This window comes from Erythrolamprus reginae, chromosome 11 (assembly GCF_031021105.1).
Source record: "Erythrolamprus reginae isolate rEryReg1 chromosome 11, rEryReg1.hap1, whole genome shotgun sequence".
In the NCBI taxonomy this organism is placed as follows: Eukaryota; Metazoa; Chordata; class Lepidosauria; order Squamata; family Dipsadidae; genus Erythrolamprus; species Erythrolamprus reginae.
The window spans coordinates 20,625,460-20,913,817 of record NC_091960.1 but is presented as its reverse complement, the minus strand read 5'-3'; the positions used below and the strand labels follow the sequence as shown (position 1 = coordinate 20,913,817).

Genomic DNA, 288,358 nt, shown 5'->3' with positions numbered 1-288,358 from the left:
GGAATGTTTCTATAGCCAGAATAAAAATGAGTGGGGCCAAAGGGCATCCTTGGCGCACGCCTTTGGTTATAGAGATTGTGTCTGTGATGTCGTTATTGAAAAGAATTTTGACCGATTGGGTAGTATAAATGGTTTTAATTAAATTGAGAAATTTGGAGCCGAAATTCATATATTCAATTTGATTAATAAGGTAATGCCATTGAAGGCTGTCGAAAGCTTTTTTTAGATCCATGAATATTAATGCAATTGTTTTATCATAGTTTTTATCGTAATATTCCATAGTATTCAGTATGATTCTTGTATTTGTGGAAATGTTTCTTGCTGGTAAGAATCCGTTTTGGTCGGGGTGAATAATTTTGTTTAGTATGTTTTTTAGCCTGTCCGCAATTATGGATGTGAATATTTTATAGCCGGTGTTAAGTAGTGCGATTGGTCTATAATTCTCCAGAAGGTGTCTATTTTGGGTATCCTTGGGAATAAGAGTTATGTAGGCTTCGGACCAGGACTTAGGTAATTTTGCATGTAAGAGTGCGTTATTATAAATATCTAAAAGTATAGGTGCCATTGTATCAATGTGGTATTTGTAGAATTCGGATGGAATTCCGTCTGGTCCTGGAGTTTTATTGTTTTTTTGTTTATTTATTGCAGCCTCAATATCTGAGATGGAGATTGACTTATTTAGAAGTGTTCTTTGTTCATCAGTTATCATGGTTTTTTGTTCATTTGTTTGTAAGTATTTCAATAGTAAATTGGCATCCAGATTTGAGGCTTTATAAAGTTGTTGGTAGAAATTTTGGATAACTTGTTTTTTGTCAGGATTAGTCGTTTTTAAGTGTCCGGAGGAGTCAGCTAAGGCATCTATATTTCTATCAGATTTTTGGTGGGCTAGCTTGAGTGATAGCCAGCGGCGTGGTTTGTTAGCGAATTCGAAGTATGTTTGTTTTGCATTCTTAATTTTTTGGGCGATGTGTTGTTGTGTTATTAAATTTGTTTCGTGTTTAATCATTTTTGTTTCTAGTAGAATTGTATTATTTTTAGGGTCGTTGTGGAGTGCTTTTTCGGCTTCTTGGAGGGATATATTTAATTTGTGGAGTTGAGCATGTTTTTCTTTATTCTTATTTGTGGTGTAGGAAATGTAAATGCCGCGTATATAGGCTTTGGTGGCATCCCACGCTATTTCATTAGGTATCTCGCCATTGAAATTGATTTTAATAAAAGGAGGGATGTCATTTTGTATTTTTTGTTGGAATTGTTTTTGATTAATGACCGTTGGATACATCGACCATCTATGGGGAGTGTTGTGAGTGTTGTCTCTTATTGTCAGTAGTAGGGGATTGTGGTCTGCCCAAGTTGCATTAAGTATTTGAATGTCAATGATTTGATTTATGGTTTCTATGGTAGACCAAGCCATGTCAATACGTGAACAGGTTCGGTGGGGAGGAGAAAAGAAAGTATACTGTGTGGATTCAGGGTAAAAGTATCTCCAGATATCTTTTAAAGCAAATTCATAAATTATTTGTTTGAAGGTTGAAGGAATAATATTACGGGTACCATGTTTAGAATTGCCTTTGTAATCTTTGTTTATGTCTACTATTGCATTAAAGTCTCCGATTATTACAAAATTACTTAAGTCTAATTCTAATATTTTTTTGTGCAAATTCTTAAAGTAAGTAGATTGCTTAATGGATGGTGCATATATTGTTATTATATTTATTGTTTTCTTGTTTTGTAGTGTTATTTGAACAATTAGTAGTTGGCCGTTGCCGTCAGTATGTATTAATTTGGGAGAGTAGGTTTTTTTAACGTATAAGACTATGCCTCTCTTTTTTTCAGAAGCGGAAGCACAAAAGAATTCAAATTTAGGGATGGCTAATAGAGTAATCTCTTCGTTTTTAATATGGGTTTCTTGCAATGAAATTATATCATAATTATTTTCAAACAGTTTGTGGAATATTTTTTGTCTCTTTTTATGTGAATTCAGACCATTTATATTGGTTGAAAATAATGTAATTTTAGTTTGTTTATTATTGCAGTGTGGGTTCCTTAGGTTTTTCTCTTCTCGCTTCTGTTCTTGCCCAAGTAATTGGTCCTTGTCTAATTGATTCGCCATTGTGGTTTTGGGGTTCTTGGTCCTTGTTTGGTACGTTGTCGTCAGAAGTGCTTTCTTCATTTGGAAGAGTATCTCTGGTATCAAATTCTTTCAGGGAAGTCTGGTCCATTTTCAAAATGTGGGCATAGAAATCTCTTGCGTCCTCGGGTGAAGCAATTTTGTATTTTTTGTCCAGAAGCGTGATTGTCAGACCTTCTGGTATCAGCCACCTGAATTGTATGCCTTCTTTGTTTAGCTTAGTTGCTAATGTTTGATATGGTTTGCGCTTCTCCCTTACCCGTCTTGGGATTTGACGAAGAATTACAATGTCCCGGCCTTGATGGGTGACTGGATTGTCTTTGGAGGCGTTATAGATTTCATCTCTCATTTTCCTTTTAAGGAAACGTACATGCACCTCTCTGGGGAGCCTATTTCGTCTGGCATATGAGGTGGAGAGTCGATACACCTCATCCATTTGCGCAAGAATTTCTTCAGCAGGTTTGCCAGTAATTTTGGCTATTATTGTTGCTATTGTAGCGGGGAGGTCTTGTTGGTCGGTTTCAGTTATGTTTTGGAAGCGTAGAAAGAAGGCTGATTTTTCAAGTTCCAAATTTATGAGGGACTCTTCCAGGGATTTGTTAACATGTTCTGCTCTAGCTTCTGAGAATTGAAATCTAGTGTCCATCCTATTAGTTAGATCTTCAATGGTGGTTATTCTTTCTGTATGTTTCGCGACTGTTTCATGGATGACTTCCATTTGATCTTCTAGCTTGGTCGTACGTTCTTCAAGGTGACCCGCATGGTCTTGAATTTTCCTAATATCCTCCTTCATTTCTCCCATCGTTCCTTTTAAGGATTCAAAGTTAGTGTCTAATGAATCTTGCATCTTAATCATCATTTCAAATAAGGAGTTTAATGTTATGGTTGGAGTCGCCTGTGATGATTGCTGGAGAGATGTTTTGTCTGACGATTCTGGAGGGCGTTGTTGAGTTGAAGTTGGTGTTGCTGGTTGGTTAGAATTTTTCTTCCATGATTTCATTAGAGTCGGTTGGTTTGAAGTAGACATTTTTGTGGTAGACGGGAATCCTTATGACAGTTATATAAAATGTATAAATAGTAATGTATGTATATGGTGTAATGAAAGGATGTATATAGTGTAATCAAAGATAGTTAATTTGGGGTAGTTCAGGTAGAATTGGAAATTATAGTATATATAGTAAAGTTTTAAGAATAATGTTAATAGAATATTATTAGGGAAATATCAAAATTTGTTACACTTAAGAGGTGGAAAAAAAGGAAAATTTATGTTGAAATTTCAAACAATCAAAGAATTGATAGTTGATTTAGTATAACCCAAATAGTAATGTCTTCTATATTAATTATTCAACATAAGAGGAAAACAATCAATCAATTAATCAATTAAACCCTTTAAATTAGTTAAATCAGTTAAATCAATTAAATCAATTAAATCTTAGGACATTAAGTTACTATCTATCACAGTTTATAGAATCAGTTAAATAAGTCTAGGTATTATTTGGAATTAATTGGAGATAATTAATAATAAAGTCTAGAATCTAAAGTTGATGTAGAATAAATCTGTCAAATCACGATATAGTCTATCTAAATAATTCAATAATTAAGGTAAATATTAGAATATCTTATGTGTTACACAATTAAGTATATATGTTTTATCAATATATATAATATATAGTATATATAATATATAATGTAATATTTCTATAATATATTAAAGTAAAAAGGAACCAAGAGTCAGGGTCAAAATCAGGGGTTCAAAAATCAAAAGTACAATTCAAGAGTTCAATTCATTAATCTCGAAGATCAGTAAAGGTTAGGGCAGTATTTCTATGGAATATCAGGTGAGGTGAGTAATATTGGTTTCCAATGATTTCAGTTCAGTTCAGGACTTCCGGTTGTGGTGCGGTGCTGTCGCTGTGTGTTTCCCGGTTCTCCGGGTTACATCTGGCCTTTTGTGTTGTTCGATTGCCCTATCGGGCGACCGCGGACCCGTAGAGCCCAAGGTCTTTGAGGGGAAGTTCTTGTGCACCCGGGGGTGTTCGGCGGACCCCCCCTCCCGGGAGCGGGATATCCTCCAAATCGTCGACCGAAGAGATCAGCTTTCTTTGCTGATCCGGAAGCACCGCGCTCTGCTTTACTTTGGAAGCCGCGGAAACGACAAATTTTTTGGGGGGTGCTATTGTTTGCTGCAGAACGATCAAGGACGGTTTTGGGAATTTGTGGCTTAGGTGTGGAATTTCCCCTTGCGAAGATCGTCATCCCGACTCACTTCGAGTCTGAAATCCTTCAGGAGGCGGCGACTTTGATCTGTGATTGTATCTACAGCTGACGTTGATGGCGGCGATGACTTTGCGGAAATTACTCGAGGGCTTGTAGAACGATATTTCCGCTCAGCCTGTTTCTGATTCCAACTCGCCCCAGCTTTATTGATTTTATTTTGAAACTTTGAAACTCGCAAGGGAGAAGGTTAAAGTAACGTGTTTGAAGGTAGGAGAAAGTTTAAACCCCTCAGGAAAATCACAACTTTTATTTGTCTCTGAGATAACACCCTGACTATTTGGAAAGAAGTAAAGTAGTTGAGAACTGAAAGAACACCCGGAAGACCCCAATCCCATTTTCCCCATTTACCACACCCTTTTCCCTACCTTTTTTGCTAATTTCCCCCCTCCCAATCCTTTTTACCTTTATTAAATAAATAAATAAATAAAATTTACTTTTTTAAAAATACATATATATATATCTTTTGCTCTTTTTGTTCTTTTTGCTCTTTTTGCTCTTACCTGTGGACTATTTTTTTTCACCAATTTTATACTCGTGGATTAAATTTTTTTCCCCCTTCTTTTTCCTCACCCATTTTTGGACATTTTTGGACATTTGAATACTTGGATATTAGGTATTTGGACATTTCTGGACATCTGTATATTAAAACCTCTGAAGAATTTGTCAATTTCCTTACTTCTTTTTCTCCTCTTCATCTTGGAACTTTGTAACACCTGCAATTTCTATTTCACCAAGACTAAGGTTTGACTCCATCTCCTTGACTTTATACTCCTCCACTAAAGACTTACTAGAACTGAACTGAACTGAAATCATTGGAAACCAATATTCCTGTACTATTTAACATGACTTTTTATTGAATAGTTATCAAAAGAACAACATATAATACACAAAATATACATATATTCAAGTAAGACATACATACAACTACACAATAACATAAACAACAAAACCTAACCTAAAACCTAAAGCACAACATATGTGATGAAAAGGAAATTAAAAGTTTAAAAATAAGGAAGGAAGAATTCAAAGTGCAAGCGTTCGCGGATTACATTGTTTTGGTAATAGAGGAGCCAATGGAAGGAGGTAAAAATGTGATAAATAAAATTGAAGCTTTTGGAGAAATAACTGGATTAAAAATGAACAAATGGAAAACAAAAATAATAACAAAAAATATGCCTTGCGCACAAAACAAAAAACTAGAAGATATGTTAAATATTAAAGTAGTTAAAAAATAAAGCAATTAGGCTTAATATTTATTTATTTAATTTATTTATTCAATTTTTATGCCGCCCTCCTCCTTAGACTCAAGGCGGCTTACAACATGTTAGCAATAGCACTTTTTTAACAGAGCTAGGCTATTGCCCCCACAATCCAGGTCCTCATTTTACCCACCTCGGAAGGATGGAAGGCTGAGTCAACCTTGAGCCAGTCATGAGATTTGAACCGCTGACCTTCAGATCTACAAGTCAGCTTCAGTGGCCTGCAGTACAGCACTCTACCTGCTGCGCCACCCCAGCTCATTTACTTCAAATTGTAGTACAATGAAAAAAGAAAATTATGATACTTTAGTTGATAACATTCAAAAAGACTTTGATAGATGGTCCAAACTACCATTATCTCTAATGGGAAAAATTGCTTTAATCAAAGGAAATGTTCTCCCAAAACTGTTATTTTTCTTTCAGGTAGCCCCAATAAAACTCTCAAAAACCTTCTTTTTAAATATAAATAAGAAAATATCCAAATTTGTATGGTCAACAAAAAAAGCAAGGATAAAATTTAAACTGTTACAAGATCATAGAAGTAGAGGGGGATTCAGTTTATCAAATTTTGAATTATATTACCAGGCAATGATCTTAAAATGGACACAGGAGTGGATATTCCTTCAAAATACAAGGTTACTAACACTGGAAGGTTTTGACCTCCAAACAGGTTGGCACACATTTCTTGGTAGTGACAAGCACAAGAAACACTCTTATTTTAAAACACACTATATAAGAAAAAGTTTAATAGACAATTGGATTCATATTAAAAAGGAATTTTATTATGCAACCCCGAGGCTATAATATATCCAACAATTTAGACAAAAGAGAAAAAAATTACTTGATGGAAACAATGAAATTTTACCAAAACAAACTTTAGTAAATAAGGGAATAAATTTGGACTGGATAAACTACTTACAAATTAAATCAAAATTTAATGAAGACAAAAGAAATCTTGGCTTCCGAAAACAACAAATTAGATACAGTACTTTAGAATCAGATATCAAAACAATAGCGAAAATATACAACATACTACTTAAACAATTAATGGTAGAAGAGCAAGTTAAACCAACCATGATAGGAGACTTCTGGGTGGCAGCGGCGCTGCGACGGGAGGCTGGGGACAGAGCTCCATCCCCAAACCTCCTATTTTCTTTCTGGAGGCTGTGTATCTGCGGTCCGATCAGACTTGGAGTGTCTGATCCCAGAACAGGGGGTCTCCCAGATCCCAAGGGGCAGATCGCCACTGCCCCAAAGGGGAGGGATTGCCCCACAGCTCCAGCAAAGAAGAACTGGGCTCCAGCCATGGCAGGCACCCGGCCTACTTCGCCCTGAACTCCGCCTCCTCCCCCGCCGCCACTTCCTCGCCTCTGTCCCCATTCTGTTCGCCTCCACTTCATCTGCCAGCCTCCACGCTTTTCTTTCGGCAGAGGAGCTACGCGGTCGGAGACCTTAAAACAAATGAATCAATGTAAAAGCGCCGCTGGGCTGGCAATGTCTCCGGCCGCTTAGCTTTTCCTGTCCAGCCCGAAGCCGAAAGAAAAGTGCGAAGGCTAGCATTAATCCCTTTGTTTTAAAGTCTCTGGCCGCTTAGCTCCTCCGCCGAAAGAAAAGCGTGGAGGCTGCCTGCTTGAGCCTCCTGTTTCTCCACGCCGCTTCGCCCTGCCTGTCATCCTGGCTCAAGCAGGTGGCAGACCTCCATTGTCTTTTCAGAGGGGGCGGCAGACCTCTGTTGTGGGGGGGGGGCAGGCAGACCTTCCTGACTCCCTCCCCCCAGCGCTTCGCCCAGCGCCCTCAATGGAGGTCCGCCGCTCCCCCCCGAAAACACAATGGAGGTCCACCGCCGCCCGCTTGAGCCAGGATGACAGGCAGGGCGAAGCGACATGGAGCAATGTGAGGCTCAAGCTGGCAGCGGCAGACCTCTGTTGTATTTTCAGCTGGGGGGGCAGGAGGACCTTCCTGACTCCCTTCCCCCAGCGCTTCGACCCAGGATGACAGGCAGCCTCCGCGCTTTTCTTTCGGGGGAGGAGCTAAGCGGCCAGAGACCTTAAAACAAAGGAATCAATGTAAAAATGCCGCTGGGCTGGCAATGTCTCCGGCCGCTTAGCTTTTCCGATCCAGCCCAAAGCCGAACGAAAAGTACAAAGGCTGGCATAAATCCTTTTGTTTTAAAGTCTCCGGCCGCTTAGCTCCTCTGCCGAAAGAAAAGCACAGAAGCTGCCTGCTTGAGCCTCCTGTTGCTCCACGCAGCTTCATCCTGTCATCCTGGGTGAAGCGCTGGGTGAGGGAGTCAGGAAGGTCCTCCTGCCCCCCCAGCCGAAAACACAATGGAGGTCTGCTGCCACCAGCTTGAGCCTCCCATTGCTCCATGCCGTTTCGCCCTGCCTGTCATCCTGGCTCAAGCGGGCGGCGGTGGACCTCCATTGTGTTTTCGAGGGGGAGTGGTGGGAAAGCCCTGTTCCAGCCAGGAAAGCCGGCTTTCCGGGAAAGCAGTGCGCTTTTCAAACGCGCTGCTTTCCTGCACCTCTTTTCTGGGCAGAGGGGGGGGGGAAGTGGCTGCCTCCCCCCCCTGCCCAGGAAAGAGTTGCAGGAAAGCAGCACACTTGAAAAGTGTGCTGCTTTCCCGGAAAGCCGGCTTTGCTGGCCAGCACAGGGCTTTAGCCTGGTGCCGGTCAGTAAAGCTGGCTGCCCGCCGGAGACATGGAGAGAAAGAAGGGAAAGAGAGGGAGGGAAAGAGAAGTAGAGAGGAAGGAAGGAGGGAGGGAGGGAAGGGAGAGAAAAGTGAACGAGAGGGAGAAAGGGAGGAAGAGAGGAAGGAAGAAATAAATATAAAGGGAGGGAGGGAGAAAGAGGAAGAGGGAGGGGAAGAGGAGGAAGAGAGAAAGAGAAAAAAGTGGAAGGAAGAGAGAAGGAAAGAAAGGAAGGGAGAGAGAGAGAAAGAGAGAGAGAGAGAAGATAGGAAGGAAGAGAGAGAGCAAGAAAGAAAGAGTGAGAGAGGAGAGAGGAAGGAAGAGAATGAGAGAGAGTGAGACAGAGGAAGAAAGCAAGAGAGAGAGACAGAGAAAGCAAGAGAGAGAAGAGTGGAAGGAAGAGAGAGAGAGAGAAATGATAGAATAAAGGGGAGAAAAAAAGAGAAATGAGAAAATGATTGAGGCAGAGAATGACAGGAAAGAGAGAGAAACAGAAAGAGAAGCGACTCTTGATTTAAAGCATATGGTAAAAGCACTTAAATAATAACAGAAAAAAAAACCCAGCCCTCACCTGTTTTTATTAATAGTTGTGTTTTTGGATTTGCTGGTTATTTTAGTTTTAATAGTAATAGAGTTTTGTTTTGTTTTATTATTAATTTTTTTTAATAAAAAAGGGATTTTTTTATTTATTTATTTATTTATTTATTTATTTATTTATTTATTTATTTATTTATTTGAGGGAACATTGATGGTTAACTTTGAAAAATAGAAGATTATTGAATCTGGAAGGGCATGACTTAATGTTAGGTTGGCATGCTTTTATATGGTATGATAAGTATAAGACTCATTCATATTTTAAGAGACATATAGTTAGAAGGTCACTACTGGAAGTATGGATTGATATTAAAAAGATCACTTCTTAACAATTCCTGAATGGATTTCTCCAATCGAAGCAATATGCCACCCTAATTTTTCACAAGAAGGCAAGTTATGGAAATATAAGGATTTATTAGATGAGCAAATGAAATTGAAAATTAGACAAGAATTTCAGGAAGTTGGAGTAACAATAGATTGGTGGCAATATGCCCAGATTCAGTCTAGATATCAAAAAGATGCAAGAATGTATATATTCAGAAAAGAGAATAATGTTTTAGGGAAATTACTAACTAAAAATCAGGGAAAATTGATCGGAAAAGCATATAAATATTTGATTAGTTCAAAAACTGTTGGTTTGATCTTAAAAGATAGCATGATAAGTTGGTGAAGGAATTTTGAAAAAGAAATAGATTTAGATACATGGGAAAGAGTATGGACATATAACTGGAAAATAACAAAATCAGTTTCCTTTAAAGAGAATCAGATTAAGATGTTTTATAGATCATCTACCCCCTAATACAGTGTTTCCCAACCTTTTTTGAGCCGCGGCACATTATTCATATTTTCAAAATCCTGGGGAACACTGAACGGGTGGGGGGGCGGCTAAAGAAAAGTTTTGACAAAAAAATCTTCCTCCATTTCGCTCTATTTCTCCCTCACTCTTTCTCTCTCTCTTCCTTCCCTTCTTTCTCTCTCTCCATCCCTCTTTCTTTCTTCCTCTCTTTTTTGCTCTTTCTCTCTCCCTCCTTCCCTCCCTATATGTCTTTCTCTCTCCCTTGCTCTCTCTGCCTCTCTTGCTATCTCTCTTTCATTCTCTCTCTTTCTTTCTCTTTCTCTCTCTTTCTCTGTCTCTCTTGCTATCTCTTTCTCTCTCTGTCTCTCTTTCTCTGTCTCTCTTGCTATCTCTTTCTCTCTCTCTGTCTCTCTTTCTCTGTCTCTCTTTTTCTCTCTCTTGCTAGCTCTTTCTTTCTCTCTCTCTTTCTCTGTCTCTCTCTCTCTCTTTCTGTCTCTCTTGCTATCTCTTTCTCTCTCTTTCTGTCTCTCTTGCTATCTCTTTCTCTCTCTCTGTCTCTCTCTGTCTCTCTTGCTATCTCTTTCTCTCTCTGTGTCTCTCTTTTCTTTCTCTCTCTCTTTCTCTCTCTTTCTCTGTCTTTCTCTCTCTCTCTCTGTCTCTCTTGCTATGTCTCTTTTTCTTTCTCTCTCTCTGCCTCTCTTTCTCTGTCTCTCTTTCTCTCTCTTCCTTTCTTCTCTGCAGAGGCCGGCAAAGGTTTTTCTTATTTTAAATGTTCCGGGTGGCAGGGGGATGCGGAGCCCACACGCACACACACCCGACATTCCAAATCCTGCCTCAGCTGTGAGAAGAACGCCTGCCCCGCCTGTCCTATAGCCTGGGACAAAAGCGCTCGGTGAACGGACTGCAAGAGGGGCCGGCCGGGCATTAGCAGCCGGATGAGGAGGACGAGAAGCCGCTGCAGCCACCCCCAAGCCCCCCTTCCCTGGGTACCTTCCAAAGGTCCCTGGAAAAAGGCAGGAGGTAGCAACAAGGCGCGAGGACAAGCAGGCAGCTTGGCGGAGGGGAAGCGCTGAGGGGCTCTCCTCCTTCCCCACCCCCGCGCTTCTCTCCCGCCCTGGCCATTGCTTCGCCTGCAGATTTTCCCGCAGTTCAAAAGGAGGCAAGAGGTGGCCTGGATGAAATTGCGGGGAAATCATGGGGCGAAGCGAAAGCCAGGGCGGACTCGCAAAGGCGGGCTCAGGCTGCATGAGGAGAAAGAGGTGGAGGGAAAGAAGGCGACGGCAGCGGGACCTGCAGCTCGGTGGGCGTCTCCTCGTGGGATGGAATCCTCACGCTACTCCCACCATGGCTGCGCGCAGTCCCGGCGCCCCTGGCTGAAGGTCGTCCTGTGGCTGGTCTTGGGCTTTACGGTTGCTTCTTGGTTCCCTCTCCTCCCACCGCCTGTGTCTACCGCCAGCGCCTCATTCCTCGGGCCGGAGCTGCCGCTTCCTTCCAGGCAGCCCAGCCACGCTGCCGTAGAAAGTGCAGAAGTTATTGCTGCCGCCTCTGCCTCCACTCAGGGAGCCATCGTGGTTGAGCTGAGCGAGAGGAAAAGGCGCGGTGACCACGGTGGCTCCCTGAGTGGAGGCAGAAGCGGTGGCAATAATCTCTGTGCTTTCTACGGCAGCGTGGCTGGGCTGGCCGGAGGGAAGCGGCAGCTCCCACTCGAGGAACCCACGGCAACGGCCGCCGGCTTGGTGGGAGGCGACGGCGGGAGACACAGGCGGTGGGAGGAGAGGGAACCAGGAAGCGACTGTGAAGCCCAAGACCATCCACAGGACGACACTCAGGCAGGGGCGCCAGCAGCGCCCCGCCCAGCTGGAGCTTCTCGCAGCACACCTGGCCATGTCTCGCGGCACACTAGTGTGCCACGGCACACTGGTTGGGAAACGCTGCCCTAACAGACTTTCAAAAATGCTTCCAAATACAGTAGACATACATGGTGGGAGAAGGAAAGGGAGCCGTCCCCGCCCCCACAGGCACCTCCGGCCCCCTTGCGCCCCTGGCCTCTCGCTGCTGCCCCCCGCCCACCCAATCCACTCTTCTTTCCAGCTTTCTCCTCCTCTGCCTCCTGCCTTGGGGCGCGGCTCCTCTCGCAACGGTGGCTGCAGCGGCAGTGGCAGCTGCAGCTTCTCCTCCTCCTCATCTGGCTGCTAGTGAAGGGGCTGCGAGAGGGGTGGAGCAGGCGCTCGGCGAAAGCACTCCCAATGAGGGAGCTGTGAGAGTGTTTTCTTTGAGCACTCCAGGAATGCCCCCCCCCCCCGCAGCCCCTTTGCTGTGAGCGCTGTCATCCCGGGCTGTCAGCAAAGGGCTGCAGGAGAGGTGGGGCAGGCGTTCCCAGAGAAAACACTCTCGCAGCTGCCCGGAACATTCAAAATAAGACCTTCACTGGCCTCTGCAGACAAGAAAGAGAGAGAGAGAGAGAAAGCAAAAGAGAGAAAGAGAGCAACAGACAGAGCGAGATAGAAAGAAAGAGAGACAAAATGAGAAAAAGAGAGAGGGGGAGAGAAAGAGAGGGAGAAAGAGAGAGAGAGAAAGAGAGATAGCAAGAGAGAGAAAGAAAACAAGAGTGAGTGAAAGAGAAAGAAAGCGAGAGAGAGAAAGAAAACAAGAGAGAAAGAGTGAGAGAAAGCAAGAGAGACAAAAAGAAAACAAGAGAGAGAGAACGAGAGAGAGAACAGACAGAGCGAGATAGAAAGAAAGGGAGAGGGAGAGAGAAAGTGAGAGAGAGAGCAAGAGGGAGAGAGAGAGAAAGAAAGAAAGAGAGAGAAAGAGAAAGAACAGCGGAAGGAGAGAGTGAGAGAGAAGAAAGCAAGAGAGAGAGAGAGAGAAGAGAGGAAGGAAGAGAGAGAGATGATAGAAAAAAGGGGAGAAAAAAGAGAAATGAGAAAATGATAGAGGATGAGAGGAAAGAGAGAAACAGAGAGAGAAGTGACTCCTGATTTAAAACACATGGTTAAAAGCACCCAAATAATAACAGAGAGAAAAACCCCAGCCCTTATTTATTTATTTATTTATTTATACATGCATACATACATACATACATACATACATACATACTTCTATGCCACCCAGTCCCGAAGGGACTGCTGCTCAGACACTATACTTTTCCGCCCACACTGAAAAAAATTAGAGGGAACATTGATCCGAATGTGCAGAGCTGACTAAGATCACCTATGAAATTCAAGACAGAGACAAAACAGACTTCTATAGCACTTGGATCAATGGTACAAATGGGTAAAACAATTCAGATACAGTGAAAAGTAAAGGAAATGAAATAAACAAATCCAAAAACACAAAAAACTCACCACAAAAAAGGAGAAATATTATATTTCAGATAGGAGGTATAGCAATTTTTTTTAATTGATGACTACCTGATAAATTGTGAAATGTAAAAATAACTAAGATATACAAATACAGTGATACTTCGTCTTACGAATCCCTCGTCATACAAACTTTTCGAGATACGAACCCAGGGTTTAAGATTTTTTTGCCTCTTCTTCCGAACTATTTTCACCTTATGAACCTGCCGCCACCGCTGCTATTCCCCATCTCCAGACTTCCGTTGCCAGCCGAAGCGCCCGTTTTTGCGCTGGTGGGATTCCCAAAGCTCCCCTCCATGGGAAACCCCACCTCTGGATTTTGCGATACTGCAGGGGAATCCCAGCAGGGGACATCCCACCAGTGCGAAAACCGGCGCTTCGGCTGGCAAAAGGGGTGCATTTTAGGCTTGCACGCATTAATTGCTTTTCCATTGATTCCTATGGGAAACATCGTTTCGTCTTACAAACTTTTCAACTTACGACCCTCATCCTGTAACCAATTAAGTTCGTAAAACAAGGTATCATTGTATATAGAACAAATTTTGAAAAGTCGCAGTCTTAGCAGTCAACAGTACAGTTGACAACTCATTTTGTTCGTGTGTGTGTAATGTTTTGTTAGTCCTTACTTGTTTTTATTATTGTTTGTTTTTGTTGTTTGTTTTTTCTTTAATGCATTAAATTAAAAAACATTATTTAAAAAAAGAAAAATAAAGAAAATAAAGAAAAATAAAGCTGTGTGGTTTCAAGTGAAAACGAAATCAGCTGGTGGCGGTGAGGCAAAATGCTTGCCAGCTGATTCTGGGCGCAGAGTTAATTGAGCCTGCTTCAACTCACCCCCGCCCTCTTACAAGAGCCGAGTCTGTTTAATGATTCTACGGAGCTTCCGATCCCTCAGGGAGGCCGGGGAATGGGGGGGGCAGGGGGGTGAAGGGAAAGAAAAAGACTTAGTGTTTGCTTTTTCTTTTTTCTTCTGTTGTAGCCTAATTGAGAAGGACAGCCACCTGGTGGAAGTTGAGAAGAATAGGGAAAAGAATTGAGAAGGCCTGATAAGAGGAACCACCGCACGTCCTGCATTGCAGAGAACCGAGCAAATTCTGGGAAAGGGGCAGATCCAGCAGTGTTTTAAAAGACCGAAGGCACGCATATCCATGTGATTACTGGCCCCATTCCCAAGTATGGAGAATCAGGACATCCATCACAGAATGTAAAATAATAAGAGTTGGAAGGGACCTTGGAGATCTTCTAGTACAACCCCCTGCATCAGCAGGAGACCCTATACAAGGGGTCCCCAGACTTGGTAACTTTAAGTCTTATGAACGTCAACTCCCAGAATTCTGGGAGTTGAAGTCCACAAGTCTTAAAGTTACCAGGTTTGAAGACCTCTGCCCTATACTAATTCAGAGAAATGGCTTTTTTTCTTAAAAGCCTCCAGTAATGGAACAGCCACAACAATTATATTAAATAATGAACAACTTGAAAAGTTTGAAATTTTTAAAGGTGTGAGGCAGGGTTGTCCTCTCTCACCCTTACTGTTTATATTAACTTTGGAAGTTTTATTGATAAAGATAAGAGCAAATAATAAAATCAAAGGATTAACTATAGGGAAAAAAACTTATAAAGTGCAAGCTTTCGCAGATGACTTGACTTTTATAATTGAAAATTCTATAACATCAATACCTAATTTAATTGAAATTATAGAAGAATACGGTAAAGTAGCAGGTTTAAAACTTGACAGAAACACAGAAAAGACAATTAGAATACATCACAGGTATGAAGATAATTAAGAAAGTGAAGTATTTAGGAATCTGGATTACATCTAAAACCATATCCTTAAAAAACGATAACAATATTAAACTTATCGGCGAAATTAAAAAAGACTTAGAAATTTGGAACAACTTGAAATTTTCATAGGGAAAATTTCAACAATTAAGATGAATATATTACCGTATTTTTCGCTCCATAAGACGCAGTTTTTTTCCTCCCAAAGTAGGATGAAAAATCAGCCCCGTCTTATGGAGCGAAGATGCAGGCAGGGAGGGGGGGGAGGCTGCGAACTCGGAAGCGCCATCCCGCCGGCTGGCTGGCTAACTGCTGCCTGGCCCCCTCCCTCCCGGAGGAGGGTCTCCCTCCGCACCACCAGCGGCGCTCCCCCCGCCAGCCAGCCAGCCAAGCCCCGCGCCCGCCGGAACCGGCTCCTCGCTCTCCCCCCCGCCGCCCGCCGCGTTTGCAGGAGGTGGGGAGGGTCGGGCGGCCCGCCAAGGCCAGGAGGGACGCTGCTGCCCCCTCTTCCCTCTCTCCGCCCGCCGCTGCGCCTCCTTGACGCCGAGAGGAAATGCCGGCAAAGGCTTTTCTCAGCGGAGGCCGGCGAAGGCGATATTCAATGTCGGGGGCACATGGGCGGTTGCGCGCGCTCCCTATCTCCCTGCTAGCCCACTCGGAATATTCAAAATAAGAAAAGCCTTTGCCGGTGAAGGTTTTTCTTATTTTGAATATTCCGAGTGGGCTAGCAGGGAGATAGGGAGCACGTGCAACCGCCCGTGCGCCCCCGACATTGAATATCACCTTTGCCGCCGGCCCCGCCTCTCCTACAACCCCCTTGCTGAGAGCCCGGGACGAAAGTGCTCTCGGCAAAGGTGAGGCGGGCAGGGCGTGCGCGCGTCACCGCTGAGAAGAACGGAGAGAGAACGAGAGTGAGTGAGAGCAACAGACAGCAAGATAGTGAGAAAGAGAGAGTGAGAGAAAGGGGGGGAGAGAGAGAAAGAGAGAGGGGGAGAGAGAGAAAGAGGGAGAGGGAGAAAGAGAGTGGGAGAGGGGGGAGAGATAGCAAGAGAGGGAGAGAGAGAAAGAGAGAGGGAAAGGGGGAGAGAAAGAGAGAGGGGGGAGAGATAGCAAGAGAGGGAGAGAAAGAGAGAGGGAAAGGGGGAGAGAGGGGGGAGAGAAAGAGATAGGGAGGGAGAGAGAGGAGATAAAGGAAGAGGAGAGAAAGGAAGAGAAAGAAAGAGGGACAGAAAGAGAGAGAGAGATGCTCAGTGAGCCTTTCTTTGAAGTTGCCTTTCTTCCTTTCTTTTTTTCTTTCTTTCTTTTTCTCTCTTGCTCTCTTGCTCTTTCATTTTTTTCTTTCTCTTGCTTTCTTTCTTTCTCTTGCTTTCTCTCCTTCCTTCCCTCCTTCCATTTCTTTCATTCCCCCTCTCTATTTTTATTTCTCTTTCATTTTCTTTTTCTTTCTCTCTTTCTTGCTTTCTTTCTTGCTCTTTTTCTTTCTCTCTTTTACCTTCCCTTCCTCTATTTCTTCTTTTCTTTCTCCTTCCTACCTTCTTCCCTCCCTCCCTCCCTTCAGTCCTTCCTCTCTTACTCTCCCCTTTCATAAGTTTCCTTGCTTCCTTCCTCTGTTCCTGTTCCTTCCCCCTTTCTTTCTTTCTTTCCTTCCTTCCTTTCCTCCCTCCATTTCTTGCTTTCCTTTTCCTTCCTCCCTTCTTTCCTCCCTCACTCCCTTCTTTCACTCCTTCCTCTCTTCCTCTCCCCTTTTTGGCTCAAAATATTTTTTTTCTATTTTCCTCCTCTAAAATCTAGGTGCGTCTTATCAGCAGGTGCGTCTTATAGAGCGAAAAATACGGTACCTAAGGTATTGTTTTTATTTCAGGTGTTACCTATAAACCCAGGAGGGAAATTCTTTAAGGAATTAACAACAATAGCTAGGAAATTCCTATGGCAAGGAAAGAAGGTGAGAATAAAATTAAGTGCATTACAAGATATAAAAGAAAGAGGAGGATTTGCATTACCTAATTGGAAGCTATACAGTGGTACCTCAAGATACGAACCCCTCGTCTTACGAACAACTCGTGATACGAACCCGGGGTTCAGAAAAATTTTGCCTCTTCTTACGAACTTTTTTCGAGTTACGAACCGGCGTTCGGAGACTGCTGGGAAGCCGCGCGGCTGTTTTAAAAGGTGACAGCTGGGCGGCGGGGCTTCCCAGAAGCCTCCCGAACGCCGGTTCGTAACTCGAACAAAGTTCGTAAGAAGAGGCAAAATTTTGCTGAACCCCGGGTTAGGTTCAGGAGGTTGCTGGCAAGCCCCCCAGGCCGGCTGCGACCTTTTAAAACACCCGCGCCGCTTCCCAGCTGTCTCCCGAAGCCGAACCTCGGAAGTTCGGCTTCCGCGTTCGGCTTCGGGAGACAGCTGGGAAGCGGCGCGGGTGTTTTAAAAGGTCGCAGCCGGCCTGGGGGGCTTGCCAGCACCCCCCTGAACCCGGATTTGGGGTTTGGGGGGTGCTGGCAAGCCCCCCAGGCCGGCTGCGACCTTTTAAAACACCCGCGCCCCTTCCCAGCTGTCCCCTGAAGCCGAACGCTAAAGCCGAACTTCCGCGTTCGGCTTCGGGAGACAGCTGGGAAGCGGCGCGGGTGTTTTAAAAGGTCGCAGCCGGCCTGGGGGGCTTCCCAGCACCCCCCGAACCCCGAACCTGGGTTCGGGGGGTGCTGGGAAGCCCCCCAGGCCGGCTGTCACCTTTTAAAACACCCGTGCCGCTTCCCAGCAGTTGCCGAAAGCCGTTTTTTTGCGGGGGGGGTTTTGGTTGCACGGATTAATTGACTTTACATTGTTTCCTATGGGAAACAATGTTTCGTCTTACGAACCTTTCGTCTTACGAACCTCCTCCTTGCACCAATTAAGTTCGTATCATGAGGTATTACTGTACTATCAGGCTGCAGCTTTATCCTGGATTAAAGATTGGATAACATTAGAAAATAGAAGAACACTAAATTTGGAAGGTTATGATCTCATGCTTGGCTGGCATGCCTTTATTTGGTATGAGAAGGACAAAACACATTCTTATTTTAAAAAACATATACAGTGATCCCCCGCTCGTTGCGAGGGTTCCGTTCCAGGAACCCCCGCAACGAGCGGGTTTTCGCGAAGTAGCGCTGCGGAAGTACAAACACCATCTGCGCATGTGCAGATGGTATTTTTACTTCCGCAGCGCTAGCGAGGAGCCGAAGATTGAGGACTCAGCTCGGAAGCTGCACGGGTGTTTTAAAAGGTCTCCGCCGGCATGGGGGGCTTCTTAGCACCCCCCCAAACCCGAGTTGGGGGTTCGGGAGGTGGTAGGAAGCCCCCCATGCCGGCGGAGACCTTTTAAAACACCCGTGCAGCTTCCGAGCTGAGTCCTCAAGCCAAGCGCAGAAGTTAGCCTTGAATCCCGCCGCTTCTGCTGGATACGGGCGATGGGGGGGGGCGAGCTGCCACAGCCCCTGGCTTCCGCGCTGCTCGTCCCACCCACCGCCCGTATCCAGCAGAAGCTGCTGGATTCAAAGTGCTGCTGGGAGCCGCAGGCGAAAGGAGCTCGGGCATCGGAGCGCGGCGCCAGGCATTGTTCTCCGGACCCCGCCCGCTCAGCCCCGCGGCGGCCCTTTCCCTCTCCAGGCTGCGGGCGGGGTCCGGAGAACAATGCCCGAGCTCCTTTCGCCTGCGGCTCCCAGCCCACCGCCTGTCTCCTGCTGCCCGGTTTAGCCAGGACACGAGCGGCGAAATGACTTGGAGGAATGTGAAGCTGAAACCATTCCTCCAAGTCATTTCGCCGCTCGTGTCCTGGCTAAACCGGGCAGCAGGAGACAGGCTTTGAGTTTTGGCTGCGGGGGGAGAAGTAGGACTTTCCTAACTCCCTCGCCCCGCAGCCAAAACTCAAAGCCTGTCTCCAACGCGCGCTACGATCTTCCGGGCGAGCCAGGCTCAGTGACGGAAGGCAGCCGCTTGGGCCGAGAGGAGCCGGCCTTGATCCGCTGAGCCTGGCTGGCCCGGAAGATCGTAGCGCGCGTTGGTGGATCAAGGCCGGCTCCTCTCGGCCCAAGCGGCTGCCTTCCGTCACTGAGCCTGGCTCGCCCGGAAGATCGTAGCGCGCGTTGGCTGCACCGGCGGCGAAATCGCTCGCCGCTGCAGCCAACGCGCGCTACGATCTTCCGGGCGAGCCAGGCTCAGCGGATCAAGGCAGCCGCTTGGGCCGAGAGGAGCCGGCCTTAATCCGCTGAGCCTGGCTGGCCCGGAAGATCGTAGCGCGCGTTGGCTGCACCGGCGGCGAAATCGCTCGCCGCTGCAGCCAACGCGCGCTACGATCTTCCGGGCCAGCCAGGCTCAGTGACGGAAGGCAGCCGCTTGGGCCGAGAGGAGCCGGCCTTGATCCGCTGAGCCTGGCTGGCCCGGAAGATCGTAGCGCGCGTTGGTGGATCAAGGCCGGCTCCTCTCGGCCCAAGCGGCTGCCTTCCGTCACTGAGCCTGGCTCGCCCGGAAGATCGTAGCGCGCGTTGGCTGCACCGGCGGCGAAATCGCTCGCCGCTGCAGCCAACGCGCGCTACGATCTTCCGGGCGAGCCAGGCTCAGTGACGGAAGGCAGCCGCTTGGGCCGAGAGGAGCCGGCCTTGATCCGCTGAGCCTGGCTGGCCCGGAAGATCGTAGCGCGCGTTGGCTGCACCGGCGGCAAAATCGCTCGCCGCTGCAGCCAACGCGCGCTACGATCTTCCGGGCCAGCCAGGCTCAGTGACGGAAGGCAGCCGCTTGGGCCGAGAGGAGCCGGCCTTGATCCGCTGAGCCTGGCTGGCCCGGAAGATCGTAGCGCGCGTTGGCGGATCAAGGCCGGCTCCTCTCGGCCCAAGCGGCTGCCTTCCGTCACCTGATTGCTCTTCGCCGGCGGGATGCAAAGTGCTGGGGTGGGGGAGTGTCCTGACAGCCCCCCCACCCCAATGCTTCACCTCCCGCCGGGCAAGAGCGCTCGGGTGGCAGCTTCTTCTAGATACGGGCAATGGGCAAACGCCCGTATCTAGAAGAAGTTGCCACCCGAGCGCTCTTGCCCGGCGGGAGGCGAAGCATATGGGTGGGGGGGCTGTCAGGACACCCTCCCACCCCAGCACTTTGCATCCCGCCGGCAAAGAGCAATAAGGCAGCGCTCGGGTGGCAGCTTCTTCTAGATACGGGCAATGGGCGGGACAGAGAAGCGGGGAGAATCAGGAGGCTCCTTTGGCAGCTGGGGGCTGCCTGGCTTTGTTGTTTTGGCTGCAGCGGGTGCCAGGCAGCCCCCAGCCGCCAAAGGAACCTCCTGATTCTTCCCGCTTCTCTGTCCCGCCCATTGCCCGTGTCCGGCAGAAGCTGCTGCCTTATTGCTCTTTGCCGGCGGGATGCAAAGTGCTGGGGTGGGAGGGTGTCCTGACAGCCCCCCCACCCATATGCTTCGCCTCCCGCCGGGCAAGAGCCTCCCGTGCCGATGTTCCCCGCCAAGCCCAGTTCGGCTTCCCTGGCTGCTTGGCCGGAGGGGGGGGGCTCGGCCAAAAGGGGCTGGAGACGCAGCGATTTGCCTCCCGCCCCTCGCCCCTGTGCCACCGGCACATCATCTTCCCTCCCAGACAAAAAGGCCGGCCTTTGGGGATGAAGTGGTGTGTTCAGCTCTGCGTCTCCAGCTCCTTTCGGCCGAGCCCCCCCCCCGGCCAAGCAGCCAGGGAATCCGAGCCAGGCTTGGCAGGGAACATCGGCACGGGAGGCAGGAGACGATCGGGCGACCGGAGCAGCAGCCAGGGAAGCCGAGCCGCGTATGGCGGTGACGGCGGCCGTCTCCTGCCTCCCGCGCCGATGTTCTCCGCCACGCCCGGCTCGGCTTTCCTGGCTGCTTGGCCGGGAGCTGGATGCTGGTGGTGGCGGAGGAAGGCGAATGCGGCTTGGAAGCTGGGAGGGGGGCAGAATATGGGAGGAGAGAGGCTTGCAATAGAGGGTGGAGGAAGCGGCCATGGGAGGGCGAGCTGCCTCAGGGAGGAGGATCAGGTGGGGGCTGGAATTTCTCCGCCAGGGCGAAGGGCGGGCGAGCGGGTGCTGGGGAGGGCTTCTCGCCCTCCCGACAGCAAGAGGGGGAGCGAACGGCGTGGGCAGGCGAAGGGCGGGCGAGTGGCAGCGAGGAGTTTGCGTGGGCGGTGGGGAAACTCCTCGCTGACGCCAGCAAGAGGGGGAAGACCCAGGGAAGCCGCTGCCATCTACGCATGCGTGCCCGGCACGCATGCGTAGATGGTATTTTGACTTCCGGGTTGAAAAATAGCGAAGTACCCTGTTCGCAATGGTTGGGGACGCAATAAACGGGGGATCACTGTAATAAAAAAACATCTATTAGAAGTTTGGAAAGACATAAAGAAAGACCACTTTTTAACTATTCCATTAGAAGCAATTTGCCACCCTAACTTAATGCAGGAAAGGAAGATACCAAAATACAAAGAATTAATAGATGACCAAATGAAATTAAGATCGAGAGAAAAACTACAAGAAGAGGGAATAATAATAGTGGCAATATATCCAGATACAGTCTAGATATCAAAAAGATATTAAAACATATTTATTTAGAAAGAGTAAAAATTTCTTAGGAAATCTGTTAATTACAAATCAGAGTAAATTAATAGGGAAAGCATATAAATACATGATAGGATATAAAAATATAGACCAGACTTTGAAAGACAATATAAGTTGGTATAAAAACCTAGGAAAAGAAATTGATTTAGAAACTTGGGAAAAAGTTTGGATATCCAATTGGAAAATGACAAAATCTGTTTCATTAAAAGAAAATCAAATTAAGATGTTCTATAGGTGGCACTTGCCACCAAACAGAATTGCCAAGATGTTTCCTAATATGTCCCCAAACTGTTGGAAATGTAAGCACGAAATAGGCTCCTATTACCACCAGTGGTGGACTTGCCATAAAACCAAATTACTGTATATTGGAATATAATAGAAAAGTGGATAAAAGAAATTACTTCACAGGATATAAAGAAAACTCCAGATTTTTTTAAATTAGGTATAACGAAACAAAAATACAAAAAGAATATTTTTTCTTAATTACTCATATTTTGACAGCAGCTAGAATAGTATATGCACAAAATTGGAAGGGAGAAGATATCCCCAAGGATGACATAATAAGGAAAATTATAGAATGTGCTGAAATGGATATGATGACAAGGTGGTTAAATAATCAAGAAAAATCAGATTTTTACAATATTTGGAATAAAAAGACTTGAAAATATGTAAATGTATTAATGTATTAAATAGTTTATTTTTCTATAATTATAGGTATTAATGGTTAAATTACATAAAAACAAAAATTCTTCTTTTCATTTAAATTACTATGTTAATTTTACAAATTATTAGTATATTCTTTTTCTGTATTAGAAAGACTTCTACAATAAGTGGGGTAATTGTAGCCCCAAATATATGTTAAATGTATGTATGTCTCGTTTGTCCGTTTTATGAAAATTAATAAAGATACTTTAAAAAAAAAAAGAATCTGGATAGGTCAACCGTGGATAATCTAAGGGTTAAGTGTTGCGGGTTTGGGGATGACACTATGGAGTCCGGTAATGAGTTCCACCTTTCGACAACTCGGTTACTGAAGTCATATTTTTTACAGTCAAGTTTGGAGTGGTTAATATTAAGTTTAAATCTGTTGTGTGCTCTTGTGGTTGAAGCTGAAGTAGTTGCCTGGAATAAAGTGTTATATATAAGGAATTTATGATTGATTATTAAAATGTATAACTGTGTACTATTGTAATATTGTAGTACTTTAAGGTATATTGATTTATGTATGGAGTGTTGAAGGAAAAATGTAAAAAACCTTTTGCAAAAAAAAAAAAAGAAATGAGATTTTTCTTTCGCCTCCACGGTTCTGCGAGCGATAAGCCACTTACAATTCACCCTGGCGGGCACCGTCCAACAAGGGCTTCCCCAACCGTATGAGAGGCCAGGGCTCAGAATCCAGCGGTTTCTCAAGTATACTTTTCCCTCCTTCCCCCACCAAAAGAAAAAGTTCGTGCTTTTCCTCACTACGATGTCCTTCCCTTCGCGTTCCTTCCTTACATTCATTCATCATTTTCCTTCCATTCACGCCTGGTCTACCAGCGGTCCTGTTTTGGTCCGCCTCTCGGCCTCCTCCTGGTCCTTGGATTGGCTCTTCGTCCTTCTTTGGCTTGCGCGCGCGCTCTCGCCTCAGAAATAGAGGCGGGTCGTAACTCACAGCCACGTCCGCCTTCCGCAGCCGGGGAGGGGGGATACGCCTGCCGGGGGCGGTGCCAGGCGGCGAGAGGGTGGGGGGAGCCGCTCGTCGGCCGCTGCCTGGCGACGCAACCGGGTAGGCGGGCTTGCACAGGCTCCTCCTCCTCTTTCCCGTCCCTCCTTTCTTCTCCTTTTCTATCCCCTCGCACATACAAGAGGGGGCGGGGGGTTTCACTTTCTGAGGCCCCTTTTTTATTTAGCAATTATACCCCCAAGTCTGAGGGGAACGGGGCTGGGGAGGGGATCCGTTAAGGGCTGTAGGAGGTTGTTAGGAGGGGGGGGGGAACTTGGTGCCTTGGAGACAGTATTTGGGGAAAGGAAAGGAGGGGAGGTGAAGGCAGCCGCCCAGCCCCTCCGTTGCCGGCGGGGGGGGGGGAGAGATCGCTTTCTTCCTTTTGCCCTGCTGGGGTGAGGTCTCTCCTTGAGACTGGGGTCCCAAGCTGGGACTTGGGGAGCTTCAGAAGAGGAGAGGGGACTCATGGCCCTGTCAGAAAATCCCCACTGATTTGGGGGGGGGGGGTGTCCTCAGGGGTTAAGGCCTGGGTGGTAGAGGGAGCAAGGGGGCTGCTGCCTGTGTCTGCCTGCTTGGAAGTGGGTGGTCTAGAAGCCCAAAGAGGTAGGGGACATCCTGAGCCTGCAGAGCCACCACCACCCTCCCAACGGTGGGCATGGTTGCGCCTGGCATCTTGGAAATTTGCCATCAGGGTGGCCTGGATTAAGCCGGTGCCATCTGGGATCCAGGAAGAGGCTGCCAGAGGCTTTGCAGGTGTCTCCATCAACCTGCCTTTGTCTCAACCAGCCTGTGTCCTGGGCATTTGACATCAAGGCAATGGAGAAATGCTCTCAAAGCTTTCAAAGGACAACCTTGAAGGAGGAGGAGGAGGAGCAGGACATCTGCTGAGAACCGAAAGAGGAAGTCCTGCCTGGAGGTTATCTTCTCAAGTCAACGGCAGCTGGTTATGTAGAAGGGAGTAGGGAAAGCCCTGGGTAACGGCGCTTGGCTCTCTCTTTCTCTCTCTGAATTGCATGGCTAGAGAGGCTCCTTTGAAGCACTGAGGAAGGAAAGGGTCTTCCTTCCTTTAAATCTCCCCCTTCATTTCTTTGCACTTCTAAGAAGCCAGCTTTGATCTGCAATGACAGGGAAATCCGTGCGGGATGTGGACAGATACCAGGCTGTCCTTACCAACCTGCTGCTGGAAGAGGAGAACAAATACTGTGCAGATTGTCAGGCAAAAGGTAACCTGCATGGCTTGTAAATATGAGTGTGTGTGTGTGTCTGTTTGTCTTTGGGGCCAGAATGGTCCTTGGATTTATTTAATCTTCCACGTAGAAAGAGTAGCAAATAGATGTGACTAAGCATGGCCTATTTTTTGTGTGTTTGAAAGGAGAGTGTTTTGCCAGTAGCAAGAAATACAGGTAAAAAGCTTTTGCTGTTTGTAAGCAGCACCATAGTGTTGGTTCTAGCCGCAAGCGTTGTGCATTTCAGGTTGTTTTTCTTGAACCCAGGAGAGGGCACTTCTAACCCCCTACTGCAATACTGTAGTATGCAATGCAGGTTCCTTTCTTGGAAATATTTGCTGTGAAGGATCTGTGGCTGGGCAGGTTGGTGCTGAGTATTAGAGTGGGTGCAGAAATAGAAAGGTGGTTGGCTTTCATGAGAAGGGAAGAAACCCAATTGTAATTTAGGGGATGCTTGTTTGCAGTTTGTTACATAATGGCGTCAAAAGTTGGCAGCAGTCGTGGTTGCTGGTAATCTACCTAGAGAAAGCAAATTGGCATTCAATACCAGTACTTGGCTTTACTTTGGTTCACATGTAGAGAAGCATCAGAAAAGAAATAGGGGTAGGGTAATCTAGCAAATATTTGATTCAGTCAAAAAGAAAAATCAGCTTTGAATTTTGAACTTTTTTTTTGCCTATAGCTGTTTGCCCAAGCAGGTATGTGCTTTTTAACAAATAAAATGTCCAGCTTCCTATCCATAAATGTCATACTTTTCTAGTTGACATGGTTGCAGGCAAGTTGGGAAACTTTACGTCTGAAAAGGGTTGGCTTTATTGTTTTCAAACTAATTATTATTTTCAAAATGTATATGACAAGAGTCTCAGGAAGGCTGATTAAAGATAGTGACCCTAAATTACTTTTAGAAGATACATCAGAAGAGTTTAGTCATGATATAATTGCTTTTACCCTGGGGTCAAAAACTGAAACATTTGGAGAATGGAATGTTGTTTTTTGTTAGTTGGTTTGTTTATTTTGCTTCTTGCATATATTGGCTTGTTTGCTTAAGTTGGATGGTTATGGTTTGCTTTTGCATTCACTGCTTGGAGGCAACTGCTCCTTGCTAGTGATAATGTCTCATGGTCAGGTTAGCGACCCAGAAGACAGTACAGGGACTTTTGCCTCCATTTATGAAGAAAAATATAGATGATGTACAGTAGTTCAAAGTCCTGTAACATTAAATATATATTCAAGCAAACTTAACTTGGAAGTCAAGTAGCACATTAAAAATGCTATGTAAACTCTATGAATTCAGTTTACAAAGCAACACCAAGTCTTCGGAGAAGGGCAGCATACAAGTCTAATAAATAATAATAATAATAATAATAATAATAATAATAATAATAATAAGAAGAAGAAGAAGAAGAAGAAGAAGAAGAAGAAGAAGAAGAAGAAGAACAACAACAACAACAACAACACCTGCTTTTGTACATAGGAAATAATCAGCTTAAGTTTTACTTTGAATCAATTTTTAACTAAACTTTCACTGTATACATATATATCTTTGGCTCCCCATGTTATGCTGTTTCATCTTTTATCCTAAAACGGAACGGGGGTGGGGGGAGAAACTTCCTACTCTCTTCAGGGCCATTTGCTTGTTATCAGTTGTTGGGTTTAAAATGATCAGAAAGAATCTGGTAGCTCCTGTTTCAACCAGCAAACGTTATTAAACCACCTAAGTTTTTCTCCCCTTTTCCACCTTTTAGCTGCAGTTCACTTCATGAGACGCATAAATGGATGGTAGACACGGGTTATGTAGAGTCGCTTGCTTGAGATTGGCATTCATAGAAATTCATGTGTGCTTGTGTCTGTGCATTATAGAATATCTCATAGATACTCTAGCCATCTGATAAGATGAGCCATGGCTCACCAAAGCTTTAGCCTTTTAATAATTGAATAAAATTTGTTAGAAAAGGTGATGTCCGAGACTTCGCTACTATAGACTTTCCTCTTACAATAGGTTGCAAATGGTCGAGCAAATAGCTTTAGCAGTTGAATTGCAGGATTAGGTATAACGGTTATTAGATTTTAATTTTTGATATAGATAACCTTATATAGCCTCATTAAAGAAAGTATTGTTTTTTTAAAAAAAGACCAGATTTCTTTATGGATAGGTCAGCACTACAATACTAAAGAAACTGTAAATGCCAGCATTGCAAAATGCTTTATTTTGGCTTTTTGATGGCTCATTTGCTATTGTGTCGTCTTCTTCCTGTTCCTTTATCGAAGAGTCCCATTTCTGAGAAAAGTTTCTTGACTTTATTTTGCATGTTTTCCATGTATTTGTGGTACTGACTGTTCTAGCCTTCCTCTTCTGGAAGGTTGAATGACACAGAATATAGAATAGCAGAGTTGGAAGTGTTCTGCACAAAAATGGAGATAGCATTTGGGACAAATGGCTGTCTGGTCTCTTCTTAAAAGCCTCCAATGATGAACACCCACCACCACGTCCTGAGGCAAGCCATTCCTCTGATTAATTGTTCTAACTGCCAGGAAATATCTCTTTAATTCTAGGTTGGATTGCTCTTTGATAAACTTCCATCCCTTATTTCTTGTCCTACACGTAGATGCTTTGGAAAACAGGTCAACCCCCTTCTGTCTGTGACAGCTTATGATGGTTCCCTAAGAAGCCAAACTTTGACTTGCTTTTGTGACACTTAGCTAGAAATGCTTTCTAAATATTTCCTTATTTTTAAACCATAGTAGGTTTGCAATTGCACTTTTAATTAATGTCAAACTGTCCATGTTATTAAAATGAGAAATAAAAATATATCATAATTTTAAATTCAAACTATCTTGCGTATACAAATTATACTTTTTATTGCAGCAGATATTTAAGAGCATAATCAAGGAGTACTGGTAAACAAACATTATTTTTTTTAGAAAAATAGATTTACCAGCAGGAGAAGAGTGAATAAAAATAAAGATATGCTAAGCAGTAAATCAGTCAACTCTGCAGTCACCTATCTATCCATGTTCAAGCTGAAGATAGGGTTGAGGTTCTTAAATAGTTTAATGGGGCGGGGGGATTCAAAGTACTATTAAAATACTGCTGGATATTAAAATATCCTATATTTAAAACTATAGAACAATATTAAAATTGAATAAATATGCAGTAAATAGCCATCATACTGTACATAGGGTGAACCATAAACATTTAGTCTAAGCTAAAAATTCTACCCTTATTTAGAAAAATGTAGGCATTAAAATCTCACGTTAAGAGAACTCCAAACCGAGAGGTGGTAGAAGCCCATATGCAGAGTTATTCATGAATAATGTCCAATTTAAATTAAATTCTGTATCAAATTTCCTATTCAAATATTGTACCTTTTCCCCCTTTTTACCCCGTGTCTATTCCTAGAACTTAGTTTGCCATTTTGCTGCAGAGGGGAGTATATGTGAGCCTACAGCATCTGGGTCAATGTTAACGTATAGAGAGCCAACTTAGTATCCTTCATGGAAATATAAGGTTTGGCAATATTTAATAGAAAAATATCTGGTTGGAAAGAGAATTCAACTTAAAGAAAATCATGACATCAACTTCCAGAACTTTTAGCTCTACAGCATTGCCACCAAAAATTAAACAGTGGTGTATTTTCAACTCTTTTTTTTTAGAAAATGAGTTTTCTTAAATATATATATATATAGGCCTGAGAAGAAGACCAGAAGTAATAAATGAAAACTTATCAGAGAGGTCCAACTTACTAAGGAGAAATTTCCTGACTCTGAGCACAATTAATCAGTGGACTGGCTTGCTTTCAGAAGTTGTGGATGCTCCAACACTAGAGGTTTTTAAGAAGAGATTGAATAGCCACTTGTCCAGGATGGGATAGGGTCTCATGCATGGACAGGGAGTTGGAGTAGAACAGGGGTCTCCAACCTACAAAGCTGGCTAAAGAATTCTGGGAATTGAAGTCCACAAGTCTTAAAGTTGCCAAGGTTGGAGACCCCTGAACTAGAAGACCTCCAAGGTTCCTTCCAACTTGGTTATTGTGTATTTTGAGTTATTGTATTTGTTTTAGCAAATAATAGTGGAATAATATGCCAGTGTAAAACATTTTATTCCATTTTTCCTTAGGGATAATGACTGCAGTTCATTTAAATACTAGTGTCATTCCTATTACAGCATGCAAATTGTCCTGTTTAAATTCTGCGTTCATTTAATCAAATAAATCAGAATCCGACAGGAGTTGGGCGGCTTAGAAGTATAACTAATAAATAGTAAATAAATAAATGATTTCTGAGTAGTATTTCACTAAACGATTTAGAATAATCTCCAATGAATGTTTGGAGTTTTGTGTTACAAGCTTTTGTTTTTGTAATTCCTTTAGAACAGGGTAATTTCTTCAGATATATTTTATTCATTTATTTAAACAATTTACTATGGCAGTCCATGATTTGTCTTATAACACATTAAAATTATTAAATTGGAAATAATAAAAAGAACAATATTAGCTAAATAAAATTGTTGAATCCAATAAGGTAGTTCTGACCAGTCAAGAATGACAGAGAGAAAGAGAGAGAGAGAGATGGGTTTTGAGCTTTCCGGGGATCCATGAAGTAGATTTGTTTGTTTCTAGTTGAACAATAATAGTGAAACTATTATTGTTAGCCAATACCTCCAGTAGGCAGAGTTTGTCACCTCAAGTGATAATGTTCGTCCATCGTGTTCGAAGAGAACTTTGGCGTCTAACAGGTTGTGGGCTGTCCATGATGTGTCTGCAGGTGGCTGGTAAGGCCTATAAGCAGGGGTGGGATACTGCCCAGATGGGGTGGGGACGCAGTGGGGTAACAAAAAGCACCCAATTTGCACTGAAAGATGTTAAAAGAAAATGTCCTGCATAAGCCACGCCCACAGTGTGGTAGTAAAAATTTTGGTAGCCCTTCACTGCCTATAAGGGTATGAAATGTTCTGCCATATGTTGGGCAGACATGTGGGCACCATTGTTGCAGCATTTACGGCTCTGGCTTTGCGGAGTGCTCGCTTCTCTTTTGCTGTGGATCAGCATATCACCTCAAATACTCTGTAAATAGTTGCATTGTTCGGGGTAGCCTTGTAGTCCATTTCATGAGGTTTGAAAACATCTGGGTTAAAGAGTTAATCATTAAATTTCAGTTGGAAAAGTTTATAATGTGGATGTAAAATATGACATGTTTTCTCCATTCCTCATCCATTAGTTTACAGTAGGAACTGCAGAAATCCAAACTGTTGCTTTGCTCTTTGCTAATATGAAAATAGTTTTCAGAGTTTACATTTTGAGAGTCAGTTTGGTATTTGGCCTGGTGAAGGCATCGTAGCTAGAAACCAGGAATTGTGAATTCCAGTCCCATCGTGTGCCAGTCACTCTCTCAGCCCTAGGAAGGAGGCAGTGGCAAAAACTTCTGAAAAACCTTGCCAAGAAAATGTCAGGGACCTTCCAGGCAGTCTCTGAGAATCAGACATGATTGAAGGGAAGAGAAAAAAAACTTTTGAGGAAACAGATACAGTTGGGGGAATAATACTTGGCCACTATCTTAACTAAACTATCATTGGTTCTCCTTGTAATCATCAATAAAACATTTGCCAGAATCTCTTTTTTTACATTGAAATGATTTCATGCCTGATAATTGGGCTGGATAAGGATATGCCTGGGAAACAGCCATGATTTAGATATCCTTTTCATTGGTAGACATTGAGTGTTCACCTTCCTTTGTCATATCTCATACTTATTGGTTGATAAGATTAGACAAAAGCTTTCAATTGTACTAAGCAAAGGTATCCTTCCTTCTTTACAGGTAATCCTTGATTTATGGCTACAACCAGGCCTCAAATTTCCATTGTCTAAGCAAGATGGTTGGAGTCAGCATTCAGATAGGGTTTTCCTCATCCAATTACATCGAGGACTGAGCCTGTCAATCAATTAATAGATCCGGCCTCCATCTTGCCTCTATATCCAGTTTAAACTCAGTCCTCCAATAGGAGATTATATGATCTTCAGACATTGCAACATTATGTGACCATGGGGATGTGGCAATGGCCATAAGTGTGAAAAAGGGTCATTTGTTGCTTTTTTCAGTGCTATTGTAACTTTGAACGGTCACTAAACAAATGATTACAAGTCGAAAACTGTGTAATCTAATTTGAATATGCTCTTTCTTTTTAAACTCCTTGTTGGTGTTTCAAAGTTTATTTTCTCAGATTAAGGTTTATTTTGCATCTTTCATGAAATTTTGGTTGAGTGGATTGACTTCAGAATCTGAAAAGCTTGTTTGTTCTGATAAATATACAGGTAGTCTTTAGCTCACAGACACATTTGGGCTTGGAGCATCCCATTACTAAATGAAATGGTTGTTAAGCGAGACACGTAATTTTACAACCCCTTTCGCAGCAGTTGTTTGCACAAATATTCAAGCAAATTGGGTTTCCTCTGTTGAGTTTGTTGAAAGTCAGGTGGGAAAGTCACAAATGGCAATCAGATGAGCTCAGGGCAATGCAATTGTCCTAAATATATGCCAGTTGATGAGCCCCCAAATTTTGATGATGTGATCATAGGGACGTGAAGGTGATTGTAAGTATGAGCTGTAACTTTGAACTGTCACTAAATGAATGGCAAACAAACAGCCCATTTTGCTTGTTTAGTTTAACTGTTAGGGAAATTATTTTCTTTTCTTTTTTTCAGTTGTGGACAATAACAGTTCAGTAACCATTTCACCTCGTATCAGTCAACCATTTCGGTTTTAGTTCATGTGGGAGAGTTAAATATAAGATATATTATTGGTAATGAGTATTTACTCAGTGAGATGCCCTCTGTTTTCCCTGAAGGCTCAGTTGCTAGAGAGGCATGGCTGATACACCTGCCACTTTTTCAAGATGGCAGAGATCTGTGCGTGAGGTTTGGGTGCTGTTTCCTCTTTCTTCCCATGGATGGAGAGCAAACTGTTACATTTACTGTTTTGGTTTTTTTTTACATCTCCCTAATTGTGTCTTCATTGTTTTTTTTAATGCTCCCCCCCCCCTGTTGTTCCATGTATGGATTCTCAGAATAATAGCTGTCATAAACCGATTTCTCTTTCATTTTATAGCTAACTGGAATGACTTTTATCTGGAAAGGCCTTTTCGCTTGACCAAAATGTATACTGTGTTACTTATCTTTTCCTGATAAATTTCTCCCCTTTTTGTTTCATCTTCATTCTGTGTATATATTTTGTCTCTGGGTGTGTTGATCCGTGGATAAACTTGTGCTCAGGTCAATCCTTCCCTAATGCATCTCTTGAGGAAGGCTGAGAATGCAAGCTTCTTCGAATCCTAAATATAAACACCTCAGATATTAGACGTTAGTTAGTTAGCTGGATGCTGAGTGCTTGTTCTCATAGAGTCTAGACATCAATTTTGTCAGATGTTTTCTCCACTAAAAAAATGAATGTATAATTTTATTTTTCCCCAATTGAGATATATCACTATAAACTACTAGATATTCTGGATAAAAAAATACAAGCTTCGTTGCTGAAGTTAAGAGACATGATGCCTTTTCTCCACTAGATCTGTATCATCTAGAACCGTGATGGCAAACCTCTGATTTAGAGCAGAGGTCTCCAATCTTGGAAACTTTAAGATTTGTGGGCTATTTATTTATTTATTTATTTCATTTATATGCTGCTCAATCCTATAGGACTCAGGGTGGCTTACAACAATAAAACCATACAATAAACGTTGAAGTCAAATATTAAACAATAAAACCATTAATATAATCCATCAATATTAATAACAATAAAACCTCTAGACTAACCAATATAATTATACACTCATACCAATCAAACCACGATTTGGCTAGAACTAAGAGGTTAACACTAACAGCCCTCAGACCTGCCGGCAGAGACAGGTCTTCAAGTCTTTTCAGAAGGCCAGTAGGATAGGAGCAGTATGGACAGCCGGGGAGGGGGTAGTTGGTCCCAAAGGGGCCACCACAGAAAAGGCCCTCCCCTGCAGCCCCACCAATCAGCACTACTTAGTCGACGGGGCCTGGAGAAGGTCAACCCTGTGGGATCTAATTGGTCTCTGAGAGGTATGCAACAGGAGATGGTCCCACTGTGGATTTCAAATCCCAGAATTGAGTTGAAGTCCACAACTCTTAAAAGTTTCCAAAGTTGGAGACCCCTGGTTTAGGGGACCTATAAGTAACAATCCTAATATTTAAACAAGAGTATCTTTTAGAGCAAATTATCAGCTTACATCTACAAACACTGATTTGCAAAGCAAATAGTTGTGTAAAGTTGCTGTTTTCCTGACATTGTTTTGTATACTCTTGAGCAATGAGGTCCTTGCCCTGCGGCAGTACTCAGGTCCGAGTGAAAGAAAATTGTCCTAATTTGCTGTCTTATAATAGGTTACCGTATATACTCAAGTATAAGCCGACCCGAGTATAAGCCGAGGCACCATTTTTTGGCACAAAAACTGGGAAAACTTATTGACCCGAGTATAAGCCGAGGTTAGAAAATGCAGTGGTTAATGGTAACTTATAAAAATGGAAACCAATAAAATTACATTAAATGAGACATCAGTAGATTAAATGTTTTAGAATATTTATTTTAAAGAGGGTAAACAATATTTATTTCAAAGTGGGTAAATAAAAGGAATCTGATATTTACAATAAATTAAATAAAATTAAATAAATTAAAAAGTAAAAAAAGTAGTTCAATCAGCAACCAAGCTAAAACCTATGAGTCAAAATCCCTCAAAACAGGATTTTAGAGACTTAATTTTTCTCTCTATAATCCAATGATAAAGTAGAGAGAAGAACAAAACAATGTTTTTTCAAATTCAAATTGCACAATAATTTCACAAAATTCTTTTTCCCATCTAAGAATAAAAGATTTTCAGAGACATAAAATTGCATAACATTCTACCAAACTACCCCAAGCCATGCAGCCAAGTTAATTACTGAGTAAATTTATGTACAGGATTGCATATTAAATCAACTCTTTATTCTGAGTTAAGCCTTACAGATTTCAATAGGACTTACTTACAGGCAACTGCACAGATGGACTGCAGTTTTAAGCATATCTATCAGCAAGTTCCCAAAAAACTGAGACTTATTCTGAGGTAAATCCACACAGAAATAACAATAGATTTAAATCCAAGAGGTAAATATTAATATTATTTTAACACTAAAACTTAATGCTAAGTGAGTACAGAAATGCTAAACATCTTAAGTATTCATGAATCTCTATGGGGTAGAAGAAAGCAGCATAATGTATCTTATTTTTACAATCTACTGGCAGGCTAAAATTAGTACGATTGTATATTGCTTGTACCATAACAAATCTACAGAATGAATCCAACAAAGCCCTTAAAAAGTACCCAATTCCTTTTTCTTTTTCTTCTACCCTTCTTCCTTCTCTCTCTCTCGCTCTCTGTCTCGCTCTCTGTGTCTCTTGAGAGAGAGGGGGGAGGGAGGGGGGAACTTTATCAAAGTTCTATAGAAAGGAGACTTTGAAAAAAAGCAGAGAGAGAACTTACCTCAAAATCTAATCAGGGAATTAGTGCAGTAATTGTACAAGCTGGAAACTTTGCTGGACCCGGGGAAAGGAAGGCAGCTGCAAGATGCCGACAGGAGCTCCAAGAGGGAAGTAAAAGGGAGCTCCGAGTGACGCGGCTGTGGGAAGGGTAGGGCAAAGTTGTCAGCCAACTGCTCCGACGGCGTGTGAGAGAGGAACAGACGATGCGAAGGTCGGGGGGGGGGACTCATGAAGCAGGAATCCCCTCCCCCCTGACTTCGCATCGTCTGTTCCTCTCTCGCACGCCGTCGGAGCAGTTGGCTGGCAACTTTGCTGCGTCACTCGGAGCCCCGTTTTACTTCTCTCTTGGAGCTCCTGTCGGCGCCTTGCAGCTACCTTCCCTTCTCCGGTCCAGCAAAGTTGCCAGCTAACTGCTCCGACGGCGTGCGAGAGAGGAACAGATGATGCGAAGGTGGGGGGGGGATTCCTGCTTCATGAGTCCCCCCCCCACCTTCGCATCGTCTGTTCCTCTCTCGCACGCCATCGGAGCAGTTGGCTGGCAACTTTGCTGGACCGGAGAAGGGAAGGCAGCTGCCCTACCCTTCCCACAGCCGCGTCACTCGGAGCCCCCTTTTACTTCCTGTTTGGAGCTTCTGTCGGCGCCTTGCAGCTACCTTCCCTTCTCCGGTCCAGCAAAGTTGCCAGCCAACTGCTCCGACGGCGCGAGAGAGGAACAGACGATGCGAAGGTGGGGGGGGGACTCATGAAGCAGGAATCCCCTCCCCCCTGACTTTGCATCGTCTGTTCCTCTCTCGCACGCCGTCGGAGCAGTTGGCTGGCAACTTTGCTGGACCGGAGAAGGGAAGGTAGCTGCAAGGCGCCGACAGGAGCTCCAAGCAGGAAGTAAAAGGGGGCTCCGAGTGACGCGGCTGTGGGAAGGGTAGGGCAGCTGCCGGGCTCCCGCGGTGCGCCCTCTTGTGGTCACCCGGCGCCCTCTTGTGGTGACCCGAGTATAAGCCAAGGTCGGGTTTTTCAGCCCATTTTTGGGGCTGAAAAACTCGGCTTATACTCGAGTATATACGGTATTTAGTGACAAATGTGCTGGATGCTGTAATCCGAAGCAGACTTCCTTCTCTGTAGAAAACGTACAGATGCAGGAAGTCCTCAACCTACAGCCTACTCATTTAGTGAAGGTTCAAAGTTACAGTAGCACAGAAAAAAGTGACTTGTAATTGGTCCTCACACTTAAGACCATTGCAGCACCCACACACAGGCAAAGTTGAGAAACAAAATTGGGACACTTGGAAACCGTTTAAGTGTTTAAGCGTCTCGGTTCCTGCGATTGCCATTTGCGACTTCCCCAGCTGCTTCCAACCTAATCAATGTGGGAAGACAGATCGGCTTGAAAACCGTATGATTCACTTAACAACTACTGTGATTTGCTAACAACCCCAGCAAAAAAAATCACAGAATTGGGCACAACTCTCTTAACAACTGCCTTGCTTAGCAGTTGAAATTCTTATTCGTTCGTTCATTCATTCATTCATTCATTCATTCATTCATTCAGTTTGTCCACCATGTATTAGATCGCGGGTATAAGTATGTTGTGAGCCGCCCCGAGTCCACAGAGAGGGGCGGCATATAAGTCCAATAAATGAATGAATGAATGAATGAATGAATGAATGAATGAATAAACAAACAAACAAACAAACAAACAAACATGAACACGAGCAAGGAATGAGTACAAATAAATGGGGACAGTAGGACAGGGACGGTAGGCACAGTGGTGCGCTTATGCGCGTCCCCTTCACGGATCTCTTAGGAATGGGGTAAGGTCCATGGTAGACGGTTGGTTGGAGAAAGTTGAAGCTGTGGTGGTTAGAGCATATAACAATGGAATCAGATAGAGCATTCCAGGCATTGACCACTCTACTGCTGAAATTGTATTGTCTGCAATCGAGTTTGGAACGGTTTGCCTTAAATTGGTATCCATTGTTTGCCTGTGTATTGTTGAGCTTGAAGTGGAAGTAGTCATTGACAGGTAGGATGTTGTAGCAGACAATTTTTTGTATTATGCTTAGGTGAGACTGTAGGTGGCATAGTTTCAGGTTATCTAAGTCCAAACGTTTGAGCCTAGTGGCATAAAGGATTCTGTTGTGAGCAGAGGAGTGGAGGACTCTTCTCGTGCAATATGTCTGGACCCATTCAATTGTATTAATGGATGATATACAATGTGGATTCCAGGTAGATGAGCTGTATTTAAGAATTGGTCTGGCAAAGGTTTTGTATGCCCTAGTTTGCAGTACAATGTTACTGGCGAAGAAGCTTCATGAGATTAGATTAACAACTTTTAATGCCTTTTTGGCAATGCTGTAACAGTGAGCTCTGGGGCTTAGATCATTTGAGATGAGTACTCCTAGGTCAATGATGGCAAACCTATGGCACGGGTGCCACAGATGGCATCTGGAGCCATATCTGCTGGCACATGAGCCGTTGCCGTAGCTCAGCTCCAACGTGCATCTGTGTGCTGGCCAACTGATTTTTGGCTCCCACAGAGGCTCTGGGAGGACGTTTTTGGCTTCCAGAGAGACTCCAGGGGGTGGGGAAGGGCGTTTCACATAGTTCTGATTTCAGTTTCAAATTCTGGTCTCAGTTGTGGTCGTAAACTGAGGATAATCCATAGTGCAGTTTGGGCAAAGAAGCAAAGAGTGAGGGGCATAGCAATAATTTGAGACACACACTTTTTTCTGTCACCTTCTGGCCTCCTATAGATCTGAGCAGGAAAGCAATTTAACCAGGAACATCCTTCATTTAGATTGACTGTTAAAACAGAATCTGGCAAGTCCTGACTGGGCTGCTCCTCCTTCCTCTTTTGCTCCCCAGTGAGTGAGAAGTTGGTGATAAATCAACGGCTTGCCGCATCCACCTGAGTCACTTCCTGATACTAGCTCACTTCTCAAGACTTAAAATAAGGCTGATGTGATGAAATGTTGTGAGGGGATGGGAGGGAGGGAGGATTCCAGAGGAGTAAGAGGCAACTCATCCCAGATATTACGAGTGAGGGAAATAATCATTTGTAATAGTTCTCATGATATAGGTAGTGCTCAACATACAACAGTTCATTTAAAGATTGTTCAAAATTATGGCATTGAAAAATGTGCCATTGTTCATGCTTAGAATCATTGCAGCATCTCTCCTGGTCACATGGATCAAAATTCAGATGCTTGACAAGAGGTTCATATTTATGACCATTGCTGTGTCCCAGTGTCCGCTTTTGGGACCTTCCGACAAGTAAAATCAATGGGGACAACCATTAACAGCCCTATGATTTAACTTAATAAGTGCACTTCTGGCAAGAAAAGTTGTAAAAATGGGGCAAACTCACTTAACAAACATTTCACTTAAGCAACATAAAAATTGGGCTCTATTGTGGCTGTAACTCGAGGACTACCTGGATATTGTAGCTGCAGGTACCAGAGTGATAGATTTTTCTGGCAAGCATTTGTTTCTAGGTGTTACACCACAAAGCCCTTCAACTTTCAAGAATCACCATGTGTCATTCTTAGTTTCAGGCCTGACTACTTCAATCTCTTTGAGAGGTCTTGCATATTACCACTGAGGGCTGATTGCATCACGGAAATGATTATTTAGCAGCCAATGACAGGTTTAATATGGTAGATACTTGATACGGTGCTACAACAAAGTAAATTCACTGAGGTAATTTTTTTTCCAGTTAGTTGCAGCTATATGTATGAAGTAAGAATTAAGAAAGCTTTTCCATCCAGTTGCATTCCTGTTACACTAAATGATGCTGTTGGTTGTGTTGAATGGGAACTCATGAACGTTAGACAGTATCAGAGAAAAGAAGATGGCTTAGGTCAGTGGTGGCAACCATATGGCAAAGGTGACGGGTGGCAAGTAGTGCCCTCTCTGTGGGCATGTACGCTGTCGCCCCAGTTGTGTTTCAGATCTTTGCCACGAATGCGCGCGCGATGGCCAGCTGGTCTTCAGAATAGAATAGAATTCTTTATTGGCCAAGGGTGATTGGACACACAAGGAATTTGTCTTTGGTGCATATGCTCTCGGTGTACATAAAAGAAAAGATACATTTGTCAAGAATAATGAGGTACAATGATTATCACAGAGTACAAATAAGCAATCAGGAAACAATAATAATAAAGATCATAAGGATACAAGCAACAAGTTACATTCATACAGTCATAAGTGGGAGGAGATAGGTGATAGGAATGATGAGAAGACTAATATGAGAAGACTGTTCTCCCATTTACCGGTTCCGGGTTGAGCGGTGTGGAGATGGTGGGTCTATCGCTCTCCTGAGACTACGGCGAAAAATCGTCGGGAATGGGCCAATCCAGCTTCGAAATGTCCCGAAGTCGGTCTGTTGTCTTGTCCCCCACTGAAGCAGCCAGAGACTGAGTGTTTTCGCTGCTGCTGGGGACGCTGGGGAGCGTTGGAGGCCGCAGGCTGCAGTGCCGATCAGCTGAGGCGCGGAAGATGGCGGCCACGCCTGAACTCTGAGTGAAAAATGCCGAAGGAGAGGAGAGAGGAGAGAAACTGTGAAGGTGGAGAGTTGGACCGAGCCGAGCTTCCTGGCGCGGCACTGGTGAGTGAGAGTGACCAGTGCCGGGGTGGTGGAGGCGAGATTCGAGGGTCGACGGAAAGGAGGGGAGCGGAGAGAACAGAGTGGAGTAGAGCAGAGACCAGCGCTGGAACTGAGGCGACCCTGCCTGCTCGTGAGACTGAAGCCGCTGACGATCCAGGCCGGTGGGAGCAACCTGCAGTCGGTGGTGGAGGGCACCTGAGAAGATATGGTGGGCGAGGAATATCCAGAAACAACAACCCCCCCCTATGGCACCAATGGGTGAGAGCTGCTGGTGCCAAGGGTGGGGGGACAAAATGGAATGAAAGAGACAGACGCCCAGTATGAGTGCTTACAGAGACCTGAAGAACTAGAGGGGGGTGAGAACTATGGAATTTACTGCCAGAACCATCATGGTCAATTAGACTGGGGTTATTGTTTATCATTTTAATCCCTGTTTTTGTCACCAACTGTCATTCCCCCCCCCCATTTTTCACTTTTTTTCCTCATCTCCTCAACTACTACTAAGACCATAGAAGAACTGCGCCCCTAGTGGCAAGACCATAGACTATAGTAAAAACAGCAAACTTTAAGACTCTGACTATATGGAAGATCTATAGAGGATTCGGACCTGGATTGGTTGATTGGCTGATGATTGTTATTAATTAAGATCTGATTTCGTATTATATATTTTTATACTATTTTATTAACTTTCTAACTTTTTATCTTATTAACTTATTTATAAGGATAATTTTAATGTTTTAGTGCTTTAATTTTTATTATCGCTATTTTATACTGTTACTGATTTAATTGTTTTTTAATATATTGGGGGGGCTAAGTAATGGATGACTGGGATAAATATGCCTGTGGGTATGAATGGAATGATTGGTATAACTGGGTTGGGGGAGGGGGTTATGGTATGGATGAGTTGACTAATAGTGGTGTGAATGATAGATTTGGCCCACCTGAAGCTCGGGAGACAGGAGAGGAAGGGGCACCGATCTCTGGGGTGGCAGAGGGTCGGAATATCCCTGTGTTGCTGGGGAGAGGCAGATATGGCGGGGGCCACAGAGCTAGCCGTTCCAGGGGAACGAGGGACCGTTGCTTATTAACAGTCCCTTGTTCCGGCTCTGTGAGCCTAATCTTGGGTACTGGTGATGAGTGTAACTCTGGCCCTGGACTCAGGTTGCTGCTGCTTAATGCCAGGTCGGTGGTAAATAAAGCTCTCCTCATCCGGGATCTGATCCTGGATGAGGAGGCCGACCTGGCTTGTATTACTGAAACCTGGCTGGGCCCAGAGGGAGGTGTCCCTCTCTCTGAAATTTGCCCAGCCGGGTTTCAGATATGGCACCAACCTCAACCCCAGGGAAGGGGGGGAGAAGTGGCTATTATAGCCAGGGAGAGCCTTTGCCTGTGTAGACTCATTGCTCCGGAAATTGCGGGTTGCGAGTCTCTCTTGCTGAAGTTGGACTTAGGTGTTCAGGTGGGCTTATTTCTCACGTACCTGCCTCCCAGCTGCGTGTCAAAAGCCCTGCCTGTGCTACTCGAGGAGGTAGCCGGGTTGGCGGTGGAGTTCCCCGGACTCATTGTCCTGGGGGACTTCAATCTGCCGTCACTCGGCGAAACCTCTGGACTGGCACAGGAGTTCATGGCCACCATGGCAGCCATGCACCTGACTCAAGTAATACAGGGTCCGACTCACGAGGGAGGGCGCGCACCTGACATGGTATTCCTTTCCTAGCAATTGAGAAATGGTCTGAGACTAAGGGGCTTAGAAGCATTGCCTTTGTCATGGTCAGACCATTTTCTACTACGGCTTGACTTCCTGGCTCCAATCCTTCCCCGCAGGGAGGCGGAGCCAATGAAGATGTTCCGCCCCAGATGCCTGATGGACCCAGAGGGCTTTCAGATGGCGCTTGGGGTTATTCCAGAGGCACTCATCCACAGTTCGGCGGAGTCTCTTGCGGAGGCCTGGAATACGGCTGCTGCAGGGGCTCTAGACCGGATTGCACCTTTGCGACCTCTCCGTGGCGCTAGACCCCGTAGAGCTCCATGGTTCAACGAGGAGCTCCGGGAGTTGAAACGCCAAAAGAGACGTCTAGAGAAGCGATGGAGGAAGAGCAGGTCTGAATCTGATCGAACACTTGTAAGAGCTTTTATTAAGACTTACAAAGTGGCGCTCAAGGCAGCAAGATGCGCGTACCATGCCGCCTTGATTGCATCAGCGGAATCCCGCCCGGCTGCTCTGTTTAGGGTGACCCGCTCCCTTCTTAATCAGGGGGAAGTTGGGGAGCCCTTGCAGAGTAGTGCCGAGGAGTTTAACACGTTTTTCGCTGATAAAGTCGCTCAGATCCGGGCTGACCTCGACTCCAATTGTAAAACAGAGTCGACTGACAACGAGTCAGTCGAGGTGACTGGGGCACGTACTTGTCCACCTGTCTGGGAAGAGTTTGATCTGGTGACACCTGATGAAGTGGACAAGGCCATTGGAGCTGTGAGTTCCGCCACCTGTCTACTGGATCCGTGTCCCTCATGGTTGGTCTCGGCCAGCAGGGAGGTGACACGGAGCTGGGCCCAGGAGATTACCAACGCTTCCTTGGGGAGGGGAGTTTTTCCAACACTCTATAAAGAAGCGCTCGTGCGCCCCCTCCTCAAGAAGCCTTCCCTGGACCCAGCCGTACTTAACAACTATCGTCCAGTCTCCAACCTTCCCTTTATGGGGAAGGTTGTCGAGAAGGTGGTGGCACTCCAGCTCCAGCGGTCCTTGGAAGAAGCCGATTATCTAGGTCCCCAGCAGTCGGGTTTCAGGCCCGGTTACAGCACGGAAACCGCATTGGTCGCGTTGATGGATGATCTCTGGCGGGCCCGGGACAGGGGTTTATCCTCTGTCCTGGTGCTCCTCGATCTCTCAGCGGCTTTCGATACCATCGACCATGGTATCCTTCTGCACCGGTTGGAGGGGTTGGGGGGTGGGAGGCACTGTTCTCCAGTGGTTCTCCTCCTACCTCTCTGGCCGGTCGCAGTCGGTGTTAGTGGGGGGTCAGAGGTCGACTCCGAGGTCTCTCCCTTGTGGGGTGCCTCAGGGGTCGATCCTCTCCCCCTTGCTATTTAACATCTACGTGAAACCACTGGGGGAGATCATCCAAGGACATGGGGTGAGGTATCATCAATATGCAGATGATACCCAGCTGTACATCTCCACCCCATGTCCAGTCAACGAAGCGGTGGAAGTGATGTGCCGGTGCCTGGAGGCTGTTGGGGCCTGGATGGGTGTCAACAGACTCAAACTCAACCCGGATAAGACGGAGTGGCTGTGGGTTCTGCCTCCCAAGGACAATCCCATCTGTCCGTCCATCACCCTGGGGGGGGGGAATTATTGACCCCCTCAGAGAGGGTCCGCAACTTGGGCGTCCTCCTCGATCCACAGCTCACATTAGAAAACCATCTCTCAGCTGTGGCGAGGGGGGCGTTTGCCCAGGTTCGCCTGGTGCACCAGTTGCGGCCCTATCTGGACCGGGACTCATTGCTCACAGTCACTCATGCCCTCATCACCTCGAGGATCGACTAGTGTAATGCTCTCCACATGGGGCTACCCTTGAAAAGTGTTCGGAAACTCCAGATCGTGCAGAATGCAGCTGCGAGAGCAGTCATGGGCTTACCTAGGTATGCTCATGTTTCACCATCACTCCACAGTCTGCATTGGCTGCCGATCAATTTCCGGTCACAATTCAAAGTGTTGGTTATGACCTTTAAAGCCCTTCATGGCATCGGACCAGAATATCTCCGAGACCGCCTCCTGCCGCACGAATCCCAGCGACCGATTAGGTCCCACAGAGTGGGCCTTCTCCGGGTCCCGTCAACTAAACAATGTCGGTTGGCGGGTCCCAGGGGAAGAGCCTTCTCTGTGGCAGCACCGGCTCTCTGGAACCGAACTCCCCCCGGAGATTAGAACTGCCCCTACTCTTCCTGCCTTCCGTAAACTCCTTAAGACCCACCTTTGCCGTCAGGCATGGGGAAATTAAACATCTCCCCTGGGCACATTTAATTTATACATGGTATGCTTGTGTGTGTGTCTGTTATTACATGGGGTTTTTCTTAAATCTTTAAATATTTTAATTAATTGGATTTTGTGACTGTTTCACTTGCTGTGAGCCGCCCCGAGTCTTCGGAGAGGGGCGGCATACAAGTCCAAATAATAAATAAATAAATAAATAAATAATAGTCATAGTAATGCAGCCTTAGTGAATAGTTTGACAGAAGTGAGGGAGTTACAGTGGTACCTCTACCTAAGAACACTTCTACTTACAAACTTTTCTAGATAAGAACCAGGTGTTCAAGACTTCTCTCTGTGTTTACTGTTATATTCCAAACATCCTGTTGCATTAATATCCAGTGATGACCTGGTGAAAGGTCAACGTATTTTGTTCTCTGGTGCATCAGTGGCGGCCCTATTTGGACAGGGAGTCTTTGCTTACGGTCATTCATGCCCTTATCACCTAGAGGTTCGACTACTGAAATGCTCTCTATATGGGGCTACCTTTGAAGAGTGTTCGGAAACTTCAAATCATCCAAAATGCAGCCGTGTGAGCAGTTATGGGCCTTCCAAGGCATGCCCATACTTCGTCATCACTCCGTGGACTGCATTGTCTGCCAATCTGTTTCTGGACACAATTCAAAGTGTTGGTTATGACCTATAAAGCCCTACATGGCATAGGACCAGATTATCTCCGAGACCGCCTTCTGCTGCACGAATCCCAGCGTCCGGTGAGGTCCCACAGAGTTGGTCTCCTTAGGGTCCTGTAGACCAAACAATGTCGGCTGGCAGGGGCTAGGGGAAGAGCCTTCTCTGTGGAGGCTCCGGCCCTCTTGAATCAGCTCCCCATGGAGATTCGCACTGTCCCCCACCCTTGCCATCCAAAAGAGTTTAAAAACACATCTTTGCCACCAGGCCTGGGGACATTAGACCTTCCCCCTGACTTTTTTGATGATTGATACTAGTTACTAACAAAATACTGCATTTTATTCATGAAAAATTAGATGGTACACTGTATTGTTTGAATGTATGTTGAGAGAAAAATAAAGAAAATTTTACACCCCCCCTCCAAAAAAGTCCTTCCGCCGTCCCTCCATTAATTTCATTCTTCCTTCCTTCCTTCCTTCCTTCCTTTCCCTTCCTTCCTTGTTTCCTCCATTTCTCCTTCCTTCTTTTCTTCTTTCCTTCCTTCCTTGTTCCTTCCATTTCACCTTCCTTCTTTTCTTCCTTCCTTGTTCCCTCCATTACTCCTTCCTTCTTTCTTTCTTTCCTTCCTTCCTTGTTGCCTTCATTCTCTTTCCTTCCTTCCTTCCTTCCTTGTTCCCTCCATTTCTCCTTCCTTTCTTCCCTCCTTCCCTCTCTCCTTCCTTCATCTCCACTTCTCTCTTTCCTGCCCTCTCTTTCCCTTTTCTTTTTTCTCTCCACTTCTCTCTCTCTCTCTCTTCCCTCTTTTCCCTTTCTCTCATTCTTTCCCTCCAGGTCTCTCTCATTTCTGTGTACCTATCCCTCTCTCCCCCTTCTCTCTCTCATTTGTTTCTCTCTTCTCCCTCATTCTCTCTCTCTCTCTCAATCTTTCTCTCATTTCTCGCTCCCTTCTCTCTCATTTGCCTCTATTTTTTCTCCCTCATTCTTTCCCTCCATCATTTTCTCATTTCTCTCTCTTTCTCCTTTTCTCTCTCATTCCCTCTCCCTCTCCCTCCCCCCTCTTTACCTTGTGCAGCCAGCAGCAGCGTGTAGAAGGGGAAAAAAAGTGCAGACATTGCTCCGGTCCCTTCAGCCTGGGGATGGTGGGCCAGGGCTTCCCGCGCCTCTTCTTTCCAGGGTGGCGCCCCGCCAAGAAGAAAGAGCGAACAGAGGATCGGCATGGGTGGGCATCGTCTGGAGAGCCCGAGCAGCCGGGCAGGACTCTGATCCACAGGGGTTTCTCCCCACCCGACAGCTTGCTTGCTGGTTGCAGCTGTTGAGCAGGGAGAGTTACAAAGAAGTAGCTCCTACGAATCGTGAAAACCAGTTGTCAAAATGGTTTTTAGAAACTGGAACTTCGCTTTCGAAAAGATTAGGAAACGATTACAAGTTAGCGCCTGCCCAATACTGTCTCTTTTTCTCTTTCGATTATGTTGGGCGCAGGAGATTTGACATCTTAAGCAAGGGGCACAACTTTATTAATTCCTTAGAGTTACAACTCATCTTTTTCCCAAAATCTGAAGGCAACATGCATCTCTCTCTCTAACAACTGTTTCCCTTAAAAACAACTTTGTGAGATACATCACACTGAGAAAAAATAACTGGTACACAAGTATCTGATGTCAGTCCTTCAAGAAATGCCAGATGTGAGCACCAAAATCATTAATACTAATATTACTTTTATTATATGGCTACTATATGGTACCAGGATCTTGCAACTGAATCTGCATCCCCACAGGCCTTTATCCTAAAGAGATTTGGGGAGGGTCATAATTGAAATGCTTTCTCAGATTCCTTTTCTGCTTTGAGCTGGGATTACTCTGTTTGTTGTCTTTGCTGCAGGTCTTCCTCAAGGTTATCCTCATAGCCCATTATACCCAGTGAGTTTTTATAGCTAAGGGTGGATTTGAATCTGGACTTTCCCAGTTTAAATGGGATTTCGTGATCACTATACTGAAAAGCATACTAGCGCTCATGTTCAGATATAGCAAACCAAGATTGGAACACTATTCAATTCAGAAATCTGCTCATGCGCAGAAGCAAAATCTCACCGTGACAGAGACACGCACATAGCTCCATTTTCACTACCAGTGCTCAGTGTGGCCCGTACCAAGTAGCAACCTGATACTGGTCCAAGATCCCTCAAATTGGCTTCATGCCAAGGCAGGACTAGAACTCATAGTCCTCCCTGATGGATTAACCATTGACTAGCCCACGCTGGCACTCTAAAAACAATTGTAGAAGTATAATTCCAAATATTGTCTTCAAATCCAAACCATTGTACAAGTCAACTAAGTCTGTACGTCCATGATTTTTAAATACTGTATTGGTGAGAAATCATTTGATGTCTTAATCAAGGCTTCCTTTTTTACCACCTAGAGGCCAGCACACTTATAAAATCTAGAAATGGACAACGGCATTTCTTGCATATTTTTTAATTCCGGGTCAATGTCACAAGCATCTATGTTGAATTACAAAATCAGAGCCTGCCAGTTTGTGTATAAGAAAGACAGCTTTTTGCTACAGAAAACTCAACTTTCAATTTTTTTTAACAATGCAACGACTGCTGGTTGCTATGGTAACTGACTTATAAAATGCATTTGGGAGATGTCAGAACGCCTTCATGAAACCCACATGCCGATCTAAAGTGGGAATGCCATTTTCTTTTTGAACAGAATCTGCCTGGGAATTTTAGCAGAGACTAAACTGACAGAATCTGGACTCCCGACAGAAACAAGGCTGGGTTTTCATAAATATGATACAAATAAATTGGATTTCAGCAGGCTCATTGACAGGTCAGGCTCTTCCATTTATATTGAGAGATGGCGAAATGAATGCAAAATGTTTTGCCATTTGACTGCAGCCAAAGGAAGTCCTTGAATTTTTGAATGGCGTTTTATTCCTCTGTTGTGGCATTAAAGTTGTCCCTCAATTATCTTTTATCATCCCAGCAATTCAGAGTAGTCGGATAGCCTGAGAACCTGGTCTCCTTCAGATGTAATAAACTGCTAGTCCTAGAATTATTCCCCAAATCCTGACTAAGAAGGGTGATTCTTGCAGGCTAAGGAAGACAGCTAAAACGTTTATGGTTTTAACGTTTATGGTTTTAATAATGGGTTTTTAGATGTTTTTTAAAGGCATTACATTTGTCTCTGGAGAGGGGCGTCATACAAATCTAATAAATTAAATTAAATTAAAATTTAATGAGCGGTGTTGCTTTCAGTCTGTGTTAGTTTTTTGTAGCATGCACTTATATACATTAATTTATTTTCTTTGCTCGTTTGTTTATGCTATCTGTCTCGCTATCCAGAGTGACTTTGGCCAGCTTATAATAGCATAAAAGCATAAACATAAAAGCATTAAGACATTAGAATTAACAAAATTGAATAGGTGGTGAAAAACCAAAATCACGAATGGTAAAAGCATGTGCTTTTGTCTCGCTCTCAATCAGCCATCTCCAACACACACCCACTGTGTTGGCCAACCAGCAGAGCCAGGGTTTTAAGGCCAGAAAGATGAAGGTAGATTTCACCTCTAGATGTGTTCTGTCGAGCTCTCTGGTAGAATCCTCCCAAAAATGCACAGATACAATTTCAGACACACACACGTTTGAAAATTCAAAACAATATTCTTTATACCGAAAATGCAAATAAACACAGCACTCTTTTTGTATAGCAAAGAGCACTTGTCTCCAAACAAATTGGTAATTTGTACAAGTCCCTTATCAGTTCTGTGATACTTAGCTTGCAGCTGTGAGGCAATTCACAGTCCTTCTTTCACAAAGTGAAACACACTTTGCTTTGGGTTAGTTTCAAAGCGGGGAAAAATCAGCACACAAAGATCAAAGTCAGCAAAGCAGTCATGAAACACAACGATCAGATAATCCTCCACAATGGCCAAACCCACAGGCTGCTATTTATAGCAGCCTCACTAATTACCACAGCCCCACCCAACCATAGGTGGCCTCATTTTCTTTGATAATAATCTCTCAGTTGTTGTTGCCTATGCATCACTCTCCGCATACGTGGCTGTATCATTAACTCTTGTTCTGAATCCAAGGAGGAGCTAGATAATTGATCTCCTTCTGAGCTGTCTGCCACACTCTCCTCCTCCCTGTCACTCATGTCTTCTTGGTCAGAGGAGCCTTCATCAGAAGATTCCACCAGGGGCAAAACAGGCCTGCAGCATGTGGATGTCTCCCCCACATCCACAGTCCTTGGGGCAGGAGCTGGGCCAGAGCTAACCACAACAAGATGCAAGATGTTTCATCCAGAGGCCGAGGAGTCTCTTTTAGACCCATTAGCTGAAATTTCTTGATTGATGGGATCCCATTTATTTATTTATTTATTTATTTATTTATTTATTTATTGGTGTAACATGGGCATATTTGGGAAAGCCCTTGATTGCTCTCGCAGCTGCATTCTGCACGATCTGAAGTTTCCGAACATTTTTCAAAGGTAGCCCCATGTAGAGAGCGTTACAGTAGTCAAGCCTCGAGGTGATGAGGGCGTGAGTGACCGTGAGCAGTGACTCCCGGTCCAAGTAGGGTCACAACTGGTGCACCAGGCGAACCTGGGCAAACGTCCCCCTCGCCACAGCTGAAAGATGTTTCTCTAATGTGAGCTGTGGATCGAGGAGGACGCCCAAGTTGCGAACCTTCTCTGAGGGGGCCAGTGATTCTCCCCCCAGGGTAATGGACGGACAGATGGAGTTGTCCTTGGGAGGTAAGATCCACAGCCACTCCGTCTTGTCTGGGTTGAGTTTGAGCTTGTTGACACTCATCCAGGCCCTAACATCCTCCAGGCACCGGCCCATCACTTCCACTGCTTCGTTGGCTGGACATGAGGTGGAGATGTATAACTGGGTATCATCGGCATATTGATGATACCTCACCCCATGCCCTTGGATGATCTCACCTAGCGGTTTCATGTAGATATTAAATAGCAGGGGGGAGAGGACCGACCCCTGAGGCACCCCACAAGGGAGAGACCTAGAGGTTGACCTCTGATCCCCTACTAACACCGACTGCGACCGACCAGAGAGGTATGAGGAGAACCACTGAAGAACAGTGCCTCCCACTCCCAACCCCTCTAGTCGGTGCAGAAGGATACCATGGTCGATGGTATCGAAAGCCGCTGAGAGGTCAAGAAGCACCAGGACAGAGGACAAGCCCCTGTCCTGGGCCCGCCAGAGATCATCCATCAACGCGACCAAAGCAGTTTCCGTGCTGTAGCCGGGCCTGAATCCAGACTGCTGAGGACCTAGATAATCGGCTTCTTCCAAGGACCGCTGGAGCTAAAGTACCACCACTTTCTCAACAACCTTCCCCATAAAGGGAAGGTTGGAGACTGGACGGTAGTTATTGAGTATGGCTGGGTCCAGGGAAGGTTTCTTGAGGAGGGGGCGCACAAGTGCCTCCTTATAAGGAGCCGGAAAGGACCCACTCCCCAAGGAGGCGTTGACAATCTCCCGGACCCAGCTCCGTGTCACCTCTCGACTGACCGAAACCAACCAAGAGGGACACGGATCCAGTAGACAGGTGGCGGAACACACAGCTCCAATGGCCTTGTCCACTTCCTTAGGTGTCACTAAGTCAAACTTCTCCCAGACAGATGAACAAAGACGTTTAGCCCCAGTCACCTCGACTGACTCGTTGTCAGTTGACTCTGTTTTACAATTGGAGTCGAGATCCGCTTGAATCCGAGCAATTTTATCAGCGAAAAACGTGTTAAAATCCTCGGCACTACTCTGCAAGGGCTCCCTAACTCCCCCCTGGTTAAGAAGGGAGCGGGTTACCCTAAACAGAGCGGCCGGGTGGGATTCCGCTGATGCAATCAAGGTGGCATGATACGCGCATCTTGCTGCCTTGAGTGCCACTTTGTAAGTCATAATATGAGCTCTTACAAGTGTTCGATCGGATTCGGACTTACTCTTCCTCCATCGCTTCTCTAGACGTCTCTTCTGGCGTTTCAACTCCCGGAGCTCCTCGTTGAACCATGGAGCTCTACGGGGTCTAGTGCCGCGGAGAGGTCGCAGCGGTGCAATTCGGTCAAGGGCCTCCGCTGCAGCCTTGTTCCAGGCCTCAGCCAGAGACTCTGCCGAATTGTGGACGAGTGCATCTGGAAGATCCCCAAGCGCCTTCTGAAAGCCTTCTGGATCCATCAGGCGCCTGGGGCGGAACAACTTAATCGGTTCCGCCTCCCTGCGAGGGAGGATTGGAGCCAGGAAGTCAAGCCGCAGTAGAAAATGGTCTGACCATGACAAAGGCAATACTTCTAAGCCCCTTAATCTCAGACCATTACTCAGTTGCTCAGAGAGGAATACCATGTCAGGTGCGTGCCCTCCCTTATGAGTTGGACCCTGCACTACTTGAGTCAGGTCCATGGCTGACATGGTGGCCATGAACTCCTGTGCCAGCCCAGAGGATCCGCCGAGCGACGGCAGGTTGAGGTCCCCCAAGACCATAAGCCTAGGGAACCTCACCGCCAGCCCGGCCACCTCCTCCAGCAGCACAGGCAGGGCTGTTGACATGCAGCTGGGAGGCAGGTACGTGAGTAACAAGCCCACCTGAACCCCTAGGTCCAACTTCACCAGGAGGGACTCGCAACCCGCAATCTCTGGAGCAGTGAGTCTACGCAGGCACAGGCTCTCTCTGGCTATAATAGCCACTCCTCCCCCCCTTCCCTGGGGTCGAGGCTGATGCCATATCCGAAACCCGGCTGGGCAGATTTCAGAGAGAGGAACTCCTCCCTCCGGGCCCAGCCAGGTTTCGGTCACACAAGCCAGGTCGGCCTCCTCATCCAGGATCAAATCCCGGATGAGGAGAGCTTTATTTACTACCGATCTGGCATTGAGTAGCAACAGCTTGAGCCCAGGGCCAGAGTTACACTCATCACCAGTATCCAGGGTTGAGCTCATGGAGCCAGAACAAGGAATTGTTATTAAACAACGATCTCTTGTTCTCCTTGAACGGCTAACTCCGCGGCTCCCGCCATATCTGCCTCTCCCCAGCAACACCGGGATATTCCGACCCTCCGCCACCCCAGAGATCGATGCCCCCCCTCCTCCTGCCCTTCCAACGTCAGGTGGGCCAAATATATCATTCATACTATTTCCAATCATCTCATCCATGTCATAACTCCACTCATCCCATCCATCCCACTCATACCAATCATTTATCCCATATATATTATTGCACTCACCCCAGTTATCCATTAGTTTAAAAAAAAATAATAATAATTAAAAATGAATTAATTCACTGTAATTAAAATACTAATTAATTAAGAAATTAAGAAACTCCCCAATAATTTAGTTAAAAAATAAGTTAATTATTAAAACACAAATTGGGGAGTATAAAATCTAATAATTTAAGATAGTATATATAAATATAGAATGGAATATAGGAAATTGGTCAATGGCAAAGCAATGTTGAGATCTTAGATTATTAAGTTCTGGATTATTTAAAATTAATTAGGGTGTTCAAAAAAACCCGGGGGATTTGGCTTGGCAGAAAAAAGTCTCCTCTTGATGCCAACTACCCTTCTTCCAGTTCCTTGTTGTTGGCCTTTGCCACCAGCCGACATTCCCAGGTCTCCTCTCTCTGTTCTCTGTCCGGCAAATGATATTGTTCGGTGTCCAAACACTCCTAGCACTGCCTCGGCGTCGCCTCAACCTCATTCCCAGCCTCCTCACTCCTCTCATGGGTCTCTTTCTCAGTGGCAAAGCCAGCCCGGTCTCTTCACCTGACAGATCTTCTGACATTGGGAGTCCCCACCTAGCAGTGCACCAGCCTTCCTGGTTTGTCCGGAGGGTCCCGCTGTTTTTGGCTGCTTCAAGCAGCAACACCTCCAATCAGCAGTCTCTAAGTCTCCCATTCTCTCAAATCATCCAGGGCGGCCGCCATGATTACTCAGCAATATCCCCGTTGCGAAAGTAATTAAACAAACGCCACAGAACAGGGGGCACCGAGGTCTTCGTAGACTGGATGCAAAGAAAAACTTTCTTCTGGGAGTTCGTGACCTCCTCTCTGTCCTCCCCAGTGTGGATGTACGAGAGGAGGCAGCAGGCAGCGTGTTGCAATGTTACAGATGACAGGCAGCTCAGTTTGGTGTCACGGTCGCCATTTTCCGACGCCCAGCTGATTATAGGCTCCAGACGAAAAGACAGCGCAGAAAAGTGCAGAACAGCGTGGAGAGACAGAGAATGTGGATCTTCCTGGGCAGTAACTGCTCACCTCTCTGAACTATAAGTCCAGTGCTGAATAAAACCACAGTTCCCCTATATTTCTTGATGTTATCGGCATAGTCCTCAGATTGTCTACAGTTGATCTCTCCCCTTTTCTAATAGGTTTTTATACACCATTAACTGTAATTTTCTCCATTCAATTTGCTTAGTGACTTTTGTAACCAATCCCCAGACATTTTGATAAATCTTCAGAGAAAAATTTGTACTTTTAATACTGTGCCTTTAAATTTTCTCCTCACACACTCCCTAACTGTCACAGAAATTCCATCTACTGCAGTTAACACCACCAACTGTATAGTATAGTATAGTATAGTATAGTATAGTATAGTATAGTATAGTATTATAGTACATAATAACATAGCATAACATAACATAAGTAGAACGTAGTAATAGAAAGGATAATAAGACGGTAGGACAGGGACATTAGACACATAAGTGCACGTATTCATGCCACTTACAGACCTCTTAGAAAAGGGGAGAGGTCAATTGTAGATAATGTAAGGTTGAAGATTTTGGGGTTGGGGGAAGCAACAACAGAGTCAGGTAATGAGTTCCATGTGGTGACCACTCTATTGCTGAAATCGTATTTTCTGCAGTCAAGTTTGGAGCGATTTACATTCAGTTTGTATCTATTACGTGCTCTTGTGTTGTTGTTAAAGGTGAAGTAGTCACTGACAGGGAGTACAATATGATGTATGATTTTATGAACAACAGTTAAATCAGTTTGGAGATGACGTAGTTGTAAATTTTCTAGATTTAGTATTTGAAGTCTGGAGGAGTAGGAGTAGGGTAATTTGTTACATGAGAAGGAGTGAAGGACTCTTCTTGTGAAGTATTTCTGGACTCCTTCAATTGTATTAATATCTGATATTCAGTGTGGATTCCACACAGGTGAACTATATTCTAGAGTAGGTCTGACAAATGTTTTGTATGCTCTGGTTAATAAATCAGTGTTTCTAGAGAAGAAGCTACGTAAGTTTAGGTTTACAATTCTTAAAGCCTTTTTGGCAATGCTGTTACAGTGGGCTCTAGCACCTAGGTCATTGGAAATGAGTACTCCAAGGTCTTTGACTGAGTGAGGGTCCGTTATTAGTTCATTTTTACCAAGTATGTATTTAGTATTCGGATTCTTTTTACCAATGGGTAGGACGGAGCATTTGTTGGTAGAGATTTGAAGTTGCCAGTTGGTAGACCATTCAGCTACATGGTCAAGGTCCTTTTGAAGGGTAGAAGCATTGTCAGTAGTATTAAATAGTTTAACATCATTAGCAAAGAGAACACAATTGCTTGTCATGTTGTCACAGAGATCGTTTATGTAGAGTATAAAGAGAGTAGGTCCTAAAACACTGCCTTGTGGGACACCACTGTTAACTAGAGCAGGATTAGATATGGCATTACCTATTTTGACAACTTATTGTCTGTTGGACAGGAACGCTGAAATCCAGTCATGCAGAGATCCAGAGATGCCATAGGATTTTAGTTTCAGAAGAAGTTTGTCATGAACTACTGAGTCAAAGGCTTTGAAAAAGTCTATATAGATTGCATCTATTGATCTATCCTGATCAAGGTGGGTAGTCCACATGTTTTTACAGTGTAAGAGTTGTAGGTTGCAGGATACTTTTTTCCTGAAACCGAATTGTTTGTTGGAAAGTAGGTTATTAGTTTCAAGATGAAGTGTAATGGATTGATTCAAGAAAGTTCTTCAGACAGCCTGGTCCCGTGCTATGAAGGGCTTTATAGGTGATAACCAACACTTTGAAGTGGACCTAGGAGAAACTGGCAGTGTACCATGCACCAGCACCTCCAGAACTGTCTTTGCCATAGCTTTCTGTACCAGCTTTAAGCTCCAAATATCTTCAGTGGTAGCCCTGTGTAGATTACATTGCAGCAATCCAACCAAGAGATGACTTGGGGATAAGTGATTGAGCATAAGTCTTGTCCCGAGGATCTTCAATCTTCCAGGTATTTTTTGTGTGCTTCAGGTGAGTGGATGGGTGGTACTGGATACATGTTCAGCCAGGAAATTGTGATTAATAATGAAAATTTAACCCCACAAAAATGTTCTTCTGAAACATGTTCCCAGTTTCCACACAATTATTCTTCCCAGGCACCTCGAAAAATACTTAGGGAATGAAATATTGAAGGCCAGAGCCATTTAATTGTTGCTCCTCAAGGTGCTTGGAGTTGCCCACAATTTCTAGCCATTATGCTGTTTAGGCAACTGTGGTTCAGATGCTTTGCCAATCTCTTGGAGACCATCTTGGAATCTAGCAGGAGTTTTCCTCCTCAGTTCTACCTGTCCCTCTTCTAGAGGAAACACTGAAGGGCAGCAGTAGGAGCTGACTGTTGCTCTAGAAAATGATCTAAAATTGGAATTAGAGAATTAGATTCAATTATCAGTTTGTACTTTCTAAAAGAAATCACACCAAATCTGTAAATTGTAAGTGCAGCTTATAGCCAAAAAACATTGTACAAAAATATGTTAAAAAGGGGGAAAAGCATAAAAATTGCCTTGCCTTATTGTTTCAGTCGGCCATATTTCTTCTGCTAAATCTGCCCGGCTGGGAGGTTTTTTATTACTTTTATTACTTTATTTGGCACCTCCTGTGGAGTGGGGTGCTTTACAAGGGTGCTTGTTCTGTCCCCTGACTTAGTTAACTCTTTATTGAGTTTTTCTTGACGCGAAGGCCCTCAGCATCCAGTAAATCACCAGCACCAACGACCCACCCACGTGCAGGCCGGCTGGCACCATAAAGTCCGCCACGTGGTCCAGAGTAGGCTGTGAGAGTCTCAGGCTTGTACTCCGTGCTAGGCCTCTCAACCAGCGTGCCTTGGTTGCTTAATCCATCTCCCTTCAGCACCTGGGGGCAATCATAGATTCCAACCTGTTTCAGGTTTTCCTTTCTCCTGAAAGGAAGATTAGTATCAAAGAGCTTAACGCTCAAGTCAGATCCCAAAGAAAGGTCTCCATTTCCATGCTGTCTTCCCTACTGGGAAAGATGGTGTCCTGCATTGGTATTATTCCCTGGGCACGCCTCCATACTAGGGAACTCCAATGGCTTTTATTGCCATTCCAGAGATCAGGAAACCAGCAACTCAGCACGCTCCATTCTGATCCCTTCTGTCGTCCTGAGATCCCTCTCATGGTGGCCTTCCTCTGCTCTGGACAAAGGATCCCTTTTCAGGATTCCAGACCAGTTTATTTATTTATTGGAATTGTATGCCGCCCCTCTCCACAGACTCGGGGCAGCTAACAACAGTAACAACAGTTTACCATCACCATGGACGCCAGTCTCCTGGGCTGGGGAGCCCACGCTCCAGGCCTGATCCCAAGGCACATAGTCATCGGAGGAGTCAACCAAGCCAATCAATTTGCTGGAACTGAGAGCAGTGTCGCTATCCCTCAAGAGGTTCAAACCACACATCCTCAACCGGAGAGGGGCAGCATACAAATCCAAATAATAAATAAATAAATAAATATCCTAATCCTAACAGACAATATGGTTACGAAGAGCCACATCTGCAGACAAGGAAGCACCCGGTCCAAAGCCCTGATGTAGGAAGCCCTGAAGCTGGGCCTTTGGGCAGAGAGACACCTGGAGTCTCTGTCGGACGACCACATATCGGGAATTCTCAATGTGCAGGCGGACTGGCTTTCCTGATCGACGCTGGATCCAGGGGAGTGGAATCTCCATCCAGACTTATTCCAGCAAATCTGTCTCAGATTCGGTCACCCATCGCTAGACCTGTTTGTGATCGCGACTAATGCTCTGCTCCCTCGGTTCTATTCCAGATTCCCATCCCCGGGAGCAGAAGCAACCAACGGACTCAAAACCCCTTGGCCTCCAGGCCTCCTATATGCCTTCCCACCAATTCCAATCCTGCCAGACATGATCCACAAGATCCTCCTCGAGCAGGCCCAGGTAATACTGATAGCCCCTCACTGGCCTCAACGACCCTGGTTCGCGGACCTCCAGCGGCTATCTGTCCAGGCCCCCTGGTGACTCTCCGCTTCGGAGGATATGTTGCAGCAGGGGGTCTCTCACCATCCAGACCCGGAGTGGTTCCACCTCACTGCTTGGTTGTTATCCAGCGTGACCTAGACCTTCGAGGTTATGACCCAGACACCGTGGAAGTGATCCTAAAGTCTAGAAGAATATCTACCAACAGGATCTACAACCATACCTGATCTAAGTTTCACCAGTGCTGTTCCCAGGAAGGACTCTCTCCCTTGTGTATTCCCATTCACAGAATCGTTTCCTTCCTCATGAAAGGCTTCCACCTAGATCTCTCAGCGAACACTATCCAGCGACACCTAGCAGCCTTATCCTCAGTCCTGGCAGGACCCCGAAGACAACCGCTTCGCACCTTTCCTGAAATACAAGAACTGTTAAGAGGCATCTCGAACCTCAGACCTCCCACTGTTCACAGATATCCATCCTGGGACTTACCTCGGGTTCTGCATTCTCTTATCCAAACTCCATACGAACTGCTAAATTCTGCCTCCTTCAGACACCTGTCCTACAAAGTAGCATTCCCTGTGGCAATCACCTCCACCAGATGCATTTCTGAGCTGGCGGCGCTCTTTATTCGCCAGGACCTATGTCAATTTTATCCTGACAAAGTAGTCCTTCGATTGGACCCCACCTTTCTACCAAAAGTCAGCTCCATGTTTCACAGGACATTGTATTGTCTTTTTTCTGCTCTAACCGAAACCACCATCTCTCTGTCAGATGGCACACTTTGGACCTTACTAGAGCTCTGCGAATTTATCTCCAATGTACTAGGACCTTTCGTAGGTCAGAAGCTCTATTCGTAGCTTTCCACCCCAGGTCTCTGGGGTCTAAAGTCTCATCCACCGTATTAGGCCATTGGATTAGAGGGACAATCTCCAAAGCTTACGAGTCAGCATCCCTCAATGTCCCACAAGGCATCACGGCACCTTCTACAAGAAGTGCAGCCACATCAGCAGCCTGGGCAACTCAAGTGCGCTTGGAGGAAGTTTGCAAGGCGGCCACATGGGCCTCTCCCAATTCTTTTCTAAGGCAAGTTGGTTGTTAAATGAGTTGTGCCCGATTTTATGACTGGTTTATCAGTCATTAAGTGAATCACACGCTGTTAAGCAAATCTGACTTTTCTAATTGACTTTGCTTGTCAGAAGCTGGCTTGGGAAGGCCTCAAATGGCAATCATGTGACTACAGCAGTCATAAATACTGTATATGCCGATTGCCAAGCACCCACATTTTGATCATGTGTCTGTGTGGGATGCTTCAATAATCATAAGTGCAAGGACCAGTCATAAGCCCCTTTGTTCAGTATCATAACTTCAAACAGTCACTAAATAAATGATTATAAATTGAGGAGACTCTGTACTTCTCCGCATCTTTTTCAGTATGCAGGGTTTCTTGAGAAAATCCTTTGATGCTAGCATGGAGGCCATTTTTTTCAAATAAGCACAGTGTCTGGAAGTGGCTATTTCTTTCTATTGTACAGGTCTTAATCATCTCTTTGCAGGCCAACTTTTTACTCTAGTGACATCTGTAATCAAGTATGCAAGATAATTAAATGCTTTTCCTGCTCAGTAATGTCTGACTGGCTTTATTGAAAGCAGCTAACCTGTAAATGGGATCTGGGGAATCTACATCTCTATTCCTGCTGCAAAATATTTAATTTCAATTATTATTAGGTGTATTGAATTACACCCCCCCTTCCTGAAACATTAACATATAGGTTAATATAGATTCAGTGCAATGCAAAAAGAAAATAGCTACTTAAAAATACATAAGCCAGCACCCTAATTTCTGGTATTAAAATGCAGTTTGTCCTTGATGTATGAACTTGATCTGGAATTAAAGTAATAAGTTGTTTTAGTCAGGAGTCAGTGCATCACATAACTAGACCTGACTTTTTGACATTTTTTGCAGCAGTTGTTGAAAATAACATGCTCGTTTAAGCAAATCCAATTTCAAATCGTTAATTTAGTTTCGTTAAGCAAATCCAAGTGGGTTTTTTTCACCCCCTTACTGGAAACCAGAAATAAGTGCCAGAAAAAAGCACAAAAGTTATACATTGTAGTCAGGGGATCCCAAGATTCTGCAAACGGCCATATAGGAGAACTGATTGTTGTAGTGTCCAAAATGCTGCCATTATAACTCCAAAAATGGGTTGTATGTAGCCGTGGGGAGGTCTGTTGCAACTTTGAATTTACAACTTTGGTTGTTAAGTGACTGGGCACAAGTTGAGAACTACCTCTGTGGAGTCAGTGGACCTTCCTAAAGATGGGGCACACAAGCAGGCCTCAAGACAACTTATTCTCCACTTGCACTGCTTCGGAGAGTCCAACATGGGTTAATCTACAGCCTATTGGAAGGGACTGAGTTAAAAATTAGCATAAATAACCGGTCCAACCCCCATGCTGCCCTCCCTGGGTTAGTCTAAAATACTCAGTCATATTGGAGGGACTCATGAGTTTTTTCTCCTATGACTCTTGTAGTCTTACTATATATATGTAGAATTGTGATTTCATTGTTTTAATTATTAATTATAAAGCATATCAGGTTTACTAACTGTCTCCTTTCTGTTTTTTTGTTTTTCAGATGATGGAGTGATCTACTTCGGCGTTTTGGGCCCCTGCTCTGCGGAGTACTGCCCACTTCTCTATCCCCAGGTCGGAGCCTCTTCCCTGCACGGGTACAGCTCCAAGGACCGGGTGTCGCCCAGTGAAGGAGGTCCCCGGCCTGCGCGGCCATACCTCCGGTCGGAGCGACCATCGAGAGCCAGCCACGCCACAAGGAAAGGCAGCAGGATCAAATTTCCCGCCAAAGGCCCGCCGTTTGGAAACGGAGTCGGGAAATGAGCGCCGGGCCGGGCAGCCCTGTGGATTGCGATCGCCGTTGGTAACGGCTAAAGCAATGGGCGCGGCCATTGCAATCAGGGCGCCATACGCAGGGAGCCGCCATCTTGAGAGTCAGCTCCGCCCGCCATTTTGAAGGGTTGACGGACAGCCCGATTCACCCACAAGAACGGCCGGATATCCTGTCTAGCACAGGAAGAGGCAGAGCTCAAACGGCGGCAGCCATTTTCGCTGGCCTAAATTGCCACGAACGCAGCAATAATTACTTGTTTGTCCCACGGAGGTCTAAAATCGCTTCCATGGCCGACCCAGCTCAACAGGGGACGACAGAAGCCCCGATGGTAAAGGCCAAGGAGAAGACACACTCTTCCAAGGCCAAATCCAAAAGCTCTCAATCCTCCTCTGCAATAAGGGATGCTGAAAGACGGATCAAAGCTTTGGAGGAGCAATTGGAGGCGCAAAGACAAGCTGCCCTGCCAACAGTGCCAGGTCAGAATGTACCATTAATGACAGGTACTACCCCCCCGAGACTCCCGGAGGGAATTGGGTCAGCTACTGACAAGGACTGGTCACCGGATAGGTTTGGGGGACCATCCCAGGTGGCAGAGCCAGTTAGGCCAGAATTCACCAGGCCTTCCTCCTCTTCTTCTGCATGGCACATGGCATCCTAATCACTGCCAACAGCCACATTCACCCCTACAGCTGCTGGCCTCAGATCCTCCCCAGACACCTGGCAACGCCTACCACCTGCCTTGCAGGATATGATTGCCTCTGCCTATTCCCATGGCATAGTGGCCGGGGCCCAACAGCATATATCCAGTGCCCCCCCTGCTTCTCCATGCCCTCCTCCCTCTCTTCAGAGAAATATATGGGCAGCCCCGGGCCCCCCGTCTCCTACGCATGAGTCATTACAGGAGGATCCGGGATTTAGAGAGCATGGCTATGAACCAGATGATGGCCTGTCGGAAGATGAGGGAGCACCTCCAGAACCACCAGCATATGCTGGCCTCTTTAGGCCCTCCATTTTTCAAGTTCTTCTGAACAAAGCTAAACTAGCCATCGCCTTGGGCACACCTGACAAGCCCACAGACCCAGCATCAGTCACTCAACCGGCCTCAAGGGTACTTACTGAAACCCAGAGAGATGCAGACTGCATACCTGCCCCTAAGCTCTTCTTGGATAATGTTAGAAGGCCTTGGCAATATCCAGCAGGAGCTCTAGGCCCAACAGCCTCTGAGCGGAACTTTTACGCCTTTGAACCAGAATTGGAGAATTTACTAGAATTTCCATCTGTCGACGCTCCTGTAGCAGCTCTTGTCTCCAGTCTCGTTCCATCCGAGGTGGCAGACGGTCTAAAACCAGAGGACCGGAGAGCTGAGGGCATAAACAAGAAAGCCCATCAGATGACCGCATGGGTCCTTAAAGCAGCCTCAGCAGCATCATTTTTTAACCGGGCCTCGGTCCTATGGCTCCAGGACATGCTCATGAAGCTAGGACCGGAAGATGGTCGCCTGAGGCAAGACCTCAACAAATTATTAGCAGCAGCGGAGTTCTCCGCCGACGCCACTCTATCGACATCTCGTTTTTCCTCACGGGCCCTAGCAGCAAATCAGTCAGCTCGCCGCTTACTCTGGCTCAGAACATGGCAGGCTGACGCCAAATCCAAATGGCGTCTGGCCTCAGTCCCATTTGATGGAACAAAATTGTTCGGTGAATCTCTTGACAAGGTCCTCATAGAGGATAAAGACAAAAAGAAGGTCTTACCCAGAACCTATAGAAGGCAGGAAAGACGGACCACCCCGTATTTCAGACGCCAACCCTTTCGAGCAGAGGCTTCCTCCAATGTACCCCAGGTTGGAAGGTCGTATACCCAGGGGTCATACTCTCAACCCTCATACAGAGCGGACAGAGGTGGTTTTGGAGATAGGAATAGACAATTCCAACAAACAAGGAAAACCTACAGAGGTTCCAACAGGGGAGGCTATCGAAGAAACAAATGACTCCAACGAGACCTTTCCTATAGGAGGATGGCTACAACACTTCACCGCCTCCTGGGAAGCTATATCTACAGACTCTTGGGCTCTAAAAACAATAGCCCAGGGTCTCACCCTGGATTTCATCCAAAAACCTCCCAGCAGATTCCTGCAATGCCCAGTAATTCCCAACAACCTCAAACGCAACCTCCTGTACCAAGAGCAATCACCTACTCCAAATTGGTGCCATCGAGAAGGTCCCTGTCCATCAGGAGGGACAGGGCTACTATTCTATCGTGTTCATTGTACCCAAGGCCTCCGGTGGTTGCCGCCTCATACTAAATTTGAAACAGCTAAACATATATATCAGATACCGGGGATTCAAAATGCATTCGTTAAAGACAATATTAGCAGCAATACGACAAGGGGATTGGCTGACGTCAATAGACCTCAAGGAGGCATATCTACATATCCCAGTACATCAGGACTACAGGAAATACCTTCGCTTTTGCCTCGAAAACCAACATTTCCAGTACAGGGCCATGCTCTTCGGTCTGTCGTCAGCGCCCAGGACATTCACAAAGTTGCTGGACATACTCACAGCACATCTCAGGACACGTCCACTACGCCTTATGGCGTATTTGGACGACATCATCATATTGTCCAACAGTCCCGGCCGGGCTCGCCACAACCTGACAGAAACCATGAGGACATTAGAACATCTGGGTTTCTCCATCAATTATCAAAAGAGCCATCTTACACCAACAAGGTACCTACCTCACCTGGGTACCAACATAGACACCACAACCGGCACAGTCTTCTTTTCAACAGAACGCCAGACCAAGGTCAGAGCCTTGGTCACACAGTTACAACGCAACCACTCACCGACTCTAGCATTCCTTTCTCAACTGTTGGGAGTACTCATATCTTTTTTATATATATATATATATATTTTTATTGATTTTTAACAATTTAAAATCACACAACATAAAACAGTGCGTAGTGAATTGTGAATTGTGCCCACCACCCCGACATACACACATTCCCCACCACCAAATTGGGGGTATTTCTTGTATAATCCACTTAACCCAAGAGCAATATATCTGTTTACATATTATAGAGTGATTCCAGTTTATTTCTTGTAGCTTGGTCTCGGATTCTGCTCGTCATATATCGTCTTACCTTGTCCCACCGTCCCATCAGCTGTCCCAACTCAGTTTCATTATCCAAATTTATCCTTTTTTCCATAATTTCAAATTGAATATGGTCCACCATGTACCTATACCAATTTTGCATTGTCCATTTTGTCGCATCCTTCCAACCCAAAACTATTACTATTACTACCGCTTTCTATTGCTGCTTTTTTTTATTTCTCTAAATTCTCCCATCGCATTACTTTTTACTAGTACTGCCATTTCCTTAGTGATTGTCCATTGTATATTTAACATTCTATTGATATCCTCTTTCACTTTTTGCCAAAATTCCTGCACTATCGGGCATTCCCAAAACATATGCATAAACACTCCTTTATCTTGACAACCATGCCAACAATTCCCCCTGACATTCTGCTGAAAATGTGCAAATTGAATGGGAGTGAAATACCACTTATGTAATATTTTCCTTCTCATTTCCCTAATTCTTGTATTTTTAATTTTCCTTATATCTTCTTCTATATTTTCCATTTCTTGTACCTCTACTAATATCTCATTTTGCCACCATTTAGTCAATCCATCAATCGTATCCCCATCTGACTGCACTAGCAGTTTGTATATATTAGTTGCTTGCGCCTTTATCCCCTTACTTTTTTCTCTTATTATTTTCTCTAACCCTGTCTCCTCCCGCCATAATACTTCTTTATTCTCCCTTTCATTTAGATATTTACATATTGCATTTATTTGTAGCCACCTTCCCTTACCTAACCACCATTCTATACGATTTCTACTTGGCCTGCCATCCTTCTCGTATAACTGTTCTATCTTAGTTATCCCTCTTCCCTTCAACTCTCCTATAACCCTATTTAAGTTAATTTCTTTTTCTCTATTTATTACATAAAGCGATGACAGTTTAGATTTATATAATCCTATTTTCCCTTGCCATTTTTTTCCAAATTTCCATAGTCCCTTTCATTGGGCCTATTAATTTACCTATATCACTCCTATTCCACTTCCTAAAAATTAATTCTCTATTGTTCATCCCGTTTATCTGTTTTTCCAATTTCGCCCATTTATTTTCACTTAATTGCAACTCCATTAACCTTTCCATTTGAAAAGCTTCCCTATACAGCTCCAAACATGGAACTCCCCATCCCCCCTCTTTTTCATTCGCAATTAACCACTTTTTTCTTATTCTTGGTCTCTTATCTTCTTCAATCCAATAATTTAATTTTTTGTCCCACTCTTTAACCTTACATACCGATAACCCCCCCCCCCCCCCCGACAGCACCTGAAATAGGTACATCATCTTGGGAGCTATCATCATTTTTAAAGCTCTTATTTTAGAGAGTCTCCTTAGCTTTTTATCTTTCCAGCTCCTCATCTGTTTCAACATTTTCCTCCATATTAATCTATAATTAATCTCTTCCATTTTCACTGGGTTTTTCAATAACCAAATTCCCAAATATTTTATTTTTTTAAGTCCTAATTTCAACCCTGATTCTTTCCTAATTTCTATCTGTTCTCTCGGATCTATATTTAAACACATATTCTCTGATTTTTCCATATTAACCGACAGTCCCGATTCCTGCTTAAACTCTTGTAAAATATTTATTATACCTTTAATCATCTCCATCGGGGTCTGGGTCAATATAATTGCATCATCTGCAAATAAATTTATTTTCATTTCTAATTCCCCTATTCTATATCCTGCCTAAGTGTTATCTTGTCTTATCTTATTAGCTAAGATCTCTATTGCTATTACGAATAATTTTGGAGACAAAGGGGGAGTACTCATATCTTGTATAGACATTCTACCTTGGGCCAGGCTCCATGCCAGGCCTCTACAATGGTTCCTCATTCCCTTTCAGAGGAACCGAACGAGTCACTCTTCCACATCGGTAACGATCTCGCAAGAAGTACGGCGATCACTCCCTTGGTGGACATCATCAGCCCTTTTACAAGGATCACCGTTCCTGCCACAACAGGAGATAACCATAACAACGGATGCGAGTCTCGCGGGCTGGGGAGCGCACTCCGATGTGGGAGTGGCCCAGGGACTTTGGAGCCCAGAGGAGCTCACATGCCCGAACATCAATTACCTGGAGCTCAGAGCCGTTCACCTCGCTCTCAGACGCTTCACATCACAGGTAAGGGGTCAGAACGTACTGATCCTCACAGACAATGTGGCAACAAGAGCACACATCAACCATCAGGGGAGCACAAGATTGGGCCGCCTGATGCGGGAATCCCAGTCTCTGTTCAAATGGGCAGAACGACACCTGGCATCACTACGAGCGGAACACATATCCGGCACTTCAAACCTTCAAGCAGATTGGCTCAGCCGGACCACCATAAACCCGGCAGAGTAGAGCCTGGGCAGGGATCTGTTCCTAGAGATCATACACACATACGGGACACCGGAGGTGGACTTGTTTGCCACCCATCACAACAATCAATTGCCCAGGTTCTTTTCAAGGTTCCCATCACCGGGAGCAGAACAAGCCAATGCACTGACATGCCCGTGGCCGGAGGGGCTACTGTATGCCTTTCCCCCAACCTGCCTGATCCCAAGAGTAGTCAGCAAGCTGTTACAGGAACAAGCAGAGATCCTCTTGGTAGCCCCATTTTGGCCCAGGTGTCCTTGGTTCGCGGACTTAATGGGCCTCTTGATTTCCTCCCCCTGGCGAATCCCACACCACAAGGTGGTACTAACGCAGGGGTCAATTTATCACCCAGATCCTCAGTGGTGGAGTCTTGCCGTGTGGCACTTGAGGGGGAGAGATTAAGAAAGGAGCACGTATCGGACAGAGTAATAAACACCATCCAAGCAGCTCGCCGGCCCTCCACGACCCGTATTTATCAGGCTACCTGAAGGGCATACTGTACATTTTGCAGAAATCGAAATCAGGACCCGCAGTCCCCATCCGTGATTCAGATCCTGGAATTCTTACAGGCAGGGTTGGACAAAGGATTGTCACCCAACACACTTCGCAGACAAACGGCAGCTATAGCCACAATACTTAAAATGGACTTTTCTCGCCCAATATCACAACAACCATGGATTCGGGACTTTATTAGGGGAGCATCAAACATCAGACCCCCTACCGTACATTGATTTCCCACATGGGATTTACCACTGGTACTACAGGCTCTGACGGGACCCCCCTTTGAGCCTTTACGGGACATTCCACTACGCCTCCTGTCGTTGAAAACGGTTTTCTTAACAGCAATCACATCAGCAAGGAGAGTTTCCAAACTCGCAGCCTTGTCAATCAGACCGGACTTATGCATGTTTCACGCAAACAAGGTAGTCTTACGACCTGACCCTTCCTTTTTACCTAAAATGAACACTGTCTTCCACAGATCACAAGACATTATCCTACCGGATTTTTGTGCCCACGGGTCACACCCACTAGAGCTAAGATGGCACAAGATAGACGTTTGACGTGCCATCAAAATATATATAAGACGGACAAGCACCTTCAGAAAAATGGAGGCCCTGTTCATCTCATATTTCCCAGCATCCATGGGGAATAAAGTATCATCTAAGACCATTAGCTGTTGGATACGCTCCTGTATCGTCACCGCTTATAAATCAGGGTCCACACCAATACCTAGAGGCATTACGGCCCACTCAACAAGGAGTGCGGCCACATCAGCGGCCTGGGCGACGCAGGCCCCAATTGAGGATATTTGGGGCAGCAACCTGGGCTGCCCCCAATATGTTCATCAAGCATTATCGTTTGGACAGTTTCGCTTCGGCTGAAGCGGCCTTTGGACGCAGAGTACTGCAGAGAGTTTGCACCGATTCTGCGCCCCTGGTCCAGCCTTCTCCCTCCCTAATTGTTTAAAGCTTGGGTATATCCCATGTTGGACTCTCCGAAGCAGTGCAAGTGGAGAAGAACCGTTGCACTTACCTGAACGGTCTTCTCGCTGCACTGCAAGGAGAGTCCAAACCCGCCCGGCTAATTGGCCCAGAGCCACAGGATAATTTATAGTTAAGTTTGGATTCTGTTGAATCAATTGAATAAAAGTTCCTTGGTTTACTGGCACTATGACTTCGTTTTATTATAAGACTGACCCAGGGAGGGCAGCATGGGGGTTGGACTGGTTATTTATGCTAATTTTTAACTCAGTCCCTTCCAATAGGCTGTAGATTAACCCATGTTGGACTCTCCTTGCAGTGCAGCGAGAAGACCGTTCAGGTAAGTGCAACGGTTCTTTCCTATGCTCCCACAGCAAACAAACATAGGATAGCAACCACTTCTGAAGATCTTAAAACAGGAGTCATCAAACTTGACAACTTTAAGACTTGTGGAATTCTGGAAATTGAAGTCCACAAGTCTTAAAGTTGCCAAGTTTGGGAAGTTTAAAATATGAACAGAAGGACATTTGGGAGTTTTATAGAATTCTTGAGGATAGCATTGTAAAAGTCCCCCCATAATATTACCCCTCTTATCAAGTAGCAAGAAAGCATCAGGTGAGTGCCTGCAATCCGGGTCCTTTGTCAAGATCTCTTGGGGGCTCATTTCAGCTGTAGCAGAATTGAAACTTTCTCCCTGTGTATTGTGTTTTCTAGTGAAGTCACATGACAAGCATTTCTTCTCCTTTTTTAAAGGGTATTTCCTCCTTTTGTTTTGCATTTAGTCTCTCTGACTTCTTGAAGCATAGCAAATTTGCATAATGGAAACCAAGATATAATTCAAGAGAAGCAACTAGATTTTTTTGTGATTCTAACAAGCAATCTAGAGGGAAGAGGGACTTTTTTCAGTAATTATGGGTTGGATGTTATTGGAAAGCCCTAGAAATCAATCTGAGATGAAGATAAGCCTGTTTATAACATTGTGTATGAGGCCTGGTTGAGTTCATATGACAGGTGAATATGATATAGTTGGAATTACTGAAATCTTGTGGGACGAAATGCACGACTGGAACATACAGATTAAAGGATACAAACGTTTTAAAAAAAATAGATCACACAAAAAAGGAGGTGGAGTTGCACTGTATGTAAAGGACCACTACAATGCCACAGAGATACAAGTAATGAGAAGAAAATGCTCTAGAAAGGTTATAGGTCAACATTAAAGAAAACAAGTGCAACAAAACAATTGGTGTGTACTACAGACCCCCAAACCAAACAAACAATAGACAGCCTTTTCAACAACCAGCTAACACACATATGTAATAATGGGAGACTTTACTTACCCAGACATTAACTGGAAAAACAATTCTGCACCAAGTGAAAAATCGAACAAATTTCTAACATGCCTTACAGACAGTTTCATAGTCCAAAAAGTGGAGGAGGGAACTAGAGGGGCAGCCACACCGGACCTCATTCTTACAAACAGAGGAGAAACGATAGTAGGAGTCGAAACAGATTGAGTGCTGGGTGAGAACAACCATAACATTCTCAAGTTCAATATAATACTAACACAAACAATTGGACCCAACAACACCAAAGTCCCAGATTTTAGAAAAGCAGACTTCAATAAACTCAGATAAAACCTGAGAGAGATCCCTTGGACAAAAGCCCTAAAGGGCAAAACCATGCAAGAAGCTTGGGAGACTTTAAAAACCACAATCATAAAATCCCAAAACAATGCTATCCCAATGAAAAAGAAACACACAAAATCCAAAAAGAAACCAGCTTGGCTGCACAAAGACCTAACAAACGAACTCAATGGGGGGGGGGGGGAGAGAAATACAAAAAATGGAAAGAAGGACATATAACAACAGACAACCAGAATCTCCAAAGAAAAAATCAGGACAGCAAAAGCCCAGTACGAACCAAGCCTAGCAACAAAAGACAAAGACAATAAAAAAGCTTCTTCCAACACATAAACAACAACAAAAATGCAAGGAAATAGTTGGTCCACTAAAAAGAAATGATGGCAAAGAAGTAATGGATAACAGAGAGGAAGCAGAACTACTCAACACATTCTTCGCATCCATCTTCACTCACAAAGAAACTACAAAACAACAAATTTGTACCTTAGCTGCAGAAATGAAAACTGGAAGAAAACTCGACTTTAATACAAAAATACAGTAAGAGACCACCTATTGGAACTCAATGAGTACAAATCACCAGGATCAGATGGACTACATCCCAGAGTCTTAAAGGAATTAGCAGATGTCATCACTGAACCCCTGTACCATATCTTTCAAAAATCCTAGCTACCAGATTATTGGAAACGAGCTGACGTGGTCCCCATTTACAAAAAAAAAAGCAAAAAACCCCAGACCCACGGAACTACAGACCAATCAGCCTAACGTCTATTCCTGGGAAAATACTAGAAAAAATAATCAAGAAACAGATCTGCCACCACCTTGAGATGAACAATATAATAACCACCAGCCAACACGGATTCGTCAGGAACAAATCATGCCAAACCAACCTCATCTCATTCTTCAACACTGTGACCAAATCAATTGACCAGAGAAATGTAGTGGACTTAATATACCTGTTCTGGTTGGCTCGCAGCCAGGCTCTCTGGCCACGGACTTTGAGCCTGATGAGCCAGGGCCCTCTGGGTACGGCCAGCCTGTTTGGCTACAGGGGGAGTCAGAGAGCAAGCCAGAGGAAGAGAAAGAGTCTAGGGCGAGCAGCCTACAGAGGCTATAGATCCCTCAATTGGGGCTGGGTCAGGGTATGAGGATGAGGAGATAAGGGATCCGATCCTGAATACCCGGATCAGAAGAATGAGGGACAGACAGGAACAGTTAAGGAAGATCAGGAAAAACAAATAAGCACAGCTGGGTATAATTAGCATTACCCAAGAGTATTTAAGGGGAGGGGTTTGAGAATGCTCTTTGCAAGCAGTCAACGTTGAAACCTTTGAAAGAGAAACAGCCTGTATTCTGTCTGACAAACCTGGATTATTTACTGGTCAGTTCTGGGGTTAAATTCTTGTGAACGATTGTCGGCTGGGAAGCACTAGTGTGGAAGGCATTCTCTTATCAATTTGACCTCATGACTTTGGCGAAGATAGAGACTTTGTTTAAATGCAGTGTTTTGAAGCAACAGATGTCTCATAAAAATAACTTTTTTGGGGTAAAAGAACTGTGTGTGTTTGCGTTTACATATTTGGGCTAATTTTCGGCTGCTGCTGGGCAGGACAGAAGAGATTGACTACCTGCCAAGATAAGCAATTTGGGCCTTCCGAACCAGAGTCACTGGGATGGAGGTGTTGCAAGCTGCCATTGTTGCCCTGAGTCAGGACTTACAAGCTGTGGTTACTCAGGTAGCCGAGTTGCAGGCTCAAACTGCTCTGCCAGCCCCATTGCCTCCTCAATCCCCCACTCATCAGAAATGTTATGTGGCTGCTCCTGAAAGGTTTCATGGGGAAGGCAGCCAATTCCCTGCATTCCTCAGCCTTCAGCAATGCCAGGCTTACAGATTTTGTGTCCAACAGTGATAAAGTTACCTTCGTTGTAAGCCTATTATCCGGCCAGGGGGCGGAGTGGATAACACCGCTACTGGAATGCAATGATCCACTGCTCCAGGACTATGCCGCCTTTTGCACCCGGCTGCAACAGCAATATGCTGACCTGGTGCTTCTGCAGATAGCCACGAGGCAGCTAAAACAATTCAAATAAAGCTCATGCCCCATGGTGGACTATATCAGTGATTTTCGGAGGCTGAGCCACCAACTGAATTGGAACACTAAGGTGTTAATCGAGGCTTTCCAAGATGGGCTATCGGAGCAAATGCTGGATGAGCTAGTTCATTGGGAGCTTCCTCCTAATTTGGAGACCCTGGAGGAACTGTGCTTTGTCATGGAGGCCCACCTGCTCGCTAGGAAAGCTTGTGTGCAGCAGCGCCCTCTCCAAGATTCACAGTCGCTCCACCTATGCCTGCTCCACGTTGGAGGGTGCCGGAAACCTTGGTCCATCCGCCTATCCCTGCCCCACGATGCTTCGTCCCAGCCACAGTCATGCGCCCTGCACCCTGCGCAATTCTTGGAGACCGTGAGGAACCTCAGTGCCATCCAAACTCGACTACACTTGACCGAGCTGGAGAAGGCCCGACACTGCGCTGCTGGGCTATGTCTGTACTGCGGGGAGGCAGGACACTACATTAACGCATGCCCCCATAAAAGATGTGGACCAGCAGTCCTCGCTCCCACTCCAGTTCCAGCCCTGGCACAGCAAGTCCATGCCACCTTGCCGGGAAATGAGCAGAGCCCGGCCTAATGGAGACATTGGGTTGGGCCGGTGAGTGACTCAAAGACTCTGCCCATGCACAGAAGCAAAATAATTGCTGAAAATTTTAAAAATCTCGTGTACAATTTTGCTTGCTGCGCATTTGCAGAGCCAACTCTTGCGCTGGCACTCGTCGGAGGTATAGAGATGCGTGCACATCTCAATTTCCGCTACCGGAAGGCTGATCCCAGCTGTACCGGCTACAACTCGCTACTGACACAATACCAACAGCAGAGACAGTTTTACTTCAGAGTTCAGAGCAGATAGAGCACAGAGTGTCCTTCTAGCTTACGTTTCTTTTTCAATTCTCTGCACAGACTCAGATGTGTTTAAGCTCTCATTGGCTTAGTTGCTATGCCTATTCATTGCCTTGAGTTCATATCTTTACTGGCAATAAATCTCAATCAAAAAAGGGGTTGCTGACATTTTAAAAAAATTATACCTGATTATTTTTTATCCATCTTGTTGTCTTTTCATGTCATCATACATTTTATGTTTCTTACCACCCATCTATTTAGATCCCTATGTATTTTATAGGTGGCATCCAATTCTCAGACAATTCCGTATGGCTTACAATTTAGCATATCATGAATACTGAAAATGATAAACATTTTATCATCAGAGCTGGTACTGTACTGCAGGCCACTGATGCTGACTGTAAATCTGTAGGTCAGCGGTTCAAATCTCATCACCGGCTCAAGGTTGATTCAGCCTTCCATCCTTCCGAGGTGGGTAAAATGGGGAACCAGATTGTTGGGGCAATATGCTGGCTCTGTTAAAAAGTGCTATTGCTAACATGTTGTAAACCGCCCTGAGTCTAAGGAGAAGGGCAACATAAAAATCAAATAAATAAATAAATAAATAAATAAATAAATAAATAAATAAATAAATTTTAAAAACATAATACCAAATAATTAAACAAGATAACCGTCCAGACACTCACCAGCAAAATAAAATAAAGTTCTGCAAAGCTCGTTCCAGAAGGGCTGCTACATAACAAAGCATATGAGTCTCTTGAACGTATTTCTCAGCCATGGAGACTCGTATAGGTGAGGACTTCAACTCCCAGAATTCCGCAGGCAACAAAGCTGACTGGTGAATTCCAGGAGTCAAGATCCACAGCTCCAATCAGAACTGCAGAAAAAGCGATTACTGCCAACCTGCCTTCCATTGAGGACCTGTATACTGCAAGTGTGAAAAAGAGGGCGGGGATAATATTTACTGACCCCTCGCATCCTGGACATAAATTGTTTCAACTCCTATCCTGAAAACGACGCTATAGAGCATTGCACACCAAGACAACTGGACACAAGAACAGTTTTCCCCCCCAAATGTCATCACTCTGCTAAACAAATAATTCCCTCAACACTGTCAAACTATTCACTAAGGCTACATTACTATTATTGTTAGTCTTCTCATTGTTCCTATCACCCATTTCCTCCCACTTGTGACTGTATTACTGGAACTTGTTTCTTGTATCCTTACGATTTATATTAATGTTGAATGTTTCCTGATTGCTTATTTTAACCCTCTGACAATGTTCCCTCTAATTTTTTTTCGGGGTGGGTGGAAAAGTATAGTGTCTGAGTGGCAGTCCCCTTGGGATTGGGCGGCATAGAAGTATAAATAAATAAATAAATAAATAAATAAACAAACAAATAAATAAATAAAATCCCTACTTTTTTATTAAAAGAAATTAATAATAAAACAAAACAAAACTCTATTACTATTAAAACTAAAACAACCAGCAAATCCAAAAACATAACTATTAATAAAAACAGGTAAGGGCTGGGGGGTTTTTTCTCTGTTATTATTTAAGTGCTTTTACCATATGCTTTAAATCAAGAGTCACTTCTTTCTCTATTTCTCTCTCTTTCCTGTCATTCTCTGCCTCAATCATTTTCTCATTTCTCTTCCCCCCCTTTTTTCTATCATTTCTCTCTCCCTCTCTCTTCCTTCCACTCCTCTCTCTCTCTTGCTTTCTTCCTCTCTCTCACTCCCTCTCACTCTTCCTTCCTCTCTCCTCTCTCACTCTTTCTTTCTTTCCCTCTCTCACTCTCTCTTCTTTCCTATCTTCTCTCTCTCCCTTTCTTTCCTTCTCTCTTCCACTTTTTTCTCTTTCTCTCTCTCTTTTCCTTCCTTCCTTCCCCTCCCTCTCTTTCTCCCTCTCTCCCTTTATATTTATCGCTTCCTTCCTTCCTCTCTTCCTCCCTTTCTCTCTCCCTCTCGTTCACTTTTCTCTCCCTCCCCTCCCTTCCTCCTTCTTTCCTCTCCTCTTTCCCTCCCTCTCTTTCCTTTCTCTCCACGTCTCCGGCTTTGCTGACCGGCACAAGGCTCAAGCCAGCTGCCCGGGAAAACCAGGAAGGTCCTCCTGCCCCCCCCCAGCCGAAAACACAACGGAGGTCTTCCGCCACCAGCTTAAGCCTCGCGTTGCTCCACCCCGCTTCGCCTGTCATCCTGGACCTCCGTTGTGTTTTCGGGGGAGAGCGGCAGGAAAGCCCTGTGCCGGCCAGGAAAGCCGGGTTTGCTTTCCGTGAAAGCAGCGCGCCTTTTAAACACGCTGCTTTCTTGCAACTCTTTCCTGGGTGGGGGGGGGGAGGAGGCCACTCCCCCCCCAGGAAAGAGGTGCAGGAAAGAAACCCAGCTTTCCTGGCCGGCACAGGGCTTTTCCGCCGCTCTCCCCCGAAAACACAACGGAGGATGACAGGCAGGACGAAGCGGGGTGGAGCAACGCGAGGCTTAAGCAGGCAGCTACCGCGCGTTTCTTTTGGCGGAAGAGGAGGAGAGGGAGCAGATCGGGCGGGGGAAGCGCCTTCTACTGCCGGCACCTCCCCGCCCCCCCGCGGGCTGGCAGGGGGATGGGGACTGCGCGCCCATGGAAAAGGGCGCGCAGGGCGGTATTTTGGGGTGCGCGCGCACGAACACGCACAGCCTACGGGGAACAGTGCCCTCTGACAGTCATTAAGTGTTGTACCTCATGATTCTTGACAAATGTATCTTTTCTTTTGTGTAAACTGAGAGCATAGGCACCAAAATAAATTCCTTGTGTGTCCAATCTCACCTGGCCAATAAAGAATTCTATTCTATTCTTTAAGCTAAAACCAGTGCAGGGTGAGAAACAGTGCTCTAGAACACAGGTCTTGAAACTTGGCAACTTTAAGACTTGTGGGCTTCAACTCCTATAATTTTCCAGCCAGCATAGCTGAAGTTGAAGTCCACAAGTCTTAAAGTTGTCACGTTTGGAGGACCCCTGCTTTGGAACCTGACTTCCCTGCAGCAATATCCCTGGGTCACCTCTATATCTCACAGGCATTTGTGGAAAAGAAAAACAAGTGGCTGCAATGCAGAATGGTTTTTAAAAAAAAAAAACTATGCCAGATTGTGTACCCCCCTCAAAAAAAAAAAAGGGGGAAAATGAAAGATGGACTGGTAGGACCATATTAAGACTGTCCTGAGATGTGCTGGATCTTCCATACTCGTCAGGGTGGGACTTTGTGGCAGGTGTAGCCCACCCCGTCTCCCTGCACACTATCTGCATTTAACACTGTTCCTCAAGAATTTTGATCCGCCTTGCAGACTGCTCAGAGGGCTTAAAGTGGGCAGAGGCACTTAGAGAACAAGCTCATAACGGCATGCTGCACGAGTGTGAGTCTGATTTAATCACATTGCAAGATCTGTGCATATCAGAGGCGGGGAGAAAAATGTTGGCAACCAGCCTGAAATTCCTCACTGAAAGGGTCATGAATTCAGTCTGCCACAATATGCTGTGACAGGGAGGGTGGAATATTTTAAGTTTGGGGAAAATCTGATACCATAGTTTAAAAGAACTGGCAGGAGTCCCCACATCTGAGTTTAATCTCTGTTTGCTAATTTTTTAAATTGTCAAATCTGTAATATATCATCTTCCTTGTGATTCCTGACTGGCTGTTGAGGTTTGAAGTACAATTTCAGTGTGTTTCTCTTTTCTTCTTTGTTTCTTTGACCTGTCAGATCCGATCTAAAGCGTTCTCGGAATGGGATCTGCTTTGAGGTTTCCCTTTTTGGCACTTCTGCTCTGCTGCTCTGCAATTGGATTGACATTGTCGGGTGATCCCTAAAGAGCAGCTCTTTGAAAGTGGTAGAAACCGAAATCATGGCATGTGTGCGAGATAAGATTGTGAACACAGAAGTGACTCTAGCACTGACTGAAGCAGTCTTACACTGCAGGTCTTCTCGCCTGACATTTGCATTCATTGTGCTTCATAGGTGATGATGTAATCCTTACTCCGGTCCTGCCAATCTTGTTCATATAGCAAAGTCAGGACTGGATATTTGCACAATTTGCCAATTCCAGTAATTCGCCTTTAGGGGCCATTGGTAGTGCAGCTTTCTCCAAACTGAACTCCTTTGCCTTTCCGATGTGTTTCTGGAGCAGAGGTTTTCAACTTGGCAACTTTAAGATTTGGGGACTTGTGGGAGTTGAAGTCCATAAGTCTTAAAGTTGCCAAGTTTGAAGACCTCTGATCTGAAGACTGCACCAAAGTAGCGGTTTTCAAGAAATCTAATATCTTGTCAGATCTTTTGTCTCTAATTTGAATCAGGCTTGTCTGTGAACAAGTCATATTTCTTAACTAATTTTCTGTTCCTTGAGGTTCTATGGGTATGAGGACTCCAGATCCTAGAACTTTAAGCTAAGTTTAATTCAAACTGAAGGATAGCAAAGAACCTCCCTCAGTGACATTTGCAACCCAGATTGGCACAGAATATTCTGGATTATCTGCATCTTAATCACCCACTCTTACAAGTACCATGGTTCTTTGTAGACTTGAAGAATTGATTTGGGGCTTTGAAGAACGTGACAACCCAGAAAAGCTTCAGCAAGAGCTGTGTTGCCCAAATTCAAGTCTAAACAATAGAATCTTTTCTTCTATGTACACTAAGAGCATGTGCACCAAGACTAATTCCTTGTATGTCCAATCACACTTAGCCAATAAAATTCTATTCTATTCTTTATTCTATTCTGTTCTATTCTTTCAAGGTCATTCAGAGCCCAGGAGATAGCACCTTGTGGCTTCATGGAGTTATTTATTTCCATCTGCACTGCTGTTCCTTGCGGGGAAGAACACCAATAAAAAGCCGGTTTCCCTTTCTCCCTTTTCCCCAAAATAACCAGATTTACAGGAGTGTGTGAGAGAGTGTAAGTAAAGAGCAGTCATCTGCCTGCAGCCTGCAATGAGTACACTCTGTTTAGCTGATCTCAGCAAGTTGGGAAAACTCCACTTAAGTATGAAAAGGATAATAGCTTTCTGGGTGTCATCCTCTGCCCACCTTTTTACATTTTTAAAACCATCCGCCATTTCAATAAGATCTCTAATTTTGCCTTTGTTGAATGATGCATCTTCTTGTTCAAACTAAACTTGAAGCTTAAATCAAGCTTAAATCAGAGGTCTTCTGATTTAAGCCTTAAATCAGAAGTCTTCAAACTTGGCAATTTTAAGACTTTTGGACTTCCAACTCCCAGAATTCTCCAGCCAGGTATGCTGGAGAAGCACACAAGTAAATAATGCCTTAAATAATGGATTAATTAATTGGTACTCGTGGCAATGATCTCCATGAGCAGATTTTGGACCCAATATTGAAAAAGACAATTAGCAGTTGTAGTTGTTTTTTCCTTCTCTTCTCTGCTTTCCTGTTTTTGTTCCCCCAGCCATCTACCCCGGCTTTAGAACATTAACTTTGTTGCCGTCCTTTTTTTTTTTTCAGCAAGTTTGTTTCTTGGTATGAATATTTAAAAGCCAGTTTTGTACCATAGTTTAAAGCTCCCAGTCTCTTTCACTTATACACTATAGGTAGTTCTCAACTTAAGACCATAATTGAACCCAGAATGATAGCTATATGTCGTATGTCATTAAATGGGTGACCATGTGACTGCGCCTGATTTTGCAACTTTAAAAAAAAATAATTTTAATTGAAATTTTCAGTTTTAAAAACAACATAAAACAACACACAACATAAAAAAGCAAAGACAAAACAACATAAGAAAAATACAGATATAAAGCACAAATACATAAAATATAATTTCACTAATACAGCTTTCTATCATCGGAATTTCCTTCTCAATTTTACATTGTCCTAATTATGACTAATGTTTTATAATTAAACATTTTATCTTTACTCCTTCCTGATACACCTTATTTACTATTAATTACTAAAATTAACCCAATTATTGCAGAGGTCATTAGCAATAGCAATTAGACATATATACCGCTTCACAGTGCTTTACAGACCTCTCTAAATGGTTTACAGAGTCACCCTATTGCCAGCCCATTTTTACTGTCCTCAGAAGGATGGACGTCTGAGTCAACCTTCAGCCAATCAAAACTCGAACTGCCAAAACCTTTCTGGCAGCTGACAGTCAGCAGAACTAGCCTGCAGTACTGCATTCTGAGCACTGCACCACCACAGCTCATTAAGTAAATTTGGCTGTTTATTGAATCTACTGTCCACAATGGGCATTTATTTTTTTACAGAAACCAAAAGTAAATGCCAGTTTGCAGGTTAAAAAATCATAAATTGCAGCTACATGATGACGAGATGCTGCAAAGAGCCATAAATTCAAGCCAGTTTTTGCCAAGCACCAAAAATGCAATCATATGACTAGTGGAAGTGGCTTTCAGAACTTCAAATCCTAGTCATTAATGCCCCTGCAAACATCTATCATAATCTATGTTGCTAACTGACTTGTAAGTCGAGGACTATCTGTTTCAGCTTCTTGGAAGAGAGAATTTACCCTGCAGCTTACAGCCACTCTTATGACTGTTTCCCTTGCACTTTCACAGGGCCAAGATGGGCCTCGTGGAACATCGGTGTCTTCATTTGCATCCGCTGTGCTGGAATACACCGGAACCTGGGAGTCCATATCTCTCGGGTAAAATCTGTCAATCTGGACCAATGGACGCAAGAACAAATACAGGTCAGTATAGATTTTTGACAGCAGCATAAGAGAAAAGTTATCAGTGTGGATCAGGGGCAGATTCCTATGCCCGGCTGCAACTGGTGCGCTGCGTGTGTGGCTTTCTTTCTCCTGCGTGTGTGTATGTGCACATGTCCCAGCATGATTTTGTTTCTGTGCATACACAGGAAGCAAAGTCTCGTGAGGGCATGCGTACGCATGTGAGATTTTGCCAATTTCTTTGCTTCCGTGTATGCGCAGAAGCAAAGAAATCGCCAAAATCTCACACATGCATCCCCTTGCAAGATTTTGCTTCTTGCACATGCGCAGAAACAAAAACATGGAGGGACACACATGTGCACATGCTGGAGAAGCAAAGCTGTGCATGCAGCTCAACTTTTGCAACTGGTGCGGCGGCGTCTAACACCCACTTCTGGTGTGGATGCAATTCTAAAATTAGTAGAATCTCTTCTGTCCTCAGATCAACATCCTGCCATTAGACAATGTGAGTTGTAGAGAATCTAGCTGTCAACTAATGTTACATAGTTATTTTCTACCTTCAGAGATTCCTCATTTCCCACAAAACCAATCTGGAGTAATCTGTATACACATTTAGCATTCTTCAGAAATTGTGTCTGATGTTCGGAGATTGCCCAAACAATATCTGCAGTTTTCTTGCAAGATTTTTCAAAAGTGGCCTGGCTGGAAAATTCTGGGAGTTGAAGTTCACATATCTTGAGGCATATCTTGAGTCTTTCTCAAGATATGAGAGAAAGACTGTTCCTGAGGCTGAGAGAAAATGTCTAGCCCAGGGTTACCCAGCTAGCTTTGTATCTAACATGGGTCTAGAACTCATGATCTCCCATTTTATGTGACTTAATATTATTCCTTAAAATATTAAAACAAATTAAATACAGTATTGTAGTCTTACATCCATTAACCCCAGTGTTTAATCTAACTTATTTGAAAAGTTTTTATTTTCTCCTCCCTACCCCATTTCACATATCCTGAGATATTTGGCATCTCCATTTATGATCTCTTTTTCCCTCATTTCTAATGACTAAGGAGACACATTCATGGGGCTCATAAAGATCTCTTTCTTTCTTTAGTCCTCTAAGGTTCAGAGAAGCTGATTTAGAGTAAGCTACAATCACTTCAGAATGCTATATTAGACCTGTCATTTTATCAAATAAAATCACTGTGGTTGGTGAAGGAACATAACTGCTCCTTCCAGTAGAACCAAATGCAGTTTCCTGCTGATGTGATAGAAACTGATAATGCATTTAACTACCAAGCCATCATAACTCTTGATACCTCCAGATTGATGTCCAAACACAATTCTATAAATATTCTGGCAAATAATAATATTAATTTATCTCACCCACCCACCCCCGAGGCTTTAGTTGTCAGCGTTCAAAAATATAAAAAGCTTCCTTCCTGGAGTTAATTCAAACAAATGAAACAAATGCAAGCCTAATTATAATTATACAACATCACAAAGACTTTCTGTTTTGTATTCCAGTGTATGCAAGAAATGGGAAATGGCAAAGCAAATCGGCTTTATGAAGGTTACCTGCCAGAGAACTTCAGACGACCCCAGACAGACCAGCATCCTTTTCTGCCTGTTGTCCCCATAGGAAGATGGAGGCCTTAGCATCAGTGTGGGAAGGGGATATCTCTATATCACTTTCTGAAATCTTTTAAGTCTCTAAAGCCTTTTTCAGAATTTTGATGAGGTTTCCCTGTTAGTAAGCATCTTCTGGAAAACCGAATCTCATAGATTAACCCTGACTAGGAGGTGCAGTATGCAGTGTTCTCCCAATAGTCTATGTCCGCCTGGAGACTGCATATTGTTTTTTGGCAACAATATGAATGGGAATTGCTGTTGCCTTTATCTAAGATGGGTTTTTTCTCCCTTAGTTAAGTCAACACCGCTGGGATTTGCTAGAGATAACTTTTAAAACAGTTTTATGTGGAACAAAAGGATGTCTCTGGATCAGGGTGGCTGGCTGTAGAATTTTGGGAGCTAACGTCCATACATATTGATGTTATGAAGTTTAGCCACTGCTCTATTAGAGAGGCAGGTAACTCATAAAATTTATGTAGAATAATTTATCTGCCCATGGCCATAGATTGATATCAATATCCTAATCTCCTATCCCAGTAATGGCAAACCTGTGGCATGCATAGCCATATCGATGGATTGCCCTACGTCAGACCCAGCGTACCTGTGCGCACTGGGCTAGCTGATTTTCAGCCTTGGGGAATGCTATTTCGCACTCCCTCCAGAGGCTTCATGGAAGCTTCCTGAAGCTCTGAGGTATGAAAAACAGCCCAATGGGCAATTTTCCCCGTTTGGCCATTTTTTCACCATCCCAGGCTTCAGTGAGGCCTGTATGCATGTGCGGGTGGGGTTGGTCACATGTGCAGGGGGCGTGCACATGCATGGGGAAGGGAATGGGTGCTGCTTAGGAGCTTTCTATAACTTGTGCTGCAATCTAAATGGCAGTCCAGATTTTTTTAATTTATCAGTGGAAACAACTACATACCTCCCAACCATCTTGGGCAGTTCCTTGTTAGCTTAACTACAGCCTGATGGTTGTCTCCAAAATTATTGCAGCATCTAATTTGGTAGCGAAACCTTTGGTCTGTTCATCCTTATCCAGCTTCCTCCCAGAGCAGTGGAGAGCTTTATCAGAGACAAATACGAAAAGAAGAAGTACATGGACAGAAGCCTCGACATCAACATGCTACGGGTTGGTTGGTTGGTTCTAAATGCATGAATGCTTTTGCTCTTCTGCTTCCATCCAGTAATTTTGACTGGCAGGAACTTCTCATAAAATGGGATGAACAATTTTATTCTGTGAAGGATCCCATTATTTCAAGGTCATGTGGGATGGGATATAGGAAATAGTCAATGGGACAGAGCCCATAATAGGTAAAAATACCCACCTCTCTCTCTCTCTCTGACATTCTGTTTTGTCTTCCTCTGAAACTGATATCTTCTCTGTTCTGCCAGGGTGTCCCAACCGCCTGTAATTACAGAGTAATTAGTCCAAAAAGACACACACCACACGATAGAAGGAAAACCAAAAGTCTTTATCAACAGAAAAAGCAGAAAAAACTCCCTTTTTAAATGTCAAAGGGATTTTCTGGTACACACAAGGCACAGGTTGAATACAATCCAATTTCTCACCCAGTAACTGGGAAATTGAGACCAATTCCAAAGTCCAGAAAGTCCACACACAATCTTGAACAGGGAAACAGCAAAACCACGATCTTGACGAAACTATGAATCAGATAAACTTCCACAAGGCTAAACCAGCATGCTGTTCTTTTATCTGTAGCACTAATTACAGCAGCCCCACCCAACCACAGGTGGCCTCACTTATCTCCTGTGCATCACTCTATGCATGTGTGGGTCTGTCATAAGTTCTTGTTCAGAATCCAGGGATGATAAGGATGATTGATCTCCTCCTGGGCTGTCTGCCAAACTCCCCCCTTCCCTGGTACTCACGCTTCCTTTGTCAGAGGAGCCTTCGTCGGGAGATTCTATTGGAAGCAAAACAGGCCTGGGGCATGTGGATGTTTCCCCCACATCCACATCCATATTCCTTGGGGCAGGAGCTGGGCCAGAGCCAACCACAACACTTCTCCATACTGAGGAGCGAGTCTAGCAGTCACATTGGTTTGCTCACTGTCCTATCTAATCAGGACCAAGCCTTTAATCTTAAAAAAGATTGCTGGATCCGCCCTTTCCCAGAATTTGCTCAGTCTTCCTACCAGCAGGACGCATGGTGGCTCAGCTCCTCTCAGCTAACACCTTCCCTCTCAACGTCTTCACCTTCAAAAAATAGTACAGATAAGTTTTCCTTTCCTTTCATTAATTTTCTGGTCACTTAAATCAGTAGAGGCTTAAAAAAGTCCTCCTGGGCTTGGCTCCGGCTACCGGAGTAGCTGTGGCACGCGCTATTAGCCGCGCTAGATTAGCCGCTCAGATAGATTTAATTAAATCTATCTGGCCAGGGTTTCCTTCATTTCCCCCTTGCGGAGTGGGACAGCGGACAAGTTTTGCCTCGTCTAGTCTCCTGGACTTCAGATTTTAGATCAACACAACGGCTCTCAGCGCTCCTTAAATTTTTGGCACCAGCAGCTCGCCCATGCAATCCACTTAGCACCATAAAGTCTGCCGCGCGCCCAGAGCTTGCTGTGAGGTGTCTCAGGCTTTTGCTCTACAAGGCCTTTTCCTTTCGTGGCTTTAATCGGAGACCTAGCCTATGTACTCTCTGGCATGAACTTTGGAGTCGTCCAAATTGTCTTGGAGTGGCAGATGTTCATGGGCCAAGAAGTCTGGGCCCATTGTCCCTTGGGATCTATTATTTTAACTTCTCTATTAGTTAAATCAGCCTTTGGACTACTAATTCCAAGCCCATGGCCTCCACTGTTTCCAAGAAAAGTACAGCCAAGAGGCAACAGGACACTAGGCCTTCTGGGGAGGAGATAGATCCCATTCCCCAGGCCTTCAGCTCCTTAGGGACTTCTAATACCACAAGAGCGACCAGAGTTGAGAAAAGGTGGGACCAAACCCTGTAAAGGCTTCATGAATAGTCAGCCAAACACTTGAGAGTGCAGATGTTAGCTCACCTGATCCCACAGATTCCCCCTCCCAAGGTGACCAGGTCCTCTCTCTGGGTGAACCTAACCTAAATAGGCCTCAACCAAATCTCTAGGGTTTAAGTCCAGTAGAAGCAGAGTCTAGTGGGGAAGACCCTCCTCAACCTGGCCCAGCCCAGGCCCACAGGATAACTTCTGATCTTCCTATCTCCTTGACTTAACCTACCTCCTGAGTTTCAAACCATGTTTTCGGCCTTGTCCCAAGCTATTGATGCCAAGTTCATGACCCTCAATTTCCCCACCCCCATCCTCGTCCCCAGTTCCACAGGACTAGGCCCTTAAGCCCCAGTCCAGGACCCAGATTCCTCTTCATCTCAAGAGGACAATGGGGATGAAGAAGATCAAGAGGATAAGGATGATATTTTCCAAGGCCTTTCTGAGGATGAGGAGTCTCAAATCAAAGCCCCCCCCCTCCACAATTTTTCCATCTCAGTTATTCAGATACTTATTACTTAAGGCTAGGGTGGCCAGGGGCCTGACTGCTCAAGACCAACCTGCCCCATCCACCTCCGCTCCTCAGGAAGAAAGCTGCCCATTTTTCATGGAGGAGCAGGAGGACACAGATGTCATCCTTATGCCAAAACTGTTTAAAGAGGCTTTACTCAAACAATGGGACCACCCCACTTCAGGATCCAATCCCTCCTCTCTAAGGACAAAAAGCCGTATAAGGTCTCACCTTATGAAGAGCTCCTCTTCTTCCCTAACGTGGATGAACGAATCAAGACCCTCCACTCAGTGGCGGCCATGCCAGGCAAGGCGGAGGAGGTTCTAAAACCAGAAGACAAACGCCTGGAGCAGATGCTCAAGAGAAGCTTCTTCGCTGACTCATGGGCCATAAAATCTGCAGCAGCAGCTTCGTTGTTCATGAAAGCCATGCTGCTCTGGCTCCAACAACTTCAACACCATATTCCCCCAGATGATCTACGGGGTCAACAAGACCTTAACAAGGTATTTGCGGCGGCTCAGTATGTGGCAGATGCCATGCTTCAGTCATCTAGATTTGCAACTAAATCAGTGGCAGGGGTCATGCAGAAGTGGCAGCTCTCAATGGAGCCTCTAAAGCACAAAATCTCTTTGGAGATTTACTTGACCCGTTACTCACTGAGACCATGGATAGAAAGTCCTTGAACCCACTACAAAGAAAGCAACCAAAACACAGCAGCCTTTTCGCCAATCTGGGCAAAGCTTTGCCTACCAAGGAACCTCAGGTCAGTATGCCTCCCATTTTCGATCTCAGTCAGATAGATCTTCCTGGGGAAGGGGTGCCCAAAACCCAAAAGGCTCTTCTGCTTCCAAATCTACCAAAAGAACCAGATGGTAGTACATCTAACATCCCCATTGGGGGATGCCTGGCTTGGTTTTCTTTCACCTAGCACCAGTCTATCCAGGGCCCTTGGGCCCTTTCTACCATCCAATGGGGTCTCCAGTTGAAATTCCTAGCCCTTCCTCCCAAACATTTAATTTCCTGTCCGTTCCCCAGGTCTCCCGAAGCCTTCCTCTGGATGGAGGAGGCTGTTCTTCACCTTTTATCTATTAGGGCCATCCAGCCAGTCCCCTCTTCCCAAAAAGGTCAAGGGCCTAGGCTTTTACTCCATCCTCTTTGTAGTCCCTAAGGCATCAGGAGGATGGAGGGCGATCCTGGACTTGAAATGCTTAAATAATTACATCAGGTACGGGAAGTTTAAGATGCATTCCCTGTCCTCCATTCTTGCATCCATCCACCCAGGGGACTTCATGGCTTCCCTTAACCTTATGGAAGCATATCTCCATATTCCAGTCAACAAAGGCAATTCCTCCGTTTTGCTTTTCAGGGCAGACATTATCAATACAGGGTATGCCTTTTGGTTTGTTCTCTGCCCCTAGAGCAGTGATGGCAAACCTTTTTTTCCTTGGGAGAACGTGTGTGCGCTGTCGTGCATGCGCGAGTGTCCACACCCATCATTCAATGCCTAGAGAGGGGAAAATCACCTCCCCCCCCCCGGAGGCCCTCTGGAGGCTGGAACCCTACTGTTTCCCAACTTCTGGTGGGCCCAGTAGGTTCGTGTTTTGCCCTCTGCAGGCTCCAAACGCTTCTCTGGAGCCAAGGAAGGGTAAAAGTGCCCTCCCCCATCGCCCCAACGCTCTCTGGAGGACCAAAATGCCCTCCAGAGCCTCTGTGTGAGCCAAAAATCAGCTGGCCAACACACATGAACGTTGAAGCTGAGCTAGAGCAACAGCTTGCGTGCCAGCAGATATGGCTCTGGGTGCCACCTGTGGCACCCGTGCCATACGTTGCCATCATTGCCTTAGAGTCTTTACTAAGCTCTTGGGCTCCCTAGCAGCTCACATCCAAGCTATTCCAATTCACATACAATGCTACCTGAATGACATATTAATTCACAGTTCATCCAGAGAGGGCACTCTTTCAGACTTTCAGACTTCCATGTCTATCTTACAAGAGCATGGTTTCTCAATCAACTTAGCTAAAAGTCACCTGGTTCCTTCCACTACTCTCCAACACTTGGGAACAGTAATAGACTCCATCCAAACTAAAGTTTTCCTTTCTACTGAAGGGAAGACCAGTATTAGGGAGTTCGTTTCCAGATTAAATCACAGAGGAGTGCTCCTATCGCATCACTCTCTTCCCTACTGGGAAAGATGGTATATTGTATTGGGGTCATTCCCTGGGAACATCTCCACGCCAGAGACCTCCAATGGATTCTGTTACTCTTCCAGAGGTCGGGTACCAGCACCTCTTCACTCAACATCACCATTCCACCGACCGTCCTGAGATCCCTCTCATGGTGGCTCCCCTCCGCCGTGGACAAAGGGTCCCTCTTCAGGATTCCAGATCAGTTCACCATCACCACAGCCTGTCGGGCTGGGGAGCCCACACATCAGGCTTGATAGCTCGGCACATGGTCAGCAGAGGAGGTTTCCCGGCCAATGAATTGGCTAGAGATGAGAGCATTTTTCTGGCTCTCAAGCAATTCAGACAACAAATCAGAGAGCAACATGTCCTGATCTTGACGGACAAAATGGTGACGAAGAGCCACATATGCCACCAGGGGGGCACCCGGTCCAAGGCCCTGATGCAGGAAGCTCTGAACCTGGGTTTCTGGGTGGAAAGACATCTCCAATCCCTGATGGCCGACCACATTTCGGGAGTCCTCAACCTGCAGGTGGACTGGCTCTTCCACAAAATTCTGGATCTGGGGGAGTGGAGGCTTCTATTCCAATAGATCTGTCTCAAGTTCGGTCTCCCATCGCTAGACCTGTTTGCAACCACCAACAACTCCCAACTCCCTCAATTCAACGCCCTCAGAACTACCTGGCCTTGGGGTCTACTCTACGCCTTTCCCCTGATACCGATAATTCCAGACATGATTCACAAGATCATCCTCGAAGAAGCTCAGATAATTGTAATGGCTCCACTCTGGCCACGCCGTGCCTGATTCATGGACCTTCAACATCTTTTTGTTGAGGCCCCCTGGCAACTCCCCATTTCAGGGGATATGCTGCAACAGGGTGCCTCTCATCATCCAGACCCGGGGTGGTTCCACCTAACTGCTTGGCAGTTATCCGGCACGATCTAGAACTGGGAGGATATGATGCAGACGCCATCGAGGTCATTTTGACATCCAGAAGAATCTCTACGAACAAAATATATGACCATACCTGGTGTAAGTTCCACAAGTGGTACCTCCAAGAGAATCTCCCATCTGCATCCCCATCCACAGGATTGTTTCCTTTCTGATGAAGGGGTTCCATCAAAGACTTTCAGTCAATACCATTCGCAGACTTCGGTCATCACTGGACCTCGCAGACAACCACTCCGAGATTTCCCTGAAATTCAAGAATTATTGAAAGGTATTTCAAATCTCAGACCTCCCACCATTCACAGATATCCTACCTGGGACTTACCTTGGGTCCTGGCTCCACTCACACACGCTCCATACGAACCTCTTATATCTGCCTCTCTCTGTCATCTTTCATACAAAGTATCCTTCCTGGTGGCCATCACTTCGGCCAGATAGATTTCGGAACTGGCAGCCCTTTCCATCCACCAGGATCTGTGCCAATTTCATTCGGACAAAGTGGTCCTCCGTTTGGACCCCACCTTTCTCTCGAAGGTTAGTTCCATGTTTTACAGAACACAAGACATCATCTTACCATCCTTCTGCACAAATCCGGACCATCATCTTTCCATCAGATGGCACATCCTAGACCTTACCAGAGCGCTGCACATCCAATGCACCAAGGCCTTTCGTAGATCTGAAGCTCTGTTTGCAGCCTATCACCCAAGGTCCTTGGGAGTCAAGGTGTCTTCCACCATTCTAAGCCGTTACATATGAGATGCAATTGCAAAAGTGTACGAATCTGCCTCCCTGCCCATTCCAAGAGGCATTACGGCACATTCTACTAGGAGTGCAGCCATAGCAGCAGCTTGGGCCACACAAGCTCCCCTGGAAAAGTTCTGCAAAGCGGCCACTTGGTCCACTCCTAATTCCTTCATCCGTCACTACAAGATTGACTCCTATGCCTCAGCAGATGCAGTCTTTGGCCAGAGAGTCCTACAGGCAGTTGTTTTTCATGACACTTAAAACTGCTCCCTCCCTAGGGACACATCTAATGGGTATGTCCCACATGACTGCTGGACCCGCTCCTCAGTATGGAGAATAGGCATTGGACTCTTACCTGAACACCTCTTCTCGGTACAGCAGTCACTTCCCTCCCTATCTCTTCCTTTTCTTACCTGTTGTTTAACAACTTACCTTTTTCATCCTTTGAGCCACCACTATTAAGCCAAGTCTACGGATTCGTGAATTCTGGGGGTGGATCCAGCAATCTTTTTTAAGATTAAAGGCTCAGTCCTGATTGGATAGGACAGCGAGCAAATCCATGTGACTGCTGTACCTGCTCAGCGTATGAGAAGAGGTGTTCAGGTAAGAGTCCAACGCCTATTCACTTTCTTCTAAGAAGGATGCAATGAAAAAAAGAGATATGAATTGCTTGCCATACAGAGAATAAACAAATTAGACTGAAGCAGTCAAAAAAGAGCTCTTTAGATCATTGGTTCTTAACCTTTCTAATGCTGTGACCCCTTAACACAGTTCCTCATGTTGTGGTGACCCCTAATCATAAGTCAATCGCCAATTCTCCCAACAGAGCTTTAAGCTGATTGGCAGGAAGGTCAGAAGGACGCCCTCACTGTAAATGCTGGATTGGTCGGATTGTAAAAATATGTTCCAAGGTGCTAGAATAGAAGCTTTAGTTCCTAACACCATGGAAAATTTGTCTTTTCCCAGGGTCTTGGTCCGTGAAACAGTCGTTCGACCCCCAAAGGGGTCCCGACCCCCAGGTTGAGAACCACTGCTTTAGATGGACAGAGACAAGACAGGGAGACAAATAATTCTAGCAGGTTAATCAAAGGCCTGACTGAAATGCTTTTTCACGAAATTTGGCTGGTTTTTAACTGATCATTGGTGGGAGGGAAAATTTAGCCAGCCCTTTTGATTAATTTAGGGTTTAGGGCAGTAGCTCAACCATAGCAACTTTTAAGACCTGTGGACTTCAATTCCCAGAATTCTGGGAGATCAGGTCCATGCATTTTAAAATTGCCAAGTTTGAGAAACCCTGGTTGAAGGAATTATGTGAACTCCCAAAAATGAGTCAGTCCAAATTAAAAGGATTGTGTAAACAACGCTATTGGGTTGGGAGAAAGGAAGTATTTTGCATTTACAGTCATATGAAGTTTAGCAGGGGATGTTTCCCTTTGACCTGGAAACAAAATTATTCTGATGAATTAATTGGCTTACCTTCTCACCATTTTGAGTGTTTTTGTTCATAGAGAGAAAAAGATGAAAAATGGAAGAAGGAAGCAACCACTGGGAAAAAAATGGTGCCAGTTATCTTTGAGAAAGTCAAAATGGTAAAACAGCTATGGTTATTTCTGGTTTCTTTCTGCTGTCTTGTGGGGAGGAAGAGAGCAAGAGATATTCAGTGAGAGATTCACTCTTGAGTAATCAACTGATCTGAGATGAGATGCAGCCCTCTTGCATCTATTTCATTTGGCATGTGGGAAGAAATTCATATACATCTTATTACTGGCACTCAGCACTCAGTAGCTACTTATCTAGCAGATTTGATTTTGTGAATTAGACAGTGGAACCTCACATATTTACCACCTGCTGACTTTGCAGAGATTAGACTGGGCAATTCATTGTGCGAATGAGAACATCAGGAGGCTTATTCTTATCTAGGTGTCAGGAAGCTTCAGGGCGGGCTTGTGCAGATGCTATAAACTTTATTCCTCTCGGTGCTAACAATTGTCAATTGTCAAATGTCAACTGCATGCCAACCTCCTTAGAATAATCTGGAACAGTGTTTTTCAACCTTGGTAGCTTGAAAATGGGTAGACTTCAACTCCCAGAATTCTCTGATTCCACATATGCTGGCAGGGCAGTTCTGGGAATTGAAGTCCATCTATCTTCAAATTGCTAAGGTTAAGAAATGCTTATCTTATAGAGAGACAAAGCCCAACTGTCTTAGCTGGCTGGCTGAAACATTGGAATGAGCTTTAGAATAAGTTTCAAAATTCATGAGTGTTTCAGGAATGTTTTCTGAAGATGCAAAGATGAGAAAACTGCTCCTTTTTCATGAAATATGCCTCAAAGGATTTTGGTGGTTTCTGCTTCCTTCAGCCTCAGAAGAAAGAGGATCCTCAAACTACAAAAAGCCTTCCCAGACCTTCAGAGCCAGTCATAGACCTGCTGGGACTTGGTAAGAGCACTGCTGGCATTCTGCTTTCTTTTCTAAATATTTGTTGCATTGTTGCTGAATAAACAGTAAGGAGGCATTTTTCTATTTGGGGTAGGAGAGCTGTGAAGAGTTAAAGACTCAAACTACTGGCTCTGATTTCATAATTTCTTGCTAAGTCTGTTATTTGTGTTTCTTGAACACGGAGGTTTATCAGAGGTCATTAAATACAAAAAATTGTTTGTTGTGTAGGAGGATGGTTTCAGCTATGATAGGTGCAGGGAAATGTTGAGCCTGATTTTGTATTGAAAGAACAAGGAGGCCCAGAACCTACAAGTAGTCCTCAACAATCATAATTAAATCTGGAATTAATGGTTGTAAGTTGTTGTAGTCTTTAAGCAGGTCACAACGGGTGCCCAGGTTTACGAACTTTTTTGCAATGATCATTCAGTGAACATGGCATTTGTTAACTGAATCTGTTTTATCCAATGAGAGATTTTCGCAGAACCAGAAATAAACCCCAGAAATTGGCAAAAAAAAAATTTAAAAAAAAAACAGGTCATATGGATGCTGCAGATGGTCATAAAGTGCAAGCTGGCTGCAAGTGGCCAAAATGCAGTGATGTGACCATTGTAACCTTGACATTGAGTCTCAAGTATCCTTTGGGTGGCCCATTGTAACTTTCTCACTGGTTGCTATGTGAGGACTAGCCGTACTCCTGCCAACATCCCAGAATGCTTTGCAGTAAGCTAGAATGCCACAGTTTGACCCAGTGGTTTCTTCAGTTAGTGGATCAGGTTAGTCCAAGGCTGCAGCAGATAGATTTCCAGAATCAGGCACAGAATCCTTTATATATTTATTTATTTATTTATTTATTTGTTTGTTTATTTATTGGATTTGTATGCCGCCCCTCTCTGTAGACACTTTTTGCCACCAGGCCCACTGAATATGCAGTACTATAACATTTCCAAACCCAAAACATTACAAATAGCAGTCCCACATTTCCTAACCTAAAGTTGCATAACATGTCGGTGGCAGAAGATACACATGGGCTGGAAAGCCTTTCAGTTCCTATTTCATCAGGAGGCAGCTTGTTAACAGTTGCGTTTGGAGGGTTGAGCCAATCAGTATTTCCTGTGCAAAGGAAATATGGTGAAAAATTGAGGCTAAAGGGGGGAAATAGGTCACCAGAATGATTGCCGTTAAAAGGCCAGTAACACTTCAGCTAGTATGAAAAGGGCAAGGGTAAGTGATAATCTGCACTTATAGTGTAAACTCAAGAAGCATTCCTGACCTGAGTTGCCATAGGCAGTGGGATGGGAAACCAAGCCTCACAGCTGCAGCAAGGGGATAGCACTTCAATCAAAATAAAAACATATTCCAGCCATGTCTATGTCAAGGCCATCTCCAAGGATACTAACAGTGGCTGGAGGGAAGGACTCTACAATCCACGAAATTGCTTAATTGGGGAATGTGACTGATGACACATTTTGAGGGGAGGGGAAAACAGTGTCAGAGCCGGGCCGTGAATTAAGTGAGGTCAGAGTTGGCTACACTTGCAACGTGCCAACATGAAGTTCCTAATAAATAACTGGATTTCTTTTGAAGCTTGGCCTAAGGCTCGTGATTTAATTAGGACATCAGTCGGAACCTTGACATATAGTTTAGGAACTGAATTCTGTATATAAAAACAAAAATGAGTGAATTCCACACCAGCATCAGGGCACAACCATGCACATGTGATGTTGGCAATGGTGTAGCTTTCCAGGAATCTTGTCTTTTCCACCAAACCCAAAGCAGCTTTCTAGGTGTGATGGTGATGGCTGCCAAATCACACTTGTAAAATGTGATGAAATCTCAGAAATTGTGGATGAGTAACAATTCAGGGGAAAGAATGATGAGACTTCAAACTACTCAGTTCAGCTTCTTGTCCTCCATGCTAGTAATACAAGCAAAGAAATGTAAAATGGGAGAATAGCCTAGCAATTTATACAGCGTGAAGAGAATCAATGTGATCTATTAGCAATAGAATGCATACAGCCTGCTATGGAGAAACTGGGCTTGGAAAGAAAAGCAGAACCAAAAATTGAAACGTTAGATCTTTCTTTGCTGTCCAGATATACCCTAGCAGCTATACGTTGATTTCAACAATATCTGCAGACCATCCTGTATAGAAGGCCAAGACATACTTTCTGTGATGGACTGTGCAACTGGAGAAAAGGTTGGAGGGGGGGGAGATAATCTTGGCAATCACACCACAGTTTCTCAGGAAGAAGGCAGCACAATCCAGAGAGAGGCCCAAGACAACAGACTGTATATTCCTAAACTAGATGGTGGGGAGAGGAAAAGGTTCAGAATAGCCACAGCCTAAATTCTCCCAGGGTATATCTATTTGACTAGAAGGAAGGTTACAGCTTTAATCTGGCAAGATTCCGTTTATTATGTATAAGTAAATAAGGAATTGGACTTGATTTTGACCTCACAGGGTCATATTTGGGCTTATCAAATGTAGCCTTTGGGTGTTGAAATCCAATTCATTGGAGGGAACCAATTTGGGGGAGGCGGTCCCTTGGGCGATCTCAAGAAACCAGCTGATACCACCACTGCCCTTTTCTCCCAGATGTTCCTGTTTCAACTGCCCTCCCCAATGGAAAAGCCAGCAGTTGTTTGGAGAAAGACTTGGACCTATTTGGATCCCTGGGTCCTGAGAGAAAGGTGAGAAAGTTACATTAATGGTGGGAGGCCTTGAACTAGAATGTCGCTTTCATCCCAACTTAGCTCACAGGAATATTCTGGGGGAAATAGGTCTAAAACTACACTTGGATGTAGTCATTATTTTTTAAAAAGTAGAGTTCTAATTTTAATTGAAATGTTTGGTAATGGTTAAGTCATGCTTAAACTTTCAGTCAATTAGATCTTCATTACATTACATTCAACAGTCGAGTTTACAGACAATTATGTAAAATAGTATGAAGATATATTTATTTATTTTTAATTTAGCAAGATGTGAGCCATTCATTATTTACTGTAGAGAGTTCCCAGAAAAATCTTGTCTATTTTTCCTTTTAGATCCCCTTAGCCAGTGGTCGGATTCAGCTGGTTCGGGCCAGTTTGGGCAAACCAGTAGTTAAATTGCTGGCTGGGCCTACTCCTTCCAGGAGCCCCCATGTGCCCTATTTTGGCTCACAGGAGGCTGCAGGGAGGCCTACTGGGCCCAAAATGGGGTGTGGGCTGGCACATCCCCTTTGCCCTGTTTTTGCAGAAGCCGAGTGCTGCTTGTCAAACCCTCTGTCCACACCCACTATGGCCACGCCCGCCCAGCCAGTCATTAGGGCAGAGAACCGGTTGTTAAATTATTTGAATCCCACCACTGTGCTTATCTGTCTCTGGTTGGGTTGGTTCATATTGACTTGGCTTTACCTCCCATTAGAAGGTCAGGAGACAGTTACTGCCTATTTTGCAGAATCCTTCTAAGGTGGTAAATTAATTTATGCAATACTTTGACAAATGGAAAACCTGAACTGGAACATTTAAGAAAAATGCTGCATCAATTCTCTGGCCTCCACATTTGGAAATAAGTGCAATATATTCTCTCACCAGGTTGTTGGCTCAATGCCCACAGCTGGAAGTGCTGGATCTGTTCCTGAAAAGCTGAACCTGTTCCCTGAGCCTGACAGCAAGCCTGAAGAGGTGGGCAAGAAGCAGCTCTCCAAGGATTCCATCCTCTCTCTCTATGGCTCCCATACCCCACAGATCCCCGCACAAGGTATGCACCCCATCTATCATGTTGGGCTTTTAATACTGAAGGTTGGATTCATAATATGCTCACTGCTTTATAAGTAAGATGTTGGCAACATAAAGTTGTATTGTGTGGAGCAATAGGTGAATAGCCATTCCAGGATAGAAGAGTCTCAGTAAGAGATCTGATTTGCATATGTGGATTTGTTGGAGTACTTTTCACAAATGCTCTCTTTGATTTTCCCAGCATGCTAAGAATATATCAGAAAAATAACCTGGTTATTGTAGGATGCTGCTGTGCAAGAGTTTTGCTCTAGTTCAAAAGCACTACAGACTTCAGTGACCCCATACTTAAAAGCTGTATTGATTTAATTCTGGCTGAACTGTGGATGTATCTGGAATTGCAGTGAAACTTTTAAAATAAGCAAGCAAATACTGTAGACTCCAATAGGTCCACTTCCATGGCTCATCTTTCAAGGGTAAAATAGGTGTGATGCTTGACAGACAGATTTCCATCTGCCTCCTCCTGTGTCCTTTCATTGCCCTCTCTGGCTCAAAGCAATTTCACTACAAAATAACAGCTGGGGTTTACTGGGAAAATCTACAATGAGGCTTATGGGGCACCTCTGGTCACATCATCCATCAAGTGACTTTCCCAAAAGATCAAGATGAATGAAGATGGGTAAGTGATGAGCTAATGAGGGAGACAATGGTTTAGTTCAAGTGTTCTGTCCTTCTAGTGACTGCATCACACTCCACTCCTGTCTCCATCCCTACAGGACTCACCACCATCCCTTCCCAAGCACTTCCCTTATCTGGAATCAGGAATGCTTCATCCATTTTTGTCTGGCCTCTTTTCATAAAGTTCTGCCCCAATTGCTATGGGGGCGAGGGGAGGCTTCTCCTCTATTGTTCTCCACAACAGTATTACGAAGTTCCTCTCAGTGAGACACATGCATAAGAGAGCTTTTATGGCAGAAGTGACATCTTCATTTGTATCTCTCCCTCTGCAGGAGCTGTCTTCCTAGCGCCTACCCAAATGACCTATCCGGCTGCCTACCCCAATTTCTCAGGCATAGCACCACCTAGTGGCATTATGGGACCACCAGTGGGGGTGATGGCGCAGGCAGGAGCAGCAGCAGGCATGGCAGCGCCTATGGCGATCCCAGCAGGTTATGTAGGTGGCATGCAGACTGCAGTCATTGGGGTCCCCAATGGAATGATGGCGACGCAGCAAGCTGGGTACATGCCTGGCATGGCACCTGTCCCACCACCGGTGTACGTTGTACAACCAGCTCACCAATTACAATGGAACCTTGCTCAGGTAAAAGCCAGCCGTAAGAATGCAGGTGTTTGTCTGAGTGAGGTCTCTTTCAAACCTTTGGGGCAAGGGAAAATATGCATTTACAGATTACAGGTAGACAATCTCATGCCTTCTAAATCCACCTGGCTGGGCAATGAACTTGAGGATATGGGGTAGTAATATACTGAAGAAACAGTGGTATCAAGTTGCTAGTCCTCACTCTTTTTCTGAAAGAGCTTAATCTGATAGTCATATAAGTGAAGATAATAAATATGGTAGAAACTGAATGAACAGCAACAACCATAAAACTCTTTCCAAAATAATTTATAAAACACTTTGAGACCCATTTGATGAAAAGATAAAATATTTTCTGAATTCCTTCCAAGTTTATATTCTCTGCATATCAGAAGGTTTTCTTGATGTAGCCCATAAATTAACAGAAATAATGGAAGTAGACAAATATAATATTCTTCCATTTCAAAAATCTCCCTGTAGATAATATGCGGATGGGCTTAATTTTAACATGATGCCTATAGGCACCAGTATTTCCATAGCTTGCTTCTCTGATGTCCTCTAAATTCCACATTCTTAGAGCTACTTTCCTTAGTGGCAACCATAGCACATAAAACCTGCATTGCTGTTATGTCTTCATGAGCTATCTGAATTATTTAGTCAGCTGGGAAATCAGTTGTTTTCTACAGTACAGCACGTTCCTGGGTTAAGAGAAGCCCAATCTTAAGGATAATTCCCAGTTTAGATCAGAGCCGATTATAGCAAAATTTGAAGTTAAACACACAAGTTCATTACATTGACTTATTTCATTACACCATATCACTTACACAGTACTATATAATAATACTGTTGTTGTTGCATACCAGTTTGACTCAAGGATAGACCTTAGGAATGGAACTCATTTTTAATTGTCCAAATATACTGCATGTTTTAGAGAAAAGACACATCTTAGTTTTGGGGGAGAAAAATAAGGGGGGGGGGGAGGAAATCTGCCTTTGCCTCCCAGCAATTTTCCTTCCAGCAAACAGCACAGATGCTATATGCTGTTTGCTCTGTATTTCTGTGCATGTGTGCCTGACCCACAGAAATAGCAAAGAATTGGAAAAATGTACATAATACCAGAAAGTTTTCTTACAGATAGTCACACTAACCCCTCCAAATTATTTAAATAGATCTACTCCAAACATGACTAAGTCAGGGTTTAACTCAACTCCCTTATCTTAATATTAAACAGGACACTGCTACATTTCAGATTATACTTGTACAGATTCTGCTAAAATTGATGTGGATTTCTGGACGTATACATTATTCTCTGCTGTTTAAAAGACAATACAATAGCACTGGGCCTCTTCAGATCAAACATTTTTAAAAGCTTCTTCATTTTGTTGTTAAGTTGTCTAGAACAATAATAAAACAGTCTTTAAAAATAAGTCTAATAATTTGAACATTTGTAGTCTGATAATTAGCATTTATAGTTCCTGGTTAGCAGAAGAAAATAAAATCCTGCCTCTACCTCTCTAGCAATTTGCCTCCTTGCAGCTTTAATTTCACTTTCATTTTAGCAGATGGCCGGCCTGTCTGCAACCTCAAATCAGCTGAGAGTCAGGAAACTGATAATGATTTGCTTGTCTTAACAGGCTCTGTTCTGTTTGCTCCAAGGAGGTAAATTGCTGGGAGACAAAAGCAAAGGGGTGGGGGTGGCTGAGTGGGCCTACATTCAGTGTATAGGACGCACCCAAGTTTTCACCCTCTGTTTTGGGGTAAAAAGGTGTGTCTTATACTCCGGGGGGTTGGGGAACATTTCAAAGCTCAGTGGGATGCGAGGGAACTCTAGTTTTGGGGTAAATTGGTGAACTGGTTCAAAATGTTACCATGTTTCCCTGAAAATAAGACTTATCCCCAAAATAAGCCCTAGCATGTTTTGTACATGTGCACCTACTATAAATCCTACCTCCAAAATAAGCCTGCACAATTGGCCATACACCCATTTCATCTGTTTTCTCGCAGTGCCGTGACCCCTCAGGGCCTCTCAGTCAAGTCATTCATGCCTCAACACTTGCCTTGTGGCAACAGCACCAGCAGCCATCTGCAGCAGTAGCTCACATGCCTGTCAGCCCATTTCTTCTGCTTGCTTTTCGCTGCAATGGAGTAGGAGACCGAACAGTATGCTGGTGCCATGACTGTGAGGCGAGACAGGGGTCGGGGCGTAGATGACCTGGCTGCAGGGGCCCTGAAGTAAGCCAGTGGGAGGCGCCTGCGGCAGCTGCCCCCTCCACCTCATTTCATGGCTGCAGCTTGACCACGCAGGGTCCTGCTGGAAGAGCTGCTCGAGCAGCCACTGCCACAAAGCAAGGCAAGTGTGGTGTCGTGGGTTGCCTGGCTGTGGGGGACCTGAGAGAAGCTGGTGTGGGGCACAAGGGCAGCTCCACCACTTGCCTTGCAGTGGTGACATTAGCACACCCCGTGGCCTCCTGCCCTGCTGCAAACAAGCAGAGGTGGAAAATAAGACATGCTCCGAAAGTAAGCCCTAGTGCCGTGATAATGAACCTATGGCATGCATTGCCACAAGTGACTCATGGAGCCATATCGGAGGGTACACAGTCAGCTCCAGCTGATTTTGGGGCGATTCGGCCTGTGGAGGCTTCAGGGAAGCTTCCCTGAAGCTCCGGAGTGTGAAAAACAGCCAAGCAGGCAAACTGGAAGTTTGAAAAAACGGATTTCCAGTTTGCCCCTTGTGCAATTTTTCCCACTCTGAGGCTTCAGGAAACTTCCCTAAAGGCTCCAGAGTGCAAAAAACAGCACAACAGGCAAAATGGAAGCCCATTTTTCTGAACTTCCAGTTTGGCCACTTTTTTACCATCCTTCATTGAGGGCTGTGCGCATGCGTGGAGATGAGGGGGAGGATTGTGCTCAGGGGCAGGGGCAGAATGAGGGGGGTTTGCAAATGGGTGTGCGCATATGCACAGATGCCAGCACATGCACACACACACACGTTTGGCATGCGAACCAAAAGTTTGCTATCGCTGCCCTAATGCATATTTTGGAGCTCAAAATAAAATATGACCCAGTCTTATTTTTGGGGAAACCGGCATTTGAATATAACAAAACAGCACATGACATCAGTGCTCCCTATACAGTAGTCCCTCGTTATACCGCGCTTCACCTACTGCGGCTTCACTTCATTGCGGGTTTCTGAGGAAGTCGATCGGCAGATTTAAACAGCCCACCGAACTCGATCAGCAGGTTTTTTTAAAATATATATATATATATATATCTAAAATTGTAAATACTGTATTTAAATACTGTATCTAAAATAAATACTGTGTGGGAAGGGTTTATAAACACTTAAAACAATGAAAACTTACCAAACAATTGCAATATAAATACTTAAATAAGTACTATCAGTCGATAAATTCCCCATCGCGGATTTCACCTATCGCAGCCAGGTCTGGAACGTAACACCAGCGATAGGTGAGGGACTACTGTAATGGACATGTGGATGATTCAGATTAATTAGGATTCATTATGGTTTTTTTTTCAATAAATTTCCACCTCAATTCTTTGTGGGAAGGGAGAGTGTTTCTTCTGTACAAGTCGGGCTTTCTTTCAAGTTTACCTTTTTTTTAAAAAAAATAAAATTTCTACATCTGTCAGCATAAGCCTTGATCAATGTTACCTGTAAGTCGCGTGGATGCGGCCCCCCCCCCAAACTTCCCGCGCAGTCTTTTCTAAGGCCGTGCAATGGGAGACGCCGGCCACCCCCGCCTCCCACGGATGTGCAGGTGCCGAGCCTCCCTGCCCCCCGCCCCAGGTGCCTCCGGCCCCCTCTCTCTGGCTTTCTCCTCCTCCACCTCCCGGCTTGAGGCGTGGCTCCTCCCACAGCAATGGCAGCTGTGGCTTCTCCTCCTCCTCATCCAGCCGCTAGTGAAGGGGCTGCGAGAGGGGCGGGGCAGGTGTTTCCAAAGCGCTCCCAGGCTATGAGAGGGTTTTCTCCGAGCGCTCCAGGAGCACCGCCCCGCCCTTCTCGAGTCACAGCCCCTTCGCTCACAGCACTTTCCCCGAGCGCTTCCGGTACGCCTCAAAATAAGAAAAACCTTCCACAGCCTCCAGAGAAGAAAGGAAGAGAGAGAAAGAGAGAACAAGAGAGAAAGAGAGAGCAACAGAGCGAGGTAGAAAGAAAGAGAGAGAGAAAGAGAGAAAGAGAGAGAGAGAAAAAACAAGAGATAGAGAAAGAGAGAGAGCAACAGACAGAGCGGGATAGAAAGAGGGAGAAAGTGAGAAAAAGAGCAAGAGGGGGGAGAGAGAAAGAGAGAGAAAAAGAAAGAGAGAGAAGAGAGGAAGGGAGAGAATGAGAGAAAGAAAGAGAGAGAGGTTTTGTTTTATTATTAATTTCTTTTAATAAAAAAGAAGGGAATTATTTCCCTGTTTATTCATTCATTCATTCATTCATTCATTCATTTACTTATTTATACTTCTATGCCACTCAGTCCTGAAGGGACTGCCACCCAGACACTATACTTTTCCGCCAACACCGGAAAAAAATTACAGTGGAACCCCGACATAAGAGCTGCTCGACTTAAGAGCTACTCGAGATAAGAGCTGGGAGAGGAGAGACATTTTTTTATTTTATTTTATTTATTACTTGGATTTGTATGCCGCCCCTCTCCGCGATACGAGCCGAGAAGAGCCGGGCTGGCTTACTTTCCTTCCTTCCTGCGCTGATGCAGAGCCACTCGAACAAAGCGTCGCGCCCCTCTGATGCTTTCGGCGGCTTCCGAAGCGACGCTGGGCTCTTTTGCCGCCAAAAGCGTCAGGGGGGCGTGACGCTTTGTTCGAGTGGCTCTGCATCAGCGCGGGAAGGAAGGAAAGTAAGCCAGCCCGGCTCTTCTCGGTTCGTATCCCGGCACTTGGTGAGTGGAGAAGCGGTCGCCTCCCCTGCCGCCCCACTCTGGGGGTCCTTGGCTTCTGCTGGGGGTGGGGGGATCCGAACGCTGTTTTGAATTTCACATTCCGAGCGGCCCAAACGCCAAAGGCGAACTTCCGCACCTCAGGAGTTAGCTCGCAAACGGCGCGGCTGTTTTAAAACATCGCTGCCGGCCTGGGGGGGGAGAGGGAAAGGGGGGAGAGGGGGGAGAGAAAGAGAGAGGGAGAGAGAGAAAGAGAGAGGGAAAGGGGGGAGAGGGGGGAGAGAAAGAGAGAGGGATAGAAAGAGAGAGAGAGTGAGAGATGCTCAGTGAGCCTTTCTTTGAAGTTGCCTTTCTTTCTTTCTTTCTTTCTCTCTCTCTTTCTTTTTCTCTCTTGCTCTCTTGCTCTTTCATTCTTTTTTCTTTCTCTTTCTTTCTTTCTTTCTTTCTCTTGCTTTCTTTCTTTCTCTTGCTTTCTCTCCTTCCTTCCCTCCTTCCATTTCTTTCATTCTCCCTCTCTATTTTTATTTCTCTTTCATTTTCTTTCTTTCTCTCTTGCTTTCTTTCTTTCTTGCTCTTTTTCTTTCTCTCTTTTACCTTCCCTTCCTCTATTTCTTGCTTTCCTTTTCCTTCCTCCCTTCTTTCCTCCCTCTACAGGATTGGGTGGCAGTGAAGTTACTCTCCCCTTTCATAAGTTTCCTTGCTTCCTTCCTCTGTTCCTGTCCCTTCACCCTTTCTTTCTTCCTTTCTTTCTTCCTTCCTTTCTTTCTTTCCTTCCTTCCTTTCCTCCCTCCATTTCTTGCTTTCCTTTTCCTTCCTCCCTTCTTTCCTCCCTCTACAGGATTGGGTGGCAGTGAAGTTGAATAAATAACTACAGTTTAATGAATAAAAATAAAAGTTTGCCATGTTGATTGTTTTGGGTAAAAAGAGGAAGGGAAGGAAAGCTCTCAGCTTATCATCTTATTAATAAGTAAAGTTACATTTATTCTTGCAATGTCTTTTTGCATAATTTAGACTAACTTTGTGAGTTTTTTGAGGGCTGGAACCAATTAAAATTATTTACATTAATTCCTATGGGGAAAAGTCGTTCGAGATAAGAGCTGCTCGACTTAAGAGCGCAGGTCCGGAACGAATTAAACTCGTATCTCGAGGTACCACTGTAGAGGGAACATTGGCCTTGATGTTATCTTCATTTTTGAACCCTGTTAGATATAATCATATTCTCAATCCGTCTAGCACCTCATGCCTTATAGATGTGATTGGTATCAGCTCCCATTAATCACAGACAACCATGTTGTTCAGCACTGGCTTATACCTCTTTTTGGTATGGATTACCTTCATGGTAGCTTTCAACTTTATGTAGATTTTTTTTAAAAAAACAACATGATTTTTCCTCACATAATTGTGCTATGCTTATCAAGGATAAGAACATTCATTCATTCATTCATTCATTCATTCAATTTCTGTGCTGCCCAACTCCCTAGTAATTCTAGGTGGCTCACAGCAAAAATCTAAAACATCAATAATAATAATAATAATAATAATAATAATAATAATTTATTAGATTTGTATCTAGACACTCGGGGCAGCTCACAACAATAATAAAAAAAATATACAGTGTAACAAATCTAATAATTAAAAGAAAGCACCTAAAAACCCATCATTTAAAAAACCATACAACACAAGCATACTATACATAAAACTCTGTAAGCCTGGAGGCGATGTCTCAATTCGCCCATGCCTGGCGATATAGGTGGGTCTTAAGCAATTGACGAAAGACAAGGAGTGTGGGGGCAGTTCTAATCTCTGGGGGGAGTTGATTCCAGAGGGCCAGGGCCACCACAGAGAAGGCTCTTCCCCTGGGGCCCACCGCACAACATTGTTTAGTCGATGGGGCCTGGAGAAGGCCAACTCTGTGGGACCTTATCGGCTGTTGGGATTCGTGCGGCAGAAGACAGTCCCAGAGGACATCAGTAATAGTACAAAAACCTCTAAAAATAGTTTTAAAACAATTTACAATACAAACAGTTAAACCCCTGCATACCATTCATGGCCGGATCTCACTGGTTGCCACCATAAGATCAACGGCCCCAGGCCTATCGGAAAAGCCAGGTCTTTTACCGCTTTCCTTCCAGAGATTTGGAGCAGTCACAGAGAAGGTCCTCCCCTGCAGCCAACACTGTTTAGCTAATGGGACACAGAGAACACCAACTCTGGGCCCTTATCGGTCACTGGGAACTATGTGGTAGAAGGCGGTCTCGAAGATAGTCTGGCCCCAAGCCATGTAGGACTTTAAAAGTAATAACCAACACTTTGAATTGTGTCTGGAGACCAATCAGAAGCCCGTGCAGTTCACAAAAGATTGGTGTAATGTAGGTATACTTAGGTGCACCTACAACAACTTGCACAGCTTCATTCTGGACCAACTGTAGTCTCCTAATTACTTTCAGAGGTAGCCTGAAAGTACATGAGGTGGATGATCAACCCCAATACAATGAGGGCATGAAGGCAGGGGTGAAATGCAGTTCACTCCTGCCTGTCAGTCATGGGAGAGCCGGTTGCAAAGGCATTGTGAGGCTCCGCCTGGACATTGCCATTTGGGTTCTTTTACCCTCTGCACATGCACAGAACGATTTGTGCATCTCAGAGTAAAAGAACCCAAATGGCAGTGTCTGGGCAGATGAACAGAGCCCCTTGCTGCCTTTTCAACTGAATCTCCGACAACCGATAGGCACAAGCGAACCAGGAGCATTTCACCCCTGCATGAAGATATAGGAAGCAAATGAAAATTTCCTCTGCAGCAGGGAAAACTTGAGTGATGGGTGTAAGAAGAACTGACCTGACTCCTCCTTGCCTTCTTCTTCAGGTGACGCAGCAAATGGCAGGGATGAATTTCTGTGGCACGAACGGGGTGATGCGCTATGGACAATCAATGGGCAGAGGGGTTGACCCAGAAACCAACCAAGCCCTCAGTTCCCAGATGTGGAAATAGCACACACACACACTGGATCTGGACCATTTTCTTGTTCATTTCTAGCTTTGGCTCTCTTGATTTTGTTTTCCCGGTTCTATATTAAGCATCAGTTCTCCCTGATGTTATGTTTCTACATCCCCTGCTGATGAGTCTCTGATGGATATTCCTCTTGTGAAACGAAGATCTACTCTGCCAATTTCCTACCACATATTCAAAACACGGATGGAGACTTCACTACCTTGGGTCACCTTATCCAGAGGCGAGCACTGTTTGGGTTTTTTTTTTTAAGGAGAGTGGACCAAAGATGGAAGCTGACCGTTCTGGTAAATATAACCATCATTTCAAAGCCTGTTCTGGGATTGTAAAAGGAGTGGTCATGCTGTCTGATGTGACCTTTTGCATCTTTAATTGTGGCTTTCACCTCAAGGCACCTTTGTATTTTATGACTTTGGCACAAAATATTCTTGTTTTTTATTCCACCAATACATTCCATGATTTCTGTGGTGTTTACCAAAACTACTAGGAGCTTGAAATGCGTTATCCCCAGAGAGGAATTCCATCAGTCCTCAAGCACAAATTATGCTTCTTTTCTGAAAGTGAGTTGGGAGGAAACATTCCTCTTAAAAGCAGCTGCTGCTCCTTTAGTCCTGGCATATATGCTTCCCCCCACCCCTCTTTTTTTCTCCCTATTTTAACCTTTGAGAGATCTGACCTAGCATTTCTCCGCCTTGGCAACTTTAAAAGATGTGAATCTCAACTCCCAGAATTCCAGGGCTTGCTGCGGGATTCTGGGAGTTGAAGTCCATATCTTGAAGTTCTTAAGGTTCAGAAACACTTAACTCACGGATAAAGGTCCAGAACACCTGGCAAGTTTTCGTTCAGATTTGTTTTCCCTTGTGTAACACCCACAAGCGCTCAACTTGCCTGCATGATGACTTTATCGGAGGGAGAAAAACAAAACTTTTATCAGAGATTGGGGCCAACCTCCCATCTCAGTCATTTCACAAAGACAGTGATCACCCAATCCACAATTTGAAAAGATTTTGTAGCACAAATAAAAGCCAGGCACCTACTTTTATCTTGTGTATATATAAATTCGTTAATAAAATGCTGCAGTGAAACTCTTACCTTCTTTGTCCTTGTATTAAATGCTCCTGTTAAAAAAACCGGAGATACCTTCTGTCAAATGTATTGAAAGGCTTATAGTGAATGCCTTTAATTTATTGCTACAGAATTAATACTCCATATCTGAATCTCTGCCTGCTGAGTAAAATTTAGGAGTTGTAGGATTCAAAGACATGTTACCAAGTGATCCATCTCCACTATTCTATGCTAGTAAATCCCTTTGCTGCTATACAAAAACAGGGCAGCCACCACTGGACAGCATCCTATGAGGAAGAGACATGAGGTTTCTCAGTAATAAGCAGGCATAATCTACGATGGGATGAGATATCATCAGTACGCTGATGATACCCAGTTATACATCTCCACCCCATGCCAATTCAGTAAAGCGGTGGATGTGATGTGCCGGTGCCTGGAAGCTGTAAGGATCTGGATGGGGGCCAACAGGCTCAGGATCAACCCAGACAAGACCGAGTGGCTGTGGGCTTTTCCTCCTAAGTACTTTTTGATCTGTCCATCCATTGTTCTGGGGGAGGAAACATTGTCCCTCTCAGATAGGATCCGCAACTTGGGTGTCCTCCTGGACCCACAGCTGAGTTTTGACCATCACCTTTCAGCTGTGTCCAGGAGGACCTTTGCCCAGGTTCGCCTGGTTCACCAGTTGCGGCCCTACTTGGACCAAGAGGCTCTTCGTACAGTCACTCAGGCCCTCATCACCTCCCGTCTTGTTTATTGCAATGCGCTCTACATGGGGCTACCCTTGAAAAGTGTTCGGAGATTGCAAATAGTCCAGAATGCAGTCGCGAGAGCTATCATGGGTATACTTCGGTACACCCATATAACACCTTTGCTCCACGAGCTGCACTGGCTTCCTATTAGTCTCCGGGCACAATTCAAGGTGTTGGTTATTAACTATAAAACCCTACATGGCTCAGGTCCAGGCTTTTTACAGGACTGCCTCTTGCCGCATACCTCCCTGAGACCAATAAGAGCTCACAGAGTTGGCCTCCTCTGAGTCCCCTCGACTAAGCAATGCACGGCGGGACCATGGGGAGGGCCTTCTCTGTGGCTGCCCCAGCTCTTTGGAACCAGCTTCCACCTGATGTCCGCACTGCCCCCACCCTGCTGGCCTTTCGTAAGGCCACAAAGACCTGGCTGTGCCGGCAGGCTTGGGGGCCATAAATTTTACATTCTAGATGGCCAATTTTATGAATGGTGTAGATGTGTATGACAGTGACTGTTTTTTATCTTTATGGGGTTTCGTTTTACAATGTTTTAGTTTAGAAATGTTCGACTTCTTTTATCTTTGTATCTGTTTTATTGTATTTTTATCACTGTTTTAAACCGCCCTGAGTCCTTCGGATTGGACGGCATAGAAGTTAAATGAATGAATGAATGAATGAATGAATGAATGAATGAATGAATGAATGAATGAATGAATAGTGCAAAAATAAGAAAATCGCAGTGAGATACAGTACTTAGTTATAAAAATTATAGAGGCATGTTAAACACCTTTATTTGTCTTTTTGAAAATTGCAAGTATAAGACCGAAAAGATGATGATGATGATGATGATGATGATGATGATGATGATGATGATGATTATTATTATTATTATTATTATTATTATTATTATTATTTAGATTTGTATGCTGCCTCTCTCCGAGGACTTGGAGCAGCTCACAACAGCAATACACAATGTACAAATCTAATGTTAAAAGAACAATTTAAAACCCTTATTCTAAAAAACAAACAGACAACCTAACAGACCATACATAAAAACCATAGTAACTAATGGGCATATCAGTTTTCCCATGCCTGGTGATATAGGTGGGTTTTCAGGAGCTTTTGAAAGGAGCTTTCGAAAAAAGAGGAATTTGTTCCCATGATAAAGGCTGGGTATGCTATTTTTTCATTTATATATATGTCTGATTCATTTTCTCTTCTCATAGTTTCCCAGTTTTATTTCATGTAAGTTAAATTTAGCAAAAACATGTTTATATTAATCTTACATTCTGATTATATATTTTCTAATTCATATTTGACGGGTATGCCTAAACACAATTTTTCTCCTCAAAATGACACTAACACATCTTCTGCATTATTGTATTTACTCAGTACTTTTTTTTTTTGCAATTCCAAGTTCATCCTTTCCTTTGAACGCTTGCATTCCAAATACAGTAGTACCTTGTGATATGGACCCCTCATCATACAAACTTTTTGAGATATGAACCTGGGGTTTGGAAAATTTTTGTCTCTTGGAAGTTCGGCAAAAGTTCGGGTTCAGGGTTTGGGTTTGTAAGGCCACCGAGAAGCGCCGCCGCCCGGCTGTCGCCTTTTGAAACAGCCGGGGGGCTTCTTGTCATTCTTCTGAACGCCGAACCCGGACATTCAGCAAAAGTTCGGGGTTCGGGTTCGGGAGGCCGCTGAGAAGCCCTGCCGCCCAGCTGTCACCTTGCCAGAAGAACCGCAGAGCTGTCGGCCGGTCAGGAGGCTCAAATGGAGGTGGGGAATCCCAATAGGGAATTCCATGGGCGGAGCTTTGACATCACGAAGATGTCCTTCCTGGCCAGCTGAAACATGGACTCCAGGAAGGACGTCTCCGTGACGTCAAAGCTCCGCCCGTGGAATTCCCTTTTGGGATTCCCCACCTCCGTTTGAGCCTCCTGACCGGCTGACAGCTCCGCAGCTCTTCTGGCAAGGTGACAGCCGGGCGGCGGGGCTTCTCGGTGATGGCCGGATGGTGGCGCCCAGCGGAGCACCATTTTTGCGATTTTTTTTTTGCTTGTAATTGATTTTACATTGTTTCCTATGGGAAACATTGTTTTGTCTGATGAACTTTTTGCCTTACGAACCTCCTCCCGGAACCAATTAAGTTTGTAAGATGAGGTATTACTGTATTTATCAATACCGTTACATGCTTTATAGAAAATTCTTCAATGTCATTTTTCGTTGCATAACTTTGTGCAAGATTTTATTGTTTCCTGGATATCCACTCATTCTAAATGACACAATCCTGTTTATTGAGGTACAGCTGAGCACATACTGGGTAATATCCTTTTTGAGTATGATTTTTGAGTATGATTGCCACTCCTTTTCTTTCAAAAATGGCAAAGTGTAAATATACAAAATGTACATTTATTCACTAAGATAACTTAGTTTGGCTCTGAAACCCAAATATCAAGAGCCCACCATCAGAATAAAGGGGCAAAAGCTACAAGCAGTGGACCAATTTACATATTTTGGCAGCACCCTCTCCTGTGCAGTGACAATTGACATTGAGGTCAACTGCAGAATCGCCAAGGCAAGCTCTGCATTTGGCAGACTAATGACCAACATGTGGAACCAATGTGGAATAAGCCTTGCTACAATGCTCAAAGTCTACCAAGCAATAGTGCTAACTACTCTGTTGTATGCCAGTGAGACTTGTTGTCAGCGAACCAAATAGCATCTGAGAAATAAATCAATTCCACATCTGTGCTTCTCGCAGGGTATGATTTATTAACAGACATATCTTGACTCGACTTGAATCATTCCAACTCTGAGTCCCTTAGATTACATCCGGGTCAAAACCCCATATCACATCCCCTCACCCACAAGTGCAATCATGAGGACCAATCCTATGCAGAATTCCTGATTCCTTCCTGTGTTCGTTACTATGGCATCTGCAGAAAGGAATCTCTTTCTTTCTCACTCATCCCCCCCCCCCCCGTTCCTCTATCACTACCAAACTGTGTCTGGCCAACCTTTGACTTCACATAATGACTTTGGGCTTGACACTTGGACTGTATACAGGAGACATGTTAGCCAATTGAACCACTTCCGCATGACCTGCCTATGTAGAATTCTGAAGATCTGGTGACAAGATAAGGTGCCTGACACTGAGGTCCTCTCTAGAGCAGGCCTGCCATCAATTCCCACCATGCTGATGAAAGCCCAGACACACTGTGCAGGCCATGTTGCTAAGATGCCAGACCATCGCATCCCTAAACAGCTCCTCTATGGTGAGCTGCCTAAAGGAAAGCGATCACATGGGGGACAAAGGAAGTGATACAAAGACGTGTTGAAACCTCTTTCGAGCCCCTCGATATTGGCACCCCCTCCTGGGAAACCCTGGCGTAAATCGACCAACATGGCTCATGCTGATCCACCAAGGCTGCCAGACATCTGAGGCCAGAAGAACATTCAGAGCAGTAGAGAAGCCGCAAAGCCAGGGCTGCAAATGCAAATGCTGTGACAATGGTGCCCACACATGCCAGCCCAACATGTGGCAGAACATTTTGTGCCCGTACCAGCCACTTGCGGACATTGCGTGCAGCCCACAACCCATGTCAACGTCCTCCTCAAACATGATGGACAAATATCATTTCATTTCCATCATGTCAATCTCAGCTTTTCCCCCACTGATGCTTCTACACCCCTCCTCCAAATGCAAAACAAGTAACTTCTCAGGAATGGCACCATCAGTGATCAGACTTTGCTGCAGCTGGCAGTTGGCCCTACCATCACAATCTGATTTACTTATCAACGTACTAGCTGAATACCTGTGCTCCGCTATGAAACTGATCAGGCTTGATAAGTCGAGACTTATGGTTTGAAAATTAATGAGTAATTATGATCAGCCTCTCTTATCCCCTTCTCCCCCTCAGGCATGCCCCACAGAAACCTCTCCTATCTTATCGCCTTCTCTCCCTCAGGCTCGCTCTATTGATCCTCTCCAAACTCCCAGCCCGCCGGCTGGATGAGTCACGCGCTGGTCACACCCAAGTGGCAGCTGGAACAGAATTCTTTTCAGGTGGGGAGAAGGAATAGAACTAAATCCTTAGCATCAGAGCATGTTAATAATAATATTAAAAAATACTAACAGTCATTTTGACAAATCCTTTTTTAGTGAGCACCTAGATGCCAAAAGGAACATAAGTGCTAAATTTCAAGTTTGTAGGCTTTACAGTTCTTGAGATTTCATGATTCTGCCTGAGTGTTTTTAGCTTTTATATATAGAGAGAGAGAAGATATGACATTCTTCCATAGTAACCAGAGTACCTTTTTAAATGGGGTTTTCACAAATAGTTTAAATGTTTGACATACCCATAGTTTTCCTAGCAAAAGGAAGTGGTTTTGCAGTCTGGATTTCATTTTGCAGCTCTTTCTAAATGAGTTGGTTTCCTCTCATGTCTTCATAGCTCTTCCTGCGTCCGTTCCCTTTGATCTTAACCAGCAAGGCAGGTATACCAAGCATGAATGTAACAACAATTTTCTCAGGACCATTTTTCCCACTATACTTAGGTCACACACACACACACTGCTTCCATTGTTTCAAGTTGCCAGTTGGTTTCTAGATATGATTCAAGATGCTAATTGTCAATTTTAAGGCCTCCTAATGACTCTGGGCCTGGTTACTTGAGGCCCTTCCTTTTGTATTTATCTGTCAAACATGGAACAAATAGGACCAATCCCCTGAAGATCCTGTCACTTTGAGATTGCCAACTGATGAGGTTCCAGAACCAGATGCCTCTTTTTTTTGGAACTGCCTAGCAGGAGACATTTGGTCTGGTTCAAATAGAGGGAAATGGTGAACTGAAGGAGAGGTTTATAGTGCATGACAATTTCTATAGTTGGTGTTTATCCTTTTTTATTATGTCAGTTCAAACATATTTTGAGTCTTGCTTATGTTGATGCTGTTAGACACCCAGAGTCTCTGAGAATGGGTGACACGCAGGAACAGGAAATTTAACCGAGCATATACATATATCATACACATACATACCAACCACAGCAATAGTCCCACAGGACTATTTTAAAAGTAGTCTTATTCACCCAGCCCAAGGTTTCTCAGACTGATCCACTTTAATATGTATAGACTTCAGCTCCCAGTCTTCCCCAGCTAGCATGCTGGCTGGGGAATTCTGAGAATTGAAGTCCATACATTTTAAAATGAATCAGGTTGAGAATCACTGATGTAACCCAAAGTAATCACCTCCCTATGCCAAATGCAGCTTTGTGGGAAACACGGCTATCGCTGAAAATTACCATATTTTTCAGAATATAAGACGCACTTTCCCCCCTAAAAGAGGCTGAAAATTTGAGTGCATCTTATACTCACAATATAGCTTTTTCAAAGCTTTTTATCCAGCCCTAAGGAAATACTAATGATCTTCCCGGCTTGCTGGATTTCTTCATTGCTACTCCAGCCCTAAGTCTTTGCAGCCCTAAGTCTTTGCAGGCTTGTTTTCATAGCTACTCCCTCCAAAGTTGATTTTTTCCCCCCAGCCCTAACCAGGGGATAAAATAATGTGCTGAAGCTGCCCAGACTAAGGACGCTAGCCAGATGAATACCCAGTAGGTAGATGTTTTTCCCCTATTTTCCTCCCACAAAACTATGGTGCATCTTATACTCCAAAAAATATGGAAAGTCAAAATTTCTGGGTGTTGCAGCTGTGGCAAATCCATAGTCAAGATCTCTTAGACATTTCATACCTTCAGCAAGCTGCTAATTATACTTTTAGTGGTTAGAGAAAGAACCCGAGTGTCCTGGATAACAATTATATTCTCCTCCTTGTATTCAGATGAATGATGCAAACAAGATACACTCCTATCAAAATCAAGTACGCATATACACAACAGAAACTCAGCTATAGTACACTTACGTGTTGTGCATGTGTGCATGAAACCAGTGATGGTAACACATTTGAAAACAATCAAAACAGTTTTCAAAACTGGCTTTAATTATCTTTACTTGCTATCCAAATACTGTACATGCATGTAACAAGCCAAATGAAGTAACATTAACTTTTATTTCTTTATTTCTTTTTTTTCTTTTTAAAATTCATCTTGTCTCCTTTGGAAAGAGGGGAAAAATCTTGTCAAGAATAATTTACAAAATTGAGCGTGCACCCTCAAAGCTGTCAGTCCTGCTGCATATATAAATCCACAGAAAAATACAAGAGTTTTACATTTAGGAAAGACCACACCACATAGAAAACATTACAGAGCACGGTATAAAATTGTATGTGTGTCTGTGTGTCTGTGTGTTGGTCCATTAGTAATTCTTCTCTCCACTGCCCATTGCAAGACATCCCCTTGTGCTCAGTGTGACTAGAGGTTTTGAGATTCTTATTCTGATTCCCCATTCATATTTCTCTCAGAAAATCTGCTACTTAAAACTAAGATCATGCTATAATCTTGGGAGTCCAGTAAGAAGGCAGGCTAATAAAATAATTGGTTGGCTTGGATAACCTTGATTTAATCCTTTGAACAAAAACCCTAGTTTAGAAACCTTAGCTATACTTTGATCAAGTTTACCACAACATCTAATTACTGTTTTGCAATTACTCCTTTTTTTCTAGGATTACTTCACACCCTTGCCATATTCTTCTGTGGAGGTCTTCTTGGTGGTCTCTGAACTTGGTTGCTTTCTTGTAGACATTCCATTACTTACTAGCTAGCATCTTCAGTGAACAACATTGAAGATGTTACCTAGTTGGATAAATTAACAACACTGAAGATGTTGCCTAGTTGGAGAAATTAAACATCTTCAAGAAGACAGCTAAATTCAGAGACTACCAAGGACTCCACAGTTCATTATGTTGATATTCTTCAACATGACAAGATCCCTGATTACTGTGTTCACAGAGAGGAACACAGAGATTAGTAATTTAGAATTGACTTCTAAACAAAATTGGGTCAGATGGGTAAAATGTTTAGCCCCCATCCCCCATCCCCACCCATCCCTATCACTAGAACAAGCCTTGAAGATAACTTAGCAAGTAAAGCTACTTCAGGGATCTAGAATAGAGCCATCTACCTTGCCTGCCACTCTCCAAACTCCGCTCAAGAATGCTGGTTTTAATCCAAGAAGTCATAATAAATGTGTCTTTGCTGTGTGGGGAAATCTTCTTTTATATGACTGACCACCCAGATGGTCGGCTGAGATTCTCAATCATCCAAGCCATGGTTATTCCAAGGATTTTCCAAAAGGTAACTGGGATTTCTTGATGTTTATTTTTTATTTTTTTTAAAAAAAAAATTTTTTTGCTTCTCATCCAAGATGCTAGTTAGAACCAAAGAAGCTTCTTGGGTGAGAAACAAAACATTTTCAAAGAAAGAAGAAAGTCCAGTTGCCTTTTAGAAAAGCACTATTGGAATGACCATCCAGATTTGAAGTCTTTCTAACGAAAACCAGAGAAGCCCCCATATACCTTTTAAAATCTTGCCATACTACATACATCAGAGGTCTTCAAACTTGGTAACTTGAAGACTTGAAGACTTCAACTCCCAGAATTCAAGTCCCAGCATAGCTGGCTGAAGAATTCTGGGAGTTGAAGTACACAAGTCTGAAAGTTGCCAAGTTTGAAAATCTCTGACATATGGTTTCTCTTTCACAATACTTTTAGAAGCTATTTGTATTGATGGTTTCAAGGAGTTCTATGGATTAACTTTTCTTCCCAAGCCTGTCCTTTCACTGATGTTACTTAACTGATATTTTTAAATTTTTATGGTCTGATTTGTATTCTGTATCATTTGGGGCCTTATGTTCTGAAAGGCTACTATAAAGATGTGTTTTCAATATGTAAATGAGAACATTCCCTTTCAGCCAATAATAGCTGAATTATTTGATTCTTCTTGCCAGGTAGATCTTTTTAAAACAGGACAATGAACTTAAGCTTCCAAGTCAAGTTTTAAATTACCTCTACTGCATATCAATATTTTTCATTTTATTCTATAAAGCTTTTGCTTGCTGCCTTATTAACTATGTTTTTAGGAGAAAGTCTAGATATAAATTACCCCAAATAAATAAATACAAATACATCTTAAACTCCTACTAAGAATTCAGTTCCAGAATGGCTCCAGGCCAAACAAAATTTAGAGGTAGCATTGCCTCCAGTTTCTAGTGACTGTCTCTGGGGATTAATTTCACAATGTCACAGTGAAAGCTGCTTTGTTCAATATTTCTTTTTGGGGGAAAGGAGGACATTGGAAGAACTAATTGGTGGGGAGAAGAAAGTTATCCATTGTTAACATGAAAACATATAAGCCCTTATATTTTAAAAGGAAAACACCAACAAGGCCACCAACATCAAAAGTGCTATGATCCAGAGGGGTTTGCTATCCAATGAGCCAGATAGTCCAACTCAAGACAGCCTATTGCACCCACACTCCAAGTGAGAAGTACTCTGGCATCGGGAGAACATCGCTTCAACATCTTTACCACAATTACAAAATACAGATCCTTCATACCAACAGTAACTGGAATGGTTAGTCTTATCTTCCCCAAACTTATCTCATCCCATTGGTGTCTTAGGACTGGAATTCCAAATCAGCATGATGGACAGCGCATCCCAAGAACCTCAAACAGAGACAAGGTTGTCCAGTGAAACACATATCCTCCTTCCCCTACCCCTGCCTAACCAGTGGCATAAAATCAGTACCACCTCCACACACACAACTCTTTTCTCAGTCATCCTCTCCAAAAGTTTTTTTATTTAAAATATACTATTTTTCCCCTTTAAAAGCTACAGGACAGGCAACAATATTCTGTAATTTGGGGTTGGGGGTTTCAGATGAGGGACATTCCACTAATTTCAGGTGAGGGACATTCAAAAGCTCAGCCCAGGATCCCTTTCTCTATTAAAGTCCCCAAGGTTGGAGTACCCTTGCTCTATTGCACTTTAATCATCTTGTATTCTCATTTTAATCCCACATCTTTAAGAGTGCAACAGTATCGCATCCCCTGAGAACAGCAGACCTCAGAATACCTTTTGTAACTATGCACACTTTTCCTGAATCCTGGTGCAAGGGCAATCACATGAGTTGTGTAAGCTCTGTAGCCCCGTCACTTTGAAATATCAACTTTGGTAGGAAGGCATAGAACAACCAGATTGATGCAACATCCAGTCATGATTGTTTTCCATGTTCATCCTACTGTTGATGTTAAAAAAACCACACAATCATCCTGAAGGAAGCTTTCATATTCAAAGAACAGCAGAATTCTGGTTTTTTGGGGGGGGCACATTTTTATGGAAAATGCTGGGACAAAATAAATAGCCTTGGCTATTTATCATGTTATAAATCAGAACTACCTGTACCCTGGAGAATCCCAGGGGTATTGAGACTCAATTTCCCAGAATCACCAGGTACAGAATGGGAGATTCTCATAAAAATCGATCCAACTTAATTGTTTGAACAGTTGGAAATCAATAAGCTTTTCTACTACCTATTATCTTCTCTCCATATTGTATCCTTAAGAATCTAGCCCTGTTCTAGCTATGATTTTGTTTTATTTCTGCTTTGAGTTTAACTTTGTATTTAATTTTTTAAGGTGAGATATGTATTATTTAAAATAAACACCCAATACTGGAGTAGTTCTCCCGCATTAATTCCTTTCCATGCTAAAGGAGAAGGCCAAAAGAAAAGAGATGTGCTAGTAGAGTCCTACCATCCCTCTCCCTTACCATCCTCTTCTACTAGACTAACAGACAAAACAAATCACAACATATTAGTTATAAAATCATGAGGTATACAACCAACAATTTGCAGCTTGTCTTGCATCCTTAATCAGCGTTAATATATTTAAGTTCATAGACTGTGCAGAAAAATGATCAATTTCTTCATTCTTTAACTCTACTTAATGTGAAGCCTCGGGTTGCATGAATCAAGGTTTAGGATGCTTTTAGGATGGGAGCTGCTCCTTTTTAATCTCGCCTTTGCCAGCAGATGGCAGTATTGAATCTATCATGCATGTCTATTGTAAATTAGATTAAATTGCCTTTTGTATTGGAAAAAGTCCATTCCACCCCCCTCCTGTCCACCTCCATCCCTACCCCCCAAAATGAGCAGTTTCTTTAGCAAATTCTATCTGGATCCCAATATTGTGTAGCTTGTTTCTCCATTTTAGCTGGCGGTTTGTTATTATTAACTCTTATTCTGCACTGAATTATTGTGGATTAAAATTCAAAGTGTACAATTCACCAGATTTCTTGTTCCATTTGGATCAGGTTCCATCCATTTAATAATTCTGGTAAATTGTGCTCAGAGGCAAACCTTTAAATGGAAACAGGACCTGTTTTCCAACTTTCCTGCCCTTTCTTGACAATAATGTATATGAAACAGCCCCTTTGGTAAAATGAACGGTTTGTTGGGGCTTGGCAAATTTATATATACCACTTTGAATTCCATGATGGATGAAAAATGGGATGTAAATATGCCAGATAAATAAAACAAAATTTCATTGATTCCTGTCAGATAAAATAGAAGACAAGGAAGCAATATTAGAGGGTGAAAAACAGCATCCTCCAGAAATGTGGCAATGCCAGTGGTCCACTTCAAAATGCAGATTGTGAGATATAAATGTCTTCTGGATCAGAGGTCTCCTACCTTGGCAATTTTAAGACTTATGGACTTCAACTCCCAGAATTCCTCAGCCAGCCTTGCTGATGAAAGTACACTGGCTGAGGAATTCTGGGAATTGGAAGTCCATAAATTTTAAAGTCACCAAGGTTAGAGACCCCTGCTCTGGATATACTCAATTTGAAGCCAATATAAGTTATATCTTGGGATATAACTACAGTATTTCACCCCAATATTTTTTTTTAATAGCTGACATTTCAACAGGATTTTTTTTTTTACGTTTTATCATTGGGATTATTTATTGTGCAGAGAATTCATTAGAATTCAAATAGAAAAACCGAGATCCAGAGTAGTCTTTCTTAGACACATTCTAAGGCATTTGTGATTCCTCACTGGGACTTTTGCTCTCATCAAATCTTCTTGAGTGAGAGTTACTATCAACTATCAGAGAATTGATGCTTATGGAATAAAAACCTAAAGCTCCTTTAATGGCCTGGAATTAGTTGCTTTCTCTCTTTTTCTGTTCTCATGAAATGCATTTCAGTTTTGGGGAGCAGTTTTTAGACACGAAGCTCTATTTGAGGTCTCATCATCTCTCTACCATAAGCCCCTGGCTGTGATAATAATTTGTGGTTTTATCAAATTGATTGTGGGCTGGTGGACAAATTCAAAACTTTCTATTGAGATGGAAATGGACTAATTCCACATTGCATGTAGATTTGTAGTTCTTATGTTGGGACGTTCGTCTTATAGCTCTGTCCTCCAGTGCTGGATTTATAAAAGCAGGTGAAATGTCGTAGAAGTTCCAAGTGTACTTTCAATATCTGCCTGACTGCAATAACATGCATGCTATTCTTAGGATCACATCATATCTCTCTTGTCTGAACCATTATAAAAATACTGAAGCTGTTTAAAAATCCCTAGTACGTTAACTTCACTACACGGGGAACAGAATTAATCTGATTTCTATTTCTATTTCCCTGCTATCTTGTTCCAGTCTTTCAGACCAATGGTGCCTTATCTAAAGTAGGTGAGATGTCTCCAGATGTGGCAGTGTCTGATCCATGTTCTTTTATACCATGGGCTTCATTATACAAACCTTTCCATAATGCATCGTCTTGCCTATTTGCCTAGGTGTATTTTTTCAACTAGTGTGACTTGCTAAGCAAGCACTGTTCAGTGTAGACCACGGCTTGAAGCTAGCAATGAAATATTTTCCAGGAGCTGCTTAGCTAAGATGAAACACAATTCAAGACCTTACAAGCACAGACTGTTTTGAGGGTCAGCAATCAAGACACTGGAAATGACAAAACAAGTCCAAACCAAAGAGATGATTACAAGCAGATATCCAGAGAGGTCTAAGGTCGAGGTAGGAAACCAGACCCCAGAGATTCTGGGTTGATGGCAAGCTTGGGGGCTGTAAAACAATTGTCTGGAGCACTGGGGATTGTTCAAACGATGCTTCTATGCTTTAGAGAAGAGGGTTGAATTGCTGCCTGAGTTGCCAACTATCTGGGGAAATGTGCAAGGATCCTTGGATAAGCAAAACTTCAGTCTCAAGAATGTGGTTGGTCTTTGAAGGACTCTTCTTGGTTCAGGAACCGGAAGAAGAGTGGACTTGTGCACTTCATTGACAGTAGCTGCTCTTTCTGCGGCAGGATTTCTTGGACCAGGGCAAGCTTCTACTTGCCTTGACAGTTGTACTTTCTTCAGGCACTTCATGGACTCATTTTCTGCCGCTTCTTCAAAGCTGAGCCCCTTCTGGAGAAAGAAGCCTGTCATCAGTTGCATAAAATCTTTACTGGCTTCCTTTGCTTATATTTTAAATAATTGTTGTGCTAAGTAGTATCCTTTAGAAGAATTGTCACATTGGCTCTTCAAATCTCAGAGACACAATTTGAGGAAGGAGGCACAGTCCTGCTATTCACTCAAAATTGTATTTGATAGGGCAAATTGTGCTGATTCAACAAGATGAACCATCACAAGGCTTTCATAACTTTTCTACTTTGAAAGCAGTCCTCGATTTTCTGCAAAACAGACGACTGAGCAATTGACCCCATTTTTGTCATTAGAGGCAAACTTTGAGTTAGTTCTGCTTTGCATTTTTTTAAAAAAAAACTTTTGAGAATTGCATTTATTCAAACTCAGATTCAGGATGCGGTCATACTAGGCAACATTTGTTGGTTTAGAGGGGAATGCCAGATGACACCTTTTCTGTCTTTTTGCCAAGAAAAAACATTCAAAAGTGAACAAGACAGCATGTCTCAGGTGTGAACTCAAAACCAATATATTGCTTATTCTGGAAAATGTCACAACAGACCATACATGTAGAGAGCAACAGAAAGTTGTGTGTTCAAGAAGAACAAGGCCAAGATAGCATCATCAGCTCAGCTCCCTGCTTTGATACCTGTAGATGGGTTTGGTCTGGTGAAATTGTACGGCTACAGAAATTCCACATCCAAAAAATTGCTGCAGGTTAATGTTGCTGAAATAAGTTACTAATATATTTACATATGCTTTTTTGACGGGTGTGACAGGATTCCCATCAACACATACTCTGGAAATTTGTCATCCTTGTAAGGAAGAAAATTAAATGCTGTCGGTTTTATTTCCTTCTTGAGAACTTCCCTTGTGTTTCATCCTAGCTAGAGTTAGAGAAGGACCCATGTTTTTTTTACCTATATAATACACCTAAGAAGTAAAACAGTTTCTTAACCTTCAGTTAAAATGAAGTGTGGATAGCTAAAAGGAGTTCTTTGCCAACTGTAGCATTTCAATTTAAGAGCTACTTCCAAGGCTGTCTAGTATTCAGAAACTAATCAGTAGCTTTCAGAATGCTGCCGCTTCAACGCTTAATCCGTCAGCTTTTTACTGTCCCTATAGTCCATGGAAAAAAATTAAAAATAACAGGAACAATAAAGAAATTGTGGTTTTCAGTAGTATCTCCCCTGAGTATTTGCAACAAATTTTGGTAGGCACCTTCATGAAAAACTTCTGTAATTCTCAATTTTGCTACGGGAACTGGTCATCACCGAGAGACCAGATTGCTACATAAAACACATTCATACAACCAATAATCCAGCCTATGCAGATTTACACAGAAGCAAAATTCCATCAAATGTTTGATTTTTAAAAAAAACAACAGATTAGTTGGTTTAGGATTGCAGCCTGGTTGGATTAAATTGAAAACAGTTAATAAATGGAGAGACTCCATACTCAACCTTTTGAGAAATCCTATGAACTTTTGAAGGGCTTCCATATTGGCCTAGTACATATCTTCTTGTTACGTTTCATCTTCTGCTTGAAAATTGGTTGGTTTGGTATCTTGCCTTTTAGGCTACAAATCATTTCAGACACAATGAGGACAAAACGGAATAATGGCCCCATTTCAGTTCTTTGCATATGGCTTGCTAAAGTAGCATCAAGGATCTGGTATCTAAAGCAGGAGTGTCTGAAGGAGGAGACACAATTAAATTTTTCTAAGCATAACAAAGCAAAAAACATGAGTCTTAATATTATTTGAAGTTAACAGTCAAATGCACCCTTTGGAGCTCTTTCTTCTTCTGCACCTTTGGCCAATCCTCCTATTCTTCTCCAGATATGCAACACAAACAAAATTGCTTTCTTCAGGATTTGAAACCCAGGATATAAGCAGGAAGTGAAATGTTGACAGTTCCTGCTGGGTGGGAAGAAGGCCGTACTATACAAATATTGCAGAGGAATCCATTAAGCACATGGCAAGCTACATAAGGTCTGAAAATGCTACATTCCTTTAAAAAAAATTGTTAGCAGTGGCCGCATTCCACTTTTCCCCCCTTCTTTTGTTTTTTTTAAAGAAACACTAGGCGAACAAGCCAAATCCAGAGATGCCAAAAGAAAACAGGATTGAGAAAGAAAGAAAACCTAACATGCTCTTTTTAAGTGGGTTTAGTGGTTGAGATTCTGTCTAAGATGTTTCAAACATGAGAAACAGTTTACTCCTTTTCACAGACCGTTTTCTTTGGGGTGATCATGTAACAGTCTTGAAACTGGCAATTTTAAAATCAAATTGTTGTTGTTTTTCCCTTAATACGTGTTTCTTTTCTTTCCCTTCCAATTCCTCCCCGTCACCTTCTGGATTTCTCCTACTTTGTCCATCCAGAGTTGGAGGGTCAGACATGTTTAAAGTCACTGGAACAGTTTTCTCTTCTTGGAGGAGGAGGAGGAAAAGGAGAAGAAGAAAGGGTGATGGGAGGAAAAGACATGGAATATTTACAAACCATGCTACCGGAAGCCGTGGTAGAACAAGGCATTCTCTGTTGTTGAGTATTGTCTTCTTTAAGGGCAAGAAGGGCTTATTGAACTCTCTAGTGAAGACTGAGAAAGGCGACGAGTAAGGGATCCAATGGTGGAGTCTGCCAATGAGGAAGTGGGAAAGAGCTTATACCAACCTGTCACTACACTAGACAGGTCCAGCTCATCTAGGACAATCTGAGCCATTCCCATGAAGCACTTGTGGTCCATGCGACCATAATCTCCCCAGACAATTACCTAAAGGGAAAAAGTAAGACAAACTGAATTATCGAGAGAATCCAAGAAAGGAGAAGCAGAAGAGTAGAATACCTTAAGAGGGTCAAGTAGAAAGCAAGGAGGCCTTTATCAACCTCCCATAAATAATCCTTGGGGTCGTTTCTGTTTTTGGCTAACAGCTTGGTTCTTCATACTATATAAATCATTAACAGCCTAGTCCTGCTTATGCTAACTAACCTTTCTTTTCTTTTCTTTGTATCTTTTCTTTTATGCACACTGAGAGCATATGCCCCAAAGACAAATTTCTTGTGTATCACAATTGGCCAATAAAGAATTCTATTCTATTCTATTCTATTATATTATATTCTACAGTGGTATCTCTACTTATGAACACCTCTAGGTACAAACATTTCATGGTACGAACTGGGTGTTCAAGGCTTTTTCTATTCACAAACCATTTTAAATTTATGAAGCCTCGCTTCTCTCTTGGCTGCTGCTGCTGGCTCCAATGATCGCATGGGAACTGGAGCCAGGCTTTGCCGTGCTGGGTCCCCACACCACCATCACTTCTGCTAGAAAATGGTACGTCCGAGGAGCTTTCTGCAGCCGCCCTGGAGTGGTGTGTGGATAAAGCAAGGCTAGCGGGCTGCTTGGAGAGGCAGTGAAAGGGGACATATGAAGGAAGCAAGGCATCCATCTGCCCCCTTTCGCTTCTTGTCCAAGCACACACACCCTTTCTTCCTCCATAAGTCCCCTTTTGCTGCCCCTCCCCTCCATTTGCCTTGCTTCTAAAGTTTTGAATTTTCCTAATGAGTTTGCACACATTATTCACTTTTACATTGATTCCTATGGGAAAATTGCTGCTTCTTACGAACCTTTCTAGCCTGGTCACGGAACGAATTAAGTTCGTAAGTAAAGGTACCATTCTATTCTATCCTATCTTATCCTATGCTATCCTATTCTATTCTTTCGGTTCCAAAAGTTATTCTTAAATATGATAGGGAGTGGTCTATTTTGCCTCTCGAAGATATTCCTTTAAACTGATTAGCATAAACCTTGCAGCCTTTAAAAAGTGAACTTTGCATTCTGTCAATCATTGACTATCCTGGAAATGGGAAAATATATGCACTTGCTTAATTGATGTGGATCACAGTTTTTAGGGGATATTAAAATGCCTTTTGACTGGTAGTCCTAGGAGCTACAGTATTTAAAAATGATGAATGTTTGAAAATACCCTGACATGCTTCTTCAATTATTAGTTAGGTTCTTCATAACCTAACTAAGTGCAGTTAGTTGTAAAAATTGTCCCCCATAGCATCAGTTTTTAGTCAGTGTACAAAGCCAGAAGGAGCATTAAAATTGATCAATTGAGAAGCACCATGATTCTGGTATCCTTTTAATATTATCTTAAAATTCTCCAACAGTGGGAGTTATTAGGAATCTGCCTTTTACTCTCCTCTGAAATCTAGAATCAGCTGTCATTTTTGGCTTTCCCTAATTGAGATCCTGAAAGGGGAGAGATGGAAAATAAGTATATCATAAATTGTTCTTTCAACCCAAAATTAGTCAATAATTTTTAACTCCCATGCCTTTAACAGCTCATAATTTATGGACAGTTGTCTTTTATTCATTTTATTTATTTAATAATCAAATATACATGGCCATTCAACTCACATAAAGTGACTGGGCACCATACAACCAATCCTATGAAATCCCATTGCTCAAAATAAAAATCTTGCTTACACCGAGATCTCAATTGAGATTTCACAGAAATATTTTCCTGATTCTCCAACCAATTATTATTTCCTTCTTCAATATTGTGGAACCTGTGTTTTTCCCTGTTTAGCACTGAACAATACCTCCCTTGATTTTTGGAAGTTTTCCTTAGCAATACCTGAAAGGCCATTTATTCCTCATTTTTAACTGCCTAATTGAACTTTGAACTCAGCATCTTTCTGAAGCCAAACATCTCCATTTTTATCTAAGTTGGGACTTCACAGAAAATTAGATTTTAAAGTCAATAGTCGAGGCAATTCATGGTAACCATCTTCTTCAATTTCAAGTACTGTATCTTCATAGCATTCAACCTCCCTACTGGGACCTTCAGAACCTCTCGTGGGAACTATACAAGTTCTTCAGATGAAAGCAGCTAAAATCTTATTTCTGATGAGGACACCAGAGACCCTTTTCAGAGGACAAACCCAACAGGAATCTCTCCCATAGCCGTACAGATTATCTACTTAATAGTTACCAGAATTTCTACTGGACCTATACAAGTTGCCTGTCTAAAACTTGGCAGAGGGTTCTCTCCCATGGGGACATGAGGGGACTGCTGTGAGGGCATCTTAGTAGGCCTGTGGCTGAATTATGGCTTTGAAAGGCATGTGGGCAGAAGGAGGATCCTCTTACTCTTCAAAGAGACGAGGAAAGCATTCACCTGTAGCATTTTACCCTGAGGGCCCTCATCAAACAGAAGGGCCTGCTGGTAGAGTGGGTCAAAGTTCTTCTTGACGCTCTTTGTTTTCTTCTTGGCCAAGCAAGCCCCATTTTCCAGCAGATACACCTTAACGTACGTGGCTGTATTGGCAGAGAGGGGGAAATAGAGGCAGGGAGATTAATAATAGCTATTTTGCCCCAGGCTGAGATGTTTTCAATGTTTTACTAGATGCCTCTGGAGAAGTAATATGCGTGCATTCATAGCAAGGCTGCTTTGCCAATAAAAGAGAATATTTGTAGCTCACGGTTGAAATGGGGAGTCTCATTTCAACTGTGAGCTACAGGGTTGATGCTCTCTGAGCTTGGTTGTTTTCTTGCAGAGGTTTCATTATTTGACTCGATAATATCATAAGTACTATGGTAGTTACTGAACATGTTATCTAGTTTGGGTAATGAAACATCCACAAGAAAACAATCAGGCTCAGAGATCATCAAGGACCCTTCAAGAATGCTTTAATTCTTGCAATAACATTTTTGGCTGGCAAAACCCTCTACAGCAGGGGTCTTCAAACTTGGCAACTTTTAAGACTTGTGAACTTCAACTCCACGAGTCTTAAAGTTGCCAAATTTGAAGACCTTTGCTCTACTGGTATTCCTCAACTTATTACAATGCTTAGCAATCATTCGACTGTAAGTTACCACAAATCCATTTTCAAAATTCTGATGTTGGGCTTCCCTTGCGGTCATGTGACCTCACTTGAGGTACTTGGACATTTGCAGCATTCCTTGGTCACATGACTGTGATTTACAATGATTTCACCAGAAATTAGATTTTGATTCTGGTTCTGGCACCAAAAAAAAAAAGATGCCCTGTAATAAACAATGGGCTTGCTTAATGACCATGGTGTCACTATTGTAAAAAAAGTCATAAAATTTGGCTTGGTAACATGGTGACCCATTTTATGACTGTCCTGATTTGTAACTGTAATTGCTAGATTCAGCTATGGTCATATCTCAAGGGCTACCTGGATGTGCCAAGAAACTGAAATCAAATTTATTGGATTTAAGAATAAGTTCTCAGTCCAAGGCCGTAGATATTTTATTAATAATATATGTGATTAAATATATTTTAATGCAATTATCTATTATATTAAATGCCAAGTTAATCCAGTATTCCAAATTCAATATAATATGGATATACCAATATTGTGTTTCCTTGAAAATAAGAGCCTGTCTTCTATTTTTTTGAACCCTGAAATAAGTGCTTTGCCAGTTGGGCTTATTATCAGGGGATGTCTTATTTTGGAGTGAACAAGGTAGCTGTGTATAGGGCTTCAACCCACTAAACAGGAGTATAACAAGTAGGTACACAAAGATACAAGTATTTCTGATTTATTGTAGAAAAGGATTTTAGTTACTTCTGTGTGTTAAAATGGGAACTCCATTTGTATCCGGGAATTCAATTCTGAGCAGTTCAAGGTTGACTCAACCTTCCATCCCTCCCAGATCAGTAAAATGAGGATCCAGATTATTGGAGGCTCTGGAAACCGCTTGGAGGGGGGTGTAAAGCACCCCTCTCTAAGGTGATCTTCAAATTACTTTGCCAGTTTCTCCTGCATGATCTGTGTAAAGGGATAGAAGTGAGTCTCTTTTGGCAGGGAAGGAATTTTCAATCTACTATTTCCTGTATTTTATCATAGGATATATGTTTATCCCACGCATGTTTCAATTCAGTTACTGTGGATTTACCAAACAGGTCTTATGGAAGTTTTTTCCAAGCATCTACTACTCTTTCAGTAAAATAATATTTTCTCATGTTGCTTCTTACCTTTCCCCAATTAACCTCTGATTGTGCCCCCTTGTTCTTGTGTTCACTTGCCTATTAAAAACCCTTCCCTCCTGAACCTTATTTAACCCTTTAACATATTTAAATGTTTCGATCATGTCCCCCCCTTTCCCTTCTGTCCTCCAGACTACACAGATTGAGTTCATTAAGTCTTTCCTGATAAGTTTTATGCTTAAGACCTTCAACCATTTTTGTAGCCCGTCTTTGGGCCCATTCAATTTTATTAAGAACAGACATAAATTAGACGATTGATTTTCTATAAATACCAAGACTTGTTCCAGGCAGCTTTTCATTTTATTTCTGTTCAGTCTTATCGGGAAGGGATTACTTACAAGGAAAAGATTTGGCAGCTAGTTTGGGCGTGAGGTCTCGAGCTTCTATCACTTCCACTTCTAGCTGTCCATTCCGGTCAATCATCGCAATATGGACATCGCCTAGGAAGCAGCAATAAAGTCAGCATGGACAAAACTCAAGAGTTTTGTGCTGTCTACATGTGATTGTGTAAAATAAAGAGGAAAAAACAGCATGAAAGGAAGAAAAGTATTCTTTTTTTAAAAAAGTCCCAAAACAGTTGGCGTGCATCCATCTTTAATAAGCTTTTTGAAAACTGTCTTTCAAACTTCAGTGGATTTTTTTTAATATAATAAAGAATAGCCTTTTGCCCTTCACACCAATGCCCTACCCCATTTCCATGTGTGATTGGGGTATCTTGGCTCATCTTAATGTTTTGTGATAGATCTATATTAGGAGACCTTTCTTAAGTTATGGAAATCATGGAATCGTGAAGGAGATGTTAGGATTCTCCAAATATTGCTGAATTGTACATTCCAGGAAATCTAAGAAACATGGTAAGAAAACAGAAAGCCTATAAATTTAACTCATAAATAGAAATAAATAAATAAATTCAATAGCACCTGGGGAATCCCAGATTCTTTATCCATGAGTTTTTACCAAAATGAATTATGTTCTCCTTAAATGAACATGGAAAATTAATTACAACTTACCTTGATCTATTCACATAGAAAGATGAATCAAAAATAGTCCTAGAATATTGTGCATACACTGAAGCAACTTTAACAACCTGAATCCCACTTCAATTCTAAAATTTGCAGATGGCCAAACCTGACTCATGTCAAATTTATTCAAATATTAGACAGGAACATTTTCAAGGACTTATATAGATTCTACGCAGGTTATCCGGAAAGTAAGGTTACAAGGCACATAGTTCTCACGGGGAATGTTCGTGGGGGGAGTTGGTATTACTATTGTGTAGCAGGAAACCAGCAGAAGAGAACAAGCAGTGCCAGTGGTCAGTAGATCATTGACTGGCATTGTGGTGAAGGTTAGAGATGAGCATCCTCATTCTCCAGTGCACTGCAAAGGAGAGTCCAACATGGGTGATTCTTCAGCATTATTGGTAGGGACTAAGTTAAAATTAGCATATTAATTATGTCCCACCCTCTAGCTGCCCCAATAGGTCAGTCTTAAAAACTGAGTCATAGTGCAGGGACATATGAGTTTTCTCTCCTAATTTATTGTATTTTTTCTTAGTTAATAAAATTTGTTTTTCCTTTCTTAACAGGTAAAAGAAGATGGATAGAAGATATCCTACCATCTCCTGGAGTCTGGGCCTCTGCCCTCCACGGGTATCGCCCTCACCATTCATCCCCATTAGGGCCACTACTCCTCTGGAGTATTGCCTTGCACAGGGAGTCGTGTGGGTGGGGTCCCTGTCCTGTGCGGTGATACCCTTTTGGCCCAGTGACCAAACAAACAAGCTGCAAGCATCATCGGGAGATTGAGGAGAGGGAGATTTGAATCGTGTGTCATTTTGAAGCCTCTAGATGGCCGTTGCCCCTCCTTCCCCTGTCGCATGTATCACTGCCGAAATCACCTCAGAGCAGTGGGCAGAACCGTGGTGGGGGTGGGGGTGGGGAAGCTCTCAAAGGCCACCTCCCTCGTACGAGAATGGGAACACAGAGAGGGCAGGGTATGAGGCAAATCTTCTAAGGGTTTTCGCACTGCTGCTAGCCAATCAGATAAGAACAGCACAATCGGCAATTTACACAGCAGGCATGCCCGCCATTTTGGGGCAGTCTCTCCCTGATTGCTGTTGTGCCTGCGATTTTGGAGGCACCACAACCTACGGAGGCTCTGGAGGGTCCTTTGACAAGTCTCAGAGTGGCGCCCACCATTTTGTGGGCGGTTTTTTCCTCACTGACACACAGGGACACCATTTAAATTCACAGTGCTTATCACAAACATGGTTTCACAGCATTTCCTCAGTTCTCTCAGTGAGTGATGCTATCCTGTTGCACCTATGGCTGGCCAGTCTCAGATTAGCCCGTCAGAAAGGTCCAACAACATGACCCCTAAGATAAAGGATAAGGGACATGGCCCCAAATCCAAACCAAAAAGTTCACAGGCCTCCTCTGCCCTGAGGGAGGCCAAGAAAAAGATCAAAGACCTTGAGGCACAGCTGGAAGCAGCCCAAAATCAGGCTCTGCCCCTAACAACCTTACCTCCCGCTCAGCCATTGAATCTCCTGGCCCCGGCAACCTCACCAAGAGCGCTTCCCAAGATAAGCGGATCTGTCACAGATAGGGATTTATTTCCTGATCGCCAGACCATTTTGTTCCTGCCGACAGAGAGGCCTACCAGGCCAGATCTGGCCTTAACTAACCCTCAGGTTTGTCAGCATCCTCTCCAGGGACTACAAAGGGCACACACACCTTCAGCCACCTTCACGCTAGCAGCTGCTGGAATGCACACCTCCCAAGACTCTTGGCAGCACATGTCTCCATCCATTCAGGACATACTTGCTACCGCCTACTCCCAGGGTATCACTGTAGGGGTCCAGCAATATTCATTACCTGCCCCATCTCGCCCAGTTCATAAGTACATTTGGTCAGTTCCTGCACCACTGCCTTCCCTACAAGACTCTCTTCACAATGATTCCGGTTGAGGGAACCTAGCACTGACCCAGAGGACGACCTGTCCAAAGATGAAGGTACTTCTCCGGAGCACCCTGTTTTCACTGGGCTCTTCATTATTCTGTACATAGTTCCCTCTAAGATGCGCTGTGAGCTGGGGCGCAGGCAAATTCCAAGGACGGCACACCTTTTTTCAAGTTAGTGCACAGGAACCCGCACCATTTCTCCCTGCCTGACAGCTGATCTGCCCCTCCCAAGCTGTGGGTGGGGGAGAAACCCCCGGCTTCTCCGGCTCTGGGAGGCTGCAGTTGCGTGCGCCCACCTCCCCTGTGACCTCAGAAGAAAGCAGAACATGGCATCCTTCCCTGCCAAGCATCACGGCCACAGAGGAGGGGCAGAAACTTTTACAAACATTGGAGCCCAGCTTGGCTCCTACCGCGGCGGTGGCTGCAGCTGTGGCGGAGGCTGCGGCTTCTCCTATTCCTCCTCCTCCTGGCTCCCTGAGTGGAGGCAGAGACAGAGGCAATAACCTCGGTGCTTTCTATGGCCATGTGGCTGGGCTGCCCGGAGGGAAGCGGCAGCTCTGACCCAAGGAAGGAGTCGCTGGCGGTAGACACAGGGTGGGAGGAGAGGGAACCAGGAAGCAACCGTGAAGCCCAAGACCAGCCACAGGATGACACTCAGCCAGGAGCGCCGGGACCGCGCAGCCATGGTGGGAGCAGCCACAGGATGGGGTGGCACCATGAGAAAGAAAGAGGGTTCTGTCCCGCGAGGAGACACCCAACGAGCTACGGGTCCCGCCGCCTTCTTTCCTTCTGCCTCTTTCTCCTCATGCAGCTCAAGCCTGCCTTTGTGAGTCTGCCCTGGCTTTCACTTCGCCCCACAATTTCCCCGCAATTTCATCCAGGCTGCCTCTTGCCTCTTTTTGAACTGTGGGGAAATTGCAGGGTGAAGCAAAAGCCAGGGCGGGAGAGAAGCGCAGGGTGGGGAAGGAGGAGAGCCCCTCAGCGCTTCCCCTCCGCCAAGCTGCCTGCTTGTCCTCACGCCTCATTGCTACCTTCTGCCTTTTTCCAGGGACCTTTGGAAGGCACCCAGGGAGGGGGGGATTGGGGGTGGCTGCAGCAGCTTCTCATCCTCCTCATCCGGCCGCTAACGCTCGGCCGGCCCCTCTTGCAGTCCCTTCACCGAGGGCGCTTTTGTCCCAGGCTGTCAGCGAAAGAGTTACAGGAGAGGTGAGGCAGGCGTTCTTCTCACAACGGAGGCAGGATTTGGAATGTTGGGCATGCGTGCGTGCGCACTCCCCATCCCCCTGCCAGCCCGCCCGGAACATTTAAAATAAGAAAAACCTTCGCCGGCCTCCACAGAGAAGAAAGGAAGAGAGAGAAAGAGAGAGAGAGAGCAACAGACAGAGCAAGACAGAGTGAGAAAGAGAGAGAGAAAGAGGGGGGGCAAGAGGGAGAGATAGCAAGAGAGAGAACAAGAGAGAGAAAGTGTGTGAGAAAGAGAAAAAAAGCAAGAGAAAGAAAAAATAAGAGAGAAAGAGTGAGAGAGAAAGCAAGAGAGAAAGAGAAAAAAACAAGAGAGTAAGAGTGAAAGAGAGAGAAAGCAAGAGAGAGAGAGAAAGAAAACAAGAGAGAAAGAGTGTGAGAGCGAAAGCAAGAGAGAGAGAAAGAAAAGAGAGAGAAAGAGAATAAGAGAGAGAAAGAGAGAGCAACAGACAAAGTGAGATAGAAAGGAGAGAGGGAGAGAGAAAGTGAGAAAAAGAGAGAGAGAGCAAGAGGGGGAGAGAGAGAGAAAGAGAGAGAAAGAAAGCAAGAGAGAGAGAAAAAAGGGAGAGAGACAAGAGAGGAAGGGAGAGAAAGTGAGAGAGAGCAAGAAAGAAAGAGAGAGGAAGGAAGAGAGTGAGAGAGAGTGTAAGAGAGGAAGACACTTGATTTAAAGCATATGGTAAAAGCACTTAAATAACAGAGAGAGAAAAACCTAGCCCTCACCTTTTTTATGTTTTTGTTTTTGCTGGTTGTTTTAGTTTTAATAATAATAGATTTTGGTTTTGTTTTATTATTAATTTCTTTTAATAAAAAAGGGATTTTTTTCTTATTTATTTATTTATTTATTCTTCTATGCCGCCCAGTCCCAAAGGGACTGCTGCTCAGACACTATACTTTTCTGCCCACACCGAAAAAAAAATTAGAGGGAACATTGATTCCATATATTGCTGAACAAACAAATGGTTGCCTTAGGCACTGCGAGTAAACAGTCTGACCCATCAGTGGACATACAACCGGTTACACGTCTTTTCACTGATGCCACAAAAGGACTCTGACCATATTATTATTTTTTATTATTATTATTTATTAGATTTGTATGCCGCCCCTCTCCGTAGACTCGGGGCGGCTCACAACAGCAATAAAACAATTCATGACAAATCTAATAATTTAAAAACATTTTAAAAAACCCGTTATTAAGCAGACATACACACAGACATACCATACATAAATTGTATAGGCCCGGGGGAGATATCTCAATTCCCCCATGCCTGGTGGCAAAGGTGGGTTTTAAGGAGTTTACGAAAGGCAAGGAGGGTGGGGGCAGTTCTAATCTCCGGGAGGAGCTGGTTCCAGAGAATCGGGGCCGCCACAGAGAAGACTCTTCCCCTGGGACCCGCCAAATGATATTGTTCAGTCGACGGGACCCGGAGAAGGCCAACACTGTGGGACCTAATCGGTCGCTGGGATTCGTGCGGCAGAAGGCGGTCCCGGAGATATTCTGGTCCGATGCCATGAGGGGCTTTACAAGTCATAACCAACACTTTGAATTGTGACCGGAAATTGATCAGCAACCAATGCAGACTGCGGAGTGTTGGTGTAACATGGGCATACCTGGGGAAGCCCATGATTGCTCTCGCAGCTTCATTCTGCACGATCTGAAGTTTCCGAACACTTTTCCAGGGTAGCCCCATGTAGAGAGCAATAGAGTAGTCGAATCTCTAGGTGATGAGGGCATGAGTGACTGTGAGTAGTGAGTCCCGGTCCAGATAGGGCCGCAACTGGTGCACCAGGCGAATCTGGGCAAACGTCCCCCTCGCCACAGCTGAAAGATGGTTCTCTAATGTGAGCTGTGGATTGAGGACACCCAAATTGCAGACCCTCTCTGAGGGGGTCAATAATTCCCCCCCCCAGGGTTATGGACAGACAGATGGAATTGTCCTTGGGAGGTAGAACCCACAGCCACTCTGTCTTATCCGGGTTGAGTTTGAGTCTGTTGACACCCATCCAGGCTCCATTTTTTGCTTCGAGGGCCATAACTTCCAATACAGGACAATGCCCTTTGGCCTGTCAACGGCCCCGAGAACTTTCACAAAACTCCTTGATGTGCTTACGGAAGATCTCTGAACGTGCTCACTACGCCTGATGGTGTATCTGGAGGACATTATAATTCTGTCCAGGAGTTCTCGGCAAGCACGGACAGACCTTGCGGAGACTATAAGGACCTTAAAAATACAGGGCTTTATGATCAATTATCATAAAAGCCACTTGGACCCAACAAACATCGACACACTGACTTGCAAGGTTTACCTCTCCACCGAACGTCAGGAAATATCAGGACCATAGTAAATTACCTACAACACCAGAAGAGAGTACCTTTAGCTTTCCTGTCCCACGCCAGACCTTTGCAATGGTTCCTGCTCCCATTCCAGAGGGCGTGAATCAGTCACTCCGCACGGCCAGTGTCAATCAGTGCAGAGGTTCGTTGTGTACTTCCTTGGTGGAACTCCATGGTGCTATAAAGACGTTCCCCTTTCCTGTTACATCAGGAAGTGACCATAACGACCGGTGCAAGTCTCTCGGGCTGGGGTGCCCTTTCCACCTTGCATGTGGCCCAGGGATTCTGGACTCCAGAAGACCTCTCTGACATCAACATCAACTTTCTGAAACTCCGGGCAGTTTTCCTGGCACTGCAGAGCTTTGCACATCTGGTGGAAGGATGACACATGCTCATCCTGACAGACAATGTAGCCACGCATGCCCATGTCAACCATCAGGGGAGAACAAGATCAGGCCGCCTCATGCAAAAGGCCCACACCCTTTTCACCTGGGCAGAAGTACATTTAGCCTCGCTTCGAGCTGAGCACATCTCGGACATCTCAAACATCCAGGCGGACTGGTTGAGGCAAATAATGCTCAACTCGGCGGAATGGAGTCTGAGCCCAGACTTATTTCAGGACATCATCTCCAGGTATGGGAGACTGAAGATGGATCTGTTCGCAATGCATCACAACAACCAAGTGCCAAGATTCTTCTCCCGTTTTCCATCTCTGGGGGCAGAACACATCAATGCATTGCACTCACCTTGGCTAGAGGGCCTGCTGTATGCATTTCCCCCGGTTTGCCTCATCTCCTGGAAAAGGTGGAGGTCTTACTGGTGGCACCATACTGGCCCAGATGCCTGTGGTTTGCCAATCTCATGGACTTGTCGATCGCCCCTCCATGGCACATTCCCTGTCACCGAGTTTCCCTGACTCGGATCAGTAGTCCACCCAAGACCGCCAGTGGTAGAAACGTGTCATGTGGCACTTGAGGGGGACATGAGGAAATAACATTTGCCGGACAACGTCATCAATGCCATCCAGGCATCGCGTCAACCATCAATCACTCAGATTTATCAGGCCACTTGGGCAGCTTTTTGTAAATTCTGCAGGACTCGAGATATTATTCCCCAGTCCTCCTCTGTTGTTCAGTTACTGGCCTTTTTGCAGATGGGCCTGGACAAGGGGCTAGCGCCAATACCCTCCGCAGACAGGTTGCAGCCATAGCTACTGCCCTTAGATCGGATCACCTTTGACCCATTTCACACCATCCATCAGTCAGGGATTTCCTTAGGGGGGTCATCAAATCTGCGTCTGCTGACAGTCCATCATTTCCCTACCTGGGACTTTCCCTTAGTCTTGCAGGTGCTCAGAGCCACTGCTATAGTTTAAAATGGCCTTTTTGGTGGCAAGGGGAATGTCAGAATTGTCTGCATTATCGGTGAGATGTGACCTGTGCGTATTTCACTCTTACAGAGTGGTCTTACATCTAGATTCAACTTTCTTAACTAAGGTCAATATGGTTTTTCACCACTCTCAAGACATCACCTTACCGGACTTTTGCACTCATGGGTCACACCCATTGTATTTGAGATGGCACAAACCTGATGTACAAAGGGCTTTAAAGATCTATGTTCACCATGCGAAACAATTCAGAAAGACTGAATCTCTGTTTGTGTCCTTCCTCCTATCATCAGTGGGTTCAAGTGTGTCACCTAAGACAATCAGCCAATGGATTAGTTCCTGTATAATAACAGCATACAGGACAAAGTCTACTCCACTTCCTGCTGGCATTACCGCCCATTCCACCAAGAGCGTGGCCACCACAGCTGCTTGGGCCCTGCAGGCATCTATTGAAGACATCTGTTGCACGACGACTACGACCGCCTCCATAACCTTCATAAAACACTACCATCTGGACTCTTACGCTTTGGCCGAAGTGGCATTTGGATGTAGAGTGCTGCAAAGGGTGTGCGTTGCTCCTGCGCCCTGGTCAAGCCTTCTCCCGCCCTGGTTCCGTAAGCTTGGGTATATTCCATGTTGAACTCTTCTTCACAGTGCAGTGGAGAAGAACCAATGAACTTACCTGAAAGGTCTTCTCGATGCACTGCAAGGAGAGTCCAAGCCCTCTCGGCCTTTTGGCCCAGGGGTGAAATTAATAGTTCTGTTATAGTTAATAAAGTTCTTGTTTTTGCACTATTTCTTCATTTTTATTGACTGACCTATTGGGGCAGCTAGAGGATGGGACATAATTAATATGCTAATTTTAACTCAGTCATTAAGGCTAAAGAATCACCGATGTTGGACTCTCCTAGCAGTGCATTGAGAAGACTGTTCAGGTAAGTTCAAGTGTTCTTCTGTTTCCCTCCAAGTATGAAGTGTGTGCTGTAATATGCTACCTGAATGCTAAGGGCATGAACACTACTGCAAAGGGTGCCCAAGATGCTTACTGAAGCACACAAAATCGATAGAGTCAGTGCTGCCCGAGAATCTCTTGACCATTTCAAGATTGAAGGTGAGGCTTTTCTCAACTGTATAGTCATAGAAGATGAAAGTTGGGCTTATCACCATACTCCAGAGAGCAAACGTCAATCAATGCAGTGGCACCATGCCCATTCTCCTTCAGCCAAAAAATTCAAAACTCAGCAATCAGTGAGAAAAATCTTGGCCACCCACTGCACACAAATCTTGGGCACCCATCACAGCAGCATTCATGCCCTTAACATTCAGGTAGCGTATGAAATCGCACACTTCACCCTTGGAGGGAAATGGAATGGGGAAGCTCATCTCTAACCTTCCCCACAATGCTAGTCCACTACTGATAACCTACCCACTGGCACTGCTCATTCTCTTCCGCTGGCTTCCTGTTACACGATAGTAATATCCAGGGCCGCCGATAGACGGGTATTACTGGAACTGCTGTCCCGGGCCCGGGGAAAATTGGAAAATTGGGGGGCCCCGGGCCCCGGGGCCCCCCAAAAACTCCCCAACCCCGAAGAGAGCCTCAATAATGGGGGGGCGGGCCCGGCGCTTCTCCTGCTGAGCCCAGTCTTCTCCCGGTGGCTTTCGACTCCTGCAAGGCTGGCCTCGGCTCCCCTTCCCTAAACCCCCGCCAGCCCCCTCCTTCCCTTCCCGCCCTGCCCTCCTTCCCCGAGGCGTCCCTTGCCCAGCTCTTCCGGCGAGGGTGGGCCTCCGCCCGCGCAAAAAGCATCCTCCCTCACACCCAGCGCCGGCCATGGGGGCTTCCACCGCCGCCTTCCGCAAGGCCCCCAGAGGAGCCGCGTGGGTCTCCAGACTTCTCCTGGTGAGTCACCGCGGCAAGGATGCGGGCGAGGGAGAAAGGGGAACCCGGCGCCTTGCGGTAGAGGGGTAGTTGGTTTGTGGGGAGCGGGGGAGGGAATTGTAAAAATCACAATTTCTTGCGTTGCTTTTTCTTTCTCTCTTTCTCTCTTGCTCTTTCATTCTTTTTTCTTTCTCTTGCTTTCTTTCTCCCTCTTTCTTTCTCTCCATCCTTCCCTCCTTCCATTTCTTTCATTCCCCCTCTCTTTTTATTTCTCTTTCATTCTCTTTCTTTTTCTTTCTTTTTCTTGCTCTTTTTCTTTCTCTCTTTTACCTTCCCTTCCTCTATTTCTTCTTTTCTTTCTCCTTCCTACCTTCTTCCCTCCCTCCCTTCCTTCAGTCCTTCCTCTCTTACTCTCCCCTTTCATAAGTTTCCTTCCTTCCTTCCTTCCTTCCTTCCTCTGTTCCTGTCCCTTCCCCCTTTCTTTCTTTCTTTCTTTCCTTCCCTCCCTCCATTTCTTGCTTTCCTTCTCCTTTCTCCCTTCTTTCCTCCCTCACTCCCTTCTTTCACTCCTTCCTCTCTTACTCTCCCCTTTCACACCTTTCCTTGCTTACTTTGCACCCTTCCTCTGTTCCTGTCCCTTCCCTCCCTCCCTCCTTCCTTCCTTCCCACCCTCCGTCCATTCATTCACCCATTCCTCTCTTGATCGCCCCTTTTACAATTCCTTCCTTCCTTCCTTCCAATGTGGGCCCGGGCCGGCAGAGTAGTTTGCTTTTGCACCCCGTCTCGAGCTCCCTTGGTGCCAACCCGGCCCTCCCCACTTCAGAGAGAGGGGGGAGAAAGAGAGAGAGAGAGAAAGAGAAAGAGAAAGAGAGATAAAAAGAGAAAGAGAGAGGGAGGGAGAGAAAGAGATAGAAAGAGACAAAGAGAGGGGGAGAGAAAGAGAGAGAGAAAGAAAGAAAGAGAGAAAGGGAGATAAAAGAGAAAAAAGAGAGAAAGAGAGATAAAAAGAGGAAGAGAAAGAGAGAGGGGGAGGGAGAGAAAGAGAAAGAAAGAGAGAAGGGGAGAGAGGGAGAGAAAGAGGTAGAGAAAGTGAACGAGAGAGGGAGGGAGGGAAAGAGATAGAAAGAGAAAGAGAGAGGTTGGGAGAGAGAAAAAAGAGAGAAAGAGATAGAAAGAGAAAGAGAGAGAAAGGGAGAGAAAAAGAGAGAAAGGGAGAGAAAAAGAGAGAGAAAGGGAGAGAAAAAGAGAAAAAGAAAGAAAAGTAGAGAGAGAAAGAGAGACAAAAAGAGAAAGAGAGGGAGAGAAAGAAAGAGAGAGAGAGGGAGAGAGAAAAGCAGGTGGGGGGCACACCTATTTTGCCAGCCCTCGGATGGGCCATAGGGATCCAGTGTATGTGGAGGGAAAGGTCCCCAGCTTCTGTTCTGCAGAGGGGAAGCCAAAGCCCCCGCATGGGTTATGCAGAGTGCCAGTGTTTGGGGCAAGGTGGGGGGTGGGGGTCTTCCTTAACCCCCATTTCTTTGGTGGGACTAAGAGGCCTGCCCAGCAGGGCTGATGTGTTGTGGAAGGTCTTGTTGAGGGAGACCAGTGGAGCCCCCCCCCCGCTCCCATCCCCAGGGAAGGGGGTTCTGGCATCACTGCCACTGGCTTTGGAAAGAAGCCCCCGGCCTCTTCAGGGGGTGGAGGGAGGGGTCCGTAGCACAGGGCTGGACAATGGCTGAAGACAGTTGACTGCAGCTTTCAGAATTCCTCAGCCAGGAATATGAAGAAGACAGTTTGAAAATTTAAAACGGAAGGAAGGAGGGAGGGAGGGAAGGAAGGAGGGAGGGAAAAGAAAAAGAAGAGAAAAAAGGAAAGAAAGAAAAAGAAGAAAGAAAGAAAGAAAGAAAGAAAGAGGAAGGAAGGAAGGGGAAAAAAACCAAAAGAGAAAAAAAAAGAAAAAGGGAAGGAAGGAAGGAAGGAAGGAAGGAAGGAAGGAAGGAAGAAGGGAGGGGGCCCCCAGACACTTAGGCTGTATGGGGCCCCAAAATTCCTGATGGCGGCCCTGGTAATATCAACTTCCCCCGCAAACATTCTCCACGGGAGCTACATGCCTTGTAACCTTACTTTCTGGATAACCCTCGTATTATGACTTATAACCTTTATGGTCACAAATTTCATGCAATACTAGGGTTTTGCTACAAAAATGTAGAGTAGGAAGCAATATTTCTGAACCTTGGCAGATGAAGATGTATGGACTTCAACTTCCAGAATTCCCCAGCCAGGTGTCCTCAGGAATCATGTTTACATTGAAGAAGATTTTATTAGAGATCATAATTAGACAGGTTCAAAACACACTTGGCCATAAATTATGATTTCTAAACTACGGGGGCAAAACACACTTTATGGCCCAGTCAGAGGCAGGTTTCTATGGATGCAGTCCAGTGTGCTGCTCTGGTCATGGACCGCCAATTGCACAATTTGTGCATGATGGCTCTGGTGCTGTTTTTGCCAGTCCATGCATGACTCCATCTTTTATCCTACTTTTTGGTGATTTGTTTTGCTCTCTGAACATTGCACCGAGGCTCTGGGGGAAAATTGCGCAGAAGGAAAATGCGCAGAAGGAAAATTGTGCAAGGGGACACATGCACGAAATGTCATTATGCACATGCAGCGCACTGGTAGGAAGGTAAGAGGAACTTGCCCCTGGACCCAGTATATATATGTGCACACTACACAGTCCCTCACAAAACATGCACCCAGGGAAACTGTCTGTTAAGAAAGATCCAAATGGGATTCTCCTCCATCAAGTGACCCTGAACCTCAAAAGGGCTGAGTTGGTCAACAAAGATTCACTCACCCATTGGTGGAGTCGCCAGTGTTTGTCGCCCTACAATTTGCGCTGGTCCAAGGCCATCTAGGAAGTCACTGAACTGGCTTTCAACTCCCAGCTTGGTTGTGGGAAAAATAAATCTGGAGGAAAGGGTGAGAAAGACAGTGTGTGAGAAGAAAAAGACATAGCCTGAAAGAACATGCAGAAAAGAGATTCATCCTGCTCCAGTTACATTTTGTCCCAGAGTATTCTTCCTCCCTTTATATGAGACGGGCCAATAAAGTACCCAAAAGATATTTCGGGTTTTGAGAGTCTTATCTATCAGCTAATATTAACAGGATATTTTTCCTTTAAAAAAAATTGGAACACTTGTTTTTAGATTCTCTATGAATTGTCTTTATTCCATGATTGCATTAACCAACAGCAAGACTTACGTGCCATCCGAGCTGTTGCTGTTAGTACTTCCATCGGTTGATTCCCGACTGCCTTGACGCGTGACCCTGTTTCTCATCTCCACAGCAATCCCAGTTTCGGTGCTGCGACGAATGTTACTTCGAAGTTTCTTTAAGCCACCATCTAGGGGTAGAGAAGTCACATAAATAAGAGGATGAGGCAGTCCGTGGGCATCGTCTCACAGCCAGGAAAGGAGAGGACCTGTCCTACAATACTTTCAAGGAGATCTATTGCTGATATTGGTTTGTTTATTTCTAGCCCACCTCTAGCCTTTGGATGGAAGCAAAGGGCTCCAGTCTTCTACGCTTTCAAATGAAAGCGAGCCTGTTTCAATGAAGCAGAAATACTGATTTGCCTCCCCTCCTTCTCTCTTTGTGAAATCATCAGAGATTGAATCTGAACAGTTGCCATGGGCAGATATGTCTGCTTTAGGATTAGCATGCACAGATAGTGTTATTGGGTATCTGCAAAGCCTGTGTCCCAGTGAGGGACAACTCCACAAGTCTTCTGCCTTCTGTTTGCAAGCAAACAAAGAAGCTAGGATGAGTAGTCACTGTCACATGTTTTTACCTCTGGGAAGCTGAGCAGATTAGACCCAGAAGGAGAGATAATAATAATAATAATAATAATAATAATAATAATAATAATAATATTATTATTATTATTTAGATTTGTATGCCGCCCCTCTCCCCTGATCTGATGAAATACTTGTATGCAGTTGTTTGTTGTATGTGATTTATGGTTTGGCTTGGATAGACTCCCACCACATCAGTGAAATATAAATACAGTAGGTGTCAGCCAGGATATTTAGAATAAAGAACATACAATAATAGGGTTGGAAGGGATCTTGGAGATCTTTTAGTCCAATCCTGCTAAGATATTCATGAACTGGGAGAGCCAATGGTTACAAGGTCAGCCAATGAATAGGCATAGCAACTAAGTCAGCCAATAGGAGCTAACCATTTCTGAGTCTGTGCAGAGAGTCGAAACTAAAACTTAAGCTTAAGGCTGGGCGTGGCTCTCGGCCCACTTTGTATTCTCTGTGCTTGGCTGAAATGAAACTAACTCCTGCTTGTGTATACTTGAAGAAGAACTCTGCTAATGCTATTGTAAATTCATCTGTTACTATGTTTATAAAGAAGTTTATGAACCCAGCTGAATAAGTCATCTGTGCGTGCTTCTGGTTTTTATTTTTATGCAACAAACTTTAATAATTAAGACTCTATACTAGAGGTCTTCAAACTTGGCAACTTTAAGACTTGTGGACTTCAACTCCCAGAATTCTCCAGCCAGCATAGCTGAAACATAGCATAGTTGAAGTCCACAAGTCTTAAAGTTGCCAAGTTTGAAGACCTCTGCTGCATATTGTTCTATACAAGTGGATGTCCAGTGTCTTGAAAACCTTCAGTGATGGGAGTACACACAACTTCCGGAGGTGAGCCATTCCTCTTGACAGGAAATTTCTCCTTAATTCTAGGTTGAATCTTTCTTTAATGATCCTCATCCCATTATTTCTTGTCCTGATCTAAGGTGCTTTGGAGAACAGTCAAACGTCTTTTCTTTGTGACAGCTCCTCAAATATTGGAAGACAGCTATCATGTCACCCCTAGTCCTTCTCTGCCTTAGGCTAGACATATCTAGTTCCCTCTATCATTCCTCATACGATTTAGCCTCCAGATTTGTTGAGATGCTAGAAAGAGTACAGACAGAAGCAACAAAGATGATAAATCTTTGTTGCTTTTGCATGTACAATTTCTAGCACAGAAAAATTCTCAATACTTAGTCAATCAATCAGTTTCTCAACTTTTAGTCAGCCAATCAGTTGGTTGCAAATACAATGGAGGACATACATTCTAGAACAGTGATGGCAAACCTATGGCACTGGTGCCACAGTTGGCATACAGAGCCCTATCTGCTGACACACGAGCCATTGCCTTAGCTCAGTTTCAACATGCAAATGTGTGCCGGCCAGGTGATTTTTGGCTTGCACCAAGGCTCTGGGGGAGTGTTTTTGGCTTCGAGAGAGCCTCCAGGGGGATGGGGGAGAGCATTTTTACCCTCCCCTGGTCCAGGGAAGCCTTTGGAGCCTGGGGAGGGCAAAACACGAGCCTACTGGGCCCACCAGAAATTGGGAACCAGACCATTTTCAGCCTCCAGAGGGCTTCTGGGGGACAGAGGAAGCTGTTTTCGCCCTCCCCAGGCATTGAATTGTGGGTGTGGGCACTCATGCATGCACAATAGTACACACACTCTTTCAGCACCTGAGGAAAAAAAGGTTTGCCATCACTGTTGTAGAACAAAGTTCCAAATGATTATAGTCAGACTATGGTATTTCTGCAGGCCATAGGATCAGGTATTGTGATTCAGAGTACAAGCTCACCAGGTTACTTACAACCAGGGGTGAAATGCTCCCGGTTTGCTCATGCCTGTCGGTTGTAGGAGAGCTGGTTGTGAAGGCAGCACAAGGCTCCAGCCTCCCACCTGGATGCCACCATTTGGGTTCTTTTATTCTCTGTGCATGCACAGAAGAACCCGCATAGCGGCATCTGGATGGGTGAGTGGAGCCTTGCACTGCCTTTGTGACCAGCTCTCCAATGACCAACAGGGAAGAGCAAACCAGGAGCATTTCACCTCTGCTTACAGCTGTATTTGGACAATATACTAAGCTTGATTAGTTTTATTCTTGGTTAGTACTATTTGTAGGTTTTTTTTTAATGTTACCTGAATGGTTACTGTTCGTACTATGTACATAATGTTCTGCCTGATGGGCCGGATGAGCAGCATGGAAAGACAAAATCACACACACAACCTGGAGGTTTCCAAAACACAAAATATATTGTTTTACAAATTGGCTGAGAGCTGCAATGATGGCAGAAAAATGTCTGTGTCAGGCCCAAAGCCTGAGTTGAAACGCCAAAAGAGACGTCTAGAGAAGCGATGGAGGAAGAGTAGGTCTGAATCTGATCGAACACTTGTAAGAGCTTTTATTAAGACTTACAAAGTGGCGCTCAAGGCGGCAAGATGCGCGTACCATGCCGCCTTGATTGCATCAGCGGAATCCCGCCCGGCCGCTCTGTTTAGGGTGACCCGCTCCCTTCTTAACCAGGGGGGAGTTGGGGAGCCCTTGCAGAGTAGTGCCGAGGAGTTTAACACGTTTTTCGCTGATAAAGTCGCTCAGATCCGGGCCGACCTCGACTCCAATTGTAAAACAGAGTCGACTGACAACGAGTCAGTCGAGGTGACTGGGGCACGTACTTGTCCACCTGTCTGGGAAGAGTTTGATCTGGTGACACCTGATGAAGTGGACAAGGCCATTGGAGCTGTGAGTTCCGCCACCTGTCTACTGGATCCGTGTCCCTCCTGGTTGGTCTCGGCCAGCAGGGAGGTGACACGGAGCTGGGCCCAGGAGATTACCAACGCTTCCTTGGGGAGGGGAGTTTTTCCATCACTCTATAAAGAAGCGCTTGTGCGCCCCCTCCTCAAGAAGCCCTCCCTGGACCCAGCCGTACTTAACAACTATCGTCCAGTCTCCAACCTTCCCTTTATGGGGAAGGTTGTCGAGAAGGTGGTGGTGCTCCAGCTCCAGCGGTCCTTGGAAGAAGCTGATTATCTAGGTCCCCAGCAGTCGGGTTTCAGGCCCGGTTACAGCACGGAAACCGCTTTGGTCGCGTTGATGGATGATCTCTGGCGGGCCCGGGACAGGGGTTTATCCTCTGTTTTGGTGCTCCTCGATCTCTCAGCGGCTTTCGATACCATCGACCATGGTATCCTTCTGCACCGGTTGGAGGGGCTGGGGGTGGGAGGCACTGTTCTTCAGTGGTTCTCCTCCTACCTCTCTGGCCGGTCGCAGTCGGTGTTAGTGGGGGGGTCAGAGGTCGGCTCCAAGGTCTCTCCCTTGTGGGGTGCCTCAGGGGTCGGTCCTCTCCCCCTTGCTATTTAACATCTACATGAAACCGCTGGGTGAGATCATCCAAGGACATGGGGTGAGGTATCATCAATATGCCGATGATACCCAGCTTTACATCTCCACCCCATGCCCAGTCAACGAAGCGGTGGAAGTGATGTGCCGGTGCCTGGAGGCTGTTGGGACCTGGATGGGTGTCAACCGACTCAAGCTCAACCCGGATAAGACGGAGTGGCTGTGGGTTTTGCCTCCCAAGGACAATTCCATCTGTCCGTCCATTACCCTGGGGGGGGAATTATTGACCCCCTCAGAGAGGGTCCGCAACTTGGGCGTCGTCCTCGATCCACAGCTCACATTAGAAAACCATCTCTCAGGTGTGGCGAGGGGGGCGTTTGCCCAGGTTCGCCTGGTGCACCAGTTGCGGCCCTATCTGGACCGGGATTCATTGCTCACAGTCACTCACACCCTCATCACCTCGAGATTCGACTACTGTAACGCTCTCTACATGGGGCTACCTTTGAAAAGTGTTCGGAAACTTCAGATCGTGCAGAATGCAGCTGCGAGAGCAGTCATGGGCTTACCTAGGTATGCCCATGTTTCACCATCACTCCGCAGTCTGCATTGGCTGCCGATCAATTTCCGGTCACAATTCAAAGTGTTGGTTATGACCTTTAAAGCCCTTCATGGCATCGGACCAGAATATCTCCGAGACCGCCTTCTGCCGCACAAATCCCAGCGACCGATTAGGTCCCACAGAGTGGGCCTTCTCCGGGTCCCGTCAACTAAACAATGTCAGTTGGCGGGCCCCAGGGGAAGAGCCTTCTCTGTGGCGGCCCCGGCCCTCTGGAACCAACTCCCCCCAGAGATTAGAACTGCCCCTACTCTCCCTGCCTTCCGTAAAGCTCTTAAAACCCACCTTTGTCGTCAGGCATGGGGGAACTGAAACACCTCCCCCGGCCACGTACAATTTATGTATGGTATGTTTGTGTGTGTGCTTGTTAATATAGTGGGGTTCTTTTAAAAACTATTTTAAATACTTAAATTTATTGAATTTATTTGGATTTGTACGATTGTTTATATTTTTTGTTGTGAGCCGCCCCGAGTTCGCGGAGAGGGGCGGCATACAAATCTAAATAATAAATAAATAAATAAATAAATAAATAAATAAATAAATAAATAAATAAATAAATAAAGCCATTATGTGAAGTTAGAGGCTTTGGGCCTGCCACAGTTAACAGCGATAGGGAAGCGGGAGGAGTGAGAGAGAGAGAGAGATTGATAACGACCACACATTCCTTACACAGATTCCAAGGTCAACTGAACAAATGAAGAAGCCAGTGAATCCCTGCAGCACTTGTGGTGTGTGGATTGCACTTGTGGTGTGTGGATGTGAGATGAACCTTAACCTGGATGGGGAACTGAAGATAATTTAGTGCTACGAATCCAACATGGCGATGCTAATAAATCAAACCCTGTGTGAGAGCACAGGAGTTGAATGTGATTTATTTCTCAGATGCTATTTGGTTTGTTGACAGTCTGTTTATGACCAAAAGGTCGGGGTTATTTGCCAAACTGATAACAAATGTCTCCAAACTGAACTGCAGCAAAGGTACTCACTCTATTTTTCAAGAGCTACAGTCTTTCAAAACACAATTGTCCAAAAGCTCGGTTTTTCCGAGGGTGCAAAATGTTGGTTTATAGACGAAACTCCGGATCTGTTTCTTTGTCTCTGTTAAACCATCAATGATAACTCCTGCAAAGAGCACTACAATAAAACCTCCCCTTTTAGGCCTGCTGCAGAATTCCTTAATTACTCCAAGCTGTGATTAAGATCTTTTTTGTCTGCGCAGCTGCTCCTGTTTTCCCATCATTCGGCACACCTGCACATTGAGGATGGGGTCTAACTTGTTGGGTTTAACTACTCTACTACATGCTTGCACTGTCTTGTAAACACATCTCTATGGTCAGGTTGCAATTAACTGACCAGTGTGTCACCTTTTGATGACCAAAAGGGGCAGATACCCTGCAAGCTATATAAACCTCTGCAGGGTAGATGCCCCCCCCTTCTTCTTCTTCTTGCTCTTCTACCTCTTCTACCTTCTTCTGTGTGTGCTCCATTGTCCTCGGCTGAGGACACATGTGTGAGATGAAATCCAAAGCCATCCAGAAGTTATTAATATGGACTGGAATGTAAACTTATCTGCCTACAATCTATCAATTGCATGAATCAACATAATTGTAAGTAAAGATTGTATTTTTCATCTTTATGAAGAAGTGGTCATTCATTGCTAACAAATGGGATTCTGAACCACGTGTTATTTCTTGCCATGCTAACTCCGCTGCAAATTAAGCCAGCTGAACTCTGCTAATACAAATAATATTAATGATAATCAAAATACCCAACAAAGGGTTATGGGCCCAGGCAGGCCATCAGCATAGAGCAAAGAAATATTAAAAAACAAGAAGGGCAAATATTGAAGATTTTTATCTTTCTCTCTCTACTTGGCCTCTGTCTCAAAAAAAAAAGGGCTACTAAAGTAAAAGAGGGAGCGCCAAGCGGCCAAAGAAACCTCATAAGCACAACAAAAGAGACTTCCTTTAAAACAAAGAGCCAAGAAAGGCATACCCAAAGGGCATACCTTTGGGTATGCCCTTTGGCTGAAGAGGCAAATTCCAGCAGAATCCCTGTTTTATCTGACCCAGACTTTCGTTACTGGAAAATGAGGCTCAATGCTCTATTAAAGGCAAAAGGGCTGATTTTATGTCTCACAGAAGACAAAAGCGATGAAAATTCCAGAGAATGGGAAAAGGCAGACGATCTTACTAAAGGTATTATTTTAAATTCCTTAACCAGTAAGCAAATGATTATGGTTGAGCATTCAGAGACATCCAAGGAGATGGTTAAAGCTCTAGAAGATGCATTCTCAGGAATACATGAGAAATACCAATGCAGATGGATTCTTGAGATTATTGAAAATAAATTGCAGTCTAAGGCACATTGCAATGACCACATCTCTAGATTTTTAACTCTGTATAGCAATTTGGAAACTTCAGGCATGCAGATGCAAGATTGTTTAAAAAGAGGTCTCCTGTATGCATCTCTGGGAAACCAATTTAGAAATTTTATTGAAATAAACCAAGAAATTGAGGGACAAGATTTTCAACGCTTATTGGGAAAATTGCGAGCAGCATGCATACAAACAGAAAAGGTCAGATGTGATCCACCCAGAAGCTCAGGGGGTAATGGATCAAATCAAACGAAGCAATAAAACAACTCCAAGGAAAAGGGCTTGCATACGGTATTGATATTGCAGATCATGCTGAAAAGCCTGGAAACTGTGAGTGTTGCTTGCTTCAAAAGGGGGTAAGACCCTCATTTCCCAAGAACACCTACAAAAGAAGCACCAAGGTGGTGGATCTTATTCACACAGACCTCTGCGGTCCAATTAATGTGGCCTCTATGGGACAGAATAAATACATATTAATCTTTGTTGATGACTATTCTAGATATGCCACTACTTTTCTGCTGAGAGAGAAAAGTCAAGTTGGAGAAATGCTGGAGAGATTCATCAATCTGGTGTCCAACAAGTTTGAAAGAAGGCCCAAGATTCTACAATCTGACAACGGTGGTGAGTTTGTATCAAGAGAAATAGAATCATACCTGGAAAGTCAAGGTATTGTTCACCACACAACAGTTGCATGCACACCAGAACAGAACTCAGTAGCTGAAAGGAAATTCAGGTCAATAATGGAAATGACCAGATGTTTATTGGCTGAGGCCAAATTACCCAAGAAAATGTGGGGAGAAGCAGTCATGACCTCAGTTTATCTGCAAAATAGGCTTCCCACAAAGGGGGCCTCATGCACACCTTTCGAATTGTGGCATGGGAGAAAGCCAAACCTGTCACATATAAGGACATTTGGCAGTGTAGCATACACTCATGTACCCAAGCAGAGGAGAAATAAATTGGACTCCACTGCACAACAGGGGATTCTAGTCGGCTATTCCCCAGGAAACAAAGGCTACAGAATTCTGGACATTAACACTGGAGTCGTAAATGTGAGACATGTCATACATTTCGAAGGGAATGAGAGAATTGGGGATACTAGTAAAACCCCAAATATAAACTGTGAGGCAGAGATAGAGAACCAACCCCTAATACACCTGCCTACACTGATTGACATGTCTGAACCAGTGAGTGATTTACAATTAGTAACACCTGCACACGTAGTAACCCCGCCTGCATCAGATGATGAACAGGAAGAGGGTGAGCAGAGTGAAGCCAATTTAAACGAGCAACAAAGTAATTCTGATGGTGAAACCTCTGATGAAGAAGAGCTAGCCACATCTAGCAACACCACTATAAGACTATCTGCTCGTAGCAATAAAGGAGTTCCACCAAACAGATTTTCTTATTTTGTGAACTCTGTACAAACTCAGGAACCTAGTAGCTGGAATGATATTAAAAATATGCCTCCAGCAGAGGGCGCCAAATGGTATGAAGCCGCCAATGATGAAATAGAGTCTCTCAAACAGAACCAAACATGGACTTTAACAGAACCACCCACAGGAAAGAATGTCATAGGCTGTAAGTGGGTATTCAAGATAAAGAAAGATTCATATGGCAGAGTTGAGAGATATAAGGCAAGACTTGTGGCAAAAGGCTTCTCACAAAAGTATGGAGAGGATTTTGATGAAGTGTTTGCACCTGTAGTGAAACACACAACTATCAGAACTCTTTTAACTATTGCTGCCTCCACAAAAATGCTTGTAAAACACATAGATGTAAAGACCGCCTTTCTACATGGGAATATCACTGAGGACATTTACATGAAACAACCTCCAGGGTTTGTAGATCCAAAACACAAAAATATGGTCTGCAAACTGAAAAAGGGTCTTTATGGCTTGCGTCAAGGTGCTAAGTGCTGGAATGAGACACTTGACAAAATACTGAAGGAATTGAACTTCAATCAAGGTAAGGAGGATCAATGTTTATATGTGAGGCATAAAAATGGACAGTTTTCTTACATACTGACTTTTGTAGATGATCTCTTAATTTGTTGCAATACTGAAAGAGAGTACAAAGAAACTGCAGCACATCTAACTAAGAGAGTTGAAATCAAGGAACTGGGAGATGTTTCCAGTTACCTAGGTATGCAGATCCAAAGAGAAAAGGATGGAAGTTTTCTGCTGAACCAAAGCCAGAAAATCCTTCAACTATTAGAAAATTTGGGAATGACAGATTGCCATGCTGCCAAGACTCCAATGGCAACTGATTTCCTTGGAAAGCAAGATGAGACTGAACGGTTTGAAGACAACACCCAATACAGAGAGGTGATTGGTAAGCTGTTGTATATTTGTACGTCTTGTCGTCCTGATATCTCTAATGCTGTTGGTATTTTAAGCAGGAGAGTGAGTGCACCCACAGAATCTGATTGGAATGCTGTAAAAAGGGTTGTGAAATATTTAAGGGGCACTGTTAATTATAAATTAAGATTAGCTGCTTGTGATAACCCCAAGCTAACATGTTACTCAGATTCCGATTGGGGTGGTGATCCAAGCACATATAGATCAACTAGTGGGTATTGTTTTATGTATGGCAATGCACCTATTTCATGGGCTAGTGTTAAACAAAGTTTGGTCAGTCTTTCTTCCACAGAAAGTGAATTCTATGCTGCCAGCGAAGCAAGCAGAGAGATGTGTTGGCTGGACAAACTGCTCTTAGACTTTGGGCGAGCTGAGATGAGACCCATCATCATGTATGAGGACAATCAAAGCTGTATCAAACTAGTCCAAAATGAGAAAATTGGCTGCTGGACGAAACACATTGGGGTGAGAGCCTACCGTCTGAAGGAGCTGAATGATGAAGGAACTGTTGAACTTGTATATTGTCCAACAGGCCAGATGACTGCAGGCATACTGACGAAGCCACTTCCAAGAGAAAGCTTCGAGAGACTACGTGCAAAGATTGGACTCATTGCATGAAATATTATTGTCTTGTAATAAAATATATTGTGATATTGTTTTTTGTGCATTACAAGACAGCTAAGCATGAAAGGGGGAATGTTGGGTTTAACTACTCTACTACATGCTTGCACTGTCTTGTAAACACATCTCTATAGTCAGGTTGCAATTAACTGACCAGTGTGTCACCTTTTGATGACCAAAAGGGGAAGATACCCTGCAGGTTATATAAACCTCTGCAGGGTAGATGCCCCCCCCTTCTTCTTCTTGCTCTTCTACCTCTTCTACCTTCTTCTGTGTGTGCTCCATTGTCCTCGGCTGAGGACACATGTGTGAGATGAAATCCAAAGCCATCCTCACACATGGGACCATCCAGAAGTTATTAATATGGACTGGAATGTAAACTTATCTGCCTACAATCTATCAATTGCATGAATCAACATAATTGTAAGTAAAGATTGTATTTTTCATCTTTATGAAGAAGTGGTCATTCATTGCTAACAAATGGGATTCTGAACCACGTGTTATTTCTTGCCATGCTAACTCCGCTGCAAATTAAGCCAGCTGAACTCTGCTAATACAAATAATATTAATGATAATCAAAATACCCAACATAACTGACCCAGACGAGGCTCTAACTGGGGGTTCCACAGGCATTGCAGGGGCCTCTACCTCTACCTCCCCAGCACCTTCAGCTTCTATCTCTTCTTTCCCCTCACTGTCTGAATCCTCCGAGAGCCACACAGGGCTCCGATGCTCTGATGGACCCAGCTCATCCAGTTCAAAATCTGTTACTAGAGGAGCTGGCCGTGAGCCAATCACAACACATAACTATTTGGGTTTGGCAATATTTATTTATTTATTATTTAGATTTGTATGCTTACATGTAATAGAACACTATCGCTTTACAAGATAGTCTTACGGATTGTCATAAGAGGGAGCTAGAAGCGTGGTTTTCTCTCTTGGCTATTCTCTGCTATTCATTGCTATTTGTACTTTATCTTTGTGACTATGCTGTAGAACTGTATGTTCAAATGATGGTTTCATGTATTTGTAAGCTGAACAAGTAAGCTTGTTGTATTGTATATGTATTGAGAGTTATTGACTGGTGTAATTGTATATGACTAGGATTGTTCTTGACTAAGATATTTGCCAAAGTAAATAATATTTTATTCACCATGTATATGTATTGTATTACTGAATTATTACTGGTATCTCTGGGCTATCAGCTTGGCAAAACCTCCTGCAATTTGCATACCAAGCAAATAGATCGACATATGATGCTGTTAATTTATTTATTTATTTTATTTATTTGATTTTTTTTTATGCCGCCCTTCTCCTTAGACTCAGTGCAGCTTACAACATGTTAGCAATAGCACTTTTTTAACAGAGCCAGCATATTTGCCCCCACAATCCGGGTCCTCATTTTACCCACCTCAGAAGGATGGAAGGCTGAGTCAACCTTGAGCCGGTGATGAGATCTGAACCGCTGACCTGCAGTACATCACTCTACCTGCTGCGCCACCCCGGTTCTTAATGTGGCTCTACACTACATCCTACAACATCTTGAATCTCCAATAACCTATGTTAGGGTCATTTTTGTAGACTTCAGTTCAGCATTCAACACCATCATACCAGACATTCTCTTAACCAAACTAAATCAGCTAGAGGTACCTAAACACACTTGTAAGTGGATCACAAGCTTTCTAACAGACAGGAAGCAGCAGGTGAGGCTAGGAAAAATCACAATTAGATTAGCACACACACACCCACACACCCAAGGCTGTCTCACTACTTCTCTTCTCTCTATAAACCAATGACTGCATCTCAAACTATCCATCTGTTAAACTACTGAAGTTTGCAGACGATACAACAGTGATCGGACTCATTCGAGAAAATGATGAATCCGCATATAGACTGGAGGTTGAACAACTAACCTTGTGGTGTGACCAGAACAATCTAGAGCTGAACACACTCAAAACCATAGAAATGGTGGTAGACTTTAGGAGAAACCCTACCATCCTTCCACCTCTCACAATACTAGACAACACAGTATCAACAGTAGAGACTTCAAATTTCTAGGTTCTATCATATCTCAAGACCTAAAATGGTCACCTAACATCAAAAACATCATTTAAAAAGCACAATAAAGAATGTTCTTTCTGTGCCAACTCAGGAAGCTCAAACTGCCCAAGGAGCTGCTGATACAGTTATACAGAGGAATAATTGAGTCTGTCATCTGCACCTCTATAACTGTCTGGTTTGGTTCTGCAACCCAACAAGACCAACACAGACTTCAGAGGATAATCAGAACTGCAGAAAAAACAATTGCTGCCAACCTGCCTTCCATTGAGGACCTGTATACTGCACGAGTCAAAAAGAGGGCAGTGAAAATATTTACTGACCCCTCGCATCCTGGACACAAATTGTTTCAACTCCTACCCTAAAAACGTCACTACAGAGCACTGCACACCAACATAACTAGACACAAGAACAGTTTTTCCCCGAACGCCATCACTCTACTAAACAAATAATTCCCTCAACACTGTCAATTTTTTTACTAAGTCTGCACTTCTATTTCTACTAGTTTTTTCTCATCATTTCTATCATCCTTTTCCTCTCCACTTAGGACTGTATGAGTGAAACTTGTTGCTTGTATCCTAAGATTTTTATTAATATTGATTATTTCTTCATTTGACCCTTATCACAATCATTAAGTGTTGTACCACATGATTCTTGACAAATGTATTTTTTTATCTTATGTACACTGAGAGCATATGTACCAAGATAAATTCCTTGTGTGTCTAATCACACTTGGCCAATAAAGAATTCTATTAACTGGTGTAATTGTGTATGACTAGGATTGTTCTTGACTAAGATATTTGCCAAAGTAAATAATATTTTATTCACCATGTATATGTATTGTATTACTGAATTATTACTGGGCTATCAGCTGGGCAAAACCTCCACGTTTCCTCTGTGCATTTGTATTAGACTACTGTATTAGACTACTCAGAGATTATTCTGCACACTCCTTAACACTTAATAGTTACCATTTGGGCTTGGTATTAATCAAGCAGGATAACAGTTGCTGTTGATTCTGAAGTCCTCAGATTCTAGAAGAATTCCAACTTTGTCTCTACATGAAGATGCACTCAAATAAAGGCCAGATTTGCAATCTGGCAATCTCCTGGACGTATATCTCTTGGTAGATGGCCAGGAAAGCTTTAGTCTGACTTTGGCTAATGTTTCAGGCGTTTCCTGCAACAGGATGCATTGTTCGTGTTTATTCATGTGCTTATCACCTTACAACCAGGCTACTGAAATTTATCTGCATGGGCTCACCATGAAGATCATTCAGAAGCTCCAGCTGTCTGCATGGTAGTAATTCAATTCAGATTTTGCCTCCTAACTCACTCTGAGAGAGTGACACAGTTTGCCAGCTGGCTTCCAGATGCAATTCAATGTATTGTTGTGCCTTATTATATGACACAAATAGGATCTGGGGTATCTCTTCCATAGAAAAATCTGGGAAGAAAGATCTTATAGGTGTCTTTCCATCAAGAGTGATTATGACAGAGAGGCAAGAGATGAGCCAGTTGTTGTTTTAAGCCCAGAAAGTCATCAATCCAAGAACCAGATAAGGTGGGTTATTATGTTACTGTCAGGTGTGCTTCCATTCAAAGTCCAGAAAAGAAAGACCCTAACTCCATGATGATAGAGAAGAGGACTTTTACTAGACAAGAACTGTTAGCAACAAAATGAAAGCAGGGTCTGAGGCAAAAGGTGCGTACATTTACAGGACCATCTTCTGCCACGTATCTACTAGTGACCAACTAAAACCCACAGGGTTGGCCTTCTCCAGGTCCTGTTGGCTAAACAGTGCTGATTGGCAGCACCACATGGGAGGGTCTTCTCTGCGGTGACTCTGGCTCTGTGGAATCAACTGCTCCCAGAGACTCGTACTGCCTCTACCCTCCTAGTCTTTCAAAAGACTGTGAAAACATGGCTCTGCCGGTAGGCCTGGGGTCATTGAGCATGACCAACTAGCCCGGCCCAAGAAATATGAATGTTTGTTGAATGATTGTTGTACTTTGAGGTTTTTTAATTGTCTTATATTGCCATTGCTATTATGTTGTTTATCATTGTTTATATTGCTTTTATACATTCTTATTTTATTACTGTACGTCGCCCAGAGTCCACAAGGAATTTGGCAGCATTCAATTCAATTCAATTCATTGCACTGCACTGCACTGCACTACACTACACTACACTACACTACACTACATTACATATAGAAACAATCCCAAATCCCTCCCCACATAACCCTGGGCAAATCATCCAATCCCAACATCCCAAGATGTCTGCCTGCCTGCCTGCCTGCCTGCCTGCCTGCCTGCCTGCCTGCCTGCCTGCCTGCCTGCCTTTCTATCTATCTATCTATCTATCTATCTATCTATCTATCTATCTATCTATCTATCTATCTATCTATCTATCTATCTATTGTTAGAGTTGAAAGGGACCATGAAGGCCATCAAGTTCAACCCCCTGCCCAAGCAGGAACCCTATAGCACACCAGTCAAGTGCCAGTTCAATCTTCTCTTTAAAATGTCCACAGTGTTGGAGTTCACAACGTCCGCTGGTAGGTTGTTCCATTGGTGGATCGCTCTGACCATCAGAAATTCCTCCTTATCTCCATGTTGAATCTCTTCTTGGTCAGCTTCCAGCCGTTGTTCCTCGTTCGGCCCTCTGGTGCCCTGGAGAATAAAGTGATTCCCTCCTCTCTGTGACATCCCCTCGTATACTTGTAGACTGCTATCATGTCCACTCTGGCCCTCCTTTTGTCTAGGCTATCCATGCCCAGTTCCCTCAGTCTCTCTTCGTAAGTCTTGGTTACCAGTCCCTTAATCATCTTGGTTGTATGTATGTATGTATGTATGTATGTATGTATATATGTATGTATGTATGCATGTATGTATGTATGTATGTATTGATTGGATTTCTATGCCGCCCCTCTCCGTGGACTCGCACCTTCTCCAGAGTTTCAATGTCTCTTTTGAAGTGTGATGACCAGAACTGAATACAGTACTCCAGGTGTGGTCGGACCAGGGCATATTAGAGTGGTATTAAGACTTCCATGGTCTTGGAGTGTATTCCTCTGTTGATGCAGTTTAGGATTGTGTTGGCTTTTTTAGCTGCTTCTGCACATTGTTGGCTCATGTTTAGTTGATTATCCACCAAGACTCTGAGGTCTCTTTCGCAGTCACTACTGCTAAGAGGGGTTTCTCCCAGGTTGTATGTGTGTCCAGGGTTTTTTCTGCCTAGGTGAAGGACTTTGCTCTCGTCGATGATATAAATCCAATCAATCAATCAATCAATCAAAACATCATTTTGTTGGTATGGGCCCACTGTCTTAGTCTGTCTAGGTCTTTCTGTAATTTTTGCCTGTCTTCTAGGGTATTGGCTACCCCCGCCAGCTTGGTGTCATCTGCGAATTTGATCAGTTGCCCTTCTATTCCCTTGTCTAAGTCGTTGATGAAAATGTTGAAGAGCACAGGGCCCAGGACAGAACCCTGTGGTACCCCACTGCCTACGTTCTTCCATGTGGATTTGGAACCATTGAGGACAACTCGTTGGGTGCGGTTGGTCAGCCAACTATTAATCCATCTGCAAGTGTTGTAGTCTACTCCACATTTTAAAAATTTGTTGATTAGGAGATAGTGGTCGACTTTGTCGGAAGCTTTGCTGAAGTCTAAGTAAATGAGGTCCACCGTGTTGCGCTGGTCTACTGATTTGGTTATGGTGTTGAAAAAGGATATGAGATTGTTTTGGCATGATTTGTTTCTGACAAACCCGTGTTGGCTGTTAGATATTATCTTGTTTGTTTCCAGGTAGTGGCAGTATTTTTCCAGGTATTGAAGTCAGGCTGATAGGTCTGTAGTTGCTTGGATCCGTCTTTTTACCTTTTTTGTGGATGGGAACTACGTCCGCTTGTTTCCAGTGGCCCAAGATTTTTGGTAGATGAGGAGAAGAGGTTCCGCTATGATGTCTGCCAGTTCTTTTAGGACTCTGGGGTGGAGTCCGTCAGGTCCCGGTGATTTGAACTCGTTGAGCTCCTGCAGGTAGTCCCTAATGGTAGCTTTGTCTGCGTTGAGTTCGGTTCCGGGGCTGTTAGCTGCAGTTAGGTTGTAGGTTCCTTTATGTGTGAAGACTGATGTAAAGTAGGCATTGAGCAGCTGTGCTTTGTCTCTGTTGTCGGGGATTTCGTTACCATCTTTGTTTTTTAGTATGGTGACTGTTTCCTTAATTTTTTTCTTGTTGTTTATGTGGTGGAAGAAGCTTTTTTTATTGTTGTTAATTTTCGTTGCGAGGTGCTGTTCGTGTTGAGCTTTTGCTGTCCTTATGTTTTGCTTGCAGGTTCTGGCTGTTTGCTGATATTCTATCTTGGTTATGAGTCCTTCTTTCCATTTATTGTATTTGGCTTTTTTTTCTTTTACATTGTCAGTGAGGTCCTTGTTTAGCCATGCTGGTTTCATTTTAGTTTTTCTGCTTTTCTTTTTTGTGGGGATTGAATTGTTTTGGGCCTCAGTGATAGTGTTCTTTAGGGCTTCCCAGGCTTCCTGTGTGGATTTACTCTTTAGAAGTTCCTTCCAGGGTTTATTCTTTAGGTTCGCTCTGAGCTTGTTAAAGTCCACTTTTCTGAAGTCTGGGACTATAATTGAATTGGGTGTTGTAGTTAGTGATTGCACAATGTTGAATTTTAGGATGATATGGTCACTCTCACCTAGCATCCCTTCTCCTTTTATTCCCTCTATCATTTCTTCCCTGTTTGTTAAAATTAGGTCTAGTATTGCATTCCCTCTGGTTCCTGTTTCCACTTTTTGAGTTAGAAAGTTATCGGCGAGGCTGGTGAGAAAACTGTCAGACTTTCCACTTGGTGCTGAGTTTGTTTTCCAGTTAATGTCTGGGTAGTTAAAGTCCCCCATTATTGTTGTGCTGTGCTTGTTGCATATTGCTGATAGTTGGGTTGTAAAGAGGTTGTCCATTGTATCTGTTTGGTTTGGGGGCCTGTAGTAAACTCCAATTGTAATGTTGTCCTTTTTTTCTTTTATGTTGACCCATATGATTTCTAGGGGGTTGTCTTCTTTGGATTGATATAGCTCAGTGGCGGTGTAGTGGTCTTTTATGTATAGTGCAACTCCACCTCCTTTCTTGTTTGACCTGTTTTTCTTTAAGATATTGTAGCCCTTTATCTGTGCGTTCCAGTTATGTGATTCGTCCCACCATGTTTCTGTAATACCAATTAGATCGTATTGGCCCTCGTGCATTAGTATTTCTAGTTCGTCTTGTTTGTTCCCCAGGCTTTGTGCATTAGTGTACAGGCATTTTAGGTGTTTGTGTCTGATTCTGGGTGGACATTTTTTATCTTCAGGAATGTTTGTGGGCTTAATATGCACCCCTTTCTTGTTTGGTTCATTGTTCAGTTTCTTGCTTTGGTCACCCGCCCCTCTCAGATCTAGTTTAAAGCCCTCCTGATAAGTTGGGCTAGTTGGTTTCCAAGGAGGTTCTTTCCAGCTCTGGTAAGGTGTAGCCCATCTGTTGCTAGGAACCCTTCTTGAAGGTATTGTAGACCGTGGTCGAGGAACCCAAAGTTGTTTTGGCGACACCATCTCTTTAGCCAGTGGTTTATTTGTGGGATTTTGTGTTCTCTGACAGGATGTTGTTCTCTTGTGGGTAGAATAGAGGAGAAGACAGGTCCAGGTGGAGACTTCACATCTGGCCAGTTGAAGCCGTTGACCTTGAGCAGGCTGTAAACATCTCATGCAGCTTGGTAGTATCTGATGAGAACTTTTCTCCCTAGGCCCCTAAATCAAACACAAGCAGAGACATCTCCAGCATAGTTCCCCACCCCCCACCCCAATACCTAACCTTCCCTTCTCCCCCCATTTCTATGGCAGCCGAAGCAAGCAGGCAGAATGGAGGTTGACAATTACAATCCATTTATAAGAAATGTTTCAAAAAAGATTTTCTGACACTGTAAAGTGAACAGATTTTGCCATAAAAATAGCAATAGAAGTTAATCATCATTATCATCCCTATGTTGCAGCTTGAGGTAAGCTAAAGTGCAACTCACTCAGTTTGCATTAGTAGGAAATTAAAAGGCATTCAATGAAAAAAGACTATGGATCTGTGATGTGATATAGCAAAGTTGCAAACTCTTTCTGACCACTAATCATATATTTTTATTTATTTATTTATTTTGTCCAATACACAATAATACACAATGAATGTTATAGAGGATATAGTAGAGAAGAAATGCGAGATATAGGAGAGACTATAGGACAGGGGACAGAAGGCACCCTAGTGCACTTATGTACTCCCCTTACTGACCTCTTGGGAATCTGGAGAGGTCAACCGTGGATAGTCTAAGGGTAAAATGTTGGGGGTTAGGGGATGATACTATGGAGTGAGTTCCACGCTTCAACAACTCAATTACTAAAGTCATATTTTTTACAGTCAAGTTTGGAGCGGTTAATATTAAGCTTGAATCTGTTGTGTGCTCTTGTGCTGTTGTGGTTGAAGCTGAAGTAGTCTTTGATAGGCAGGACATTGCAGCATATGATCTTGTGGGCAATACTTAGATCATGTTTAAGGCGTCATAGTTCTAAGCTTTAAAGACCCAGGATTGTAAGTCTAGTAGGGATTTCTGTTTCGGGTAGAGGAGTGAAGGGCTCTTCTGGTGAAGTATCTTTGGACATTTTGGAGGGTGTTAATGTCAGAAATGTGGTATGGGTTCCAAACAGATGAGCTGTATTCTAGGATGGGTCTGGTGAAAGTTTTGTAAGCTCAGGGCAGAAGATACGTAGGATTAGATTAACAACTCTTGAGGCCTTCTTGGTGATGTTGTTGCAGTGGCTTTTGGTGCTTAGATCTTTAGTTATTAGTATTCCAAGGTCCTTACCTGAGTGGGGATTATCTGTGATAATTTGTTTATTCAGTTTGCATTTGAAGTTCTGATTCTTTTAAAAAAAAATTAATAGTTTTATTTACAAGAATATATAAAATAAACACATCAACAATACAAATAACAATACAATATTAGACAAAGAAAATAAAATAAAATATGGAGAAAAAAAAGACAAACATCCCTGGATTGTACAATGAACAGTATACAATAATAACAAACAAATAATAAAAATCGGGCGGGTGAACGGCAGATCTGTATCAGAAATTTGTGTTCTAAATATTCTCTATAGCCCATTCCCTTATAACTAAAAATTACATTATATATAAATAAGAAGTAAAGTTGAGTGTAACATAGCATAAATATATTTTAACAGGATAGGTTTAACTTTTATCTATAACATATTTCAATCCTTTACTGAAGCAATTTAAACACCAGAGTATTATCTTTAAATATATACATACAAGTGTGTAATAAGTTTTAAGCAGTTATTGGTCAGATTTTTCTTTTTTCCAACCAGTGGTAAAAGGGGTCCCAGCATTTATAAAATGCAGATTCTTCATTATTTCTAAGTTCCAGAGTTAATTTAGTCATTTCTGCACAATTTCTAATTTTTTCTATTATTAAGCCATCTTGAGGTATATCTTCATTTTCCCACCATTGCGCAAATGCTAATCTGGCTGCTGTAGTAATATGGATAACTAGATAAGTATGATTTTTTTTCCAGTTTCTGTCTTAAAATACCTAAAAGGAAGAATTATGGTGTTTTGTTTAATTTAAGATTAAGGATTTCATCTAGCCAAATTCCAATTTTTTTCCAATAAACCTGCAATTTTTTACATTGCCACCAAAAGGTGGAAATAAGTACCTTGTTCTTTTTGACATTTCCAACAAGTGGGAGACAATTTTTTATTTACTTTTGCTAGTTTTATAGGGGTGATGTGCCATCTATAGAACATTTTGACTATATTCTCTTTATATGGAATAGCTAGCGTCATTAAAAAAAAAGTCTGATGATTATTTTCATCTCAAGCAAGAATGTGTTGTAGAGGTCATCCATAGAGTTGCAGTTAGATAATAAGGTTTGCCAGTTTAATGTTGAAAGATGGGCATCAATGAGTTCGTAGTTCGCTTTTTTGAAGTTGAATTTCGGAGTTGCATTACTTGGGTGGATCTTAGTGTGGCTTAGGTTGAGACTGAAGTTTATCATGCTGTGGTCACTGTTGGAAAAAGGTTATTTTATTTCTAAGCCATATACAGTAATACCTCATGATACGAACTTAATTGGTGCAAGGAGGAGGTTCATAAGACAAAAGGTTCGTAAGTCAATTAATCCGTGCAACCAAAAAAAAACCCGCAAAAAAAACGGCTTTCGGCGACTGCTGGGAAGCCGCGCGGCTGTTTTAAAAGGTGACAGCCGGCCTGGGGGGCTTCCCAGCACAACCCCAAACCCGGGTTCAGGGTTCAGGGGGGTGCTGGGAAGCCCCCCAGGCCGGCTGCGACCTTTTAAAACAGCCACACCGCTTCCCAGCTGTCTCCCGAAGCCGAACGCAGAAGTTCAGCTTTGACGTTCGGCTTCAGGAGACAGCTGTGAAGCGGCACGGCTGTTTTAAAAGGTTGCAGCCGGCCTGGGGGGCTTCCCAACACCCCCCCGAAGCTGGGAAGCCCCCCAGGCCGGCTGCGACCTTTTAAAACAGCCGCGCCGCTTCCCAGCTGTCTCCCGAAGCCGAACGCAGAAGTTCGGCTTTGGCGTTCGGCTTCAGGAGACAGCTGGGAAGTGGCGCGGCTGTTTTAAAAGGTCGCAGCCGGCCTGGGGGGCTTCCCAGCACCCCCCCGAACCCTGAACCCGGGTTCAGGGGGGTGCTGGGAAGCCCCCCAGGCCGGCTGCGACCTTTTAAAACAGCCGCGCCGCTTCCCAGCTGTCTCCGAACGCCGAACGTGGAAGTTCGGCTTTGGCGTTCGGCTTTCAGAGGCCCGCAGAGTGTTTTTATGAAAACTGGGCCAATTTTTGCAAAAAACAGAGCATGTAGAGGGTTTGGGAAGCTTGCAGAGTGCTCCTAAAGGCCGGGGAGGACAAACACTTTTTAAAAATTTCTTACCTCTTTGAAATCTTGGTGCATCTTATACACTGGTGTGTCTTATAGTCTGAAAAATATGGCAATTCCTACTTGATGTGGGAGACCTATCCAAATCAACTGATTTATCAGCATTTAGCTCCTTGATGCATGTTAATTTTTTGTAAAGCCAAGAAAACATCCACCCACCCACCATTTGCATATCCCCCCCATGCCTAGTGGGTAGTCTGACACACCAAAGACAACTTGATCTTCCTATACTTCATAACTTCTTCAGAATTCAGAGCAATGAATTCAGAGCAATAAATCTGTCTCTGCTCAAGGCTTTCTCCTACTCCTAGGTCTAATTTTGCAGAGCTCCACAGACAGGACAGAAAAGGAAACGACCGCTCTGTGCTTCAGTTTTATTGTTCAGCTATCAAGCCATATTGTGAGCCATATTGGAGGGCATGCAACACTTTGCCAGGATTCAGCTCCAGCGCGCATGCACACTGGCCAGCTGATTTTCAGCCCTGAAAAAGGCCTTTTGTCCTCCAGACCCTTTGGGAAGCTTCCCTGAAGCTCCAGAGACAAAAAAATAATAATCACCCAATGAACAAACCGGTTTATCGTTGTTAGCATCCTTAGCAACCGGGATTGGCAGCACACGGGGCGCAAAGGTTTTGGCCGCTGCTCCCGATCTGGCTTTCCACTCCAAAATAGCCACCATGCAGCCATAGAGTGGCTGCCGGGCAAAAGGGGTGCAGGTGCTGAAGCTGCAGCAGCGGCTATCTTGAGCACAGGGAGCCATGTCAGAAGTGGTGACTGGAATCTCTGTGCCCCGCATGCTGCCAATCCCGATGGAATTGGCCACGGCATCAAGCAACTGCCCACAGCAGCTGCACTATCGCTGTTAGTCAGCGGTAGGAGAGGGGCACAAGCCGGGTGGGAAGCAGCTTGCTTGGCAATGTGGCCATTGGGATTGGCAGGGCACGCTTCCGATCCAGCTCTTTTGCAGCTTCAGCCCTGTGCCCTATGGAGGAGCACCCTGTTCCTGTGCCCTTTCTGCCTGGCAGCCACTCTGTGCAGCAGCTGAAGCTGCAGCTGCAGCTATCTTGGCATGGAAAGCTGGATTGGGCACTCGGTCTCAAAAAGGTTCGCCATCATTGGTATAAGTTCTCCTGCTTGAGCAGGGGGTTGGACTAGATGACCTACAAGGTCCCTTCAACAAACAAACAAATAAATGCCTCAGGAGATTCCCTTGCAAGTTTCTTGGACTGTAAAGGTGATAGGGGAGAGGGATATTTTCAGACTTGCAAGATCTGAAACCAGCCTTGGCACCTTGAAGATTTATGGACTTGAAGATATGTGGAAAAGAATCCTGGCTGTGGAATTCTGGGACTTGGAAGTCCACACTTATTCAAGTCACCAAGGTTGAGAAATACTGATGTAACCTTACAATTAAGATAGAAGTAGTGCTTCTCGGTGTGCTTTTGCTCCTAGACTATCTCGCAAGACTGACCCACAAAAAAAATGTACTTTTTTCTGCAGATCAAGAGTTAGGAGAAGAATGGAGAAGCAGCATTCACTGCATGTTCCAGAGACATTTCTGGTCCCCATGCCATCCCTTTTGCTACAAATTCACTGGGATGAACCAATGTTCCAAAAATACTACTTAAAAAAACAAAACACCTAACTATAACATACTTTCATTGGCCTTTAGAACAAGTGCAATGCTAGATATGACAAGAACTGTGCACCCAATTCAAAACTTGTTTTTGAAGAATTAACTCAGCTTCTGAGATTATAATTTACATAAAGAGGGAACCTCAAACTAAGGGATCTTTTCCAAGTCAGCAAATCCTCCCTTTGTAGAAGCAGAAACAATGGCTAATTTTTAGGCAGAAGAAAATTGCCAAATGAAATTACATCTTGCCAGATGCTCACCAGGTGGTTCTTGGAATCATTCCAATAATCATAGGGTTCGATATCAAACAAATTCCAAATGAGACTAATTCATGCAAACAATTGCACTAAACACACACACACACACACACACACACACGACTTCATAGAAGGAAGTCTACATTTGCCATTTTGCTAACAGCTGCAAAAGGCATGCAAATTGCAAAAAGCCAGATATCTGAGATATCTGCTGTGTTCTGCCTTCAAACTTTAATACTGTAAGGACTAGAAACATACAATTGGTTATCAAATGCCCAGAATTGCTTAGGTGAAATGGGCAGGATAGAAATTGAATAATTAAATAAAATCTGATTTTGCCATTTAAAAGAAAAACACTCTTTTTAAGATTCTTCTGGGATAACCTGGAGAGACAGTTTGCTGTGACTACACTGTGACCACTTTCTTTGGCCTCAACTTGCATTAAAGTCCAATATTTTAAGAAGTAATGATCTATCCAAAGATATGTAATTCATCCTAGGGTGTATTTCGAGAGCCAATTTGTGTAATAGTTAAGGCTAGAAACCAAGGGACGGGAGTTGTAACCCCACCTTGGATACAAAGCCAGCTGGGTGACCCTGTCCCTCTTTCTCAACCCTGGGAAGGAGGCAATGGCAAGCCACTTCTGGAATCTTGCCTAGAAAACTGCAGTGACCTGTCCAGACAGTCAACCGGAGTCAAAAACTGGCTTGAAGGCACATACAGATTTCCCCTTTAGGATTACACAATTAAAAAAAAAAGAAGATAAATTAGAACCATCAATTATCTAAAACTCAACTGTACATTGGTACTATTTCTGCCCAACCAGTGCATGGTCCTTTGGTTACAAGGGCACAATCTTGTCAATATTCCACCAATTGAAGCATCCATTCCTTGACTGTTGGCACCTTTCTGTTGGCACCTTTCTAACACTAACAAATCTACTCTTGAGATTTACACTTCATAATTGGCATGCATAGTACTACCTAGCTTAGAATTAAAAAAAATCAGTTCCCTGGGAGATCTGGCCAGTTAGATTGATTCCCCATGGCCCTTCTTTCATACACATACAGACTCATCTCTAATGAGTCTGTATGTGAAGCAGGTGAAGTTGAACATTTTTGGATGATTTCCAAAGGCACAAGACCTCACAGACTGCCCAAGGAGGAACACCTGTGAAAGAAAGCAAGTGGTATAGTCTTACAAAAGCAAGAAAGCAATTGGTAATATCATTTTAGCTTCTTTCGGCACTCAATTTCTTTCCTAATCAACACTTCACATGCACCGTGGTGTCTCATTCACAGGTCACCATGGCAACTCTTCCTCCTCTTGCCCCCCTTCTCCCAACCCATTTCTTCTTTCTGTCCCTTTTGCAAAACCAGCCTTGTGCTTTGTCTTCCCATCACTAATACTAATGTGTGTGCCTGCATCCTCCAGCAGATTAGTCCACAGGGACAGAAAAGAGATCTGGCAGAACTCTTGCTGCCCAGAGAAAGGATGTGGGCTGCAGATTTGAATGGCCAGATACTACCCAGAGAGAGACATCAAGGACAGATTTAGACATCTTCAATTTATGAAATCTCATCTGACTCTAAGAATCAAGAAAGTAGATGAGGAGAATTGAAACAAAGGGGATCAACCTGGAAACTAAAGAGAGAAGCATAGAAAATATGAAATTCTCCTGGAAGGAAATCCTTTGTTTTTATTTATTCCTTCACTCCTGGATTGTCAGGCTCTAAGAACCAAGAATGACACATGGAGTTACTTAAAAATAGTTTCCTTTGTTGTTCATCACCTATACACATAATCTTGCCAGATTAAAGCAACTATTTGAATACCTGCAGTTGGGAACTTCTAGGGAGGAGATATTTTAATCCTTTTCCTGCTGACCAATTTTTTTTCTAATCTCTGCTACCTTTCCTCTCTGGATAGCAGCCCTTCCCTCCTGGGAATCCAGGCTACATTCCATCACATGGATTTAGGTTTGGACCACTGTTCTCCAATTTGCAGGCAGACACGGGGAGCCTTCCCCACTTTCCCAAGAAAGAGAGGGTTCAGAAGAAACATTTGCTGACAGTGTTTTCGAAGGAATAAAAGAAAACATCCCAAGAAAATCCTCTCCCCTTTATAGTCACAATAGTGACAGTCCTCAATTAACAAACATAATGAAGCCCTGCCCATTGCAGTTGTATTGGTCTTAAAGGGATCATCACATGATTGGCCAGTTCTTAAAAACTTTTTTTGTGGTGGTCATTAAGAAATCAACATGATTGTGAAGTGATCCATAGTAATTATCATATTTTTGGAGTATAAGACACACCTTTTTCCTCCCTAAAAGAGGCTAAAAATTTGGGTGTGTCTTATATTCTGACTGTAGGTTTTTTCAAAGCTTTTTTTCCAATCCTAACTAGCTGCTAATGATCTTCCCTGTTGAATCACGACTCTGGTGGTTGGTCAAACAGTAATCATTTATTGTAAGAGCAAAGACAGGAAACAATCACCAGCAAGTACCTTCCGAATTGAGGGCAACTGCTAGCCCGTTGTCCTATTTATACTCTTAAAAACGGCGGGCTTTTTCCAACAGACAGTTATTTAACTTTCGCGGCTATTTTCCAAATAGCCGCGTCTTAACCAATCACAGAATTTCTTACAATATTTTTAAAGAACACAACACCCCTCCCTTTTTAGAAAATACAATGGCTACGTGTTAATCCACGTCACGTAGTCCTGCAAGCGGATTGGTGGTTTCACCGCTCTCTGGGACCTGCGCAGTTCATTCTCTTGGGAGCTGCCTGCCTGGACGGCCGGCGCTGGTACTGCTCCGCTAAGGCTAGTCTCTGACGGGCCTGGTTGCGATGTTGCAATTGGATCTCCGCCGGCCTCCAGGGGCAACAGGCAGCCATTGCTGGAGTCCTGAACTGGTTCTGGTAAGACCTCTGTTGATTTTTCTATAGTGGGTAAAATGTCTGTATTAGGTTTAATCCGTTTGCGTAATTGGTCGATATGACGATGCCAATTTCGCCCATCTTTTAACACAATTAAATATGTTTTTAAAGCTGTTTTTTGTAATACTGTTCCTTCTTTCCACTTATCATTTGAATCATAGTCTTTAGCATAAATCAAGTCCCCATTATTAAATTGTCTTTCGGTTTGTATTTTTAGTTCTTTTTGTTCATTTTGGTAATTTGGATGAATTTGGTCAAGTTTAGAACGAAGGTTCCTGCCCATTAACAGTTCTGCTGGGCTCTTGTGCGTTGAAGCTGATGGTGTTATATGTTGAATGGTTAAAAATTCGTCAATTTGTTGTTGCCAATCTCCTAGTGGTGCTTTGTTTAATGCTTCCTTTGTGGATCTAACCATTCGTTCTGCTTGTCCATTGGCTTGAGGAAAATGAGGGGGAGTGAGCACATGTTTTATGCTTTGGTCTGCAAAAAATAACTCCATTTGTCGGGCTGTCAGTTGAGGCCCATTATCAGAAACCACAATATCCGGGATGCCATGTGTGGCAAACATTTTCCTTAAGGCTTTTATGGTTGCACTGGTAGTAGTAGACGCCATAAGTTCAATCTCCAACCATTTAGAATATGCATCTACAACTAATAAAAAAGATTGGCCCCTGATTGGTCCTGCAAAGTCAATATGTATCCTGGACCAGGGCCCTCTTGGTGTTGGCCACTCTGATGGTGTGGCTTTTGGTGGATTGGGTCTTGATTTTTGGCAGGGTACACAACCACCCACCCACAACTCTATGTCCTTGTCCAATCCAGGCCACCAGAGGTGACTCCTAGCTATTGTTTTCATTTTAACTATTCCTGGGTGTCCTATATGCAATAGTTGCAAGGCTTGATTCTGTAATGTTTTTGGAATTACAACTCTGTCTCCCCATAAAATACAATCCTTTAATACATTAAGTTCAAGTTGTCTATTTTTATATGGCTGAAATTGTTCTGTTTGTTGTTCAGTTGGCCAACCTTTCAATATCTATTGTTTAATGTTTTTTAAGATTGGATCTTTTTGTACTTGTTCAGCTATCTCTGATGCTGTCAATAGGGCTTGCTTATTTGTCTCAATTAATAAAATATTAGAGGCTGGAGCAGGGTCAATTACTAGATCTTTTAATGGGCACCTGCTCAGTGCATCGGCGTTCCCTATGTCCTTCCCCCCCCCCTGTGGATTAAGGTATAATTATAACCGGCTAAGAAAATAGCCCATCTGGTCATGCGAGGGGAAAGAAAGGCGGGAGTTTGTTTGTTTCCCGCCAAAATACCAAGGAGAGGCCTGTGGTCTGTAACCAAAGTAAAGGAACGACCACAGAGGTAATAATGGAATCATTTGACTCCTGCCACAGCTGCCAATGCCTCCTTATCAAGTTGGGAATAATTTCTCTCTGCTGAAGAGAGGGTTTTGGAATAATAGGCAATCGGGGCTTCAGTGCCGTCTGGGAAGTTATGACTAAGAACGGCTCCTATGCCGAAGGGTGATGCATCGCATGTTAATGTTAAGGGCATAGCGATATTATATTGAACCAACACACTGTTTGATGAAAGTAAATTTTTTACTGCAAGAAAAGCGGCATGTTCTGTCGGTCCCCACGTCCAGGCAGAGTCTTTCTTTAGAAGATTATGGAGCGGTTCTGCCACCGTCGCTTTCTGTTTAAGAAAGACGGAATAAAAGTTAAGGAGTCCAAGGAAAGCCTGCAAGTCCGTCTTATTAGAGGGGGTTGGGGCGTTTTTAATGGCCTCAACCTTGTCAATAGTGGGGTGGATTCCAAATTTATCTATGTTAAACCCTAAAAATTGAACGTTGGGGACTGCCCAGGAGCATTTGTCTGCCTTCAAATGGAGCCCTGTCTCTTTAAATTTTGTTAAAACAGTTCTGATTCTGTCCCAAAGTTCTGGTTTTGATGTGGCCGAAATTAATACGTCATCGAAATATGGGACGACCCCAGGAATGTTATTTAAGATTCGTTCCATGAGGCCTTGGAAAATGCCAGGGGCAGTAGAGACTCCGAACTGGAGTCTTGAGCATTTAAAGGCGCCCCTGTGAGTAACAATTGTTTGGGCTTCTGCGGTGTTCTGATCGACGGGGAGTTGCTGGTATGCCTGAGCAAGGTCCAACTTGGCAAAGATTGAGCCATTTCCCAAAGTGTGTAAGAGTTGCTGCACAACTGGTATTGGATAAGCATTGTGTTGTAATGCTTTATTGATTGTGGCTTTGTAGTCTGCACAAATCCTAATCGAGCCGTCTGGTTTAATAGGGGTAACTATAGGTGTTTCCAATTTGGCGTGATCCGTTGGGATCAAAATGCCCTGAGCTATCAATTTATCCAGTTGTTCATCTACTTTAGGCAAAAGCGGAATGGGAATTCGGCGGGGCTTTAATCGAATAGGGGAAACGTTTGGATCCAGATTAAAGGAAATAGGGCTGCCGGTGTATTTACCTAATTCGCTAGAGAAAACTTCAGGAAATTCCTTCAATAAGTCATTTGGGTCAAAAGAATCACATACATTATTGACGCCGGAAATTTCGATGCCTAAAGGATGTAACCATTTAAGTCCCAATAATGTGTGTTTAGGGCCATCGACCACAATTAGGGGTAAAAGACCCCAAAACTTTTTAAACATAACAGGCACATTAAGGCTTCCTAACACTGGAATTTTCCGACCTTGAAAATCACTCAAACCCGCATCCCAAGGTTCTAAATCGTTTTTTTCCACTCGGGGTAAATACAATTTAAGTTTTTGCCAAGGCATTATAGAATGTATCGAGCCCGTGTCCAACTCCATCTCACAGGGAAAACCATTTAGGGAAAGAGAAACAATTAGTTTGTTTTCCGTGGCGGGAGAATTGAAGTTTACGGAAGAGGGGCAATTACCTCTTTGGCTGAAAGATTGGGAGTCGTTGGCTGGGCGGGAATTGTTGCGAGAGAACGGCGGTCGTCTATTTCTCGGTGCAGAATAAAATCTTGAGTTTTGTGGGTTAGCTGGAACGGCAGACCTCTGCGATGTGGCCACGATGCTGGCAATGGCGACAGTAGGCATCTTTGAAGTGGCAGCGGTAGCGTGGATGATTCCCATTGCAGCCGGCGCACTTGTCCTGGCGGGGTGCCTCTTTAGTGTCGCGGTCAGATGGCCTGCGGATTTGAAGACAGGCGTCGTCCGCTGTGCTGGATTCCAGATGTTTGTCCTCGTTTGGGCAGTTGTGCCAGTCGTTGTCATCTGGAATGTGATGAACGGTTGGCGTTGTGCGTTTTATTTCAGCTACTGAAGTTTCGGAGATCTCGGAAGCTTTTGCAGCTTTAAGAATGTCTTGGAGTGAAGCGTCTTCGTCCACTAAATATTTTTTCTGTAGCGTGATATTGGTTAACCCGAAAATGAGGCGGTCAACCAGTTGTTCTTCAGGATCCTTATACCTGCATTTCGGAAGAAGGGCGCGGAGACGGGTGATGAAATCGTTGGTTGATTCCCTGTCCGCTTGTCGCATCTGGGCGAATTGGTGACGGTGGACACGAACAGGAGTTGTGGGTTGATAATGTGCAGCGAGCTTTGTTTGGAGAGTTGACCATGCGACAGTTTCCAACGTGTCTGGGTCAACGAGAGTGGAAGCCAGGCTGTAGATTTCTGGACCACAGTAGCTTAAAAATATGGCTTTCTTTCTTTCGTCTTCTGCGTCGTGCAGGTTGCTCGCCTTGAGGAAAAGTCTGAATTTGGACATATATGAAGTCCACGATTCCGACTCGGAATTGAAGAGAGGCGGTGGTGGGGCCATGGCCGAGTTCATGGCTGCGTTTGCGGGAGTTCGACCTCCTCGTCGCCACTGTTGAATCACGACTCCGGTGGTTGGTCAAACAGTAATCATTTATTGTAAGAGCAAAGACAGGAAACAATCACCAGCAAGTACCTTCCGAATTGAGGGCAACGGCTAGCCCGTTGCCCTATTTATACTCTTAAAAACGGCGGGCTTTTTCCAACAGACAGTTATTTAACTTTCGCAGCTATTTTCCAAATAGTCGCGTCTTAACCAATCACAGAATTTCTTACAATATTTTTAAAGAACACAACATTCCCAGCTTTTACCTTGCAGACTCTTCCATTGTTTTTATCTGTGAAGAATGTTTTCCAAGCCCTAAGTATTTGCTGGGTTTTTTTTCATTGCTCTACTTGCTCCAAATGTTTCTTACCATCCCTAACAAGATACTAATGATGTTCCCAGCTCTTAGCAGCTTGCAAGCTCTTTCATTGTTACTCTCTGCAAAGAATATTTTCCAAGCCCTCAGTCTCAGCAGGGTTTTTTTCATTGCTCAACTTGCTCCAAATGTTTCTTTCCAGCCCAAGCCAGGTGCTAACGATGTTCCCAGCTCTTACACGCTTGCAAGTCCTTTCATTGTTACTCTCTTTAAATAAGGGGTTTTTTCAGTGCTAACCAGGGAATAAAATGTGCTGAAGCTGACCAGAAAGGACACTAGCCAGATGAATATCTTGTAGGCAGATTTCCCCCCCTATTTTCGTCCCCAAAAACTCAGGTGTGTCTTATACTCCGAAAAATATGGTAGACAATTGCTGCTTTACAGTCAACCCATTCTTCTCTATGGGGTGTGGTGCTGGCAGGAAACACTGGTTTTCAACAAAAATATAATAGTGATATAACTGCACATACAACAGACACTGCTGAGGGTCTGTAAATGCAGGCCAAGTGCCCAAAACACAATCATGTGACTTCAGGGAGAGAGTAGCTCTCAGAACTTTGAAACCAGGTCACATGTATATAATGTTGTTGATGTATGCATGCAGCGGTGGGCTATGAGCAGGAATGCTAAATTGTGCTCACTGCCGCGGCTCATAAGTTCTTGCCGGGCCAGCGTGATTTTGCTGCTGCAACTGTGGAGCTATTTTGCTAACTCTACAGGTGCAGCAGCAAAATTGCGTTGACCCCGCAAGAACTTACAAACCGCAGCGGCGAGCACAATTTAGCATTCCGGCTCGTAGCCCACCACTGTATGTATGTATGTACAGTATATGTATGTATGTATGTAGGTAGGTAGGTATGTAGGTTGGTGGATGGATGGATGGATGGATAGACAGAGAGAGAGAGAGAGAGAGAGAGAGAGAGAGAGTTGAAAGGGACCCTCCAGGTCATCAACTCCAACGCCCTGCTCAAGCAGGAAATCCTACAATTCCCCAGCCAGATGGCAGTCCAATCTCTTCTTGAAAATGTCCAGACTTGGGGCGTTCACAACCTTCGCTGGCAGGCCATTCCACTGGTTGATCAGTCTGACCGTCAGGAACTTCTTCCTTATTTCCAGGTTGAATCTCTCCTTGGTCAGCTTCCATCCGTTGTTCCTCGTCTGGCCCTGTGGTGCTCTGGAAAATAGTGTGACCATCTCCTCTCTGTGGCAACCCCTCAAGTACCTGTATACTACTATCATGTCCTCCCTGGCCCTTCTTTTCACTAGACTATCCATGCCCAGTTCCAGCAACCTCTCTTCATATGACTTGGTTTCTAGTCCCCTTATCATTTTGGTTGCTCTTTTCTGTATCCTTTTCAGAGTTTCTATGTCTCTTTTGAAGTGTGGTGGCCATAACTGAGTGTAATACTCCAGGTGTGGTCTGACTGGTGCATTATAGAGTGGTATTAATACCTCCCTAGTCTTGGAGTGTATCCCCCTGTTGATGCAGCTTAAGATTGTGTTGCCTTTATTTAGCCACTGCTGCATGTTGCTGACTCATATTTAGTTGGTTATCCACCAAGACTCCAAGATCCCTTTCACAGTCACTACTGCTAAGTCAGATTCCTCCCAGTCTGTATGCATGTCTAGGGCTTTTTTTACCTAGTTGAAGGACGACTTTACTTTTCCTGACATTGAACATCATTTTGTTACTTTGGGCCCACAGTGTTAATCACGTCCTTCTGTATTTTGAGTCTATCCTCTAGGGTGCTTAGCATCCCCCTGCCAGCTTGGTATCATCTGCAAAGTTGATTAGTTTGATATGATTATTAAATTAGTTACGGTATTTATGAATAAGGACATTAAAATCCCAATTAATTAACTTTTTTTTAAAAAAGGATCCTCGCCCTTTTTCAATGCCTTGTTACATAAAGCTGCTTTCACAATATCATTCCACAATTTGACCCATTCAGGAGACATCCAGAAGCCATTTGACGTTCTTCTACCAATAAGCATGGTCAACAAAAATTTCTTTGTCTCAATCTGATATTGTTCAGATATCAGGAGAAAGTGTATGCAGATGACATTCTCTGTAGCTGAATTTCCCTGGGGATTTTAAATTGGGGATCAGCTGACCTGTAGACAGAAACTTTGTTCTGCACAAAATACAGGTGAAACTCAAAAAATTAGAATATTGTGCAAAAGTTCATTTATTTCAGTAATGCAATTCAAAAAGTGAAACATAACACGCATTACATGCAAAGCAAGATAGTTCAAGCTGTGATTTGTCATAATTGTGATGATTATGGGGTACAGCTCATGAAAACTGCAAATCCACCATCTGAAAATTGGAATATTATATGCAATCAATAAAAAAAGGATTGGACCATTCTCTACTTATGGAGGGTGTCAATGATAGTTTTCTGCACAACTGTCAGGTCAGCAGTTTTTCCCATGATTGTGATTTCTACTGAACCAGACTGAGAGGCCATTTAAAGGCTCAGGAACCCTTCGCAGGTGTTATGGCTTAATTAACTGATTAGAGTAAGACACTTTGAGACCGGAATATTGCACCTTTTCACAATATTCTAATTTTCTGAGATGGTGGATTTGGGGTTTTCATGAGCTATACTCTATAATCATCACAATTAATGCAAATCATGGCTTGAACTATCTTGCTTTATACGTAATGAATCTCTCTCATATACTAGTTTCACTTTTAAGTTGCATTATGGAATTAAGTTGCAATAGTGCCGAGGTGGTACAAAGGGTGGAGTGCAGTACTGCAGGCCACTAAAGCTGATTGCTAGATCTGCAGAACAGCAGTTCAAATCTCATCACCGGCTCAAGGTTGACTCAGCCTTCCATCCTTCCAAGGTGGGTAAAATGAGGATCCGGATATGTGGGGGCAATATGCTGGCTCTGTTAAAAAGTGCTGTTGCTGTAAGCTACCCTGTATGTATGTTGTAAGCCACCCTGAGTCTAAGGAGAAGGGCAGCATTAAAAAAAGGAATGAATGAATAAATGAATGAATGAATGAATGAATGAATAACTGAAATAAATGAACTTTTGCATGATATTCTAATTTTCCAAGTTTTACCTGTAATAACTATGGTCTTCCCAAAAACACAACTTTTTTCACAAAAAACGGGCAAAAACCCCTTCCCCCAGTACTTAAGAGCTGTCTGCAGGCTACCCAGACCCCTTCCCCACCCCTTTTTGTGAAAAAAATGTGCAAAAAACAGCCCATTTTTCACAAAAAATGGGGCTGCTTTTACCTTCTAATTACCCTATCTAGCATGACTGGAAGAGGAATTCTGGGAGTTGAATTCCACTAGTCTTAAAGCTGTCACGTTTGAAGTTTGTAAAAAATGTACATGGTTGTAAAAAATATACATGTTTGTAAAAAGTATTCTGCTACTTTTTATATTATTATATTATATTAAACAATATATTACTAACCATTTGGTTCAGAATACTTTTTTCTTTGTTTCCCACCTCTAAAATCTAGGTGCGCCTTATACTCCTGTGCGTCTTATACTCCGAAAAATATGGTAATTCCTCATGTCCAAAATTCATGTTCATATTTATTAACCTGGTTTGATCTGCAGTTCTGTAAGGAACAATTTTTGAAAATGTTAAGCTAGAACATCACAGCAAGTAAGACTTTCAATAGGTTTACAGGTCAAGAAGTGACCTTCTGGTGGTGGATCAGTTTTATACTACCTTTTATAGCACTAAAGCCAACAGCAGTATGGAAGAGCAACAACAGCTTTGTTGATCCTAAAGCAAACGTCTGTCACCGGGAAGACCACAAGAGAAGCCAGTAGACTAATCTGACATGGCATCTCCTTCAAGTTTCTGAAGGTGACTCATCTCCATTGATCGTACCCTGAATAACAGTGCCCTTCACACCGTGAGTCATGCTACAACTAAGGGAATGACAGACTAGTTAGTTCATTTATATACTACACAGGTAAACTGAAGAAATGTTTATTTTGGGAATGGTAGGTCTGCCAAGAATATTTATTTATTTATTTATTTATTTATTTATTTATTTATTTATTTATTTATTTATTTATTTATTTATTTATTTATTTATTTTTATATTTATTTGTTTGTTTGTTTGTTTGTTTGTTTGTTTGTTTATTTTTATATTTATTTATTTGTTTGTTTGTTTGTTTGTTTGGTTTGTATGCCGCTCCTTTCCGTAGACTCGGGGCGGCTCACAACACAATAAAAACAGTTTATAACAAATCTAATAATTTACAATATTAAATATTAAATATTAAATATTTGATGATACAAGTTGGCCAGAGTTTCTCGGGAGTTGGGCAGTGCCTAAAACTAAATAAACAAAAAGGCATAGAACTCTTTTTAAAAACAAATTCAGAAGCCATCCCTGTACCAATGCACCCATATAACCTATCTCAAAATACTCCAAAACAAAGCAAAATTCTGATAAGCAGATTTAACTTCTCTTCCTGTACTCTATCTCTGTCTTCACCCAATGTTCACTTTTTAAATTTGATACATACAATGCAGTTTACAATAGCATTATAACTCACTGAATATTCTCTAATAACCAATTAGATATATATTGGGGAAAATTCACAGAAATAAGGGGCCAGTTTGGAATATAATGAAAATACAGTAAACAATATTATACGATTTTAAAAAAAATATTTTTACAGCCAGGGAGAGAGACATTCTAGGAGATAAATTCATGTTTAATCCCACCTTTTATTATTTTTATAAATAACTCAAGGTGGTGAACATAATACTCCTTGCTCCTCCTATTTTCCACTCAATAACAATCATGTGAGGTGGATTGGGCTGAAAAAATGGGACTGGTCCAAAGTCACCCAGCCGACTTTCATGCCTGAGGCAGGATTGGAATGCAGAGCCTCCTGGCTTTTAGCCTGGAGCCTTAACCACTATATCAAACTGGCTCTCTAAAACAATAGATTAAAAAAAATGAAAACAGAATTTCTATCTAAGGCAGCAAATCAACTCAATCTGTTTGGCTATGATGCCATGGAATTGTAGTTGATACCCAGTGAGTACAAGGATCAACGCTCACTGTCTTGATCTTCCTTCAATAATAACTCACCGTTCTTTCAAAAGACATTCTCACACTCTCTTTGATCCTGTCCATTCACCTGCCTTGCTTTTTTTCTACTTCCCTAAATCTTGCCAAGCATCACTGTATTTTCTAATCAACAATTTGCCCTAAAGTATATGAGACTTTTTTTGTGTGGGTTCTTTTGTCCAGGACCAAAATCAGCCTTCATTTGGTCCTGGATTGGTGAGCTGGTTCTTTGCAACTGTCTGCAAAATCTATAATTTGGAGGTGTCTATCTTTTATGGGGCTAAGCTGTTCAACAGCAAAACTGCTGCCTGCAACAAGGATATATATACAGTATAAATGTCAAAGGAGATTTCTTAATACATAATTCTTCTGCTGTCATAAAAAAAAGATGGCTGTAGTTTACATTTGAAAGCTCAGTTTGGAAGTAAAATCCCTGGATGCTCAGTATCATGTACTGTATATTTCTGCACCGGTGCCCAGAGGGAAAACGCCAGTCCCGGAGGGCTGAGGAAGGAGCTGTGTTTCTTGAGCGTTTGAAAGTAGGCGAACTGGCTATAAGTGCTGTAGGTTTTGTGAGTTGCGATTTTTAAGGAGACCTGGAATTGGAGACTGGGCTGTGGCCAGGGAAGAAAAGAGAGTCTGTGGGGATTGTGAGAAGAAACGCGCTTCGTATATGCATGTTCTTATGACTGACAGACAGTCTCTCTCTCTCTCTCTCACTCACTCACTCTCTCTCTCACACACACACCTCCTCAAGAAGGAAGGAATTATTGGTGATTTTGAGCCTTTGGATCTGTCTGCAGCCAGATACCTTTCAATTCATTTGGAAGATATTTTGCTTGTTCAAAAGTGGCACTTGCTAGAGATCAGGAGGTCTTCTGCCAGAAAATAGTGGAGGATTTTGCTTCATTCTGATGTTTCTCTGATTAGCTCTTGCCCTGATAGCTTTATGCTACATCTAAGCCCAATCCATCAATGTTTGTCAGAAACAAGGCAGAGCTTGATTTTAAATCTATACTGGGAGGGGGCTCACAGAGTGAGGGAAACCATTCTAGAACTAGGCTGCTAAGGGACATGGGTGTTTTGTAACAGTGGGGAGCAAAATGAAAATCCCACAATTTGGCGTGCAAATTGAATTTTGCAGAGGTACCTCTGCTGAAAGTCCAGTCCATTTTCTACTGCGGCTTGACTTCCTGGCTCCAATCCTCCCCCGCAGGGAAGCGGAACCGGCTAGGTGATTCCGCCCCAGATGCCTGATGGACCCAGAGGACTTTCAGAGGGCGCTTGGGTTATTCCAGATGTACTCGTCCACAGTTCGGCAGTCTCTTGCTGTAGCCTGGCTGCAACGGAGGCTCTTGACTGGATTGCGCCATTGCGACCTCTCCACGGCACTAGGCCCCAGAGAGCTCCTTGGTTTACCGAGGAGCTCCAGGAGTTGAAACGCCAGAAGAGACGTCTAGAGAAGCGATGGAGGAAGAGTAAGTCCAAATCTGACCGAACACTTGTAAGAGCTCATATTAAGACTTATAAAGTGGTGCGCAAGGCGGCAAGATGCGTGTATCGTGCCGCCTTGATTGCATCAGCGGAATCTCGCCCGGCTGCTCTGTTTAGGGTGACCCGCTCCCTTCTTAACCAGGGGCTAGTTGGGGAGCCCTTACAGAGTAGCGCCGAGGATTTTAACACATTTTTCCTTGCTAAAGTCACTCGGATCCAGGCGGACCTCAACTCCAATTGGATAACAGAGTCGACTGATAACGAGTCAGTCGAGATGACTGGGGCCCATCCTTGTCCATCTGTCTGGGAAGAGTTTGATCTGATGACACCTGATGAAGTGGACAAGGTCATTGGAGCTGTGAGTTCCGCCATCTGCTTACTGGATCCTGTTTCGGCCAGCAGGGAGGTGACACAGAGCTGGGCCCAGGAGATTGTGAACGCTTCTTTGGGGAGGGGGTCCTTCCCGGCTCCCTACAACAACAACCCTTTGAACTAGAATAAACTCTAACAAACAGCATTTCTATAATTGTAAATGTCTAATTGTTAAAAGCCAAGGTGAAAATTTCATTTATTTCAGCTCCAAAGAAGTTTGCAAGTAGAAACTTGGCTGGATAAAGTCTTTTGTTTAATCACAAGAGTCAATTTCGCCACCTCCACCCAAACACCATTATTTTTCATCATCCATTCTTGCATTATGGATATGCATACAGAAAAGCCTTGCCCTCTTGTCATATTTAAAAGTTTATATTTACATTGTTATTTACATTGCTATTTGCAAAGGAATTTAGAACCATTTAATTAATTACAAACTAGAAAGTTGATTGTTAAAATTTAATTAGTGAATGAAATACAGCAAGAGTTATTAATCTGCTTAAACACTTTTCTCTCATCTCCTATGGTGATCTGGAATAGAATATTTACTATATTGGAAAAGCAAAATCAGATCATAAAAGAGATGGCTAGTTATCAACCTAAAGGTGGTAAAAAAAACCACCACCACAACAAATACAGCTTCCCCTGCCTCTCAAAGGCAAATAGATGAGATGTTAAATGTAGAGAAGGAAAAAGAGAGTACATTATTGATGCAAAACATGAACAAAACTTTAACAGTAATGCAGGAGACCATGTTGAAACTGCAGGAACTGATTACAAATAATCATGTAGAATTAAAAATGGATATACTGAGACTAGAAAATCGATTGGAATCCGCACAAGCAGAAACACAAAAAAATGAGGAAAAAATAATAACAGTAGAAAAAAGGACAGAACAAAATGAAAAAAAAACTGGAACAGGTTGATCAAAAACTCATAGAATCCCACAGAGAGCTCGAAAACTCCTTGATCCAATTGGAATTAGAGAGATCATCTTACTTTCTAAGATTTCAAAATGTGGTAGAGGCAGAAAATGAAAACCTTGGGGAGATTATGACAACAATAATCTCAGGGATATTACAGACTAACAGAGAGGAAGTCATAAATGAATTAGACGAAATTTACAGAATCAATACTAATTTTGCGAGAAGACATCGATTACCCAGGGAAATATATTTAAGATTCGCTAGAAAGATCACAAGAGACAGGGTATATGCAGCCTCTAGAGAAGGGAAAATGACATATAAAGGCAGAGAACTAAATATTTTGAAACAAATCCCTAGAAAGATTAGAGAACGAAGAAGGGAATATAGAAACTTAGCCTCCCTCCTGAACAAAAAGGAAATAACATTTAGATGGATAACACCAGAGGGGATGATGGTAAAAATAGAAGGAAGGAGAGTGAAAGTCGACAATGCGGAAAAAGCACAAGAGATATACGAACGAATAACTGCCCTAGACTCTGAATTAGAAAGTGGAGATAGACTAGAATCAAGCAAGGAAGAGGATATAGACACAGAGGGACAAATAGACAGAAAGCAAGGACCAGAGGAAACAGAGAGAAGAAAGGAGAAGGAAGAAGGGGCTAAGACTAGATCACAAACGGCAGCGGCAGCAGATAAACAAAACTAGCTTTCTTGCTTCAACTTTTTTCCTCCCTAGGAGGAATACTTAACTAAATGCTTTCAGATATTAAATTGATTTCAATAAATATAAATGGCCTTAATAACAATTGTAAGAGAAAAAAGGTTTTTTCCAAATTCCTAAACCAGAAACTACAAATAATATGCTTGCAAGAGGTACATATTAAATTAGCACATAAGAAATTCTTAGAATATACAAAATTAGGGGAATTACATGCTTCATTAGACGAAAATGAAAAACAAGGGGAGTGGCCACATATGTGAAGAAAGAACTAAAACCAAAAGAAATTAAAACGGATCCCAAAGGAAGATATACAATGACAGAAATTGAAATATTAGGGGGAAAAATACTACTGGTGAACATATATGCCCCGAATCAAGAGTTAAAACAATTTTATAAAAATATACATCAAATTTTGCTTGAAACTAATTATATAAACATTTGTATGGTAGGAGATTACAACGGAATTGTAGACCCAAAAATGGACCACAAAGCAGGGAAAAAAAGTAAACTGAAAAGACCCACATTACCAAACACGTTTAATAAAATGACTGAAGAATTAGATTTAACAGATATGTGGAGAGTGAGACATCCAAAAGACAAACAATTTACTTTCCACTCTGGACCACACCACTCATTATCAAGAATAGATATGGTTTGGCTAAGCAAAAGATTACATAAATCAATAAAATCCCTGGAAATAGAACCTAACACCTGGGCAGATCATAATCCGATTACTATAACTTGGCAAGGAACAAAAAAAGGTTATAAGAGATGGTCATTGAACACAAATTTACTACACGATGAGAAATATATAAAGATGATTAACAGAGAAATAAAATTATTTTTAGAAGAAAATAGGAAACAACCCACTACAACACAAATACTGTGGGACACACTAAAGGCATACACGAGAGGAATAACAATATCATATGCAGCCAAAAAATCAAAGGAAGAAAGAGCAGAACACAACTACCACACAAATAGAATAGTAAATTTGGAAAAAATCCTCCAACAAGACCCCACAAATAATCAAACAATAAACCTACTAAGAGAAGCCAAATATAAAATAAATACTTTAGAACAACAAGAACTTGCCAAAGATATAAAATATTTAAAACAAAAACACTTTGAATCGGCCAACAAACCGGGTAGATGGTTCTCGCAAAAAATTTAAAAAGCGAGAAGCGATAAACTAATCTATCACTTAGAAGATAAAAACGGAATATTACAATACGATGAACAGCAGAAAAAAGAAATAGTGAAAGATTACTACCAAAATTTATATAAAGCCTATAAAGAAAACTATTACAAACTATAAAGAAAACTATTACAAACTATTTTACAGGTGGTATCTACCACCGGCAAGACTTGCCAAAATTTACCCAGCACTACAAAATGTATGTTGGAAATGCAATAAAGAAAAAGGAACTTTCTTCCATATGTGGTGGTCCTGCCCTAAAATCCAAAAAATTTGGGAAACAATTTACAAATGGTTAAAGGAAATCACGAAGGAGGAAATAGAGTACTCACCGGAGGGGATGCTCCTCGGAATTTGGAAAAAATCTTACTCGAAACAAACCCCTTTTTTAGTGACTCACATAAATACAGCTACAAGAATTGCAATTGCACAAACATGGAAGAACAAACAGACCCCCAATATAAATTTAATAATAGAAAAAATATATACATGTGCAGAAATGGATAAATTGACAAACCTACTTAAGGGAAACAGAATCAACGAAACTAAAAGCATGTGGAACAATTGGCACGAGTGGATTCAAAGGAAAAGATTTGTATAACCTTATACAAAATAGCAGTACAAACCTTAAAAAAAAGAAAAGAAAATACCATTTGAATGATTTTACCCTGTTTTGCATTGCATAGTATTAAGAATATTATCCATATAACAACTGTAACCGGTAAAAAAGTTGGATAAGACCTGTAAACTGTATAAACAAATTGTGATATATGTATCTATAAAACAATAAAAAGATTTGCAAAAAAAAAATAAAAAAAATAAAAACAAAGTTATATACATTTCAAGCTGCTAGTCCATGAAGCCTAAAAGAGAAGCCTCTGCCTCAGTGTAGATTCCAATTAAGAATTACAGTGATCTCTCGATTTTCACGATCTCGTTCTTCGCGAAACGCTATATCGTGATTTTTCCCACCCGATGATGTCACTCTCTTCCTTCCTTTCTCATCTTTCTTTCTCTCTCTCTTTCTCTATCTTGCTTCTTCCTCTCTCACACTCTCTTCCTCCCTCTCTCATCTCTTTCTTTCCTTCTCTCTCTTTCTCTATCTCTCCCCCTCTTGCTGGCGGGCGGCGGGCGGCGGGCGGGCGAGCGGGGGCATCAGCGAGGAAGACCCAGGGAAGGTTCCTTTGGCCGCCCAGCAGCTGATCTGCTCGGCAGCGCCGCAGCAGCGAGGAGCCGAATCGGGGTTTCCCCTTTGCGTGGGCGGCGGGGAAACCCCGATCTTCGTCTGCTCGCTGCTGCAGCGCTGCCGAGCAGATCAGCTGCTGGGCAGCCGAAGGAACCTTCCCTGGGTCTTCCCCTTTGCGTGGGCGGCGGGGAAGACCCAGGGAAGGTTCCTTCGGCCGCCCAGCAGCTGATCTGCTCGGCAGTGCAGCGGCAGCGAGGAGCCAAATCGGGGTTTCCCCGCCGCCCACGCAAAGGGGAAACCCCAATCTTCGTCTGCTCGCTGCTGCTGCGCTGCCGAGCAGATCAGCTGCTGGGCGGCCGAAGGAACCTTCCCTGGGTCTTCCCCGCCGCCCACGCAAACTCCACCATCTGCGCATGCGCGGCCATGAAAAAAGGGTGCGCATGCGCAGATGGTGTTTTTACTTCCACAACCCTACATCGCAAAAAATCGATTATCGCGAGGGGTCTTGGAACAGAACCCTCGCGATAATCGAGGGATCACTGTATCTCAATTAAAATACACATCTGATTCCAATGAGTTTTAATTTTCTTATATGCCCATCAGATAAAAATGCCTTTCAGACTGTTCAATCTTTCCAACATACATTTGACACATCCTCATTGGGGTGAAATGATCCCAGTTCACTCATACCTGTCAGTTGTCAGAGAGCCGATTGCAAAGAGAGCGTGAGGCTCCGCCCACCCACCTGGACACCACCATTTGGATTCTTTTACCCTCTACGCATTCACAGAACACTTTGCGCATGTGCAGAGGATAAAAGAACCCAAATGTCAGCATCTAGGCAGCTGGGTGGAGCCTTGCACTCTCTTCATGACCAGCTCTCTGATGACCGACAGGCACGAGTGAACTGGGAGCATTTCACCCCTGATCCTCATACAACCCTGACAATTGATCAGATGCTAAATGCCAGTGGTACATCATTGTTTTCAAAATTCTCTTTTAGGTCATAATTCAATGTAAATTGCAGTCTTTACCCAACATATGCTCCTATTGATCAAGCGCTATGCTACAACCAAATTTTCCCACCTAGTTGATCTTACAATCTTTAACAAATTCATTTGTCAGGTACGATGAATCAGGAAGCAAGGCAAATGACTCCAGGTTTATTGCACGCTTACACTCTCTATAAGAATCTGAATTACTAAAAGCCAAAGCGAATTGGCAGCAAATTAAGAGTCAATGGAATTCAAGGTGGGCTGGAATTAGATCTCTTGTGAGCACAAAGGGATTCAAGACTTATGGCATACTTGACCCCCTCCTTCAGTTCAGCCTAATCATCTCTTACCTAACAATCATGTTAAGGTAAAAGTCAATAAATCAGAATACATCAACTAAATTTGTGTCGTTATCATTTCTGTTCTAAAAATGCCTCTTGGCCTTTTTTGTAGAAATTCTTATCCGGCCTGTAAACATAAAGGAATTTTGGGAGCCAATCTTACTTTATATCTATTCCAGACTTTCAAAATGGAACAAAACTTGTGGTTTTGACGATTAGGGAAAAAAAATACATAACAGAAAAAGTGGGGCTGTCTGTATTCGCACACAGTAAGATATTTTTGCAATTATACTTGTATTTCTCAGAAAGGAAATTGGAAGCTTTTTTCTATTTCTATTTCTTTTTATCTTTTCTCTCTGAACTTTTTTCTTTTTTCTCTCTTTTTCTTTCTTTATTCTATGTAAATTTTCTAATCTATGTAAGTTTTTGTTACACTTTATGTTCCCTTTAAAACTTTTAATAGAATTTCTATATATGAAAAAATAGATCTGTTCTTTCTTCCATGCAGACACAGTGGTTCAAAAGGTTGTTATTTTTTATTTGTTTGTTAATGTCCCCAAATCTTCTCCAGTTTTATTATCTAGCTGAATTAGCATGGATTCTTATTATTTCCCACCTCTCTATTTATGATTTTCCCCTATTTCTTTTCTTAGCTTTTCTGAACATAATTACAACCTTTTTGCAGTGTCTCAAACGCAGAGTCTAATAGGACTCCAAATAAACTTCTTTTCAAATAGCAGCTGAGCCATAAAATGCTTACCAGCACCAGAACAAAATAATGCAAGGCGAGTCACCAAGAGTATAATTGTCTCTTCATACTGAGAAGGGTTTTTTTCCTCCCTGGTGTACATAAATTTTTCCTTAAGCTTCCACAGCTGATGAACCATTTTAGTTTTGAAAAAGTAATTCTATATAAAGATTTCTTTTGTAGATTAAAGATACAAAGTGTAAGTGTCCTCGACTTATGACCGCAATTGAGCCCAAAATGTATGTTGCTAAGTGAAACATTTGTTAAGTGAGTTTTATGGCTTTTCTTGCCACTGTTGTTAAGTGGACCATGGCAATTATTAAGTTAGTAACATGTTCGTTGAGCAAATCTGGCTTTCCCATTGGCTTTGTTTTTCAGATGGTCACAAAAAGTGATTGCATAAGCCCAGGACCCTGCAACTGTCATAAATATGAATCAGTTGCCCAGCGTTTAAATTTTGATCATGGGTCCATGGGGATGCTGCAACAGTCATAAGTGTGAAAATGGTCATAACTTATTACTCATAATTTAATTAATTAATTAATTAATTAAATTTATAGGCTGTCCTTCAAATGGAAGGGTGGCGTGCAACAATAAAAAATATAATAAAAATACTGGCCAGAGCAGGGAATAACCACTCAAAGGCCCCAGGCCTGCCGACAAAGCCATGTTTTTAAGGCCTTTCAAAAGGCCACAAGGGTGAGGGCCATGCAAATCTCCATGGCGAGTTGGTTCCAGAGGACCGGAGTCATTACAGAGAAGGCCCTTTGCTGTGGCCCCGCCAGCCAACATTGTTTGGCTGATGGGACCTAGAGAAGGCCAACCCTGTGGGCTCTGATTGGTCGCTGGGACATGTGAGGCAAAAGACGGTCCTGCCACCTTTCAGTACCATTGTAACTTTGAGCAGTCAGTGAATGAACTGCCTGCGAACCCGCATACGTGATAATCAACTGCCGCACAGCATTTTCAATTTCAGCACAGACATCCGACATAGAAGCTGCAGGAGCCCAAGGCTCTGCGAAAGAGATTCCCCTCTGGCTCCTGACAGAGACTGGCGAGTCTGAACTCAGTTACCCGCCCTCCCACTGAGCAAACAACTTGCCCTCCCACTGAGCAAAGAATTCCATGGGTCTGAGTGCCTTTTACCCTTTATTCGGGTTATGAGAGAGGAAATGGTCCCGGATTGGTAGTCAGCCAGAGAAGGGGATGTTTGAACGAATAGTTCTGATTCATTACCAAAGTGACAAGAAATTCCTTAGACCAGGTATCAGGCCTCCTGACAGAATAACAATGATAGAGAAATGGGAGGAGTGAGAGAGAGAGATAGAGAGACATTGGAACTACAGCACATTCTTTGTGCAGAGCCATAGATCGACTGTACAAGGAGAAGCTAGCATTCCCTTTCCCGGATTGGTACATGTGATGCACTTGTGGGTGTGGGGTTGTGGAAATGAACTTTAACCTAAAAATAAATCATGTAAGTGAAGTTCAGTGCTGGTATTATCACGGCTAGAATCCAGACATGGCTCTGATAATAAATGGAACTTTCTGTGTTTACACAGCAGTGGGTTTGAATTTATTTCTCAGCTGCTAGCTGGTTCACTGACACCAGGAGTCTCCAACCTTGGCAACTTTAAGACTTGTGGACTGCAATTCACAGAACTGCACAATTGGCTGATTTAACGGCTGGGCGGAATTTGCGCCGGGGCAGGGAAAACATGCCCCCCCGACACTGATTCTGGCCTGGGCATCTGCGGTCTTGTGTGGGCCGTGAGATCACCGCTGCAGGCTCACGCCCCTGCATGCAGCCTATCTGGGCATTTTCACCAGCCTGAACATTGGCGGATCACGTAATAACGCGAGACCACTGTGGGTGGCTCCGCGCCCTTGCGTGTGCTGTCTTTTGCCGGGGGCATGCCGGGCGAGCCCTAGACCTTCCTCAGACCTTCCTCCTTTTGCCCCTGGCTGTAGAAGAGTGGACATGTACACTGTACACTGTGGGAGCTGCACACGTGACGGGGGCCTTGTTTCAGGCCGCACCTGGGTTTGTTTCCGTAAATGCAGCTCTAGCAGAGCGATGTCCCCCATCCCCCTTCGCTGCTCCATTCTTCTTAAACACTGGACTCAGCGTGCCCACATGGCCTGAAGGGGGACATTCAGGTACACTTTGCATCCTATGTTCCCACTAAGAATGGATATGGAACGGAAGGGTGTCCCTTAACATTTTACTTATGTCATTGCAGAATATTACGCTTAAACATGAATTATCCTTTGAATTATTCTTAACTACCTATGTGCTGTTGGAGTGCCTATAAAATTCAGCTGTAAAATTCATGTATGTATGTATATATTCAGGTTTATTTTTATGTAAAAATTTGTGTATAGTTTGTGTTTGAATCCTGTCAATTGTATAACTGCAGCTGCCAATGAAAATAATTATTTTTGTCACAGATGGTTTTTGAGAGCGTAAATGCATGTTCCTTCCCGTGTTTGTGTGTGTGTGTGTGACCTTGGAAAAAGCTGAAATATTCAGGGTTTTTTTAATGGAAATATTTGTGTGTGGTCTGGGTTCGAATCCTGTCAATGGTATAACTGTAGCTGCCCATCAATAAAATTATTTTTGGCACAGATGGTTTCTGAGAGCCTAAATACATGTTCCTTCCCAGGGGGGTCACCTTGGGAAAAGCGGAAATACTTTGCACCAGGCAAATCGGGTTCGGGTTCGGCGAACTTACCCAAACTCCACCACCAAGTTCAGCTGAACCCACCGAACCCGAACTTCGTTGGGTTTGCCCAACACTACTAGTTAGCGCTATAAGAGAGATTTGTTTAAAAGGAAAAGTTCTGTTTGAAATAAGCAAATATATTCTATATGCTATTTAATAGATTTAATAATGATACAATGGTTATGATAACATAACAGTATGAATTTTGATGTTAATGATCTGATTTATTTAATTAATATGGGTATTATTTTGAGAGAGATTGGTTCTTTTTTGTACAAGGTGTTATATTATTTTATAGATGAAAGATTACATGATTAAGGATGGAGTAATTCCTGATTTGATATTTATTGAGTTAGTAATGATTCTAATTTATGAAATAATGTTTAAATGGAAAATGTGAAGATTTACCATATACAAGTCTGAATTAATTAATTGGTTTGGAATAATACATAAACTCCTGATTATTAAGAAAATCCGATACTTATAATGAAAATTAATACAATATAATATGCTTGACTATATGTCTAAAGGCCAAATAGAGGTCAGAAAAATAGACATTGAGGAAATGATCTGGGGGGGAGGAGCAGCAGGCCTAAAAGAGAAATAAACAACAATTTTGGAATGATAAACTATAGTGATTAACTGTAGGAGTTATTGCTGGATTAATTTAACAGTGAACTCAGAAGACAAAACTAGATTTTTAAAAACTGGATGTAGCTTTCTTGTTGGACATTATATACTCAGTTTAATAGATTTATTTTAAGTTTTATGATTGAAATGTTATAAACAAAAAGAATTCTCTTTTTGGGGGGAGGGGGAGAGTTAGGGATATTCCTTAAATTTGATTATGTAACACTAGTCTTTAAATATAAGGTGGGAGACATTCTGAAAAGGTTAAAGAGGGTGGAAGAAGAAGTAGAAAGGAAGGAAGCGAAGGAAAGAGAGGTAGAGGAAGAGTGAAGAAATAGGTAGGAGGAGGAGATGAAGAAAGAAGGAGGGGAGTCTGAGAAAGAATAAAAGGAGCAGATTGGGATAGGTTCTGAAAAGAATAGATGAAGATGGGGATTCCCGAATAAGATAATAATGTGTATCTATATATGTTTTTTGTAACACTGGAAGGTATATATATATATATATATACATGTAATTTGTTTTGTGAAGGTGGAGAAAAATAAAAAAACCTTTTGCTAAAAAAAAAAAGAGTACCAAAATCATTACCATCACAGTTAGATATATACAGTGGTCCCTTGACTTTCGCAGGGGATACGTTCCAAGACCGCCCGTGAAAGTCAAATTTCCACAAAGTAGAGACGCTCCCTCCCTTCCTTCCTCCATTTCTGGTTTTACTTACCCCCAGAACCCACAGGGGCAATGGGGAGGCAAGCTGGGGGCTTTGCTGCGTTCGCTGCTGGTGTCTCCCACGGCGGCGGCGGCGGCACCAGTGTTCAGGGTCAGGGCAGGGGAAGCTCAAGGCAAGAGGGATCCAGGCCAGGACTCGAAGCCTGGATTCCAGGCCAGTCAGCTGGGAGATCAGATGCTACCACTAAGGGAGACGGCTTAGGTGGATGGGGGAAGAAGAGGTGGTGGCGGGTGGCAGTAAGGCTCAGCTTCAAATGGAGCGTACCAATGCTCTGAGAATTAAAGGGGAGGGATTGGAAGGCTGGGGTGGAAGCGGAGCTTTTATTTAAAGAAGCAGGACCGCTGGGGGCGGGGGAGAGAGTTAAAATGCACAGTATTGTACATTGGGCAGCTGCAGGAAAACCCGTTTTGTTAAAAAAAAACCAAGGAATTTTAAATATATTTTTTGAAAACCCATGGTATAGCCTTTCCGCGAAAGTCAGACCCACGAAAGTCAAGTCACTGTACTTTTTAAAGACAATTTTAAAATGAACAGCTTTCAAATGGTAATCAATTGAGGAAATGATGTTCCAAAGGATGGGTATGATGATAGAAAAGGCTTTTATCTCAAATCCCATCATGTTGTCATTTCATCCAAACTTAAATTTTATTTATTTATTTATTTGTCAAGTATGTATTGGTGATATACAAAGATATAACAATTAGAACCAATATACATGATATTGATACTAATAATAGAGAAACATTAGGACAGGGACGGACCGGACGATAGGCACATTGTGCACCTATTTCATTGTTGTCTTGGGTAACATCTGTGAAAAAAATTCAGGTGCTCATGTATGAAAATATGCCGCTCAATCACTATACTTTTCTGCACACCCCCCCAAAAAATTAGAGGGAACATTGTACATGACCCTCATAAAAACAGGTTGGTCATGTGACTTACCCAATTTTACAATGCCGCTGTCATAAGTATGAATGACACAATTGTAAGTGCAAACACCCCAGGCACTAAAGGAACACCCCAGTCGTTAGATGAGCACCATAATCAGAAGTGCAAACCCACCCTTTTCTATATAGGCATGGTTTTGGTGAAAACAAGAAGTGCTGACTGTTGGGAAAACCATCATAAAATGAAGTCACGTGACTGCAGTATGCTGCACAGGGCTGTAAAAGCACCCATGTTGTCAAGCAGCCAAAGTCTGGTCATATGATTACAACGAGGGGCCCAGCCATCAGAAATTTACATCCAGGTTGTCAATTCCCTTTTTTAGGTAGGTTCAGTAGCGGGTTCCTGCTGATACGGTTGATGCCATTGAACCGGTAGTGAAAATTGAGCTGCGCAGGGACCTCCATGTCTCCGGCATGCATGCACCACACGACCAAGCGAGATTTTGCTTCAGCGCATGAGCAGGAAGCAAATGCTCACAAGGGAATGTGCGTGTGAGAGAGATTTCATCAATTTTTTGCTTCTGTGCATGCAAGGAAGCAAAACAAATCACCAACATTTTGCGCACATCTCCTTGAAAGATTTTGCTTCCTGCACATGTGCAAAACCAAAAGCTTGTACAGACGTGCGCACACGCATGCTGGAAATGAGGAGCTGCACCCACAGTGCACCAGTAGTGGCAGGAGTGGCAACCCCCATCTGGGTAGGTTGTAATTTCAACAGTTACTAAGCGATAGGTTGAGGTCTATCTGTACTCCCTACACAAGAACTCATAACTACAACTTCTGTTTGATGCCATGACGTTCTTATTCATCCTCAAAGCCAATGCAGGTTTGTTTAGCAAATGCCATCCCTTGGAACAGTGGCTGGCAGAGAGAGAGAGAAAGGTCAGAGAGAAACCAGAATGTCACCATTATAATAACACTTAAGTTTTTCATCCCATTCCTCCTATCAAGGCATCTTTTTTATGAGATGTCTTTGATGCTTAACTGCTATCTCAATCAAATCAAAGTTACGATCTCCAGTTCCAAATTCATAGAATCATAGAGTTGGAAGGGAGCTCCAGGGTCATTGGGTCCAACTCCCTGCTCAATTCAGGATTCATTAAACCATCCCAGAAAGATGACTGTCCAGTGTCTGTTTGAAGACCTCCAGTGAAGGCAAGCTCACCACCTCCTGTGGCAAACTGTTCCACCAGTTTATCACCCTTACCGTTAGAAAGTTTTTTCTGATATCTAATCTAAATCTACTCCCTTGCAGTTTCATTCCATTGTTTCTAGTCCTTCCATGTGCTAATGAGATCAATGCTATCAAGCTATCAAGCCTCCTTTCAGTCTTCTCCTTTGCAGACTAAACATCCCTAGATCCTTTAACCGTTCCTCATAGGACATGGTTTCCAGACCACTCGCCATCCTTGTAACTCTCCTTTGAACTTGCTCTAGTTTATCAATGTCCTTTTTAAATTGGGGTCCCCAGAACTGAACACAGTATTCCAAGTGTGGTTGTACCAAAGTACTGTAGAGAGGAATACAGTGAACCCTCGATCATCGCGAGGGTTCCGTTCCAGGACCCCAAGCGATGATCGATTTTTCGCGAAGTAGCGGTGCGGAAGTAAAAACACCATCTGCGCGTGCGCAGATGGTGTTTTTACTTCCACTGCCGCCCGCCCTTCGCCCGCCCACCCCGTTGCTCGCGCCTGGGGTGCGCGCGCGCTTGGGGAAACCCTAGCTCTGCTTCCCAGCTGGGAAGCGGAGCTAGGCTGCCCCAAGCTCGCGCGCGCCGCCCGCCCGCCCACGCTGTTGCCGGCTCCGCTTCCCAGCTGGGAAGCGGAGCTAGGCTGCCCCAAGCTCGCGCGCGCCGCCCGCCCGCCCACGCTGTTGCCGGCTCCGCTTCCCAGCTGGGAAGCGGAGCTAGGGTGCCCCAAGCTCGCGCTCCAGCCCACCGCCGCTGGGGTCTTACCGGGGCAAGAGGGGGAAGACCCAGGGAAGCCTCTGCCCGGCGGGGAAACTCCACCATCTACGCATGCGTGGAAGGGCACGCATGCGCAGATGGTGGAGTTTACTTCCGGGTTGAAAACTAGCGAAATAGCCCTTTCGCGATCCTTGAGGATGCGAAACTCGAGGGTTCACTGTAATTACTTCACGTGAGCGAGATTCTATGCTCCTCTTGATACATCCCAGGATTGTGTTTGCCTTTTTTTTCAGCTGCTTCACACTGATGACTCATGTTTAATCTATGATCTACCAATACACCCAGGTCCTTCTCACCTGTGCTGCTTGCTCAGACATATTCCTCCCATTCTATATGTGCTGTTTTCATTATTTTTGTCCTGATGTAGGATCTTGCATTTCTCTCTGTTAAATATCATTCTGTTAGTTTCAGCCCATTGTTCAAGCTTGTCTAGATCTTTTTGAATCCTATCTCTATCTAGTTTAGCATTAGCAACACCACCTAGTTTTGTGTCATCAGCAAATTTTGATAAGCTTTCCTTCAATTCCTTCAAATAGATCATTTATAAATATGTTAAATAGCTCTGGGCCTAGGACAGACCCTTGTGGTACTCCACTTGAAACATTCTTCCAATTGGATGTGCAACCATTTATTATCACTCTTTGAGTACGATCACTAAGCCAGTTTTGAATCCATCTAACCGTTCTTTTGTCAATCCCATACTTGACAATTTTTTCAATAAGGATGGAATGAGATACTTTGTCCAAGACTCCCCAAGAATGTGATAGAAGCGGCCTGTTTGCTTCCTCCTGCACCATGTGAAAAAATCTGGAAAAAATCCCTGCAAAAAAGCCAAAAACAAGATAGCACTCACATGCACAGTGCTGAAAACTTGGCGTCTGTGCATGCTCAGATTTTTTAAAATAAAAAATCATTAAAAAAAGATGGTGGTGCCCACATAATGGCACTGACTGAACCATTTCCTTGAGTCATCGTGACATCACCAGCACTATACTCTCTAAGCTGCACACGTGCGCGCGCACGCACCCCAAAACATCCCCCCACGCACCCTTTACCAAGGGTGCGCAAGGAGCCACGGCCGCCCCCCCGTGCCTCCGGCCCCCTCATGCCCCACCGCTGCCCCCCTCTTTCTCCTCCTCCACTTCCTGCCTTGGGGCATGGCTCCTCCTGCAGCAGTGGTGGTGGTTGCGGCTTCTCATCCTCCTCATCCGGCCGCTAGCCGCTCCAAGCATTTTGGGAACGCCCGCCCCGTCCCTCTCGCAGTCCCTTCACTGAGAGCGCTTTTGTCCCAGGCTGTCAGTGAGGGGGCTGCAGGAGAGGCAGGACAGGCGTTCTCACAGCAGAGGCCGGCGAAGGTGATTTTCAATGTTGGACGTGCGGGCACACACGCTCCCCATCCCCCTGCCAGCCTGCCCGGAACATTCAAAATAAGAAAAACCTTCACCAGCAAAGGTTTTTCTTATTTTGAATGTTCCAAGTGGGCTGGCAGGGGAATGGGGAGCGCACGCGCCCACGCACCCGACATTGAAAATCACCTTCGCTGGTCTCTGCTGTGAGAAGAACGGAGAGAGAACGAGAGAGGGTGAGAGCAACAGACAGAGCAAGATAGAGAGAAAGTGAGAAGGAGAGAGAGAGTAAGGGGGGGAGAGAAAGAGAGATAGCAAGAGAGAGAGAACAAGAGAGAGAAAGAGTGAGAGAGAGAGGAAGAAAACAATAGAGAAAGAGTGAGAGAGAGAGAAAGCAAGAGAGAGAAAGTGAGAAAAAGAGAGAGAGAGCAAGAGGGGGGAGAGAGAGTGAGGAAGAGAACAAGAAAGAGAGAGAGAGATGAGAGAGGAAGGAAGAGAGTGTGAGAGAGAGGAAGAAAGCAAGAGAGAAAGAGAAAGCAAGAGATAGAGAAGAGTGGAAGAAAGAGAGAGAGAGAAATGATAGAAAAAAGGGGAGAAAAAAAGAGAAATGAGAAAATGATTGAGGCAGAGAATGACAGGAAAGAGAGAGAAGCAGAGAGAGAAGTGACTCTTGATTTAAAGCATATGGTAAAAGCATATGCGAGTCTTCGGAGAGGGGCGGCATACAAATCCAAGTAATAAATAAATAAATAAATTTAAATAATTACAGAGGGAAAAAACCCAGCCCTCACCTGTTTTTATTAATAGTTATGTTTTTGGTTTTGCTGGTTGTTTTAGTTTTAATAATAATGGATTTTGGTTTTTTAAAATTATTAATTTCTTTTAATAAAAAAGAAGGGATTTTTTCCTTATTTATTTATTTATTTTTCTATGCCGCCCAGTCCCAAGGGGACTGCCGCTCAGACACTATACTTTTCCACCCACACCGAAAAAAAATTAGAGGGAACATTGATCACCAGCAAGTTATTACCAGTTCAGGCCAACCAGTCCAAATCAAGAAGAACCCACCTCTGCCCCAAATCCAAAACAACATGTCAGAATTCTTCATTCAAATCATATCATGTACCTTTTTGGGTGCATAAGAGATCTTCTGATTCTCCTACTAAATCATTCAGGATAGTTGCATAGTTACATAACCCATATTCCTGCTCTGAGATTCATTTTATTTCTGTTTTTTCCTGCCCAGACACAAAAACTCTGGGAAGGTTACAACCAGTTAAAGGCATAAAAGCAGCCATAGAAATATTTTTCTTGGAGGATAGCTATCAAATTCTAATGGCTACAAGAGGAATGGTATTCCCTTGCTTGAATGATCATAATTCGATCGCTCTTCTGGCAAGAGAAGTGCAGGTGGCGGAGGGAACATAAGCTGTCAATTAACCTTCCAACTTTTCCAAAGGTCCTGGAAGAAAGCAATAGCTTGCCAATCAAGGTGCCAACTAGCATCAGTTGATCCTGATGTTCACCACTCAGCAAGAACAAAAACACATTCATTGCCTGCTGGATAGAAAACATTGGCATGGATTTTTTTTTCCCAAGGAGGCAAAATGCAAACACAGTTAAAGAAAAGGAGAGATGAGTTGTAGAGCAGCAGAACATGATAAGTTGGCCCTTCGGACTCTGAAACTGAGCCATGGCTCCTAAGAATTGGATTTGACCCCACATGTAAAAAGTGGTCTGTAAGTGTGAAAAGGAAACATACCTGGGAGGCAATGAAACACACACATACAAATTCCAAGATCATTCAAAGTTGCATTAACATACAGTATGTCTCATCTTATTTCCAATCCTAAAAATGTTTTGTATATATGTTGGATACCTCCTTTCTTCCAATAATAGTGTGATTTTTTAAAATTATATTTGGTGTGATGAGTTTGGCATCCCTCCAATGTAAATAATGAGTACTAGCAATTGTCTGAAGGTCGAACCATGACAGGCAAAGCAGCTTCATCAGTCAGAGCAAATTAGTCATTGGAATGGACCAACTCTTGCCACTCCAAATGGAGGCACTTCCTCTGCAAGGTATTTTGGAGAGAAAACCACTGAGGTTGGCATGGCAAGAGTTGCTACATCCCAAGGGCTCTTTGCCTAATGACTCAATTGACTGATGAAGCGGCTTTAATGAGCAGCAAAACATCTCAAGGCTAACAAAAAATTGCCCAGTTGCTATGATTCAACTTTTAGAAACTGGATGACTGCAAGCCTTCAATGGTACTACCACTTAGAAAATGAATACTGGTTACTTTTAAACTTGACTAATACATTTTAGAGTTAGGCTGTGTAAGCATCCAGACTTTGGGTTGGCTTATGATGATTGGTAACTGGGCTAAACATGTCATCCAGGCAGTCCAATCAGCAGTTTGCTATTTTGCAGAATAGCTGTCAGGAGCAATGAACCAGGAACAGAAGTTGACTTCAAAGACCTAAATGTTTATTACATGCAACCTAGAATATACAAGAATTGGATCTACTAACAGTCAAACCAAATTGGTACTCGATAAAGGTCAATGGAATTCAGGATGGAGAGGCTGAACCTGGATCTTTTGTTGGAGCGTAGTGACTCCAAACTAATGATGCATTTGATCCCACCCTCCAGCTAAGCTTGTTCCTAGAAACATAGAAACATAGAAGACTGACAGCAGAAAAAGACCTCATGATCTATCTAGTCTACCCTTTTACTATTTTTTGTATTTTATCTTAGGAAGGATCTATGTTTATCCCAGGCATGTTTAAATTCAGTTACTGTGGATTTACCAACCACGTCTGCTGGAAGTTTTCTGTCTTATTTTATACACCTCTCTATCAGCTATACTTCCAGACTCTTTATACCTCCTATAGGCAGCCTTTTTTGCATTGACTGTAGCCCTTTACATCATTGCTAAACCACAGCGGTTTCTTCTTCCTTTTACCTTTAGTTATTTGCCTTACATACAGTCCAGTGGCTTTTGAGATGGCCTTCTTTAATACAGTCCACTGGGTGCTCGCTCCTGCCATTTTATCCCTCCCCTTTAATTCATTATTTAAATATTCCCCCATTGCATTAAAATTTGTTTTTCTGAAATCCAATACTTTGGTTTCAGCATAGGATTGCTCACAATCAGTTTTTACATCAAACCACAAACATAGGTGATCACTGCAACCTAAATTTTCTCCCACCTTAACCTCTGAAACCCAATTCCCATTCATAAAGACTAAATCTAGAATATTCTCCTCTCTAGTCGGTGTCTTAACCAGCTGTGCCAGAGCTGCTCCTGTAAAGGCCTCTATTATATTCTTACTTTTGCATGTAAGAACACTGGGGATATTCCAGTCAACATCAGGCATGTTAAAATCACCCATAAACACAATATCTCCCTTTACTGCCATTTGGGTAATTGCATCCACCATCTTGTTGTCATATTCCTCAGATTGCCCTGGAGGCCTATAGATCACCCCAAGTCTAATGACAGAACCTTCTTTACTTTGCATGCAAACCCAGAGAGTCTCCAGATCTTTACATGTATTTTGAATTAGTGTTGTTTTTAGACTTTCCTTAAAATAAATGGCTACTCCGCCTCCCCTTCTCTCTATTCTATCCTTCCTATACAGTGTATATTCTGGTATGGATATTTCCCATTCATTAGAATCCTTAAACCATGTCTCAGTTATGGCAACCAGATCCAAATTATCTCTAGATATTATGGCCATTAACTTACAGAGCTTGTTGCTCAAGCTTCGAGCATTCGTGCACATTACCCGAAGAACATTGTTTTATTTGCAGCTCCCTTTTCATAAGCTTCCAGAAACTGATTTATCCTCACTGGTCGGGGACAGAAATCATCCACATCAGTTACATCTCTGTCCCCTTTACCTAGTTTAAATGCCTGTCCAAAAAAGTTTGGAACTCCTCACTGAGCACCTGGGTACCTCTGTATGATGGATGCAGACCATCCCTCTTAAACAACTCCCTATTCGACCACCTACTGACATCATGACTTACATAGCCAAAACCTTCAGCTTTACACCACTGCCTTAACCACACATTAAATTCTCTGATACAAGTTGTTTTATCCTCCTGGCCACAAACCGGTAACACCTCTGAGAAAGTCACTGAATCGGTTATTTTGCTCAGCTCCACGCTTAGACATTGGAAATCTCTTTTTACTACATTAACATTTCTCTGGGACAAATCATTTGTGCCAAGTTGCACTACCACATCAACATTATTACCTTTACTCACAGCCTCTCCTGTATCATTTAGGCCAGAGAATTCTGGGAGTTAAAATCCATAAGTCTTAAAGTTGCCAAGTTTGGGAAATGCCGATCTAGGCCAAGATACAGTGATCTCTCGATTAGCACGGGGGTTACGTTCCAAGACCTCCCGCGCTAACCGATTTCCGCGTTATACTGGATGCGGAAGTAAAACCACCATCTGCGCATGTGCGCCATTTTTTTCATGGGCGCACATGCGCAGATGGTGGAGTTTGCGTGTGGGCGGCGGGGAAGACCAAGGGAAGATTCCTTCAGCCGCCCAACAGCTGATCTGCTCCGCAGCGCGGAAGCAGCGAGGAGCCGAAGATGGGGTAAAGGCAAAGGGGAAACCCCATCTTCGGCTCCTCGCTGCTGCCGCGCTGCGGAGCGGATCAGGTGTTGGGCGGCTGAAGGAACCTTCCCTTGGTCTTCCCGCCAGATCACTTGCCGCTTGCCGCTTGCCAGTCCACGCCCCCCTGGATGAGCGGCCCCGCATGGCCCCAGCGCCGGACTCCGTTGCCGAACGCCGAAACCGGAAGGGGCGAGGTGGGGGAGAACGGGAGGCTCAGCATTCCGTCAGTCGCAGCGCTGGCTGTCAACTTTTCTTTTTAGCACTGGGGAGGCAAGTCAGCTCCTGCCCAGTTTTAAAAAGAAAAGTTGACAGCCAGCGCTGCGGCTGACGGAATGCTGAGCCTCCCGTTCTCCCCCACCTCGCCCCTTCCGGTTTCGGCGGTTTCGCAGCGCTGGCTGTCAACTTTTCTTTTTAGCACTGGGGAGGCAAGTCAGCTCCTGCCCAGTTTTAAAAAGAAAAGTTGACAGCCAGCGATTGTTCCGCTGCCGCCAGCATGGCCTGGCTGGCAGCGGAAGATGTAACCTTCGCAACCTCGGAGAGCTTCCTGGGCATGAAAGCTCACGAAAACCAGGAAGCTCTCTGAGGTTGCGAAGGAGCCCACGATCACTCGGCTGCAAGCGGGAGGAAGGCGAATCCCACGGGGCTGGGCTCGGTTATCCCCTCGGCTCCCCTCCTACCAGCCCCGCCGCGGAAGGCTCCATTCTGTTCCCTGAATGGAGACCGCCGGCCGCTCAATCGGGTGGCAGGAAAGCGAATGTCACGGGGCTGGGCTCGGCTCCCCCAACCCCGCCGCGGAAGGCTCCATTCTGTTCCCTGCCGGCCCGATTGAGCGGCCGGCGGTCTCCATTCAGGGAACAGAATGGAGCCTTCCGCGGCGGGGCTGGGGAGCCGAGCCCAGCCCCGTGACATTCGCTTTCCTGCCACCCGCAGCCGAGTGATCCTGGGCTCCTTCGCAACCTCGGAGAGCTTCCTGGGCATGAAAGCTCACGAAAACCAGGAAGCTCTCTGAGGTTGCGAAGGAGCCCACGATCACTCGGCTGCGGGTGGCAGGAAAGCGAATGTCACGGGGCTGGGCTCGGCTCCCCCAGCCCCGCCGCGGAAGGCTCCATTCTGTTCCCTGCCGGCCCGATTGAGCGGCCGGCGGTCTCCATTCAGGGAACAGAATAAAAAAAAATTTATTTTTTAATATTTTATTTTTTTAAATAATATTTTTTGAAAAACCGCGTTGCAGCGTTTCGCGCTAATCGAGAACGCGCAAGTCGAGGGACCACTGTATTCCTCTTTTCATTTGAGTCGTCCCTTTCTCTCCTCTGATGTGTTGCTGGGGGCTTTTATTAGTTGATTCTGCATCATGTGCTCCATTTTCAAAAGGGTCTCTGTTTTTATGGCCCATCTTATTTTAAATGTCTGCTCTCAAATATAATCAAGACCTAATTACCAAAAATCATTGTACTGTTATAAACGAAATTTATTATGTATTTATTTATGCATTTTATTTGACTTCTATGCCGCCCAATCCTGAAGGACTCATAATACAAATAATGCAATCACTGGCCATAAGCAATAACAAATGAGACTATTTAGAGTTAGAGTTTAATAACAAAATACCGTGTTTTAGGGGAGGGAAAATAAGAAAAAAGCTTATTGGCAGGTGGATCAGCCTCCTGGAATACCCCAAATCAGCTGTTCCCAGAGGTGAATTTTAGCTCATTGGTTTTGAGCTCTGCGCCTTGTTTTTTTCCTGCCTCTGTAACCTCCATTTCAGAGGCTTTTCCCCCCTGAAACTCCATTTTAGAGGCTTTTTTCAGCCTCTGAAAAAAGATGCAGCCATATTTTCACCCTCATTTTGGGGGGAGAAAATTGCATCTTATACTCTAAAAAATAAGGGTAACTTCTGAATCTTATTCTCATTTCACTTGTAGAACCCATTCCTAATAAAGGGGTTACTTAAAAAAAAGATAGCTTTTCTCCCTTAAATTGCTTCCAGCTGTAGGGATTTGGCTCCAGTGATCTCAGAGGCTGATGGCTTAGAAGAACTTGAACAATTAAAGATAAATAAGGCAATGGGTCCTGATGGCATCCACCCCAGAGTTCTTAAAGAACTCAGATCTGTCATTGCTACACTCCTGACTGATTTGTTTAACCAATCACTTTTAACAGGAAATGTTCCTGATCATTGGAAAATGGCCAGTGTTGTGCCTATCCACAAGAAGGGCAGTAGAGAAGAAGCTGGTAACTACAGGCCAGTTAGCTTGACATCAGTTATAGTTAAAATGATGGAGACTCTGCTCAAAAAGAGGATAAATCAGCACCTCAAAACCAATAACTTATTGGACCCAAACCAGCATGGCTTTATTGAGGGCAAATCATGTCAGACTAATCTCATTGATTTCTTTGACTAGGTCAAAAGGTGTTGGATGAAGGTGGTGGCATAGATATTGTCTATCGGGACTTCAGCAAAGCCTTTGATACGGTTCTACATAAAGAGCTGATAGATAAGTTAGTCTAGATTGGTCTTAATCCCTGGAAAGTTCAGTGGATTTGCAGCTGGCTGAAGCGTAGATATCAGAGGGTTGTTGTTAATGGCGACTATTCTGAGCAGAGCCTGGTATGCCACAAGGGTCTGTTCTGGGTCCTATTCTTTTTAATATCTTTGTTGTTATGCCGGGCTTCACATTACAAGCCCCCAATTAAATCCAAAGGAGAAATTCAAACACACACCTTTGTAAAATAAACAAAGTTGGTTTATGAAAAGGAAAATATTATCCAAAATGCACTTTTAATCAGCCAAAGTGCTCTCCCACACACAAACAAGCCTTGAATGCTGTGAAAAACATAAAACAAAAGCAAAGCAGATAAAAAAACAGTTGTGAAGACATCACAGCCACCACCACCCATTCAAGAGTCTTCATGCTTAAACTTAACTGTGAATTGTTCCACAAAGACCTTGTAAATCCTGAAGCCGTTCACAAAAGTCTTTGTAAATTTCTGAAGCAAACCACAAGTCTCTTTCTCTCAAAATGAATAAACTCCCACACCAAGAGGCAACAACGCAGGCAATTTATCAGCAGCCCCATTAGCCTAATTGCCCCAGCCACGGGTGTTCTCCCTTATTTCCTATAATACTTGTACAGTTGTTCCTTCCTTGACATCAACCTGCATCTGCGAACATCTATGAATGCCTCCTCTTCTGAACCTAACAATGATAATGATGATGATGATGATGATGATGATGATGATGATGGTTCACTAATGGGGTGATTAGCTAATGGGCTGCCTGTAATTACCTCCTCCGTTGATCCTACTTCACTAGAATCTTCCCCTGACACAGATGCTTCGCTGTTGGAAGCTGTTGGCAGTAAAACTGGCCTCTGATAATGTGAGGATTCTCCCACATCAACCCCCAAAGTCCTTGGAGCAGGAGTTGGCCCAGAGCCAACCACAACACAATAATGTACTTGGGGAAAAGGAATCCTCAATCTGGGTATTGTATTGGCAGTTCTGTGTTAGCAAAAACTTCAGAAGAGAAGGATTTAGGGCTAATGATTTCTGACAGTCTCAAAATGGATTAACAGTGCAGTCGGGCAGTAGGGAAAGCAAATAGAATGCTTGGTTGCATAGCTAGAGGTATAACAAGCAAGAAGAGGGAGATTGTGATCCCGCTGTATAAAGCACTGGTGAGACCACATTTGGTCACATTTGTATTCAGTTCTGGAGTCTTCACCTACAAAAAGATATTGATAAAATTGAACTGGTCCAAAGATGGGCTACAAAAATGGTGGGAGGTCTTAAGCATAAAACGTATCAGGAAAGACTTAAAGAGCTCAATCTGTATAGTCTTGAGGACAGAAGGGAAAGGGGGGACATTATCGAAACATTTAAATACATTAAAGGGTTAAATAAGGTTCAGGAGAGAAGTGTTTTTAATAGGAGAATGAACACAAGAACAAGGGGGCAAAATCTGAGGTTAGTTGGGGGAAAGATCAAAAACAATGTCAGAAAATATTATTTTACTAAAAGAGTAGCAGATGCTTGGAACAAACTTCCAGCAGACATGGTTGGTAAATCTACAGTAACTGAATTTAAACATGCCTGGGATATACATATTTCCATCCTAAGATAAACTACAGAAAATAGTATAAGGGCAGACTAATTTGTTGTGAGACGCCCCGAGTCTTCAGAGAGGGGCGGCATACAAATCTAATGAATTGAATTGAATTGAATTGAAATGGACCAGAGGTCTTTTTCTGCTGTCAATCTTCTACCGTATGTTTCTATGTTTCTAGGTTAAACAATTTACCATCAAAATGATACAATTAGGTTTGCTTTGTAGGAGGAGAACTTTGTTGATCTATGGGGGCAAAAAAAAAATCACAGGGAGTTTGGTAGACCCTTTTTCAGCTAACTGATTTCATTAAATGGCTTAAAGTTTTCTTCAGTTGCAAATCATTTAATCACATGTATAGAGTGGCTAAATTGATGAAAGATTTAAAGTGGGTGGAAATGATGAGAAAAAACATTGCTTATACAGATACAAGATTTACAGAAAACAGATTATAAGTACCTTATCAATTAACAATTAAGATGTGTTCAAAACCCATTACATTTATTGAGACCTTCTGAGATTGCCTAAAACCTTTTGCTGTAAAACAAGCATCGTTGCTTATCTTTTTCTTTCTTTCTTATTTTATATCACAGAGTGAGATACAGGAGTCATCTTAATCAATTAAAAGGTTTAAAAGTTTGATATAGAAATAAATAAAAATCAGGGTGATCTCCTATCCGCTAAATTTTGGGCATATTGAACTTGCATTTGGAACAAATAGAAAGCAGAAATGTTGAAAAAAAGCTTACACAAGATGAGTCTACACTGCCTTGTGTCCTAATTTGGTTGAGTACAGTTTGTTAGCTTTTCATAATAAAATGCCAATGGTTTTGCTTACACAACATTCTAAGCCAAAGCTTAAACGAACCACACAATAGTTTTAACACTACACATGAATCCAACCATAGAGAGAGACTTCATGTGACAGTATCTTAAGAGGTACTAGAATTTACATCCCAGATTAGCTTGGTTCTTAAGATAAGCCAAGATCATTATGGCTGGAGTTTACATGTGATTCCGGTTCTTGGGTCAACCAAACTAAAAAAATCTGTGGAGAGACCAGGTGACAGTTGCAGAGCAGCACAAGGAAGACTCAGTTATATATCATGAAATTTCTTACCAGGATGATTGAGCTGCATAGTACTCTTGCTCCACTGTGTCAACCCCACAATAGCCACCATCTTGGCCCCCAGGCTGGATCGCCGCTTCTTAGTGGAGGAGAGACTTGCTGAATCAGAATTGCCACCATTACTCTTCTCTATGTTGTACATTTCTCCACTGATGCTTGAGCTGCGAACCACATTCCTAGCTGCAGAGTTGCTTGTCTGCCCATTCAGCATGACCACTTTGGGAGACCTCTCTAGCTGCGGACCAGATGGGTGAAGCTGCAAGAGAAGACCAGGAGGCATGAAGCAGGAGAAGTTGGTCCCTCTGTTAACAACAGAGGTAGGCAATCTGCTTTGGGTTGAAAAATAATGTGATCAGTACTCTCTATATACTTTGCTCTGACCTGAAACCAAATCAACATGAGTCCAGCTAATTCCCTGGATCTAAAGCAATAGCAATTGCACTTAGACTTATATACTGCTTTATAGTGCTTTATAACCCTCTCTAAGTGGTTTACAGAGTCAGCATATAGCCACCAATAATTTGAATCCTCATTTTACTAACCTCGGAAGCAGAGGTGGGTTCCTACCAGTTCAGACTGGTTCTATAGAAGCGTTAGTAACTTGTGGCCTGGGTCACTGGAACTGGCAATGACCCAGGCTTGCTATGCCACCAAGGCGGTTTGATGGCGCCGTAGGAGCCACCATCTTGTTTCTCCTGCTGGTTCGGACCAGTTCGCCCAAACCGGTAGGACCCGCTGTTGACATCATGATGGCATAATGGATTTGGTTTGCTTGGTGCCAGTCCATAGGCTCTGCCATCTTTTTTTGGGGGGGGGGGACTTTTTTCTGAATTTTTTACTATTTTGAAGTTTTTTCCTCTGCTGCTGTTTGAAAAAGAGCCCTTCCGCCTGCCCCTGGGTTTATACTTATCTTTATTCCTTCACCCGAAGCACAGCTGTGTTTCAAGCTGATTACAGCTACTGAGCATGTATGAAAGCAAAATTGGATGATGGGACACAGGCGTGCACGTGAACGGAGTGATCGCGCATGCATGAAACATTGTGATGCAAACCAGTGGCAAAGGTAAATGGAACCCATCCCGAGTCACGTGGTCCGCCCCTAAGCGAACTGGCAGTAAAAAAATCTGGAACCTCCTTTGCTCAGAAGGATGGAAGGCTGAGTCAACCTTGAGCCAGTGAGACCCGAACTGCCAAACTGCTCGCAGCCAAGTGATCAGCAGAAGTAGTCTGCAATACTGCATTCTAACCACTGCATCACTGCGACTCTCAATATATATCTTGAAAACCATACCCAAAAAGAGAGGAATGGAGATTGAATGAAAATTATCCAGAACTGTTAGATCCATCAATGCTTTCTTGAGGAAGGGGTTCTAACACCATCTTTGGAGTGCTGTAGAAAGAATCATCTCATCTCTCAGGCATGAATTTAGTCATGGATGCACCATATATCATCACCTGGGAGGTCTTAATCAACAAGGAGGGTCATTAATCGAATAAGCAAATAGATAGAGTGTAGATCCTGTCCATTTCTGTAAGACTCTTTCCAGGCAACCAATCCAACAGAACCTACCCAGTCAGAGCCTAATTTAAGTGAGATCCAAGCAACTTTATCCAGCAGAAGACTAGGCCAGGGGTGTTTGGCCTAGGTTCAGGTGTACTAGTAGTGGCAGTCACTGGTAGTTCGGAGAATTGGTACCTGTGGCAACGTGAGGCTCCACCCACTCATGCAGATGTCGCCGTTTTCTCTTTTTAACCTCTATGCATGTGTGAAACCTTCCAAACCAGTAGGGAAGGTAAATAGAAGGTAAACTATTCCTCATGCATGTTTTGTAGATATATTGGGAAAGGAGGAAACAAAGGACATTTTCCATCTTTTGACTCTTACAATAACAACCCAGTAGTAATGTGTAACTAATGCCAAGTTTTCCAGGGACTTTCCATGGTTGAGGGAGGGTCTGCACCTTGGTCTATCCACTCCCAGTTCAACACCTCTACTACCTCATCACAATGATACTACACCACAATAAAATGGTACATAATGTTTATCATACAATTATTTTCCCCAGAAGTTGACTCTGTCTGGCAGAAAGATATCTGTTACTTTCAGTTCTTTTCCAAAAGGATAAAATAAACAAGAGATTGCTTGAATTTTAGAAAAGGACAAAATGCCCATTACTGAAGATACACCCTGGAGGCTTTTGCTGGTGATTTTCTGTTTTTTGTTTCATTAAAAATAATTATGGTTACTAACTTTCTCTGCTACTTAAAATTCATGTCAGAGTGTTCCATTTGTACTTTGGGATGACCAATACCAACCACCAGATACAGTGAAAGCCAAAACATGGTTTCTAGGATGCAAGTGTAGAAATTATTAACATTCTGCACTGCTTCTGGAAATGCAAAGATTCTCAGAATGAATTCAGGAGGACCTACATTTTAACAGCTCAATGGGTGACAGAATACTTTCCTGGAAGTCATAATATGTATTCCAGAATTGGTTCTAGAAGGCTTGTTATCAGCCTCCACAAACTAAGAAATGATTCTATGAGGCACAGTGGTGCAGTGGTTAGAGTGCATTACAGCAGGTTACTTCTGCTGACTCTGTAAACCACTTAGAAAGGTCTATAAAGCACTGTAAAGTGGTATATAAGTCTACATGCTATTGCTATTCTTCCAAGCAGATTTCTTTATTGTTCCTCACTTACAGACGGAATCTTGCCAAAGTAAAGCAAATTACCAGCCTCCTAAACTATTAGGGAGGAGCTGTCTTCATCCTCTGTCTCTCACACAAGCTATCTGAGCTGAGTTGTCTCTTCCTCCTCTGGATTGCACACCTTCTTTCCTGGGAGTTACCTACGTCAGTTAAGCCTGGAACAGGAAACTTAAATTGACTCCACCTTAACTCTCTTGGTATTAAATCTAGAGCAGGGGTGGGTTCTAACTTACCTCGCTGTTTGTTTACTTCCTCCTGCACCACACGGGTGCACCGTGTGGGGGTATATGCACTTTAAGAGCACATGCATGCACACTGGCAAAACCACTCCCCCAAAACCCCCTGAAAATAAGATGGCTATTTCCAGGCCAGCCCCATGGGCCAGGTTTAAGCACCTAATGGGCTGGATGCAGCCCATAGGGCTTGAGTTTGACACCCCTGCTTTAGCTGAAAAAGACTTAGTTTCATTATTTGTTTAATTATTTATCAAATTTAGGTATTGACTATCTCATTTAGAATAGAATAGAATAGAATAGAATTTTTATTGGCCAAGTGTGATTGGACACACAAGGAATTTGTCTTGGTGCATATGCTCTCAACGTACATAAAATAAAATATACATTTGTCAAGAATCATGTGATACAACACTTAATGATTGTCATAGGGGTCAAATAAGCAATGAAGAAGCAATATTAATAAAAATCTTAGGATATACGCAACAAGTTACAGTCATACAGTCAACATGGGAGGAAATGGGTGATAGGAATAATGAGAAAAACTAGTAGAATAGAAGTGCAGATTTAGTAGAAAGTCTGACAGTTTTGAGGGAATTATTTGTTTAGTAGAGTGATGGCGTTCGGGAAAAAACTGTTCTTGTGTCTAGTTGTCTTGGTGTGCAGTACTCTGTAGCGACGTTTTGAGGGTAGGAGTTGAAACAATTTGTGTCCAGGATGTGAGGGGTCAGTAAATATTTTACCCACCCTCTTTTTGACTCGTGCAGTATACAGGTCCTCAATGGAAGGCAGATTGGCAGCAATTGTTTTTTCTGCAATTCTGATTATGGTAATGACTATCTCATTTTTAGAGTGATCCTACTCACCAATCCCAATGATTGGTGTTTTTGTGGCTTTTGGGGATGAATCCTGCTAGGAGGAGCAATAAATTTGTCATTCTGCTAAAAGCTTTGAACTTCAAATATTATGCAGCCTGAAACTGAAAACTAACGGAGCTAGCATAGCCAGATGACTCGGTTACAGAGATAACAAGCAGCAATATTTCCAGATATATATTTGCTGCAGCTTTCTTAGATCCAGAACTAAAAATGCCCCTATTTCTGTATACTCTTCTGTCACAATTTGGGGGCTGATTACATTTTTTCCCCTAAGAAACATCTTCCCTCACATCAAAAGCATTTAATGTAAGTATTTATCTTCTCCAATCTTGTCCATATATTCTTTAATTACTGATGCTTTACTAACACCTCCAGCATCTAGTGCAGACTTTCTCAATATTAGCAGCTTGAAGATATGTGGACTCTGACTCCCAGAATTCTCCAGCCAGCATAGCTGGCAAGGGAATTCTGGGAATTGAAATCCACACATCTTCAAGTTACCAACGTTGAGAAAGTCTGCACTAGATAATGAAGGTGTTAGTAAAGAATCAGTAATGAAAGAATATATGGACAAGATTGGAGAAGATAAATACTTACATTAAATGCCAAGTTACCAACATTGAGAAACACTGCTCTAAATATACATGTCCTGGGACTTGTACCCCCACATAATTAGAGACCACATGGAGGGCAAGATCTATTCAAGAAATAAATTCTGATTGATTCATATCAATGATGGGTTCTAACTTACCTTGCTGCCGGTTTGTTTCCTCCTTTGTTGCGGAGATGTGCTGCATGGGATTGCATGCACAATGCAAAAAATAAAAAATATCGCCAAAGCCAAAGACATGCATGCATAGTGCCAGAAACTTAGCTTCCGCAGATGCACAGAAGAAGAAAAAAAAACTCGGGGGAAAATTCAACAAATCCCCCCCCAAAAAAAAATCCATTAAAAAAAAAAAGACGGCACCCATGGACCAGCACTGACTGATCCTTTTTTGTGACACCATCATAACATGATCAGGAGTTTGCTACCAGTTTGGGTGAACCAGGACATACTGGGAGAAACCCACTTCTGATTCACATGATACACTTAAATCAGGTCAGTTGTACTTCTGTATTCTTACATTACTCTCAGTCTAGCTAAGGTTAACCTGCATTTCCTTTTTTATGTTATTCTTTATCGTGTAATGGGATAAACAAAGAGGATAGTGCACCTCTTACTACCTCATTCCAATCCAATTTCAACCCAACTCAACCCAATCCCACCCTTGACCACAAACTCAATCTCAAATGTAAACTAATCAATGCAAGAAGCATAATCAACAAGTTATCTGAATTCCTCATCCTACTTGACACAAACATATTTGACTTAATATTTGTTTGTGAAACATGGCTGAACTCTTCATATCCTGACTCCATCATCACACAAAGTAACTACCTGGTCTTCCGGTCTGACCGTGACTCCCGCAGAGGGGGTGGTGTAGCCATATTCTACAAAAGCTCACTCAACCTAAAAAACATTCAAGTTACACAAGATCTCATCCTCCCTGAAAGTCTAGTTTGCAACATTTCCCTCAACACTACACTCCGTTTCCTTCTGTGCTACAGAGCTCCAAACTACAACATTACCTATGCAACTAAACTAATCTCCCTCCTAACTTGGGCAACCTCCTGCCCCCATCCCATTATCTTCCTTGGTGACCTCAACCTACCACACATCAACTGGTCACTAAACGAATGCTCCACTGAACCTATACATACCGCCATCTATAACGCCGTCACCAGCCTAGGACTAGAACAATTAGTATCAAACAACACCAGACTCAACAACTGTCTCGATCTCATATTCTGCAACAGCAAAAGTGCTATCTATGGACTGCACACAAAAGAACCCTTTTCAACAGCGACCACAGCACGATCAACTTCAACCTCAGCCTACATCATCTAAACACTCACCTGAAGTATGCGGCGCCTAAGTACAATTTCAGGAAAGCCAACTATGAACTCATAGACGCCAATCTCTCATTTATTAATTGGCAATCCTTTTTCTCTAACTGCATCACCATTGATGACCTCTACAACACGTTCTTACACCAAATTAATAGACTTATAGATCTGCATGTTCCACTCACCTCTCCTAGAAGAAAACAAAAAAATAACGTACCAGTCTCGATAAAGAAACTACAAACCAAAAAAAGATCCCTCTGGCGTAGAAATAAAAAAGGCCCAGTAACCAACTTTAAAAGCCGCTACAGAAGCATATGCCAACAAATAAAAGTAGAATGTCTCAACTATCACAGTGAACAAGAGGAAAACCTCCTACGCACCAAATCTAACCGTGCCTTCTACAACTTCGTCAACAACAAACTTAACGACTCCAGACCTATTCCACCTCTTGTAGGACCCAACAACAAAGAATACCACAATGACCCATCCAAAGCTAACCTCTTCAACTCCTTTTTTGGCTCCATTTTTGTTAACAGTAATGGCTCATCCCCCCTCTTCGCAAATCGCATTCCAAATTCATTAAAAAACCTAACCCAAATCATCTTCACTATAGACTACGTTAAAAAAGCAATCCGTGACCTCAAACCTTCCCTATCTTTCGGACCAGACGGTCTTTGTGCATACTTCCTAAGAAAACTTTCTTCTGCCATAGCTGAACCTCTAAGCATTATCTTCCAAAAATCCTTCAGGACCAGCACTCTCCCCAAGCTGTGGTCAAAAGCAGTAGTCATCCCCATTTTCAAAAAAGGAGACCCATCACTAGTTGACAACTACAGACCAATATCACTATGCTGCATCCCTTGTAAAATCATGGAATCAATTATAAATCAATCAATCACCCTTTACTTAGAATCTAATAACCTACTATCAAAAAAACAATTTGGATTCAGAAAGAAACTATCCTGCAACCTACAGCTACTTCACTGCAAAAACATCTGGACTACCCACCTTGATCAAGGAAAATCCATCGATGCAATTTATATCGACTTCTGCAAAGCCTTTGACTCAGTGGTTCACGACAAACTTCTCCTAAAATTCAAATCCTATGGCATCTCAGGACTCCTCCACAACTGGATTACTGCATTCCTGTCAAACAGGCAACAAGTTGTCAAAATCGGAAGCGCCTTTTCCACCCCCGTCCCTGTCAAAAGCGGCGTTCCCCAAGGCAGCGTACTAGGTCCTACTCTTTTCATCCTATACATCAATGATCTCTGTGATAATATCGCAAGCAACTGTGTGCTTTTTGCCAACGATGTGAAACTTTTCAACACCACTGACAACACACTCACTCTCCCAAAAGACCTTGACTTTGTTTCAGATTGGTCTAACACCTGGCAACTTCAAATATCAACCAACAAATGCTCTACCCTCCACATCGGCAAAAAGAATCCAAACCTCGCATATGAACTGAACAAACAAATTCTTGCAGCCAACCCACACTCAGTAAAAGACCTTGGGATATTAATATCAAACGACCTAAGTGCTAAAGCCCACTGCAACAATATCGCCAAAAAGGCTTCCAGAGTTGTTAACCTGATCCTACATAGCTTCTGCTCTGGAAATCTCACACTACTGACTAGAGCCTACAAAACCTATATTAGACCCATTCTCGAATACAGCTCATCTGTCTGGAACCCATACCACATCTCAGACATCAACACTCTTGAAAACGTCCAAAGATATTTCACCAGAAGAGCCCTTCACTCCTCCACTCGAAACAGAATACCCTACGAAAATAGACTATCTATCCTGGGTCTTGAAAGCTTAGAACCGCGGCGCCTAAAACACGATTTAAGTATTGCCCACAAGATCATATGCTGCAACGTCCTTCCAGTCAACAACTACTTCAGCTTCAACTGCAACAACACAAGAGCACGCAACAGATTCAAACTTAATATTAACTGCTCCAAACTTGACTGTAAAAAATATGACTTCAACAATCAAGTTGTCGAAGCATGGAACTCATTACCGGACTCAATAGTGTCAACTCCCAACCCCCAACACTTCTCCCTTAGACTCTCAACGATTGACCTCTCCAGGTTCCTAAGAGGCCAGTAAGGGGCGTATATAAGTGCACTGATGTGCTATCATCCCCTGTCCAATTGTCTTTCCTTATTTCATATATCATATATATTCTCTCCTTATCTATCTATCTATCTATCTATCTATCTATCTATCTATCTATCTATCTATCATCTATCTATCTATCTATCTATCTATCTGTCTGTCTATATATATATAATATATATATATATCATATATATTCTCTCCTTGTCTCTTATATCATATATATTCTCTCCCTCCCATCTACTTCTCTTCTTTTTTACTTTCTATCGTTATATATATATTACTTAATGTCTATTCTCTTCCATATGTATTATATATTGGACAAAGAATAAATAAATAAATAAATAAATAAATAAATAAATAAATAAATAAATAAATAAATAAATAAAAAAAATGTGAATCCAGAGTGATAGTTCAACTTGTGCAGATTGGCTGAATAAGGAGCTAATGTTAGGTAAACCCAGACCTTGATTGAAAAAACATCACAAAAGCAGCTCAGCCTGTTCTTTTTTGACAAGGTATCTATGTGATTAAAGGCAGCTGAAGGGAAGAAAACTCAAACATTATATTTCCAGCATTATTCATTTCTTAATCATAAAGCCAAATCTGCTTTTCTTCAAAACCATACCAGTGTCATGCTGTAAGCATTCTCCCAAGATGCCTCAATATTATTAAAATGTTTGCTGGAAAATGGCAAAACGGAGAGACTTACAACATTTCTATTTACACTGCAAAACTGGCATTCTGTCGATGTTCTATGAATCTTCCAGAACAATTTTTTATGAAATTTTATGACCAGGGTTTCTTAATCTCAGCAACTTTCAGCTGGGTGAATTTCAACTCCCAGAAATTGTACAATCAGCTGTTGAGATTTTTAAACAGATATATATTTCTTTGGAAGTCTATGAAGATAGACTCAGTCATCCATCCAGGACATGGTTGTCTCAAATGTGCTTTGTTTCTCATCCAAGAACCTTCTTCAGTTCTTGGATTAAAAGCGAAACGTCTTCAAAGAAAACCAAAATCCAGTTGCCTTTTGAAAGACGCAGCTTTGGGAAGATTTCCCTACAATAGCCCTTTAACTTAATGCAACAACTTTTTGTACCCTTTTTCAATGATTAAGTGATAATTATTTAGGTCAGAGGCAGTAAAGAGCAGCCATTCGCGGCTCTACTGGAATGCTCGGGGGGACGCATGGGAGTGGGCATGCACGAGCACGCCCACCCACCCTTCAATTTCCTGCACATGCGCAGAGTCATCATTTGAAGCCGTCCTGCCTGGGAGCCACCAGCTCCTACAGGAAGGAAAGGATTTCTCCCCGCTGGCAGATCCCGGCTGGGATGGACCACCACTGCCATGCAGGACCCAGCCCCGTGGCTGTCGGCTGGCTGCATCGGCAAAGGGGCCTCAGTTAATCCCAGATTTCTTCCTTCTGGCAGCTCCTGTGTGGGACTAAATGGGGTGCCTTTGCCGATGCAGCCAGACAGCAGCCATGGAGCTGGATTCTGCATGGTGGTGACGGTGGTGGTCTATCCTGCCCGGGAGCTGCCAGCAGGAAGAAAATCCTTTCCTTCCTGCAGGATTTCTTCCATCCGCTGGCTCTTGTGCAGGATGAACCGCTGCTGCTACCATGCAGGACCCAACCCTGTGGCTGCTGGCTGGCTGCATTGGCAAAGGCGCCCCATTTAGTCCCACGCAGGAGCTGCCAGAAGGAAGAAATCTGGGACTAAACAGGGCACCTTTGCCGATGCAGCCAGCCGGCAGCCACGGGACTGGGTCCTGCACAGCAATGGCAGTGACAGCGGTCCATCCCACCCAAGATCCACCAGAAGGAAGATATCCTGCAGGAAGGAAATGATGGATCATCGCCGTGTAGGACCCAGTCCTGTGGCTGCTAGCTGGCTTCATCGGCAAAGGCACCCTGGTTAGTCCCACCCAGGAGCTGCTACAAGGAAGAAATCTGGGATTAACCAGGCGCCTTTGCCGATGCAGCCAGCCAGCAGCCACAGGGCTGGGTCCTGCGCAGCGATGGCGGTGGCAGCGGTCCATCCTGTCTGGGAGCCACCAGAAGGAAGAAATCCTGCAGGAAGGAGAGCAGCTTGTTGGGGAGATGACGTGACTTCCGCTTCGCCCGCTTGCCAGAAAGGACAACAGCTCATCAAGGAGACTCTGGCAAGCAGGCAAAGCGGGAGCAATGTCATCTCCTCAAAGAGCTTCTCTCCTTCCTGGATGGGGTGGTGATATTTGGCTGCTGCACATGCACAGAAGCCAAATCTCGCATGCACACACGTGCACCGCTGGTGGTAACGAAGCTGCACACACAGCTTCATTTCTGCCAGTGAAACAGCGTTCCACATTGTCCCCCTTGCAGCCCAAACCTGGTCAGAGATCTTCAAATTTGGCCACCTTAAGACTTGTGGACTTTTACTCATAGAATTCTGGGCAGGAGAACTGTGTAAGCCAGAGGTCTTCAAACTTGGCAACTTTAAGACTTGTGGACTTCAATTCCCAGAATTCTCCAGCCAAGTTTGAAGACTCCTAATTTAGGTATATCTTTAAGGCCAAGAATAAAAACATCATTACAAAAAGCATACCTCTTTTTATATTTGTACTTGCATGTAGAACAGGAATGTTAAAGCTTCCTTACATCTTTCTTTGCTACCTGGATTTCACCTTTTCTAACTGGGAATTTGGCCTGAGTGCAGATGCTACAAGTTGCATCTGGGGAACTTGAGGAGATTTGCCAGCTTCCTCCTCCCTCACTGCCAGATTCCAAAATCAGAGACTTCCCTGGACCATTTTTGCTTTTGGGTCAGCCTAAGGACCCTTTCTTTTCAGAAACAATATATCTTATTTGGGGTACTGCCAGAAAAGGTGTGAAATGCACAGCTGGATGACTTTACTTGTTGTGGGTTTCCCCCCACCTTGCTATGAATAATTCAGCCTTCCAAGGAAATGAACATCTCCGCCTTCCTGAGGAAGCTAAATTATTCATTCCCAGCCACTTTGCAACAATAGAAGGAGACGGTATTGGCAAAACCTGGGGAAATGTTTCCCGGAACACCAGTTGTTAATGTATGAACAAAATATTCTTTGTTTATCAAGGATGTTCACACACAGAAACATTTATATTGAGATTAGTTCAGTGATGGGCTACCAAAACTTTCACTACCACACTGTGGGCGTGGCTTATGCATTTTTTTTCAACATCTTTCAGTGCAAATTGGGTGCTCTAGGGTGGAGCTCCAAATTTTGCTACCGGAACTGCGTTCCTGACCGTTCCCGTAGGAGCCCATCACTGGATTAGTTGTGAATAACTATTCAGCCACACAGAGATTTGAAAGGCCGGGTGCTTTAATGCCTGGCCAACATTTGCGGAGGCGCAGAGAACTCGGCACCTGATATCTTCAGCTGGCGATCTCCCGCAGCTGCATGAGAATGCCCAGCAAATTTGCAGAGCCGCACAGGCTGTCGGGAGACATGGGAGGGGCTACCGACCTATTTTAGGGCCTGCTCACCGCTCACACCTTCCTTTCCAGCTGGGTTTGCTTCCTTTGCAGACACCCATGCTCAATCCAGGGTTTTTAAGGGGTTGCCCAAATTGGGGGCCGAATAGGAATCAATCTTAGCACGATTTAGTCTAGATTGTTTTTTCGCCTACTCCATCCTGGAAGACGGGGTGCATCTGTTTGTGTTGTATCCTATGTAAATAGTTGGTTCCATGAGAAACGCTGTCTGAGCTGGAAACAGGAAGTCGCGCCTGATTGGCTCAGACGCGAGCTGCTCTCTTTTGGCGGGAGCCGCAAATGTATAAAAAGAGCGGTTTCTCTCCAGGTAAAGCAGACGTGTTCCGCTGATTGTCACTTCCTTTTAAGAGCTGAATAAAGGAAACGTCTTTACCTAATCCTTGTCTCTGGACTCTTCACTGGCGACAACGGACAGAAGAACCACGTGTGCAAAATGAACAACCTTCAAATCGGCCGGGCTCCTGAGTTCTTCGATCCGGAGAAATCCTCCTGGGACACCTACATAGCCAAGTTCGAGATCTTCCTTGAAGCCGCGGGAATAAGGGACGCCGATACCGAACGGAAGCGGGCAATCTTCCTGAACTACTGCGGCCCAGAAATATTCGATCTCGCCCAGACTCTCACCGATCCGCTTCCAGCCAAATCCGTTGCTTGGGACGTCCTGCAAACCAAGCTCGCGAGCCATTTCAAGCCGACAAAACCAGCCGTCGTTTTCCGGCACCAGTTTTCAAGAATGGCCCAGCTCGAATCCGAATCCATTAATCAGTTCGCTACGCGTCTTCGAACGGTGCTTTCAAAATGCAAGTTTGATAGCCCGGAAGCTCGCCTCACTGATGCCTTAATTTTCGGCATGAGAAATGCCATGGTCCGGAACAAGCACCTCACCGAAGACGAGCCGTCTCTCCAGGCAGTAATCAAGCTGGCACAAACCGCAGAGGTCGCTGACGCTGCTGCCAAAGAGCTGAAGGAGCACGACAAGCGGGAAGTGATCGCCAAGATCGACTCCACGTTTTCCCACGCTGAGGCCCCAGACGACCTCAGCCCACCAGCCCCCAACGAGGACAGCTGTTTCCTGCTGCAACAGGACCAGCCGAGACAACCCAGATACCCTCGCCCCGTCACCCCCTGCGCCGGCTGCCGAGGAAACCATCCGCGCCAACGCTGTCCCTTCCGGGACGCCATTTGCCGCCACTGCAACCGACACGGCCATATCGCCGAAGCCTGCAGAGCACCCTTGCCTGAGGAATCTTTCTCCACTCCTTGTCCTCCTCGTTTCCAGACCCAAACACCTCAACCACGCGAAAACCGGTTTCCCCGGTTTTCCGGCCGCAAGAACTACTCAACCGCTAACCGCGACTACTCAAGAGGTAACAATCAATTTTCTGTGAATAGCACAGCAACAAAAAATGGGGGCAAGATTGTAATCTCACTGCTCCTAAACAACAAGCCATGCTCTATGGAACTTGATACGGGGTCTAAATACACCATTATGCCGTGGGAAAAGCTTATAATGTACATGCCTAGCCTCTCGAAGTCTGACCTTTTACAAACCTCATTGGTAATTAGAGATTTTCAAGGGGGAATAATACCTGTTCTAGGCCAAGTGAATGTACCTATTATGTTTAAGACTGTTAAATGTACCCTTCCTATGATTGTTGTTGCAGGGGCTAGACACTCTCTCCTGGGTTTGGCTTGGATGGAACCATTGGGAATTGAAATTTCTGGTATCTGTACTGTTAACTCTGATAGCATGCCTAACTTCTTACAGGAATTCCCAGAAGTGTTTAGCCCCACCTTGGGATCGTATAAAGGGCCCCCTATCTCCTTTTCTATTGACCCCCAAGGTCCCTCCTGTCCGGCTCAAACCACGCAGGGTACCCCTCCCGCTCCTCCCCAAGCTTGATCTACAGCTAGATAAGCTCATAAGCCAGGGCATTTTAGTTCCTGTAGAGCAGGGGCCATGGGAAACACCCATAGTCACGCCTCTCAAACCGGATGGCTCTTTGAGGGTTTGCGCTGACTATAAGTCTACGCTCAACAAAGCCCTCCAACATCACCCTTACCCCATTCCAGTGGTACAACAGCTCCTTCACTCCCTGGAAGAAGGGAAAGTGTTCGCAAAAATCGATTTAGCCCAAGCTTACCAGCAACTCCCTGTCGATGAACCGACAGCACTCGCACAGACAATTGTCACCCACAGGGGTGCATTTAAATGTACCAGATTACAATTTGGGGTAAGCATAGCTCCCGGGATTTTTCAAAGCATAATGGAACGTTTGTTGTCAGGAATTGAAGGGACCATTCCCTATTTTGATGACATTTTAATTTCAGGAGAAAACCAATCTCAACTCAACGAAAGAATAAGAGAAGTATTACATAGACTACAAGATAAAGGGTTAAGGATCAAACCTGACAAATGTGTGTGGGGAACCAACAGTGTAGAATTCTTAGGATATAGAATCGATGGGGAAGGCATCCACCCCACTACTGAAAAATTAAAAGCCATCAGGGAAGCCCCAGAGCCACAAAATAAAACAGAATTGCAGGCATTCTTAGGCCTTCTAAACTTTTACTCTGTCTTTTTAAAACAGAAGGCAACAGCAGCAGAGCCTCTACACCGGCTACTTCAGAAAGGAACCCTTTGGACATGGGGGAGAACTGAGCACGAAGCCTTTTTACAAATAAAGCAGTTGTTAACGTCCGCAAGTGTAGTAGTCCAGTATAGCGCTTTACTACCTGTCAGGCTTACGTGCGATGCATCCCCATATGGCGTGGGAGGGGTCTTGGCACATGTGTTGCCAAATAATACAGAGGCCCCAATTGCTTTCTTTTCAAGGACAATGACCAATACGGAGAGAAATTACAGCCAACTAGATAAGGAGGCTCTAGCATTAGTGGCTGGGGTGAAGAAGTTTCATAATTATATCTTTGGCAGGAGTTTTGAATTGGTTACTGACCACAAGCCTTTACTAGGCCTCTTAGCCCCCAACAAACCAACTCCCCCATTTATGTCTCCAAGATTAATCAGGTCGGCCTTGTTTCTCTCAGGATACCAGTACGAGCTCATTCACAAAGGGGGTAAAACCATCAACCACGCAGATGGTCTCAGTAGGTGCCCAATGGCATAGTTAGTAGAGGACCCTGCCCCATCTGCTGATGTTTTAATGATAGAGCTCGAAGATAACCCACTAACAACAGCAAGGGAGGTGGCTGCGCACACGCAGCAAGACCCAATTTTGAAAAAGGTGGTTAACTGTGTACTTAAGGGGTGGCAGAATGACTCTGTAGAAACTAATTTAAGTGAGTTTAAAACCAAAAGATTGGAATTGTCATATGTTAAAGGTTGCCTGTTGTGGGGTGATAGAGTAATCATTCCTGAAAGTCTAAAGAACAAAGTACTTACAATGTTACATGTGGGCCACCCTGGTATTGTCAGGATGAAGGGCCTAGCTAGGGGGCACTTATGGTGGCCAGGTCTGGATACTGATATTGAAAAGTGGGTAGCCAAGTGTGATCCATGCCAAGAGTCTCGGCCTAACCCCCCCCCAAAACAACTCCAGCAGAGTGGGAACAACCTGCAGGGCCTTGGTCCAGGGTCCATATTGATTTTGCAGGACCAGTGGGGTCACAATATTTCTTAATAGTGGTAGATGCATTTTCCAAGTGGGTGGAAATCATTGCAATGAATAATATAACCATGAGTGCCACAATTAAGGTTCTGCGCCATTTGTTTGCCACCCATGGCTGTCCTGACATCTTAGTGTCAGACAATGGACCCCAATTGACAGCCAGGCAATTTGAATTATTTTTAGATAACTTGGGGGTCAGACATGCTCTCATCTCGCCTTACTCACCCTGGGCTAACGGGTTGGCAGAACGATACGTTCGAGTTGCAAAAGAGGCATTGCGCAGGTCAGGCCCTGGAGATGTACAACAGCATCTGGACCAATTTTTGTTAACACAACATATTACACCAAATTCCCACACACACATAAGCCCTGCTGAAATACTAATGGGAAGGAAACTTAGGTCCCCACTGGATAGATTACACCCAAGGTATTGTACTCATAATCCTATGTATGTGAACCCTGAAAGACAATTGTACTTGGGTCAAAGTGTTTTTGCAAAGAATTTTGATGGGGGTTTGAATTGGATGAAGGGAATAATTGTACAACAAACTGCTCCTAAAACATACATTGTAAAATTGGATGATGGTCGAATGTGGAAGCGGCACATTGACCATGTACAAAAGCGCATTGAAACCTCCCCTGAGCAAACCGCTAAAACAGACTCTCCCACTCTAATAGACTGTAACGCGCAACCCGCCTTAATGGACATTCAAATGGACTTATCGAGTCAGGAAGGGTCCTCCAGCGACGCCGAGCCATCTTCATCCTCAGAGGTCGGTGTTGTGCCTGCCCAATCGACTCAGCGGGCCGGAGCCCAAACTAGGCCCCAGCCGCACTGGGGAAGTACAGGCGAACCGACCTCCACCGTTGGAAGCGAGGACTCAATTGAACTGCGCAGGTCGGAGCGAGCCCTGCGGAGACCGAGCAGATTGGAGGATTTCGTCACGTGGCTTTCTTGATTGATGTATTCTGACTAAGGAGGGAGGGGTGTTGTATCCTATGTAAATAGTTGGTTCCATGAGAAACGCTGTCTGAGCTGGAAACAGGAAGTCACGCCTGATTGGCTCAGACGCGAGCTGCTCTCTTTTGGCGGGAGCCGCAAATGTATAAAAAGAGCGGTTTCTCTCCAAGTAAAGCAGACATGTTCCGCTGATTGTCACTTTCTTTTAAGAGCTGAATAAAGGAACCGTCTTTACCTAATTTATTTATTTATTTATTTATTTATTTATTATTTGGATTTGTATGCCGTCCCTCTCCGAAAACTCGGGGCGGCTCACAACAAGTGAAAAGACAATCCAATACATAATCCAATTTAATTAAAATATTATAAATTTAAGAAAAACCCCTATACTAACATACACACACACAAGCATACCATATATAAATTCAACGTGCCCAGGGGAAGATGTTTAGTTTCCCCATGCCTGACGGCAAAGGTGGGTTTTGAGGAGTTTACGGAAGGCAGGAAGAGTAGGGGCAGTTCTGATCTCCGGGGGGAGTTGGTTCCAGAGAGTCGGTGCCGCCACAGAGAAGGCTCTCCCCCTGGGGCCCGCCAACCGACATTGTTTAGTTGACGGGACCCGGAGGAGGCCCACTCTGTGGGACCTAATCGGTCGCTGGGATTCGTGCGACAGAAGGCGGTCTCGGAGATATTCTGGTCCAGTGCCATGAAGGGCTTTAAAGGTCATAACCAACACTTTGAATTGTGACCGGAAACTGATCGGCAGCCAATGCAGACTGCGGAGTGATGGTGAAACATGGGCATACCTGGGTAGGCCCATGACTGCTCTCGCAGCTGCATTCTGCACGATCTGAAGTTTCCGAACACTTTTCAAAGGTAGCCCCATGTAGAGAGCATTACAGTAGTCGAACCTCGAGGTGATGAGGGCATGAGTGACTGTGAGCAATGAGTCCCGGTCCAGATAGGGCCGCAACTGGTGCACCAGGTGGACCTGGGCAAACGCCCCCCTCGCCACAGCTGAAAGATGGTTCTCTAATGTGAGCTGTGGATCGAGGAGGACGCCCAAGTTGCGGACCCTCTCTGAGGGGGTCAGTAATTCCCCCCCCAGGGTAATGGACGGACAGATGGGATTGTCCTTGGGAGGCAAAACCCACAGCCACTCCGTCTTATCCGGGTTGAGCTTGAGTCTGTTGACACCCATCCAGGCCCCAACAGCCTCCAGGCACCGGCACATCACTTCCACCGCTTCGTTGACTGGGCATGGGGTGGAGATGTAAAGCTGGGTATCATCGGCATATTGATGATACCTCACCCCATGTCCTTGGATGATCTCACCCAGCGGTTTCATGTAGATGTTAAATAGCAAGGGGGAGAGGACCGACCCCTGAGGCACCCCACAAGGGAGAGACCTCGGAGTCGACCTCTGACCCCCCACTAACACCGACTGCGACCGGCCAGAGAGGTAGGAGGAGAACCACCGAAGCACAGTGCCTCCCACCCCCAACCCCTCCAACCGGTGCAGAAGGATACCATGGTCGATGGTATCGAAAGCCGCTGAGAGATCGAGGAGCACCAGGACAGACGATAAACCCCTGTCCCGGGCCCGCCAGAGATCATCCATCAACGCGACCAAAGCGACCAAAGCGGTTTCCGTGCTGTAACCGGGCCTGAAGCCCGACTGCTGGGGACCTAGATAACATATTAAAAAACAACAACAATAGTCTCTGGACTAATCCTTGTCTCTGGACTCTTCAGTTTGTAACTAGGCTGTTGATTCAACAATTTGATGCTTAATCTTGGCCACTGTATGGAAGAAATGGGGTGGAAAGGGTATCAATAGCAAATGAGGTCTGGGTCATGGGGGGTGAGCCCTCCCACACGCCTGAGGTCTGGCTTACATGGCTGGGCGCAGGCTGGACATAGCCTCGCCCTGCCCAGGCAAGGACATTAGTTGCCCAAGTATATTGTATTGAGGAAATTCCACTCCAATTAGTGACCTTTGCAGGTCCCTTTGTAAATATGTTAATAAAGTGACCCTTTATTACCCAGCTCAGTGTCCGAGTGTTTATTTCATGTCCGACACAAATATTAATTTGAATTAAAGTTTACTTAGTGAAATAACATGTTCCTATAAACAGTGTAAAGTCAAAATAACAATCCAAACATTACCAAGTACATAATCTTTCTTACAGTTGCCTGCAAACAAAGATATCAAGCCTAAATAGATTTTAGCTATAATACATAACTACAATACAGAACATGCAGAGAATTGCAGGGCAAACCTAACTGGGTAGGTATTAACAGTGAGTAGCCAGACAAAGAGAAACAGAGAAGGTGATTCAGAGAAATAAGCTATAAACTCTAGCTCCATCTTGTGGCAGTCTTCAGCACCAGCAGCCAATATATTGCCAACCCAACAGTTATGGAGAGAGTCCTAACATTAGTGATGTGAAAAAGGAAGAGAGAGACAAAAAGATAGGGGAAATAGAGAGGAAAAGGGAAAAGAAGAGAGAAAAATCACCAATCTTGACTACTGAGCACCAAACGGCACACCTTTCATCAGGTTGCCAAACTAGAATCAGACAGCAACTATAGCTTATTGAAACAGGGAGCAACTTTCACTTCCCTTGCAATGAAAACTGCAAGTTTTTCTTTTAGGGCATGGATATTATTTTGATCTCCAAATAGTAGCTGGGGAAATCAATTCATTTCTCCAAGCCAAGCCAAAGTGTTCAAGTCAGAGACGGGTCAATGGAGAGCCATCAGTAGAAACCAGACCACGGCAGTTCCCCCAGCAGAAGTCTCAGGATACCCATTTTGGATCAAAAGGGTTTGAAGAATGCCCTCCAATTTCTAAAGAGAAAGTCCATTTTTCATAGGTGAGGCTTCTTACATGCATTTGATGAGAAACGCATTTGTTCCACAACCTACTTCTTTGTTCTTCCCTTTTTTAAAAATAGAAAAAAGCATTTTCTTGTGGGTTTTTTTTAGTATTACCCTGTTTCCCCCCAAAATAAGCCATATTCTGATATGAACCCAATCAGGCTTTTGAGTGCATGGCAACAAGGCTAAGCGCTTGTTTCAGGGTTTAAATATATGTATATAAGACCGGTCTTCTTTTCGAGGAAACACAGTATCATCACAGTATCTATCTATCTATCTATCTATCTATCTATCTATCTATCTATCTATCTATCTATCCATCCATCCATCCATCCCTTCCTCCCTCCCTCCCCTGTTTCCCCCAAAACGCTTATTTCAGGGTTCAAAAAAATATAAGACAGGGTCTTATTTTCGGGGAAACACAGGGTATTATTATTATTCCTGGGGTTTTATATTAAATTTTATGTTCCTATTAAACAGGGGTGAAATGCTCCCAGTTTGGGTGGCCTTGCTCCTTATCATAGAGCTGGTAACGATCACAGCGTGAGGCGTCACCCACCCACCCAGATGCATTCTGCGCATGTGCAGACTGTAAAAGAACTAGTGGTGTCTGGGCAGGTGTGCGAAGCCCCATGCTTCAATCGCTACTGTCTCGGCAATGACCAACCCACCCACCCAAACCAGGAGCATTTCACCCCTGCTATTAACTACTTTGTCACTAATACAGATAGTCCTCAACTTATGACCACAATTGAGTGCAACATTTATGTTACTGAGTGAGAAATTTGTTAAGTGAGTTTGCTACATTTTATGACTTTTTTGACCCCATTTGTTAAGTGAATCATATCAATTCTTAAATTAGTAGCACAGTTGTTAAGTGAATCTGGCTTGCCCATTGATTGATTGATTGATTGGATTTATATTCTGCCCCTCTCCGAGAACTCGGGGTAGCTTACAACATATTAAAAAACAACAACAATAGAATACAGTAGCCTAAATCCAAGTGATTAAAACTAAGTAAACTAGTCTAAAATCCCCAATTATATTAAAAATTAATCATACCCATAACATTCATACATAAATTCACAGTTGTCAGAATTTTGCAAAAGGAGATCACATTACCTCAGGACACTGCAACCATCATAAATGTGAGCCAGTTGCCAAACATCTGGATTTTGATCACATAACCTTGGGGGATACTTCAACAATTATGAGTCAAGGGTTACCAGTCCTATACTATGCCCAGGTCTTCCATTGGGCAAAAGAAACTAGCACTGAAGTAATACAACATGATGCTAATATTATTCCATGCATGTAGAAAGCCAAGCTTTAAACATGCAGTTTTTTTCATACAGAAAAACCATGTGAGGTTGCAGTTGGAATTTGCAGTTGGAAGTGATAGCAATATTACTTAGACTTAGACTTAGATTAAGGTGACAAGACGTTCTGCTTTTGGCGGGACAGTCCCGCTTTTTAATATTTTGTCCCATGTCCCACAGGGTTTTTAAAAAAGTCCCGATTTTCCTTTCTCTGCATTGCCCAGAGAGAATAAAGCATTTCCTTTCTCTGGGTGCTGGGAGGAAAAAGCTTCTCCCAGCGGCCAGAGAAAAGAAACACTTTATTCGCTCTAGGCAGTCCAGAGCGAATAACATGAATACATAAAAGAAAAAGATACATTTGTCAAGAATCATGTGGTACAACACTTAATGATTGTCATAGGGGTCAAATAAGCAATGAAGAAACAATCAATATTAATCAATCAATCAATCTTAGGATACAAGCAACAAGTTTCAGTCATACAGTCCTAAGTGGGAGGAAAAGGATGATAGGAATGATTAGAAAAAACTAGTATAAATAGAAGTGCAGGCTTAGTAAAAAGTTGACAGTGTTGAGGGAATAATTTGTTTAGTAGAGTGATGGCATTCAGGAGAAAACGTCTTGTGTCTAGTTGTCTTGGCGTGCAGTGCTCTGTAGTGACGTTTTGAGGATAGGAAAAGGAATAGGAATAGAAAAGGAATAGGAATAAAACAGCACTTTTTTGCATCTCTCTGTGTTATTATATGTGTATTGCATAATTAAATTTTTTTAAAGAGACTTTTAAAGAAGAAAATACAAACTAATCTAAAGACGAAAGCGAAAAAGAGCAAAGAAAAGCAGAGTGTAAAAAGAAAATATATATAAAGAAGTGGCTTCTGATAGTCTTCATAGCAATTAAAGTACAAATATTTTAACCTCTGTCTCTAAAGCTATATTAATCTTGTTTCTATAATTTATTTCTCTAATATATCTTATCCAATCAATTTCAGCAAAATTAGCCTTCGGGTGGATTTTGATCATGTGACCATCGGAATGCTGCTAAGGTCATCAAGTGCGAAAACCTGTCATAAGTCACTTTTTTTAGTGCCATTATAACTTTGAACAGTCATGAAACAAACAGATGTAAATCAAGGACTATCGGTTATTTGCATTGTATCCTATAATAAATTTTAATAAAATCTTGTTTAAAAAGCCAGAAGTAATTTCTAAGTTAGAAATAAATTCTGCATCAAGTCACTTTAAGGTAGCAGTTCAAATTATGCTTCGCAAATATTTATTGAAAGTTGGCCATGGCTGCCTGCAAGCATTAGGGCCACAGGATCTTTTTCTCTCCAGCTATTTGAGGCCAATCTGTTTTACCTGATAGGCATCCCTTATCTGAAATACAGAATTCATATTTTCTTCATTTGGGACATTGCTTGCACTGGCTCCACATTGTGGGCTAACAATCATTTTTTGTTTTTCCTAAAATAGGGGTCCCCAAACTTGGCAACTTTAAGACTTGTGAACTTCAACTCCCAGAATTCTCCAGCCAGAAAAATTAGTTACACCATACCTAGAGTACTGCATCTAGTTTTAGTCACCACACTACAAAAAGGACATTGAAACTCTGGACAAAATGCAGAGGAGAGCAATCAGGATGATTATGGGACTGGAGACTATAACCAGTAAAGGGCTACCAAAATTTTTACTACCACATTGTGGGTGTGGCGTATGCAGGATGCTCTGCATTTTCTTTCAACATCTTTTAGTGCAAATTGGGTGCTCTGGGGTGGAGCTCCATTTTCACTACCCCATTGTGTCCCTCCCCCAACTGGGCAGCAGCCCACCTCTGATTATAACATATAAATAAGGATTACAAGAACTGGACATGGCTAGTCTAGTGAAGAGAAGGGCCAGGGATGACCTGATAGCAGTGTTTCAATACTTGAGGGGCTGCCACAGAGACGAGGGGCTCAGACACTAGAAGGCCAGACAAAGGCACCAGAAGGCCAGACAAAGAATAACAGATGGAAACTGACCAAGGAGAGATTCAACCTGGAAATAAGGAAAAACTTTCTGACAGTGAGAGCAATCAACCAATGGAACAGCTTGCCTACAGAGGTTGTGAGAGCTCCAACATTTGACACTTGGACTGCCATTTGTCAGAAATGGTGTAGGGACTCCTGCTTGAGTGGGGGGGGGGGGTGAACTAGACAACCTACAAGATCCCTTCCAACTCTAGTAATCTAATCTTAAAGTTGCCAATTTTGAAGACCTCTGTCCTAAAGGAATTAGGAAAACCCATGTGGAAATGTCATCCTCGCCAATGCCAACTCAGTTTCAATTAAGCTGGCAAATCAACCATTCTCCAGGAAACCTGTACCAACAGAGATCTCTGCCAGCCTTTTAAACAAAAGACTTCACCACATTTCCAGAGAGTTAACCAACAGCAAAATAGATTTGTGGGCACAAGGCATGGCTTTCTTTCCCCACACCAATGGCAAATGTCAAAGCAATATTTAGCACAGTGGTACAAATTAAACAGTAACACAAATAATAAGTCCCTTTATTTTTCCGCCCACCCTGTGTTGAAAGAAGTATGTTGGTTTTCATTTAAATGCAATTGGCAGATTTTTGGCATTCATCTCGTCTCCTGGGCCGTTTAGCCATTCAGAAAAGCTGGTTTAAAGGCACAGACAAATAGGAAGGTGTGAAACAGGTTTCCTCAGACTGAACTACCCAATTAGTAAATTTCAGTTCTCAACAACCACAACTAGCATGGCATGATAGGAATTGTAGTCAGTGTTCCCTCTAACGTGAGTTGTGCGCTATAGCGCAGGAGATTTGAGATGTCTGCCCACGAGTTTTCAATTCCAGCGTGGAGGTCTGACCTCTGCACTTGGAATTGGCAATTAGAATAAAGTGACCAGACCTTGATCATTTGTCCCGACTCCAAAATGCAGCATGACTTTAAAACTGACTGGATTGGATTTCCACCCTCGAGAGAAAGAGAGAAAAGCCCAGCCGGCTAATTTCTCACCTCTCTCCGATTCCAAAATGCGGCGTGACTTTAAAACTGACTGGATTGGATTTCCACCGTGGGGAAGGAGTGGGGAAGAAAGAAGGAGAGAAAAGTATGGCTCTTTTAAATTGGATATTGTATTTTTTAAATTCTCATGGAAGGCATTTGTAATTGCTTCTAAATGATGTTGGTTTTGCTTTTGCAAAAAAAAAAAAAATCAAAACAACCTCCTTAGGTGCAAGTCAGCTGAAAGTCCTAGAGAGACTGAAGGTAGATAATTCATTAACAATCAAGGCATGTCAAACTGATCTGTGTTTCCTGAACTAGATACTGGATATTGGATACTAGATGTAGAAATTGTTTATGGTTATTCCCAGTTTCTGGAAGTATTGTCTACAACAGTGTTTCCCAACCTTTTTTGAGCCGCGGCACATTATTCATATTTTCAAAATCCTGGGGAACATTGAAAGGGGGGGGGCGGGCTAAAGAAAAGTTTGGACAAAAAAACCCTCTCTCTTCCTCCCTTTCACTCTATTTCTCCCTCTTTCTCTCTTTTCCTTCCTTCCCTTCTTTCTCTCTCTCCATCCGTCTTTCTTTCTTCCTTTCTTTTTTGCTCTCTTTCTCTCTCCCTCCTTCCCTTCCTCTGTCTTTCTCTCTCCCTTGCTCTCTCTCTCTGTCTCTCTTGCTATCTCTTTCTTGCTTTTTTCTCTCTCTCTTTCACTGTCTTGCTATATGTCTCTTTCTATCTCTTTGCCTCTCTTGCTATCTCTCTTTCCTTCTCTTTCTCTCTCTCTCTGCCTCTCTTGCTAAGTCTCTCTTTTTCTCTTGCTATGTCTCTCTTTCTTTTTCTCTCTCTCTGCCTCTCTTGCTATGTCTCTCTTTCTCTCTCTCTTTCTCTGCCTCTCTTGCTGTCTCTCTTTCTTGCTCTGTCTCTCTTTCTCTGCCTCTCCTGCTATGTCTCTCTTTCTCTCTCTCTCTGCCTCTCTTATATGTCTCTCTTTCTTTCTCTTTCTCTCTCTCTCTGCCTCTCTTGCTAAGTCTCTCTTTTTTCTTGCTATGTCTCTCTTTCTTTTTCTCTCTCTCTGCCTCTCTTGCTATGTCTCTTTCTCTCTCTTTCTCTGCCTCTCTTGCTGTCTCTCTTTCTTGCTCTGTCTCTCTTTCTCTGCCTCTCTTGCTATGTCTCTCTTTCTCTCTCTCTCTGCCTCTCTTATATGTCTCTCTTTCTTTCTCTCTCTCTCTGCCTCTCTTGCTAAGTCTCTCTTTTTCTCTTGCTATGTCTCTCTTTCTTTTTCTCTCTCTCTGCCTCTCTTGCTATGTCTCTCTTTCTCTGCCTCTCTTGCTATGTCCCTCTTTCTCTCTCTCTCTCTCTTGCTATGTCTCTCTTTCTCTCTCTCTCTCTTTCTCTTTCTCTTTCTCTCTCTGCCTCTCTTGCTAAGTTTCTCTTTTTCTCTTGCTATGTCTCTCTTTCTTTTTCTCTCTCTCTGCCTCTCTTGCTATGTCTCTCTTTTTCTCTCTCTCTGCCTCTCTTGCTATGTCTCTCTTTCTCTCTGCCTCTCTTATATGTCTCTCTTTCTTTCTTTCTCTCTCTCTCTCAATTGACCGCCACGTCAGGGCTCCCGCTTGCAGTCAGCTGAGAGAGAGAGCGCTCCCTCTCGCCGCCGCCTGGAGCTCCCTCTCGCCGCCGCCATCTCCCTGCGACTGCCTGCGGCCGCTGCAGCCCCCCCTCCCACCGGGCCACAAAGGACATTTGCCGCCGACGCCAGTGAAGCTTCAGCTGGGCGGGGCGCTGCCGGTACTTCCCTCCTGGGGCTCCCGCTCGCAGCTGTCCCCCGGCTTCTGCTCGATGCCGCGGTTTTCGGCGCTGTCCTGCTGTGCCCCAAAGAAGGAAGGCGGGAAAAAGGCGAGAAGAATGGAGCTCTCCTCCTTCCTGCCTTCCGTCTTTGGGGCCCAGCAGGACAGCGCCGAAAACCGTGGCATCGAGCAGGAGCCAGGGGACAGCTGCGAGCGGGAGCTCAGTGCAAGGAGCCGCTGACTGCGGGCCCCAATTTGCCCGGGGCCCGGTAGCGCGCTCCCTGTAGTACCCGTCTATCGGCGGCCCTGGCTTTGCGCCATGAAGAGAAAACGGCAGCAGGGAAAAGTCGGCCGTTTTCTCTTCATGGCGCAAAGCCACACAGTCCCGGACTCCCGGATTCCTCGCCCCAAGGCAGGAGGCGGCGGCGGAGGAGAGTGGGCGGATCGGGCGGGCAATGGGGCAGGACGGAGAAGCCAGGGGCGCGTTTGGCCGGAGGCACCGTGGGGAGCAGGGGCAGGGTGGTGCGGCAGTAGGAGTAAAGGGAGCCACGGCTGCCCCTGCCTCCCCACGGTGCCTCCGGCCAAATGCGCCCCTGGCTTCTCCGCCCTGCCCCATTGCCCGCCCGATCCGCCCACTCTCCTCCGCCGCCTCTCGCCGCGGCACACCTGACAGTGTCTCGCGGCACACCACTGTGCCGCGGCACACCGGTTGGGAAACGCTGGTCTACAAGGTGGGAAGATGTTCCTCTAAAGAGATGTCTCTTGTGGCTTGTACAGATGTTTTAAAATGTGAAACATTTTCTAACAACCAAGATGGAAGGGACCTTGGAGGTCTTCTAGTCCAACCCCCTGCTTAGGCAGAAAACCTTACAGACAAGTGGGTATCCAACATCTTCTTTAAAACTTCCAGTGTTTGAGCATTCACAACTTGTAGAGGCAAGTAGTTCCATGGATTAATTGTTCTCACATTCACTCCTTGCTTCTAAGTTGCTTCTCTCTTTGATTAGTTTCCACCACTGCTTCTTGTCCTACAGGTGCTCTGGAGAATAACTTGACTCCCCCTTCTTTGTGGCAGCCTCTTATTTACATTGTAAATAAGCTGTCTCAGACAGTTCTCTTAAAACAGAGCTCTTATAAAATTGAACATTAAGTAATATCCTAATATACATTTCGAAACTTTGAACTAGAGGAATCAGCAAATGTATGATACTTTAGTGACTGGACAGATATTTAGCAAGATATTTAATAAATTCCACTGCTGGTTGGCATTTATAGCCAAAGAAATATGCAAACAATTGTAGCCTTCTGTTAAAATGAAGCCTTCTGTGAACATAATATACTAGTTTGGAGCAAATATACCTTTGTATTTCCACTCATAAATTAGTTAGATTAACAAAGAAGATAAAAACAAGGTTTTATCATGGTTAACATGGTTTCTTGATGGTAAAAGATATATTTAGGCAGGGGTCCCCAAACTTTTTACACAGGGGCCAGTTCACTGTCCCTCAGACTGCTGGAGGGCCGGACTATAAAAAAAACTATGAACAAATCCCTATGCATACTGCACATACAGTACCTTATTTTAAAGTAAAAAACAAAATGGGAATGTACTATTTAGGGGGGGGAAGAAGTCTGAAATTCATATATGTTTATGTTTTGTTTTTAATTTAATTTTGTTGTTTAATATTAGGATGTATTAATTTGTAAAATTGGATTAGAATTTTAGAACTACCGTATATAGAATTACATAGGTAAAATTAATAGAAGATACATAGGATAAATAAGGGGTTTATGATATGTACTGTATGGTTTTATGAGTTTGCATTATGAATTTAAAATATACTTGGAAATGTAGAGGATTGATGAAAGTTAATAATAGTAAATGCTAAGTGCCTGAAAAGTAATTGAGCTTGGAAATATTGAATGAAATTATAGAAGAGTAAATATGTAAATATATTAATTGATGCATTGGTGTTCAGATAGATTTTCATAGTATTATTAGATTACTATAAAACTACGATAAATATTTAATAAATGAAGATTTTAAAGCATGGATTTATTAATAGTTGTGTTTTTGGTTTTTCTGGTTGTTTTAGTTTTAATAGTAATAGATTTTGGTTTTGTTTTATTATTAATTTCTTTAATAAAAAAGAAGGGAATTTTTTTTCCTAATTAGGAAAAAGTTATATAAGGGTTTTTTGTTTCTTTTAAGAAGAATGTATAAAAAGGAGGAGTAGGCATGATGGCCTATCTGGATTTATAAGAGGGTAATTATATTAATTGAAATATAAAATAACAGAATAACATAGTGGGAAGGGATCTTATTGTGCCCCAGGACTGAGCCCCAAATAATTACGCAATAAGGTGTCTTGGGTGACATCTGTGAAAAAAACCCAGGTGCTCAGGCATGAAATGTATGTATGTATGTATGTATGTATGTATGTATGTATGTATGTATGTATGTATTTGTTTATTTATACTTCTATGCCGCTCAGTCCCAAAGGGACTGCGCTCAGACACTATACTTTTCCGCCCACACCGAAAAAAAATTAGAGGGAACATTGGTTGTAGTCCACACATTTGTCAGCAGTCAAGCTCAACAAGGCTGTGGTTAAATCGTGAAGGCATCTTCTATACAAAACAATAGGAAAACGTAGATCTGATCCATACTCCATGCTAAACACCAATCTATTCAACATTCACCAATTTAGTGTAGTGTAAGGGTCGGCAACCTTAAACACTCAAACAGCCATTTCTCACAGAAAAGAAAAAAACAGGAGCCACAAAACCCTTCCCGTGCCTCACTACCTCCTGAGCGGCCACGGAACTAGCATATGTAGTTGAATTAAATGTTGTTTTCTGAAAGTTTTCTTTTCCTGGATTTATCCAGGGTTGGCATATCGAAGGTTGAAAAGCTCAATAAATCATGTGCCAGCGGGTATCACACATTGGCGGTTGTGACACATATTTTAAGCGACAGCAAGAGACCATGAATTCTAGTCCCACCTTGTTTGTTTGTTTGTTTGTTTGTTTGATTGATTGATTGATTGATTGATTTGTATGCTGCCCTTTTCCGAGGATTTGAGGTGGCTCACAGCATATAATATAACAATACAAAAGGCAAATCTAATTAAATTTAAAATCACAATCTAAAAGTCCAATATTTAAAAACAATCATACTAGTTCAGTGTATAAGACACACCTAGATTTTAGAGGAGGAAAACAAGGAAAAAATATTCATACAAGTCTAATTAATAATAATAATCTTGTTTGCTGTGTATTACTGTTTTTTGTGATGATGATGATGATGATGATGATGATGATGATGATGATGATAATGATAATGATCCACTGCACAGATGATCCAATGGAACTTGTGCCGGAACTACCATTTACCAGTGGCAAAGAACTGGTGGGATCATAAGCCCGAAAAAGTGGTCAAAAATGAGCAAGCAAAACTACTGCGGGACTTCCAACTTCAGATGGCCCAATTCTGAAGCATAACACACCAGACATTGTGATCGTGGAAAAAAGGAAAGTATGGATCATCGATGTCGCAATCCCAGGGGGCAGCAGAATTGAGGAGAAGCAGCTAGAGAAATTAGTGAAATATGAAGATCTAAAAATCGACTCTGCATCTAAAGATCTGCAACGACTCTGGCATAAGCCAGTGAAAGTGGTCCCAGTGGTACTTGGCACGTTGGGTGCAGTGCCAAAGGATCTCAGCGGACATTTGAAAACCATCGGAATTGACAAAATCTCCATCTGTCAATTGCAAAAGGCCGCTTTACTGGGATTGGCAAACATAATTCGCCGCTACATCATGCAGTCCTAGGTGCTTGGGAAGCGCCCGACTGGTGATGAAATACGAAATCTAGCATAGTGATCTCGTTTGCTGTGTTGTACTGATAATAATAATAATAATAATAATAATAATAATAATAATAATAATAATAATAATAATTCTGAACTAAATAGTGTAGTATTTTATTGTTTAATACAATACCAGTGCAGCAAAATACTTTTTACAACCATGTATACATTTTAAAACCATGTATACTTTTTACAAACTTCAAACTTGACAGCTTCAAGACTTGTGGACGTCAAATCCCATAATTCCTCCACCAGTCATGCTAGCTCAGAAATTGGAATCGAAGTCCACAAGCCTTAAACTTGCCAGGTTTGAAGACCCTTGCACTCCTAACCCCTAACTCAGGGGCCTTCAAACTTGACAGCATCAAGACTTGTCTAAATGTCATAAAGCTGTCAAGTTTGAAGACCCCTAAGTTTGGGGCTAGGAGTGCAAGGGTCTTCAAACCTGGCGAGATTAAGGCACAGAGATGAAAATCAGGACAAACATAGGCTCAGAGAGTTCTCATAGGAAGCGCTTATCAGGAAGGCAAAATAGAAATATGGGGATGGGCACAGTTGCAGTGCTGGGAATACAAATGAAATCCATCCACTGCTGTATTTCTTATGCGATCCAAAATATGTTGTGTTTGTTTTTCATTTTCCCTAACACCTGGGTAAACTCAATGAAGTGTGGGAAGGAAACCACATTTTCATAAATTAAAAAAAAAACAATGCTTTTGACAATACTGGTCACCAGAGCATCCCTTAAATTCTTGGACTGTGTGCAATTATTTCACTTTATATAAAGATTGGCCTGCCATTTCCAAATTTTTGGACCATCTTCGGAAATTATTTCACTTTCTATATAGATTATGGTTATACTTGAGTATAAGATGAGCAACATTTTGCTACTGGAACCACATCTCCAGTAGCAAAACTAGGCTTATACACAAGTAGACTTATACTCGAGTAAAAGACCATATGGTCTTATACTCGAAAATAAACAAATAAGCATCATTTTTTCATATCAATTTTCATTTCATTATGTTCAGAAATGTTCAAATTAATATGCAAAGGCCAAAGGTGTTCTGCCGGTACCTGGCACGAGCTTTCAGTGAAATGTAAAAGTAGCAAAAACAGACACACACACAGGACAAGGCAACAATAGTTTCTTTATCCAAAGAAAAATATAAGAAAACCCCTCTTTTGAATTCAAAGGGCTCAATTGTAAAAACAAACAAACTTGAATGCAGTGAAATAACCAAAACAACAAACTCAAGTCCATTAACCAGTAGCTGTGAAATCGTCATAGCTACTCCTCTTCAGAGATATGATTTATGGTCAGAGTCCTGAAATCCAAACACAAGGTCCTGGGAAAATCCGGAACGGCAATGCAAACTCCACAAGCATGATCAAATAATCTTCCACACTGCGAGGCCAGCACGCTGCCCATTTAACAGCAGCCCTAATTAATTGAACCCCACCCAACCACAGGTGGACTCTATTATCTCCTGTAATACCTCCGAAGCTGTTCTCTTCTATGCATAGCTCTACGCATGCGTGGGTCTATCACAGCTTCCTCATCAGAGTCTATCGAAGATAAGGAAGATGATGATTGGCTTCTTCCTGGGCTGCCTGCCAGACCCCCCTCTGAAGGTCCCATCTCACAGTCACTCCCTTCTTCAAAGGATAATTTGCTGCCCAAAGCTGTCAGCAGCAAAACAGGCCTGTGACATTTGAATGTTTCACTCACATCCACCCCCACAGTTCTTGGGGCAGGAGCTGGGCCAGAGCTAACCACAACAAAAGGTATTCAAAAAATTTAAAATTGGAAGTGAAATAATTGCACACAGCCGTGGGGGGGAGAGGCCCATTTCTGAGAAAAATAAACAAATAAGCATCAATTTTTTCATTTCAATTTTCATTTCATTATATTCAGCGGTGGTGGCTACGGTAAAAGAAGACAAAAGCAAACCGATCATGGGGAATGAATGGAGCACCCCCAGCTCAATCTTCACCTTCTTCTGTGAGATGGATCGAACTTGAGGCATCCCATTCATTCCCCGTGATCGGTTCGCTTTTGTCTTCTTTTACTGTAGCCACCACCGCTGAGGTTATCTGGGGCTGGCAGTAGCGGCTTTGAGGGCAAATCCGAAATCCAGGAGCTCCCTGCAGATTTCAGACACTTACACTTTTGTCCAGCTCGATCTTCACCTTCTTCTGTGGCAGCCAACCACAGGACCGCCCGCCTGCCTAAAAATGCCTCCCTCTCAGCCAAGCGGTCCTGGCATTGGCCAAAAAGCTCCTCGGCCAACGTCTCGCACCCCGCCCATCTCTGTGGCTCCACCCCACACCAGCAGCAAAGTAATCATGTCAAATGCTACAAAATGCATTATGGCAGCAGCAGCAGAGGAAAATAATAATAATAATCTGGGGGCTGAGGTAGGAGATGAAGGAGGGCTTGAGCAGCATGGCTTGCTCCCATGAAGTCCCTCCGTGGGGCCTGCTGCTGCTCCGGTGGCCCTGTTCCTTTGACGGGGAGAGAGGGCACCCAGCCTTTTGCAACAAAGGAGCTTGGCTGAGAGGGGGGCATTTTTGGGCACTAATACCACTTTATAATGCCCTAGTCAGACCACACCTGGAGTACTACATTCAATTTTGGTCACCCCACTACAAAAAGGACATTGAAACTCTAGAGAAAGTATAGAGAAGAGCAACCAGAATGATAAGGGGACTGGAAACCAAGACATATGAAGAGAGGTTGCTGGAACTGGGCATGGATAGTCTAGCAAAAAGGAGGGCCAGAGGGGACATGATAGCAGTATACAGATATTTGAAGGGTTGCCAAAGAGAGGAGGAGTCGCACTATTTTCCAGGGCACCAAAGGGCCAGACGAGGAGCAATGGATGGAAACTGACCAAGGAGAGATTCAACCTGAAAATAAAGAATAACTTTCTGACAGTGAGAGCGATTAACCAGTGGAATGGCCTGCCAGCAGAGGTTGTGAATGCCCCATTACTAGACACATTCAAAAGGAAATTCCGGCAACTAGAATAACTTATGCCCAAATTTGGAAAAACCAAAATATCCCATCAGAAAGTCAAATCATCAAAAAAAAATATAGATGTGCTGAGATGGACGAGATGACGAGGGACGTTAAGGGAATAAAAGACAACGAAACCAACAAATTATTGGGAAAATGATACAAATGGATCCAAAATAGATATAAGATAGAATAACATCAAATACTAGATTACTGAGGCTTTGGAATGTATGATGAAAAGAAATGCAATTAGAAAAGTTCAAATTTACTGACATTTACACTTACAGATAACTCTTATTTAGTTTACTATATACTATATATATACAGTATATATGTACACATCTATGAACCTATCTACTTTTCTGTTGTTTCTATCTCAGATTGAAATGATTATACTTTACAGTGAAGTTACGATAACTCACAAAATGCATTTAAAACAGGAAGTGATCTACAAAAGATTATTGAGAGGTTTCTTTCTTTTTAATGTATTTGAAAATCATAAATTAAACTTTTTTAAAAATCAAAAGGAAATTGGACTGCCATCTGTCTGGGGTGGTGTGGGTTTTCCTGTTTGAGCAGAGGGTTGGACCTGATGACCCGCAAGATCCCTTTCAACTCTAATAAGTAAGTAAGTAAGTAAGTAAGTAAGTAAGTAAGTAAGTAAGTAAGAAAATAAAATAAATAAATAAATAAATAATAATTTTCTCAACCATGGCTAGTTGAAGATATTTGGACTTCAACTAACAGTTTTCCCTGTCTGCTTAATTATGAATAAAATTATTATTTAATTGTGAATTAAATTTAATTATGAGCTAAATTATTAATAATATTAAATTATGAGTAAAAATGTAGGTCAGAAATTGGGAATATGCATCAGTTAGATTGCCGTGGATGTGTATATCAAAGTAAGAATCCATCTATTGGTGACAGATCTGTTCTGTGTTTTCAACCTTGGCCACTTGAAGATGCTTGGACTTCAATTCCCAGTATTCTATGACTGGGGAATTCTGAGAGTTAGTCCACACATGTCAAAGTTCACAAGATTGCTCCAGGTAGAAGTCAGGAATTGGGAAATTCAGCATGGTCTCAGTTCTTTGTCTGTTTGTTTCTCCAAGTAGTATTGTCTGTCTGTTTCTGTGGTGCAACACTAAGCCTTTTCCTATTTGTTCTTCACTAGATGTGCTTTGTGACAATCTCCATCATCAGCCCTGGACATGATGGCCAAAGTTTTGACATGGTGGGAGTAGCAATCCAACACATCTGGAGGGCATCATCTGGCTAGCAGGTAAGATTTTATTTCAGGAATGGAAGAGGCGATAGATAAACAACAGGGTTCACAAATGGGTAAAGAACTAATTTCATCCTATCTGAATGCCTGAGATTATCTCCCACTGAGTAACCTTCCTGGGACTATGGACGCCTAAACAAGGTTGAGGATTGTAATGCCAGATATTCTTTTGGCAACAAGTGAATGATATTTAGAACTCCCTCTGGAAAGAACAGCATATTATTATTATTATTATTATTATTATTATTATTATTATTATTATTATTATTATTATCTCTTTTATTCATTAAACATGAAACTCAGTCAACTGAACATTTTTAAAAAGTGTCACAAATACCATTGATTGGTGCTAATGATTGGTATGGGTTGCTGCCAGCATCCTAGATATCAACCAGTGAAGGCTTGCTACCGGAATGGTAAGGTGCTCCATTCTGATAGCAATTTTGGTGATACGTGTGCAGCTGCAAGCCCCTGATTCGCAGATGAATGCTCCCATGTGAGATTTTGCTTCTGTGCATGCGTGGAAGCAAAATATCAGTGAAAATCACTGAAATCTCACTCTGACAGGCAAGCACACCAGACGCAACTATTTCGCTTGCTGCATGAGCTCAAAGGCAAAATCTCACGATGACGGGCACGCGCGCAACCACAACGGCTTTTGAGGGGGCACCAGTAGCACTGAAGATGACAGGACTTCCCTGGTATCAACCAAGTATCTTCTTAAAATATATGATGTTCCAAGTAGCACAGTTTTCTGCAGTTCTGCTGGTGTTATTGCAGGAAGCTGCAATTTCTTGATGTGTTTTGTGAAATTCTTGGACATGGTACCAAGTGCCCTGATGATGATATTATCATCATCATCATTATTAAACACACACACACACACACACACACACACACACTTTATTCATTAAACATGAAACTCAGTCAACTGAATATTTTAAAAAGTTATTATTGTTTTTATGTTGTTATTATTTATTATTGTTATTGCTGTTCTTGTTCTTGTTGTTATTATTATTATTATTATTTCCTTTGCAATGATGGATGATGATGATATTAAATCTGTCTTTACATCGGTGGGAGTTAGTAGTGGTTTCTAAACCCTGTTTCTACTGGTTCATGTGCGCTCATGCGCAACACTGCTGCTCATGCGCAGAAGCCTCCCGGATGGGTGGGCAGAACCTCCTGCCACTGGCACTACCGGTTTGCAGAACCAGGCTGAACCGGGAGCAACCCACTGCTAGTGGGAGTCACTTGGATATTCTTCTAAATCAGAGAGAGAGAGAAAGGGGAGGGGTGCACATAAATTTTTCTCCTTCCTCATTGCAATAGCAACATGCAGCACACAGACAACAACACTCTAGCAACAAGAATGTAATGCTCTGGCAAGAATGCAGGCGTTAGCAACAAGAAAAAAATTAATTGATCCTTGCGTGATAAACCTGTTATTCCCCCCAACCCCAATCCTGTCAGTCCAGGAAGGTTTCTGGCAAAGATGAGAACCTAGGACATGGAGTGCTTTGCCTCTCCCCTCGCCCCTCCCATCATTCACCCAACCCTGGAGAAGATCAACCTCTGCTACGAGAGAAGGAAGATTCATCTTACCAAGAGACACGCAGCTGAGGAGGCATGGAATCGTCTCATCCATCAGCCGACACACCTCCCTTTCTTTGCTCCTATGCCCAGGACTGGGACTCAGATCTTCAGCCTGATGTATCTAGTTCCATCTCTACCAATCAAGGTTTCTTCTGGATGGCGAGAGCAGGGGGAGAAAGCAGGCGACAGCGGGGAGGGTAGAGTGGATGACATGGGAGAGTCTTTGCTTAACCATTGCCATGGTTACTTCCCTGACCCAGTTCTTCTCTCACCCAAAAGCAGAGAGATGGGAGGGCACAGAAGTGGGGAGGGGGAAATAAGATAGACAGAAAGAATTGAGTGGGCACAGCAGAAGCAGCATCCAGGAGCAAGCAAACAGAGATTTCTTCCCATGGTGTGTTTAGTGGCTCTTCTTCTGTGTCGAGGAGGAAGGAATATTACAGCCATCTTGCACAGTTTAGTATCCTCCAAAATGTGTTGGTCTTTAGTGCCCCACTGGAGCAAATAACAAGAGGTTCGGTCAACTAACTGGGAGGGCATTTCCAGGAAATTGGCACGAATGGGCCAACATTGCCATTATATCTGAAATATCAGGTTAGTCTGTCTTCTGCTATTAGAAACAATGTCTTGATTAAATTACAGCAATAATCATGTAATCATAGGAATCTTGATCCTCAAGAGGGGAAGCCTCTACCCCACAAAACCATAGTAGGGTGGAGGGAGACTTTGATTAGAGCTAATTGTAGCTGTAGTTCAGCAGTTCAAATCTCACCACTGGCTCAAGGTTGACTCAGCCTTCAATTCTTCCAAGGTGAGTAAAATGAGAACCCAGATTGTTGGGGGCCATATGCTGATTGTGCTTTTACAGCGAGGGCTGTAAAAGCACTATGAAGCAGTATATAAGTTTAAATGCTATTGCTAATGAAAGAGGAATCAAAGAGACTGCACCTTTCTGAGTGCTCCAGAATTCTTGGCCATCCAAGATGATAACCAAAAGCCAGAGATGGGGAAGAATGAAGAAGCTCACACATCAGGCCAGAGGTTTCAATCATGAAGGGGCATATTTCAAGTCAGCTTCCAAACAGAGCATTGAGTACCAATAAAAGATAATATTTGTAGTTTGAACTCTGGAGTCCTTGATGCTCTCTAATCTTGAACTGCAGAAAAAACGATTACTGCCAACTTGCCTTCCATTGAGGACCTGTATATTGCATGAGTCAAAAAGAGGGTGGTGAAAATATTTACTGACCCCTGGCATCTTGGGCATAAATTATTTCAACTCCTACCCTCAAAATGGCACTATAGAGCACTGCACACCAAGACAACTAGATAAAAGAACATTTTTTCCCAAACACCATCACTCTGCTAAACACTCTGCCATCACTCTGCTGCATTACTATTATTATTAGTCTTCTCATCATTTCTATCACCCATCTCCTCCGACTTATGATTGTATGATTGTAACTTGTTGCTTGTATTCTTATGATTTGTATTAATATTGTTTCCTGATTGCTTATTTGTACCCTATGACAACCATTAGGTGTTGTACCTCACGATTCTTGACAAATACAGTGATCCCTCTATTATCGCGAGGGTTCCGTTCCAAGACCCCTCGCGATAATTGATTTTTCGCGATGTAGGGTTGCGGAAGTAAAAACACCATCTGCGCATGTGCACCCTTTTTTTCTATGGCCGCGCATGCGTAGATGGTGGAGTTTGCGTTCCCCGCCGCCCACGCAAAGGGGAAACCCCGATTCGGCTCCTCGCTGCTGCTGCGCTACCGAGCAGATCAGCTGCTGGGCGGCCGAAGGAACCTTCCCTGGGTCTTCCCCCTCTTGCTGGCGGGCGGCGGGCATCAGCAAGGAGCCGGGGTTGCCCCTTTGCGTGGGCGGCCGGGAAGACCCAGGTTGGGGGTTCGGGGGGGTGCTGGGAAGCCCCCCAGGCCGGCTGCGGCCTTTTAAAACAGCCGCGCCGCTTCCCAGCTGAGTCCTGAAGCCAAACGCGGAAGTTCGCCTTTGGCGTTTGGCTTCAGGACTCAGCTGGGAAGCGGCGCGGCTGTTTTAAAAGGTCGCAGCCGGCCTGGGGGGCTTCCCAGCACCCCCCCGAACCCGGGTTGGGGGTTTGGGGTGGTGCTGGGAAGCCCCCCAGGCCGGCTGCGACCTTTTAAAACAGCCGCGCCGCTTCCCAGCTGACTCCCGAAGCCAAACGCGGAAGTGGGGTTTTTTTTAATTAATATTTTTTTAAAAATCGCGATATAGCGTTTCGCGAAGATCGAGATCGCGAAACTCGAGGGATCACTGTATATATTTTCTTTTATGTACACTGAGAGCATATGCAGTGAACACAAATTCCTTGTGTGTCCAGTCACACTTGACCAATAAATAATTCTATTCTGTTCTATTCTATTCTACTCTATTCTATTCTTCATTCCAATATTCTATTCAATTTTATATTCTATTCTATATTTTCTATTCCATTTTATTCTATATTGGTTGTTTTCTTGTGGATGTTTCATTACTCAACTAGGTAATATCCTATGTGCTCAAGTTACCAAGGTAACTGAAGATGTTACCTACTGTTGGATAAGGAAGCCTCACCAAGAGAGCACAGTATTATTGCTGCAGAGTTATACATGATTTATGGTGTATTGAAAAAAAATGTATGAAATTAGGTATATTTTTTCTTTTCTTTTTTCCTTTTTTAGTATTTTTAATGTTTGTGATTTGATATAGGGGTTTTTAGATTTAAGTAAAATGTGTAAAGAGAAACAGGAGGCACTGTGGCCTATCACTTAATTAGAATGTTAGAAATATTATTTGTCAGTATATATTTGAAGGAATATTAATGAAGAGAGGTAATACATGATGATTGTGATTGCTGGACGACAAGATTAGATAAATAATTTTTTTGCAATAGAGTACAAAGGATTTATAGAGAAATTAATAATTTTGAATTGTGATTTTTTGGGGGGGGGATTATACAAGAGTTACTAGCAAAATACTGCATTTTATTGTACTGGAAATAGAAGATATTTGACATTGTACTAAAGCGTATGAAGGAAAAAATAAAAAATACATACTGAAAAAAAAGAATTCTATTCTATTCTAGTCTTCATTCCAATATTCTATTTTCTATTCTATTCTATATTTTCTATTCCATTTTATTCTATATTGGTTGTTTTCTTGTGGATGTTTCATTACTCACCTAGGTAATATCATCTGTGCTCAAGTTACCAAGGTAACTAATGTTACCTACTGTTGGGTAAGGAATAGTGATGGGCGAACCCAACGGTGTTCGGGTTCGGCAAATTCGAACAAACTTCACACAAAGTTTGGCCGAACCCAAATCCGAACCCGAACTCAAACTCAAACTCCAAACCTCCATGGCATCAAAGCTCCACCCCCGGAATCCCATCGTTTTTTATTTTTATGGATTTTCTATTTTTATTTATTTTTATTTTTATGAAAAAGGATACCGCAGCGGTGGCGCAAGCAAAGGGAGGTCCTTTCACATAATTTTTTTTAATTTTTATGTGAAAGGACCTCCCTTTGCTTGCGGCGCTGCTGCGGCGTCCTTTTTCGTAAAAATAAAAAAAAATATTTTTACATGTAAAGACCTCCCTTTGAAGGAGCTGGGGAATCCCTCCCATGAAGAGATTCCGGGGGCAGAGCTTTGATGTCACATACCGGCAGGTTGCTAAGGATGCCAAGGTGATCACTTCCTGGATTCCATGGATCCTGGATCACCTTGGCGTCCTTAGCAACCTGCCGGTATACGTGATGTCAAAGCTCTGTCCCTGGAATCTCTTTGTGGGATTCCCCAGCTCCTTTTGTGCCTCCCTCCCAGCCTCCCGACTGGCTGACAGCTCCCCGGTGTTCACCTTCCTCCGCCGCCACCAGTGCCCGGCTCCTCCTCCTCTTCTCAGCAGATGACAGCCGGGCAGTGGCTTTCGCGGTGTTCTGCACGAATGCTCATCCGGAGCACGGATTTTTTTTAAAAAAAATTGGGTTCGGGTTCGGTATACCGAACACCACAAAATTCGGTACGGACCTGAATTATGCCGGTTCGGTTCACCCAACACTAGTAAGGAAGCCTCACCAAGAGAGCACCAAGGACTCTAAAGCACTAAGTATTATTGGTGCAGAGTTATACCAAGAATTTGAGTAAAGAAAATGCATATGGAAAGTCTGTTGTCTCCTAGAAGAAAGGGCAATCTTGGCTCCTGAAACCATGGAGAGATGGCACCCTGTCAGCCACGCCTGGGCCAAATGGACAAATAGCTTTGATTCATAATTGTGCATCTTTTAATTATGACAGATTTATTGAGTATGAACCAAGAATGATAGATTAAATGCCAGAGACAGAGTTTTTGGACTGACATAATCTCTCTGTAACTCAAGCACACTTTGTTCTCTGGAGATGAAAAATCGGAGCCATATCACTCTTCTTCTGTGGTTTATCCCATCTCTCCCCCTTTTATTAAGCTCTTGGCCAGCAGTCCCCAAACTTGGCAGCTTTAATACTTGTGGACTTCAACTCCTAGAATTCAACTCCCAGCTATGCTGGCCGGAGAATTCTGGGAATTGAAGTCCACAAGTATTAAAGTTGCCAAATTTCAAAACCTCTGCTCATGGCATTCAACTCTGGCAACTGCTAAAATTCCATTTTGAAGTCACCGTTTGCTGCTAGTTTTGATCCCACCTTTTGTCTTTCCTTAAATTTAAGCTAAAAGACTTCAAAGGGACATTTTGGGGGATATTGGGTGCATGAGACCCAATTCTCTGTATTAATGAAATCAGCAACCTGGAACAAAATATCTATGATTATCTACTATATCCGCACTCAAGAGTATAATGTTTTAATCAATGTGCACAATGATGGATTTCGCACATTTGCAAGACTTTTGGTTCTTTTAGCAATGATTTACTGAACCCACTAAAGTTTCTTGACTTACATAAAGCATTAAGATCTAAAACGTGGTTTACAAAGCTGAGTTCACACAAAATACTTTAAAAAAGAGCTTAGCAAAAATTTTCAGTCTTTTGAGCTTATTCAGTAAAGTGGAAAGATGTTGCCTTCATTCCTGCTATGTCCTGAACTGACCCATTTTTATCAGTTTGCACAATAAACCAACCAAACAGGTTGATTTTAGGCAACATATTAAGCCACAAGGAAACTCCCTGTGTGTGCTTCTGTTGTGTAAATGCAGACATTAAATTTGTAACTGATTTGACAAATAGAGCCAGCCAGCAGCTCAAAAACAAACAAAAAAAACCCCTATCCAAATAAAAAATCAGTGAGACACTAGATTTGAACTTTTTTGGACAAACAAGACCTGGTAATTAATCACTCCACGTTCTGGATTAAGTTTGGAGGCAAGACTTTTTGTTGGCTCCTTTTGTAAATTTAGCACTATATTTGTCCTCCATCTCTTGATAGTTGATTCAAATCCTCCACAAGCAAATTTAGAACAGACCACTATGAAGGACCAACTGGTTCCACTGGACAAAAGAAACTAGCACTGATGATGTTACATAGTTTGGGTAATGTAAAGTCTGCAAGAAAAGAACCAAGCTCTAGAGAGCTGAGAACTGCAGTATCTTTCCATTGTTGGGTTGGCTCACACAAATATGGTCATTAATCTATGATCTCCTCAGAATTATTCTCCATGGGTTCCTGGGAGTAGGTGTGAATGTACATCTTCATTATTTAGTTATAGACTGTGACAAATCAGGGTAGGTGAAGATCCAATTTCTGAAATTTCATTCAGACTAACTGGAGATGCTATTGGTGAAAAGATTGTCATCCAGGACATTCCTTTGGCCAGTGTTTCTCAATTTTAGCAACTTTAGGATAAGTGGACTTCACCTTCTAAAATTCTTCAGCCATGAATCCTAGAGTCAAAGTCCACACATTGTAATGTCTCAAAGCAGGGGTGGGCCACCATTCCCGGTCCTAACTGAATGGGCCGGGAGCACGTGTCCTGCACGTGGGGGGAGAAGGAAGGGCTCGCTGTGGAGGAAGGCAGGGCTTGTAGGGGGAGAAGACAGGGCTCGCAGTGGGGGAAGGAAGGGCTTGTGGCCGGGAAAGGAAGGGCTCATGGCGGGAGAAGGCAGGGCTCGCAGCAGGGGAAGACAGGGCTTGCAGCAGGGCAGGCGGAGTTCTGGGGAAGCGTTGATTACGCATGCACATGTATGGACGCCTGGTGGCGCCATCGGAGCTAGGCTGCATGATAAATTGCCGCCACCGGAGCCACGTTTCCCCCCACCCCCTGTTCAGGGTCGGGCCCACCACTGTCTCCAAGGATGAGAAACATTGCTCCCCTAGCCTAAAGACTTATACTGTAGATACCCACAAGCCTAGAAGAAGAACTGATTGATAAAACTCATGCAAATCAAGTTCTACTGGGCTTCATAAAGATCTCCGTCATTTCCTTAAGAGGTCTTGTCAAAATTGAGCACTAGATGATATTTGGCTAAAGGTTTGCAGCAGAGGCAGGGGGCAGGTTAATGGTTTGGAGTATTTATTTATTTATTTATTTATTTATTTATTTATTTAGATTTGTATGCCGCCCCTCTCCGCAGACTCGGGGCGGCTCACAGCATAACATAACAGTTTGTAACAAATCCAAATATAATTTAAAACATTTAAAAGAACCCCATTTTGTTAACAAGTATACACTCAAACATCCCATACATAAAATGTGCATGCCCGGGGGAGGTGTTTCAGTTCCCCCATGCCTGACGACAGAGGTGGGTTTTAAGAAGTTTACGGAAGGCAGGGAGAGTAGGGGCAGTTCTAATCTCTGGGGGGAGTTGGTTCCAGAGGGTCGGGGCCGCCACAGAGAAGGCTCTTCCCCTGGGGCCCGCCAACCGACATTGTTTAGTTGACGGGACCCGGAGAAGGCCCACTCTGTGGGACCTAATTGGTCGCTGGGATTCGTGCGACAGAAGGCGGTCTCGGAGATATTCTGGTCCAGTGCCATGAAGGGCTTTAAAGGTCATGACCAACACTTTGAATTGTGACCGGAAATTGATCGGCAGCCAATGCAAGCTGCGGAGTGATGTTGAAACATGGGCATACCTAGGTAGGCCCATGACTGCTCTTGCAGCTGCATTCTGCACGATCTGAAGTTTCCGAACACTTTTCAAAGGTATCCCCATGTAGAGAGCATTACAGTAGTTGAACCTCGAGGTGATGAGGGCATGAGTGACTGTGAGCAATGAGTCCCGGTCCAGATAGGGCCGCAACTGGTGCACCAGGCGAACCTGGGAAAACGCCCCCCTCGCCACAGCTGAAAGATGGTTTTCTAATGTGAGCTGTGGATCGAGGAGGACGCCCAAGTTGCGGACCCTCTCCGGGGGGGTCAATGATTCCCCCCCCCCAGGGTAATGGACGGACAGATGGAATTGTCCTTGGGAGGCAAAACCCACAGCCACTCCGTCTTATCCGGGTTGAGTTTGAGTCTGTTGACACCCATCCAGGCCCCAACAGCCTCCAGACACCGGCACATCACTTCCACTGCTTCATTGACTGGACATGGGGTGGAGATGTAAAGCTGGGTATCATCAGCGTACTGATGATACCTCACCCCATGCCCTTAGATGATCTCACCCAGCGGTTTCATGTAGATATTAAATAGCAGGGGGGAGAGGACCGACCCCTGAGGCACCCCACAAGGGAGAAACCTCGGATTCGACCTCTGACCCCCCACTAACACCGACTGCGACCGACCGGAGAGGTAGGAGGGGAACCACTGGAGAACAGTGCCTCCCACCCCCAACCCCTCCAGCCGGTGCAGAAGGATACCATGGTCGATGGTATCGAAAGCCGCTGAGAGGTCAAGAAGCACCAGGACAGAGGAAAAACCCCTGTCCCGGGCCCGCCAGAGATCATCCATCAACGCGACCAAAGCAGTTTCCGTGCTGTAACCGGGCCTGAAACCCGACTGCTGGGGACCTAGATAATCAGCTTCTTCCAAGGACCGTTGGAGCTGGAGTGCCACCACCTTCTCGACAACCTTCCCCATAAAGGGAAGGTTGGAGACTGGACGATAGTTGTTAAGTACGGCTGGGTCCAGGGAAGACTTCTTGAGGAGGGGGCGCACAAGCGCTTCTTTATAGAGTGATGGAAAAACTCCCCTCCCCAAGGAAGCGTTGGTAATCTCCTGGACCCAGCTCTGTGTCACCTCCCTGCTGGCCAAGATCAGCCAGGAGGGACACGGATCCAGTAAGCAGGTGGCGGAACTCACAGCTCCAATGGCCTTGTCCACTTCATCAGGTGTCACCAGATCAAACTCTTCCCAGACAGGTGGACAAGTACGTGCCCCAATCACCTCGACTGACTCGTTGTCAGTCAACTCTGTTTTCCAATTGGAGTCGAGGTCAGCCCGGATCTGGGCGATTTTATCAGCGAAAAACGTGTTAAAATCCTCGGCACTGCTCTGCAAGGGCTCCCCAACTCCCCCCTGGTTAAGAAGGGAGCGGGTCACCCTAAACAGAGCGGCCGGGCGGGATTCCGCTGATGCAATCAAGGCGGCATGGTATGCGCATCTTGCCGCCTTGAGCGCCACTTTGTAAGTCTTAATAAAAGCTCTTACAAGTGTTCGATCAGATTCAGACCTACTCTTCCTCCATCGCTTCTCTAGACGTCTCTTCTGGCGTTTCAACTCCTGGAGCTCCTCATTGAACCATGGAGCTCTACGGGGTCTAGCGCCACGGAGAGGTCGCAAAGGCGCAATCCGGTCAAGAGCCTCCGCTGCAGCCTTGTTCCAGGCCTCCGCAAGAGACTCCGCCGAACTGTGGAGTACATATAACCGACAAATCCAACTATGCCAGTGACGGCGAATCTTTTTTTCCTCAGGTGCCAAAAGTATGTATACGCATGATATTGCGCACGTGCAAGTGCAAGTGCCCACACCCATAATTCAAAGCCCCCCTACCTCCTGGGAATGCATTTGTGATTCCCCCAGTGCTGCCCCACCCTCTCTGCATGTGCACAGAATCCCACTGCTCCCCCATTTCTCAACTTTGGGTGGGACTAGTTTGCTCATTTTCATCCTCCTCTCGCTCCAGAGGTTTTCATGGAGCCTGAGGAGGGCTAAAATGGCTTCCCCTGGCCGCTCCAGAGGCCTTCCAGAGGAGAAAAATGCCCATCCAGAGCTTCTGCACAAGCTGAAAATCTTCTGGTCGGTGCACACGTGTGCACTGGAGCTAAGTTAGAGCAACAGTTTTTACTTGTTGTGAGCCGCCCCGAGTCTCCGGAGAGGGGCGGCATACAAGCCCAACTAATAAATAAATAATAAATAAATAAAATAAACAGGTTGCATGCCAGAAGATATGGCTCCATATCCCACCTGTGGCACATGTACCATAGGTTCGGCATCACTGATCTATCCTATCTACAGACCTGCCAAGATGAAGGACACTTTCACGTTGCCTCGATTCCTTATCTGCTTTCTGCAGAGACATGAAATGGATCTGTTTCAGGGGTATTCAGTGACTTCTTGTTTGACTGTATTGTATCGGGCAGCCATTTTTAATCAGAGTGATAAAATACTGGTATTTAATGTTTGACACGCTGAAATCTTGGAACCTGGCTGGTATACCAATATTCATAAATAATAAACTTATAATCAGCTCTGGATTTGTCTGATCTTGCAACCCTGATTGTATTTAGTGTTAATCTCTGGGCTAGAAGTAATGCATCTTGACTGCCAGCAAAGGCCTTTTTTTCTGTGCCTGCTACAGTTCTTCAGAGTTTATGAATGGTCTTCTCATCTGCAAGACGTTTTCCTTATCCCACCACACAGATCCTGTTGCATGGCATCTTTTCAACAAAACAGAGGAATGGGGGCTTTTCAGCTTAAAAGTTTCCCTTCATAGCAACAACATGACATTAAGAAAAATGGGAGTGAGATGGTAAACTAGGAAAAAAAGACTTGTGTTATTCCAGGGATGAAGCCCAGAAACATTGTTTTTCTGTGGTTTCTGATATTCTCAGTATTCTCAGGAAAAAAAACCAGATAATCAAGATCTATTGCAAACAAAGATTGTGGAAAGTGTCCCTCTATATATGGCAACTCTGACTGTGCTGTGGAAACTTGAAAAGTCAGATTCAAACAACTTGTTATATGATTAGGGCCACCGTTGAAGACTGCTGAGAAATTTCATTTAGCTCAGGGGTCCCCAAACATGACAACTTTAAGACATAATTCTGGGAGTTGAAGTCCACAAGTTTGAAGATTTAGCTCAACATTCAAACACTAAATTCCACACTGGAACTATCTGTTGAATATGGCTTCTCATCCTCCAGGCAAATATATTCCCAAGGTAGTCATGAGCTACCCTATTCTCAAAAGGGTTATGTTGTAATTGTCATCTACCCAGGTTGTGCAACATGTTTATCAAATGATAAATGAAATTGTCACATCTTCTTCTTGTGAAGGAAAACTCTCTCCCCACCACCACCACTCACCCACACCCACACTTGCCACCAAGTCAGTACACTATATCTACAAACAATATCATTTCTTCCATGGCTCTTTCTTCCTCCATAAATGAAATTGTTCCCACCAGAAGGAAGCCAGAAAAGGGAAAGTTTAAAAAAAAAGAGAAAGAGGTAGGAAGAACTGCAGCTAAACAGCAGTTATGATGTCTTGAGCAGGGGTTGTCATTTCTGTCAGTAATTTCCTTAATCCCAGGAGCAGAAAAGGCTGAGACTTTTATGAAATGGCTGATTAACTTTCCTAATCCAGTTAACAACAGAAAGAGCAGCCAGGAGAAAATCCTGCAGATTGTACATGGTCAAAGAGGACTGGATGCTCCAACTGAGAGGTACATTAAGAAGGTGGGAAAATTTGGACATGGAAACCAGTCGCTGCAATTGACTGGCTCTCACCAACTTGCCATACGTTTGGACTCTGCAGCATTGGATGCCCAATCACAGAGAAGCATGCAAATGAGGGAGGTTTTGAAAGCAAGGGGAGACATGCCCCCAAATTTCAAGGCTGTGGGAGGGGAAAGAAGGGAGGGGAACAGGCAGGCAGCGGCTTGCTTGGTTATCACCCATACATCAGGCAATGCCTCTCTTTAATTCAGGTGATGGTACTTTCATGAGGCTGCATTTTAGACTGTTGCAATATTTGGGAAATAGACAAGGGAAAGGAAGCGAGGTATCAAGTTGTTCTAACTCCCTGGGCTCTAGTGTGCAAAGGACAATCAGCTATGCTGAGAATGTGCAGTGGGGCTTGGCTCCCATCCTGTGCTTGCACTTCATTGAATGCAATGGCTAAAGACCAACAGAGGAGAAGGTTGACTCAAGAATTTGTCTCTCTGAGCACATAATCATAGAATTGGCTGATTTTATTACTGGAATTAGAAGGGTTTATAAGGAGCCCAGTGCAAAGCAATTAAGCCAGAGCTCCCCAAACTTAACAACTTTAAGACTTGTGGTCTTCAACTCCCAGAATTCTGATCAGGAGAACTGTGTAAGCCAGAAGTCTTCCAACTTGGCAACCTTAAGACTTATGGACTTTAACTCCTAAAATTCTCCAGCCAAAATTCTGAGAGTTGAAGTCCACAAGTCTTAAAGTTGCCAAGTTTGAAGATCTCTGAATTAAACCATCCTCAAGAGATGGGAACTTCCAGATAACTGAATTATCTTTACACTGCCTTCCTGTGTGGCCATGTTGTTCTGACCATATTGGATCATCAAACCATCAAATGTTCTCTACTGTCTCAAAGGGAAATGTTTTTAGATCCCTTTCAATTATGAATTAGACAATATTTACTATTATGGGCTGCAAGGAAAAAAGTTCAACCAACCAATCAATCAATCAATCAATTAATCAGCGGTAGATGAAATAAAGACTGACCACTCCCTCAATACTTTTGAGTTGCAGTATATATAGATAGATACACTATAAAAATAATTATTTTGGAAAGATTGAGGTTGATAACAGATGAGATCATTCTTTCTCAACCTTGGTAACATGAAGACATTTGGACTTCAACTCCCAGAATTCCCCAGCCAGATTTTTCCAAACTGATGTTTGTCATACAGGGTGAGTTACAAAAGTAATGCAATTGAATTTCCTGTGCTGCTCCTATTGGTCGGAGTGGGACCGAAGCACTTGGAGGGGTGGGGGGGACGCTAAGCTTTGCTATGAAACCAGTCTCAGTGCTCTCCAAGCTGTGGAAGCAGCAGGATGTCAGTTATTGAAAACCTCTGCATGCCGACCATGTCACGAAAAAAATGGAATCAGAAATTTCAAGTGAACTTTTGCAACATATAGAAATTGAACCTGATTATTTGGACGTCATCACTGGTGATGAAACCTGGGTTTTTGAATACAACCCAGAAACAAAACGCCAAAGCTCTGAGTGGCACACCGACCTGTCCCCCAAGCCCAAAAAGTCAAGAATGAGCAAATAAAAAGTGAAAACAATGCCCACTGTCTTTTTTAACAGTAAAGGAGTGGTCTGTAAGGAATTTTTTCCTCAAGGACAGACAGTTAATGCTGCCTACTACGTAGATGTGCTGGAAAGACTCCGAAAAAGGGTCATCAGGATGAGAAAAGACATCCATGCTACCTGGCAACTCCATGACGACAACGTGCCTTGCCACAACATGCTATGAGTCCGTGAGTTCCTGGCCAAACACCAGGTGCCAACGCTGCCCCCCCCATTAGTCCTGATGTCACCCCAGCAGATTTCTTTTTGTTCCCTCAGATTAAGGCAGCCCTGAAAGGAACCCGTAGAAGAGATCCAATCAGTTCCAGGGCAGCGCTTTGTTGATGCGGAGCTGGAGAGTGAGCCGCTGCTCTCCCAGCATGATTTTTTCTGCCTTTAAATCTTAAGATCAGGTGCCTACCTTGTGTTCTGCCGGCTTCTGGCACGAGCCTTCAATTAAATGTAAAAGTAGCAAAAACAGACACACACACAGGACAAGGCAACAATAGTTCCTTTATCCAAAGAAAAATAGAAGAAAACCCCTCTTTTGAATTCAAAGGGATCACTTGTAAAAACAAACAAACTTGAATGTCATGAAATAACAAAAACAACAAACTCAAGTCCATTAACCAGTAGCAGTTAATTCGTCACCACTAATCCTCTTCAGACGTTGTAAAACTCACTATGATTTATGGTCAGAGTCCTGAAATCCAAACACAAGGTCCTGGGAATATCCGGAACGGCAATGCAAACTCCACAAGCACGATCAGATAATCTTCCACACTGCAAGCCCGGCATGCTGCCCATTTAACAGCAGCCCTAACTACTTGAACCCCACCCAACCACAGGTGGACTCTATTATCTCCTGTAATATCTGCGAAGCTGTTCTCTTCTATACATAGCTCTACGCATGCGTGGGTCTATCACAGCTTCCTCATCAGAGTCTATTGAAGATAAGGAAGATGATGATTGGCTTCTTCCTGGGCTGCCTGCCAGGCCCCCCTCTGAAGGTCCCATCTCACAGTCACTCCCTTCTTCAGATGATAACTTGCTTCCTGAAGCTGTCAGCAGCAAAACAGGCCTGTGACATTTGGATGTTTCACCCACATCCACCCCCACAGTCCTTGGGGCAGGAGCTGGCCCAGAGCCAACCACAACACCTTGGAGGGGAAGGCACCGTAAGTGGAGGTGTGTTGTACCCAATTAATGGACTGCAATCCTTCATTGGAGTAGGCAATTAAACCTCTCGAACCAGGCAGAGAAGAAGCTAGCGTTAGCTAGCCCGAAGACATGGACACCTCCTAAATATCGAGGAGGGGAAAAATAAGATCGGTAACCAGCGGTATCCTACACAGACAACTCTTCTTTTGTGGAGTCTTCTTGGAACCTTTCTGAGGATCTGATTGATTGGAAAGACAGAGAAGCTCTAATCTGAAGCAAGTGGTGCCTTAGAGGGTCTGAGCAATGAAATGAATAAGGCCGGTGAGGCAATTCCCTTGCCACGGTGAAGATACAGGAAAGAATAGAGACAGATTGCCAGAAATTAACTTGGATCTATAATGGAGCTTTGGTATCTGTGAGGGTGAACAGCAGATTGATAGATTAATGATTGAGCGATCAGAGTTGATAGAAAGGAAAAACTTCAGCTTTCCAGGATTATATACGTGGCGAAACAATGACGGGAACTGTTGCCATTTCATTTTTATTACTTCCGCCTTTCTCTGTCATGCTGTGGGCCGTGGAAGATTTAAAGAATATCACATAATCCTAACTTCTTTTTTCCAGGTTTAACTCTATCGAGCTGAGTACGGTGAGATTCGGGGGTTTTGGACGAAGGGGATTGATATGAAACTGGACTGAACTTTGATTTTGGACTTAAAACATAATGGGGACATTAAATTGGACATAAATTGGACATAAAGAAGGAAAAATTTAATGAATTGAACTTTAATAATTAATTCCTAATAATTGGATTGGAAATTGTATTATTGAGGAAAAAGACAGTAAATTAATTGTTTATATTTAGGAATGATTGAAACTTTCTTATTCTATTTTAACTTTTAGAACATTGGACTAAATTATTACTATCATTAATACTATTATTATTTCCCCTTCTTATTAAATATTGAACTTTAATCAACTTTACTTGAAGATAAAATTGCTGGAATTTATTGGATCTCCCTTAAGAAAATTAAGAATTTAATGAAATGTAAGATACTAAATGTGAAACATTTTGTGTTTTTTTCCTCTTCTGAAACTATACTCTAATTATACCATATAGACGCTGATTATACGTTTTTGGAATTGATATTTATTTGTATACTGGCTTACCTGATTAGATATATTTTTAAGTGAATATAGAATATATATATATATATATATATATATATATATATATATATATATATATATATATATATATATTTGTTTTCGTAGATTTTCACGGGTACAGGTATGACAGTCTTGGTATATTCAGGTTTTTTCCCGTGTAGGATTTGGAAATTTCTGGCGACGTTTCGATGAGGTCCCACTCATCATCTTCAGGCTGGTGTTTCTGTCCTTGTTCTAAGGCGAACACTGCGAGACCTAAGCTGCCTTCCTTCTATAAATACTGGTGGCTGGGTGTGGTTTGATGGCTCAGCAATTGCCTGCTGTGTAGAAACTTCCTGGTGAGTCAGTGGGGTAACATCTGGGGTCGTTGATGTAGCTGAAGTATGCTGATTAGTTAATGGTTGTTGATTAGGCGTGATATCCTGGGTAGTTGGAGCTTGCAGGCTACTTGATTGTTTTGCAATATGTGTTCTGAGTCTAGTTTCTGTTTTTATGGCTGGGTTACGTTTGAGGGCTGGTTTCCAGATGTCTGGTAGGCGGGAGGTATCATCCCGCTTGTTCATATTTTGGGGATGTTTTTCTATCTCGATGGCTTCCATTATTATTCTTTTGCTGTAGTGTTCTGTTTTGGAAATTAATTTAGTACTGTCAAAATCAATTTCATGTCCTGTAGTTTTGAAGTGTTGGAAAAGGGAGGAGGTTTTTTGTTTTTTCCTTAATGCATTCTTATGTTCTGCAACACGTGCATTTACTCTCCTGTTAGTTTGGCACTCACCAACTTGAGGAAAGACAATAACATAATCATCCTCCCAGCAGACAAAGGCAATGCCACTGTGGTGATGAACACATCTGACTACCAAGACAAGCTATCCAACCTACTCCAAGACCCCGCTTACAAACCTCTAAGCACAGATTCTACCACCTACCTGGAAAAAACCACCAAATCCAAAATAAAAGCTTCTCCCATCAGTGAAGAAATCCAGCAAAGAATCATCCCCAGAGAAAAATCATCCAGATGCCCCAAGCTCTATGGCCTCCCCAAGATACACAAAGAAGGAACACCACTCAGACCTATAGTCAGCTCCATAGGCTCACCCCTACAGAATCTTGCCAAATTTCTTGCCAAACAACTCCAGCCCTATGCAGAATCCATCATGTCTCATGTACAAAACTCATTCCACTTCATAGAAATCATAAAGGAACAAAACCTACAACCCAGTGACCTTCTTGTAAGCTTCGATGTCATATCTCTCTTCACCCAAGTGCCTATCAAAGAAGCCCTGACAGCCATCCAAAACAAATACAACCCCCCGAAGCACATCTTAGATCTGACCAACCACTGCCTGATGAATACATACTTCATCCACAATGGACAAAGATACAAACAGATAGAAGGAGCCCCCATGGGATCACCCCTGTCACCCGTCATCGCAAACTTATACATGGAATATTTTGAAACCAACGCCTTGGACAAATCTGAACACAAACCCAAACTCTGGCTTAGATATGTAGATGATACCTTCGTAATTTGGCCACATGGGAAAGAAAAACTGGACAGCTTTCTCACACATCTCAACAGCCTACACTCCAAAATACAATTCACCATGGAAATAGAAACCAACAACAACCTTCCCTTCCTGGATGTCCTAATCTACAAAAAACCCAATGGCTCCCTAGGACATACCGTCTACCAAAAGAAGACACACACCAACCGCTACTTAAACGCAAAATCCCACCACCACCCTGCACAGATCAATTCCGTAGCCAAGACCCTCATTTCCAGAACCAAACGCCTAGCCGACAAAGACCACCTGGAACCTGAATTACACAGTCTCACAAATGTATTAATTTCCAATGGATTCCAAAGAGAGGCAATCAACAACTTAATCCAAAAAGAGACACCCCCCAAGAACCAAGACACAGAACAGGACAATGGCATCGCCCTCCTCCCTTACATCAAAGGCACCACAGATAAAATCAGTAAAATTCTCCACAAACAAAACATCAGGACAGCCTTTGGTACAGATAAGAAAATAGCCAACATCCTAAGGAACCCGAAAGACAATATCCAGCTAGAAAACCAGGGAGTTTATCAAATACCATGTAAAATCTGCCCAGCCACATATATTGGACAAACTAACAAGAGAGTAAATGCACGTGTTGCAGAACATAAGAATGCATTAAGGAAAAAAACAAAAAACCTCCTCCCTTTTCCAACACTTCAAAACATGAAATTGATTTTGACAGTACTAAATTAATTTCCAAAACAGAACACTACAGCAAAAGAATAATAATGGAAGCCATTGAGATAGAAAAACATCCCCAAAATATGAACAAGCGGGATGATACCTCCCACCTACCAGACATCTGGAAACCAGCCCTCAAACGTAACCCAGCCATAAAAACAGAAACTAGACTCAGAACACATATTGCAAAACAATCAAGTAGCCTGCAAGCTCCAACTACCCAGGATATCACGCCTAATCAACAACCATTAACCAATCAGCATACTTCAGCTACATCAACGACCCCAGATGTTACCCCACTGACTCAGCAGGAAGTTTCTACACAGCAGGCAATTGCTGAGCCATCAAACCACACCTAGCCACCAGTATTTATAGAAGGAAGGCAGCTTAGGTCTCGCAGTGTTCGCCTTAGAACAAGGACAGAAACACCAGCCTGAAGATGATGAGTGGGACCTCATCGAAACATCGCCAGAAATTTCCAAATCCTACATGGGAAGAAACCCGAATATACCAAGACCGTCATATATATATATATATATATATATATATATATATATATATATAGATAGATAGATAGATAGATAGATAGATAGATATAGATATAGATATAGATATAGATATAGAGATATAGATATAGATATAGATATAGATATAGATATATATAGATATATATAGATATAGATATAGATATAGATATAGATATAGATATACAGATATAGATATATATAGATAGATATATATAGATATATATAGATATATATAGATATATATAGATAGATAGATATAGATAGATATAGATAGATATAGATAGATATAGATAGATATAGATAGATATATATAGATATTCCCTGTTTCCCCGATAGTAAGACACCCCCGATTGTAAGACGTATCAGGGGTTTCAGGGGGGTCGGCTAATATAAGCCGTACCCCGAAAGTAAGACATATGTCTTACTTTCGGGGAAACACGGGGGTATTGCTGCCTCCCTCTCATCTAGCTGCGCGCCGCCTCCTGCCCACGTCTGCACCATCCCCCTCTCCATACGTCGCCGCGTCTGCCACCTCCCTCTGATCTTAATGAGCGCCGCCTCCTGCCCACTTCCGTGCCGCCCCCCCTCCATACGTCACCGCGTCTGCCGCCTCCATCTGATCCAAATGAGCGCCGCCTCCTGCCCACTTCCGCACCACCACCCCTCCATACGTCACCGCGTCTGCCGCCTCCGTCTGATCCAAATGAGCGCCACCTCCTGCCCACTTCCGCGCCGCCCACCTCCATACGTCACCGCGTCTGCCGCCTCCATCTGATCCAAATGAGCACCGCCTCCTGCCCACTTCCGCGCCATCCCCCTCTCCATACGTCACCGCGTCTGCCGCCTCCGTCTGATCCAAATGAGCGCCGCCTCCTGCCCACTTCCACGTCGCCCCCCCTCCATACGTCACCGCGTCTAAATGTTAATTTTATGGTTAAAACAAAAAATTCAACAATTTTTTTCCAATATAAGACATACCCCGAAAGTAAGACATAGTGGGGCTTTTGGGGATAAAAAGAAAGTAAGACACTGTCTTACTTTCGGGGAAACACGGTAGATATATATAGATAGATATATAGATATATATATATAGATATATATATAGATAGATATAGATAGATAGAGCATTAATTTTGATATTGATATTATTAGACCCATTAATATATATATGTATTTCTTTATGGAGGAATTATATCTGTAGCAGAGCTTTATTAATTAATTGTTAAATAATTAAGCAGAATTAGATCTTGCACTTCCCTTTGTATATGTATAAACTGCATAGGTATATAATTTGATTGGTGATATATTGGTAATAGAATATCATTATCATTACTAAATTTAAAGGTTAAAGCTTAAAAATTGAAGTGTCAAACAGAATTTTGGTGCAGGAAAATTAATTGACTATTCTGTATTAATAGCAGAATACATTAGAAGTATTGATCCTTCTTGTCTTAGAGGAAATATTGAGAACAATTGATTAACACAAAGTTATAACACATCTGCTGGTTGATTTGGGATCAGTATATAACAATTGAGTTTTGAATCGATAGTTATTTATTTGGGAGGTAGTTTTTAAGGAGAGATTTTTTTAAACTTTAAGGAGAAGGAATGGCAACTCAACAAATGATAACCAAGTCAATTAGAAAGGGTAACCTAACTCTATCATCCCCAATAGTACATAAATCCTCTTCTGCCTCTGATCTTACTACAACAGAGGGCAAAGGGCAGACGCCTACTTTACAAACACTACAAAACTCATTAGACAAAATACAGGAGTTTATGCTTCAACAGCAAGAGGCCACAAATAAAACCCAATAAACAATTTTGCAAAACCATCAGGAAACAAAAGAAAAGTGAGAATTTTGTTAAACTCAATGCTACAATAGAAGAAATGCAAAAGACAGTAGACAAACATGAGACTAAAATTAAAATGATTGAGGAGATAACAGAAGGTAACAGATTAAGATTAAATAAAAGTGAAGACGAATTTAAAAAGGTGAATAAGGATCTGGAAGCAGCCATTGTGCAGCTTGAATTCGAAAAAGCTTCCTTCTATTTAAGGCTACAAAACATACCGGAAGGGAAAGGGAAGAACCTATTTGCGACAGTTGTTGAAATTTTTGCAGAGGAATTGAAAATATATGAGGATGATTTGATTAGACATATAGATGAGATATACCAAGTGGAAACGAATTACGCCCGATGTCACCAACTCCCTAGGGAGAGCCATATCAGATTTACTAAGGAAACATTAAGGGGCGAAATTTATAAAAAAATACTAGAGGTGTATTATCTTATAGAGGAAAATATATCACGGTATTAAAACAAATACCTAGAAGGATCTGGGAGAAGAGAAGGGTTTTCCACTATTTTACAGCTAAATCAATAAGGAAAGAAATACAGTTCAGGTGGCTTGTGCCGGAAGGGGTGATGGTCACTTGGAAAGGAAAAAAGATTGCAATAGAGACATTAGAACAGGCTGATCAATTTTATTTCAGAACATTTAAATAAGGAAAGGGAAAGTAGCACAGAATCAGAGACAGTAAGCCAGGAAGAAAGTGAATCAGAAGAAGAGAGAGTTAATAAACCAAAAAAGGAAGAGAGGTAAGAACAGGAACTAAAGAGTAGTAAAGGAACAAAATAGCCAATAGGAGAATGTATCAACAGATTAAATTATTTTCTGTAAACATTAATGGATTGAATTCACCAAAAAAAAGAGGACAAGTATATACTAAATTAAAGAAACAGTGAGAGGATATTATTTGCCTCCAAGAAGTGCACGTAAAAAAAAAAAATGACAAATCAATTTTGGAAAAACCTATGCTAGGGAAGTTATTCACTTCCCTAGCAGGGGGGGGGGAGAGGAATTGCAGTTTACATACAAAAATTGGTTAAACCCCACAATGATTGATAGAGATGAGGAAGGGAGGATTTTGATAATAGAAATCACATTTAACGGAAAAAAGATAACATGAATTGTGATTTATGCACCTAACATTGACCAAAAAGCTTTCTATAAAAATGCCATAAAGAAATAATAAAATTTGGGAAAGAAAACATTTGTTGGTTGGAGATTTCAATGCAGTAGCAAATTTTGGGAAAGATTATAAGGGAACAGAAAAAAGAAAAAGAAAAAAGAATTACCAGCTGAATTTAATGATATAGTAGAAGAATTTAAATTGAAGAATGTATGGAGGGAAACTCATTATGATGAACAAAAATAAATTTACTATTCTAACCCCCACAAGTCCTGGTCCAGACTTGATATGGTATGGATGGCTATAGGGGTTCAAAAAGATATTTTAACAGTGGAAATCGAACCAAATTTCTGGGCCGACCATAATCCAATAACTCTTATAATTAAAGGAGAACATATTAGAAGATACAGGTGGACAATGAATTCTAAAATAATAGAGGAAAACCAACATAAACAGTTTATAGACAAAGAATTAGAATTTTTTTTAGAAAAAAATTGGAACGGCAATACATTGATACAGAATATATGGGATACGATAATGGCTTTTGTGAGAGGACTAACAATTGCATATATAAGTAAAAAGAACAAAATTAAAACTAACCAAATGAGGGAAAACCAGAAGGAATTAGGGGAGTTAGAAACCAAATTACTAAATGACCCAGAGAATATGGAAATAAAGGAAGAAAAGGAATTGATTAAACACAAAATAAACCTCTTGGTACAAGAGGAGATAGCCCAGAAGATCAAATCCATAAAACAGAATTATTTTGAGCAGGCGAATAAGCCAGGAAGGTGGCTAGCATACAAATTGAAAAAGAAAAGAGAAAAGAAATATATACAATCATTAGAGCAGTGTTTCCCAACCTTTTTTGAGCCGCGGCACATTATTCATATTTTCAAAATCCTGGGGAACACTGAATGCGGGGGGCGGGGGGGGGCTAAAAAAAGTTTGGACCAAAAAAAATATCTCTTCCTCCATTTCGCTCAATTTTTCTCTCCCTCTTTCTCTCTCCTCCTTCCTTCCCTTCTTTCTCTCTCTCCATCCCTCTTTCTTTCTTCCTCTCTTTTTTGCTCTTTCACTCTCCCTCCTTCCCTCCCTCTGACTTTCTCTCTCCCTTGCTCTCTCTGCCTCTCTTGCTATCTCTCTTTCATTCTCTCTCTTTCTCTGTCTCTCTTGCTATCTCTTTCTTTCTTTCTCTCTCTCTTTCTCTGTCTCTCTTTCTCTCTCTCTCTGTCTCTCTTGCTATGTCTCTCTTTCTTTCCCTCTCTCTCTGCCTCTTTCTCTCTCTTTCTCTCTCTCTCTCTTTCTCTCTCTTTCTTTCTCTCTTTTGCTATCTCTCTTTCTCTCTCTCTTGCTATCTCTCTTTCTTTATTTCTTTCTTTCTCTCTGTCTCTTTCTTTCTCTCTGTCTCTCTCTCTCTTGTTATCTCTTTTGTTCTCTCTCTCTCTGTCTCTCTTGTTATGTCTCTCTTTATCTCTATCTCTCTCTTTTGCTATCTCTCTTTCTTTCTCTCTGTTGCTATCTTTCTTTCTTTCTCTCCCTCTCTTTCTCTCTCTCTCTCTGTCTCTCTCTTGCTATCTCTTTCTTTCTCTCTCTCTCTGTCTCTCTTGCTATGTCTCTCTTTCTCTCTCTCTCTCTCTCTGTCTCTCTCTCTCATTCTACCACGCCGACAACAGCGGCATCAGGCAGTAGCCAAGGGTGGCGGCAGAGCGGCTGACTGCGAGCGGGAGCCCTGACGGCGGCAGCTGGACGTGCTGCTGGACGCCGTATATGCTGGCACTGTGCTGGGCATGGGCGTGGGGCTGGCACCTCCGGCCCAGCCAGCGGGCCAGTGCCAGCCCCGCAGCGCCAGCATGTACGTCTCCAGCAGCACATCCAACCGCCACCATCGGTGCCTCCACCCTGGAGCTCCCTCTCGCCGCCGCCATCTCCCCGCAACTGCCTGGGGCCACTGCAGCCGGCACCCTCCCGCTCCCACTGCCAGTGCCCTCCCGCCGGGCCCCAAAGGACACTTGCTGCTGACGCCAAGGAAGCTCCAGCTGGGCGGGGCACTGCCGGTGCCTCCGACCTGGAGCTCCCACTTGCAGCTGTCCCCCGGCTACTGCCCGATGCCGCTGTTTCCGGCACTCTCCTGCTGGGCCCCAAAGAAGGAAGGCGGGGAAAAGGAGAGCTTCATTCTTCGTGCCTCCTTTTTCCCGCCTTCCTTCTTTGGGGCCCAGCAGGAGAGCGCCGGAAACAGCGGCATCGGGCAGTAGCCGGGGGACAGCTGCGAGTGGGAGCTCCAGGTCAGAGGCACCGGCAGCGCCCTGCCCAGCTGAAGCTTCCCTAGGAGCTTCGCGGCACACCTGACCGTGTCTCACGGCACACTAGTGTGCTGCGGCACACCGGTTGGGAAACGCTGAATTAGAGGATGAAATGGGAGAGAAACAATTTGATTTAGAAAAAAAATAGCTAACTTTTTTTTCAAGGACTATATAAAAGCGATGAGATAGGAGAAGAAATACAATTATACTTAAATAAGTCAAAATTACCCCAAATTTCTGAAGTTAACCTAAATAGGATGGAGGAAGACATATCAATGACAGAACTAGAAAGAACAGTTAAGAAACAAAATAATAATAAAACACCTGGGACAGATGGAATTCCAGTGGAATTTTACAAACAATTACAAGAACCTATGAAAAAACTAATGTTGGTAATGTTAAATGAAGTTCTTAACAAAGGGAGAATTCCACAAACATGGAAAGAAGGACTAATCACTTTAATTCCCAAAGACCCAACCCAAAGACATTTAATTAGACAGTATAGACCAATAGCATTATTAAATTCAGATTATAAATTTTTTGCCACAATATTGGCAGAACGGTTTAAAATGATTATTAATGAAGTAATTCATCCAGACCAAAATGGCTTTTTACCAAACAGGAATATTAGAAATGATTTAAGAAACATTATAAATATATTAAAATATTATGAAGTAAACTCTGGGGAAAAATTGGCTTTGATATTTCTAGGTGCAGAAAAGGCATTTGATAATTTAAATTGGAATTTTTTAAGAAACCAATTAATAAGGATGAAATTTAAAGAAAAATTTATAAGGGTCATTCGAACAATTTTTTCCCAACAGACAGCTAAAGTTATCATTAATGGTGATTTAACCGATAGTATAAATATTGAAAAAGGCGTCCGACAAGCAATGTTCCCTCTAATTCTTTTTCGGTGAGGGCGGAAAAGTATAGTGTCTGAGCGGCAGTCCCTTTGGGACTGGGTGGCACAGAAGTATAAATGAATGAATGAATGAATGAATGAATGAATGAATGAATAAACAAACAAACAAACCAAACAAACAAGAAAAAAATTCCCTTCTTTTTTATTAAAAGAAATTAATAATAAAACAAAACCAAAATCTAATACTATTATTACTATCTTCTCCTCTTTTTCCATCCCTGTCTCCTCCCCACTTGTGTGTGTGTGTGTGTGTGTGTGAATTCTTGAACCATTTCCAATAACAGATGAGGGCTATTGGAAATGTTCACACACACACACAAACACACACACACACACACACACGGCTGGGTTTTTTTCTCTGTTATTATTTGGGTGCTTTTTACCATATGCTTTAAATCAAGAGTCATCTCACTCTCTTACTCTCCCCCCCCTCTTGCTCTCTCTCTCTTTTTCTCACTTTCTCTCTCCCTCTCTATCTCGCTCTGTTTGTTGCACTCTCTCTCTTTCTCTCTCTCTCACTCTTTCTCTCATTTTCTTTCTCTCTCTCTCTCTATTGTTTTCTTTCTTTCTCTCTCTTTCTTTCTATCTCTCTTGCTTTCTTTCTCTCTTGTTCTCTCTCTTGCTATTTCTCTCCCCCCTTTCTTTCTCTCTCTCTCTCTCTCACTTACTTTCTCTCTCCCTCTCTCTTTCCATCTTGCTCGGTCTGTTGCTCTCTCTCTTTCTCTCACTCTTTCTCTCTTGTTTTCTTTCTCTCTCTCTATTGCTTTCTTTCTCTCTCACTCTTTCTTTCTATCTCTCTTTCTTTCTTTCTCTCTCTTGTTCTCTCTCTTGCTATCTCTCTGTCTCCCCCCTCTTTCTCTCTCTCTCTTTCTCACTTACTTTCTCTCCCTCTCTCTTTCCATCTTGCTCTGTCTGTTGCGCTCTCTCTCTCTCTCTCTCTCTCAGCGAGGGGGCTGCGAGAGCGCTTTCTCCAAGCACTTCGGGAACGCCTGCCCTGCCTCTACTGCAGCCCCCTTGCTGAAAGCTCAGGACGAAAGCGCTCCCAATGAAGGGGCTGTGAGAGGGGCAGGGCGGGCATTCCTGAAATGCGCGGAGAAAACCCTCTCACATGATGAGAAGCCGCAGCCGCCACCGCCGTGGGAGAAGTCGCGGCCCAAGGCGGGAGGTGGAGAAAGCCGGAGAGGGGGCGGATCGGGCAGGCAGGGGGCAGCAGCGAGAGGCATGGGGCACGAGGGGCCAGAGGCACCATGGAGAGGTGGGGGCAGCCGCGGCTCCATGGATGGCAGGGGGATGGGGAGTGCATGCGGCACCTCTGTATTTTTGTCGGCCCCTGCCCCCAACTCAAAGGCCCAGCTTCTTGCGCACCCTTGGAAAAGGGTGTGCGGGGGCTTATTTTGTGGTGCGCGTGTGCCCATGCGCGCAGCTTACAGGGAACAGTGCCAATAAGGATGTCCCCTCTCCCCATTAATTTTTATATTGGCAATGGAAACCTTATTAATACAGATTCCATCTAACAAGGATATTAAAGGGCTCAGAATAAAAGGACAAGAGTATAAACTTCAGGTATTCTTCTATAAAATGGAAGAGTATATAGTTAAGGGTAATATTCATAATTTGAACAGAAATTTTGGCTATAGTGTGAATAAGTAGGATATAATTTGGTCTAAAAACTATAAATTAACAAAATCAATTGCATATAGGGAGAACCTATACAAAATGTATTATAGATGGCACCTCCCCCCGGCAAGACTAGCACAAATGTATACTGGAATAAAGCCACAGTGCTGGAGGTATAAGGAAATCATGGGGACTTACTATCATATTTGATAGACCTGTCCAAAGATTAAGAAATTTTGGATTAAGATACAAAAATGGATAATGGATATATTTAAAATTAAAATAAATAGAAGACCTGAAGCGTTTCTCTTAGGAATTATTGATCAGAAATTAGACAAAGATAAGTATTATTTAATGATACATGTACTGACAGCAGCCAGAATGGCAGTGGCTCAATGTTGGAAGCAACCTAATCTACCGGATGACTCACTGATCTTTAAAAAAAATCTTGGACTGTGCAGAGGCAGACGCATTAACACTTAAATTAAGAAATAAAGAAGATTTCATTTATTATCAAATCTGAAACTCTTTCTACGACTGGTTTAAGAGAAGAAAAGAAAGTTCAAATTAAAATATGATCATAATAATTGCTTTGGGGGGGTTGGTATAACAAACTGGGTATGATATGTGTGCAATATAAGTATAAAAATAAAGATCTTTAGGGAGCTCAATATTTAACAAAGAGTACACATAAGGTGGCTAGAAAAAAATCTATTATAGATAAAATAAGGACAACTAAAATGATTAATAGTGGATACCAGTTGTATTTGCCAGAATATAAAGACATTTAATAACAGAAGAAGTTTTATTTTCTCTCCAATCACGATGATGTAAATTATACATTGATTGTTATTTGTAATGACATTGTTGTTTTGTTTTTGTACTTTGTAAATGTTTGTCTATTTTTTTTTGGTTGTTGTTTTTTAAAAATTACAATAAAAATTATTTTTTTTAAAAAAAAAGAAGAGATCCAATCATCCGTGACAAAGACCTTGTGAGAGGTCCCTGAAGACGCCTTCCAGGGCACGTACCGGTCATGGCAGAGTCACTGGAAAAAATGTGTAGAGGCCCAAGGACAGTACTTTGAAGAATTTTAAGTGTTTGTGCAAATCTGTTCAATAAATTACTTAAAAAAAATAATAATTGCATTACTTTTGGAACGCACCCTGTATATGACAGACTCCTAATTTATCAGCTCAGGCAAAGTGATGAAGTTTTACCTCAACATACCTGGCAGGAAAGAAACATCTCCAGAAGTTAACTGGCATTAGGGGAGTGCTTAGAACTAAGTTGTGGTGGCACACTGGTTAGGATGCAGTATTGCAGGCTGACTTTATCCACTGCCAAGAGTTCAATCCTGACAGGTTAAAGTTGGCCCAGTTTTCCATTGTTCCAAGGTCAGTAAAATAAAGATCCAGATTGTTTGGGGCAATATGCTAACTCTCTAAATTGCTTAGAGAGGGCTATGAAGCACTGTGAAGTGGTATACTGTATAAATCTAAGTGCTGTTGCATTTAGATCAATTCCAGCCAATGTTGAAAGAAATTGTCAAGTGAGTGGAAAATCAGGAGATCCGCGCATGCCAAAACACGGCCCACCTGTGGCTCTCTGTGCGATTCTGCTATCTCCACAGGTGCAGAAGCAAAATCGCGCTGGTCCTGCAAGCACTCACAAGCCGCGGTGGCAAGCCCAATTTAGCGTTCCGTCTAGAGCCCAACCCTGATTCTATTCCGCTGTCTCTTTGATATTATTGTCAGGATTCTGTCTAACCATTGTCTAACCATTCTGTCTAATGTGTGTTAATGTATATAGCTTTAACTGAGCCATGTCTGATTGGCTAATGGTGTTGTAGACTGCCATAAGACGGAGCTAGAGATCATAACTTATTCCCTCTGTCTCTCTCTGTTACTCTCTGTTATTCTTACTGTTAGTTTGCTCTGCATTCTCTCTGCATTATGTGTGTTGTAGTTATGTGTTATAACTAAACTGTGTTTAGGCTTGATATCTTTGTTTACTGTTTATGACAAAGACAACTGGCAAGAAGATTTTGTACTTTGATATTATTTGGATTGTTATTCTGACTATTATGTGTATGACTTGGACTGTTTAATGGAATTTGCTATTTCTCAAAGTAAACTTTAACTTATGTTAGTGTATCTGTGTGTGTCTGAATAATTACTCAAAATTACTCTCAGTAAATGTTTCTATGTTCACAACCTTGGTAAAGAAGGAATACTCTGCGCATACATTAACATTAGTGTAACCCTTCTTCTGCAGCAAATTGTCCTACAGCAGGTTGATCATGGCAGGTGGGCCGTGGAAAATTGTCACAGACCCTCCCTCAAGCTCAGCATAGTCATTTCTTATGAAATGACCGTATATGGGAAATTCCTATACAATTATGTATATGGGAAATGTGACAGTGACTAATAAAACATTCATCAATCTCTACTGACCTAACTTTCCAGGTTTGAAGCCAAAGAGACCTTCAAATCTGTGCAATTACAGCTGTGATTTAATTAACGTAGTTCATTAGAGGGGAAAAACATTAAAATGCATTACTAAGAATAAGATCTTTTGTTGAGTTTATTCCACATTGCAGTCAGTTTAGCTTTATAGAACATCTCCTATCAGGCCTCTGAGGGGGGGGCTTTATTTTCAGTGGGAGGTAAAGAGAGGGACACAGAAAATGAGGCCTATCAATATCTTAGTGTGCTTGGGAGGATATGATGTTGTTTGTTACATCGGCTTATTGCAAAAAATCTGTACTTATATTTCCTTGATTTTCCATTTATGTACACATCCTTGTATGCATTTAACTGGTGAAATGTAACTTTCTATTTGGCAAGGATGGCAAGACCTAATTACCCAAACTGTCACTCTCCCTACATAGTGGATGAAGAGAGTCATCCTTGAATAATAAAACAATTTTTGCCAAAGCAGAATGTCAGGGATTTTGGGTACAACTCCAAGAATTCCTCATTCAGTGCAAACTGTTTTCATCATGCATCACTTCTTAATCAGGCTTTGTTGAATAAACCACTGCTGCACAGTTCACATGACACATTTAGGCACAAACAAGCAAACCCCTTTAAGGTCAGCAGGTTATTTGCAAAAATACCCCTATGGCAGAGGTGGGCTGCTAAGGTGGAACGATGACATGTCCTCGCTCCTGTGGCTCTGAATGCTAGCGGAGTCCGGTGCAATTCTGCTACTGCACCTGGGCAGGTAGCAAAATCGCACACGAACACGCAGGTGCGCCCTTGTTTGTGCCTAAATGTGTCATGTGAAGAGCCACGGAGGCGAGCACATGTCACCGTTCCATCTTAGCAGCCCACCTGTGCCCTATGGCAGCATTTCTCAACCAATTTTAATATGTGTGGCCTCCAGCTCTCAGAATTTACACATCTTGAAGTTGTCTAGATTGGGAAGCACTGCTCTATGGCTCTCAGATTTCAGAAGTAATAGGGCACTCCAGAATATGCCCATAGCTTCTTTAGGCAAGGAACCTTATATTGTATTTCCAGTACCTGGAGGAGGAGTGGCAAAAATGGGGGTGGAGTTAAAAGAGGGATCATCTATATAGCTACAAGTCCAACCTCCCTTGAATGCCATTGACCTGTCTTTAACTCCAAACAGGTGCTAACTATAAGATTTGGGTGTATAGGCAGGATTAGCAATAAATCAGTTTAATTGAATTTTCACATGTGAATCTGATCTTTCCCACCAGGCAGTATCCTACTGAAAGGTCCATTCCCAGGATCTGTTCACCACATTACACCATCAATTTTGCCTTTCACTTATTTATTTATTTGTTTGTTTGTGTTTGTTTGTTTGTTGTTTGTCCAATACACAATACATATTGAAGAAAATAGACATGTAGTAACATATATAAAGAAAAAGATAGAAGAAAAGATATAAAAATAGAGGAGAAGATATATGAAAGGAAGAAAAGATATATGAGATAAAGGAGAGACAATTGGACAGGGGACAAAAGGCACACTGGTGCACTTATGTATGCCCCTTACTGACCTCTTAGGAACCTGGAGAGGTCAAACGTGGATAGTCTAAGGGAAAAATGTTGGGGGTTAGGGGTTGACACTACTGAGTCCGGTAATGAGTTCCACGCTTCAACAATTCGATTGCTAAAGTCATTTTTTTACAGTCACATTTGGAGTGGTTAATATTAAGTTTGAATCTGTTGCGTGCACTTGTGTTGTTGCGGTTGAAGCTGAAGTAGTCATTGACAGGCAGGACATTGCAGCATATGATCTTGTGGGCAATACTTAGATCGTGTTTTAGGCATTGTAGTTCTAAGCTTTCTAGACCCAGTATTGTTAGTCTATTTTCGTAGAGTATTATGTTTCGAGTGGAGGAGTGAAGGGCTCTTCTGGTGAAGTATCTTTGGATATTTTGGAGGGTGTTGAAGTCCGACATGCGATATGGATTCCAGACAAATGAACTGTATTCAAGGATGGGTCTGGCAAACATTTTGTAGGCTCTTGTGAGTAGTGTGAGATTGCCAGAACAGAAGCTGTGTAGGATCAGGTTAACAACTCTAGAAGCGTTTTTGGCTATATTGTTGCAGTGGGCTTTGGCACTTAGGTCATTTGATATTAGAATTCCAAGGTCTTTTACTGAGTGGGGGTTGGCTGTGAGATTTTGTTTATTCAGTTTAAATTTGAGGTTCGGGTTCTTTTTGCCGATGTGGAGGGTAGAGTATTTGTTGGTTGATATTTGAAGTTGCCAGGTGTTAGACTAATCTGAGACAAAATCAAGGTCTTTTTGGAGAGTAGATGTGTTGTCCGTGGTGTTGGAAAGTTTTACATTGCTGGCGAAAAGAACACAGTTGCTCGTGATGTGATCACAGAGGTCGTTGATGTAGAGAATGAAGAGAGTAGGACCGAGTACGCTGCCCTGGGGAATGCCACTTTTGACAGCGATGGGGGTGGAAATGGCACTTCCAATTTTGACAACTTGTTGCCTGTTTGACAGGAATGCAGTAATACAGCTGTGGAGGAATCCTGAGATGCCATAGGATTTGAGTTTTAGGAGTAGTTTGTCATGGACCACTGGGTCAAAGGCTTTGCAAAAGTCAATATAAATTGCATCAATGGATTTTCCTTGATCTAGCTGGGTAGTCCATGTGTTTTTGCAGTGAAGTAGTTGTAGGTTGCAGGATAATTTCTTTCTGAATCCAAATTGTTTGTTAGAGAGTAGGTTATTATATTCTAAGTAAAGGGTGATAGATTGATTTATAATTGATTCCATGATTTTACATGAGACGCAGCATAGTGATATTGGTCTGTAGTTGTCAATGAGAGAAGGGTCTCCTTTTTTGAAGATGGGGATGACTACTGCTTTTGATCATAGTTTGGGGAGTGTGCTGGTCCTGAAGGATTTTTGGAAGATAATGCTTAGAGGTTCAGCTATAGCAGAAGAGAGCTTTTTTAGGAAGTATGCACAAAGACCGTCTGGTCCGACTGATAGGGAAGGTTTGAGGTCACGGATTGCTTTTTCAACGCGGTCTACAGTGAAGTCTATTTGGGTTAGGTTGTTGAGAGAGTTTGAGGTGACATTGACACAATTATAGTAGGACTCCTTTGGCAAGATTTGCCCAATGTACTGGACAAGATTAAAATGAGTTACTGTTATATGTAGTTTAGCATGTAAGGGAAATCAAGCCAATATTTAACTATATAAGGTAAACTTTGCTACTAAGTTATATTGCAATATGGCTTCATTTGTTTTGGACATGACATGTTGTATAAACCCAGCAGTTATAGCTTTACTATTTATTTATTTGTTTGTTTGTTTGTTTGTTTGTTTGTTTGAAAAATATATTGGTGCCTACTTGCACATGGAGACAGCTTAGTAAATAATAATAATAATAATAATAATAATAATAATAATAATAATAAAAATAATAATAATAATAAAATAATCCTCAAACCCTGGTGGTAACACACATTCATAACATCCATTTGACGGGCTCCATCCCTCTCTGGGTTCCCCAAGCCCATTGAGAGAACCATGTCTTTAGGGCTGTCTGAAAGACTGTTAGAGTGGGGCCAGTCTAATTTCTGGAGAATTTATGTTCCAGAAGCCACCACGGAGAAGGCCCTTCTTCAGGGTCCCACGAAATGTATCTCCTTAGAGACGGGCCCGCAAGGTTCCTTGCCTCCCCACTCTAGTGGGTTGGGTAGATGTGACATGCAGGTTGTACATATTTGTTAAAAGTGAACTTTGTTAAAAGTGTGACCTTTAATTTAGAATCTCCTGCCCATCGATTTCAGAATTCTAGTATTAGAGAGAGTGGAGAAAATAAAGCAACAATTATTTTCCTGTACAGCAATTCCCCTTTCCCAAGGTTCTTGAGGCATGCCGCGATTCAGTTTCCACAATCCCCACCCAAGATGGTCAATACAGCTGCCATCCCTCACATGTGAAAAGCATCAGTCTGCAGAAATCCCTACAGCCATTTATTTGGCCATCAAACTAGTTCTAACCTGTCCGGGCTTCGTGCTCTGGGAAGTCCTGAGCAAGATACCAGGGTCTTTCAAGACTGAAGGATGCCAATGCAAATTGAGTACTTACTGGGCAGCCTAGAAAGCCAGATTAGGTCCTGCAAGAGATTTGCAATCAGTATTTTTGTTGTTTGATGCCTACTTCTGGAGCATTTGATTGATCTTCAAAAAGAAATGTCTCCAAGTTTTATTAGGACAATGCAACCTCACCACTGAGAATTTAATCTTTCCTTTGGGAGATTGGCACAAAACCCTGGAGGAGATGGTAGGTATTACAAACAATAGAAGGCTGTGTGTGTTTGTGTGTGAGAGAGACATAAATTGGTTCACCCAGCATGCTCACTCCTAGTTTGACTTATTCTAATTGCCTGGTTTCATACAACACGCAGGAGATCACAATGTAATCACTCACAGTACAGTTTAGGTATTGTATGAACTGAAGCAGTGACTTTATAAGTCAAGAAAAGTGGAACAGTCATATAATCAATCATGCTTCTGTAGTTTCACATATCATGCTAATCCAAAATCCGAGAAACCAATACAGGGCTTAGCACAGTGCCCTAAGTGTACTTCAAAGTGTAGGGGACATTTTCTTTTAATGCATTTTTACAGAAAATACTACTTCCAAATTAAGTTCCAGTTACCCATTCCACATTCTGCAGAAGCCTCGATTCCTGGACATTTGCCAGAATATAATTTTCCTTATTCTCCATGGCTTGGCTGAGTGGAAATCCTGAAAGATATAATTTAATTCTTGTGGCACATGGCAAAACTGTGTCTCTTAATTTTTCTGTTGCAGAACACCTTTCAATGGAATAGATTTGGTCCTCATTTTAATACCAAAGTGCACTGGGTTGTGACAAGCAACAAAGATGAATAGGACCTAAAGCCTAAAACATATGAAAAAGAGTGGCAAGAATTGGGTATATCTAGTTGAGTGAAAAGAAGGACCAGAGGTGACATGACAGCAATGTTCCAATGTCTGGAACGAAGAAGGTGGGGTCTCAACATATTTCCAAAGGACCAGAAGGCAGGACAAGAGGCAATGGATTACTACGAGGGTTATCTGGAAAGTAAGGTTGCAAGGTACGTAGCTCTCGCAGGGAATGTTTGCGGGGGAAGTTGGTAATACTATCGTGTAGCGGGAAGCTAGCGAAAGAGAACAAGCAGTGCCAGTGATCAGTAGATCATCAACTAGCATTGTGGTGAAAGTTAGAGATGAGCGTCCTCATTCTGTTTCCCTTCAAGTGGGAAGTGCGCGCTGTAATATGCTACCTGAATGCTAAAGGTATGCACCCTGCTGCAATGGGTGCCCAAGATTTGTGTGCGATGGGTGCCCAAGATTTTTCTCGTTGATTGCTGAGTTTTGAATTTTGGGGCTGAAGGAGAATGGATATGGTGCCACTACACTGATTGACATTTGCTCTCTGGAGTATGGTGAAAAGCCCAAGTTTCATCTCCTGTCACTATACAGTTGAGAAAAGCCTTGCTTTCAATCTCTAAATGGTCAAGAAATTCTCGGGCGGCATTGACTATGTTGATTTTGTGCACTTCAATAAGCTTCTTGGGCAACCATCGCAGCAGTGTTCATGCCCTTAGCATTCAGGTACTGTATTACAGCACGCACTTCTCACTTGGAGGGAAACAGAATAAGGACGTTCATCTCTAACCTTCACCACACCAGTTGATGATCTACTGACCACTAGCATTGCTTGTTCGCTTACACTGACTTCCCAATACAAAATAGTAATACCAATTTCTCCGGCGAATATTCCGCACAAGGGCTACGTAACCTTACTTTCTGGATACCCCTCTTAATCAAAGAGAGATCCAACTTGCAACAAAGAAGAAATTTCCTAGCAATGAGAACAATTACCAGTATAATAGCTTACCTTCAGAGGTTGTGGGTGCTCCACCAATGGGGGCTTTTAAGAAGAGACTGGACAGCCACTTGTCCGGAATTGTGTAGGGTTTCCTGCTTGACCAGGGGGTTAGATTAAAAGACCTCCAAGGTCCCTTCCAATACAATTATTCTCATTCAGTTAAGAGCTAACCACAAACAGCCTTTCAAAATCCTCTCTCAAATTTGTGGGAATCATTTTTTTTTTCTAAAAGAAAAGAAAATTCCAATGTTTTGAATGTGAACCACCAAGGAGGCTAAAGACCACAGGGGAAAAAATTATTCAAGGCAAAACAAGATTTTCATAACCCTTTTGGCACCTTTTTTTTGGCAACACATTTGAAAGAACCTCACCTCCCTTTTATTGGAAAGAATGTTTGGATGCAAGCACTCCTAGAGAAGCAAAGAATATTTGTACAGGGGAATGAATGGTTCACTCCAGCCTTAATTTATTGCTGCTGTTTAATGGATTAGATATTGAAAGGTATTTCCATACCAGCAGGTGCTACAGAATTCTTTCAATTTCTTCTGAGTAATGGTTTATTTATTTATATTATGGGGGGGGGGAGCCAGAGGTGATTGTGGGACAATTCAGTAGACTAAAGAGATTACAATATCTGAGTATCCCTCTCTAAAATGTTTTGAATGAGGCAACACCACAAAAGCTCTGCCAGGAAACACTCTTTGTAATCAGGATCATATGAAAGCATTAAAAAGAAATAGCTCAAGGGGACATTTCCCTCCACAATCCAGAGGCAATTAGTACCACTAATTGCTTTACATCCTGATTGCTCTGGATAGGTGATGCTGCAACTAGCCCAGATCAATGGTTGTGCTGGGTGGAGAATACAAGAGATTTACTGCCAAATATCGCTAGTATTCAGGTGCCAAAAATGACTGCCTTTGCATATACCAGTGGTCACCAACCGGTGGTCCATGGACCACTGGTGCTCTGTGAGAAAATTTATTTGCATTTTTTATATTGCACTAAAACTATGCCCCCTGGGCCGAATATATGCAACAAATGTTTGTGTTGCTGCAGAGAGTCTCCCTCTTCAGGATCTTTTTGTGCAGGTCAGAGGGGGACAGAAATTCTGACTTGGGGTCTGCTTCAGCCTCCTGGTGCAGGAATTTGGGCGAAGGTTGGAGGGAAGCACTGCTGGTGGCGAAGAATCAGAGGACCTTGTTCTAATGGGATTGCATCATGGTCTGGAACTGGCTGACCACTTCAGCCCACTGAGCCTCCAGGTGCCAGCACCTGGCCTTGCAGTCCCACATGGCTTCCCTCTGCCTGGAAATCCTATGTCCATAGTTCTCAGTGAGATGCTTCTGTTGAGCTTCCTTCTCAGACAGATCCAATTTGAACCGAGCTAGCTGTTTTGCCAACTCTTTCTCATGGTGACTGCTTAGCTTGAACAACTGCTTCCTGTTTATTTATTATATTTATTTATTATTTGTATTTATATATATTTATATACTCCAAAAGGACTCAGGGCGGATAATAATTGTCATAAATATGAAAACAATAAAATACAACAATAGCAACAACACAAAAATATATAATACCCTAAAAAACCATGCATACATATAGTCATTCCTAATTCCAGGCCTGCCAGAAAAGCCAAGTGTTAGTGGCTTTTTGGAAGACTGGTAGGGTGGAGATTGTATGGATCTCTGGAGCAGGGGTCCCCAAACATTTTACACAGGGGGCCAGTTCACTGTCCCTCGGACTGTTGGAGGGCCGGACTATAAAAAAACCCTATGAACAAATCCCTATGCACACTGCACAAACCTTATTTTAAAGTTTAAAAAAATGGAAATGTACTATTTGGGGGTGGGGGGGAAGAAGTCTGAAATTCATATATGTTTATGTTTCGTTTTTAATTTTCTTTTGTTAACATCTGATTGGCTACACAAGGTTTTCTTGGCTTATGGAAAAATGTATAAAGAAAGAAGGAAGCACTTTGGCATAATGGTTAATAAGTTAGAAATATAATTGGTTGTTGTACTTTTTTGAGGAGGGAATTTAAGTAAAAGAAAATGAATGTAACTGGATGACAAATTTTTTTAAAAAACTTTTGCAACTTTTTTGATGATTGATATTAGTTACTAACAAAATACCGCATTTTATTCATGGAAAATTAGATGTGCTCCTGTCACTCACCCGCGGGCTGGATAAATGGCCTCAGTGGGCCGCATGTGGCCCACGGGCCATAGTTTGGGGACCGCTGCTCTGGAGGCAGTCGATTCCAAAGGGTCGGAGTCATCACAGAGAAGGCTCTTCTCCGAAGTCCGACCAGCCAAAATTGCTTGGCAGATGGGACCCAGAGAAGGCCAACTCTGTGGCCCTTACTGTCGCAGCAAGGTGTGAGGCAGGAGACGGTTCTGTAAATAGTCTGGCTGTAAGCCATACTATACTGTTGGGGCTCTAAGGAGCCCAGGTGGGCAAGTGAGAAGTGGGTGGGAGAGGAGGGGCGAGTAAAGGCCAGCGAGGCACCCCTTGATGTGAGTGACATTGAGTTGGCCACAGCCACCCAGGCTCATGACCACCTAGCCAAAGCTACCCAGCCAGTCATTAGGGAGCAGATTGTATTAGGGGTCCATGGGATTTAACATTATGAATTTAGTGGTCCCTGGGGTCATCAAGACCCCTGGCATGTACTATATTAACTATGGATTACATGTAGTCCTCGATCTATGATCATTCATTTAGCAACCATTCAAAGGTAAGATGACACTGGAAAAAGCAACTTGTGACTGGTCCTTGTACTTATGACCATTGTAGCATCCTCATCTTCACTTGATTGCGATTTGAGCATCTGGCAGCCAGCAGCATCCCAGGGTTATGTGATCACTGCTTGCGACCTTCCCAGCCAGCTTCCAACAAGCCAAGGGAAGCCAGATCTGCTTAACAACCAACTTATTCACTTACCACCCATGGCCAAAAAGGTCATTGAATTAGGCACAACTCACTTAACCACTGCATTGGTTAAATTCTGTTTTCAAATGTGGTTGCACATTGAAGGCTATCTGTAGGTTCATGAAACGCACAAAGCCATATGAGGCTGGATTTCACCTGCAAGCAGGCATTAAATTCAGTTTTTTAAAAAATGGCTAAGACACTGAGCAATGAGCAAGAACTTGCTTGCACCCAACAGGTGGATGCCTAGAGACAGAAGATCAAATCCAAGAGATGAACATCAGTTTCAACAATGCAGAAAAAAGGTTCATGTCTGCTCTGGGATTCAGGTAAACCATCTGATGAAGATCTCCAAAGCAACTGATGTCAGCTGTTTGGGCAAATTAGGATCCTGTGCAGTGGTTCACCTGCCCTATGTGTCAGGGATCTCCAATCTTAGCAACTTTAAGACTTTTGGTCTTCAACTCTCAGAATTCCTCAGCTTGAAGTCCACAAGTCTTAAAGTTATCAAGGATGGAGACTCCTGCTATGGGTGACCACCTAGAGTTGACTATTCTAGGAAGAACCTGACTTTCCTGCAAGAGGTCTCACATCATCAAAATGAGCAAGGTCAGAGCAATCATGGCTGCTTCAGAAACAGATAGGCACACACTCTTCCAAAAAGGATGCAAATAATAATTATTTTTTACATTTGGCAGGAATGACAATGAAACACAAGTTTTCAAGCCTATCTCTATGAATTGTGCTAGATTTTGAGCTGCTGCAATTGCTGAAAATATCTACAGGTTTCTAATGATCTTCAATACAAATTATTTATTCCTGTTTCTGGCCTTTCCTTCTGAAGTGGATTTCACTTGATTATATTATAATTAGAGTTGGAAGGAATCTTGTAGGTCATCTAATCTAACCCCTCCACTCTAGCAGGAGTCCCTACACCATTTCGTACAAATGACAGTCCAATCTCTTTTTGAAAGTCTCAAGTGATGAAGTTTCCACAACTTCCGAGGGCAAGCTATTCCACTGGTTGATTGATCTCACCATCAGAAAGTTCCTCCTTATTTCCAGGTTGAATTTCTCCTTTGTCAGTTTCCATCCATTATTCCTTGTCTGGCCTTCTGGCGCTTTGGAAAACAATCTGACCTCCTTCCTCTCTGTGGCAGACCCTATTGGAACACTGTTATCATATCATCCCTGTTCCTTCTATTCGTTAGACTGGCCATGCTGAGTTCCTGCAACCTCTCTTCATGTCCTCTAATCATCCTGGTTGCTCTAAACCAGATTAGTTCTGGTTTATCTTATTGTATAAAGCCAACCAGACTGCTTTGTTGCTCTATGAAATGTGCAGTAAATAGTACTTCTGACTCATTGAACAAATTGCAGTTAGGTAAAATTAGAATTTCAGACATGGTGTGACCCAGATCCTGGCTTTTCTTTTTTCCTAGTTCTGATCATTTATATCTGTTGAACTGGCTATGTTATTTTTGAAAAGAAAAGAAGGCAGCAGAAGCAACATAGCTGGGAGATGTCATGCTATAACCTTGCTCTGGTGCTAATGAAATCAGCCACTCTGGACTCACAAGATGCTCTCCCGGGGCAGCGGGTGATGTAAGCCAGCACTGGGCTAATTGCTTGTTTAGCAGAGCCTAGAAGCAGGACTGCAAATCTCTCCTCCTCCACCTCCTCCTCCTTCTTCTTGCCGCAGGACCGATTCCTATCATTTCCCAGCCAGGATTAAGGGTAGCTGGGGAGGTGGTGGCTCTTGAAGCCAACCCTTTAGAGGGCATATATTGAAGAAGACCCCTTTTCCTGAATATTCACTCAATTGCCTGAAAGAGGCAACACAGAGGTTGCATTGGTTTGGATCTGCCACAGGGAAGTGACAGCTACTCTGGCCGAGTGAGTTAAGTATCTGAAAAGGAACACCCTTGAAAGGATTGTATGGCTGAAGACCCTGAACCCTGAAATTGAGACCAATCCTGCCCAGACTGGGACATGTAAAGCTCAGACAGCAATGCCTTGGAGCAGGGGTCTCCAACCTTGGCAACTTTAAGACTTGTGGATTTCAATTCCTAGAAGTCCGAAGTTGAAGTCCACAAATCTTAGAGTCGCCAAGATTGGAGAATATACATAGTGCTTATTCTCTACTAACCCTAAAATATAGTGAACATTTTGCTTTCCCTACCAACCAGCACGTCTCTTTCAAGAGTGCAACAGTCCAGCAAGCTCTGGAGAGGTGACAGCTCAACCTGTTGGATTCTTGCCATTTATGTAACCGTTTACAGACCTTAAAAGCTCTGCCAGAGAAAGAAGGTGCCAGTTAGAGGGCAGAATCCTTCCAGCATTCATTCTTGGCTCTTTCTTCTAACTTTTCTTTCCTTCCTCCTTCCAGTTTTGGTTTTAAGAGCTCAGCAACAGGGCAAAAAAAAATTCAGCTTGCCACCAGTTAGCCCTGGTCACATATCCCCAAAGGGACTGCCATAGCCTTATTACAGCTAATTGGAAGGTAACATGTTAACCTTTGACTGGCCAAGCTTTGGCAAAAGAGCCCCACTTTTAATTTTTCCATGACAACCCAGGCCTGTTGGATGCTACACCCTCCCTTGGACAAAGGGAGCTGGCCTCAGTCTGGTAACACATTTCCCAGAAAACACCCTGGTCGCATTCGCTCAACATGTTTAACCAAGTTAGTTGGAAACTTAGCAATTGCATTTGTGCATCAGGCTACATAAAAAGACCTTTGATTTGATTTAGTTTTAGGCATTGATACATTGATACATTTAGGCATTGATAAATTGATACATCCCTTGCCTGGTTCCACATATTTTGCGAGGCAAGGGACGGATTCCTGTTACCAGCTGCTACCAGTGCGCTGTGCATGCAGCTTGGGTTTTCTTGTGTGTGCGTGTGCACACTACGTGCATGCATCCCCAGCATGATTTTGCTTCTGTGCATGCGCACAAAGCAAAAATGTGCTGAAATCTTGTGAGGGGATGCAGGCATGCCTGAGATTTTGGTGATTTTTTGCTTCTGCACATGCAGGGAAGCAAAAAAACTGCCAAAATATTGAGTGTGCAAGTGTCCCCTCTTGAGATTTTGCTTTTGCGCATGCGCTTGAAGGAAAACATACAAAGAAATTAAAGAAAAAAGATGGCAGTGACCAATAGTCTGGCATCAGAGCGGTCACGTGCAAATTGCATAATCTGATGGCCGCTACCAGTGCTCCGTTGCTTACCGCACTGGTAGCAATCCATCCCTGGGTGAGGCCATATAAATGGATTAATTCAGGAATTGAGATGAGTGCATCAAGTGAACACTGCCCTTCTGCAGCCCATTTGCGATAAGGGGTTTGCTTCTGAGTGGCATTCAAATGTGTGAAATTCAAAAAAAATTCTTACCGGTACTGTGGGTGTGATTTATTATTATTATTATTATTAATAGAGTTGAAAGGGACCGTTAGGTCATCGAGTCCAACCCCCTGCCTGAGCAGGAAACCCTACAGCACCCCAGCCAAATGGAAGTCCAATCTCCTCTTGAAGGTGTCAAGAGTTGGGGAGTTCACCACCTCCCCTGGCAGGCAGTTCCATTGGTTGATCGCTCTGACCGTCAGGAAGTTCTTCCTTATTTCCAGGTTGAATCTCTCCTTGGTCAGCTTCCAACCATTGTTCCTCGTCCGGCCCTCTGGTGCCCTGGGGAATAAAGAGACCCCCTCCTCACCGTGGCAACCCCTCAAGTATCTGTAAACTGCTATCATGTCCCCTCTAGACCTTCTTTTTTCTAGGCTGTCCATGCCCAGTTCTCTCGATCTCTCTTCGTAAGTCTTGGTTTCGAGTCCCCTAATCATTTTGGTTGCTCTTTTTTGCACCTTCTCCAGAGTTTCGATGTCTTTTTTGTAGTGAGGTGACCAAAATTGGATGCAGTACTCCAGGTGGGGTCTGACCAGGGCATAGTAGAGTGGTATTAGTACTTCCCTGGTCTTGGAGCGTATTCCTCTGTTGATGCAGCTTAGGATTGAGTTGGCTTTTTTGGCTGCTGCTGCACATTGCTGACTCGTTTAGTTGATTGTCCACCAAGACTCCAAGATCTCTTTCGCAGTCACTACTGCTGAGTGGGGTATCTCCCAGGCTGTATGTATGTCTAGGGTTCTTTTTGCCAAGGTGGAGGACTCTGCATTTGTCGGTGTTGAACCTCATTTTGTTGGTATGGGCCCACTGTGATAGTCTGTCTAGGTCTTCTTGTACTCTGAGCCTGTCCTCAAGGGTGTTGGCTACCCCCGCCAGCTTGGTGTCATCTGCAAATTTTATTAGTTCCCCTTTTATTCCCTCGTCCAGGTTGTTGATGAAGATGTTAAAGAGTACAGGACCCAGGACAGAGCCCTGTGGTACTCCACTGTCTACTTTTTTCCATGTGGATTTGGTGCCGTTGAGGACAACTCGTTGGGTGCGGTTGGTCAGCCAACTGTTTATCCATCTACATGTGTAGTAATCTACTCCATTTTTTTCTAGTTTGTGGATTAGGAGATTGTGGTCGACTTTATCGAAAGCCTTACTGAAGTCCAAGTATATGAGGTCCACTGAGTTGCGTTGGTCAACTGACTTGGTTATGGTGTTGAAAAATGATATGAGATTGGTTTGGCATGATTTGTTTCTGATGAATCCGTGCTGGCTATTGGATATGATCTTGTTTGTTTCTAGGAAGTGGGTAAGTTGTTTTTTGATTATTTTCTCCAGTATTTTTCCAGGTATAGAGGTCAGACTGATTGGTCTGTAGTTACCTGGGTCGGTCTTTTTGCCTTTTTTGTGGATGGGGACTATGTCAGCTTGCTTCCAGTCTTCCGGTAGGTCTCCAGTGATCCAGGATATTTGGTAGATGAGGAGGAGTGGTTCCGCTATGGTGTCTGCCAATTCTTTTAGGACTTTGGGGTGAAGTCCGTCTGGCCCTGGTGATTTGTATTCGTTGAGTTCCCTCAGGTAGTCCCTCACTGTGCTTTTATCTATGTTGAGTTTGGTTCTGGGGCAGTTTGTTGCAGTTAAATTGCAGATTGGTTGGAGGGAGGTTCCCTTTTGTGTGAAGACTAATGCAAAGTAGCCGTTGAGTAGCTGTGCTTGGTCATTGCTGTCTGTGATTTCTCTACCCTCTTCGTTTTTTAGTGTGATGATTGTTTCTTTGATTTTCTTCTTATTGTTGATGTGTTGGAAGAATCTTTTTTTGTTGTCTTTGACTTCCGCTGCAAGGTGTTGTTCATATTGTGCCTTTGCTGGTTTTATTTTTTGTTTGCAGGAACTGGCTGTTTGCTGATACAGTGATCTCTCGGTTAGCGCGGGGGTTACGTTCCAAGACCTTCCGCGCTAACCGATTTCCGCGTTATAGTGGATGCGGAAGTAAAAACCACCATCTGCGCATGTGCGCCATTTTTTTCATGGCCGCACATGCACAGATGGTGGAGTTTGCGTGTGGGCGGCGGGGAAGACCAAGGGAAGATTCCTTCAGCCGCCCAACAGCTGATCTGCTCCGCAGCGCGGAAGCAGCGAGGAGCCGAAGATGGGGTAAAGGCAAAGGGGAAACCCCATCTTCGGCTCCTCGCTGCTGCCGCGCTGCGGAGCGGATCAGGTGTTGGGCGGCTGAAGGAACCTTCCCTTGGTCTTCCCGCCAAATCACTTGCCGCTTGCCGCTTGCCAGTCCACGTCCCCCTGGCTGAGCGGCCCCGCATGGCCCCAGCGCCGGACTCCGAACGCCGAAACCGGAAGGGGCGAGGTGGGGGAGAGTCTGACGGAATGCGACTGACGGAATGCTGAGCCTCCCGTTTTCTCTCCCCCCCCCCTCGCCCCTTCGCCTCCCTGTGTTCCTAGGAGAAGTGCTGGTGAGGAGCAGAAGGTCTGTCTTGCCTCAATCCCCAGCACTTCTCCTAGGAACACAGGGAGGCGAAGGGGCGAGGGGGGGGGGAGAGAAAACGGGAGGCTCAGCATTCCGTCAGTCGCAGCGCTGGCTGTCAACTTTTCTTTTTAGCACTGGGGAGGCAAGTCAGCTCCTGCCCAGTTTTAAAAAGAAAAGTTGACAGCCAGCGATTGTTCCGCTGCCGCCAGCATGGCCTGGCTGGCAGCGGAAGATGTAACGGAGCCCACGGGGGATTCGCCTTCCTCCCACCCGCAGCTGAGACTGATCGTGGGCTCCTTCGCAACCTCGGAGAGCTTCCAGGGCATGAAAGCTCACGAAAACCAGGAAGCTCTCCGAGGTTGCGAAGGAGCCCACGATCAGTCGGCTGCGGGCGGGAGGAAAGCGAATGCCACGGGGCTGGGCTCGGCTCCTCCCTCGGCTCCCCCCCTTACCAGCCCCGCCGCGGAAGGCTCCATTCTGTTCCCTGCCGGCCCGATTGAGCGGCCGGCGGTCTCCATTCAGGGAACAGACGTCCACCCCCTCCTCGGAGTCCCCGGCACCCAGCGTCCCCACGCCGCCTCCACCTCCCGGTAATGCGCCCGACCTCTGCCTCTCTCTTTCTCTCTCATATACCACGCCGGCAACAGGGAGAGAAAGAGAGAGAGAACTAGCGTGGACTTATTTTTTATTTTTTAATATTTTATTTTTTTTAATTAATATTTTTTGAAAAACCGCGTTGCAGCGTTTCGCGCTAATCGAGAACGCGCAAATCGAGGGATCACTGTATTCCGCTTTGGTTATGAGTCCTTCTTTCCATTGTTTGTACTTAGCTTTTTTTCCTTTTATGTCATCTGCGAGGGCTTTGTTTAGCCATTCAGGTTTAGTTTTGGTTTTCCCGTTTTTCCTTTTCATGGGGATTGCGTTGTTTTGGGCGTCTATGATGCTGTTTTTTAGGATCACCCAGGCTTCCTGAGTGGTTTTTCCTTCTAAGAGTTCGTTCCAGGGGCATTGTTCAAGGTTCACTCTGAGCTTGTTAAAGTCCGCTTTTCTGAAGTCTGGGACTGTAGTGGTGTTGAGTATAGTAGCTAGTGATTGCACTATGTTGAATTTGAGGATGACGTGGTCGCTCTCTCCCAGTTTCCCTTCTTCTTCTGTTCCCTCTATTGTTTCTTCCCTGTTTGTTAGTATTAGGTCTAATATAGCATTCCCTCTGGTTCCTGTTTCAACTTTTTGGGTTAGAAAGTTGTCAGCTAGACTGGAAAGAAATTTGGCAGACTTTCCGCTTGGTGCTGAGTTAGTTTTCCAGTTGATGTCTGGGTAGTTGAAGTCCCCCATTATTGTCGTGCTGTGTTTGTTGCATATGTCTGTTAGTTGGCATGTGAAGGGGTCGTCCATTGTGTCTGTTTGATTGGGTGGTCTGTAGTATACTCCACTTGGTGGGCGTGGCAGAAGGATAGTGCTAAATCACCATTACCTCCTACTCCAGGGGATGGATAGTGTAAAATCTCATTTCCCAACCCACTCTGGGGCCAGCCAAAAATGGTATTTGCCAGTTCTCCAAACTACTCAAAATTTCCGATACTGGTTCTCCAGAACCTGTAGCCAAGTTGTTTGAAAGACTCCCTCCCCAGTTACATCTACCAGAAAGGAAAGGCAGGATAGCTTACAGATATCATCTAACTAGTGAGAACAAGAAGAAAGGCCAGCTCTGTGGTGGCTCCCTTCCTCAAGAATATCATTCTCCCAAGAGATAAGAATGGTCCCTGCCTTGGTATTTTTCCAGAAAGCCCTGAATACATGGTTCTGCCAATGAGTCTGAGGACCCCAGGTTTACAGAAAGGCAATCAAGTGAGTGGTATGATTGTGCTTGCTGCCACCACAGTGGAAAAGAGGTAGGTTGTTTTTTATATTGTGAAATTCTAATAGTGTAAGCCAGAGGTTCCCAACCCCTGAGTCACACAGCCCAGTGCCAGGCTGCAGCTTGTTCAGACCTGGGCCATGGAAGTGATGGGTGAAGGTGCGAAATCAAGTGATGGATGAAAATGTAAAATGGGTGAAGATGCAAAATCACCCTTTCTCCTCCTCCCCTGCCCCCACTGCTGCTGCCAGCAATCTGCCAAGACAGAAAGGTTGGAGAGCACTGATATTAGTCACCCAGAATCACTTATGTGTGATTTGGCAGGTTCTTTAATACAGGATTGAAATCCAGGTAATGATTTGAAAAAGAATTTTTCTCCAGTGCAGATTTGAATCCTGCAAAGAGGTTTTCCAGTTCTCTAGATGGGATGCCACAGGGACAGTGGCATCCACTTACAGCAGTAATGGGTTGCAAATCCCATTGTTACCAGTTTGCGTGCATAAGCATCTGGGGCAGTTGGGAGGAACCTCCCCCCCCCCACACCAGTTCGTAGATACGGGCCATACTGGTAGCAACCCACCCACTGACTTACAGCCCTTTGTGTAAGTGACTGTTGGAAGTTAAAAGAGTGCCAAAAACAGTGACTTGCAACCATTTTTCACAATGGCAAGTGTTGCAGGATCCCCATGGCCATGTGATCAAAATTTGGATGCTTGACAACTGACTCAGGGTTGAACAGCAAGTGGAACGGCATGGAACACCATTCCACCGGCGGAAATGGACCTGCACACGCAGGTCCATCACTGCTGGGTGTGCACGTGAGTTTTGGCTTCTGCGCATGTGCAGAAGCTGAATCTCACTGCCCCAGCCAGCAGCAACAGTGCCCCCCATGGGCTCAGAGAGTGCAGCACTCATCCAGTGGGCATGAGGTGCCTCTGTCACTGCTGCTGCTGCTGGGGCTGGCCGGCAGCCGCGGGGCTGGGTCATGCAAGGCATAGTGGCGGCAGAGGTCAATCCCAGCCAGGAGCCGCTAGCAGGAGAAAATCCTCCAGGGTGGGCCTGGTGGATGGGCTCGGCTGGCAGCAACCACCTCTGCGAGCTTCTTCCCACACTGGCTTGGCCAGGAAATGCACCCGCCACCCCAGCTGTTCAAGCTGCCCTGCTCCCACTCTGGCTGTGGCAGGGTGGCTCAAGCAGGCAGGGCAGCAGGCATGTCTCCTGGCCGAGCAGCTTGGACAGGTAGACAATGTAGTGGATGGCCAGGTGCTACATCTGTGCCCCACCTGCTCAAGCCACCCCACTCCCACTCTGGCTGTGGTCGGGCGGCTCGAGCAGGTGGGGCGGCAGGCACGTCTTGGGGCCAAGCCAGCATGAGAAGCAGCTCGCAGAGGTGGCCGATATAGCAGATGGCCAAGAGACATGCCCGCTGCCCCACCTGCTCAAGCTGCCCTGCTCCCACTCTGGCTGCAGCAGGGCGGCTCAACCAGGCAGGGCAGCAGGCGTGTCTCCTGGCCGAGCAGCTCGGAGAGGTGGCCAATGTAGCGGATGGCCAGACGCCACGGCTGCTGCTCTGCCTGCTCAAGCCACCCCACTCTCACTCTGGCTGTGGTGGGGCAGCTCGAGTAGGGTGGGCATCAGGCACGTCTCCGGGCCGAGCCAGCACAAGAGGCAGCTCGGAGAGGTAGCCAATGTAGCAGATGGTCAGGAAACGTGCATGCTGCCCCACCTGCTCGAGCCACCCCTATAACACTCTAGCTGTGGGCGGGGCAGCTCAAGCAGGTGGGGCGCATCTCCTGGCCATCTGAGTGGGAACGGGGCAGCTCGAGCAGGCAGGTGGCTGGCAGCGACCATCTCTCTGAGCTGCTTCTTGCACTGGCTCAGCCAGGAGATGCCCCCGCCGCCCCACTTGCTCAAGCCACCCTGCTCGCACTCTGGCTACAGCAGGGCAGCTCAAGCAGGCAGGGTGGCAGGCACGTCTCCTGGCCAAACAGCTTGGAGAGGTGGCCAATGTAGCAGATGGCCAGGCCCCCTGGCTGCCGCCCCGCCTGCTCAAGCTGCCCCGCCTGCTCAAGCCGCCCCACTCCCACTCTGGCTGTGGTGGGGCAGCTCGAGCAGGGTGGGCGGCAGGCATGTCTCCGGGCCAAGTCAGCAGGAGAAGCAGCTTGTAAAGGTGGTCGATGTAGCAGATGGCAAGGAGAGGCGCCCGCTGCCCCATCTGCTTGAGCTGCCCCATCCCACTCTGGCTGTGGTGGGGCAGCTCAAGCAGGTGGGGCACGTCTCCTGGCCATCTGAGTGGGAACGGGGCGGCTTGAGCAGGCAGGGTGGCAGGCACATCTCCTGGCCGAGTCAGCTTGAGAAGCAGCTCGGAGAGGTGTTCGCCGCCAGCCGCCCTGCCTGAGTGTGATTGGGGTGGCTCGAGCAGGTGGGGCAGCAGGCCATCTGCTACATCGGCCACATCTACATCGGCCTGCATGCCTCCCACCTGCTCCTGGCCATCTGAGTGGGAGTGGGGCGGCTCGAGCAAGCGGGGCGGTGGGTGCATCTTCTGGCCGAATCAATGCAAGAAGCAGCTCAGAGAGGGGACCACTGCCAGCAGCACCCACCTCCCACCCCGCCTGCTCGAGCCACCCCACTCCCACTCTGGCTGCAGCAGGGCAGCTCAAGCAGGCAGTGTGTGTCTCCTGGCCATTTGAATGGGAGCGGGGTGGCTCGAGCAGGCGGGGTGGTGGGCACATCTCCCAGCCGAGCAGCTTGAGCAGTAGCACATAGAGATGGCCACTGCCAGCTGCGCCTTTTTTCCTGCTGGTGCCTCCGGGCTGGGACAGACAGCCACCGTGCCTTGCAGGACCCAGCCCCGCTGCCATCAGCTGGCCCCAGCAGCAGCAGAGGCACCCTGGTCAGTCCCGCCCAGGAGCAACCAGCGGGAAGAATTCCTCCAGGAAGCTCATGGGGAAGACTCTAGCAGGCAGATGAAGCGGGAGCAAGGCCGTCTCCCTGATGAGCTGCTCTCCTTCCTGGCGGATTTCTTCCTGCTGGTGATTCCTAGGCAGGACTGCTTCTGGCCACGATTCTGCACATGCGCAGGAAATTGAAGGGGCGTGCACATGCAGGCTCCCCCTGAGCATTCCAGTAGGGCCACAAATGGCTGTCATTTACTGAACTGACTCATATTTATGACAGTGTCCCTCGGGTCCTGTGATCACCTTTTGTGACCATCTGACACACCAAGTCAATGAGGAAGCCAGATTCACTTAACAATCGTGTTACTAATTTAATAACTAACTTAACAACTGTGGCAAAAAAGATCATAATGTATTTTTTCACATTATAAGATGTACTTTGGTTTTGGGAGAGGAAAGTAGGGGGAAAACGCAATCTACCAGGTATTCATCTGGCTAGCGTCCATAATCTGATCAGATTCAGCACATTACTTTATCACCTGGCTAGGGCTGGGGGGAAAATCATCTTTGGAGGGAGTAGGAATGCAAACAAGCCTGCAAAGACTTAGGACTGGAAAAAACTTTTTCTGAGTAGCAACGAAAAAATCCTTCCAGAAGATCATTAGTACCTCGTTAGGACTGAAAAAATCTTCTTTGGAGGGAGTAGGAATGAAAACAAGCCTGCAAAGACTTAAGGCTGGAAAAACAGAGGGAGTAGGAATGAAGAAATCCTGCAAGCCGGGAAAATCATTAGCATCTTGTTAGGGCTGGTTAAAAAAAAAGGTTGGAAAAAGCTACATTCTGAGTATAAGATGCACCCAAATTTTCAGCCACTTTTATGTGTGTGGGGGGGGAGGGGAAAGGTGCATTTTATACTCCGAAAAATATGGTAAGGAAAAAAATCAATTAACATCTTCTTCAGCCATGGAAATATTGGGGCTCAATTATGGTTGTAAATCAAGGAACTGGGAATTCATAACTGTTTCTCAGCTCATCTGGAAGTTGCCAGATAGGATAGCTCCATTCAATCCATGATTCAGCCAGTTTGTGATTAAAACACAATGCTAGAAACCAGAAAAACCAAGAGTTCTAGTCCTGCCTTAGACACAAAAGCTGGCTGGGAGACTTTGAGCCAATCACTAGGAGACAGTGAATTCTAGTCCTGCTTTAGAGTGAAAGCTGGTTGGGTGGTTTGGGGCCAGTCCCCGCCCCCCTCTCTCTAAGCCCAACCCACCTCACAGGGCTGTTGTAGAAAAATAAGAGGTAGGAGGATTAGATATGTTTGCCAACTTCAGTTATTTATTTAAAAAGAAAGAAAGATGAGATTAAAATAAATAAAAAGCCTTCTTTAGTCTTGGAAAAGTCTTAGAACTCCAGAATAGCTAATTAAGATTGGACTAAATTTAAATTGTGTTTAATTCAATACTTGCAACAGTCACCACAGGCCCCCACCTTCAAAATGTGAACTAAAGCATTTTTCAGGCACAGAAAAAATAGGGTGCATAGCTAAAAGTAGACAATATCCACACAACAGCTTTAACTTGGTTATTGAATTAAGCCATCTTGCACATTACATTGAGCCATAAACTATCCAAGGAAGCTGGGTTCACTCAACCGTTTAAGTCACCTGAAATCAAACCCTGGTAAACCTTAACCCAACTTAGTAGATGAATGCAATAAAAAGATTGGTAACTAGCTTGTAAAAACCGATCGACCTTATTTCACCTTAGCAAATTCCCAGCAAATTCAGGAGAGCCGTTCTTATAGTTATAGAAGAGTCCGCTTCAGGCAGAACCAGCAATTAAGGCCAATAGAATAAACGGGCGCTCCCAGTAACCACGACTGCAATTGCACTCGCTTCTTTCTGCTGCGAAAGTGGTAAAAACCCAGTCAAAAAAAAAAAAGAAGAGCGAGCGGAGTGCGATCGTCCAAGGAGCACACCTAGTTTTAATTCAGCCAATTGCAATTTTTTTAGGGTAGGTGCGAGGGACAGGGCCCTAAATGGACCCAGATGTGCAGCATTCACACAACCCGGTGAACTAAAGTACGATTGGAGGCTTCCCGATGGTTCAGCGCTTGGCGCAAATGAAATCCGAGAGTCACGGATCGCACGAGCCAGCGGGAAACGGGGAGAACGGAGCATAACGGAGGATCAACTCCGCCAGCCTTAACTGGCATTTAGCCGTCGGGAGGAGTCCTAGCGCATCACCCCACAGGCTAGCCTTGGCGCGCTGCTGACGAGGGGCTCGGAGGTCCCGAGAAAGCGCCGGGCTGGAGAGGGGCTCTAGCTCTTTCAGGGGATCCGGAAAGGCTTCCAAAAGAGCTGCTGCTTCTTCCCGGTTCCCGGCCAAGCTGGTGCCCTGAGATGCCCAGGCTGCGAACCGAGTAGCTGCCTTCCTGGAGAACGGCCGGAGCCGCTGACTCACCTCCCGCTGCTGGGCTTCCGCCGGCGGCAGCGGCGGCGCCGAGCTGCTCCCCGCGGCCTCCTGCATCCGCCCACCCAGCGCCCTGGCCAGCCACGGAGAAAGATGATGCCAGGCGCTCGGCTGTCAGCTTTAAGCGCGGGGGGTGAGGACCGGCTCTGGCCTCTCCCGCAGGCGGCCTAGCCTCAGCAGCCGGGGCGGCGGCCAGAGAAAAGCTGGACTGGAGAAGGGCTGGGCCACGCCGGGGAGGGGGGCGGCGGAGGCGGCCGCAGCGCCGATACCCACGCGCACCTGGGCTGGCGGGAGCCGCTGACGGAGCGCACCCAGTTGAAGGGCTTCTGCGCCGCGCCTTGGGGCAGATGCGAAGGCGAGGTTAACACCTCGCGCTGCGTTTATAGGATGCTGTATGAAGAGAGCTTGGCGGGCTGGTGATGCGCCCCCCCCTCCCCGATTCAGCCTAGCACGCCAACCCAGCGCCCCTTTCTTTTCTTCTTGGCGTAGGGAAGGTAGGCTTGTGTCTGGAGGTCAGAGATGCAAGCCTAATTAGCATCGCGAAGAACGGTTGCAGGAACTGGGCATGGGCAGTCTGGCGAAGAGGACCAGGGGAGACATGATAGCAGTCTTCCAATACTTGAGGGGCTACCACAGAGAGGAGGGGGTTAGTCTGTTTTCCAAGACGCCAGAGTACTGCATCCAGTTTTGGTCACCACACTACAAAAAGGACATTGAAACTCTGGACAAAGTGCAGTGGAGAGCAACCAGGATGATTATGGGACTACCACACTGTGGGTGTGGCTTATGCATTTTGTTTCAACATCTTTCAGTGCAAATTGGGTGCTCTGGGGTGGAGCTCCAAAATTTGCTACCGGAACTGCATTCCTGACTGTTCCCGTAGGAACCCATCACTGGACTGGAGACTACAACATATAAAGAACTGTTACAGGAACTGGGCATGGCTAGTCTAGTGAAGAGAAGGAACAGGGGAGACATGATAGCAGTTTTCCAATATTTGAGAGGTTGCCACAGAGAGGAGGAGGTCAGGCTGTTTTCTAAGGCACCAGAAGACCAGACAAGGAATAATGGATGGAACCAGGCCAAGGAGAGATTCAACCTTTTCAAGAGATGACCTGGACAATTCCCTGCAATCTTCTTGACAAAGGTTTTTCATAAGTGGTTTGTTATTGTTTCCTTCCTGAAAAAAAGTGACTGGCTCAAGGTTATTCAGCTGGCTTGGTGCCCAAGGTGGGACTAGAACTCCCAGTCTCCCAGTTTCTTTTATTAATTTTTAAATTAATTTTCACATTTTACATATCATAACATTTTTAAACAGATCTACAGCCTTTTATGTAAATTATTGTTATGTTTGTACAATTTATATATCATTTTACCATCTTTTCTAATTCTATGTCATCGTCCCACATTTTCTCTTCAATTTTCTATTGTTGGTCCACATACACTTTTCCCATACTTCGTAGTAATCTGAGTCTTTCTGTCCTCTAAGTTCAATGTTAATTTGTCCAATTCCTGGATTGCGCAATCACATATCTTCTTGATGGTCATATTTCAATAGGTGTATTAGGGTTTCTCCAACATTGGGCTTACGCGATCCTAGCAGCTGCTGTGATGTGCAAGATTAGATATTTAGTGCTTTTGTCAAATTGCCTTTAAATATACCTAAAAAGAAGTGTTCTGGGGTAAATTCTACACTTGCTCCTACTATTTCCTGTAACCATTTATGTATTTTTGTCCAATATTTCTTCGCTTCGGGACATGACTACCACATGTGAAAGAAGTCTCCTAGTTTCTGGCCTGATGCCTTAGCCCAGTATTTCTCAACTTCAGCAACCTGAAGATATGTGGACTTCAACTCGCAGAATTCCCCAGCTAACTAGCCAGCCGCCTTCAAGATGCCAAGGTTGTGAAACACTGTCTTACCACTACACCAAACTGGCTCTTATCTGAAGCATTTAATCCATTACTATTAAAACTAAAACAACCAGCAAAACGAAAAACATAACTATTAATAAAAACAGGTGAGGGCTGGTTTTTTTTTCTCTGTTATGATTTAAGTTCTTTTAACATATGCTTTAAATCAAGAGTCACTTCACTCTCTGTTTCTCGCTCTTTCCTGTCATTCTCTGCCTCAATCATTTTTTCATTCCTCTTTTTCTCCCTTTTTTCTATCATTTCTCTCTCTCTCTTCCTTCCACTCTTCTCTCTCTCTTCCTTCCACTCTTCTCTCTCTTCCTTTCTTCCTCTCTCATACTCTCTTCCTTCCTCTCTCATCTCTCTCTCTCTCTCTCTCTTTCTTGCTCTCTCTCACTCTCTCTCTTCCTTCCTCTCTTCTCACTCTCTCTTTCTCTCTCTTGCTTTCTTTCTCTCTCTTTCTCTCTCTCTCCCCCTCTTGCTCTCTCTCTCTTTTTCTCACTTTCTCTGTCTTGTTTTCTTTCTCTCTCTCTTGCTTTCTCTCTCTCACTCTTTCTCTCTTGTTTTCTTTCTCTCACACACTCTTTCTCTCTCTTGTTCTCTCTCTCTTGCTATCTCTCCTCCCTCTTTCTCTCTCTCTCTCTTTCTCACTTTCTCTCTATCTTGCTCTGTCTGTTGCTCTCACTCTCTCTCATATTCTCTCTGTTCTTCTCACAGCGGAGACCGGCAAAGGTGATTTTCAATATTGGGTGCTCAGACGTGTGCACTCCCCATCCCCCTACCAGGGGGATGGGGAGCATGCAGACCCGCGCGCCCAACATTGAAAATCGCCTTTGACGGCCTCCGCTGTGAGAACGCCTGCCCAGCCTCTCCTGCAGCCCCCTTGCTGACAGCCCAGGACGAAAACGCTCTCAGGAAAGGGACTGCGAGAGGGGCGGGGCGGGCATTCCCAAAGCGCTCGGAGTAGCTAGTGGCCGGATGAGGAGGAGGAGAAGCCGAGGCAGACACAGCCGCTGTGGGAGGAGTCACGCCCCAAGGCGGAAAGAGGAGGAGGAGAAAGGGAGGCGGATTGGGCGGGCGGGTGGGGGACAGTGGCAGAGGCGCTGGGGGGGCGGGGGGCGGGAGGGGCGGCTGCGTCTCCTTGCACGCCCTTGGAAAAGGGTGCGCGTGGGGGTGTTTTGGGGTGCGCGTGCACGCGCACAGCTTAGAGGGTACAGTGCTGTGTCCAGCGTGCCAAGGACCACTGGGACCACTTTCCCTGGCCTATGCCAAAGTCGTTGCAGCTCAATTTTTAAATTTTCATATTTCACTAATTTCTCTAGCTGCTTCTCCTCAATTCTGTTGTCTCTTGGGATTGCAATGTCAATGATCCATACTTTCTTTTTCTCCACAATCAGGATGTCCGACTTGTTATGCTTCAGAATTTGGTCAGTCTGAAGTCAGAAGTCCCATAGTAGTTTTGCTTGCTCATTTTCAATCACTTTTTCTGGCTTATGATCCCACCAGTTCTTTGCCACTGGTAGATGGTAGCTCTGGCACAAGTTCCAGTGGATCGTCTGTGCCAGAGCATCTTGTCTATGCTTGTAGTCAGTCTGTGCGATCTTTTTGCAGCAGCTAAGTATGTGGTCAATTGTTTTGTCTGCCCTTTGGATCATCTGTTGATTTTTCAATTCTGGCTTTGATAGCATTTGTTCTAAATGCCTGTTTATGTGCAGCTAGTATTAGTCCTTCTGTCTCCTTTTTGAGTGTTACACTTGTAAGCTATGACCAGGTCTTTTCTTTACCGACTTTGCCTTCAATCTTATCCAAGAACTGGCCATGCAATGCTTTGTTCTACCAGCTGTCCATACCACATTGAGTTACAGGGTTTTTTTACTGGTCCTTAGTTTGCTTCATCTTGAGAAGCTTCCTATTTGTTGACCTCTATCAATGCTGGCTTTTTGCTCTCTTTCACATAGTCAGATAATGCCTCACTTGCAAAAGTCCTCTGCCGCCTATTTTCCTTGTTAAATACAGCCTGTCAGTGTAACTGCGGGGGTGGAGTGCATGATGGATCATCATTAATTTTCTGGTTTTCCTGTCCAAGTTGTCCAGCTCTGCTTGCATCCAGTCCACTATGCCAGCTGTGTACCTAATGATAGGCATGGCCCAAGTGTTTATAGCCCTGATAGTGTTGCCACATCATCATCATCATCATTATTATCATCATCATCACAAAAAACAGTAATACACAGCAAACAAGATTGATATGCTGGATTTTATATCACAATATCACAAGTCAAACACTTCCCAAGCGTCTAGGACTGTGCGCTGTATTTTTGTATGATGTGCGCCGATCCAAATACGGTGGCCTTTTTCAACTAACAGATCTATTACAGACAGACCAGTTGCTCTAACATCTGTAGTTATGATAACCTTTAAAAGGCTGGGGATGACCCACTTGAAAACCATAATGGATCCATTGTTAGAAACCATAATGGATCCAGTATGCAATTTGCATACTGAAGAAATAGATCAACGGAAGATGCTGTTAATATGACTGTGCACTACATCCTACAGCATCTTGAATGTCCAAAAACCTACGCTAGGGTCCTCTTTGTAGACTTTAGTTCAGCATTCAACACCATCATACCAGACTTTTAACTAAGTGAAAATATTTACTGACCCCTCACATCCTGGACATAAACTTTTTCAACTCCTACCCTCAAAACGTTGCTGCAGAGCACTGCACACCAAGACAACTAGACACAAGAAGAGATTTTTCTTGAATGCCATCACTCTACTAAACAAATAATTCCCTCAACACTGTCAAACTATTTACTAAGTCTACAGTACTATTACTACTAGTTTTTTCTCATCATTTCTATCACCCATTTCCTCCCACTTATGATTGTAAGACTGTAACTTGTTGCTTGTATCTTTAAGATTTTTATTAATATTGATTGTTTCTTCATTGCTTATTTGACCCCTATGACAATCATTAAGTGTTGTACCTCATGCCTCATGACACATGTATCTTTTCTTTTATGTACAGCACTGGGAAGGCAAACTCTGTATAACAGCCTCTGGCATCAGGAAGTCATCCAGCACTCTGCCTCAAGGACTGAGAGAATAGCCAGTATGTTCTTATCATCATTAGGGTGGGAGCAAGCCACATCTCTTGGGGGATGCTGTTCCAGACAGCAGCTGCTGCAATAGGGAAGGCATATTTCCTTGGTTCTAAAAGATGACATTATTTCACCAATGGGTCTTTATTCATCTCCACTCATTTTAAATGTAGTTCCTGGTCATCTTCATCCCTCAATCTTGTTTTAGAGAACCAGAACCAGAACTGAATAGTTGTAAGGAGCACATCCTCCACAACATTCCTGAAACTGGAATATAAATGGCGTATTTACTTGATATCAATGGCACTTCAGGTGAAACTCAAAACTTCACACTGGACTTCAAGCATTTTGCAATGTGTGCCTCTCCATTCTTCCTCCATACTCTGGATCCTCAGATTCCAAATTAATGCAAAAGTTCCCACAGTCTGTGTTGATTTGGGAAGCCATGTCATCTGCTGCTGTTGGTCCACTATGCTTCATTGACTCCAGGGTCAATGCAGCTGTCTACCAGGTGATTTTGGAGCACTTCTTGCTTCTGTCAGCAGACGAGCTTTATGGGGATGCTGACTTCATTTTCCAGCAGGACTTGGCACCTGCCCACATTGCCAAAAGCACCAAAATCTGGTTCAATAACCGTAGATTCCTGTGCTTAATTGGCCAGTAAACTTGCCTGACCTGAACCTCATAGTGGACAATGCCAAGAGAAAGATGAGACACATGACATGGAACAATGCAGAAGAGCTGGAGGTCGCTATTGAAGCATCCTGGTCTTCCATAATACCTCAGCAGTGCCACAGGTTGATTGCTTCCATACCACCCTGCATTGAGGCAGTAATTGCTGCAAAAGGGGCCCAAACCAAGTACTGAGTACATATGTATGCTTATACCTTTCAGAGGTCCAATACTGTTCTATGTAATCCTTGTTTTATTGATTGCATGTCATATTCCAATTTTCTGAGATGGTGGATTTGGGCTTTTCATGATCTGTGTGTCATAATCATCATAATTATGACAAATCACAAGTGAACTATCTTGCCTCGCATGTAATTAGTCTCCCTCCTATATTACGCTTCACCTTTTAAGTTGCATTACTGAAATAAATGAACTTTTGCACGATATTCTAATTTTTAAAGTTTTACTTTACAGTCCTTAACTTAGAATATAGTTTTTGGAGAGGGGCGGCATACAAATCTAATAAATTATTATTATTATTATTATTATTATTATTATTATTATTATTATTATTATATACCCTAATTGTTTTGGGATCTGTCCTTCTATTCTTTGAGCTCTGATCCACTTGGGACCCATTTATCAATCCATTGAAAACAAATTTCCCCATGCCGGATGTTTTTCTACCCTTCTGGATGGCTTTGGACAGGATGCCATTAAGTCTTCAGTTGCAAGTCTGTATCCATCACCAGAATTGTATAGAAAAGGTCCCACCCTCTTCTAATCAAATTTGTGTGTTTCATTTTGCAAAACATTAATCAGCCATCATATTTGGTGAAAAATAATAGTGGCTCACTTTTAAAAGTTGATCTTCAAAATAATTCATTTTTAAAAACACAGAATACAATAGTGGTGCAATGTTTTGAGTGCTGGATTAAGGCAAGGATACTACTAACACTGAGCAGAGGTGTTAATATCATTATGAAGAACAAGAACACAAAAGGTTGCAATTGCCACTTCCCAAGATGCCACCTAAGAGCTTATGCCATTCAATTCTCTTCTTCCTTGCTTAAGAGATCCTTACTTTCAAAATGCACTTGGAGCTATAGTTCAAAGGTCAAGCAGGACTGGGTTCAAATATCCACTTGAGCATTGAGCTCATAGGGTGATTTGTGAGCTCTCTCTCTCTCTCAGCTCCTCCTAATTTGCTAGGTGGGCCTGAATGCAACACCCGAGAAATATGTGTATGCTCAGAAAAATGGAACCAAGACCCCACTACATTTTGCTTCCTTTTAGGGAAGGGATCTCCAACCTCTTTGCTAGCTGAGAAATTCTGGGAGTTGAAGTCCACAAGTTTTAAAGTTGCCAAGGTTGGAGACCTAGAGTGCTCTTCAGCCAGGCTTGACTGACAGCACTGATACCTGGAAAAACCTAAGTTTTATCTGGTCTTGGATACTAACTAAGTGTTGCTTTGGTGCTAATTCAGGTAC

At 43.7% G+C, this 288,358-nt stretch overlaps 3 protein-coding genes across 4 annotated transcripts in view; 1 reads left to right on the top strand and 2 right to left on the bottom strand.

The window, feature by feature from the left end:
* COL9A2 (collagen type IX alpha 2 chain) overlaps window positions 1-22,994 on the bottom strand; it is a 130,432-nt gene extending 107,438 nt beyond the window's left edge. The window contains exon 1 of the mRNA XM_070764523.1: window positions 22,974-22,994. Coding sequence (XP_070620624.1) covers window positions 22,974-22,979 — 6 coding nt within the window. The 5' untranslated portion in view covers window positions 22,980-22,994. The remainder of the gene's footprint in view (window positions 1-22,973) is intronic.
* A 155-nt stretch (window positions 22,995-23,149) lies between these two features.
* On the top strand, window positions 23,150-102,065 carry LOC139174398 (stromal membrane-associated protein 2-like). 2 transcript variants are annotated; one of them, XM_070764736.1, is made up of 10 exons: window positions 23,150-24,404; window positions 76,483-76,616; window positions 78,118-78,203; window positions 79,273-79,351; window positions 87,100-87,180; window positions 87,953-88,031; window positions 90,628-90,722; window positions 91,608-91,773; window positions 92,759-93,069; window positions 100,831-102,065. In XM_070764736.1, exons 1-10 carry the CDS (start codon window positions 24,302-24,304, stop codon window positions 100,954-100,956), a joined length of 1,260 nt encoding a protein of 419 aa, XP_070620837.1. In that variant the 5' UTR covers window positions 23,150-24,301; the 3' UTR covers window positions 100,957-102,065. The 2 variants fall into 2 exon arrangements, with proteins under 2 accessions (XP_070620837.1, XP_070620838.1); XM_070764737.1 differs by lacking the exon at window positions 87,100-87,180 and having other exon boundaries at window positions 23,234-24,404.
* A 15,619-nt stretch (window positions 102,066-117,684) lies between these two features.
* On the bottom strand, window positions 117,685-281,310 carry LOC139174264 (regulating synaptic membrane exocytosis protein 3-like). The gene is made up of 7 exons (XM_070764532.1): window positions 281,167-281,310; window positions 196,546-196,810; window positions 135,242-135,383; window positions 134,835-134,947; window positions 122,529-122,630; window positions 120,352-120,491; window positions 117,685-117,935 (listed from the first exon to the last, which is right to left on the bottom strand). The coding sequence occupies exons 1-7, from the start codon at window positions 281,230-281,232 to the stop codon at window positions 117,723-117,725; spliced, it is 1,041 nt and encodes a 346-aa protein (XP_070620633.1). The 5' UTR covers window positions 281,233-281,310; the 3' UTR covers window positions 117,685-117,722.
* Window positions 281,311-288,358: the final 7,048 nt, after the last annotated feature.

Bases quoted from the DNA above. Each gene is read 5' to 3' on its own strand.
- LOC139174398 (XM_070764736.1), top strand. From the start codon at position 24,302: ATGACAGGGAAATCCGTGCGGGATGTGGACAGATACCAGGCTGTCCTT. The intron at 76,617-78,117 runs GTCAGTATAGAT...TTTGTATTCCAG, and splicing joins GGACGCAAGAACAAATACAG to TGTATGCAAGAAATGGGAAA. The intron at 93,070-100,830 runs GTAAAAGCCAGC...CTTCTTCTTCAG, and splicing joins TACAATGGAACCTTGCTCAG to GTGACGCAGCAAATGGCAGG.
- LOC139174264 (XM_070764532.1), bottom strand. From the start codon at position 281,232: ATGCAGGAGGCCGCGGGGAGCAGCTCGGCGCCGCCGCTGCCGCCGGCG. The intron at 196,811-281,166 runs GTGAGTCAGCGG...CTTCTCTTGCAG, and splicing joins CGGAAGCCCAGCAGCGGGAG to CTTCACCCATCTGGTCCGCA. The intron at 134,948-135,241 runs GTAAGTCTTGCT...CCTTTCCTCCAG, and splicing joins AGCAACAGCTCGGATGGCAC to ATTTATTTTTCCCACAACCA.